The following is a 288,358-nucleotide window of genomic DNA, read 5'->3' as shown; positions in this document are numbered from 1 at the left end:
ATTGTATGGATCCAACCAATAATGAACTCTAGTCTCGTTCAACCAGATGCTTGGCTGTCTCCGTTTATCTCCGACAAGTAAGAGATACCAGGTCACGTGATAGCTTGGTGATGCGACCTCTAAATATAGACTGACTCTATACTTGCCGGAGATGTAAGGAGACAGCCGATGGTTGAACGAGACTATATATTGAACTCTGGCGTAGGAATACACACGACTAAAAAAACTTCAAATTGTTCGTACCATTTAAAATCTGACTATTTCCAAGGTATTTATAAAAAAGTTTCCTTTAGAAAAATGCTTCATTATTTTCAAGAACTAAGTCTTGTCAGCGGCAATGATTTGTGCTTAGGTGCAAACACAGTTTCAGTTTCGGTATGCTAGAGTAACCGCATAGGAGAATTGATTAAAATCAACTCCCAAAAAACACAATTCCTCACATGAGTCTTGAGTACATGTAACAATGCTTGCTACCCTCTGAAAATTTAACTCGCCATTAAACATCTCATTTTTAACCGGGTTTTCCAACGGAAAAATCCGGTTATTAAAATGGTGAAAATGGCGGGCGGGCGGGCGGCTGCCAAAAGGGTAGTTGTACGGATAACTCCTCCTACAGTTTTCAAGAAAGGAAATTGTTCTTTTGCAGATCAATTGTACATATATCAGAGGTGTGCATATTGCTAGGATTTTGATTTCTTATAATTTATCGAAAAAATACCAGCTTTTGAATTTAGTCATTTTTTGGCAAAATATCGCATATAGGGTACCCTCATTGTACGGATAACTCCTCCTACAGTTCTCAAGATAGGAAGTTGTTCTTTTGCAGATCAATTGTACATATATCAGAGGTGTGCATATTGCTAGAATTTTGATTTCCGATAATTAATCGAAAAAATACCAGCTTTTGAACTTAGTCATTTTTTGGCAAAATATTGCATATAGGGTACCCTCATTGTACGGATAACTCCTCCTACAGTTCTCAAGATAGGAAATTGTTCTTTTGCAGATCAATTGTACATATATCAGAGGTATGCATATTGCTAGGATTTTGATTTCTGATAATTTATCGAAAAAATACCAGCTTTTGAACTTAGTCATTTTTTGGCAAAATATCGCATATAGGGTACCCTCATTGTACGGATAACTCCTCCTACAGTTCTCAAGATAGGAAGTTGTTCTTTTGCAGATCAATTGTACATATATTAGAGGTGTGCATATTGCTAGGATTTTGATTTCCGATAATTTATCGAAAAAATACCAGCTTTTGAATTTAGTCATTTTTTGGCAAAATGTTGCATATACATGTAGGGTACTCCATTTCACTGGATAAGGGTTGACATGGATTATGGATACAGTTTACATAAAAGAAAACCCGGTTTGCTGTCACATTGACAGCTTTTCACTTGTTTAAAGAATGTTTGAAACGATTACATAAACTGTGTTCGACAGATAGTTTTCCTATAACATTTTCTTTCTTTCTTTTTCAAAACACGTTTTATATACAGGCTTTCAATCACAACACATTTTTATAACAAAAGCAGAACTGAAAGTTTAGTCATTATAAATTATTGACACCATATCACATACATTTTCAACTCGCAGCAACAACGGAAGACCTACTCGTGGCTTTGCCACGAGCTCTGCTCTAGTTGTTAATTTATAATTGATGTTGAATTATTATTAACAAACAAAATCATTAATTTATTATAGCATGCAGTCTGGAAAGTTAACTGGAAGAACTGAAATGCCAGGGGGTTTTGTTTTCTCTATCTGCTGGACGATTTCATTTGTCTTAAATGTATAGGGTGTAAGGGTGTCCGCCTACTAAATACACAATCATGCCCACAAGTCAACCGATTACAAATGGCTGTATTATGGATTTATAAATCGTTCTAAAACATTGAATCTGATATATCATAGTTAACAATTCAAAGCTTTGACCGATTAAATTGGTTTTTATACTTACCCCGACCCTTACGGAAGAATCAATCCTGACAAATGGAAATGTTATATATATATGACTCCGTGGCAGAATGTCTCATTCATTAATTTTTCGCAGTTATAGTAGACGAGTCCAAAAAAGGAACTTTTGAGACACATCATGCAATGTGACCATATACCGTGAATGCAGTTTACTTTGCGTCTATTTTCTTATTTTGAGAGTCCTTCTTATCACTGCTTGAACATCACTGTAAAAAATGTGCTTAGAATTCCAACACATTCTAAACACGTTTAAGCCTAAACACGTTTAGAATTGTGTTCAAATGCCAAACACATACTATGATACACATCTTAAATCTAAACATGTTTAGCTATATAAACGCCTAAGCGGTCAACTCAGTAGGGTGGGTGCCCGTTTTTCGCGCCTCTCCAGTGAGAAGAACAAAGAGAGTGACCCGTATGTAAATGGAAGACGTTTCAAAGAGGTAACTATCATTTCTTGTATTTTAAAGTAACACAAAATGCATTTGAGTACTTAAGTGAGTTAAAAACTTGGAGGCATACTTGCGTGTTAACGTTATTATGGACAATCGAAAACTCAGAACTATTGTTTTTTTTATACTGTCCAAATGCTCGATTATACCTGTTTTATTGTTTCTGTATTGTATAAAGAATTGTGTTCCTTTTTATGGAGCAAATAGACCAACAGTTTTAAATGCATGGGTTTTTAACGTGTATTAATACTTTATAGACATTAGTCAGTACTTTGACTGTAACAAAACAATGAAGAATACTCCCTAATTTCCTCTTTTCCTTATTGAAAGCACTTGCAATTCATTTTAACTTGATAAAAATTATTTTAAAAATATTTTTGGAAAGCCAGGTATTTCCGAATGTTTATCATGAAATCTACCGATGTTTTATGTCGGGCTCGATATGTACATATATGTAGATCAAGTTAGGTCTTTTCACAATACAGTTTATAACAACATCCGGTTACAGTTTTGTTGTCAAAATGGCAAGGCAATTTTACTTCTTAGAAAAGATTATGATATCCTTTCAGCTTTGAACTTTGAACCATTGCAGTACTAATTTATATAGTTTACCATGGATTATGTTATTATCTTTATTTCATTACAGAGGAAGACTAGTACAAAAGGCAAAATCCATCAAATTAGATATCGATCATTTTATACTAAACCACCAGATAAAGAATTCGCTACCAAGAGGAGGAAATATTTTAATTCTTCCACCTGTAGAAGCACCCTCTGAAAGTGATTTTACAGAGGAAGAAGAAGATGAACTAGCAAGTTATCTGGCTCAGGCATTTCCGGAATTGAGAAGTCTCGAAAGGCATGATCCAGCATCCCTCATAAGAGACACAGTTAAGTTTGTGATAAACACAACGACAAAAGCAAAAACTGGTAATTTTTTTATCATTCTGTGATTAACATGTATAAGTTAATGTGTTAATAATGTTTATATAGAAGTTTAGATATTATGTTTCTCTTAAAAACTGTAGAAAAAATGTTGATTTGCAGACACTATGCTGAATGAACAATCAACGATAGAGAATGTGTTCGAGTGGTTATTGGGGAAAGGAATTTCCAAAGAAACAAGCCAGATTTTTAAAGGTAAAAGCAACATATATTTTATCTCATAGAGTTTGCATATCATAATACTAATATTATAAAAATGTTCACAGCCGTTTTAGTAAATAGTACATTCATTTACACTTCCTTTTTCAGAATAATATGAATTATTCAGTGTTTATAGTACCACAAATAACTTAGATGTTTATAATGTATTTTTAGGAGAACATTGCATGTGCATGAGTGTCCAGACCTAACAAGAAATAATGAGTCAGCAAAATTGCAGCATGTGCCCATTTTTCTGTAATGGAAAGGCAGGATTAATAAATCATCTCTTAAGAAAACATAAAACTGAGAAAAATTTTATAATTCACTGCAGTAATCCAGGCTGTCGGATCTCATTCACAAAACTTTCAAGCTTTCGACGCCATTATTATAGAAAACATGCAATCGAAGAAAATTTGAATAATGTTGAAGAGGATATCGATAAAACAACTAATAACTCTGATATTGATATTGTTCCTGCTTGCAGAGAGACACTAAAATCTGAAGCATTGTTTTTGTTAAAATTAAAAGCTGAACACAATCTATCTGAAAAGGCACTTAACGATATTATGGATTCAACGAAAGAAATGCTGCAACATCAAAGTTCTGTAATTAAACAACGTTTGTCGACAGAAATTCCGGAGGATTTTTTTCAGACTGTGAATCGTGATGAAATGTTCAGACTTGATGTGTTTCTAGGACTAGAAACTGAACATTTACGTGAAAATTTTTTCCGAAGACACCTTGGATATGTAAAGCCTGTATCAGTTAAATTAGGCACAGAACAAGTGTTGAAAAAGGTAGGCAATAAGCATCGCTTTGTTGAAAAAGAAAAAAATGGATTTTTCATTCCCTTTTTTGGACAGCTGCATGAACTACTAAAATGCCTGAAGTACAAGAAGACCTATCTGCTGAGACAGAAAGTACATTTCCATTACTGGATTTCAAAGATGGATTATACCATAAAAAAATTACTTTGATGATCACCCTGATGCTCTGCTATTTTGTTTATACCATGAAGATTTTGAAATTGTTAACCCAATTGGATCACATCGCAAGAAACACAAAATATCTATATTTTATTGGATCCTTCTAAATATCAACCCTGCATTCCGCTTTAAAATACAAGCAATTCAACTACTTGGTGTTGCAAATTCATCCGATGTCAGAAAGTATGGTTTATCAAAACTTCTAGAGGACTTTAATTTGTCGAATCTATGAAAACAATTCACAAGGGAAAAGAGCTCGAGATCAATGGTTCTACAAAAACTTATTATGGAACTTTGTACTGTGTGTTAGTAGATACTCCAGCAGCACAATATTTAGGAGGTTTCAAAGAAGGGGTTTCCATGGCCAAAAAAACCATGTATAACTTGCAATATCACTAGTGATGAACTTGGGACTCAATTATCTGAACACCAAGTAACATTAAGGAATGACCTTGAATACAATGATCATTGTGATGCATTAGAACATTTGGATAATGTGAGTAAAGGTACACGAAAATATTGGTCAAAAGAATATGGTGTAACAAAAAGGAGCATCTTAGCAAGCATTCCAGATTTTGAAGTGACTAAATGCATCTTGCATGATCCCATGCATGTTTTGTTAGAAGGCATTGTGAAACTTGAACTACAGCTTATTATTCATTGTTTTATAGAGAAGAAGGGCTATTTTACCTTGCAGTTTCTTAACAATCTAATTAAGACTTTTCCCTACTCAAAAGCAGAGTGTTCAGATAAACCACAATTATTGGAGAAAAATGCGTTGGACAGGTCAAATAATTTTCCCATGAGTGCAATAGAAACAAGGAACTTTTTCGTTCTTTTGCCATTTATGATAGGAGATGTCATAGATAGTGAAGACAAAATGTGGGACAATTACATTCGTCTTTTGAAGATAACGCTTCTTGTCATGTCACCTTTTGCATCTTTTGATACAGTAGAAACATTAGAGCAATTGATTTATAGCTTCAACTACAACTTTCAGAAATTACACCCAGAAATTCCCCCATTTCCAAAACTGCACTATCTTATTCACATACCTAAACAGATACTGAATTTCGGACCAGGAAGAAGTCATATGTGTACAAGACTTGAGGCAAAACATAGTTTTTTCAAGAAAAAAAGGTGGAGGAATTTTAAATCTCTACCCCTTTCAATTGCTTTGTATCACCAAAGATGGATGTGTTTGAGACAGTGTGGTTATGCTGGTGAAAAATCACATGTTTATCTCTATGCAGGGGATGAAGTTTCTTCTGGTTGAGAAGTTGCTTTCCATAATCTTCCGCTTGTTGTTGGGGAGAAAATGCAAATGCAGAATCAAGAGGATCTGATTCCTGCAACTGTTCTAAAGACACCAAATGTTACCATTAAGGGAGTCTGTTATGAAAATGGTAGCGTGCTTGTACAAAGTTACTCTGAGGAAGAAGGGCCAATGATGTGTGTCATAAAAAACATCTACATTTGCAATAATATTAAGTACTTTGAATGCTGCCCATTGTTTATTCAAGAATTTGATCCAGTGTTTAATTCATTCATTTGTGAGGAAAAACTGGACAACTTTTGTTTGATATCACTGGAACTGAAGTACAAATGGCCACAGATCTGCCACATTGTAAATGGGAATTTAATGGTTATGCTGTGGAATGTTGACTTCTGTTGGTGTTGAATTTCAAGGCATGTACAATTAATATAGTATACTTCACCACTTTGTTTTCATTGCAAATGGATTGCTAGTTTAATTACAATACATGTATAACAGATTTATTTTTCATTTTAAATCAATGAATGCAAGCAACATTTTCCATTAAGTTGGACTTTTTAATAAACTGTTTACTTTTCAAATCATTCTAAAATCAATGTTACAGAGAATTAAATAAATGTATTTGATTTGATTTTACAGACAACGAAAAAGATGGCTTCAGTCTTTTATACCTAACGGAAGAGGATATATTTAGGATGCTTCCAGGGAAGGTTGGTCCTGCGCGGAAGATTTTTACAGCACATTAAAAAGGAGCAGCAAAAATCCAATGAAACTGAGGCGTCAAGGGACCACATGCAGGAAGACACTACGTCCAAAAAAAAGGAATACAGAGGAATTGTTGTAGAAGAATTCACAAAGGATCGAGACCAAAACACTACAAACCAATGCTCTGAATATAGAGGGATAATAGTTGAAGAGGTGGAAACTCAAGCCCATGAAGAAAAAACAACACATGATGCCAATATTCAAGGCCAGGTAATACTTATTTAGTTTAATAAGTTTATTTGTAAAAAATGTCAGTTATTAAACATAATTCAGTTTTAAAAAGAAATGGAAGTGTATTTAATGTTGACCTTATTTCAGGATTATACTGATGTATCTTCCTTCATCCCTACTTACTCTCCACTGATCAAGGAACTTTTAAGTAAAGGAGAGATCTTTAAAGAATGGGACAAGTTTGTCGAAGAAACTGCTTATTTTATTTTGTCGAGACCTGCTAAGTTTGAAAGTAGGGGAATGTATGCAGACTTCGGCAGGATGATGTACCAGCGCTATCCTTGCATTGGACATAATGCTTTTGGGGATCCATGGGTAATTCATATTTATTTATTTATGTTATGCATCAAATTATTTGCACATTTTGTTTAAATATTTTACTTTGACAATAAAATTTGTTACACAGGGATACTTCAACAAAAAGCTTTCTCAAAAAATCCGAAACATCCGTTGGAAATGGAATGCCCGAGGAAAAACAAACACCACTGTTAAAAAAAGAAGAGTTGAGCCTGAAGTCAAATTGATAGAAGGTATAAGAAATGACTTACACATATTTATGATGTCAGTTTACTAGAAATATTATATTAACTAATTATTTAATTGAATAATGCTTTTAATGTTTGTTAAAGAAGTTAAAATATTTTGAAATTTTACAGAACCCATGAGTCTATTGGATGCAGGCAGAAATGGAAAAGCCCAAGAAAGAAGTGGACAGGGCATTGATAATGTAGGCTGTAAGAGGATCGTTCAAAGAGAGAAGGCTCTTCATCACCAAAAAGCATGATGGAAACCTAAAGGAACTCTTGAGAAAACTTCCAGTTCTTGGAAAGGCAGAATATGTAACTAATATTATACTGAATATGATTTTTATGTGAAGATTTAAACCCCCAAAAAATTAGACATTTCAATTTATAAACTTTTTTAAAAATGTCATTATTATTATTTAACATATAATTGTAAAAACCAGGTGGAGAAGGAGTTTTTCTTGATTCAACCATCTCTGAAAAAAGAAGAAATTGTGTAAAACTGGACAGAGACCATGTCTCACTTGGATGTGTATTGGGCTCTGAACATCAACAAGAGGTATGTTTATGTAAATTTGGTATATGCAATCATTTGAATAAATTTGATTTGTAAAGTGTACAATTTGTATATTGATTGTTTTGTAGTTCAATAATCATTAATTAGTAGGTCAATCAATCAAAAATGTTTAATTCTTTGCATTCATTTCAGGAGGATGATGTCAGTGTCCCCGGCACTGCTGAAGAGTATAGACTCTTGATGCAGTTTGAAAAAAAAATTGCTTTTCACCATAAAGTAAAGTCGGGGAAAAATCCTGTTATGATGACCATTAAGGTGATCTTTTCATTTGTTTGGGTTTTTTTTAATTAAAAGGAATAAACTAACTAAATGAATTACCCTACATTAATATACATGAACTATTAGTATTGCTACCATATTAATACATTTATAATCCATTATATAATTTATTGTCTGTACATGTTTCAGCCTTCAGAAATGAAGAGTTTACCAAACAAAGATGGTGATCAACCGAGACTTGTATTTGTACAAGGGGACCGGGGCATATGCAATGCCTATGTCATTGCAGGAGGGATACAGATGGAGGTCAACACAAACCTAAGAGATGCCCTCACACACCTTCTCTATGCCTACTACGCTTGGCATTTGTCATATCCCAAAAACTACCTTCTCCTTGGCTTTTTGCAAGTGTATGTCCTTGGTGACAGGAAGAACAAATTTGCCATAAACCAAAATTATCTAAAGTTCACCAAGGCATTTGATGATATGAAAAAATGAATTTGACCATCTACTTCTTTTTACTTCTAGGCCTACCGGTAAATTAAACGTGCAAAATCTAGAAAATTTGGCTAAAGTTATTTTTGTTCCTATTCTCTTGTCTCAAGATTCAAAATGTGTGTTCAAGAAAGATTAGATTTTAAATAGTTTTGTACTTTAAATTTTCATAACTCTTTTGAATTTAGATATAAGTAGTAATTAAATACATGTATATCTTTATATTAGAAGACATACCTGAAATTTATTGTCACTTTGCCAAATTTGGTGTTCTGTTGTTTTTGTTTTATATGTAAATATAGACAAAAGATTTGATGTAGAAGACATCATTTGTTTCTTTATCTTTTTCTCTTTTTTCAAAAGAAATGTTGAAGAATATTTTTTACTGTGTGCAACAATATTAATTGATTGATGAAGATTTATTCAATTTAATTTTAGAAGAAATGCATAAATATAAAGGACATAATGAATTGAGACTTGCCGAGTTGGACACATACATTTTATGGTACAAAATACTATAATTTTTTAGCATTTAATGATTTTCATGAAGTGAAGCAAATGTCTCTTAGTGTGATTTTGATGTTATGGTATTGCAATTTGCACATACATTTTACAATTTTTAAAATACTTCAAAATTTGAATACTCAATATCTTTTCGTGAAGTCGAGCACACATCTATGGTGTGAAGCTGGACACATGAATTTTATGATATTGAACATACTCATTGTTTTAAATTAACATCACTCAATACCTTTTCGTGAAGTCGAGCACATACCTGTTGGTGTGAAGCTGGACACATGAAATTTATGGTATTGCACATGCACATTTAAAATGAGTAATTTTTAATTTTGCAATACCATAATGTCTGTGTAAAGTTGAATAAACATGTTCTTTAGCCCCCCCCCCCCCTTTCCATATAGAATAACTTTTTATTGTTGTACGTATTCTTAACATGTCCCCTGCTTGACTCAAATTGTGTACATGTAAATATATCAACATTCAATGGCTTTATAAGGAATAATGAATTCAATTTCCCAGTACATGCTTTAAATTGCTGAAAATTATGAGTATAATTTTATATAAATATACTATATATGTACTTGTACATTGCATTGATCAATAAAAAATGTATGTGCTGTTCCTAAATTGACTAAAGTATATTTTTATTCTACACGTGAAATAAAACCAATGAAGTGTTTAGTAATTAAACACTTTGTGTTTAGAATCTAAACACCTCTGTTTATGTGTTTAGAGGTGTTTAATTTCTAAACACACAAGTGTTTAAATTCTAAACACTTTTTCGTACATGTTTAGAAATTTAACATGTTTAGGAATTAAACATATTAAAAAAAGTGTGACAACAAAGCGTTTAGAAAAGTGTTTGTGTTCTAAACACATTTTTTACAGTGATGAGGGAAAACTTTGAATATTGTTTATCTTTATGTTATATAACATGTGAAACTGTTTTCATTCCACCCACAAGCTTGAAATAATGAAATAATTTTAATGAAAACAATATAAATAGTCGTCATAAATCCCATATCAAACGATATATTATCACTTGGATATGTGCGTCTTTTAATGAATTTATGAACAGCGGCAAATTCTAAAATGTATTTTTAAAGGAGCCCTTGTATGAAACATTTCGGATGGTAGTCAATTTTTCCGGGATCCAGACCGAGAGCTACATATATGCAGATAAAGGTAACTTATAATGCTTCCAATGAAATACTTTGTTTAGTAATGAAAGCTTTAAAGAAAGCAATACTTATATTTGTTTAAAAAATAACACCCCAATACTTCGTCTAACACTCGCTATTTGTAGAACAAGCAGAACCAGTATCAGTCTGACCCTCACCATATACATTGTTCGAATTTAATTGCCCTAGCATTGCATTGCTTTGCATGTACACAATTTCTTTTAAAAATTAAACACTTAAAGTGTTTATCTATATGGCTATTAATCTATTTGTACACATAACGTACACACGTGATTCAAAATAACCCAGACGGAAAACGGCAAAGAATTCAGTCACCGACTCTACATTTTAAGGAACTTGTAAAAAAAAACCACATCGTTTGTCAATATGTCTATCTATCAATATACAGTTTGTTAATTATTTTCGATTGCTAAGCTAAGGCTACAGCGTATTTGATGAACATTGAACAACATTTTTTCCATGCCACTTTTTTCCATGGAAGATAGCAAGTGCAACTATAAAGCATTTTTAAAATTTATTTAATTACCTCTTTAGAATTGTGTATGGAATAAATAATTTATAAATTGCTGCTGAAGGTTGTTTGGTATTTTCGTTTGTAGATGTTTTGCAAATAAAAATTTTTCAAAAATTGATAATGTGTCTAATCATGATATGAAGAAAACTAGACATAGTGATTAGAAAAAGCCAAATTTTACCATCGCAGCATAAAATTAAAAATCCAAAATGTATATGAAAATAATATATAGTTATATACATTTTATACATCATATTACAAAACATATTGAAGCGCTGCATTTTAGTTCAGAATAGCACTATGTTGTATAGGTTTGCAACAAAAATTGCTTCTATAAGCAAGAGTTATCTTTCTTTCTCATAGACTTTTGAAGGTTTTACATACATGTTTTACATATACTGAATGATAAATTGCTACAGTTTTTTAATTTTCAGCACAAAGTTTTCTGTTTTCAAATTTGGATAAGATAATAGAAAATGGATCCATAATTATTAAGAAATCCTAAAAATGTAAACCAGAGCATAAATTTTGTTATATTTTAACACAACAAGGGGATGAGGCGAATAATCTTCCAGTAATTGGTATAATATCAATAGAGGGAGTTATTGTCTTGAATCAAATGAGATATTGGGTTTGGTTTTTTTTAATTTTGTCTTCCATTATCTGCTCCCTCAGAATAGAAAAGCCTTATTAAATTTTAAACATTTGAAATGTTATAAGTTTTAAACGATTATGACTAAGTATAGAATTTGTAATTGTCTTAGTCACATTTTTTGCAATTATAATTCATTCAGCTCTGTGAACGAGCTATAGATAGAGAAATAAAAACATTCCATCCAGATATTCTCTGGCCTCAAACATCAACCATGAACTGTACATGTACTGAACAAGTACATTAAATGTTGTTATATTTTTAAAAAAGAATTAATCCATCGGGATTGAGAGGGGGATGAATAGTCATGTAGATACATGTATTGCCACATAAATACTTTATCATTATGATACATTTCTTGTAATATTTAGGAAAAGTTTTCTTTACTTTTTTGCCCCCTGCTTCAAAAAAGCCCTGGGGTTCAATTCGTTTCGGTCAATTTTTTTTCTATATTTGAATTTAAATAGTACTCAGCGGAGAACGTACTCCAAATTTTTTATAAAAAGTGTATCGCCTTCCAACTTAAATTAGGACCCAGCACAACTTCCCTTGTTGTTACATACCTTAATTGTTGTGAGTTAACAGAAACAAAGTGATATTATTTTCTACAGAAGTTATCTCTCTTATCAGAGGGACATTCAACCTTAATGAAATGAAAACGCACATATAAATAATAACATTTTGGAATATAATGTGGAATTATCTATGCGCGCTGCATGTATCAGTTAGTGCATTAAAAGAAGCCCTTTTATAACCTCCTAAACACAAAAATGGACCGAACTGACAATTGTTTCTGCAAATACTGACTATAAATTACAAAAACATTAAATTGAATACAAGTTATTGACAAGAAACTTTTGACGCCTCTAACTCCCTAATTAAAGGGGCCAGCCCCTTTTTCTGTATACCGAATGAAAGGTCTCGGTAAGACCAAGACCTTTTAAAATACATCTTATAACAAATTATTATGAGGTACAAAACTAAAATGGAAAATACGCGAATTTTTTTGCATTTGTTTTCTAACCTTTGTTTCAACGTCTATACCAATCCTTTTATTTGCATTTAAATAATAAATAAAATATGTCTCGCACAAATTCAATGTATCAGCTTCCAAATCAGCCCATCTTTGAGACTCTGCCAGTCATCGTTAAAGCCAAACCCCCCCCCCCCCCCCCGGTCAAAAGAAGTCGTTAAATTTTACTAAAAGTGGGATAACTCAAAACTGGATGGGGATTTTCATCAACTTAGATATGCAACGACAACATCGCTCGGCATGTGATCAGACCTGAACATTTCAAAACAATCGGTGAACAAACGAGCGAGATATTAATGATCAAAGTTGGCGTCTAGAAGAAAAAAAAAGAAATCTGAATTTTTTATAAAGAATAATAGTAAAATCTTTCGCTCCCAGCAGAAGACCTTTATAAGAAATAAACGCATAAAATCCAAAGAGTACAAAAGAAACACGTCGGCCACGAGTTTCAGGTATGTAGTCGAGTGTAACGAAATCGAGGGGTTTATATACCAGGCCCCGATGTTATAAAACTTTTTCCATACTCATACTCTGACTCGTACTCCGTACTCCGAGTATGTGCTCCACTGAGTACGGCTCTTAAAACCGAGGTTATAAAAGTTTTGAAGTACGTTCTCCGCTGAGTACTATTTAGAGTATGCTCCAAAAGCCGATCGATGAAATGTTACGTCTCTGGAGAAAGACAGAGAACGGTAATTCATGTAAATAGTCCTGGAATAGAGACAATCTGTACCGGTATTTAGATTAATTATTTATCAACAAAATCTAATACATTATTTACATGTACATATTACCTTCTTCATCTGCATGCATGGAGATGTGTCTGCATCTATAACTTATGAATTTTTGAGCAACAAAGACGATAAATCCAGTGTAATTGGTAAAATTATCAACAAATTGTGTTTATGTCAAATCTCTCTCTCTCTCTCTCTCTCTCTCTCTCTCTCTCTCTCTCTCTCTCTCTCTCATGAGACTCAGATAGTGATTCATGCATGTGATGATGAAGTATAATTATGTTGTAATGAACGATATGAATATAAAAGAAAGAAGTAATAATTTACACGGATATGAAGAGAGTATTTCAACATAGATTTTAATTCGATATATCTTAAGTTTTCCTGGCTTTTTAACGATTTTGATATTTTACATGCCGGGAAAAGGTCAGAAACGACGCCAATACAAAACTGGAAAGTCACTGCCCCCAAGTAGATATCTCTTAAGATATTTAGTGAGCAGTTCCTGTATAAGGAAAAATAGGGAAGGGTTTAATTCAAAAATAGAAACATATACTTAGGAAAATCAAAAAAAATACTGAGAAGATCCGTTTATTTTCACACTCATAAAGTATAGTAGTAGGTCTCTATCGGTCGCAGACGACCATGGGATATGTCCTCTCCAGATGGTAGGATACAAGCCAGGGCGGGGCGGTAAATATGGAGGACAGGCTTTTGCCCATGCAGCAGGTCCCCCCTCTCCACGTCACCAGTAGACCCAAAGGAGCAACAGGTTGCTACAGTTCGGCACTTGTGCCGTCTCAGGAGTTGTCAGTGAAGCGTTCGTGATAGCGCTGGACTGCCTCAGGGACTCCATCTCCGGATTTTCCTCGAGGTTTACTCCTGAAGCCTATGCCAGTATTGGATATTGCCGCAAGACAGCGGAGGTTTGTGATCAGGGTTTTCCTTCCCCTAGATGAACTGCCATCCCAGGCTGACGAGTATCATCTCCCCGAGGTAGCCTTCTCCTGTTGTTCAGTTTCTAGCCCTATAGAACTTATTATGCTGATAAGAGAAGGGGCATGGGCAAGTCACTGGTGTCTCTCAAAGCTGAAGCGCCGCGATTTAAATAGCCAGTTAGAACATTCAATACCGCTTAGAGTCCTAAAATCGGGGGTTACTCTAAAGGTTCGCTATGCGTGAATGATTTTAGGCGAGTGTAGTCGAGATGTAAACATCTCGGGGAGTACGTGTCAAAAGTAAAGAAACGGGAATTTCGAACTGAATAGCAAAAAAAAGAAACAAGTACCACTCTTATCCACAAAATTACATGAATTTCGTGCAGACATGGTGTATATAAAGAGATACACTGGCCATTTCTCTTTCTTTCGAACACGGTCGCGTACGTTCACAGGTAGACGAATTATAGAAGAAAGTACATTGAGTGGATTCCTTGCGATACAGAAGATAGCGAGTATAGTTGCAGCATCCGAATACGATACAAAGTAAGTAAGAAGTGTTTCCGACACTATTCCTAAACAATTTCCACATGTTTATTAGTTTATAAAAGCTAACTCGTCATGCAGCCATTATCCGTGCTCGAACTGCTAAAAAGTGAACACTGCGCAAGACCAGTATTCTGAAACCGAAAGTTCGATTAAGGGAGAAGTTGTGTTACAATGCACTGGTGAGAAATTGTTCTTATTAGCCTATGCCAGTATATTTATAATGACTTTTATCTGGACATCATATACCCGATTTATAAATTTGTTGCAGATTTCGCATGTTTTGAACATGGAAGACCAACTTGTGGAGAATATGGAGATAGATGAAGATACATGTAATTATAGCTCAGAGGTATATATTATTAAAGTTAAATGAAGATGGTTCGTGCCAAAAACCATTCAACAATGTATTTATACAGCATGTGAATAACAGAATTGAATATTAATACATTTTTTAATTATGATGCATTTTGGAGAGTGTGATGGTTAGACCAGAGAATGTTAATTATGTCTCTGGTTAGACTACTACCGTTGCACACACCAGAAAGCTCAATTGGTATATCACATGACCAGTAGATTCAGGGTCCCAGGTTCTAGTCTTGGTCTCGTCTGTCATGATATTTCCATCTTACTTTTATAGTATTGAAATCTTTTCAAATTTACAAATTTAATAGTACAAAAAGGCAAATTTACATGTGATATACTTCATGCGTGATGATGCTTCTGTTATATGAATGTGCCTGTTCCTCTCTCATAGGGAATATACCCTCTTTATTCAAAAAAAAATAAATCGTAATACATGTACAAATCTGCCTAATTAGGTTTTTAGTTGGCTCAATGAAATTTATCAAATTTTGATAATATAGTTAACCAATATAAGATCTTTGAAAATTAGTTTCTGTGCAACAGGCTATTAGGAAATGCTGTTATGTTATATGTATATTCCCCCTAGGAGGATGATGAAGTCAATGAATTGATAAGAGAGATATTTGGTGATGAAGAATCATTGGAAGAGGAGCATGAGGAGGAGTATGAAGATGGAAATGAAATGTGGAATGAGACACGGTATAAATTATGTATCAATATACACAAATAGAAGATATAATAACCTGGACTTAGCATTTATATGTACTTGATATTTCTTTACATATATAATATTTATTTTGCTACAATGTATGCTAAAATTACCATAAATGAACCCATTATAACATGATTCAGTAAGTTGTGTAATAGTACATGTTCTTTTCTAAAATATCATAAGTTACATGTGATTATATAAAACTGTATCAATACATGTATTTCTAGAGAAAACTATGAAGATAAATACTCTCTTCTGAGAGAGAGGAGATTTGTCGTTGGTGAGGGTGCTCTCGTGAGTCTCATCAAGAGGACAACATGCGAGCCCATAGACCCATCAACAGTTGTCGAAGGAGAAAAGATACCAGCAGGAGTGAAGTATAAATTCCTTTGCTGTGTAAGATTACATAATACTCCTTATTGATAAAATTCTAATATTTGTTGATTACATTAACTGAATTGTCATACTCATTTCTTTGATTTTGTTTGAATTGATACAAAATGTATCAATGCACAATTAAATATAGTTGTGGTATACAAAAGTTTCTAAAAGCTTTTTATGACTTGATAGTCTTCGTATTTGTCATGGTTTAGAGGTTTTGATGATTAAATTTTTTACTCTATCAATAAATGTCTAATTATTTATGTTCAGACACCACATGTACATGTTTATCCTTATGTATATTAATTTTTAGAATGACCATCCAGGAAAATGGATTTCCACACCATTTTATGGAGGCAGAAGCTTCATTAGTATTTTACTCCAACTCATGGTGCTTCTTACAGGTAGGGAGCTAATTAATATTAATATGTATACATGTATGTTCTTGATTGTGCTTTAAGTTTTGACATTGATTTCATATGAGATTTGTGTTAGAAAACTAATTTTTTTTTTTTTTTTATTTTTAATTTTTTTTTTACACATAAATCCACATACACACGCATTTCAGACATATTTCATACATTTCAAGATTCTAAATATTGTAATAACTTATTAATCTAAAGGAAACATATCCGTGTTGTATGAAAACGTGTTTTTTTTTAAATAAATAGATAGTAGCAGTAAATGAAAAGAGAAAAAGGGAGATACAGAAGAAGATACAAAAATACAAAAGAAAAAGAGGGGGGGGGGTACATTATCAATATATTTGTTCACAAGTCAATATAATTGTGCCGCCTCAATTATGTATTTTATTCGTGTTAGTAAGAATTGTTTTGGTACGAGTTAATTTTCGGATAGATGACGTCATTCAAGTTTGAGTGTGCCATGCCGCGCACCATGTTTTTTGTTGTTTTCGGATGGTAATCTGGGGAAATAACAGTGTAAGTACTTGTGCACATGCCAATACACTCTTTTATATCAAAGAACACTTTGTATAATGCACATATCTCAATTACTTGTCTACCTGTTAAAATTTATGATATCTGAAGGCTTTGTGCAGGACTATGGTGCGCCATTAGTGTCTACGTCGTACATTCATGTTTTATACTTAAACATCATACTAGAATGTATCTCACTGAATGAGATTATATTACATGTAAGCATATTTCATAAGAATTCATATTGATTGTCTGTTCGATATTATAAGTACAGCATATAATTGCCTTGCACAAGAGTCCTGCTTAAATTTTAAAACTATGGAAACTCATTCGTGACATAAAAAACTGTCAGTGTGGCTAAGGATAAAACTGTACTATTGTTTTACATATGATTGTTTATTGTTTTGCTTATGATTGTATTATTTTGTAGTGCAGTCTTTTACCAAATAGAATATATTGGTTAACTGACTGTCATCTTATTTGGCATCCCACGGATCAACAATAATAGTGGCAGTACAGTAAAAGAATTTTCCCTACAGATACTGGACTTTGTCAGACACTAGGACAAGATGTCTTCGGATCCAGAGAAAATGGAAATGGTCTTATCAGAAAGAGAAAGGACACCCACCGAAAAAGGAAATGAATATTTCCAGGAAATCAAAGGAAGCAAGTTCAAAAAAATCCAAAGACTATGGGATGAGATAAAGGACTTGATACAACATGTCAATTCAGGAAAACTGAAAAGTGTAACCAGTATTGAATCAAGTGAACAAGAACTCTTCGAGAAACATCGTTTGTATACAACTCTTTCCTCTGAGTTTTCTGAATTCCTGTTACGGCACGGAGACATGCAGGAATATGATGCATTTTCATCAGAAAATTCCCGAAGGAAAGCAGAAGTAGAAAAGACATATGAGTACATCAGTCAATTGAAACAAGATATCATTGACAATATGAGTGTGACCTCCTCAGGAAAGCAAAAATCAGCAACATCTTATTCAAGTTCCGCACTCGCAAGGAAGCAAGCGAAGGTTGAAGCGGCCCGTACAAGACTCAAATTTCTTGACCAGGAGAAAGAATTGATGGATCGTCAGTTAAGACTGGAAGAAGAGGAAGCTCGCATAAAGTTAGATTCGTTAAGACGAAAAAAAGAGCTTGACATAAAGCTAACACAGCTGTCTCATGAAAAGGAACTTGCAGTAGCAGAGGCCGAGGTTGAGGCATTGAGATCGCAGGAGGAAATAGGGGGAGATGACGACTATAGGCTCGCTGACATTCCTCTGCCAGAAGATAACAGGCCTCCAAGTCCACGTAGCAGAACCAAGGAATATGTTGAGAAACACTTCAACAACCCAGCGACCTATAATCTAGATACAGTTCCAACCATCCCACAGACTGCTATTTCTTCTGACTCGGGAGTATCTGAATTCGCAAAATTTCTTCTAAAGAAGGACTTACTTTTTGCTCGCCTAAGCACTTTTACCGAGGAACCAGAGGCCTACCTCTCATGGAAGGGGGGGGGGCTTTAACTTGTGATGAATGAACTAAGCGTAGACGCTGCCGAGGAGATAGAACTCTTGATAAAGTGGCTAGGACCAATATCTTCTACTTATGCTAGAAGTATTAAGATCTCTAACGTGAATAATCCAGTGATAGGACTCGAACGACTGTGGGAGAGATTGGATGATCGATATGGATGTCCAGAGTTAATTGAAGAGACCTTAAAACGGAAACTAGATCGTTTTCCAAAGTTGTCTAACAAAGACTACAAGAAGCTCTACGAGCTTACAGACATTCTTGCGGAAATCCAGAGTATCAAGGAAGATGACCAGTACCATGACCTCTTGGCCTATTATGACACTTCTTCAGGTGTCATTCCGATTGTCAGAAAACTACCCCATTCCTTACAAGAGAAGTGGACCTCAAGGGCCGTTCGGTACAAGAAAGAAAGGAAAGTGACATTTCCACCTTTTTGTGAATTCCTTGCATTTATTCAAGAAATGAGTCAAATAAGGAATGACCCAGGCTTCATGTATGATGTGAACAACAACCAGGAGAAACTGAGCTCAACAGGTACTCAGAACAGGTTAAGGGTACATGTGAAGAAAACTGAAGTCACAAGGAACCAAGTCAAAGGTGACACAGATAGCGAGTTGAAATGTATTGTGCATACAAATTCAAAGCATGCTTTAAGCGAATGTAATGCATTTCGAGCAAAGTCTATAGAGGAGAGACGTCAGCGGCTGAAAGAGAATGGTGTCTGCTTTCGATGCTGTGGTTCAAAGGCACATTTGAAGCGTGACTGTAAAGTGGATGTTAAGTGTTCTGAGTGTGGGAGCCAATTTCATTGTTCCGCCTTGCACACCTTGAAAAGATTTGTACAGAGCACACAACAGCATGGCGGGAAAGATGATAACAAGAGGACCGTCAACATCGTCAACAAGTGTACAGACGTCTGTGGTTCACACATTGAGGGAAAATCTTGTGCTAAAATCCTACCCATAAATGTGACTCATATAGACTATCCCTAGACAAGCCTCAATGCTTATATGATACTTGATGAACAGAGCAACAGAACGTTGGTCCGAAGTGAGCTTCTAGACTTTTCGACATACACTCTACCCCAAAAGAGTATACATTATCAAGCTGCTCGGGAAAGTCCCTGATGTCAGGCAGAAGAGCTAATGGTTTTGTTATCCAATCATTGGATAGAAAGAGTGAGATTCGTTTACCCGAAGTCATGGAGTGTCAGGACATTCCCAACAACCGGAATGAGATACCGACTCCTGATATCATCAAGCATCAGCCTCATCTACGCAGAGTAATGATGGAGCTAAGTCCACTAGACTGCGAAGCTGAAATACTTCTTCTAGTCGGACGAGATGCACATCATGTCCTGGAACAAGTTCTTGGACCTCCAAACTCTCCTTTTGCCCAAAGACTAACATTAGGATGGGCGATCATTGGGGATATGTGCATTGGAAGGAATCACTCTCCAGATAAAGTGAACTCCTGTAAAACTTACCTCTTGACAGATGGACGTGCTACAGTTTTTCCGCCTTGTCCAAATAAGCTTAAGGTCTCCGAGACTTTAAAGGACTCTGATGATGCTAAGTGGTTGAACACCTTTGAATCTGAAGATGGTTTAGCGTCAAATATCTTTGATCGCACGAAAGACGATGATACTGTTGGGCTGTCTATTGAGGATAGAGAGTTCATAGCACTGATAGAGAAAGAGTTGCACACAGACGAGGATGGTCATTGGTGTTCACCATTACCATTTCGTTCTCCACGGAAATTCTTACCAAATAACAGAAGTATGGTGGTTCAACGCACTAGATCCTTGGAAAGAAGTCTTAAAAGAGATCCAGTGAAACGTGAAGATTTCTTTGCATTTATGCAAGAACTTATTGACAATAACCACGCAGAAGTTGCACCTCCTCTTACCCAGGATGAGGAGTGCTGGTACTTACCGGTCGTTGGCATCTACCATCCAAAGAAACCGGGTCAGATTAGATGCGTATTCGATTCATCAGCAACTTATGAAGGAGTGTCCTTGAACAGCGAACTACTCTCCGGCCCTCAACTTACCAACAGCTTGTTAGGTGTTTTGGTACGCTTTAGGAAAGAAAGGATAGGAATAATGGCAGACATACAGACAATGTTCTATTCCTTCACCGTCAGAGAGGACCATCGAAACTATTTGAGATTCCTTTGGTAAAGAGATAACAATTTTGAGAAGGACCTCATCAAATACCGCATGCGGGTTCATGTGTTTGGGAACAAACCATCACCATCCATTGCAAACTATGCACTACACAAAACTGCTGATGTGGCATCATCTTCATATGGAGAAGACATAAGGAACTTTGTTCAAAGGAATTTTTACGTCGATGATGCCCTGACCTACTTGCCCACCAAAGAAGAAGCAATTGACTTGCTTATCAGAACAAAAGATGCTCTCATGACTCTAGGCAAGATCAGACTACACAAGTTCGTCTCGAATGATGGAGAAGTCATGAAGAACCTACCTTCAGAAGATCTGGCAAAGGACTTAAAGGAAATCAACCTTAATTCAGAAAGCTAACCTGTGCAGCGAAGTCGCGGACTCTACTGGGACCTTGAAACGGATTCGTTCATATTCCGCGTTTCCTTGAAGGATACACCTTTTTCACGTAGAGGCGTATTGTCAACAACGAGCAGTTTATACGACCCACTCGCTTTCATAGCCCCAGTAACTATTCAAGGAAAATCATACTTAGAAATCTGGTGTCAGAGACCACAGACTGGGATGAAATCCTTTCTAATGACTTTAGAGAACAGTGGGAAAAGTGGAAAGATTCTTTGAAAGCATGTGAAAACCTCATGATCTCAAGAACATTAGTCCCAGCATCCCTACAACATGCAGCTAGAGTAGAACTTCACACCTTTTCCGATGCCTTGAAACTAGCCATTGCTGCTGTATCATATGTAAGAGTGGTGTCGAAGGACGGATCAAGACATACAGGATTCGTCATGGGCAAAGCTAAAGTGGCTCCAAAGCACGGAACGACTATTCCCAGGCTAGAATTATGCGCAGCAGTCTTGGCAGTAGAAGTAGCAGAGTCCATTCAAAGGAATCTAGATCATCCACTAGACAATTTACAGTTACTCCGACAGTAAGGTAGTTTTGGGCTACATAAATAACCAGACAAGACGATTCTATGTGTATGTGACAAATCGTGTTCAACGTATTAGGAAATTTACAATACCTGAGCAATGGAAATACGTGCCAACGCAAAAGAACCCTGCTGACTTGGCAACACGTCCCATCCTAGCAGACAACTTGAAGGACAGATTATGGTTTTCTGGACCACAAGGATTCCTTGATGAGGCCTACCTACTTACCGATAATTCTTATCCTTTAGTGAACCCAGTCAAAGACAAGGAACTTCGTCCCACACAAGATCCTTGCATCTTGAAAACCAGTATATCAACAGACCCTACAGGTTTAGGATCTCATCGTTTTCAAAGATTTTCTAATTGGAGAAGCTTAATTAGAGCCATTGCTTTCTTGATACTACATATCAGAAACAGAAGTGGGAAAATAAATCAGTATAGAAATGACATTCGGGTCAAGACGGTTGAATTGAATGAGGAAGTGACAACCATGATTATTCGTACAGTGCAGAGAGACATCTATGCTAAGGAGATTTCGCATTTAGAACAAGGACGAATCATGGCAGGGACCACTATTGGCTCATTGGATCCATATTTGGATGACAAAAACATTTTACGTGTTGGTGGAGGAATTAGGAACTCCTGTATTGAGGTAACACAGAAACACCCAATTCTTATTCCTGGGAATCATCATATCGCCAAACTTCTCATTAGCTACTATCACAAACAGGTCCACCACCAAGGGCGTCATTTCACAGCTGGAGCTGTTCGACAGGCTGGTTATCGAATAACCGGAGCAAAGAGACTCATATCATCTCTCATATTTAGATGTGTGCAGAGCCCCAACTTGAGGGGACCTCTCGAACATCAAAAAATGTCTGACTTACCAAAGGACAGATTGGAACCTGGTCCACCGTTTACAAATGTCGGGTTGGATGTGTTCGGCCCCTGGAACATAGTCGCGCGAAGAACTAGAGGAGGGTGTGCCCAGTCAAAAAGATGGGCAGTGCTGTTCTCATGTCTCACCACACGGGCAGCCCACATTGAGTTGATAGCGGAAATGTCATCCTCAGCATTCATAAATGCACTGCGCAGATTCATATCAATCAGAGGCGAAGTCAAACTGTATAGGTCTAATCGTGGTACCAATTTTGTAGGAGCCACAGAAGACCTAGGAATCCAGGCCATAAATGTTGAAGACCGACAAATGACTACCTCCTCAAGACAGGAAGTACATGGATATTTAACTCCCCTTGTTCCTCCCACATGGGAGGGGCATGGGAACGTTTGATCGGCTCTGCGAGAAGAACACTGGACTCTATGCTCTCCAAAATACATGAAGGAAATCTTACCCATGATGTGCTTGCAACCTTCATGGCTGAAGTATCGGCTGGTATTAACAACAGACCATTGGTGTCAGTTTCAACAGATGCTGCAACGCCCTTTATTCCGACTCCAGCAACATTACTCACACAGAAGACACCGGACGCATGTGTTGCAAGGAACCTAGGAGAGTTTACAGATAAAGATCTCTACAAGTCTGAGTGGAAACGTGGACAAGCGCTCTCTGATCGATTTTGGACCAGATGGAAGGGAGAATACTTGTCTACCCTGCAGAACAGACGGAAGTGGATGGAAGCTCGCCCAAATTTGAAAGAAGGAGACGTGGTGCTGCTCCGAGACAAATCCGTGCACAGAAATCAGTGGCCGTTGACTGTGATCGAGTTAGTCCTATAAAGCTCAGACGAAGTTGTCCGCAAAGTTATTATACGCCTGGAGAGATGGTAGAACCGTTACTTACACCCGTCCAGTAAATGAGTTGATTTTACTTGTCAACGTGCCATAATGAACTCTTGATATGATTATCTTAGTGATTGATGCGTTGTTATTTTAGTGATATCTGTTTGATATCAGGCGGGGAGTGTGTCGCCTCAATTATGTATTTTATTCGTGTTAGTAAGAATTGTTTTGGTACGAGTTAATTTTCGGATAGATGACGTCATTCAAGTTTGAGTGTGCCATGCCGCGCACCATGTTTTTTGTTGTTTTCGGATGGTAATCTGGGGAAATAACAGTGTAAGTACTTGTGCACATGCCAATACACTCTTTTTATATCAAAGAACACTTTGTATAATGCATATATCTCAATTACTTGTCTAACTGTTTAAATTTATGATATCTGAAGGCTTCGTGCAGGACTATGGTGCGCCATTAGTGTCTACGTCGTACATTCATGTTTTATACTTAAAGGAAGTAAACATGAAAAAATTATCAAGGGCTCAAATTTGTCTGTTTGATGTGTATAATGATATCTGAAAACCGTTTAGACAGAGCTTTCCTCAGTAAAAAGATATACCACTTAGAATAACTAATTCTTGCAATCCATGAGCGCTGCCATATTGTTAAAATCATTACCTCCCTGCTGGGTTATCTCTAAGCATCTAAGAGAGGGCAGCACTGATGCTGCCGTCAGTGAGACACATTGCATTTTTACACACGTTTAGTAACAGAGATAAAATGCCATCATCAAAATGTGAATGGAAACTTGAAAGGAATGTAAAGAGTTGTCATTTTAAACAGTGTTTATGGAGGAAGATTTTGGATCTCAGAATGATGCATTCCCACCAGCAGTTAATGTGATATGTAACTAGAATGGAATGTCCGTTGATCAGTGTTATTGTGACCTATTTTTTCTTGCACTCGGGAATTTCTTGTTTATGAGTTTGAACATTACGTGTGCTACATAAATGAGCACACAAGGTGCATTGCACAGCATCCTGACTTTTAAAAAGTGTCTTAGTCCTGTTATTCTTCTGACAGCATAAACAGAACCGGCGTATATATCATCAAGATCTTATGTATAAAAAAAAAAACAAATCAGAAAAAATTTCCAGGGCATTTAAATAAAAAGTAACGGTAAGGAACCCCACACAGAAAATGAAATTACAATTTTATATTAATTTAAATTGAAATCTAAAAACAGCATTTTATTTATGTAAACACTGACTGCCACATCTCCGTACAAACATCTGGAATGTGATGGTCTTATATTTCACAAATTAATTTATCTATTCATTTTTTGTACAAATCATAAATAGTTATCTGAGGTTCATTTATAGAAATGTACTAAATCCTTGTCTTCTCATGACAGTACACACAATTTTTCTTCACATCAAGGCATATTTTTTCTTCTTAACTTTTATCACCTCTGTACATAAACACTGGCCTAATTCCAACATTGACCCAGTCACCAGCAGCAATGTGGCTTATCTACGTCAGAGAACAGATGCATGCTGGGGAATAATGGATTACCACGATAAACGTTTTACTGAGAGTGTTAAATTGATAAAATCTCTTGATAGAAATAAACAAAAAGGTAACAGACCTCATTTTTAAGTTTCAAAAGGCTTTTAAAATTTATTAAGCAACAATTATTTTTTTCATGTTCACTTCCTTTAAACATCATACTAGAATGTATCTCACTGAATGAGATTATATTACATGTAAGCATATTTCATAAGAAATCATATTGATTGTCTGTTCGATATTATAAGTACAGCATACAATTGCCTTGCAAAAGAGTCCTGCTTAAATTTTAAAACTATGGAAACTTATTCGTGACATAAAAAATTGTCAGTGTGGCTAAGGATAAAACTGTACTATTGTTTTACAGATGATTGTTTATTGTTTTGCTTATGATTGTATTTTTTTGTATTGCAGTCTTTTACCAAATAGAATATATTGGTTAACTGACTGTCATCTTATTTGGCATCCCATGGATCAACAATAATAGTGGCAGTACAATAATAAAAAAAGAAAGAAAGAATAGTTTAAGCAATCACAGATGTCATAAAACTTGTTATATTTTCCCACAAATTGTTTGCCAGTGGTTTTCATAATCTGAGTATCTACAGTTTTTCAATAGCATATATTTTTCAAGCAGAATCATGTTTTTTATTATTTGTTTTACTAATGCAAAACTTAGATGAGGGTTTTTGTTATATTTGGTAGCAAAAATATACCATTTAATAACCATCGATATTAAATTTTACATTTTATAGATGCTTTGTTTTAGAAATTTACCAAATAAAACAGATTTCCCATCAAAAACTATGGAAATATCAAATTGATTAAAAAACCATTCTTCAATATTATACCATAGTTCTTTTACATAAAAACATTCATAAAAAAGATGATCAATTGTTTCAATATTTGTTTTACAGAAGCTACATAAGGGAGAATCAATTAATTTCAACTTGTGCAGATAATAATTTGTAGGTATAATTCTATGTAAAATTTGATATTGAAGCCAGTTGAGTTTACTTTCTTGGACCGTTTTAAAACAGAGACAGTAAATTTTATTCCATTCTAAATCGGTGAAATTTTCTCCAAGATCTCTCCATCTAATTGATGATGTTATCGGTTCTTTTTTATTTTCAATTAAAATGTTATACATTTCCTTACATCCTTTTGTATTCCTATAAAAAAGATAAATAGAGTTTGGAATTTTAGGTCCATGTTCTTTGCTCATATCTGTATTATCTATGTGTTTTTTACTGCTTTTTCTCAACCTGCATATTCAATAAAATTTGTATTCACTTTCATGTTATTTAGTATTTCTAAGCTAAGAAAATTCCCATTACAGTCAAACAGATCACTAGTTAGTGTAAACCCTACTCTAAAATATTTTTTTAAAAAATACTGAGGAAAATCCTATCAGAATGTTTGGGTTGTCCCATAAAGGTTCATTATTAAATTGTTTTTCAGTTTGTTTACTTGTTGATTTTATTACTTTTGCCCAGCTAAGTAACACTTCCTTCCAAAATAGATTTGGTATTTTTCTAATCATTTTAAAAGTAAAATCTAATCCTCTTTTCCATAAATCTGATATTTCTATATCTAAGGTTGTTTCTAAAAGTTTTACCCATTTTGCATTAGAATTAATTAATCTTTTTATCAGCTGGATTTTAGGGCAATGATAAATGCTGGGTAATCAACCATTTTAGCCCTCTATATTTATAATCTTGTATTACAGTGTTTTTCTTTATTTTATGCATGTTGCATCCCCATAGAAAGTGGTACATATCATTTTCCATTTTTTTTTATCAAGTTTGTATCTGGATTGGGTATACTTAATATTAAGTGATTAAATTTTGGTATAATTAATGATTTTATTATTTGAAGTCTCCCTATCGGTGTTAGCCTTTCGGTTTCCATTGATTCATTATTTTATTGATTTCTGATAATTTAGGAGAATAGTTTAGCTCGGACATTTCTTCAAGATTAATTGAAAATTTAATTCCGAGAAGGTCAAATGCTGTGTTGTTCCAGTCTAGCTTCCATCGAGTATGGTGAAAAACATCTTTAGAAAATGTTTTGCTACCTATCCATACCATTTTTGTTTTTTGGAAATTAATTTTAAGACCAGATATATTTTCAAAGAAGTCTAATTCTCTTAGAATGCCATCAAGTGTTAGGGGAGAGCCATCAGAAATAAGGGATGTATCGTCTGCATATTGGGACAGCTTATATTCTACATTTCCAATTTTAATACCTGTTATGTCTTTATTATTTCGAATTATTATTCCAAGAATTTCTGCACAGAGGAGAAAGAGATAGGGCGACATAGGATCTCCTTGTCTGCAACCTCTTTGAGGGTATATGTAATCTGAACTAAGCCCATTCTGTAAAACACATGACTTTATTCCTTTATAAAATGTATTAATCCATTTTTTTTAGCTCATTACCAAAGTTGAAAAAATCAAATGTTTGATTGATAAATTCCCAGGAAATTGTGTCAAAAGCCTTTTCAAAATCTATTAGCATAAGCAGTCCAGGAATTTGTTTATAATCTGTATATTGTATAATGTCATAGATTAGTCTTATATTTTCTCCAATAAATCTTCCTTTAATGAACCCAGTTTGGTCTGTATTTATTAGTTTATCTAAGTGTACTTTAATACGTTCTGTTATACATCCTGATGCTATTTTATAGACAACATTTAAAAAAAAGTTAATAGGGCGCCAATTTTTCAAATACTGTTTAGGTTTCCCTGCTTTTGGTATACAAGTAATTACACCAAGTTTATTATGGTCTGAGAATTGACCTATTTCATAAGAATTATAAATAGCTCTAGTCACAAAAACACCAATGTCTTTCCAAAAAAACTTAAAGAATTCACAGGTGAAACCATCTGGGCCGGGACTTTTGTCATTCTTCATTTTTTCAGAAAATTATAGACTTCAGTATTATTTATTGGTCCCTCTAAACTATCAGATTCTTCTTTTGTTAACATTGTTACATTAATTTTTTTTAAATTTTAATCGATAATCCTCTGTATAAATAGTCTCTCTTTTTCTATAAAGATTTTCATAAAACATTTTAATTTCATTTAGAATTTTGAATTGGTCGGTAATAATTGACCCGTCATCTTTTTGTATTCTTGGAGTTTGTTTGCTAATATAGTTTCTCGACTCTAGACTCAAAAAATACTTGGTGGGGTTTTCTCCTTCTTCAATCCATTTAGCTTTGGATCTTATACATTGTCTTTTTAATATACCACTCCTAAATTGCTCTAATTCATTCTGTTTCTCATTAAGTTCGGCAATTGTGTTTTGGGTTAAGTTTTGCTCCATTTCAGTTATTTCTTTTTCCAGTTTTAATTTTCTTTGATTTTGTTTTTTTCTTTTTGTAACAAGCATAAGAAATTGTTTTGCCCCTAATTTCCATAAGTAATGTGTCAAGAAATAATTGATCATTAATTGTAAGGCAGAGATCTTCATTTCTAATTGTACTGATACTTTCTGTATTATATACATGGCATGAGTATTGACATATTATGTTATTTAGTAATTTTTTATTGATATTGATGTAATCTTTATCGGCTAGGAGTGAATTATTAAATTCCCAAAAACCCTTCCCTATTATAAATTCATTTTATTTGCATTGGAATAAGACTGGGGAATGATCAGAACGATAACTGTTATCATGTTTAATACATGGTGACATAGTTTGTAATGATTCCGAAATTAGGAAGTCAAGCCTAGCCTGCTTAATAGGGTTTATTTTCCTCCAAGTGTATCTTTTCAAAAAAGGACATTGTTTTCGGAAGACATCTTTAAGGTTGAATATGTCAATTAGCTTTAACACTTCAGTTCTGGCTTTAGGATTATTAAGATTTTTATAATTCATAGAATCAAGATCTTTATCTAATATAAGATTGAAATCCCCTCCTAAAATAATGTGCTGTGAGGTATAGATGTCTTCAATTTTGCTTCTCAATTCTGAATAAAATTGTGGTCTGTCATTGTTGGGACCGTATATATTTATAAGTATGAATGGAATATCTTCAATTTCTACATCTAGTATCAAGTAGTTTCCCGAGTCATCTTGAATTACATTTAAGGACTAAAATTCACAATTATTATTCACCAGAGAAGCAACTCCTCTAGCATTTGATTTAAAGAAACTAAAAAATACTTCATACCCCCATTGTGTTTTAATTATATTTTCATCTTCTTTTGTAAAATGGGTATCTTGTAACATGTAAGTATTACAGTTCTTTGATTTAAGATTGTTAAAAAAATTCTTTTGCTTATCCCCCAGGCCTTGACAATTTAATGTAAGAACTTTAAGAAGGTTTTCCTTTGTTTCTTCATCCATGATAAGTAAAAAGTGATGCAGATAAACAGTGTACCCCAAAAAATAAGAGAGCAGAAAGCCAAACTATTCTTATAAAAGATGTAGAAAAAATGAGGTAACTGATGCATGCCAAAAAAGAAGCATGGAAAAATAAGGTTCTGAATTTGCGAGAGCAGAATATACCAAAAATAATATGTTGCTCTAAATGGAAAAAAGTAGTTTATCATTACGAGTTTAATATTTTCCGATCGTGATGAAGGAGTCATCCATAGTCTTTACCATTGTATAACATATATTGAGATGCGTTTTTGGAGCAGTTGACTCATAGATATAAACGACTAAAAAATCAAAATACACGTGTCTTAAACTGCAACAAAACAGAAAGGGATAATGAGTCACTTAAAGAGAAAAAAATGTGACATAATACTAATAGACTATAAAATCTGCTTCACCATGTGTTATGTGGATAAATAATCTTTCCGTTGTTTAGTGAAAAAAAAAATAAACAACAAAAGAAAAAAAAAGTAACCGTTAAACTTACCAGAAATAAATATTCCAATCCACAAAAACACTTTTAACTGCTCACTATCACTGTAGCTGCGTATCACATAATTCTCTTAAATAGCTAGAGACACAGTTTTTTGGTATAATTCTGAAGCTCTCCTAAAAAACGTCCGTCTACATCTCGAGCATGCGCAAACCCCTTATTAATTTATTATGAAATAGGATCTAATAACCATTTTTTACCATTACAATTTCTAATTGCCTAATGGGTGTGTTTATTACTATATTTGCAGATGCATAAATCAGACAGGCCATTATATACAGTTGTGAACTCATGATAACTTCAATTCTTTTCAGAAACTTTGTCAATATTTATCAAAAGCTTTGAAGCTGAGAGACAATTTAATATGGTTAATTCCTTATGATATCTGTCATGTTTATTTACATATATATTATGAATCAATGATATTGTACACTGTTAGCCCATATGATATATATACCATGTTGAATCCTCTGCCATTTTACTGTTAATATGCATGTACCTATGAGTCAAATAGCTCCTTTTGTCAATAAGGAATAAAGAATATGCAGTGTCTGTCAGGGTAACCTTGATTACTTTATGGATAATAATACCAGTTTTTTCACAGTTCTTTGTGAATATTTTTTAGGTGCTTCTTGGGAAAAATTTGCCTTAGGTGCAAAATTTACAAACCTTGTTGTTGGATCTTCCCGCCAATTTTACAAGATGCAACTTCAGTATAGGGTAAATATTATCTACCGATATAATAAATTTAGTATTGATCTTGAAGTTAATAGAATAAAATGATACATCTTAACAGATAAACAAAGAAATCCTTTTTTACATGCTTTTTACAGACTGCAATAGAGGAGAAGTTCCAGAAGCACATTTCAGAGGTGTACAAGAAGTTGGGAGGTTTACCACTTAGTGTGGCTGCAGATGTACGATTTGACTCACCTGGTAAATATTTAAAATTATAAATTACAAACATTTACAACTTAGGATGAAGTGCCAAACTAATATCTGCCTGTTGTACATTTTTACAATTTTTAGAAACTGTGTTTAATAATTTTTGATCAGGTATTTCCCAATAAATTCCAAATGATAGAATTTTAAATCCCAAACAAATGTTTCCATTATTATGCTTTCAAGATTTTGTGCAAGTAGATCAACTGCAGTATTTATGGATTCTAACACCAAGGCCAAAATACACATGGAAGTAGGCGATTCCAGGGAAGTTGACAGGCACAGTTCCAAGATGGAAAGGCTTCTCATTGACAAAGGATATATTTGTGTACGATCTGGGTTTACTTTTGGTCCACTCTGGGTTTACTCTGGTATTGCTTTTGGGGTCCAATTTACCCGCTTATTTGTGAAGCAGATCTGTCTTTTCTCTTACTTATCTTACCGTCTGTAAGCCCCACCCCTTGGCCCTTGTATATTCTAAATACACACACAGCGTCTGCTTTCTGGGGTCTATTTCTTATCGGGGTTTACTCTCTGTGACCACTAGGGGTTTATTTTGGGTTTATTCAGGGTTGACTGTGGGTCTGCTCTTGTAAACTCCAAGTGCACCCAGAGTAAACCCCAAAGTTAAACTCAGGGTTAAGTTTGGGTTTACTTTCTTTTAGGTTCATTTTGATTGGTTTCTTCTTCTTTCATAAGCAACATACTATTAATTCTTATTTCTGACACCATTTTATTTAGTAAAAGATTGGACACATTGATAAAAGATATGGGTACTTAGTTATAATTTAATCACTCTAGTTGTCGACATTCTGAGGAACACGAGACCGAATGCAGCAATTGGCTCCAGAGAGACGTGGTTTTCAAGAATCTACGGTTAGTTCATTTCTTTTTTCAACATTCAAAATTTAAAAAATTATGTGCATATTGAATCAGTCCATTTTCATGTACCGATAAGTCTACAATACTTTCTTCTTGTTCTATGCTGTAAAGGTTTATGCATTTAATTCATTGTGTTTATATGATCTGACTGAAATGTATTAATCCTTTTTCTAGGATGTTGGTAACAAACAGAGATTGGTGTGGAAGCATGAAATTTTACATCAACTGTCGACAAACCTGGGCTGCGGAAAACTTGTTTAGCCATACACTCCTTCATTACTGTCCAAACGGAAATCCTATGGTTATGACGCCTATCATATTAGGAACATGCTGGCTGTCATGGACCACAACAACCACCTTGGAAGGATGCCATTGGTTGGACAGGATGGAGAAGTGTATGCTAAAGGCCAGGTATCCAGGAGGACCACACAGTGGGTTGCATATGAGGAGAAAGCACCAACAGATTTTAAATATACTCCAGGTTAGAAACGTAAAAGATTTGTGAAGCCGGGAAAAATGATTTAATGAGAATCTGTATTTGTTTAAATGTTAAATCACTATAATGGAAATACTTATGTAGAGCTGTCAATCAAAATACCATTTATTAATTTTAGACACACCATAATTAGTCAGATTTTCTCATAGCTTTTAAATTTTTGATTGCATGTCATTAGAAATTCTTTCACATTAGAACATTCATCTATTGTAAATCATAGGGCATGGGTCATCTCTATGTGATTTTCATAACTACAATAGTTATGTGAATATACTTATACATTGTATCTTGAGGTATCTCATATGCAGAGTCGTGTACATTCATTTACTTTATATATCCAAGTGCACTGTATACTGTACAAATTTACATTCAATTTTTGAAATACTTATCACCAGGTACCGGTATAATTTTTCAGAACTGATAGCTGCTTGCCTGAGAGCAACATATGGTGTTTCTGAAACCAAGTTCAGAAAGAGTAGAAAATCCATATCTCTGGATTCAATTGCCAAGAATCTTTCTGGGGAAACGAATCCGGGATCACGAATCCTTTTAGCCAAGATGCAGAGCAGAAAAAAGACAGCAACACAAACACAGAGAGGAACTGGTATTCGCCTTCCAGCTCCCAGTCGCCCATGTTGCGACAGGACAAAGTTTCTGTAGGCCTGGTTTCTGAATGTGGACAGTTGATAACTAGGATCTTGGTTGGTCCGAAAACTCCAATTCAAAATGTTGGCAACCTCCAATACATCATGCCTCAAGCACAAATTTCTGAATTCGGGTTTTGAGGTGATGCATGGAAATTGCCTACAACAGATGTTCATGCGGGGATCATCAAAACTTCGACATACCCCACATGAACACCATTGCACATTTGAATGAGAGTTTTCATTCCTTCCATTATCCTCCATCTGCCTCATTAGAAAAGGTCTTACAAAATCTGGTTCGGCAGCTGTCATGATTTTCATTCTTTGCCGCAGTTCGCCAACAGGCATTGTTACAACGCTTTTTGAAAAATTACGCACTTTGAAAAAAAAATATTGTTTTTCAAAGTGCGTTGATATCGTCGATATTAACGCACTTTGAAAAAAAATTGTTCAGGGTTTAGTCGAAATAATATTTAATTTTAGATACAATAAATAATTGTTTTAACCTTGTGTAGCTTAATTAGATTTATTTTAGAAAGAATCCACTGCATTCTCAGCTAATTTGATTAACATTTTCTAGATTAGAAGTTTTTCCTTTTCTCATAAGCTTACGCAGCTTGACAATTTACATAGAACAATTAGGGAGATTTGAATTATCCAAATATGATAATAACTGAATCGCTTAGCAACTGCATTTTCCTTTTTGTGTATGCAGCGAACTTACTAATTATCTGGTACATTGTGCTGTGACAGAAACGAAAATTATTTAATTTATTTATTTATAATGGAGATAATGTATAACATATTTCAACTGTCTGCAATTGCATGTGCTTATTGACAAACATGATTAAAAATAGGATAAGTTAGTTATGGTTATCAAAAACATGATCTATTAGAGGATCAGTGTTTAAGTTTATGATAATTTAATGTTTCTCAATGTACATGGAGTTTTTTTTAATGAAGTGATTTATTTGATTAGAATTTGAAAAGAGGGTCTATGTTAAAACGCTTATAGATTCTTTAACATACCAAGAAATTATTACCAATAATATCACTGTACTTAATTTACAACAAAGCGTATTTCTTTTTCCGATTTCTACATTTACTCTAAGTTGCTGAATATCAAATTAAACATGTTTTGGAGGGAAACAAGAGGGGTGGGGGTCCTTCCTGTAATCAACGAAATGAAGCACAGGTAATTGACCTGTATCTTTGGTTACCCCCCCCCCCCACTCCCACCCCTATCCCCGATTTTAAAGAAGGTAAATTAGATTCATTAGCGTTAACAAATCATCATACTATCAACAAAATAAGAATTTAATTCCAAAATATGTGATTTATACATATTTTTTCAAAGTGCGTTAAGTGTCTCGATACTAAAAACTGTTGATGTACCTTTATGACGCACTTTGAAAAAAAATTTCAAAGTGGGTTAACTTGGTCCAAAATCTAACGCACTTTGAACTTTTTTTTCAAAGTGCGTTGATTTTGTCCAAAATGAAACGCACTTTGACAATTTTTTTCAAAGCGCGTAATTTTTTCAATGTGCGTTGCCACAAGGCATACTGTCAACAGCATTCTATAAAAAAAAAAATTAAAAACTGTGATTTAAAAAAAATATCCAAAATTTGTTTTCTGTGTATCATTTTGTGAAAAAAAGTCAGTGAAATACATTTCATACCATCAACGAAACACTAAGCTCTAGGTCATTGATGATTTGAGGGTCAGCTGCCAAAGAAAGCTGTTGATTGCGGCTTACTCCTTCATTCTGGATCACATTACGACTGCTGTTTGACGCATATGGATGGTGTTGATGCTACAAAATACAACAAAATATTATTCCCTCTCTATCTAGGAGGACCTCATCGTGGTGGGAGGGTGAACATCAGCAATTGGTGGCCAACACTCCTAGAATTTACATATATACATGTACTTACTGTGCTCAATGGCATAGTTTGGGTTGACTTGTACTGGCAGTTTGTGTTGTTACAATTACTGCACGGTCTCCGCTTGCATGCACAACTTTTACACTTCCCCCTGTTATCACAAGGACAGCATCTCTACAAAAAAATTTGTATATTGAATGTGTCAGGATTTTTTTTATTTTGAGTGATATTTATATATCTTTCATACTGGTGTGTAATAAAACAATACTTCTGTTTATGCATATATTGGGCCTTTGCCAATTATTGTAATTGTGTTTGTCTCAATGAAATATATGTATTTATATTTGTGCTTCGAGTTTTTAATTGGTAGATATTATAATCTAATTAGAAATTTGGGATCAATCATTCATCAAATATTGCACATAAACATAAGTACATGTGTTTATGATTATTTGAAGATATATTAGGCCTGTTATTGTCAAAAACTATAAAGATTTCAGCATCAGTAAACTCATTATATAAAAAAGTAATTTCTCATCATACTTCTTGTCCTCTCTTTGCCTCCCCCAGTCAATATTGTAGAGACAATACACCATTTTATAGTAGTCAAAATATTACCGTTTAGGCCCATTATTTCAGCTTTGTAAATTCTTGTTTTTAAAAGAATATTTTCAAATTAATTTCAATTCACATGCACCACAGCATATTTTACATTTTTTTTTTTGGGGGGGGGGGGTGGGGGGGGGGGGTGGTTGTCTGGAACCTCCTCCCTCATTGTACAATTTGATGTGATAAAGAGGTGGGATTTCAGTCATATGAAAATTGTTTACTTTATGTATTTTAGTAAAATTTTCCCCAAAGAGTTCAAAGTCTCTAAAACGATTCCTTATGGGGGAGATATGATCCGCCCGTTTGTTTTGTTCATCTCCTATTTTCATTTTGAAGAAATAGTTAATGCTCCCTGATCTGAATTCTACAAACGCTTGAAATCTGCAAACATCTCATGGACTAAGATGTTTTGATTTTATGGCTGCACGTGTCAGAACTTGGCACCTGCGTATTATTATAACTGTAAGAACATGGATTTATCAAAGGTGTTGCGTGCATTGAAGTGATTTGCTTACTTGTGCACTAGCTGATGATGCCATGTCTTTGCCTGGTCACCCAATTCTTCGAAAATATTAATCCGGTATTCGGGTGTGTATCGTACTGGATCGATACACTCGAGTGCTCGATACGTATTCGCGTGACCACGCATCTCTATTTTGGAAAGCAAATGCATTAAGGCATGACCATACAAATAGCGTATATACCGATTCTAGACTCTGCGTTAGTTCATTTACTTTGGTATCTAAACCAGCCGTTTAAATCGCGGCGCTTCAGCTTTAAAGTTTGAACTCTTTGAAGAAGATTAGGTCGTTCTTTCCTCAAGACTTATCAAGATAGCTAACTACAGCGGAAAATTAAGTTGTACTGCGTGCAAGACCTAATATAAGTTTCTAAGAAAGACTTGGCAATGCAGTTTGGAGACGGAGAAAGTTAGTTCGAACCAGGAAAATTACTGTAAAGTCACGCATCATTGAGCTGAAAGATTAAAATTTTATTTTGAAATTTGTATTAAATACACCTTTAAAGTGATTTTACTATTGAACGAAACAACAACACAAATCACTTAAGTAAAACGTATATGAACAACTAAGAACAAAAAAGATAAAAGCTGACAAACCACAAGAACACAAGACAGACAACGTGTAACTGGCCTCGGCCTGGCGAACGGGACAACACTGCAAAGATACCCCGGATTCCGAACCTGATCCTAATTAACATTCAAATTAACCCCCGAAATACACTACACCTCCCCACCCCCCCCACCCCCCCCACCCCCATTTTGAGGAAGAATGCCCCAATTCCGACCACCGAAGCTATTTACATCACACATACACAATGATATATAACAAAGTATATAACACCTGTGATGGACAATTCATAATGTACTTTAACTAAAATAAGAACACATACATTAACAGTTAATCAATCACATAGGAAATGTCACAACGGAAAGTTTACACACAGTCACTGCAATGATCACACGCAACACAGTCCATCATCTCATCCGAGCACCAGGATACGCAATGGGCGGGGTCCATGGCTCCGGGTCACGCTGGCCTCTCACATCAATAGGGTGGTCCTGGCTTACAAATGTCCTCCCGCAATCCAGAGGGTGAGTTTGCCTTAAACATGGACACTTTGCTTGCTCCAACGCTGAGGTTGCCAGTGCTACAATCAAGCTCAACAGCATTCTCATGCAGGAAATCAATCCCCAAGAGCATGTCAACTTGTAATGGTGCTACGTATACATGATGCCTGACATGGGTTCCTCCAATCTCTACAAGAACATCCCAGAGGGAACCCACCGTCATGGTTTCCCCGCCCCTAGCTAGACTCACATCTTTGCTTGCGATAATTTCCGGGCGATGAGACATCTGATCATAAATGTTCTGGGCCACAATGGTTATTTCAGCAGCTGTATCAACCACAGCGCTGACCGGAACATCTTTCACCTTTACCGGTATTTGCCATGCGCCCTCCGCATTACCTAATGCACCACAAGACCTGACTGACGACACAATGCCCTTCTCAGCCCCAACTTTCGGAGTCCCTTTTGACCTAGCATGTTTGCTCCCCACACCTGTACCAGCTGAGGACTCTGAACACTTCTTCGGACATTCCCTTCTAAAATGTCCCCACTGCCTGCACTAATAGCAAAGACCGGACAACCGATGGCGCTTGCCTTTCCCAGAGGTAGACACTTCCCGCTTAGGTGGAATAACCTTACCGCCAGAGGTACAACCCAGTCCTTGTGACTGCCTGCCAACGGACACCATGCGGACTCCCCTGCGACATGGGTCAACAACTTGATGGCTAAGCTGGTATGTCTTCACTCGGTGGACAGCCTCATATACAGTGGAGGGGGGGACTTTCGATCAACTTTCTACCCACTTTCGTGTCGTTGCAACCCATTGCAAATCGTAAGACTGCCTGCTCCTGAAGCACTTCTCCTGGGACTTGAGCCCCTAGAGCCCGCTGTCAAACCTCCATGACACGGTCACCCCACTGCTCTAGACTCTCTTCTTCCCCTTGGGTCATAGAGTAGAACTCCACCTGAGATGCAGCCTGAAGTGTTCCCTTACCAAATCTCTGCTCAAATCGCGAGGCTATTTCAGGGAAACTCAATTCCTCACCCCGCGACGAGAGAATATTGAAGTACTTGAGTGCTGGCCCCTCCACTGAAACACTTAGAGCTAACAGAAAATCATCATCATTCCACCCATACCTGGCAAGTGTTCTAAACTTAGCATAGAACAGACCCACTCTAAGCTATCAGTATACTGAAGACACATAACCTCTGCTGGGACATTCCGCCCTGACCTGGAACAACTATGCGACACATTTTCCCAAGCCAATGGGGGTACTAACAAAACATCACTATTACCTTGTGTCATACAGCTCCGAGGTTACCATCAGGTGCCACCCCGCTGCCAGAGTGACTCCTACCATACCCTTGTCCTGTCAGAAGACTTGAGTGGCCTTTGGTTCCAGGGGAATCCCTACCTTCATATGAGCTCCCCATCTGAGGCAGAGAAGCCTCAGATACCCTAAGGATGGACGGGCCCCCATCACTATACAAAGGTTCCCCACAGGATAGTGCCCCCTTACTTTGGCCAGAATGGATCCCAGCCTGACTGACTAAGCATGGTTTACCTGTCTCTGCCCAAATAGAGTTCACTGGGACAGAACTACCCCCATACGCACTGGTGTGACACTAGTGTAGCAAAGAACACTTGCTACACTCCTAGTAATTGTTGCTGTGACCCCAGTGTTACTAGAATGGGAAATGGCATCCCCCCTGACTGCTGTGCTACGTCTACTATTGTTGTCCTCCCTGGGACTAAGTCCCTGAGAGCAACTGCCTACCATGGAGCCTGACAGCCCGATCGGCAGTTGTGTTACTTGGGCCAACTGGGACTCCAAGGCCTCAATCCTTGCCATTAACATAGGATCCCCCTGTACAGTCCCAACATTCCGCGCATGTCTATCCCCAGCTGGGTCTATATCCCTAGCTGTGCCACCACCATTACACCCCTGGGGGAGAGACACCTCTACCTCCCCAGCATACCCTGGTGGACTAAATGGAGATGAAAGACCGCAAATCTGGTCATTCCAGTCAGACTTGAATCCCTCCCAGGCAATTGTATCCCTCCATTGGGCCCCTGCTAAGCCGTCCGGCTCAACTACTATGCCCCCGGGTCACTTATGCCACTCACGAACCAGGAACTCTCCCTACCATGACTACTCAACCCCAGCTTTCCCTCCATTGTCACAAGATACAAACAAACAACAATGCACTGTCCTACCACAACAATAACATAACACAAACCCAAAACCTACCAACATTTAAACATTGCCGACCCACGTGGTGTCCCCTAATCACCATGCCGGTCTTAAAAGACCGCTAAAATACCCTGCTCGAAGCGCCAATAAAGTGATTTTACTATTGAACGGAACAACAACACAAATCACTTAAGTAAAACGTATATGAACAACTAAGAACAAAGAAGATAAAAGCTGACAAACCACAAGAACTCAAGACAGACAAAGTGTAACTGGCCTCGGCCTGGCGAACGGGACAACACTGCAAAGATACCCCGGATCCCGAACCCGATCCCAATTAACATTTAGATTAAACCCCGAAATACACTACACCCTTTTGAAAAGAAATACTACCATTGTTCTTGAATTTAAGTGAAACAGTCAAAGGTGTAACTGGCGTGACCTGCTCTCAGTGACCGCAATTGCATTGAGTATACACTAAGGAAATTATAGGGCTATTCGAATTTAACTGCAACATACTATATTTGCCTTAATTCTTGTGAGAAAAAAAACATCTAATATCTTGAAGGGGTGGGGCGGGGGTTGGAATTGCATCAATGAACATATGCCAAAACAGGGGCGGCGGAAGGTATTTCATATTGGGGCGGCGGATTTGATCCCGGATCCGGTGTCCGGATCTTACTTGAAATTTATAGAATAATTGGTATAGTTTAATAACATATTTTATTTTATTGCCGTTTATATGATGGCCCTATAATTAACAAATAAAGTTGAATGTGATGTTTGTTTATTTTCGTTTCATCACAATGAAATTAACTAAGATAACACAACTCGCAAAATTAATATCAAAGAAGTTTACATGCATGTATAAGTACTAAATGTCTATTCAACTACATATATAAGCACTATTGTCTTCAACTCATCAATCTAAGATGCACATTAAAAACTTCCAAAAATGGATTTCCTTGAATCTCGTGCGGACACAAAGTCGTTTCCGATAGCGCATAGATCCAGAGCGTCTGTAGCATCCCGATGAATGTGGAGAATAAGCAGGTGATTCAGCATCTCCTGGGTCATTGTAGAACGTAAGTACGTCTTAACTCGGCGCAGTGATGAGAAAGTCCGCTCGCTTGTGGCATTAGTGGCTGGCATCACTAGTACAAGTCTCAAGAGAGTCACAATCTCAGAGAATAGACATCTTGAAGTTGGAGACATCTGGCACACTGACTTCACCAAGTGCAATACAGACACTGTTGATGGATAACACATGTTGTTTCTAGCGTACGATGTGAAAGTCTCTAGTTGTGATGAAAGGGATGTCTTGTCTAAATCATCTTTGTAGAAGTCTAAGATGAAATCCAAGTCTTCTTTCAATGTCTTGTCACCGCGCACAGACTTTAGAAGCACGTCCTCTAGATGACGGTACACGCGGAAACATGGCTGGTCAAAACGCTCCTTCACACAACTCATCACAAGATCCAAAGCTTCATAGTACATCTGTCTATATAGTTCTTTCTCGGATGTTGCAAACTCTGGAGGAGCATTCCCGGTTTCAAATCGCTTTGGCATCTTCCTGCGTCGAGGGAGTCTTGGTTCAACGACGTCCAAATAATCTAGTTTGTTGTTTTGTGATTCCCAGAATGTGTCAAAAGAGTCCTCGTTACGCATTTCACTGAGAGTTGTCAAGGAGAGCTCTGTAATGTGATGACCTTCTGCAGCTGAGTGGTCCGTTTTCTGCAGGGTTCGGCTGGGATTGTCTGTATGGCGTAGAATTTCGTATCCAAGGGACACACCTAAGAAGAAGTCAAAACTTTGCATCTGGGTCTTAACACCGATAATTCGGAGTAGTTTTCTAAAACACTGTTCAGGCTGAGAGCTAACACGGTCCACCAAGTTGGGCAAAGCGCATGGAATCCGGGCGTGTCTGGTGACATCTCGCGCTTTAGCTGTTCCAGGATACTGTCCCTCCTAGGAGAATACTTAACGAGTTTGGACATTTCAGACACAGTATCCAAAGAATCACGCATCACTTTCGTTCTTGTCACAGTATCAACAACAGTAAGGTTAAGTGCATGTCCATAGCAGTGTGTATAGATGGCCCCAGGTTCTTGTTTGGTGATGTTTGCTGCCACGCCTTTCTTTGCCTCGGACATGTTGCTGGCTCCATCGTAACACTGGCCACGGCACTTGCTCAAGGAAATGTTCATCCTCACTAACGTATCCAGAATCACACTTGTCAATGTAGCAGCGTCGATTAATGGCACCATACACAGTCCAATGAAAAGCCAAGGACACACGTAAAGTTTCTCATTTTAATATTTTTGGGAATGTGCACGAGAGTTCAAGAAAATTCACTAATTGAAATATTTTTGAAATTTCCAATATGTGGACCACGTTAAACCGAAACAACGTGTTCAAGGAAACTGTGTACTAAAGTTGCTGTAACCCTTTTTGTGGGGTTTTATTGATGGTTCAAGTTTTTCTCACTTAGTCAAGGCTTGAAAATGTGTGTTTAGAATTTATACATACACGTACTGTGTCATTTGTAATCTTAAGTAACGTCATTTGATATTTTTAAGCAAGTCTTTTCCTATTCATCTTTTAAATTCGAAATACATGTGTTAATTTTGATGCATTTGACCTAAATATTTGGTTACTTTAGATAAAAAAGCTATTTTATCACAAGTAGTACATGTATTTTTTATCGATTGCATAGAATAACAATAATCCCCTTCATCTCTCTCTCTCTCTCTCTCTCTCATAAATTCTATGATTAATTAAAGTGTTATTTTTTTTTTACATAAACAAGCTTTTAATTAACTGTAAATTTCCCGAATTCTCAAGTAGAATATATACGTCGATCATACTTAAGGTTTTTCATAACTGCGTATTTAAGAATAAATCTTGATGTCATAACACCAAATTTTATTTTTAAGTATTCATTTGTAGAAAGATACGAATATAATACTTAAGACTATGGGGTCACCGGGACCCACCATCCTTTTATTCCAGCGTTTATAATCAAATGTTAAGCCAAACAATGCATTTCACCTTACGTATACTTACACATGGCTATGCTCTCGATGTTTTAATTTGAAATAAATAATAAAGATCGTAAGGTAGGTGATGTTTCATCGTAAAATTTCTTTGATATTCAAATAGACGTTTTAGATATTTCTTCTCGTGATTACCGGTATACTTAAATAATAAAATTATTTACAATTTTTAAAGGTTTGTAGACTCCAGACCTACAGTCATCAAATCTATCTGTCTTGTAGAAATCCAAGAAACATCTTTTATTTTTTTTCTTTCGAATGACTGTAAATTAATCAGTTTAAAAATCAAGTTCAATGGGACAATGTAAATTAATTAAGTTTTAATAACAGATAACTATATATACCAGCTTATATTATAATAACAATGGAAGAGTCGTTAAAACACAAGTTAGTATAACCAATTACTTAAAGGTGGTTATATGGGTGACTTGTCATATTTGAACACAAGGACAGCGTAACCAAAATGGTTTTTTTTTCTGGGTTTTTTAGTTACACCATTGAACACACTCGTATTCTTCATATTGCACCATTGAAATCAGTCTAATGTAGAGAAGTCCCCCAAGTTAAAAAGATAATTAAGATAATTAAGTTTTACATTTTCTTTGCCAGAAGGAGTTTGATTTAACTTTATTTGGACATTTTTTTAGGGCTGTGGGGGGGGGGGGGGGTACGACCTCCTTTACTCCACCACTGATTACCGCTTATTCTATAAAATGTTTCTCTTTCCAAGTTTTGTGGCATGCAACGTAAATGATAATTGATTAAAAAGTAAGTAATAGAGAGTGTTAGACTTTTATGCATCCCCCATCCTTTGTAATGTTTAGAACTAACCTACATTTTCACTATAAACAAGAAGGGACCTAGCACGTACATCTGATTGAAATTAATTAACCAGCACGTACATCTGATTTAAATTGATAAATAACGATACATGTACATTGATTACTTTGTTTTAAATGATGGGGTGTATGGGTCGTATTTGATTAAAAACAGAATTCTTAAAAAGTCGAGCTATTCAACGATAGTATTTTGTACGTAGATTTACATGTATATGTACATTAATTAATGAAGCAAACTATCTACATTTGTAAAAGTTATTTTGATAAGCTTGGTTGCAAGTCGCCCTTACTCTTAAATTCACCTCCATTTTATCTAGATATGTCATTAATAACAATGGTAAAAACTTTCCATTTTAATTCATATACATGTAAATATGATTAAATTATAGCATATAATACAGCAACGTTACAATATGAACAATATTATATGTTTGCACTGCATTTTATTTAGATTAAATGTCTTGAGTACGACTTTGAGAAGGCTCCAAAGCTTACTCAGAAAATCGCCGTTTTCTACTCAGCCGGAGTACGAGTATGAGTATGAACAAGTTTTATAACCTCGATATCTTGAGTACGAGTTCGGTTTGGAGCACAGAGTCCGATTTGGAGTACGAGATCTTACTCAAGAAAGTTTTATAACCTCGGGGCCGGGTGTCTATTTACAAGCGGTGTTCAGCTTTAAATATAAAAGTATAAAAAAGGTGCAGCAAAAATTGTCAAAGACTATTTGGAAGTCAAAAATGATGATAGATCAACTGCGTTAAAATCGGTAACATGTAAGCCACTTTTATACATCGAATTTCAAAGATCGTCGCTTCTTGTGAAATAATTGTTTTACGTGGTAGTCCTCGGGAAAACAAAACAATACGTGTTATTACATTTAGATTTGATGGTCCGCATCCTCACGGACGGCTCGATTCACAAGTAACTACGTTAGTCAGTAACAAACCTAAAAAGTAATATTAATTAACTTACAGTGGGGCGTTTAACATGTTTACATTCAGCTCGGAAACTGAAGACCTTAATTGATTTCAGCAAGAAATAAAATGTTTGAGGTCAAGGAATGTTTTATTAGGCGTGGTCATTTTATCTAAATATCTTCAACTCATGAATCTATTTCTACTCTGTTTAAAATATATCAAGATACGCCAGAAGAAGATGCTATAAACGCCTGCGCGCGCGTGTGTGTGTGTGTGTGTGTGTGAGAGAGAGAGAGAGAGAGAGAGAGAGAGAGAGAGAGAGAGAGAGAGAGAGAGAGAGAGAGAGATTATACTGAGTTGGTGTCGTTTGTAGTCGTAGAAATGTTAACAATAATATTTGTGTTGGAATTGGTCGTGATGCTGCATGGGGGTTTCATTATTCCTAATACCTTTCTGACTCGGGACCTCAAATTATAAGACTAGATAATGAGAGAGAGAGAGAGAGAGAGAGAGAGAGAGAGAGAGAGAGAGAGAGAGAGTGAATGTGAATAATCAGGAATATATTTGATTAAGAAAAACTTACGTTTTCATTTACAAATAAAATTAACTGTATGATATTTTTTTTTGTGAAAAGGGCTACAAAACTACATGGATAGTTATAATGTAATCAGAAAGACCAACTCCATTTTGCCGTTGACAAATTAAAATATTTTGAAAATTTTAGGCGCCAACCTTTTTATTTCCTCATTTGGGCTGCTTGGGTTACACACATTATTTTGAGCATCTTCTTTTAAATATTTTTTCTTTTAATGTTTTTTTCTTTTAGAGTTAAAACAGATTAATAATTTTGTCTTTTAAAACCCCTTTTTACGCGACATTTAAGTTTTTAGGCTTAAGTGATGACAAACGTTTGTAACAGGCAGACGAACGGGCAGCGGATATTGTGTATGAAACATTCTTCCAAATCTACGTTTATTATTGTACGAATATTAATATTAATCTATGTTCAAGAAATGATAACAACAGACAGATGTGATTTTAATAATTGATAATATTGCAGTTGTTAGATTAACGAATTCAAAAAAGTCCAAGAGGCAAAAATAGATAACTAGGTACACAAAAATAAACAGACCGTGAATGTTCAGTCAGGTACTTAAAAAAATCGACCAGCCGAGAGTTTTTCCAATTCAAATACCTTCCTTGTTGGAATTTGTTTTCGGAACGGATTTTTTTTTGAACGGATACGGTTTACTAGCCTAAGTGTCATTTAAGATAGAAATTCACAAGTAAGTATGTAATGATTTATATATGTTAGTTTTAAATATGAATATTAAGCATATCAGTTTAAGGTTTGCGGAAAGTGACACTGATGTATATTACAGATAAAAAGTTGTGATAACGAAAGTAGAAAAAAGTAGAGCCTGTAACATGGCATAAATCATTTATTTAAACTATATTATCTTGTACATGTCTGTACTATTTATCAAATTTGCAACTTGGCATTTAACATTTAAGTTAATGCAGGGCATTGACGAGTGTTTACAAAGTTGTGAAAACGAAAGTAGAAAAAAGTCCTGTACGTGACCTCTAAATCCTCTTCATCAGAGCCTGTAACATGGCATAATTCATTTATTTGAAATATATTGTCTTGTACATGTCTGTACTATCTATCAAGTTTGCAACTTGGCATTGAACATCTAAGTTAATGCAGGGCATTGATGAGTGTTTATTTGATTTAATTGAAGTTTAAAGGTGTGTTGTGTTCTGTGGTTGCTACAGGACAACATTGATTGTTTGCGGAATCACTCTTTGAATGTTATGGGATGATAATTTTGTTTGGGACGTGGTCATATCCACTTAAACCCGAAAGGCTTTATGCAGATTTGATCATGCACCGACCGAAATCATCATCTCATAGTATTTAAAGAATGGTTTCTTAATACCTATCTTTATATAATTTTTAGCAATTGTTCCATTACCTTTTAGAATATTGACTTATTTTTGTGATTTCCATTTCCATATCTTTTAATTTTGCAAATCCTGCTTGCACCCCAAAGATACGTCATTTGAATTTATTAGACTGTAAAAACAAAGTCCATTCGAAGTGTTTTTATAGACAAAGACACTGAGAATTGTATAAATTCCTCATTTTGATTTTTGCACATGAGTAATTACACTTTTATCAGTGTATAATATGTTCTGTTTTCTGTTAAGACGATTAGATGGCCGTGACATTTTAAGACAGCGTTGAACTATTTAATTTAAAACATCACTATTTGGATATTTGCGTACTTTAAAAGATATATGTTTCGGCTAAAAATCATATTTTAAATCTTTTAAAGACAGACATGTAGCCTTCTTCTCAACTTTCAAGTATATCGATGACGAATTATCAATTAACAATTGTTATATCCCAGTGAAATTAAAATAAAAGATACCAGAGAATCTGTGTCATTTGTTTCATATCTGGATATTTAACTTAAAATGAACATTGATGGTAACCTAACAACAAAACCTTATGATAAACGTGATGACTTGCATTTCTTTACAGTCAACTTTCTGTACTTAAGTAGCAATATACCTTCGTCAACTGCATATGGTGTTTTTTTATCTCAGTTAATTGGATACGCAAGTGCATGCTCTTCGTATGAACAGTTTCTTAGGCGAGGCAAGCTACTTACAAACATGTTGATAAAACCGGATTTTTTGTAAGTTCTATTGTCGATACAACGACCTTATCAGCAAATACAATCTTCCACTTGTTCGCATGCTGACTGCCTTTTTTTATACTAGTTGTTAGACCATAAAAATAATCATCTAATTGTCTACGGACTTTCCCGATTACGACAAAGAGCACACGGTTGGTGTGACCGGTCAGCAGAGGATGCTCACTCCTCCTACGCGCCTGATCCTACCTTTACTTTATAGAGGTGCGTGTTGCTCTGCTTTGAATTTGTATTTCGTTTTATGGATTTTTGAGATGGTTGACAAATTGTTATTTTTCATCTGATGGTTAATTTGTTGAGCATCTAACCGCAGTAAGTACATATAAGCATTTGGTTTTTAAAAACACAATATATTTACAAGTCTACCAAATAAATGTAATTATCAATACCTTTTGAAAGTTAGATAACAATCAGTTAAAGAAGATAATCTTAGATTTTTCGTATTCTTAATCAAATTGAGACAGAAACGTTCATCATTTTTTTTTAAATTAAAAAACTCCTTCATCTTTGTTTACACAAAACAATTTGGATAATTAAGTGTATACTGACTGATAAACAGGCGTTTCTACGCACTTTGACTACATTTTTGAGTGAAAGTCATTTTTTACTTGTTTAAATCCTTCCGTATTTATTGATAATTATTTCAGTCCTTTTAATTTAGGTTTTATTTTTAATATACAAACAATTGTCAACCCAAATAGGTCTTTTGTACTTGTCCATAGATGAAACAACTGCCTATTTACACTAGGAGCATATAAACTGTAATTAAAAAGCGAAATATTATCATTTGTATGCTCCCATTAACGATTTTGATCGTATTCTGATTTTTAAAAAGCTTTTTGAAAGTCATTGCATTGCTTGGACAAATTAAGTTGCACATACTAGCCTGTTAATCTAAAAAAAATGCATAACCAATGACTATTTAGACAACATGCAAGTTATTTTACGAACGTTTAATAGATACAAATATTTTAAATACATAGATGGTTGTTTGATTCGATACAGGCCATTCTTAACGTAAGAAGGTGTACGATTAGTAATATTGTATTTCTGCTTTCCTCACCCATGTCTATGGTGCAAATTACCTGGGCCATGTTAAATAGAAGGGTGTCACGAGTTGAAAACTAAAACAGAAAAAAATACTAAGTAAAAGAAGTTATCAAACTTCTCTCTAAAGGGATAATAAGAATGGTTTAAATTTACCAATATTTATAAATACTCTTAAAAATGCAGGGTATTTTTTCAGTTTTGGAATTTCTTGAGGAAAAACTTAACATAATGTAAGACATATTTTGGAGAAGAATTTAGTCATGGAAAAAAAATAGAAAACGCCGTTTGCACAAGATCACTAAAAGTGTACAATATTTAATGTCATTTTAATGTCATTTTAGTTATTATGATTGTGAAAGAAGGAAGAAAGATTATATCAGATTTCTCCTATAAAAAGCGGATCATAAATTTTGTTTAGTAATTAAGCAAGTTTAATTTAATCTTATTTCCACGCAACTGTTCACACTTTTCATTTGGATGCTCTAATGTCAGTTTTCATTATGACGAAATTAATTAATGTGAAAAACTAAAATAAATCTCTCTCTCTCTCTCTCTCTTTCTCTCTCTCTCTCTCTGTAAAAAAGATGAGCGGTGTTCTACGGTTAGACGAAGCTGTACGCAATTTACAGTTTTTCTTTTGTCTTGAACAGGTGTGAAAACCCCTAGGGTATGTCGTTTTCTACCCTGATTTTTTTATTCACCATACGCAGGAAATGATTGCGACTTAAACTTAAAATACACAAGCAAGCATACTGACTCAATATGTTATGATTTACTGTGCTAGAAGCAACAACAATTTTATAATTACATGTATAATAATTTAATTATTAAAAGAAAAAACCGATATGTTAAGTTGATTCCCGAAACCTGTACATTTCAGTATTTAGGACATACACGTGCATTAACAATCACAATGACAATGAACTTTATTCTCATAACTGAATTTACAGTGTAGAGAAAAAAAACATGTACAGTATGTACAAACTACAATATATATAATACATGAAAATCAATGGTACAGGCATGATGAAGGGATAACAGATATAATTTAACCAAGAGAGCTAACTCTCTCAAATATAGTATCTAATAGTTTACAAATATTGGTAAGTTGGTTTATGTTTGTGACATTAAACAGTTTTTCAAAATTTACAACATTTGGATTTGTTATGAAATATTTTGGTAAACATCTAACCCTTGAATTGGATATATATACATCAGTACATTTGAAAAGGTAGTGAAATTCATCCCCTATTTCATTGCAGGTACATAGTTTACAAATTCTGTTTTCTCTAGGAATATTAAACCATCTACCTATCTCAATAGGTAATTTAGCATAACAAGTTCTAAAGTTACAATATTTCTTACATAATTGTGTTGGCAAAGTCAATAAATACTTTTCAAAATCCAGTGACTTTTTAAAAATCCTATAATTTAAACCTTTTGGAGAATTATGTACCTCACTATACCATGATTGCTTAAATTGGTCTAATAAAATATTGTATACTTTAGATTTTAACCAGGGTATGTTTATTGTGTTTTGATACCATATATATGTCAATCCACATTGATTTAAAGTTTCCTTAATGGCTTCGTACCATGGGTTATCAAAATGCTTCAATACATTAAAAAGTTTTGCTGACAATTTTGAGTTCTGGAAATTGACTAATTACCCCAGAAGGAAATCATTCTAACTTTAACATTAATTGTTAAGGGGTATCTTCCAAGTTCCCCATATACCATAAAGTTTGGAGTTGAGGTTCTCTAGTTCAATATATGTTTACAAAATTTTAAATATAATTTTTCAAGGAGATTACTGTTATGAAAACCCCAAACTTCGCATCCATATAATAATATTGGTTTGATAATTTTATCGAACATGTCTACTTTACAATCAATTGCTAGATTATGGGTTCTGCACTTCCCAATAACACCATACATTGCTTTAGTAGCTTTATCAAACAGTTCTTGACATTAAGATTAAAAGAGTTGCTTTTACAAAAAGTAACACCCAGGTATTTAAAGTTGTTAACAATTTCTAATTGGGAACCTTCAAGAGTAAAACAGTTGGTTTGTTTACCTCGACCAAATATTACAACTTTACTTTTTTTACTGTTAACCTTAAGACGCCACTCTTTACAATATCTAGAAAAAACATTGAGTAAGTGTTGAAAATCTTCTGGATTTTCTGACAATAAGATGGTATCATCTGCATACAATAAGACAAAAAGATTTAAATAAAGATTAAGATCTTTCTTAATGTTATCAGACAAGCGTGACAAACCTCTGACATTGTTTGTATAAAGATACTCCTCAAGATCATTTAAATATAGTGAAAATAAAAAAGGCGATAAATTTTCCCCTTGTCGTACTCCAACTCGGAAAAAATTCCGAACTTAATCCATTAACCAGAACTTTTGACTTAATACCTTTGTACATATTAGTAATAATTTTAAAACATTTTCCATCAATATTGTTTGATAATACCTTGTTCCATAAACCAATGTGCAAAACAGAGTCAAATGCTTTCTCAAAATCTATAAACGCACAATATAATTTCATCTTATGCAATTTGAAGAGTTCGATAAGGGAATACAATGAAAAAATATGATCTATTGTACTATGACCCCTACGAAAACCTGCTTGGTTCTCTAAAATGAGTTGAACATTGTCAGCATATTTGTTTAACCTTTCATTAATGATAGCAGTGAATAATTTTCCAAGACAGCTCAAGAGTGTAATTGGTCTATAATTTTGGGGTTCTGTACTATCCCCTTTATTCTTATAAAAAGGTATAATGTTACCACTAACCCACTGTGTGGGTATAACACCAGAATCAAATATTTTGTTAAACAATACAGTATATAAATTCAACATACAATCTTGGGTACTTTTGATATATTCATTAAAAATTCTATCATCACCACAAGCTTTGTTATTTTTCAACATATTGATACCCTTAAATATTTCTTCACAAGTTATTGGTTGGTTAATGTCATTATTAAGATTAATATCAGATAACATATTAAGTTCATCAAGAGAAAATACATTTTTATTTGACTTTTCTTGTTTATTAAAGTTCTTGTTACAACAATCCTTATAAAAAGTAAGAAGGTCATATAAATTTGCATTACATCTTTTCTTATCTGTGTTTGTATTCAAAATTTTCCAATATTCTATAGGATTATTTGTTCTTAAACTAAAAAGTCTTTTTTTTCATTTCTACTCTATGCGTTACATTTGCATTTTCCAACCTTTTTTAATACAATTTTTCTTTTTCATACAAGTCACTTTTAAAAATATCTCCACCAAATTTTTTGTACAACCTTTTCGCTTTTCTATAATTCTGTCGAGCATTATTACAGTCCCGAGTAAACCATGGTTTCTTATATTTGACATTGAGTGTTTCACTTGTATTTGTAAGAACTGGCTTTCTACCGAATACATTTTTGGCACTTTCGACCAGTACATCACTAATCTTTTCATTAATATTATCAATAAATTCAAGTGATATGTTTTCAAGCATAGTGTTACTTAGTTCATTTTCTAATGATTTTACAATATCTACTTTTTCTTTTATATAGTTATGATATACTTCAACTTTTTCGGGATTCCATTGTTTAGCAATTTCTTGTGTTGGCTTTTGTTGATATATGGATTCAGTGCTGTGCTGTCTTTCAAGTGTCAATACTATCTCTATAGGGTTATGAACATCAGATAAAAATGAGGAAAAAGGTAATATTCTCACATTGTGTACATATCTTAAAAACTCAGTGTTTGAAATACAATAATCTACGACACTTGATTGTTTACATGTAAACTCACCATTTTGGTCACCCATGGATCTACCATTAAGTATTATAATATTACAATGTTTACAAATATCAATAAGTTTTTTTCCATAGCAGTTAACAATGTTATCTTTAGATTCCCTTTCTATGGAAAAACCATATTTTTCAATTGCTTCTAGGTCTATTTGATCAACAGCCCAATCAAAATTACTGTTATTGTCAGCACTGTTACAAAAATGTGATAGAGAATCATCAACATCAATAAAATCTCTCAATGTGGATACTCTACTATTAAAGTCACCTAATAAACATATACAATCATTTTCTTTGGACAAGTTAAAAATCTCATTCTCAATATCGTCAAAAATTTCAACTGATGAAAATCTGGAGTTTGATGGCGGTATATAAACAGTTCCCATCAAACTATGTTTCTTAATACTAAATGTTTTACCTTCTATTCTAATCCATAATATATTGTCACTTGCATTATTAATAATGCTACAGAATTTGGATAAAGAATCTCTAATATAGACTACAATACCACCAGACTTCCGAAATGACAGATTTGATCTAAGTTCGCTGAATACACTGAAGTTTGGGATATCAATATTGTCAGCTTTATCTGTTTTTGTCTCTGTGATGCAGATCATATCATATTTGCTAATAACATCAACAAACTCAGGATTTCGGAGCTTAGAAACTAGACCGCAAACATTGATAGAAACAATCCTCGCATAAGAAGTGTCTGAAGATATGAGAGAGTTACATTCGGTGGTTTCGTTTTCGTTGTTTACATTCCCGCTCGGTTGCTCTCTTTGGTATCCCTAACGGCGCGTGGTCGCAAAACGGGTTTCATGTCGATTTGCGCTGCGCGTTGCGGATTGGCGTGGTCCGTATGCGGTATCCGGGTCAGTGCGCTGTGTTGACGCTGGGTTGTGGAACGAGGAAAGGGGGATTTCTGTCCCATTCACGAAAAGTTTATCTGCAATCAGCACAGTCTTTTTTCCGAGACGTTTTGCTTGTTTATAATGAGGGTATAACAGTTTTCTGCGGTCGTTGATTTCCTTTGGGAACTGTTCATCAATTCCAAATGGTTTTCCAACAAGTTTGGATGAAGCAGCTTTTCTGACCTTTTTTCTCTCTTTGAATAGGACGAATTTCGCTATAATTGGCCGGTGACGTCCCTGCACTCTTTTCCCCAGTCTATGCACTCGTTGGAATTGTGGCTCTTCCGTTATGCCCATTTCTGATTTTAAGAATTCTCTTAAGACCTCCTCTGTGTTTTCCTCTTGCGTTTCGACGATTCCTTCAAAAATAAGGTTATCTCTCATCGAACGTGTTTGAAGGTCTAAGTGGCGTTCGTTTAAATTCTCGAACTCCGATTTCACAAGGCTCAACTCTTTGAGGATGTTTTCGTTAACATTTGTTATTTCACAGACATATTTTTTAACAGCCAATACTTCTTTTGTTTGATCTTCATACTGCTTGTTAATAAATACCACACTTTCTTCGACTCCGTTGACCTTGGCCTTCATGTCTTTAAATTCTGTGTTTACGTTTCCGAAATTCCTTTCCAGTTCACTGAGTCTGTGTTCAATAAGGTCCAGTTTATTTAGCTTCGTTGAAACTTGCGCTATGTTCCTTGACATGACTCTCAGAGCTTCCATGATATCAGTGTGTTGCGGTTGGGGATGTTGTTGTGGTTGACTATGTTGTTGGTTTGGTATGGGGGAAATATAGCCAGCGAATTGACTTTGTGGTCCCTGGGGCCCATAGGGGGTGAACAGGTTTCCTTGGCAATTGTTTACAGGGGTCACCGGTGTGGAATGCTGTGCAGTTTGGGAACTAGAACTATTATGACAGATGCTATTGCTACTATTGCTGTTAGTTGTTTGTGTTTCCATACCGTGTAAACTTGGAACCGTTGATAGTTGAGAATTACTCACATGAACCTTTTGTGTCCTTTCCCCGCTAACATTCGATGACTTGTTTTTCCTTTTCCTATTGCATGTGTGTGCCATTTTACACTATATCACCAAGAAAACACATCCTTGCACTTATCCACGAACACATAACAAATTCCGAACAGTATTATTGGTATAAATTGTGAAAAACGTAGAAAAATTCTCTCTCTTAAAATTCAAAGCTGCCACCCTTCCTCACGCATGCGTACCTTCAAGTTAACAGTTTACGGCACTATGCGTGTTTATGAAATGAAGAGATAAAATTGGTCAGTTTTTACAAGTATGTCTAATGAATCTTAGGATTGTTAAGAAAATATTAACAACAAATAGAAATAATAAGTAATAGAAAATGGTGTGTTTTATTTACACAGCAGAAAATCCACCAGCGTAATTATCGAAACATGTGGTAATTCTAATGTATTTTCCAACTATATGAAAATCCATTTTTTTAATCTTATATAAATATAAGCCACAATCTGAATTTCGTCAAAGTTAAATATAAATCAATATCAAGGACAAACGGAAATCCACATTGCGTTTAGTTATATATTTTTCACTTTTACAACGTATATTCAAGGTAAAAACAATTTGAATCAACCTTTTAAAATGTTTCCGGTCCTCAAATTGTATTTTCTCAATGTACCCCATTGGGAGATTGTATTTGTTGACAAGGTCTTTTTATTGACCATAGAACACTTAAAAAAGTGACTTCAAACGAAAGTGTTGATGAAGAGCATGCCTTTGCGTATCGAATTAACTAAGAGACAACAAAATCATATGCAGGTGATGAAGGTATAATTAAAAAAAAGTTTACTTTAGAAAAATTGAAGTCATCGCGTTTATCATAAAAACTTGTTTTTAGGTTACATTCGATTTCCATTTCCAGTAAAATATCCAAATATGAAACAGATAACATTGACTTTTTGGTATTTTTTATTTGAAGTTCACTGGGATATATCGAGTCGACATAAGTATGGAAATAACAATTGTTAATTGATAATACGTCATCGATATCAGGGATGGGGTAATCATAATCAGTAATCGTAATCAGCTGTAATCGATTAAAGGTTGCTGAGTAATCATGAGTAATCAGTAATCATCCATTTTTTCTGATTACAAGTAATCGTAATTTAATCGATTACTCTGTGAAAAAGTCCGGTAACCATGATTAATTTTTGATTACTTTTATGATAACATTGACAAAATTCAATAGGTTGATATCATTTTTCATTGGACACATGACGAATTTTTAACCCAGGTATTAATGATTACAGAGAGATAACGATATGACAAAATTAAATGCTAACGAAATTTTATTTGGTTAAAAAACAACGAAATTTTGACCCAACAAAAATATGTGCTTCTACAGTTTATTGTTGTACAGTACTCTTGACGTTTCTTCTTCACTACTCAAGAATTTTATTAAGGAGTAAAGAGAGAGGTTTTGTAGAACATTTGTTGGCACCTGCTATATATCTCTGTTTGTAAGGAATTTTGTAAAGCTTTGGAATCCATTATAAATCAGTTAAATCAAATTCATGTTGTTTATTGGGGATATTAAAGGTATACAAATCCGATTCATGCTTTTAAAGTATTTCCTGCTTTAAAAAGCTGCTATGGTTGTAAGTAGGATAACCATATGTAGAATTGAAACCTAGTTTTTTTTTTGAAAATGCAATAATGTGCCTTAAAACGCGGGGGTGTTAAGGAAGCGTATAGGCAATTTAGCGTCTTATTTGACTGTTATATTCAAAATCGTGAAATTAAATATTTTATTAACTGTTTTGAATAAGATCAAAAACTAAGTATTATCCTTAAAAATAGATGATGTTATGACTAACGTCATGACTAAAATCGGGTAGTACATTACTGCCACATTGGTGCATTATCACGTGACAACTATAAAAAGCTTTCCTTCACATTAAATGTGATAGAACAACACTACCCCGCGGTTTCCAAAATAAAATAAACATACCAAATGAAGGCAAAACATCTTAGTTTAATCAAAACCGCTGCTAGAATTCTATGTTCTTCTTAATTAAATAGTTATTCATTCGGCTCTCGTTAAACATTCCCAACTTTTATAAAGTTTGCACGAAAAACGTTATGTTGCATCAAACAACACAAAACATGGGATTCTAGCAGCACTTTTCAATTTAAGCATTGATTAAACTAACGATACGTATAAAATTTGAAGTTAAAAAGATACGGGTAAGTGTTGTTCTAGTCGGATTTTTATATCGTAAACAACGACAGAAGAAAGTCTGGCCGAGAAATAAAAGCACATTTATATACCTTTTAGCAAATGATTGATAAAACTAACATCTCTTCCAGTATTTTTCTATTCAATTCTCAATAAATCATACCATAATACTTTATTATAATTCTTAGTTATATTTTGAATATGTTTACGGTGCTTTCCGATCAAATTTACATGACATTAAACTTTCAGTCATAACATCATCAATGTGTAAATCTACGTAATACAAATTAATTTCTGGAAAAAAAACTATCTTCACTATTTTTTATTTGTTCTTGGTCTACGTTTCGTTGCTTATATATTTGAATATGTACATTATAACTAATATTTGTGATTTCACAGAATTTAATGTAACTCAGATTCCATATGCTTCCTTAACACCCCCGCGAAACAAGGACAATATAGTTACTTCAAGTTGGCTTACCTTTCAAATAATTGAGTTATAGTCTATGGTATTGGTGATATACATGATTTAGCTTTTCAAAAGTTCGATTTGTTTGAGCAACAATTGATGTGAAAACTATGTTTTAGATTTCTTTAAAGGCATGTTGTCTGTTAAAGCTTGTCCTACAAATCAATTTGACGTTGATAGCGCATCGCTAAGACGGAATTGTAGCAAGGATGAATATGAAAACAACCAGTACATGTGTATTCCTAATACGGAGAAAACATCCCTGGTAGAATTTTGTTTTGAAGGCAATTTAAAACTAGCAGACGAAGGTAAGTATTGCAAATGTAATCAAATCATTTAATAGAAATGAAACTTTCAAACAACAATAAAAAAGATGTTTGTGCAAAGATTAATGAGCTATATTTCATTAAACATGTATAATTATATAATAGTGTTGTGTTGTGCATGTACTATGCCTAAATAGTAGTCAAGGTTTGAGACATAGTGCACGAGCCGGGGGCGAGCTGTGACATTTGAGTGTTGACTAACGTTAGGCTCTAAAAATAATCACCGGAAAAGCAAGCGTTTGTATTTTTTTTTCAAAATAATCAATTGATTTGATTGTTTATTAAATTAACAAGTTGTTGTACAATAAGAAGTCAACAAAGGTTTATGTTCTTTACAAGAAATGAGAGACGTTTGACCTCACCGAGAAAACTCGAAATGTTTAGCAGACGAAATCTCATTGAATTTTTTTCTTGAACATTCTTTATCATGTGTCATTTTAAAAAAGCGTTTTTGTGATTCTCATGAAAAATTTCTTTGCAAAATGTTCAATCGATTTGTTCAAAGGTTAATCAGAAATTTTAACTTTATAATTACCGTCAATAATGAAGTGTTTTTGGAAAGATTAATAATTTTGATTGTATGATAATAGTCGTATATATCTACGTTATATATATATATATATACCTACCATCACTTACAATGTTCGCTAATATAGCGTAGCGGTAACGCGTTGGGCGTCAAGCTGGAATGATTTTAGCGTCGTGAGTTCGAAACCCGCTGTCGGCGATTGTAAGATTTTCATTGAAAACATTTGCCGTGCTCTATTTCGACAAAGTATGCTTACGCTATATAAATCCTTTGTATACTATGCGTAAATAGATGAGTATTGAATGTATATATATATATATATATATATATATATATATATATATATATATATATATATATATATATAAATTATATATATATATATATATATATATATATATATATATATAATATATATATTGACGAACTGACATAAGGCATAATAATAAACAATGGCATTATCTACAGCATAGTGCCAAAAAATGAGTCAACTATTTTAATGGCTGTCATTGTTTTTAATTAAAGTCAGCCTACCTGAAAAACTTGCATGACTCAAATCACACGGATATTCTGTATGATTATACTTTCATGTTAAATAGTGAAATCTGATTGTTTTATTCGCATTTAATAATCCGTTCCATTACCATCAACACTAGCAACGTTTGCGTCGGTTGACAATGGTTTGCTTGCGGTGTTAATTTTAACTGCCCCCCCCCCAACAGACATTATTTATAATGTCACCTTTCTGAATCAGTACCTTTTTTTCCCCACATAATCTTTGTAGACTTGTATTAAGTTTTTAAATGTAAAATAATGTGATTTTATTCCAAGCCTTCAGTAAGTTAACTGAATTTTTAGGTCATTTACATTGCGGATTTAAAGTCTATTTTTGATTCAGGTTTTTCAATTTAGAGCAAATCCTTTTTTTAATTGGACTCAGTTCAGTACATTGTGGCGACAATATGTGGTTTTTTGTTCAAATGTTCCCAATTCTCAGATTCATTGGAAAAATGACATAGGGCACTGTCATCTTGAAAGTACCATGTATTACTGCCAAAATGTTTGACAACAACCTGGCAAATATTGTCATCAAGCATTAACAAATATTTTAGAGTTCATATTTTCATTATAAAAGCTAATGTTCTTACCCCATAGTATGTTTAACATCACCATACCATTATATTGGTAGTAGCAGACGACATTGGTGCAAAATAACCCAAACACTCGGGTCTTCTTTCTCCAGGCTTTAAATTTTAAAGTTTTATAATAGCCATCATTTCATCCCTAAACATATCCTTTTTTCAGTTGTTATTAACAGTCTAATGCAACTTTCCCCGGCAAAAAGCAATTCGTTTCTTTACGTTTACGTTCTGATTTCCAATGGACTTTCTAGAAGATCTCCTTGTGTATCCCATATACTGTAGTGCTTTTTTTGTGTGCGACTAGGCAATTTGATATGTGCACTGTTATTAAAGCCAGCAGTAGTATCTTTTTTTTGTACGAAATTTTTTATTTGCCTAGAAATTGTCTGTTCTCCATTGAAGATAACGAATATGGGTCTTTCTTTTCGCGGCTTGTTTTCTACGACCCACGTTTCCGCCAACGCTTTAACAACTTAGAAATGTTAAGGTTAATACTTTCATATATTGTTGACGCCCGGTGTCCACTTTCTATGAGTTGTATGTCGTCTGACATTTCATTACCGTGTTTTGCCATCTTGTAAATGCTGGAAAAAGTAATAATAAAATCGAATTTGATTGGGAAAATTCAGGAACTAAAACTTGTATTAATCTCCATTGATCATAAAAAAATAAGTATGGCATTGTTTTATTGTCTCCAAGGTATCTTCGAAGTTTCTAGGCTGCGCTAATTATTAGTTGTCATTGAAAAAAAGCTAATTCATTTATGGCACTGTGCTGTACAAACATAATCGATTTTTTTTATGTCATTGACATAGTGGTGTGATATGAATTATGATTAAATAAATGTTATTATATTGAGTGTTAATTCAGTATTTGGTGGCAAGGAAAGGTTATTTGTCTTACCTAACTGGACGCATTAAGCATTGAATCATGATTTTTTTAAAAAAATTATAAAGACTCATAACTGCAGCCGTGTGTGCATGCAAAGTGAGTAACGTCCACTGGCCCGTTATGAAACATTAGAATTTTCATTTTTGTAATTGTATCAATGCAATAAAATGGTGTATTTACAGAATAAATCATGAACCCATGCATTATATTTTAATAATTCAACAAGTTAATCTTATTTTTACTTGATTTGTTTCACAGGTAATTGCATAGAAGTTTCAAAAGACAAGATTATTCAGCACAACTGTTCACACTTTACATTTGGATGCCCTAATGCCAGTTTTCATTATGCCGAAATTCATAAATGTGAGAAACTCATCTCTCTCTCTCTTTCTCTTTTTCTCTCTCTATATTTATTTATATTGCTAACAGCGGTTTCTTGTTATTATTGAGAATTCATTAATTGATTCTATGTATCAAAATAAAATCCAATAGATATTCTAATTATATAAAATATATTGTATCAATCTTTTTTCAATCTTTTTTTTAAAATAAAAGTAATTTAAGAAATATGTTATCAATGTAATGTAAGGCGACTGTAAAAGTCAAAATAAATATGTAAAAACCGTGAAAATGCTTTCGGATTCAATTATAATCAATAACAATACATTTTTTTGTAACTCAATTACAAGTAACAAGCTGATTTTAAGTGCGATTAATGATTGAATTAACTCGACCCAAATTTGTAATTTTTTTTTTTGGCTTACGATTTCCTCACGCGTAAGTAGTAGCTGGTCCTTTTCTTGCTTGTGATGTTAGATAATTATAGGTTTATTTCATGAAGCATATTATTATCAAAATACTAATCAATGTAAATTAACACTACATTAAAAATGATTTAAATATTTCGTTTAATTTTAACGTTTCTTGAGCACCTATCACATCTAACAGCATAGTTTTTGTCAAACATACTTTAAAACTATCATTCTTATATATTTTTTGACAGACCCCGCCTGCCAAAATATCAATACAGAGGCTCAATGCTATGTTTCGGATCCATCCTGTCCAACTCAAGCCTCTACTGACAATTTAGGCAATTATAATTTTACCTCCACGGTTACCTATCTTCCAAAAACAACTACGGAAGAAATTAGTCATGCAGCTCAAGGAGAAACGGACAGTCACATTGCTCTTTGTTATATACTTGTATTGGTCGTCTTAATCGCCGTCATTGCATTTACCTGTTTCTGGAAAAGAAAAAAAGAAAAGGATAAATTGAAAAGAAGAGGTATGCATTATGAAATATAATTTTTTGTGGGTAAAGGGGCTTATGGTTTGGTTGATTTAACTCGTCTAATTATGTCTCCCCTTTCCAAGGGGAGACATATTGTTTTTGTCACTTTCTTATTCTTCTAATTAAGGTCTTCCGTTTCCAACGGAAGACCTTATTGTTATTCTTCGGATTCTTTTTTAAGGTCTTACGTTTCCAACGGAAGACCTTATTGTTTTCGTACTGTTTCTTATTATTAATGTCTTCCGTTTCCAACGGAAGACCTTATAATGATTGTAATGTTTCTTTTTATTATTTTCCCCCCTTTTTGTCTTGTGAATTTCTCAGAGATGTCTCGATGAAAGTTTATAAAATTTTCAGAAATGACTGAAAATATTAAACATCTAAGTATTTAGTTAAAGATTTTCTAAATTCACTTCCGTTCGTCCGTTTCCTGTCCCGCGACAAAAAGCTTGTCACCTCGAGATCTCCAAAACGGTAGTAACATCCAAACTTTGTGGGGTGATAGACCTGTAGCTGTAGATGTGTTTAAACACTTTTGTTTTGTTCGTCGTAACTTCCGGTTGTTACCATAAGCACTTCAAAAATAATTAATTTTACGCATTAAATATTTTGTCCACAGAATAAACATATAAGTATCAATCTATACATAGGATATCTCTGCGATGTAATATCAACAAAAAAATACTACTTCCGGTGAGATATCTCAATTATCTCAGGTAGCTTTTATAAAACACATTTTGTACCCGCGGTATCTCAGAAACTTAAAGTGATTAAGGCACGAAACATTCACGTATGATAGACATTTGATTGAAGAGGTGTTTCACCGCGTTTTTTTAATGTCTTCCGTCACTTCCGGCCCACACCGGAAGAGTTCAAACAAATCGAGTTGTTTGTCAGTTTAAGTTTTTTCTTTGATATTTGTAGTTAGCTCGACGAACAATTATGTACAAAAGGCAAGTAAACAAGAAATATTGAATACAATTCACATGGAGCGCTTCCGTTTGTCTGTTTCCTGTCCCGAGACAAAAAACCTTATTTTGACGATATCTCAAAAACGGTAACGACTTGAACAACCAAACTTTGTGATATGATAGACCTATGTATGTACATGTGTTAACACTATTTTGTTCTATCCGGGTAACTTCCAGTCGTCACAGGAAGTACACCAAATTTTCAGTTTTTAGAAATATTTTGTTTACTTAGCATGGACGTAACATTTAAGCTAAAGAAATACAAAAGGTCATCTACAAATGGTAAAAAAAATATACTTCCGGTGAGACATCTCAAATATCTCAAATAGCCTTATTTAATAAAAACACAAAGTACTCGCAAGATCTCAGAAACTGTGAAAGATCAAGACACCAAACTTGTATGAATGATGGACATTTGTTTGTACATGTGTTTAACGGATTTAATTTTGCCGTACTTCACTTCCGGTTCTCACTTGAAGCATTCAAGCAAAATACTTTTTTTTACTTTAGATTTTATTAACGTTTTACTCAATGTGAAGAACAGTAATGTTCTGTAGGTAAATGTACTAAAAATATCTACTTTTAATTTCTTTAATAACTTCCGTTTGTCCGTTTCCGGTCCCGAGACAAACCTCTTTTCTTAACGAGATATTATAACTAACAAAAACTTGAACATCCTAACTTTGAGGAAAGACAATACAATGTATGAAAATATGTTTACTATGTTCTGTGTGATCAGATGTTATTTCCGGTCGTCACAGAAAGTACTCAGAAATTGGCTTTTTGTCTTTTTGCTTTGTTTATTTCTTGGGAATTCCTGTACAGTATATATTATATCCATTTTTTGTTTACAAGAGAAATGGTTTATTTTGTACAGATTAAAACATGAGGAACAGAAGACCTTTTTGTTGCTATAGCAACAAGAGTCCAGTTATTATTATTATTTTTTTCTACAAAATGTGTGCACGCGATACCTCGAAAACTATTCGGCCGATTTCAACCATTTTTTCACAGATGATTGCCAGTGGTCATAATTCTAGAAGTTTTTGAAATTTGAAATCGTCACTTCCGGTTCCGATTTACGGCCGATTTTGTAAGTTTTTACGACCAACTTTATGCAGACGTAAACTCAGAGACTATTAGAGATATAAATATGAAATTTTCAGAACAGGTAGACCATAGTTTGAAGATGTGCAGAACATAGTTTTTTGGCGTCAGTAGCGCCATTTCTTTGAGCTCGCCTAGGCTCGAAAATTGGGTACGAATTTCGAGTCAAAATTTTCATCTGTATTTTTTTAACAGTTGATATTTTGTTAAGACATATATAACAAAAGTAGTAGAGAATCAAAAGTTCTTTCCAACAAAATCAAGGAAACGGGACTGGCCCCTTAAATTAGGGACCGAGACACTCGAAAACTCTATTAAAAAAAACTTTAAAATGATTAAGATTTTGTAATACATTATAGAAGCAAAAGTGTTAATCGTAAAAATATTTATCAGGAAAATACACTTTTAATCAGGTGTGAATACTTAAGAATTCCAAAGAACTTTAAAAAAAATGAAATCCTCGACTTTTACCAAAATCAATAGCATTAAAACTTACAACTTTTCTACACTTTATACAACCATCCCCCACGATTAATTACACTCTTCTCTTTTTGATATAATTGATTGCTACTTTTTTTTCATGTAATAAAAATGAATCATGCTAATTCACTTACCTTGTCATCAGTCATTTGCGATACTGTTTTGTTAAATGCCATTCGTATTGTGCACACAAGTTCTCTGAAGTTGACATTAAAAAGATGCTTGAGTTTCTTATAGACGATATGTAGTTTTGTGAAATCAAGTTTTCCAACAATCTGTTGAAATTCCTATGAGTACCAATTTTGCCCAATTGTAAGTAGACCCGTTTTTGTATTAATATAGAGCAGAAATAACAATACTTCCGTTAAAAAAATTATTCGCTCTTTTTGGCCTTCAACGCGACATTCAGGTATATCGACGACGTATTATCAATTAACAATTGTTACTTCCAATCTTACGTCGACTCAATATATTCCAGTGAACTTGAAAAAAAAAATACCACTGAGTCTGCGTCATCTCTTTCAGGTTTGGATATTTTACTGGAAATGGACATTTATTGTAAAATAACATCAAATCTTTATGATAAACGCGATGACTTCAATTTTTCTAAAGTAAACCTTTCTTTCTTATACCTTACTCAACTGCATAAGATGTTTTTGTCTCTCAGTAAATTCGATACGCAAGGGCGGCATTCTGTTCGTATGAACAGTTTCTAAGGCGATACAAACTACTAACAAACAAGTTGATAGAACAGGACTATCAACTGTCTTGTTGTAGTCATTTTTTTGTAAGTTATCTGGTCGATATAACAACCTTATCAGCAAATACGATATTCCACTCGGTCACATGCTCACTGACATTTTTCATACTATTTGTTAGATTATAATTTAGGCTTTCCGTTCCCAACGTAAGACCTTATTGTTTTCGTACTGTTTCTTATGAATGTATTCCGTTTCCAACGTAAGATTTTAATTTTTCGTTCTGTTCCTTCTTTTTTTTGCCCAGATTTTGTGCACGCGATTTTTCAAAATCTTCTCGACCAATTTCGAACATTTTTTTTCACTTATGATGAGACGTGATCGAAATTTTATCTTTCAATAATAGTTTTGTTGTCGTTACAACCGTTTATCATTAACGGCTGATTTTTGAAAAAAAATTACGATCCATTTTGTGCAGAGCTGATCTCAGAAACTATTAGAGATATGACTACTAAATTGCAGGATAGGTAGTCCAAATTTTAAAGTGAAACCTTTTAATATGTTGTTTTGCGCCAGTGGCGCTATTTTTGGGAGCTCGCCTAAGCATAAAATTGTATGTTGACGATTCATAAGCTGTATGAATAAATGTACTGCTCCATTCGCTATAGTTTTAAAAATAAAAATAATATCAATGTGATCAACATTTACAGTTGCTTTTATTTTATTTTATTTCAGAAGGGGACAATTCTGCACCAGGTAACTGAACAATATGTTTGTTTCATCTCAAAATTTCATCCCAACGCATAAAAATAAGCCACTAATTTTAAATCATTTTTTTGTACGATTTCGTTTGCTTATTTTTATCAGTTAATATTTTGTTTCAACGTATATAATACAAGTGTTCGAGAACCAAATGTTCTTTCCGACAAAGTCAGGAAAAAAGAGCGGGCTCCTTAATAAGGGGTCAAAACACTCGTTAACTGAACTGCAAATAACTTTAAAACAATTTAATGCTTATTAAGTAAAATTGAAAATGCCAATATTTTCTTAAGGAAGATTGGTTTTCAGCAAATTAACTTTCATATCTATTTTAAGATTTAAGATATTAATAATCGTTTTTCATTTAAACTTTTTGAAATATGAATTTTTCTTTTTACCAGGACAACACTTATTGGAAAATGGTAATTATCCAGGAGAAAGCAACGGTAGATGTATCTTTTCTCTTATATGACGCATATAAATTGTATGTTGACGATTCATAAACTGTATGAATTAATGTACTGCTGCGCTATAGTTTAAAAAAATAAAAATAATATCAATGTGATCAGCATTTACAATTGCTATTATTTTATTTCAGAAGGGGACAATTCTGTACCAGGTAATTGAACAATATTTTTGTTTCATCTCAAAATTACATTCCAACGCATAAACATTAGCTGCTAATTTTTAATCAATTTTTTTTACGATTTCGTTTGCTTATTTTTATCAGTTGATATTTTGTTTCAACATATATAACACAAGTGTTCGAGAACCAAATGTTCTTTCCGACAAAGTCAGGAAAAAAGAGCGGGCTCCTTAAAAAGGGGTCAAAACACTCGTTAACTGAACTGCAAATAACTTTAAAACAATTTAATGCTTATTAAGTAAAATTGAAAATGCAAATATTTTCTTAAGGAAGATTGGTTTTCAGCAAATTAAATTTCATATCTATCTTAAGATTTAAGATATTAAATATCGTTTTTCATTTAAACTTTTTGAAATATGAATTTTTCTTTTAACCAGGACAACACTTACTGGAAGATGGTAATTATCCAGGAGATAGCAAAGGTAGATGTATCTTTTCTCTTATTTGACGCATATAAATTGTATGCTGAAGATTCATAAACTGTATGAATAAATGTACTGCTCCATTTGCTATAGTTTTAAAAAATAAAAATAATATCAATGTGATCAGCATATACAATTGCTTTTATTTTATTTCAGAAGGGGACAATTCTGCACCAGGTAATTAAACAATATTTTTGTTTCATCTCAAAATTACATTCCAACGCATAAAAATTAGCTACTAATTTTTAATCAAATTTTTTGTACGATTTCGTTTGCATATTTTTATCAGTTGATATTTTTTTTCAACGTATATAACACAAGTGTTCGAGAACCAAATGTTCTTTCCGATAAAGTCAGGAAAAAAGAGCGGGCTCCTTAATAAGGGGTCAAAACACTCGTCAACTCCGCTGCAATTAACTTTAAAACAATTTAAATGTTTATTAAGTAAACTTGAAAATGCAAATATTTTCTTAAGGAAGATTGGTTCTCAGAAAATTAACTTTCATATCTATCTTAAGATTTAAGATATTAAATATCGTTTTTCATTTAAACTTTTTGAAATATGAATTTTTCTTTTAACCAGGACAACACTTATTGGAAGATGGTAATTATCCAGGAGAAAGCAAAGGTAGATGTATCTTTTCTCTTATATGACGCATATAAATTGTATGTTGACGATTCATAAACTGTATGAATAAATGTACCTCTGCATTCGCTGTAGTTTTAAAAAATTAAAATAATATCAATGTGATCAACATTTACAATTGTTTTTTTTTTATTTCAGAAGGGGTCAATTCTGCACCAGGTAATTGAACAATATTTTTGTTTCATCTCAAAATTACATTCCAGCGCATATAAATAAGCCACTAATTTTTAATCATTTTTTTTGTATGATTTCGTTTGCATATTTTAATCAGTTGATATTTTGTTTCAACGTATATAAGACAAGTGTTCGACAACCAAATGTTCTTTCCGATAAAGTCAGGAAAAAAAGAGCGGGCTCCTTAATAAGGGGTCAAAACACTCGTTAACTGAACTGCAAATAACTTTAAAACAATTTAATGCTTATTAAGTAAACTTGAAAATGCAAATATTTTCTTTAGGGAGATTGGTTTTCAGCAAATTAAATTTCATATCTATCTTAAGATTTAAGATATTAATAATCGTTTTTCATTTAAACTTTTTGAAATATGAATTTTTCTTGTAACCAGGACAACGCTTATTGAAAAATGATGATAATCCAGGAGAAAGCAAAGGTAGATGTATCTTTTCTCTTATATGACGCATATAAATTGTATGTTGACGATTCATAAACTGTATGAATAAATGTACCTCTGCATTCGCTGTAGTTTTAAAAAATTAAAATAATATCAATGTGATCAACATTTACAATTGTTTTTTTTTTATTTCAGAAGGGGACAGTTCTGCACCAGGTAATTGAACAATATGTTTGTTTCATCTCAAAATTTCATCCCAACGCATAAAAATTAGCTACTAATTTTTAATCATTTTTTTGTACGATTTCGTTTGCTTATTTTTATTAGTTAATGTTTTGTTTCAACGTATATAATACAAGTGTTCGAGAACCAAATGTTCTTCCCGACAAAGTCAGGAAAAAAAGAGCGGGCTCCTTAATAAGTGGTTAAAACACTCGTAAACTCCGCTGCAAAGAGCTTTAAAACAATTTAAATGCTTATTAAGTAAAACTGAAAATGCAAATATTTTCTTAAGGAAGATTGGTTCTCAGCAAATTAACTTTCATATCTATTTTAAGATTTAAGATATTAAATATCGTTTTTCATTTAAACTTTTTGAAATATGAATTTTTCTTTTAACCAGGACAACACTTATTGGAAGATGGTAAATATCCAGGAGAAAGCAAAGGTAGATGTATCTTTTCTCTTATATGACGCATATAAATTGTATGCTGATGATCCATAAACTGTATGAATAAATATACTGCTCCATTCGCTATAGTTTTAAAAAATAAAAATAATATCAATGTGATCAGCATTTACAATTGCTTTTATTTTATTTCAGAAGGGGACAATTCTGCACCAGGTAATAAAACAATATTTTTGTTTCATCTCAAAATTACATTCCAGCGCATAAAAATTAGCTACTAATTTTTAATCAAATTTTTTGTACGATTTCGTTTGCATATTTTTATCAGTTGATATTTTGTTTCAACGTATATAACAAAAGTGTTCGAGACCCAAATGTTCTTTCCGACAAAGTCAGGAAAAAAGAGCGGGCTCCTTAATAAGGGGTCAAAACACTTGTAAACTCCGCTGCAATTAACTTTAAAACAATTTAAATGCTTATTTAGTAAACTTGAAAACGCAAATATTTTCTTAAGGAAGATTGGTTCTCAGCAAATTTACATTCATATCTATTTTAAGATTTAAGATATTAAATATCGTTTCTCATTTAAACTTTTTGAAATATGAAATTTCTTTTAACCAGGACAACACTTATTGGAAGATGGTAATTATCCAGGAGAAAGCAAAGGTAGATGTATCTTTTCTCTTATATGACGCATATAAATTGTATGCTGACGATCCTTAAACTGTATAAATAAATGTACTGCTCCATTCGCTATAGTTTTAAAAAATTAAAATAATATCAATGTGATCAACATTTACAATTGGTTTTTTTTTATTTCAGAAGGGGACAGTTCTGCACCAGGTAATTGAACAATATTTTTGTTTCATCTCAAAATTACATTCCAACGCATAAAAATAAGCCACTAATTTTTAATCATTTTTTTGTACGATTTCGTTTGCTTATTTTTATTAGTTAATATTTTGTTTCAACGTATATAATACAAGTGTTCGAGAACCAAATGTTCTTCCCGACAAAGTCAGGAAAAAAAGAGCGGGCTCCTTAATAAGTGGTTAAAACACTCGTAAACTCCGCTGCAAAGAGCTTTAAAACAATTTAAGCTTTAAAACAATTTAAATGCTTATTAAGTAAACTTGAAAATGCAAATATTTTTTGCAGGGAGATTGGTTCTTAGCAAATTAACTTTCATATCTATTTTAAGATTTAAGATATTAAATATCGTTTTTCATTTAAACTTTTTGAAATATGAATTTTTCTTTTAACCAGGACAACACTTATTGGAAGATGGTAAATATCCAGGAGAAAGCAAAGGTAGATGTATCTTTTCTCTTATATGACACATATAAATTGTATGCTGATGATCCATAAACTGTATGAATAAATATACTGCTCCATTCGCTATAGTTTTAAAAAATAAAAATAATATCAATGTGATCAGCATTTACAATTGCTTTTATTTTATTTCAGAAGGGGACAATTCTGCACCAGGTAATAAAACAATATTTTTGTTTCATCTCAAAATTACATTCCAGCGCATAAAAATTAGCTACTAATTTTTAATCAAATTTTTTGTACGATTTCGTTTGCATATTTTTATCAGTTGATATTTTGTTTCAACGTATATAACAAAAGTGTTCGAGAACCAAATGTTCTTTCCGACAAAGTCAGGAAAAAAGAGCGGGCTCCTTAATAAGGGGTCAAAACACTCGTAAACTCCGCTGCAATTAACTTTAAAACAATTTAAATGCTTATTTAGTAAACTTGAAAACGCAAATATTTTCTTAAGGAAGATTGGTTCTCAGCAAATTTACATTCATATCTATTTTAAGATTTAAGATATTAAATATCGTTTCTCATTTAAACTTTTTGAAATATGAAATTTCTTTTAACCAGGACAACACTTATTGGAAGATGGTAATTATCCAGGAGAAAGCAAAGGTAGATGTATCTTTTCTCTTATTTGACGCATATAAATTGTATGCTGACGATCCTTAAACTGTATAAATAAATGTACTGCTCCATTCGCTATAGTTTTAAAAAATTAAAATAATATCAATGTGATCAACATTTACAATTGCTTTTATTTTATTTCAGAAGGGGACAGTTCTGCACCAGGTAATTGAACAATATTTTTGTTTCATCTCAAAATTACATTCCAACGCATAAAAATAAGCCACTAATTTTGAATCATTTTTTTGTACGATTTCGTTTGCATATTTTTAATCAGTTGATATTTTGTTTCAACGTATATAACAAAAGTGTTCGAGAACCAAATGTTCTTTCCGACAAAGTCAGGAAAGAAGAGCGGGCTCCTTAATAAGGGGTCAAAACACTTGTAAACTCCGCTGCAATTAACTTTAAAACAATTTAAATGCTTATTTAGTAAACTTGAAAATGCAAATATTTTCTTAAGGAAGATTGGTTCTCAGCAAATTTACATTCATATCTATTTTAAGATTTAAGATATTAAATATCGTTTTTCATTTAAACTTTTTGAAATATGAATTTTTCTTTTAACCAGGACAACACTTATTGGAAGATGGTAATTATCCAGGAGAAAGCAAAGGTAGATGTATCTTTTCTCTTATATGACGCATATAAATTGTATGCTGACGATCCTTAAACTGTATAAATAAATGTACTGCTCCATTCGCTATAGTTTTAAAAAATTAAAATAATATCAATGTGATCAACATTTACAATTGCTTTTATTTTATTTCAGAAGGGGACAGTTCTGAACCAGGTAATTGAACAATATTTTTGTTTCATCTCAAAATTACATTCTAACGCATAAAAATTAGCTACTAATTTTTAATCAAATTTTTTGTACGATTTCGTTTGCATATTTTTAATCAGTTGATATTTTGTTTCAACGTATATAACAAAAGTGTTCGAGAACCAAATGTTCTTTCCGACAAAGTCAGGAAAAAAGAGCGGGCTCCTTAATAAGGGGTCAAAACACTCGTAAACTCCGCTGCAATTAACTTTAAAACAATTTAAATGCTTATTAAGTAAACTTGAAAATGCAAATATTTTTTGCAGGGAGATTGGTTCTTAGCAAATTAACTTTCATATCTATTTTAAGATTTAAGATATTAAAAATCGTTTTTTATTTAAACTTTTTGAAATATGAATTTTTCTTTTAACCAGGACAACACTTATTGGAAGATGGTAATTATCCAGGAGAAAGCAAAGGTAGATGTATCTTTTCTCTTATTTGACGCATATAAATTGTATGCTGACGATCCTTAAACTGTATAAATAAATGTACTGCTCCAGTCGCTGTAGCTTTAAAAAATAGAAATAATATCAATGTGATCAACATTTACAATTGTTTTTATTTTATTTCAGAAGGGGTCAATTCTGCACCAGGTAATTAAACAATATTTTTGTTTCATCTCAAAATTACATTCCAACGCATAAAAATAAGCCACTAATTTTTAATCATTTTTTTGTACGATTTCGTTTGCATATTTTAATCAGTTGATATTTTGTTTCAACGTATATAAGACCAGTGTTCGACAACCAAATGTTCTTTCCGACAAAGTCAGGAAAGAAGAGCGGGCTCCTTAATAAGGGGTCAAAACACTCGTAAACTCCGCTGCAATTAACTTTAAAACAATTTAAATGCTTATTTAGTAAACTTGAAAATGCAAATATTTTCTTAAGGAAGATTGGTTCTCAGCAAATTTACATTCATATCTATTTTAAGATTTAAGATATTAAATATCGTTTTTCATTTAAACTTTTTGAAATATGAATTTTTCTTTTAACCAGGACAACACTTATTGGAAGATGGTAATTATCCAGGAGAAAGCAAAGGTAGATGTATCTTTTCTCTTATATGACGCATATAAATTGTATGTTGACGATTCATAAACTGTATGAATAAATGTACCTCTGCATTCGCTGTAGTTTTAAAAAATTAAAATAATATCAATGTGATCAACATTTACAATTGCTTTTATTTTATTTCAGAATGGGACAGTTCTGCACCAGGTAATTGAACAATATGTTTGTTTCATCTCAAAATTTCATCCCAACGCATAAAAATTAGCTACTAATTTTTAATCATTTTTTTGTACGATTTCGTTTGCTTATTTTTATCAGTTAATATTTTGTTTCAACGTATATAATACAAGTGTTCGAGAACCAAATGTTCTTTCCGACAAAGTCAGGAAAAAAAGAGCGGGCTCCTTAATAAGTGGTTAAAACACTCGTAAACTCCGCTGCAAAGAGCTTTAAAACAATTCAAATGCTTATTAAGTAAAATTGAAAATGCAAATATTTTCTTAAGGAAGATTGGTTCTCAGCAAATTAACTTTCATATCTATTTTAAGATTTAAGATATTAAATATCGTTTTTCATTTAAACTTTTTGAAATATGAATTTTTCTTTTAACCAGGACAACACTTATTGGAAGATGGTAAATATCCAGGAGAAAGCAAAGGTATATGTATCTTTTCTCTTATATGACGCATATAAATTGTATGCTGATGATCCATAAACTGTATGAATAAATGTACTGCTCCATTCGCTATAGTTTTAAAAAATAAAAATAATATCAATGTGATCAGCATTTACAATTGCTTTTATTTTATTTCAGAAGGGGACAATTCTGCACCAGGTAATAAAACAATATTTTTGTTTCATCTCAAAATTACATTCCAGCGCATAAAAATTAGCTACTAATTTTTAATCAAATTTTTGATACGATTTCGTTTGCATATTTTTATCAGTTGATATTTTGTTTCAACGTATATAACAAAAGTGTTCGAGAACCAAATGTTCTTTCCGACAAAGTCAGGAAAAAAGAGCGGGCTCCTTAATAAGGGGTCAAAATTACATCCCAACACATATAATATATATATATATATATATATATATATATATATATATATATATATATATATATATATATATATATATATAAAGTAAAATAAGATAACACGAAAAACTTTCAATATAGCTTAAGCGCTTTTATTTTAAAATTTTTAGAACCTATATAATGGTAATATAGTAACGTGACAAGAATTTTTTTAATTTATTTATATGATATGTTACAAATGTATTTTAATCTTATTAATTAGAGTAAGAATGTCCATCCGTTCCCTCTGTTTTTGATACGTTGCTTGAAACGTGTACTCATTGAAAATCGGGAAGCGGAGGGTAGTTTAATTTTGATTAGTCTGTTATTGTTGGTATTAAATTTACATATTACGATAGATTAGAAGAATTGTTTGATTTTAATCCCATATGTTTTTTTTAATTAGCGATCTGTTTGTAATTCTAACAAGCATCTTAAGTTTTAATTAGGTCTTTTCACCTTTCAGGTGAAATGCCTTTTGTATTCTTTATGTTTTTAGGGCTTTTTGACTTTCGGTCGAAAAGACCTTTTGTTTTTGTTCTGTTTTATTAGGGTCTTCTGTTTTCAGCGTCTTCTATTATTCTTCGGTTTCCTTTTCCCTATTATTATTTTTTTTCTTCCGTTGTTTGTGCAGGCGATTTCTCAGAAACTCATTTTCAGATTAGATAGATATTAGTCTGAACCTGATAGCAATTTTTTTGTATTGATGACGATCTGTTTCTGAAATATTGAGATTTTTCTAAATTTTATAAGGGTATTTTGTCTTCTGTCGTCCTCCTAAACTATAAAAGATATTAAGCTCCAATTTCTACGGTTGGTAAAGGAAAGATTGAAGTTTTATATGATTGTTGTTTTGTATGTTTTGCACAACTGGCGTCAAAGCGTCGTGAATTTTTGTGCTTTTCTCTCTTTATCTCTTTTCTGGAAAATATTTTGTTAAACATGTAAAGTAAAAAAAAAGTTTATATTTACAAGACCTTTCTGCTGATTTCAAGGAAAAGGGGCTGGCCTATCAAATTAGGGATCTAGAGGGCTCTGAAGTATTTTACCCATAGCTCTTCACCGGGGGATATTTTGTAATAAATTATAGAAGCAAATATGTTTATTGAACAATTATGAAGCCGAGCAGTATAACAATTTTCTCATAGATTATAGAAGCAAATGTGTTCATCTTATAGTTATGTATTCAAGTAATTTAATGATTTTCTCATGTGTTACGTAATTAGGGGTTTTTAGGGGTCAAAAGTCCAAAACTTTGATCACCTATATCTCTAAAAGGAAAATATTTTGAAATGCAGTATCAAAGAAAAGGTGCTCAAAATGATGTACTTAACAACATGCAACCTTAACATTTTGTTTCACCGGCCCCAATAAGGAGATAAGGGACCAGCCCCTAAAACATTCTTTCTCAAATATCTCAAGAATGGTAACGTATTTCTAAACACTTGTTGTACAAAATTTCTTTATAATTAAATGACCTTTCATTTGATACCAAGAAAAAGGGGCTGGCCTCTCAAATTAGGGATCTAGAGGGCTCTAAATTCTTTTACCCATAGCTCTTCACTGAGGGATATTTTGTAATAGATTATCGAAGCAAATATGTTTATCTAACAGTTATGAAGCCCAGCAGTATAACAATTTTCTCATGTGTTACGTAATTAGGGATTTTTAGAGGTCAAAAGTCCAAAACTTGGTTCAGCGGCCCCAATAAGGAAATAAGGGACCGGCCCCTAAAATATTCTTTCTCAGATATATCAAGAATAGTAAAATATTTCTAAACAATTGTTGTACAAAATGTCTATAAAATCAAATGACCTATCATTTGATACCAAGAAAAAGGGGCTGGCCCCAAATATTAGGGACCTAGAGGGCTCTGAAGTGTTTTTCCTATAGCTCTTTGCCGAGGGATATTTTGTAATAAATTATAGAAGCAAATATGTTTATCTTACATTTATGTAGCTTAACAGTATAATGATTTTCTAATGTGTTACGTAATTAGGGGTTTTTAGGGGTCAAAAGTCCAAAACTTTAATCACCTTTATCTAAGTTTTTTTTAAATGTTTAAACCATTTGTTTTACATCGACAAAAACAGCCCATTAACAATATCCAATTATCTCGGTCCAAGATAGTCATAAAGTAATATGACATGTATTATAAAAATTACATCATATCTGCAAATTTCCATATATTGATTCTAAACATTTGTATTTTTGACATATTTACAAGTAAATTATTATTGTATCTTATATTGTTTTTCAAATATAAGACTAATGCACTATATGTCTCTGTGATATGATTTTAAACCTTCATGCACAATTTCAGTCGTTCGACTACTATCACGGAAAATTTCAAATTTATATCTGATATAGTTTAACAGGAGTATCGCCGACAAAATACCTAAACGACGATATTATAAAACCGGAAGTGAGGAGATCTCGCGAGCACAAAATTTGTACGAAAGAAAAATAATAATTTAGAAGAATAGGGACAAATAAACAAAGCAATAAAAATAAGGTCGTTGGAAACGGAAAACCTTACTGATAAAATCGAATGTTGCTCAAGTTAGCGATGTGGCCCACGGGCCTCTTGTTTATGTTTACAATGCTTTAGTAAGGCATTCCTGATAGTCAACCAAAATTTTAGTATTATAAGCGAGATACAGGGCATACAATTCTTTGTCATGTGAACAAAGTTTTGTTTACGTTTTGAATGTTCGCAGCACAGTTAAGGCTGTCAATAAACTCCGTTCAGACAAAAAGTACGAGAAATGTGCATTATGACATCACAGTATATTACAAACCTCGAAAGTACTTATTAATCTATTTATTAGTAAAATTAACTTATACTAATCTTTTAATTAAAAACAACAAATGCTATTATTTACAATTTTGATGTCCGTTATATCGTACACACTGAAAAATAAGGAGATGTCGTTCTCGCTGTTCTACAAAATATGACGTCATATGCTTCAAAATGACGCATTAAGTTAAATCATTGAAGGCTATCGTGCAGTTTTATAGCGAAGAAAAATAAATGTCATACATTAACGGAAAAGTATAAATGAATATTTTGTTTAAAATTATTATTAGTAGAATGCTACCTATATAGTCTTATTTTCATTTTGTTACAAGTATGCATCGTATAAAGAAGCCACCTCGGTTTTGTATAAAATATCGTATATCTAAAATCTGAGTACCTAAATAAATCACTTAATTGCAAGGGCATACACTTACCTGATCCCGACAAACTTTTACATGTGAATTTGAAATATGCTATGTAACTTAAAAACTTCTACGATCCTTGTAAAATCTTACAAATTAATTATTTTTTTAATGAAATTAACTCTGTGACCTTCAAAATTATTCAACATATGCATTATAAATTACGGTTTCTACTAACAAATATTCTTATCTTAAAAAGTTCGCACCGTTTTTCAAAATCTACGATATAACATCAAGTTATTTCAAAATTCAGTTGTGAATTTTGAAATGATTATGCCCTTGCAATATTGAATTTTTTAAATGACCTCAAAACCACAAAAACATCTGCTTGTACCATGCGACTGCCATATCACGTGACCACTATGAACATAAAATATTGTACTGTTATATATATATTTTAGAAATATATTGCATTTGAGTGACTGTTATTGATTTTAAAAAGGACATGCCAGTTTAACTAAAGTATACGTGTTTTCATCACAAAAAATTGCCCATTTTTTATTGACCGCCTTAACTGTACTGCGTTGAATAAACATTCCAGTTTTAAGTTTTAAATGGATTTGATAAACGTTTGAATCTAGCCTTGTTTACACGATAAAAAACACTAAGCTCTGTAAGTTGCTTTTTAACTTTTCCACAGATCCTAAAATTTTCGGTGATTATTAGAAATGCATTTCTAAAGTATTATTAACGATAACAAAAAGTAACCAAAATCGTGAACATGCCCTTTTTTAACAGCATAGGAGAGCATAGATTCAAACTTATTATACTTATTGCGAAGGGGATATAGACTCGCTGCTGTATGTATAAACATGTATGTATGTATGGGTGCATGCATGCATGCATGCATGCATTTATGTATGACAATTTCAGCCTTGTGAGCAAGATTAAAGAAAACCCTCCCATGTATGTTTATCAAACTTCTTACACTTTATAAGTATGTTTAAAAGACGAACTCTTTTTATTCTCAAGGGAGTATGTTGAATTATTATCAAAAAATCGTTAAAATTAAGAATTGTTTATGTATAACTTGACAAAAGACAATCCCGTTTTGCAAAAGTAAACATTCCATTTCAAAGAAAGTGAAGTAAAAAATAGCAGTACCATGCAAGGTCTATAACACCCAATAGATGTTTTTTTTCATTATTATCAGTGGGATTTTTTTTCATTCTGAGTAAATGTAATACTTACAAATGAGATATTTCAAAACTATTGAATTAGAATGCCAATGTTCCCTTTTTAGGGGAACTTGGTGATAATTTTAACTGTGACTATATACAACATAGTACAACAATTAATGATTTCATTCATAATAAATGATATTTACTCTTTTTTCAGACAATTCAAACTCTGTAACAGAATCTAAAGTTAAAAGCGAAGGTAGGTGTTTTTTTTGCATTTTAAATAAACAATATTGTATTATGCACACATGTTATGATATCGTACACCAACAATTCATTTATAAATTTAATCAATCGTACTTTAAACCAGAATACCTTCGTTGAATATTCATAACTGGCCAATATAAGTTTGTTTTCGATGCGCTTAGTTTTTTTACACAACCCAGTTAAATACAATGTTGTTTACCCTTTAAGAAATCGATTAATTCTATTCATGGAATTAAACGGAATAAACAAAATATGGAAAATTTGTTTTAGATTTTACGCAGTTGTCGTTAGAGAAAAGACTTATATCATGTTAATGTACTGGTCGTTGCATTTAATAAAACATATTTCTATTCTTACATGCCAAAACCCTTTGGTCTCGTTTTGATTTGTAGTTGTCTTATCACTACCTATATGGAACGATGAACTACTGCATGATATATAATTTTCAAAATGTAAAAGAAAATTGATGAAATCAGCATTTACAATTTCTTTTATTTCTTTTACAGAAGAGTACAAAACTGCACAAGGTAATTGAGCAATATTTTCGTTTACGATAAAGATATTAAAGGCATAATCATAGACGGGGAAAAATACAAAATATCTCAATACGCAGACGACACGTCAATAATAATGGATGGTACACCTCAATCATATGATGGCATCCTCAGGGTTTTAGACTCTTTCGCACAGGTTTCAGTCTTAAAAATAAATTTCACAAAAACCAAAATGGTTTGGATCGGTAGTAAATAAATTTCAAGAGATGTATTTCACCACTCACGATGGAAACTGAGCTGGGACAATTCAGCTTTTGAGCTCCTAGGTATTAAATTCTCAGTAACACTAGATGAAATGGAAGACTTAAACTATTTACCAAAACTCTCAGAAATAAGAAAATTAATAAATCAATGGAAATCAAAAAAATTAACCCCTATTTGGAGAATCACAGTCATTAAGACATTAATAATACCAAAATTAAATCATTTAATACTAACATTACCCAACCCAAGTACAGATTACTTGAAAAACTTCAAAAATGATATTTTTGAATTTTTATGGGGTGGTAAAGTGCATAGAGTAAAGAAGCGTATAATTGTACAATATTACTGCCATGGGGGTCTCAAAATGATTGATTATGGGGATTTTATTACTGCTCTCAAATCTACTTGGATAAACAGACTTATTAGGTCTGATACAAAATGGATAAAGCTTCTAGAATCCATTCTGAAAATTAAAATGCCAGAAATATGGAGGAATGACACAGATTATTCATATAGTTTATGTAAAACTTTGGGGAATTCTTTCTGGAAAGAGGGGTTCATTAGCTGGTTAAAAATACAGGAGCAAAATGGATTAAGTAAACCCCAGGTTATAAATGATAATATATGGTACAATCCGAAAATCACAGTAGACAATAAATCAGTATTTTTTAAAAGCTTTGCCAATACAAGATTTATTTTTGTTGGTGTTTTACTTAATATTAATGGAACAATTGAAACAAATGAATCCAATGACAAACTTCATCGAATATGCAAGTTTAAGAACTGCTGTAAGGACCATATTGCATACACAAGATTTAAACATACCAAACTTACAAGCAATAAACGAATATGGACCTGTTATTCCTAATCATATCCTAATGTTGAATAATAATCGTAAAGGCTGCAAACTTATGTACAACTTATTATTAGATAAATAGAGAAAAACATGTACATCTATACCAAAATGGAGAGAAAAGGGTCATAACTATGCACAAGAAACCTGGCACAAAATTTTTGAACTCCCCTTTAAATCTACACAAGAATCAAAACTACATTGGTTACAGTTCCAAATTTTTCATAGGATTGTTCCAACAAATAAATATCTTTTCAAAAAAAATAAGGAGAGTCTCCTGAATGTACTTTCTGTAAAAAAAAAAGATGAAGAGAGTATTGGGCATTTATTCTATGAATGTACTATTGTAAAAGAATTATGGTCTGCTGTTGAACACTGGATTTTACGACAGTTTGATCTGTTAATAACCTTTGATAAACAATCAGTTCTCGTTGGAAAATATAAAAATAGAGATATTTATAGATTGTTTAACTTGACAATGTTGGTTCTTATTGTGAAGCAATATATTTTTTCTTGTAAATACAAAAGTAATACAAATCCAAATATACATGGATTAAAAAATGTTGTAATAGAAAGGCTCTTGACTGAAAAATACATGCCAATGAAAAACTGTAGATATTAGGAGTATGAAAGCCATTGGCAAAACATATGTGATAAGCTATAGCACTGTATTATATATAGTTAAACTGTCTCTTTATTGTGACTCATCTTTGGTTAATACAAACCAGTTAATAAAAGTTAATAAAAAATCGAAACATTTGATGCAACTTTATCTGTGATCAAAAAAAAATATTCGTAGAACGTGGTGCCTAGAAACGCGGTTTTCCTAATTACACAATGGTGGAGAGTGTAGGGCGAGATATTTGGGATATGACAACTTTGGTGTGAAAAAAGCAATTCATATGCATACACTAGTTTTTTTTCTCAATTTTCATACATTCTAGTACCACAAGAGATTGCGTACAATTTATACATTAATTTGTTAACAAGGAGCAAATTGTGTTATCATAAGAGGAAATTAAATTTGGGGGTGGGGTGTCACCTCCCCTATTTTTTTTAAAAGTAGTCTTTTATCCTACCTTCACATTTGGGACAGGTATAAAAAATTTAGTAAACTTTGACATAAAAACCAAATTTAGACACGGGACGTCCTAAATACATGTACCCAATCACTTGTTAAAGAAAGTCATTGTAATAATTGTTTACTTAGCTGCAACAAAATGAATTAATGCCGTGTTCATGCATATATCATCCAATTCAGTTTAAAACTGTCATCCCTAGGACCTAGGACTTTTATTTCCTCCACTGACATGTACATTGTTGTAATAATTTTATTAAAGAGCATCATATTCAACTATAGAGATGGATGTATTTATGTTTTCAGTCAGGAACATGTCTTTAATGATATTGATTAACTTAATTAGGATTTTAGGGTGATTATGAAATCTTTGTATATATGTTTAAATGCTGATGAAAATAAAGTGCAATTTAGCACTTTAGGTGCTAATTAATTGATTTTGATTTTAGATGATTTTAGGAGAAAATCTGGTTTAAGATTATAAAATTATCTCTAGCTGATTCTTAAGACATATCAAATATCGGATAGGGTGTGTGGTAATGAAACAATGTTAACAAATTGTACGCTGTATGTGTGTCTGCGTAAATATAATTGAACTTGTATGTAATATAATTCGTTTTTAATGCATCATTTTCTTAAACAGAAAGAAATTCATTTATAATAGATTTTATATTTACTTAAAAAAAGAGTTGGATTTTTATCATTGAACCCGCTATTTTCCATGTGATTTGATCTCGGGCTGAAATATTCGCGGAGATCGGCTAGGGTGTTCGGTAATGAAAATGTAACAATACAGAACATGTATTGATCATTTAAGCTTATAATTTTTGTTAAACAAGGGACCCAATGGGACACATCACTCATCTGAGCAACACTGGCTTTATATGGGCGTTCACAGAATTCTGTGCCATATGGCCCCTTGGTAGATGAACCAAAAACAAGTGAAAAGCTGTCAATGTGACAGCAAACCGGGTTTTCTTTTAAGTAAACTGTATCCATAATCCTTGTCAACCCTTATCCAGTGAAATGGAGTACCCTACACGTATATGCAACATTTTGCCAAAAAATGACTAAGTTCAAAAGCTAGTATTTTTTCATAAATTATCGGAAATCAAAATCCTAGCAATATGCCAACTCTGATATATGTACAATTAATCTGCAAAAGAACAACTTCCTATCTTGAGAACTGAAGGAGGAGTTATCCGTACAATGAGGGTACCCTATATGCAATATTTTGCCAAAAAATGCCTAAGTTCAAAAGCTGGTATTTTTTCGACAAATTATCAGAAATCAAAATCCTAGCATTATGCACACCTCTGATATATGTACAATTAATCTGCAAAAGAACAACTTCCTATCTTGAGAACTGTAGGAGGAGTTATCCGTACAACGAGGGTTCCCTATATGCAATATTTTGCCAAAAAATGACTAAGTTCAAAAGCTGGTATTTTTTTGATAAATTATCGGAAATAAAAATCCTAGCAATATGCAGACCTCTGATAAATGTACAATTGATCTGCGAAAGAACAACTTCCTATCTTGAAAACTGTAGGAGGAGTTATCCGTACAATGAGGGTACCCTTTTGGCAGCCGCCCACCCGCCCGCCCGCCATTTTCACCATTTTAATAACCGGATTTTTCCGTTGGAAAACCCGGTTAAAAATGAATATCCGAATTTTACCCTTTTTTCATATACTTAATTTTTGACATATTTACCTTAATGGAATACCATTTTTACCTAAAATAAGATCATATGCAATATATATATAATAACTTTTTTCAGTTGGTGTTCACGGTTAACTTCCAGTTCCCTTTATTTTTACCCCCCCCCCCCCAATCACTTTATAAAACGATTAAAATACATGAGAGCATAAAGTTACATCTTCTTCCTCCACTAGTTACTAGTTTTTGTATTTTATTTAAAAAAATCCTATATGTGAAATACGAAAAGTGTACCTCAATGCACCAGAATGAATGCGCTCAATTCTTCAAATCAAAAACATTGAAACATTTAATTGACCTTCTCCATTATAAACGATAGTCGTTGCAATAAATTCTAAGAACAACGATAATGCTTTTATCCTCATACATGTAATAATAATGTGTCAGGACTATGGAAACTGTGTAAAGGACGTCGTTTGTATTAACTTGTGTTCGAAAAACTATAAAAAAATGTGTAGATTTTTATGCAATTCATCGTTTAAGAAGGGGCACCAGAAAGTAGTTACAGCATATCATCCTTTTAGCAAGACATATTTCTATTGATCAAACAAAATTTCAACGTCAAGCGTAGAATTATACGTAGCTTGGTTTGAGTCATGTTTTTGTTCACATGAGTTTATTACATTCAACTTAAGATTTTTAAACTTGGTATTTCCTATTCAGCATTGTAGCATTCAAAATATAAACGAACTAAAGCATGACCTCAGCTTTGTTTACAAACATACAGTAGAATTGTACAAAAGTTCTGTATCTTACTTGTAACTCGAAGCTTGACTCTCAGGTTAGTAAATAGAAATTTGTAAACAATTAAAACAAGAGAAAAATAAACAAGGAAAAAACACAATTTATTTGCAGCGAGAATAATCTCCGTTTAAATTGAAATTGCTCAGCATCTTATCAAAACATGTTGCATTCATCAACCATTACGTGGAGATCGTACCGAATTACATGTACCAACATAATAAATAGTATTTTATGATATGTTGTTGGTGTATCAGGTTTTGCGCAGGAACACGTAAACAATCAGCTGTTTGATTTACCAATCTACACGCAGGGATCACACTGGACCAAAAATCCTTTTCGCCACTATAGCGCTGCACGAAGAACGACTTATGTTTTACAACTATTTCTGTCATATCACATATGCATTTGGAAGTTTATGTAGGCATATATGTTTTAGATATTAATATTTTGAACGTTTTCAACTTGCATGTATTGACCACTTTTTGGTATGTACATATGCAATCTCCTCATTGACATGTTTCCATTTGCATCACTAAATGATTTTCAAGAAGTATGGAATCAAAGCTTTTGAAAAGTTAAGATACTAAATTTCTACAGATCTAAATTTTAGATAAAATAAAAACCAAAACACTTGTTTTTATCAAGAAACAAAAACAAAAATGCCATTATGGATTCTTTCACATACTTGATAAGAAGATGGAGTGAAAGCCACAAAGACATTATTTCTTCTGTTCGAGACTTATTTAGAATCAACAAGCTACGCGTTTACAATCTCTCATTTTGACAAGCCAGATGTAAAAATAAAATGTTCTGCTCAGTTTTATGTAAATAAGTTGCATATAGCCTCATACTGCTCAGTTTCAATAAAAAGAAGTTAAATTATCAATGTGCATATTACAATAAATAAAATCCTTTGAAGAACTGCCCATATTTATCCCACTTTGGAGTGAATTTAAGAATAAATAGATATTTTGTGGAGGCAAATATGTCGCTGTCTGTAAGTTATGTGAATTATGTGAAATTGGTTGAATTTCAGTAAGACATTTATTGTTTAAAAACTGACCACTGCAGTAGGAGCACCCTCCAAGTGTTACATAACAATTGATGGTCTGAAACATAAATAACCTGGGGCTCATCCATGGTCAGAGCTGAGTTCATTGAAGCGAAGCGAGATTTCCAGTTGCACGTGGTGATTGAATTAACAGAGACTGACTGAATAAACAAACGGGTGGGAAAGAGAAACACATTTAACTTAATGAGTCACTAAAAATTGATTTTCGGCACATTTGGATTTCTTTTCACCAATTTTGAAAAATTGGCAAAGCCCAGCTCGAGCCCTGTCTACACGAATTTTTTTTTAAAATACAGACGACAGTTCCTCTCAAGTTAAAATAAAAAGAAACTAAACGAAAATCAAAACAAGGTAAAACCACCGTCTCAAGTGTAAATGTCAACGCATTGAATTACTTAACCTCAGACTTACTTCACATAAACGGCACAAATATATTTTGGATGTTTCAAATATTTCCTTCACACATAAACTGTTGTACAACAAGCAAATTCGTCTCCGTTTAAGATGGCTGCTTCTAACATAGACTGGTCCTCTGTCTCTAAACTGGTTTTCGATATATGAAATATCGAGCCCGAATTTAAACTGATTGACCCCCATTCTCTCTGCCTTTTAACTCAAATTTAAAAACAGAATTAGTCCATGATTTTTGCAATTTGTATATCCCTTTCCATAAGGATTATTTATTCTAAATTACGTTGAATTTGACTCAGTAGCTCTTGAGAAGAAGATTTTGAAAAATGCACCCCCCTTTTTCAGTTTTGAGGTTTTCTCCGCTTTGAATGAAGATCATACTTTCATTGTTGCAATTTATATCTGCCTTTCCATAAGGATGATGTGTGCCAAATTTAGTTGAAATTGCCCAAGCGGTTTAATTTTACAGAAGTTCAAAATGTAAAAAGTTTACAGACGGACACGCGAAAAAAACGGACGGACAGACGGACGGACGGACGGCCAGACGAAACCCGGACAAATTGTGATCGGAATCGGTCACTTGAGCTTTCAGCTCAGGCGAGTTAAAAAATTTAATTGGTCATTTTTGGGAGTTGATTTTAATCAACCCTCCCATGCAGTTACTCTGGCAAACCGAAAGTGAAACAGTGTCTTGACCTAAGCACAAATCATCGCCGCTGACAAGACTTAGATCTTGAAAATAATAGATAAATTCGGTGTACTGCATGCTTTACCATTGTTTTTTTTTTATAAAAAAACCTTTCTGTAAATACCTTGAAAATAGTAAGATTTTATATCGTACGAACGATTTAATTGTTTTTTTGTAGTTGTATGTATTCCTACGCCCGAGTTCAATATAGTCTCGTTCAACCAGACGCTCGGCTGTATCCGTAAATCTCCGACAAGCAAAGAGTCTCTCTTGGTAATTGGGGATTAACGGTGACAGCCGAGCGTCTGGTTGAACAAGACTAGAGTTCAATATTGCTTGGATCCAGACGTGTACAATTTAGAACCATTTCTATTACTGAAACACAGTTTGATGGAATTAATTCTATCTTTAAATGTTACTCAACATGATTCATATGGGGTTTTCACGAAATTATTGTCGGAAAAGTTCGAGAATTCATATTATAAATATGTGCGTAATTCAAATACAGATTAGAAACTACTTGCCAGGCAAAATAACATATCGTTGATTTTAAAATTGATAATAATCAATAAAATCAACTCCCGACAGTACTTCAGTACTTTGATTATACATTCAATAAATAATGCAGCGATGATAAACAACTCAGCAAATGTTCCTAAAAAGAATTTCCACGTAAATCTTATTCGTACGCGTTCTTTCTCAAATTCTGCCGTTATCAGGTTATTTGTGAAGATCATTTAAAGCAATTATACGTTCATGAACATTATTTATTCTTTCATATCGTATATCAATCCTATCCTATCGTTCGTTAATCCTATCCTATCGTGCGTGTATGCTGTTCTTTAGTGCGTTAATCCTATCCTATCGTGCGTTAATCCTATCCTATCGTTTTTCTTTTAAAAATAACGTTGCAGGTACTGTAATTCATTGATACACACCAATACTTATTTAGGTTTTTGCTATAAGTGTTTATTTTAAAGGAATCAAGAATATGTTTTGTTTATGAAGAAACTAAAGATATAAATCTTGGACAGTGTTAAAAATATATATTTCATGTCTTGATAATGCCTAAAAAAACAAAGGCAACATAAAACTTTAACAGATTATGCATTTATACAATTTTAAGATACATCATATGTTAAATGAAGAAAGTTTATATTGTAGTCATTCTCAAAGAATTAAATGAATGCATTTCATTGTGTAATTATGTACACAAATCCCTTTTTGAAATATATATCGCATTTTACAAATTTAGTTATGATGTTCTTTCTTTTTCAGAAGTTATCTCTGGGCCTATAGGTAATGCTATCTTTTATTATATATTCATAACTGTTATGTTGTATGACTGATAACAATACATGGCAAATAAAGAAAGTATAATTATAATCAAAGTACTGAAAGTACTCAAAAACGCTAACCTTGGGTGTAAAAAAAAATGAGCATTTCTGATTGTAAACCTGATTTGCAGTTTTAAAAATTGATAGCAATGAAAATGTAGAGAAAAGGATGGACTACAAGTTATTTTGTCTTTAAGAGGCAAAGAATGTACATGTGGAAATTTCAAGGATTCAATAATGGTTAATTAGTATCACAATCTGTTTATATTAGTACTTAATTAACAGGAATGTTTGCTCATTAAAAGTGCACACTATTTCCACATGTTGCTTTATCTGGTACATTAAACAAAATGTATATGAAATGTATATAAATGTGTCTTTTTTCGTTTGAAACAAACAATTCAAAGTTTTATAGGGTGATTTCACCAAGCATTGGACACTTAATCACGCATCAATTACAATACAAATATAAATCAAACTTCTTTCAAAAGTTACAGGCCAGGATTTTTTCTGGCTTAATTATTGGAGAAAAAATAGTAATATGATTAAAAACGTAGAAAATAAAACGAATAAATGTAATGTTGAACTATTTCACCATGGATTGCACAATATTTACTAACCATCGGACAGATACACAGTAAAGATAAAAAAAAAAAAAATCTGGTTTTAATGCGAAAATACAGAGGTTCAAAAAAAATAATTTATTCCATTGCTATTCAGACTTTTAATGTAAACCCTAGAAACGGTATGTATGTATGGGTGCATGGATGCATGCCTGCATGCATTTATGTATGACAATTTCAGCTTTGTGAGCAAGATTAAAGAAAACCCTCCCATGTCTGTTTATCAAACTTCTTACACTTTATAAGTATGTTTAAAAGACGAACTCTTTTTATTCTCAAGGAAGTATGTTGAATTATTATCAAAAAATCGTTAAAATTAAGAATTGTTTATGTACAACTTGACAAAAGACAATCCCGTTTTGCAAAAGTAAACATTCCATTTCAAAGAAAGTGAAGTAAAAAATAGCAGTACCATGCAAGGTCTATAACACCCAATAAATGTTTTTTTTTCATTATTATCAGTGGGATTTTTTTCATTCTGAGTAAATGTAATACTTACAAATGAGATATTTCAAAACTATTGAATTAGAATGCTAATGTTCCCTTTTTAGGGGAACTTGGTGATAATTTTAACTGTGACCCAAAGAATAGTACAACAATTAATGATTTCATTCATAATAAATGATATTTACTCTTTTTTTCAGACAATTCAAACTCTGAAACAGAATTTAAAGTTAAAAACGAAGGTAGGTGGTTTTTTTTGCATTTTAAATAAACAATATTGTATAATGCACACATGTTATGATATCGTACACCAACAATTCATTTATAAATTTAATCAATCGTACTTTAAACCAGAATACCTTCGTTGAATATTCATAACTGGCCAATATAAGTTTGTTTTCGATGCGCTTAGTTTTTTTACACAACCCAGTTAAATACAATGTTGTTTACCCTTTAAGAAATCGATTAATTCTATTCATGGAATTAAACGGAATAAACAAAATATGGAAAATTTGTTTTAGATTTTACGCAGTTGTCGTTAGAGAAAAGACTTATACCATGTTAATGTACTGGTCGTTGCATTTAATAAAACATATTTCTATTCTTACATGCCAAAACCCTTTGGTCTCGTTTTGATTTGTAGTTGTCTTATCACTACCTAAATGGAACGATGAACTACTGCATGATTTAAAATTTTCAAAATGTAAAAGAAAATTGATGAAATCAGCATTTACAATTTCTTTTATTTCTTTTACAGAAGAGTACAAAACTGCACAAGGTAATTGAGCAATATTTTCGTTTACGATAAAGATATTAAAGGCATAATCATAGACGGGGAAAAATACAAAATATCTCAATACGCAGACGACACGTCAATAATAATGGATGGTACACCTCAATCATATGATGGCATCCTCAGGGTTTTAGACTCTTTCGCACAGGTTTCAGTCTTAAAAATAAATTTCACAAAAACAAAAATGGTTTGGATCGGTAGTAAATAAATTTCAAGAGATGTATTTCACCACTCACGATGGAAACTGAGCTGGGACAATTCAGCTTTTGAGCTCCTAGGTATTAAATTCTCAGTAACACTAGATGAAATGGAAGACTTAATTTATTTACCAAAACTCTCAGAAATAAGAAAATTAATAAATCAATGGAAATCAAGAAAATTAACCCCTATTTGGAGAATCACAGTCATTAAGACATTAATAATACCAGAATTGAATCATTTAATACTAACATTACCCAACCCAAGTACAGATTACTTGAAAAACTTCAAAAATGATATTTTTGAATTTTTATGGGTCGGTAAAGTGCATAGAGTAAAGAAGCGTATAATTGTACAATATTACTGCCATGGGGGTCTCAAAATGATTGATTATGGGGATTTTATTACTGCTCTCAAATCTACTTGGATAAACAGACTTATTAGGTCTGATACAAAATGGATAAAGCTTCTAGAATCCATTCTGAAAATTAAAATCCCAGAAATATGGAGGAATGACACAGATTATTCATATAGTTTATGTAAAACTTTGGGGAATTCTTTCTGGAAAGAGGGGTTCATTAGCTGGTTAAAAATACAGGAGCAAAATGGATTAAGTAAACCCCAGGTTATAAATGATAATATATGGTACAATCCGAAAATCACAGTAGACGATACATCAGTATTTTTTAAAAGCTTTGCCAATACAAGATTTATTTTTGTTGGTGTTTTACTTAATATTAATGGAACAATTGAAACAAATGAATCCAATGACAAACTTCATTGAATATGCAAGTTTAAGAACTGCTGTAAGGACCAGATTGCATACACAAGATTTAAACATACCAAACTTACAAGCAATAAACGAATACGGACCTGTTTTTCCTAATCATATCCTAATGTTGAATAATAATCGTAAAGGCTGCAAACTTATGTACAACTTATTATTAGATAAATAGAGAAAAACATGTACATCTATACCAAAATGGAGAGAAAAGGGTCATAACTATGCACAAGAAACCTGGCACAAAATTTTTGAACTCCCCTTTAAATCTACACAAGAATCAAAACTACATTGGTTACAGTTCCAAATTTTTCATAGGATTGTTCCAACAAATAAATATCTTTTCAAAAAAAAAAAGGAGAGTCTCCTGAATGTACTTTCTTTAAAAGAAAAAGATGAAGAGAGTATTGGGCATTTATTCTATGAATGTACTATTGTAAACGAATTATGGTCTGCTGTTGAACACTGGATTTTACGACAGTTTGATCTGTTAATAACCTTTGATAAACAATCAGTTCTCTTTGGAAAATATAAAAATAGAGATATTTATAGATTGTTTAACTTGACAATGTTGGTTCTTATTGTGAAGCAATATATTTGTTCTTGTAAATACAAAAGTAATACAAATCCAAATATACATGGATTAAAAAATGTTGTAATAGAAAGGCTCTTGACTGAAAAATACATGCCAATGAAAAACTGTAGATATTAGGAGTATGAAAGCCATTGGCAAAACATATGTGATAAGCTATAGCACTGTATTATATATAGTTAAACTGTCTCTTTATTGTGTCTCATCTTTGGTTAATACAAACAAGTTAATAAAAGTTAATAAAAAAAATCGAAACATTTGATGCAACTTTATCTGTGATCAAAAAAAAATATTCGTAGAACGTGGTGCCTAGAAACGCGGTTTTCCTAATTACACAATGGTGGAGAGTGTAGGGCGAGATATTTGGGATATGACAACTTTGGTGTGAAAAAAGCAATTTATATGCATACACTAGTTTTTTTTCTCAATTTTCATACATTCTAGTACCACAAGAGATTGCGTAAACTTTATACATTAATTTGTTAACAAGGAGCAAATTATCATAAGTAGAAATTAAATTTGGGGGTGGGGTGTCACCTCCCCTATTTTTTTTAAAAGTAGTCTTTTATCCCATGTTCACATTTGGGACAGGTATAAAAAATTTAGTAAACTTTGACATAAAAACCAAATTTTGACACGGGACGTCCTAAATACATGTACCCAATCACTTGTTAAAGAAAGTCATTGTAATAATTGTTTACTTAGCTGCAACAAAATGAATTAATGCCGTGTTCATGCATATATCATCCAATTCAGTTTAAAACTGTCATCCCTAGGACCTAGGACTTTTATTTCCTCCACTGACATGTACATTGTTGGAATAATTTTATTAAAGAGCATCATATTCAACTATAGAGATGGATGTATTTATGTTTTCTGTCAGGAACATGTCTTTAATGATATTGATTAACTTAATTAGGATTTTAGGGTGATTATGAAATCTTTGTATATATGTTAAAATGCTGATGAAAATAAAGTGCAATTTAGCGACATATATATATATATATATATATATATATATATATATATATATATATATATATATATATATATATATATATATATATATATATATATATATATATTAGCGACATATATATATATATATATATATATATATATATATATATATATATATATATATATATATATATATATATATATATATATATATATATATATATATATAGTACAGTAGAGAACAATATATGGCATTTCATTATATTGGAATTATTAAAGATGATAAAAAGAATCATCTTCATAAGAAAAAGCTTTCACGATTCATTAGGGCTATTTTTTATATCTACATTTTCTCTCTGTTTTATCAAATCAATAAATCAATCGTAGATTGAAAGTAAACGTAAATATTAAGTCATTGTTAATGTACATCAGTGTGTAGATGATACAGTTATAAGTAGTCTTAAATGGGAATCTGAGCCTATTATCACCATAATTATTCCGTACAATCAATACTATTTAATAAATTGCTTAAGCTTTCGGTCGAAAGGCTGATTAACCAAAAAAAGACTGATATTTGTTACCAATACTGCAAAATACATTTAATATAAAAATTATATAGTGACATACCATGCCCTTTTTGATGAATATGCATATATAACTCACGTACATTTAATACTGAGTTTCAAGAAGGAGTACCCATCAGGTGAAGATCCAGGAAAAAATCCAAAAATGATCGGTTGAATTGCACGTACATGCATTGAGAATTATGTTTGTGTAAACTATCGCAAGTGCCAAAACGATGGAAGCTTTGTAAAGTTTACTTTAAAACCTTTATGGCCTCAAAGGGTTATGGGTGGACACAAAGTTCTAGTGATACAGCTGACTTTGTTGTCAAGATCATGAGAAATTCTTTATGGTATATAGATCATGCCCATGAAAAATTCAAGGAAAGTGGTTGTCCGATTCCTAACTGTTTCTGTACATTTCATGGATACAATGCAATTAAGAAATTGCACCACAGAATACCACAGATAAAATCAGAAAGACTTAATGAACTCTCGATGGATATTACAAAAGCATTATCTTGTCCATCAATGTCCTTTTCTAGAAACAAGCAACTCTCCTCTGACATGGAACTCTTCTTACAAATTTTTTTTTAGACAAAGACAATACTCGTCATAAAAATTCACGACAATCTTGTTCCCCTCCGCGCTCACGTGAGTCGGACACACCCCTAAAGTATATACCAGGGAAACCTTAAAATGAAATTTTTTTAGATGATTCCAGCGTATACAAGACTCTAGAGGAAGATGTGAAATGTGTAGAGAGTTTTCAGTTCATAGATCTAGATAATTACACACCTGAAAACAGACTAAAACGAAGGAAATACATTAATAATTTGGAATTACATGTCCCAGTGATGCTGTATAGAATGGCATTTGGTAGTTCTATTGGTACCTTGAACTTTATTTGGAAAGTACCTGGAAATGACAGCAATGATCCAGAGGTTTCAACAAAAAATGTCAAAATTGTTAACAAAATCAACACATCACTTCCAAAGTTTTGAACAAGGTCCACGAGAAAGGAGTTCATAAACCGCTATTTTAAGAATGTCAAGACTACGAAGTCTGTGCTGAGAAACATATGCTTTGATCTTACTGGCTGTGAACCTTCATGGGAATCTAGTGAACAAGCTGAAATTGATGAGCGTGTAGCATCTATATTACTTAATGGTGATGATCCCTCTCTTCTACTTGATTACAGATCTTTAAATGGAAAGGATATTGATTCCAAATACGGAGAATTCTTTGAGGAAATGGGTAAATACTTTAATGAACAATTAATGCCAGTTAATGAAAGGCGACATGGGGAAGAACTTTACTTACCTATGGCAATATCGATTGAAGATTTGAGGAATCAAGTTTCAAAGAGATTACAAAATGGCACACCAATTCCATGCAGTGAAACTGTTCGCTTACAGTTTCAACCAAACAGTATGTTTCAAAAGACTGCTTTAAGGGATTCTGGTAGATTTAATGTGAAATTTCGTGTGCAAACTCGACTTGTAAGAGTAAACCATGTTGACGCAAGGTATGTAACTGCCTCATTGAGATATATGAAGGAGTTCTGCGTTAGTAATCGGGATGATGTTACACTAGTATGTTTAGATGACAAAGCAATTGTTCCCGTTGGGGAGCCAGGAATACCTATCAGTACTAGTGTTAGTGGGCATAATAAAGTGCTGACTCCTTCAGATGGTCCAAAACTAGTATGTACCGACCATGATTTTCACAAAGCAGGTCTAGTGCCATCTGTAGCCTTTGTATCTAGGATACCTCGAAACAGTAATGACAGTTTCTTTAAAGGAAATGTTTACATTACAACGAAGGATAAGGTCTTTCAGCCATCAACACCCCACCGTCATGCATCTGAACTTACCAAGATATTACGTGAACAGTATTCTGAAAACAGTGTTGATTTGACGACTCCGATTCTTTGTTTGCTGACAGATGGTGGGCCAGACCACATAGTGACATTTGAAACTGTCAAGTTATCCCTTGTTCAGCTGTTTATTCAACTTGACCTTGACATGCTAGTTGCTCTACAAACTGCACCAAACCACAGCTGGATGAATCCAGCAGAAAGGTGCATGTCAATTTTAAATTTAGCACTGCAACATGTTGCTCTTGCAAGAAAAGAAATGGAACCCACATATGAAAATGCTGTAAAACACAAATCTACACTTGGTGCTGTGCGTAACTTGGCTAACATTAAGACTGGTTTCAAAGATGCTTTTGCTGAATCTGTTGGGAGTGTCATTGAACTTGTTAACTCTCGATTCAAGAGAATGAAATTGAAAGATGAACATTTAAAAGTATACACAGGCATTCCAGATGAAGAAATTCAACCCTCTCTTGATGTTGTTGGTCAGGTCCTTACACACTTTATTCCCGAATTTGAGCAATGTGTAGAAGCCATGTGGGGTTATAAATGTTACTTCAACTCTTACAAATCAAATGCAAGAGGTGTCTCTATATTTTTTAACAATAACTTCGAATTTGAAGTTCATCAAGACAGAAAGGATAAAGCAGGGAATTTAATAGCCTTGGATTTAACAATTGAGGGAAATATGGTTACTTTGATTAACATATATGGTCCAAACACAGATAGTCCTGAGTTTTATGAGTATGTTCGTGAGATTTTCTTAGAACTGGATAATGATTGCCTTAAATCCTGTTATTGATACAAAAAACTATAATACAATAAACAACCCCAAGGCAAGAGAAAAATTACTTGAAATTATGGATGATTTATATCTATTGGACTACTTCCGGACTTTGAATCCCGACAAAAAGGTATATACTTGGCGGAAGAAAAACCCCTTAAAACAAGGGCGTTTAGATTATATTTTAATATCAGAACGTTTGTCCAACTCTATAGAGTCATACATAATTAAACCTGGTTATAGATCAGACCATTCCATTGTCATTGTAGAATTAAAATTTAACTCTTTTAAAAGGGGACATGGGCTTTGGAAATTCAATAATAGTTTACTTCGTGATAAAAAATATGTACAGACAGTGAAAGTAACCATACGGAACTTCTCTACGCAACATATACAAGGTGACACCGATGAAGTAGACGATAGTTTATTTTTAGAAGTTCTCCTTATGGAAATAAGGGGTGTCACTATTTCTTACTCCTCCCATAGGAAAAAAGAAAGAGACTTGAGAGAAAAGTCACTACTTGAAGAAATAGAAAAATTGGAATCTGAGGGAGAAATTAATTTACCCTTAATTGAGGAAAAAAGGTTACTATTAGAAAATACTCGTAAAGAAAAGATGGAAGGACATATGATTAGGTCTAGGGCTAAATGGGTAGAAGAAGGGGACAAACCCACTAGATACTTTTGTAATTTAGAAAACCGTAATTATTTAAATAAAACAATTAAAAAGTTAGAACTTGATGGAAATAGTATGATCTATGACCAGGCACGCATACTTGATGAAGTTAAAAAATTTTACGAAAATTTATATACAGAAAAAGATTCAGAACTCTTAGATTTGGATCTTGAAGATATTATTCAAAATTATGAAGTTCCAAAGTTGGACAAATGTTTATCGGAGTTGCTAGACAAAGAGATAACTGAAAAAGAAATTTTTGTTGTTTTAAAAAAAATGAAAAATAATAAATCACCTGGTAGTGATGGATATACTGCTGAGTGTTTTAAGTTCTTTTGGGTAGACCTAAAAAAAATTATATTGAACTCAATAATATGTATTTTCTCCAAGAAAGAACTTCCTATCTCTCAGCGTTTAGGAATTATTTCATGTCTTCCAAAAGGAGATAAGCCCAGACAATACTTAAAAAACTGGCGGCCTATTACACTATTAAATGTTATCTATAAACTTATTTCAGGTTGTCTTAGTTATAGAATAAGATCTACTTTGGATATTCTTATCTCTGATACCCAGTCAGATTTCATAAAAGGAAGATTCATTGGAGAAAATACAAGGTTTATTTATGACTTAATGCACTTTACTGAATATAAAAAAAATTCAGGACGGCTGGTCCTAATTGATTTTGAAAAAGCTTTTGATTCTATTTCTTGGTCATTTATTTATAAAGTTTTGAACTTTTTTGGTTTTGGTAATTATATAATCCAGTGGGTTAAAATATTAAACACAAATTTTAAGGCTTCGGTGTTACAAAGTGGCTTTTTATCTAATTACCTCTCTATTGAAAGAGGTTGTAGACAGGGAGACCCTATTGCACCCTATTTATTCCTCCTTTGTGCTGAAATACTTTCAATTCTTATTAAACAAAACAATAAAATAAAAGGTATTACTATAGGCAGTAAAGAACATAAAATAAGTCAATATGCAGATGACACATCTCTCATTTTGGATGGTTCACCTACTTCACTATTTGCATCTTTAGATACTCTAGACTTTTATTCAAACATTTCTGGGTTGAAAATAAATAGTTCAAAAACAAAAATTATATGGATTGGCTCAAAAAAATTCTCAAATCAGGTGTTTCACCACACGAGATGGAAACTAGATTGGGGCTCAACAACGTTTAGTTTACTGGGTATTAACGTTTCTGTCGATCTTGAAAAAGTTATTGAGTTAAACTATTATATACATGTTCCAAAAATTAAAAGCATGCTTCAACAATGGAAAAGAAGAAACCTTACACCAATTGGACGTGTGACGGTAGTAAAATCTCTAGTTATTCCAAAAATCAACCATTTATTTATGTCTTTACATACTCCTAAAGAGGTAATCACCACATTGAACAAAGACATTTTTGAATTTTTTTGGAATGCCAAATGTGATAAAATAAAACGTGCACTAGTTATTCAAGAGTATCAAAAAGGTGGTTAAAAAATGTTGGATATTAACAAGTTTTTTATGTCATTAAAATGTTCATGGATTAAAAGATTAATTGTTGGACATAGCTCATGGACTTCCATATTGAAGGCCATTAATGGTGAAGATTTTGTCAACTTGTTACTAGATTTTGGTGATGCATTAATTACTGAATGTGTTATTCCGAAAAAAAAATAATTTTTGGAAAGATGTATTTAAATCAATGCTCTATGTTATAAAATCTTTTGATGATAATTATATTGAGGAAATTTTTTTATTTATGCCTATTTGGTATAATAGTTATATTAGAGTTGGTATGAAAACATTGTTTATAAAAAGTTGGTACAAAAAAGGTGTAAAGGTCATCAATGACTTTCTAGATGATAATGGAAATTTTTTGTCACATGTAAGTTTTCAAAAAAAATTTGATTTGCATATTTGTACAATGAAATACAACAGTATAGTTAGTGCTATATCAACATATCTAAGATCCTCTCTTCCAGTACAAATCAAATGTTTATTTAAGAGATCCTTTACTCCATATATTCCATTATATTACAAACCTTTTCTTTTGCAAGATAAATGTACAAAACCAATTTATAAACAGATAATTGCCTGTAAAATAACCCCAACTGCAACACCAAAGTGGAATTCAGAATTGGTACAATATATGGGTAGAAATTTGTGTTTCTGATGCTTTTAATGTATGTTTTAAGACAACCAATGACTCATCTATTCAATGGTTACAATACAGATTACTTCATAGAATTCTTCCTGTAAATTACTATTTGAAAAAAATCAATGTTGTATCTTCTGATTGTTGTTCCTTCTGTGAACGTGATGTTGAGACAATCCAACATGTTTTTGTAAGCTGTGAAAAAATATCAACAATTTGGAGCAATCTAAGCATGCATATTTACCAATATACTTCTATACGAATTGGTTTCAATGTTATCAAAAATATTTTATTGGGTGAACTCCCATTGTCAAAAGACAATAAAGTTGTAAACTTCATAATTTTGTACACAAAACAATATTTATTTTGCTGTCTTAAAAAAGATATACTGCCTAGTCTACTAGGGCTGCTATTTTATCTATATAACAAATACAAAGTTGAAAAATATATTTCATGTCAGAAATTTCAAATGCAAAAGTTTACCAACAACTGGCATGTATGGAAACATATATTTGATACAATTCAGTAATTTTTTTTATTTTTTGTTTCTTCTTTGTTTATTATTAATATTAACCGTTTGCCTTTGTTAAATAAGCAACCACTGCCAAATCTGGATGAATGTGAGCACGAATGTGTGAGTGGATGAATAAAAATGGCTTTGAATTATATTATTAAAATGTTTGTATGCATATGAAAAAATCATAAATTAAAAAAAAAAAAAAAAAAAGACTGGTTTCAAAGATGCTTTTGCTGAATCTGTTGGGAGTGTCATTGAACTTGTTAACTCTCGATTCAAGAGAATGAAATTGAAAGAAAAAAAATTCTGCCCAAGAGGTGCAGAAAATAAACTGTTCAATGTTGTTCATGATGAAAAGAAATTGTAACAAATAGAACAGTGTGCATTCTTTGCTAACAATTTATTTTATTATTTTGTCCGAAGGTAAAAGCTGTTCATATTGTTCATATGTGCCCAAACCATTATTGTAATATAATTCCAGTTTTGACTAATAGGATGTGAAAGTATAATCTGAGACATTGCACAGTGGTTTTAGTACATTGTAATAATGATTTTTACATGTATTTCAAAGACAATTATGATATTTGTAAAAAAAAATGCAATCGCTCGCCTCTATTTTTTTTATGTCGCTCCTAAATTTTCAAATTTCAGTATTTTAATTTAATAAAATTATTAAATCGCTCGCTCGCCCCAATATTTTTTTGACTATAATCCGAAGACCAAGAAATCAAATTGGTGTGGCCTAAAGATATATTTTCAAAAAACAATTTCTTTTTTTAATGCTATTATAAATTTTCTTTATTGGTTTCCACAACGCTTTCATGGCTATCGGAATCTATAATCCATGAAATATTAAGTTTTAATATAACATTTGAAAGATATATCTTCTATGTTATTTTTTTTATTTTGTAGAAACAGCAAAAAACAAGTACATAGGCAAAATATGTAAGTATATATAGCCTGCCATAAAAACATTAACATTTTTCTACTTTTTATTTCAAGTTCAAATTATTCACACACCAGTCGTTGGCACACTTTGATATTATCCACACCTTGCCTCTTCAATGTGTATGTGTAAAAAAACTAAAGTCTCGTGCTTGGTAGGCCCTCCCACGGGCAAATGCGATCAAAAACTGTGCTCAAAAAAGGGGTGACGGTTGTACATGTACCTGAATTTACCTGTTGATCAATATTTAATTAATTTGTTTCACTGCCAAAAAAAACACATTTTGCTTTTTTTATTTGTATTTTCTATTTAACATTTTTTTTTGTCTTTTTAAAGGTAAAACTCTAAACACACCTGCATTTTCTGACAGATTATTTTTTATATATACGGACTGTAGATGCGTATATACTGACTATATGCACAGATATATTTTTATTTATTTCTCAGCACATGTACACTATTCACTTGTCTCTAATTAAAGTCGAATGGACTTCGCGCATGTACCAAGTAGTTACACGCTATTGTGTAGTTTTTTAGCTGATATAAAATTTGTCCATTGTCTGTATTTGTTGTCGCTATTGGCGTCGTTGTCGTTTTTTCGCTGTCGTAAACGTTCATATTATATCTACCTCTCGGGCTCACTTGACCAATTTCATTTGAACTTGGCAAAAGCATCCATAAGTTATGTTCAATGGTTTCCAAGAAAGATAAGAACTTGTTATTATGTACGCTTAGTATTACAAATCGGCCATACTGAAATGTTAAAAATTAAAAACATGATATCTTCAATCTGATCGCCCAATTAAATCATGTATGACATCTCCTGTATATAAATAACATAATTTGTTAAATTTCACACTGGATGAAATATCTGGTTTCAGCGCTGCGGAAACCCTTTGGAAACTCTGCGGAAACTTAAGGTTACTTTAAGTTTCGGACAGGTTTCAACACGGAAACTTCAAGTTTCATTAAGTTTCCGCAGTGCTGAAACTTAGGCTGTCCATGAATCCAAATGGTTTCTGCAACGGAAACTTACTAAAACTTGAAGTTTCTGCATAGTTTCAATCTCCATATACGTTTGGGATACATATTGTTTACAAATGGTTTCCGCGACGGAAACTTACTGAAACTTGAAGTTTCTGCATAGTTTCAACCTCCAAATACAATTGGGAAACATATTGTTTACAAAGGGTTTCCGCGACTGAAACTTACTGAAACTTTTTATATTTTTGCTTTCACAAAAGCTGAGCAAGGTTTCTACTTTATGTAAAAACAAAACAATTTCAAACAGTTCCAAATTTATTTTGTTTAAAAATCTGAAATTGTTTCCAATAAAAAATAAAATACAGCCAGGATACAATAATGGAGAAACATCCATATGGCAATTCCCTTATTAGGGACTTTTATTTAAAAAATGATAAAATTGCACAAGAAAAAAAACTCCCATAGAAATCTTTACATTTGTATTTTTTTTTCATCTCGATTAAATGCCTATCAAATCTCCCTTTAAAAATGCAACAAAGATCTTACTTTTTTAAAAATATGAATGCAATTTACTAAATAACTGCACGTACATGAATAAACAAAGAAAACTTCACTGTTACATGAACATGATACACTTGTCTCAATTAGTTTTGAACTACAATGAATATGTACACCATAAAATATTTTTGAAAAGTCTAAAGTATCCATCTTTAAAAAAAAAACACTACAAGATAGTAGTTGACTATAGAGGTATGACCCAGATTTGATTTGAATATGTCAATAAATTCCAAAATGAGGTCAAAGTGACCCACTTACAAGTTGGGAAAAACCTTTTCTTTGTAAGTAATATAATCTAATGTTTTATAATAGAACAGGATTTGATATCATTTTTTTGATAATCCATTAAGTCCAAAGTGAACTTTTCATTTCCACCCATGATGTACCAACTGAGCAGATTTTAATATCATAAGCCTGTCAGTATTTAATAGATGACCCAGAGGGAGATATGAATAGCTTGTTGGCCAATAAAAAGCTAACAATGGAGCAGTCTGTCAAATCATGTGCAAAAATATGATGTACACATTTAATTAATTATGCTGATTGCAACACACTTCATTCCTGATGAATATTCTTCTTTACACACTGTTTACCTTCCTACATTTCACTACTTTACCTACATTAATATTTTTAAATCCAAGACATGAAGTAAAATATACATTGTTTATATATGACAAGTATTACTACATGTACATGTACTTGCTTTTTGTAGCATGAATGTATAAAATACAAAGTATCACACAGATCATCCACCTTACAATTCTCATCAATACCAGCATTTTACTTATAATATAAAAGCTAATTCCAATTATATATTAGTTACATAACACAGATTAAAATAAAACCCACATGGAAACAACTTTCCATCCAAGTAATTTTGTTATATAAAAATTGTAATACATGGGGTATATGTTGTCTTTACATATTTTCATATACGACATAATTGAATATTGTTTGGTGTATTTTATCATTTCTATGACCCATGCATTCATCTCCTAATGCAGTGTTTTTACATTTAAGATTAGTTTCTTAATTTTTCATATATCGCTGCAAATAAAAACTAAGTTATCAATAAATGTTTAAACAAAGAAAATGGAAAAAAAAGTAGTTAACACTTATCTACTTGGAGGTGTGAGGATATATGTTACATGGAGTCTAATATTTTATGCAATACTTGCAAATATAACAAATTATTTAAGAAAATGAAAGTTAATATCTGCAAGGTCTAATCAATCATTTAATAAGTCAAAACCATGTGATTTTCTAAGGTTCTAGCTTACAGACAGACATTGCAATATACTGGTATTTGATCATATAAAAAAAGTACTTTTATAGTTTATAGGTTTTTTGAAATGAGAATACTTTACAGTTAAAAAGTCTTGTTCTGCAGAGGTTTAGTCGGGTCGTAGAGATGTGTCCATTCGAATCAATAAGGAGTGTCCTTGGCTGTTGTTAATGTAACCCGAGTCGTAGTTTATGGAAATAGGCCTTTTTGGGGGACTTTCGAGCATTGTCCAGACCGGTGAAGCACTCATATGATCACATCATGGCTACAGCAGACTTAGTAGTTCTGGACAGTGGTAGCATTAAAATTCTTCTTCTTGCGATGAACTTGTTCCTTTCACTGGGCTGTACTTTATGTCTGTTCTATTTGTCTTAAACATGAATAATAAAGTTTCATTTAGATTTTTAAACAATAAACATAAGTCATTCAGCCTAACATGCAATAAAAGCATTCTGAAAAAAATTCTGAATACAGAAGCTACTATGCAATTGCCAGTTGCTGTTTAAACTATGTCATATAATGACTACAGTAGTATCTGGTCTAAAATGTTTCATTTTATGTTTGAAGCTATGTTATTTTCATTTTGATTCAATTATTGTTTGTTGAACAATGGAAAAACTTATCATTAATAAGTGTGTTTCACCCCCCCCCAATCAATTTTCAAGAACTTAGACCTGGATTTCCCAAAAATTACTACAGTAAATTATAAACATCCAACACATGTATAAGTTAATGGTGAAAATAATCAATTTCAAAGCAATACCTTGCGTTCACATCGTCCAGCTGGTCAAAACATTCATCCGAATCACCGAACAGAGGATGCAACTAATTACCGGAAACATTGACTTTGTATGCTGTCAATGCTGAAAAAGAGAAACGTGAAAGATTTCATTTTCCGGATTTAATTAATAAATTTTTTTCGTTACATTTAGAGATTGTAAATTGTATAATGTGCGAAAGATTCATTGTTCGTCTTGTTTACCAACAAAGCATTCATATATTAGGGACGTTTATATAATTATATATGTGTATACCCTGGATAATCTTGATTATCGTGCATATAAAGTTGGTTAATGGTTAACTTGGTCAAAACGTATATTTAAAAGAGATACAGTAATAAAAATTAAAACGCCGAACTAAGTTTGAAAAAAATGACGCCATCTTGATTTGATGGCGCGAGATCTCGTTTACAAATGAGAGATAAATTAGAGCCTTGAAAATTGTTATATCCGGAATGTTTATATGCTCGGTTCTATATGTTGTTTATGTCATGCGCATTAATACATAATAATAAAGTAGTTCCAAGATGGCAGCCTCTGTTGTGATCCATGTGTTATAGTGCTAGGGCGAATATGTAACATATTGGCGACGAGGATAAACTCCGGTAACCTCAAATTATTCCAAATTGTCTGTTTCTATACCCGTCCCATTATATTTTGGATCTGTGGTAATGGCGGCGTTTGGTTTAATTGAAAAGATTGACCCATTTGACGAGACTATCGAACCGTGGGAATCTTACGTCGAACGATTTGAGCAGTACTTCACGGTGAATGAGATAGATCCTGGAAAAAAGGTACCGTCTTTATTATGTCTCATCGGTGGACGATTATATTCTCTCCTGCGGGATTTGACTTTTCCTGATAAACCAGCTGAGAAGACTTATCAGGACTTGGTGACATTACTCAACAGCCATTTGTCCCCTAAGCCCATCAAAACAGCAGAACGCTTCCGTTTCGATAAAAGAGACCAGAAGGAAGGAGAAACAATAACGGAGTATGTAGCTCAGTTAAAGAAACTCTCGATTTATTGTGATTTTAATGCTTCGCTAAATGAAAAGTTGAGGGATAGAGTGGTATGTGGTATAAGACACCCTCACATTCAAAAGCGCTTGCTGTCAGAGAAAGACTTGACATTTGAAAAAGCTATGGAGATCAGTGTGGCAATGGAGGCGGCAGCTAAGGATGCAACAGAATTAGTACAGGCTAGGAATCGGACAGATACAGGAGCCGTGAACAGACTGCATGTGAAGAATAGACGTTCCAGAGGAAACGACAGGAAAAATGAAGTACAGTGTTATCGGTGTGGTGAGAAAGGACATATAGCGAAAGACTGTCGGTCAGGAGGAGCACGGTGTTATCGTTGTAATGGAAGTGGCCACGTAGCAAAGGACTGTAAATTCAGGAATGCAGAGTGCCACAACCTTCATAATACGGGACACATAAAGAAAGCGTGTAAAACTTCAAAACCTCAAATGCCTACGTCTGGAATACATGAAAGAAGAAAACCTGTTCATTATGTTGAAAATGACCCTCAGGATGTGAGTGATGACAACTATATAGCTAGTTTAGAACTAAACAATTTAACAAGTGCGGACATCATATGGATCCATCTGAAAATAAATGGAATGAGGATGAAAATGGAATTGGACACTGGTTCAGCTATTTCGGTCATGGCGGAGGAAGAATTCAGGAGGAAGTTCAGAGATCTGAAGTTAAAACCTGCAGACATCACTCTACGCACGTACTCGGGAGAACACATCAAGCCAGTGGGTTATATGGACGTGGAAGTGGAATACGGTGGCACTAAACAGACATTGCCATTATACATAGTTGAAAAGGGAGGACCAGCTCTTCTTGGCAGGGATTGGCTGAGAAAAATTCAACTTGACTGGAGATTGATTAAGGACACGCATGCCATTAGCACTGTGAAGCCTACCAGCGTAAGTGAAATTATAGACAAATATAAAGATGTCTTCGTTGATGAAGTTGGAACTGTGAAGGGCATTACAGCAAAACTGACACTCAGAGAAAACAAACCAAAATATGTCAAGGCCAGGACTGTTCCTTTTTCCTTACGAACAAAGGTGGAAGAAGAACTCCAGAGATTAGAAGCGGAAGGAACTCTGACCAAAGTACAGCATAGTGATTGGGCAACTCCAATTGTGCCTGTTCTAAAGAAGAATGGAAGCATCAGAATATGTGGCGATTTTAAGGTTACGCTTAAACCACTACTCAATGTTGATCAGTATCCATTACCTAAAATTGATGACATCTTCGCCAACCTAAATGGTGGAACGCATTTCTCCAAGATCGATTTGAAGCAAGCATACTTGCAACTTCCAGTGGATGAATCGTGCAAGGAGCTACTTACCATTAGCACACATAAGGGATTATATCGTTATAATCGCATGGCCTTTGGCATAGCGTCAGCGCCTGCTATTTGGCAGAGGACCATTGAGCAAGTATTACAAGGAGTCCCTGGAACTCAGTGTATGTTAGACGACATGGTTATAACCGGCAAGAGTAATGAAGAACATCTCAAGAATTTGGACATGGTACTGAAGCGATTGAGCCAATATGGACTGAGAGAAAATCTAGAGAAGTGCGAATTCTTTAAGGAAAGCATTACCTTTTGTGGACATGTGATTGATAGAAATGGTCTACACAAGACACCAGAGAAGATTGATGCCATAGTTAAAGCACATTCCCCATGTAATGTCTCTCAACTAAGATCGTTCTTAGGTTTTGTGAACTATTATGGTAAATTCTTACCTGACCTGGCAACAGTGCTTGGACCGTTGCATAACTTGTTGCGAAAAGACAGCCATTGGAATTGGACAGAATCCTGTGAAGAATCATTCAACAAGGTGAAGGACTTAGTAGCATCAGATCTGGTACTTACACATTATAGCCCTGAATTGCCTATTTCCCTGGCATGTGATGCATCACCTTATGGACTCGGTGCAGTTATTTCTCATGAGCTACCTGATGGAACAGAGAGACCAATCGCATTCACCTCTCGCACATTAGCACCAGCGGAGAAAAACTATTCTCAGATTGATAAAGAAGCCTTGGGAATCATATGGGGGATCAAGAAATTCCATTCGTACTTGTTTGGTAGGAAATTCAAGTTGATCACCGACCATCAGCCCTTGATACACATTTTCAGTCCTCAGAGAGGAGTCCCAGTTACAGCATCTTCAAGATTACAGCGCTATTCTCTCTTCTTGTCTGCTTATGACTACGAAATTGGATTCCGTAAAACTTCTAAGCATGCGAATGCAGATTCCATGTCACGCTTACCACTGAAAAGCACAGAGTCTGATGTAACCATAGATATGGTGGACGCTTTTTATCTTGGACAGATTGAAACTCTACCAGTTTCAAGCAAAAACATTCAAAACGAAACTCGTAAAGACTTAGTTCTAGGTCGTGTCATGTCGTGCATTAACAGTGATTGGACTTCTACTGACAAAGATGGAGAGTTAGCACCATACTACTCACGACAAAGTGAACTATCTATTCATCATGGCTGTATCATGTGGGGAGTAAGAGTCATTATACCTACCAAACTCCGCAACTTGGTGATTTCACAGATACATGAAGGACATCTAGGAGTGGTCAAAATGAAAACACTTGCTAGGAGTTTCTGTTGGTGGCCAGGAATTGACCAGGACATTGAAACTATCGCCAAAAGATGTAATGGATGTCAACAAAACCAGAATTCGCCTAAGGGAGCACCATTGAATGCTTGGGAGTGGCCAACCAAGCCATAGGAGCGAATTCACATAGATTTTGCAGGACCGTTTTTAGGATATATGTTTCTTATAATGGTGGATTCAAATTCAAAGTGGCCAGAGGTGGTGAAAATGAGCAGAACCACATCAATCCGTACTATTGATGTTCTGAGAACCGTTTTCTCCAGAAATGGACTTCCAGTAACAATTGTGAGTGACAATGGCCCACAATTTACCTCAAGAGAATTTGAAGAGTTCTTGAATGCTAACGGCATAAAGCACATCAAGACATCACCGTACCACCCATCTAGTAATGGACTTGCAGAGCGTTTTGTCCAAACTTTCAAGCAAGCCATGAAATGCAGTAAGAATGATGCAGGGAGCATTGAAAGAAAACTGGCAAATTTCTTGTTGGCGTATAGAAATACTGCACATGCAACAACAAATGAAACACCAGCAAAGCTCATGATGGGGAGGGAGTTGAGAACGAAAATGGATCTTTTGAGGCCAAACACAGAGTTACATGTCAAGCAGAAGCAAGAAGAAATGTGTTTACAGAGAACTACACAGAAGAGAGAATTTGAACCAGGACAGTCGGTAATGATGCGTGATTATCGTGGGAAGGATAAATGGATTCCGGGAATGATTGCTCAAAGAACTGGACCTGTTTCCTATCGTGTGCAAGTGGACCCTCCACAGTGGAGGAGGCATGCAGATCAGATTGTAACATCACAGATTCCAATCATGTTACCAGATGTCGAGATACCTGAGCCGAGTGTTTCAAGTTCAGTTTCAATGGACAATTGGGCAGAGAAGTTAAAGACGCCGAACAGCAGATCTTTACCGTCGGTTTTATCGGACAGTGCGAGGAGATCAACTCCGTTGGTTAAACCTACTATTGCGAAAAACATGGAGTCTAGTCTGTCTACACCGCTGAAATAAACAGCACCCATCCAGTCCGAGAGACGTTACCCGTTACGTACCCGTCAACCAAAAATCCTGGAAGATTATGTATACTCCAAGTAACTCTGCGAAACCCCAACCAATTTGTTATCTAGTTTAAGTTTTCAGTTGTACTGTGTTTTGGGGCATAATAATCCCCTGTGCAACTTACAGGAACCAAGAGGTTTCATTGCAATTAATCCTAGTCAAGAATGTTTGTATTTTGTATGTATCTTTATTTACATGCTAAGGTCGAAATGCATGTGGATTATAGTAAACCTTTGTTTATATATATAAAAAGGAAAATTCTTGAGAACTTGCTATGCAATAACAATAAACACAGACAACCAACAATATCTGACAGTTAGCATAAGTAATATTGTATAATGAAACATGTATGTACATCATTCTTAAGGAGGGATAAGATGTTATATCCGGAATGTTTACATGCTCGGTTCTATATGTTGTTTATGTCATGCGCATTTATACATAATAATAAAGTAGTTCCAAGATGGCAGCCTCTGTTGTGATCCATGTGTTATAGTGCTAGGGCGAATATGTAACAAAAATGTTATTGGGAGTATCTATATTGTGAATTAAGTTACCTTGACATGAGTTCTTCGTTCCTGCATTATCTCCTTGTTGTAGAGGCTATTAATGCTTCTCATTTCTCCATTTTACAACAGCACCTTCTTGTCCATTTTAACCTTCGCTCGGAATCATAAAGTGCGCCAATACTGACCAATCAGAACCCGCTAAATCTTGGAAAAGTGCATCTTGGGATAGTTTAAAATGAATATTGTTTAATCAAAATTATCATTTTTTACCGAATAGTATAGTTTTTAAAATGTATATTTATTTTAAATAGGAAATGTCGGAGTCAGTATTTCCTGGTTAAATACGACAAAGTATTGGCGTGTGTTTGTTACAATTGTATTTGTAACAAGTGATTAACCAAAAAAATGGCCGACCGTTTGTTTACAAATGTCTAATGAAATTAAACAAGTTTTAATGAGACATATGTATCAGGTTTTGTCTTTGACTATATTTTATTTACATGTACTGATGATTTTGCCAAACTAAATATGATAGAGCCATATATAGTTTACTGACAAGTTAGTCTTGACTTGTCCAATTTTCACCACGATTCTAAGCACGGTCATATTCTTATTCAAAATATAGAGGTGTGAAAATATTATGTTCATCACAGAGCAGGTTCTGCATGAACACATAGAAATCACAAATATAATTTGATGCCGATCGCATTTAACGGGGTCCGGTTAACAGCATTCACCCGTACGGTGAATTTACAACTACGATGAATTGATGGCAATTATTTTACAGTTACACATGTGCACTGATTGGTCATGCGATGAACAGTACGTTAAGATTACTTATGAAATTAAAATACAAACGCGTTAAACAAGCCGGAAAGTAAGACGTACACGTCTGACTGATATATAAACAAAATATAATTTTAACTATTTGGTATACTTTCTACATCAAATGTATACGAATGTATAATCAAATTTTAAAAATGGGATTAAAATCACATGGCTAGTGCTGGATTTTAAACTGATTTTGTAATATAACGTATAACTTCAGTAAAATTATAAATAATGCTTATTATATCTTATAACAGAAACATGTGCATGTTTCATAAACATGTATCAATATCTGTGTTTACAGTACAGAAAGTAAATGCAAAGTATAGAAATGCACGAATCACATAGGCGTCGAACCGGGGGGGTGGGGGGTGGGGGGGGGGGGGGCTTAGTGCAAAGTTAGACTTAACCAATAGGCATATAGCCCCCCCCCCCCACTTTTTCTCGCCAGAAATGTAATTGTTCCTTAAATTACCTTGAAAGATTGAGAAGTTGGAGTAATAGGCATACTAGCGCCCCCCCCCCCCCCCCCCCCCCCCCCCCCGACACGGATTAGGAATTTCATGATTTTGGGGAAAAAAATTTGGGTAGGGAAATTCATTTTCGGACGTATATAGTATAGGTATACCCCCCCCCCCCCCCACGGATTAGGATTTACATGATTTTGGGAATTAGGGTTTTTTAGGGGTTTACCTCAATATTTCTGAGGATTAGTCTAGCCCCCCCCCCTCCCACTTTCGATTTGCTTCCGACGCCAGTGAATCATGATACAGTCATACATGTAGTAAAGTCTGAAATGCATGTACATAATTAAACAATTATTATATTAGACTCAAACTCCAAGTGGGTTTTACTTGTTATTATCAACTGTAAAATTTTTAAAAAAAAATTCCTGTGTACATGTGTTGGCGTGGTATTAAAAAAGAAATGAATTAGCTCTAAACTTCAGGTTGTACGAATATTTGGTACGATTTGTAAAAATTTACAACGACTTTACCTTAATTTGTTTGTTTAATTAATTACTATACCTCAAGGTTCATTCAAATGATAACTAAATGATTTAGGAAGGAGTCTTACAAAATAGGTATATTAATTTATTTTACTAAATAATTATAATTTACTTATCAGTTTTACTAACTCAGGTACACACAAATTGAAAAAAAATTCCCCCTGGGCTCCAGTTATAAACTCACGCTTCGTACTGTGTATATGTTATGTAACAGTCTTTTGTTCACTCCTGACAGAAAAAACCCTGCAATCCACACAGAATCACAGAGGAGGTCACCTGGACAAAGAATGTATACACATGTATACACGTGCCCGAGTACCTAAGATTAATGATTTCATCATATGCATTAAACAAGATCAGACATCAGTTTTTCTTTTCAAATTCAATTAATTACTTAGTAAGGTTCTTAATCGCCTTATTTGCCACATTTGAAGATAGTTACATGTATACATATAGTTTCAGTCACGCTGAAACCTTACTATACATTTTAGTATGTACGGATTCATTATCATTAGGCTAGAATTAAACTTAAACCTGTTGAAAATAAATGATATCACTATTAAACTCATATCAATTTTAGTAATAGTTTCAACAATGCGTAAACCATTTGGAATCTTAACTTCAAGTTTCAGCATACTGAAACCTAGCGGAAATGTTCTGAAACTGATTGATATTTCCATAATAATTTACACAACTTTTCACATGATTCAAATTTAGTTTCCGCATTGCGGAAACCATCAGGAATCTTAGACTAAAGTTTCTACTGACTAAAACTTAACGGATACTTGCTGAATCGATATAATGGTTTCCGCATTGCGGAAACTATACATGAAACTTCAACTTCAAGTTTCAGCAAGGTTTCCATATAGTTTCAGTTTTGCTGAAACTTGATTTTTCATCCAGTGTCAGGCGCGATTGATAATTGAAAACTCCGAAACCGGATGTTGTTTACAGATTTTGTGAAATAATTATGTGTTTTGGAAATATTTGATCTGATATTTTGATAGCGTCTCATTCGAGTACATACAACATTTTAGAATAGCACAATTTTAGACTGCTTATCAAAATAGAAAAAAATGTACAGGCCTGCGGCCCCTTATATTTGTTTTTTTTTTGTTATTTTGTATTTTCAAAATGAGCACTAAACGGATAGTTTAAACAATTAGCTATGATATAAAAAAAATTTCTTTATTATGAAAATGGTCAAATAGATATTTCAATGTAAAATTCAACCTTTATGCTGAAATAAGATTTAAATTGAAGAAAATAAATAAATCTTTAGAGATATTGGGATATTAAATCTACTTACAATAATTTGCCGTATATTGCAGATAAAATGTTTATTAGTGTTGTGTAGTGACAAAAATATTGTTTAATGGTTATTTTAAGAGGAATTTTCTTTTAAAACCCCAACATTTCTTAAAGTCTTTGATAATTACCTTTGATGACATTTATATTGTTACAAAATCATTTTTAATATCACATAGAGAGAGAAGGAGAGAGAGGAGGGGGGAGAGTATGTACTGGTATATTAATTACAAGCACAATTAAGTTTTATTTTCAATTCAGATGTCACATGCTAGACACTATATAGTTTTGTAGGTCTATATGTTTCAAATCATGATTTTAATAGAAATAATTAGTTATTAGAAACATCTAAATCAGTGTTGAAGTTATCAAATTCATCAACATAAAAATCATATCCCTACCTGCATATATTTTACGCGTTCACTATATTTCCTATTATGTCATGACTTAGTCTATAATGTAAGTTGGTTTACGATTGTAACAAGACGGATCCAATTTTTATTTTCAAAACGAAAACTTAAGTTTAAGCATTTTAATGTACAGATCGATCGACCTGTGTCAAAAGAGTTAGATATTTTTTCCCAATTGTAACTAAAGGAAATATCTCTCTCTCTCTCTCTCTCTCTCTCTCTCTCTCTCTCTCTCTCTCTCTCTCTCTCTCTCTCTCTCTCTCTCTCTCAAAATAAAATAGAAACATATGACTGTTATTTTTTTTCGCATGTCACAAATTTTGCAAAAAAATAAAGAAATCTGTTACATTTTTAATCTTCGTCAGTCATTTTTTGCGGTTTAAAAAGTCTCCTATAGAAAATAATACATGATATAATTTCTTAATTATCTGCGATTTTAAAGTGATCACGAAAAAGCAAAAATTGGGTCACCGCGAACATTATTAGATATACGGTATTTGATGCATCATAATGCATTGTAAGGCTTCAGATTGTGCGAAATTAAAAAAAAAAAATCCCTTAAATTTCATTCTTCGTCTATACTTAGGACATATGATTTATGTAAAAGAATCTTGATAATACACCATTTTATTAACTAATGCGTTAAAATTTATTTCTACAGTACTATCAAATATATACAATCTATACCGTAAGAACATGCATATTTTAATTTTAGGTTTTGCATTTCTTTTTACAACAATTTCTCTAGAAAATATCTTTACTGATATTTAGCTTATTCTTTGATGTTATTTTAATGTACGTGTATACACAGCTACTTTTGTGTATTATGAATTTATGAGATTTCATCACGTGACCAACTCCACAAATGATACCTGATTTTTTCATTATTAAAGGACTATATATGATAAGGGCCTAAAATGGCCCCCTAAAATGAACATCATCATTTTGCTATCATTCTTTGTTTTCTTAGTACAGATATGTATGTGATGTGTTTACATAATATTCATTTTGGTTCAAGCGCCCACAATTTAGAAATATGACATTAAAAAGACAACCTTTTCCCGCCATTTTTGCATTTTTAGCATAAAACAGCTTGTTTTCAAGCAGTTTTTCCTTCCGGAAACATAAAGCGCATTCTTGAACAAATAGAATATTTTAATCAGAGATCTATCTAACCAAGACTGATTAGTGAAAACAAAATTTTCCTTGTTCAAATTTGCGCTCTATATTTCCCATTCGTAAATAGATAAGAAAAATGTCAATTTTTGGCTGATTTTGATTGAATTATAGAAATGGCGTCACTTCTGACGTCATATACTGCCAGTGAGTGCAAATAAATCAAATAAATAGATGAAAAATATATTTTATATCAACTCTTCTAAAAATTTAGTGATCATTTTATTTTACCCGAAGCACTTAAAAAATAGCGAATTATGGGGGCCAAATTTAACTCTTATCATATATAGTTCTTTGACATTTCATATTAAATAATCATGTATTATTAAGCATTAATTTATTATATTTTGAAAGGTGTTTTCTCATAATTGCAAATATGTTCATACAAATTGCAACAAGCCGTTATAAAATTTGATGTACACAATTCGTTGCAGTAATGGATAGATATAATATGAAACATTAACAGGTATTCATACTTTTGAAACTGGCACATTTTTCAGATATTTTATTTGAAAATTATCAACTTTGAAAACCGGATCAATTTTTATGTTTACCGTACCTAGTTTTTCAGAATTTCTAAAAAATAATAAGGTATAAATTCTGACAATAAATATTATTTTAAAAAAAATACATTCTTCTAAAAGAAGAGGACGTTTGTTTACTATTAGGATATGAAAATCATTTTTGAAATTAAACCATCTCTACTAAATTTCAAAACATTTTCAAGTGGATTACCTCAAACTGATTATATTAAAATTGTGGCTTTGTTGTTAATTTGTACGCTTGCTTTGCCTTGGGCGTCTTATACATTCCTTTAACTATGAAAGTCTGCCATATGATCAGCACTGCGATGATTTTACACAGTAGCACACAATACTGCAATTACTACCTTTTAATGCATGTACCAACTGACAACTCTTGTTTAACGTTTTACGAAACAAAATCTCAAAGTATATCGTATTCGTGATTGCGTAAGTAAAAGCATGTTTATTCATAATAGCCACATTGCAAAATGATTGTAGCGTTGATTTGATTGGTATTTAAAAACCGTAGAAGCATCGGAAATCTATTCTTATGAATTAAGACTTTTTAAAATAAACAATAATTAAAAAAATGCTTGCCTCAGCGTATCTGCTTACACATTTGGAATTTCAGCAAGTGTTATAAGATGTCCGTAAGCTATAGCTGAATATTGCCTGATAGGTAAATAATGTAAAGTTGATTATCTTTTCGACAAACCAGATCCAAATAGCAAAAATGAGAGTAAGGTGGTAGACACGCTTAGGCGGAACCAAGTCATTGAGAACTAGCATTAAAATACATACTTGCAATGAAATAATATAATTGTTTATGCAAACAGTGAATATATATATTTATATTTATACTTAGTTTGATTATTCATTGAAGTTATGATCTGATAAATGCTGAATAAATGAAATAAGACAATGCGTTTCTTGTATGCACGATTTTAGTTTTGAAAGAGATAAGCTAGAAAAGCGCCACCACTGGAGAAAGAATGGAATAGAACTTTTCAGAACGGGGTAACCAAGAATGCGGCTTGACTAATTAAAGTTATAGCAGAAAGTGTAGAACGTGTTCATAACAGATACCTTGGATGGGACATTTTTGGTTATTACAATAACTTTACAGACCCTGAAACGTACTACTACACCACACGCTCGCTACACGCTCTCTAAACGTTTCATACGAAACGCTGAACGGTTTACAAGAAACGATTCTCGCACGAAACGATTTGCTCGCCTTTCACACGCTTTTATCATGATCGATTTTTGTTTCCTTCGGGTCCTCTCTGATTTTTCCTCTGATTCTGTTAGTAAGAATTAATTTTAAAAAAACCACGAAATAATACAAATACTGATATTAGAAACATGTGTGTACATAAGTATTAAAATTAGTAATTAATTGATACCAAAAAAATCCGTATGATTACAAACTGAAGTCAGTATTCCGCAGAATTTTTTTTCTTCTCGCATTAGTATTTTTATTGGTTTCAGAGAATACGATGTAAAATACTAACAGTAAAAAAACCTGTAATTATTTACATTGATAATATTGAAAGTAATTTAAAATCAAATTAGTCACATGTGTTAGAAAAAAAATGTTATACCAACAACCGATTTTTTTCTTATGCCGTATCATTCTCGTAAATGAATATGTTCCGTACATAAAGCAACAGAAAAAATCAATCGCTTAAACAAAAAAGAAAGATGTCATTACTATCGGATTTTTTCTAAAAGTAATTCAACATTTTATTGGAAAAACAAAAAATAAAAATTGTTTGAATTTTTGACTCAATATTCGTATATATACATAACTGGCGCCTTGTCTAACGGTGTTCAGTGTTTCTAGCACAATATATTTGGATTAAGAACCATGCATATAGATTCCCATAATAATTAATTGCATATGTACATTATAGGCAAATCCCTATGTGTTAATTACTACTAAGACTTGTTGTTGTCCTTTAACAGTGTTTAAATATTAAAAATAATTACTTATAACTATTTTTAATCGGGATTCCAGAGAATGTACTTCCCGCATTTTATAGCAATGAACAGCATATTTTATTTCTATGATTATATTCAATTTTGGTCAATTTGTTAAATTTTCTATCATTTAAATTGTGTGCACCATCAAATACTGATTACGACTACTTTGAAGTCATTAAATTTCTATTGGCTATTGACAAAAAAGAGTCGCGTGACTATCCAATGAAAACAAATATACAGAATTTGATTGACAGGTTTAGCCAGGTGCGGGTCTTACCCGATGTCCAAGGTTGTGTGTGCTGGTTGTACACAGCCGAATAGTCAGTAAGAGATATCAATGTAAATTAAAAAAAAAGAATACATGCTTTCATACATCATGACATGATCACGTAAGTAAAAGGTTGATTTAGGTTTGTTGCTATAGAAATCATGATTTACTAACTGTATTTAAAATTTTATAATGGCGAATTTTAATTTTGTACCAGTATAGAGAAATCGTATAAAACGTTATACATATACTCTGTAATAGTCTTCTTTAATATATGTACCTTTATTTTGTGTTAAAATTTTGTAAGAAGTATATCATTTCTTCTCAATTTTTTTTTTTCATGAGAATTCCTATGAAAGAGTTTTGCCAATCACAAACAGTGCAAAGTAATGTAAAACACTAGCGTCATTTTCAAACAATTAAATTGTCAGAGAGTTCCGAATGAACTCTAATGAACGTTTCACACGGTTTTCGCACGCTTTGCTCAAACGATTTACACGCTTTGTCCGAAACGCTGCACTCTTTGCCCGAAACGCTAAACGGTTTACACGAAACGCTAAACGGTTTATAAGAAACTTTTCTCGCACGATAGTCGCACGCTTTTATGGTATAGTAGTACGTTTCAAGGTCTGTAATAAATAAAAAGGAACAATCTGATGCGATTTTAGTTTTATCGAAATAGTTGATTTTCCACAACAGGGTGCCCAGGAACACAGTTTGACTATGTTATAATTTTTACCATAGAAGAAAGTGAAGACGATTTAACCATCGGGCAGATACTTTGGATGTGTCAACTTTGGTTTTAAAAATGTACATTATTACGCTTACACTAGCATTTCTAAAATTTGTATAATAGATACGATAGATTGTAAACCTTGAACATTATTTGTAAACAAGGAACATGTTGTGCTCCAAGTTTTTTTTTATGAATAAAGGATGTATGCGTTAAACTGGACAGTTAAATTGGGAGAGGTGACCACCCTCCCTAATTGTTTTTTTAGTATGTGTGCGCATCGATTACAATATTTTGGTGAGTAACAAAGAATTCACAGTTGATAGGATACGAAACTTTCTTATTATTGATTGAGTAATGGTTTTAAATGAAAGTTTCATGACAGTTCATGATCCTTTTTTAAAATATTGTCACAGTTAAGGTTTGCACATTACTATTTTGGTAAAATGTAAAGCATTTCTATAAAAATAACATGTGCTGTTTGGAATGCATCTTTTTTTTGGCTAAAAGAAAATTAAACTAATGTCACGTCATATCTTATGATTTGATAAAATGCCACACACATTAAAGTCTTGGATAAGAATAAAAAGGTAAAAATAAAAACCCATTCCAGATTCAAATATTTCATGCAAAGCTAATAATGAAGTATTATATAAAACATTGTTGTTGTAAAATGGTACTCAAGCTACTAAAAATGTCATGACTTTCTTGACTGATAAGATAATTGCGTCTTCTTACATGTATTTTTAAACTACAGAACGCATAATGAATAATTAAAGTGAATTATTATGTGATATAAACATTGATCTTGTATCTACATGTATATTAAAGTGAGGTTAATGCTTCATCGATAAATAATCAAAATTATTTATATGTGATTGCAAACCTTTACTTATATTGCATTTTTTTTCAGGTAAAACCATTATAAAAGAAATTGAAAACAAAGGTAGATTAATTTTTTTTACTCAATTACTGTAAGCCGGGCCTCGGCGCCACCAACGCTGAAATTTTCTGAAATATGAAATTTCTCAGATAATTTTAGTTTTTTTTTAAATATTTATTTCAGACTTGTCTTTAAGTTTAGTTTTTTTCTCATATCAGATAATTTTCTCCAACGAGTGTTCCATTATTTATTTTTTACGTCACCTTAGTAAACTCAGGTGACCTATTGCTATCCGTTTTCGTCCGTCGTCGTGCGTCGTGCGATGTGCGTCGTGCGTTAACAATTTACATTTTTAACTCCTTCTTTAAAACTACAAGGCTGATTGTTACCATTTTTGGTGTGAGGTATCTCTATGGTTAGAGGAATTTGAATTGTGAAATGCACGGCTCTACTACCCCCGGGTGCCACATGTGGGACCAAATATGTAAAAAAGAAAAAAAAGCCAAATTTAAAAAAAAATCTTCTTCATGAGAGGAAAACACTGGTTGCATAGTTATGATGTCCATGAAGCCCTTTACCTAAATTGTGAAATTAATGGTCCTTGGGTCAGGGGTTCTGGCTCTAGGATGGGGCCAATATGGCCATATAGTAAAAATGTATTAAATTTTAGAAAATCTTCTTCTCTACTCCCATATATATTTGTTAAAAAACTAAATGCATGATTATGATGTCCATAAAGCCCTCTATATGATTGTGAAATTCATGACCCCTGATTCAGGGGTTCAGGCTCTAGGGTAGGGTCAATATGATTATATATTAAAAATGCATTAAATCTTAGAAAATCTTCTTCTCTACTTCCATATATATTTGTTAAAAACTAAATGCATGATGATGATGTTCATGAGGCCCTCTACCAAAATTGTGAAATTCATGACCCCTGTATCAGGGGTTCAAGCTCTAGGGTGGGGCCAATATGGCCATAAAGTTAAAATGTATTAAATCTTTGAAAATCTTCTTCTCTACTCCCACAGATATTTGTTAAAAACTGAATGCTTGGTTATGATGCCCATGAAGCCCTCTACCTAAATTGTGAAATTCATGACCCTTGGGTCAGGGTTCAGGCTTTAAGGTAGGGCCAATATGGCTATATAGTAAAAATGTATTAAATCTTAGAAAATCTTCTTTACTACTCCCAAATTTATTTGTTAAAAACTAAATGCATGATGATGATGTTCATGAGCCCCTCTACCAAAAATTGTGAAATTCATGACCCCTGGGTCAGGGGTTCAGGCTCTAGGGTGGGGCCAATATGGCTATATAGTAAAAATGTATTAACTCTTAGAAAATCTTCTTATCTACTCCCATATACATTTGTTAAAAACTAAATGCATGATGATGATGTTCATGAGGCCCTCTACCAACATTTTGAAATTCATGACCCCTGGGTCAGGGGTTCAGGCTCTAGGGTGGGGCCAATATGGCTATATAGTAAAAATGTATTAAATCTTAGAAAATTTTCTTCTCTACTCCCATATATAATTGTTAAAAACTAAATTCATGATTATGATGTCCACGAGGCTCTTTACTAAAATTGTGAAATTCATGACCCATAGGTTAAGGATTCAGGCTCTAGAGTGGGGCCGATATAGCCATATAGTAAAAATGTATTAAATCTTAAAAATATTCTTCTCTACTCCCACACATGTGGGCAAAAAACTGAATACACGATCATGATGTCAACTAACTCTTCTCACTAAATTGTGAAACTCATGGCCCCTGGGACAGGGGTTCAGGTAATGAGGGGGGGGGGGGCAATATGGCAATATAGTAATATAGTGTTAATGAATATACTTTGTACAAATTTTCTTCTCTATTCTCACACATCTGTATAAATAATGACTAATAATTATGTTTACCAGGAAGTCCTCTACTGGAATCTTCATTATATAGTTGTTTATTTAAGACATGGCTTAGTGGTGCTTTTTACTGCATTTTTGCAGAGAAATGAAAATATTTCCATACTTTGCCTTGGGATCGCGAGCCTGGTCTTCTCAATTGAAATTCCTTTTCTTACATGTCTTTTTGTTCATATAATAATACATATCCTAGTTTAAAATGGTATTGGAACAAGCATGCATTTGGTGTTTCTCAGTAATAAAAACGTCTCCAAATCATCAATTTATCAAAGTAAGGCTATCGTTAAAACGTCATTTATATATTAAGACGACATTGTGATGGTAATTTTATCCTTATTTGTTTTTAATATAATATCAACTTCATTGAGCCATATCTATAAAACTCTCTTTTTAGATAGAACTTTAATTGAATTGGGGATGCATAATACCACATAATGTCCTTTACTGGATACGGGTTACGAGCTCCACTGAAAGTGTAGGACACTTAAGGTCATATAGTGTTTATGCGTCACTTCTCATAAAATCTTCTTTTCTACTTCTAGGCATTGATTCGGCAACAAAACGCAACAACGAATAGTTGTAAAAACAATGTGACTTTAAGAATTTTTATTGACAAATATTGACAACTATATACATTCCTATGTGATGTCAGCGCTTATTTTTTTTTAAATATTATCTCTTGTGACGTTAATCCTTTGAACAGTCGAGCTAGACGTGCATGGTTTTGTAATTTGTCTTTATCAAGCATCCCTCGTTTCTTGGCACAAAATTACAATGTACAATTATAATTTTACATGTGTATAAGCTTCAAGCAAGAGAAACACGTTGATTAAACGCGGTCAAGTTTACCCATTCCTCAATTAAAATCAAAATTTAACAATTATTCCGCAAGTTTTCATTCAAATGAAAATACTATACGCATTCCTCTCTGTTTCATTGAAATTTAGAATAAATGGAATTCGATCACTTATGTACGGTTAAAAATGGAAATATGAGATGTAAAAAATCGAAATTCTTCGAAACAAGCTCACGAATTCACCTTTGCAAACTCCTTCCATGATTCAATAAAATTCACAGTTGACACATCTAGTTCCAAAAATGTATTTTTGGATACTACATCAAATCTGGAAGATTAGGATATAAAATTCAGTCTCCATACGAAACCCACTAACTCTCACCTCTATCTCAAGCCATTAAGTTGCCACCCCTTCCAATACTTTTAGAGGAATTCCCAAAGGACTAACGACCGAATCAGACAGATCTGTGTTTCTGATGAAATATTTGAGGAACAGAGCAGGATATTAAAATTCCATCTGTGTAATTTGTATAAGCCAACACAATCCAATCTGCAATTGATGAAATTGTTACTCTTCTTTTATATGGAAATAGTCACTGAAAATGCAGTTGAAGTTCAGCAAAGTAATAAATATCTTGCAATTTTCATCGAAGTTATAATTTAAACAATTTCAGATAATACTGATAGAAGAAGTAATGTTCAAGGTAAATATGTCAATTCCTTTTTTTACATGACTGTAATAATGTGTGTTGCATCACCTGAATAATATGAGACAGAACATAAGATCGAAACGAAATAATAAAAAAAAAAGATCGGGTATAAGACAAAACAAGTTGCAAAGGTATTACACATAATTATAAATAGATTCAGTCAACGTTTGATTAAAGAAATTGAAAACTTTTTCAGAAACTGTTGACGAGGAGCATATGCAGGTACATTTTGTACATGTAAAAGGTAAATTAATTTCAACTTAGTGTTAAACATGTTTTAAAAGCATTTATTAAGCGATTTTTATTTGAAGAATAGAAAGTAACTTTGACTTTGAAAATGACGAAAAATACGTACATGATCATGCATAAGATATATGTTGCGTTTTAGCTACTTCAAGAAAAGTATTTTTGTTTTAATCTTACAAAGTGTAGTATTTTATTGTTAAATAATAAGTGAAATATTGTTGAATTTACATCAATCATTCATTACACGTAAATTAACGCATTTCATTGACATTAAATTTTATAAAAGCTTGAAAGTTCTTCGACTTGCTATTAATATTGAAGTGCATTGTACATTTTGCTCATTTCTTTTTTTATACTCGTAAGCTGAGAGTTTTTTTTTTTTGTTTTTTTTTTTAAACTTGTTGCCGCTTTTGATAAAAAATAAAAATGGCATTGTTTGCAATGTGCATATATTTGTATTTTTTTTTTCATTATATATACAGTCTGTTCATGCATATTTGTTACAACAAACTCGCGGTATATCATTCAAATATCACAGCATAACATGATGTCAAAAGTAGTCAAAAGTAGTCAATATTTAATTGATATCTTTAATATATTTAATTTAAAAGTGATATTACCTCCAACTAAATCGTTTTCTCTATCCACGGTATCTGAAACATTATAAAGTATAATATAAAAAAGACAACCTTTAAACAAATCTGCAATTAAAACATCTATTCTTCCGAGAAATAAACATTTAAAAAATGAGTTAAAATTATATTTTATCTTATGCTTTGTATTCCAAGGCTTGCTATGACGAATGGGAATAAAAAGATATGGTATGAGATTATATGATATGGTATGTTATTCTATTGTTATGCTGTGATATTTGAATGATATACCGCGAGTTTGTTGTAACAAATATGCATGAACAGACTGTATAATGAAAAAAAACACAAATATATGTACATTGCAAACAATGCCATATTAGATTTTTTTTTATCAAAAGCGGCAACAAGTTTTATTTCGAAAAAAAAACTTTCAGCTTACGAGTATAAAAAAAGAAATATGTAAAAATGTACAATGCACTTCAATATTTAAAGCAAGTCGAAGAACTTTCAAGATTTCATAAGATTTGGTGTCAATGAAATGCGTTAATTTACTTGTAATGACTTATTGATGTAATTTCAACAATATTTCACTATAACACTTTAACCAAAAATAAAACCCATAACAGAAGAAATTATGAGAGAGAGAAAGAGAGAGAGAGAGAGAGAGAGAGAGAGAGAATTCCACACATCGTTAATTACCTCGTTTCTTTAAAAGTAGTTTACATTTACGCCCCCTACTCTCTTTTTCAAAAACATTTTACAAACTCAAAATTTGTTGATAAGTTTTCCGAAAACACTGGATTTAACGTCTGTGTTGCTCAAAAGTTCAAAAATTATAGATGCATACACATCTACATGTAGTTCCATGCTTGCAGATAAGAAAAGGCATATGTATATACATGTAAATAATATGTTACATTTTGCTAATAAAAAAAATTATCCGAATACATATACAGTGTGCCTACATGTCAGGACTATTTACATGAGTTACCATGCTCTATCTTTGTCCAGGGACGTAAAATTTTCTCCAACGGCTTATTAAGCATACTCCAAATAGTGCTCAGCGGCGATAGTACTCAAAAACTTTTTTAACCTCGGTCTTTAGAGTAAAACTCAGTCTAGCACATACTCGGATTACGGAGTACGAATTTGAGTACGAGTATGAAAAAAGCTTTATAACCTCGGGGCCTGATTGGTCTAGACGCAGCTGATAATCTGTTCTATTACCCTCAGCATAAGCAACACACTTGGTAACGGGTAATACACGAATTGTTACATGCGCGTTAATTATGCGCGCACAGTTCGCCGTAAAATCACTTCTTTCTATATAAAAGCAGTATAAATTTCTCTAAAATTAAGGCAGTCAGTATAAAAAATAGCGTTTGTTTTAGAGGGTAACAGTTGAAATTGTCACCCGAGAAAACTATTGTTTGCGTCGGTTGACAATGGTTTTCGATGAGTGAATTTGAGTACGAGAGGAAGGAGTTAAAGCGGCGTAACTAGAGGCGTAAATTTAAGACTATATAGCTTTAGAATATGTCCTTGACAGTGCAGCACTGCACATGCATAAAACATTTCTATTACTCTATTATATAAAGGTGTTTGTAGCAATTTGAAAATATACTATAGGAAAGTTATTTTACATAAAATATTTCAGAATTGATAAATTCTTTTTTTTCAGAATGTACACAGACGCACACATAACTACAATGTACTATACCAATATTAAAATTTTTGAATAATAATCCTTTTCCTTCAACGATTTATTAAACAAAAAAGTAAATCTTATATTCAATATCCGTATAACAAATGTGTAACGTTTAATTATTGACCTGAACTGTTTCTATTTATACATAAATAGACTGCAAAAATATGCACCATGGTAAAATAACAGTACTGTTCTTTTTCTTTTAAAGCGGGTTCTTACTCAGCATTTGTTTTCTGAAGTACATGACATGTGTAATATGCTCAATATATAATTATCAACATATGATGTTCAGTTATTACGAAGTACAAAAAATATGAGTAACTTTATTATGTTTTTCATATTGAAAATTTTGAATTTACTGGGTCGGTGCAAATTTACAAGCTTTCATATTGTAAGTTCAATGTTTGCATCAAGTTTTCTGAACTTTGTCACTCTTTGTCATTGTGCATTTCCATTTAAAGGAACTTTAGAGGTTCTTAAACAAAGTTAATGCATTTTCAATCATTTTGCGATGTTTGCATTTTAAAGCAATATACTATATTATTACACATGTCCATGTATTATTGCAAGTTACTTTTTCAAGACAATTCTGTTTCAAGTATTATAAAAAATATTAATAGTATTTATCAAATCAGTATGAATTGCAAATTGTTAAGCTCTGATGTATCATCATTGTTGTAGTTAAGAATCCTGTATCAATGATATATCTTGACTTAAAAACAGATCACAAATTAAATTTCTGATTGTGCATCGTAGGTTATATAGAGTATACTGTTCATATATTTAAAAAATAAAATGAAATACAATCGTCGTTTAATAATATATATCCTTACTTACATGTATGTTTACGTCCGATCTTACGTCTACATGTAAGTGGACGTAATAGTTTGTCTTACTTACTTTAGTCGGACGTAAAGATGCACTTTTTATGAAACGCAAATATTTGAACTAGTCCCGTATTACACCGGCTTAGCACTTGGTCTGAGCGTACGCCCCTTAAAGAAACGAGCCCCTGTTCTATGAATTACAAGTTACTGCAATGCTAGATATTTAGAGGAGCGGTCAGTGATAAAAGTATAAACTCTCATCTAAATCGTTTATCTAAAATGAGAGTAGGTTTTGAATTTATTTCAAAAATAATTACTTATCAGGTGCAATTCAATTGTAGACTACGAACATTAGCTCACGTTTGTTGAAATACCAAATATATAAGCAGTTACTCTGGTACTCTGAAACTGTCCAAGAGAATCGGTCCTTGCAGATCTAATCTTATAACTCATATTTTGATTCCACATTTACCTTCAAAAGCGTCTTACCTGATGCCACTGATTGAGTCAGAGTATGAAAATGCACTATCAACCTAAGGAAAATGTTTTGACCTAATGTACAGCTACATGTATATCAGAAAAGTCCAAGAACTTCATGCAGATTCAATCTTTATGAACCTTATGAAGCTTGAGTATCACAATGAAGTGTATTAGCTTGTGTGCCTCCATTTTTTACGGTCTAGGTGGTTCCAAAAATTCTGGACCGATTTGAATATTTCCAGCTTTAATTCTGGATTGCGGTCTAAAGTTAACGGGTACCAGGTTCAAGTTGTCAAGTGTTCTTGACAAAGTGTTGATGATATAATAATTATTCATATATTCTTAAAAAAAAAGATTCCAAAATTATTTTCAACTTTTATATCATGACAAATGTGTTGATAAAAGTGATGATTAAAAATAGAATATGATTTTTTACGTCTAGAGTGTATGCTTGTTTAAAACACAAAACAAGTTACAAAACTGAATACAAATATTGCCCGATATCGTTGGATACAAAGACAATTGATTAAGATCTAAGCGTACATGTTATTATACATGAATTATACCAAATTCATTCATCAAATAACTAGAACAAAGCTCTTTGCAAACAACGAGGAGGTCTTCCGTTACAGTTTAAAGTGAAGAAAGGATTGTCAATCAATCTTAATAAAAGCATCTCCCTTTTCTTTGCGCTTGTCAGCATCTGACAGATATTGCTAGGAGGTCATCGTTACACAATAATAATTTCCGACCAATAAGGGCTTTAGAAAATGAATTGGAACTCTTCAAGAGTTTTCAGACAATCATGCCTGTTTACTGTGTAACTTCCAGCTGCAGAGTATTAAAGAGTTACCACTCTCACAAAACAGATACATTGTAATGGCATGTATGTGATGAATTGGAGTTTTATTTAGATTGTAAGCAAATGTAAGTTTGGGAATGACATTGCTTTATTAGGTCACCTGAGTCACTCATGTGACATATTGCAATTGGTCTTAGTCCATCGTCGTGCGTTGTGCGTTAACTATTTTACATTTTTAAACTACAAGGCCATTTGTTACCATTTTTGGTGTGAAGCATCTCATTGGTAGGAGGAATCTTAATTGTGAAATCACGGCTCTACCACTCTCGGACCCTTAAAATTATTCTTCTCAACTCCCACATATGTGAGGAACAAACTGAATGCATGGTTATAATGTCGATGAAGCTTCCTACCAAAATTGTGAAATTCATGGTCCCTGGGTCAGGGGGTCAGGGTCTAGGGTTGGGCGAATATGGTTATATATAAAAATGTATTAATTTTTTTATTAAATAAAGTTTGCTTCTCTACTTCCATATATATTTGTTATAAACTAAATGCATAGTTATGATCTCCATCATGTATTCAACCTTAATTGTGAAATTTATTACGCCTAGAACAAGGGTTTAGGCTCTAGGGCTGGGTCAATATAGCAATATGTTGAAAATGTATTAAAGGACCTGGTTCACTTCCCTTAATATTCGTCCCTCTTTTAAATGAGCTATTTTTTTTTTTAAATATCAACTCAAGAACGTGTAGAATAAGAATTTATCAAAATAAATTTTGTCAGATATTTAATCACCCCACACCATGTTGTTGAACATAGCATGGTTATTCTATCGTTACGTCACATGTCTGCAACGGCATGACGTCTATAAATTTATATCACTGGCTGACACGCGATTGGAAAAATCTTTAAAATACATAAAACGATTCAAGATGAAATATCTCGAAATGTTGATCATTGACCTTATATAATGTTAATGACAACATAATACAAACAATAAAAACAGTTTTAGGCAATCAATGGTTTGGAGCTCCTATAAGTCATTTCTTTAAAAACTCGATCGAAAATATGTACAATTTAGGAAATTGATAGAGGAAATTCGAACTAAATTAAACCTAGAATATGAGCTTAAAAGGATTCATTCAAATATAAAATTAGTAAAGCTATTCGTATTTTATTATTTTCGAACGTACAAATTGTTTTATTATTTTTAATAATTAAAAAATAAAGAAAACCTTGAAAATGGTGGACAATTTTGACAAAATTTGAATTTTTTTTTCAAAACGCATTTCGAGGTCACTAGCAGAACAAGTAGTTCATTAACCTAGTTATTTGAAAGTGAAATTGTTTTATTCCTTGACCTTTAACCTTTGTGTCATTTTGATCTGACAAGGTATACGCTTCAATACCAAGTGGTCCGATTAATTTAATCATTAATCTATGATTAATGATTAAAAAAAATGTAATTTGTGTTTTTATTGAATGGTCGAAACTTTTAGGGGCAATAACTGCTAGAAAGGGACTTTGGACCCTTTTGGTATGAATATAGTAGGACCCTCTAAGTTTACTGAATACATTAGTAAAAGTTTCAATTCTCTATCTCTAACGTTTCATGAGGAGTAGCGATAACAAGCTTTTCGTACAATAGGGGCATTAACTCTATAATTGTTTCATGGTAAGAGTCAAAGGGTTATAATTTGAAATGTCTTATGATGTCCTACTACATCCATGAACAAGTTTTTCTCTACCACCCTAAATAAAAGAGATCTAAAAACTCATTAATAAAGATATTTCCAAATGACCTTGACCTTTGACCTTTATGACATTTTGTTCGGCCAAGGTAGACGCTTCCATCTGAAGTAGTCCGAAGTCTCTATTATAAAGAATAAAAAGTTGGAAGTGATTTTATGGAAAGGTAAATACTTTTAGGGGCAATATCCCCTAGAAGGGGGCATTAGATCCTTTCGGTATGAATAGATTGAAGAACCCTCTAAGTGTACTGAAGACATAGGTAAAAGTTCCACCAAGTTTTTATCTCTTATGGTTTCAGAGGAGTAGCGATAACAAGCTGTTTGTACAATAGGGGCAATAACTCTGTAATTATTTAAAGGAAGGAGCCAAGGGGCTATATTTTGAAATGTCTTAAGATGTCCTATTACATCCATGATAAAGTTTTTCTCTAGCACACTAAAGACAAGAGATCTTAAAACTCATTAATTAACAGATTTCCAAATGACCTTGACTATTGACCTGAAATATGGAAAGACCTAATTAATTTGGTATATATACCAGATGGTGGCTCAAATTTCCTATGGATTGAATGTTAAAAATTGGAACAGTATATAAATAATGCCTGTTTGGAAGGGTAACTGGTGAAATTGACTACCCGAGAAAACCATTGTCAACCGACACGAAGCGGAGGTTAACTATGGTTTTAGAGGGGTGTCAATTTCAACAGTTACCCTCCCAAACTGGCACTATTTATTTTCTTATACTGAATGTCTTAATTTTAGAGAAATGTATACTGTTTTTATATAGAACTGAAGTTAATTCTACGGCGAACCGTACACACATAATTCACGCGCATGTAACAATTCGTTGTGTTACTCGTTGCCAAGTGTGTTGCTAACGCTGAAGGTAATAGAACGGATTATCAACTGCGTCTTAACCAATCAGATTGCAGTATTTAACATGAAAGTATATTAAAAGTAAATAACAAATGAAGACAGAAACATTTTAAAGCTGTTTTTGTGTTGTTTAAATGCCTACAGGGAGAAATTCTGTCTGTCCTTGGGGATTGGGGATAAAAGGTTGTTTTAAATAAAACATGTCTACTAGCCGCCTTCTTTGAGTTTATCTATGAAAACATATACACATCAAACATATCTTGAAATTTAATACCTATGTGGAAATTATTCTCATGTTAATTAACAGAACGATTTCTTAATCAGGGTAAAGGTTTTATTGAATTTAAGAAGAATAAACTTTTACATTTATTTATATGTATTCAAATTCAAAACCAATTCGAGGTGTTTGCGGCTAAAAAAACCCACATGTGTAAGATGCGGATGTTGTATGGTTGATACCGCTGAACGCAAGGTAGTCCAGCTGATATCGATATCCTCGCCCGTGGGCGAGGCATAGGTTACGTAATTGTTTACACACGCAATTCATATCACATATATATATATCAAATGCATGTAGTAAAATAACTAAAATATATTGCATAGAAGTTTGTTTTATTTAATACGTAATTTCAGTTTTGCTAGATAGGAAAACATGTTGATCTTTTCTGTTTCTCGTTTTTAAAGGATTGTTTACTATAAAAACTTGACAAAAAATGACTTATTGTCCTCTCTTAAGAGCATGTATACTTAATAAATAAATAAGAATTCAGGCATCTCGTACAAACCAGTATACTTTTTGTGATAACATTATGTCATTTGTACGCACAAAGAATTTAATTCGTAAACTTTGCCAACGTTCTGCGATCACTGGTTTACATGTATTTCTTTTTATACTTATATTATACCCGAACATAATAACAGTTTTATGAGATTAATAAGATCACACATAAAACATCGTATTTTGCAGCGACGATCATATCGATAAAAAAAATACCGTTTCAGATTTATAAACGATCTAGACCCCTAATTTAAAGTGTAAACCATTTTAATGTTATTAAATGAAAACCTGTATTATTTTGCATAACTTTTGTTCTATCTGTGTTTAGAAAATATGTACAGCTAAAAAGTTATGAAGCAAAGATATAAGCAAAATTTCGCAATTTATGAAACATAAATTTCGATGTTCTTTTTTACAAATGCGTTATCTAAACAATCATATAAAATTAGATGGACAACGTTCAAGATGTCTACATTAACGATTTGAAAATTAAAAATACTTGCTACGGACAAAATCGTAGCCTTTGCGGGTACACGAGACACACAAAAAAAAATCAAACGGGAATAACCTAAAAACAGAAGTAGCAATTTCACAATGTTGAATGCTTTAATGAGTTTTCGACATTTCCAATCGACCCTTAATATTTGAAAAAAATCTGATTACAAACAAGTGAGATATGACGGTTTAAAGAACCTTTGCGTTTTAAAGAAGTTTGTATTTCAAATCGATAATAAAGAATCAGAACAAGGTCTTCCACTGGAAACGAAAGACCTTTATCAGTAGAAACACCAAAACAATCCTAGATGGTGCCTTTCATAAATAAAAACACCGAACTGAGCGTAATTTTTCTGTTTTGGATCGGCCATAAATGTATTACAATATTTGAAAATGAAATAAGGTTTATGTTTACAGACTGTCTTGCAGATGTTTAATTTTATAAATCTTTTAAATATTTTCAGGAGTTCCAGATAGAGATGCCAACGATACAGGTAACTATACATACCTTTATACGTAGAAACGTCAAGACAATCCTAGATGGTGCCTTGAATAAATAAAAACACCGAACTGAGCGTAATTTTTCTGTTCTTGATCGGCAAAAAATGTATTACAGCATTTGAAAATTATGTTAACAGACTGTTTGGCAGATTTTTAATCTAATAGACTTTACGAATATTTTCAGGAGTTTCAGATAGAGGTAAAATTACAATATGTGATAAGTAATATTGTTTTCTACCCTAGTGTACTAAGTTTAATGATATTTGAATATACTTATATTAAGTGGGGTAATCTCAAAATGCTTCATATATTGCTATACTTTGACTTTAAAGTACTACATTGTACTACAAATGAAGATTGGGTCAATGAATCAATTCAATTATTCAAAAAAGTCTTATGATAACATTATTCTGAGTGTTAAATATCAAAGATGCATACTTTTTATTACATAATTGTTATAACATAGGACCACAAATCTTTGTTATATTAAAAGCACAAAATGATACAGAAGCGTATTAGTGCCACAGATACACCTTAAATTAAATTTTTAAATTGGGACACTTTAATCTGCAGCATTTAAACTTTAAAAAGTGAAGTTTTCATTTTTTAAGCTGTTAAATTCTTACTTTAATTTGTAAAATTCACACTTTAATCTGTAAAATTTACACAATCATTCATATGTAAAATTCACACTTTTAAGTGTTAACTTTACAATTTAATCTATAAAATTATGAGCTTAATCTATAAAATTCACACATTAAAGTGTAATTTCACACTTTAATATCTAAAATTTACACATCAATCTGGTAACTTTGCTCTTTAATCTGTAAAAGTTACACTTTAATCTGTAAAAGTTACACTTTAATCTGTAAAAGTTACACTTTAATCTGTAAAATGTACAAAGAAAACTGTAAAATTGACACTTTAATCTATAAAATTGACGCTGAAAAAGAACAAATAAAATTAAGAAAAAACTTGTTCAGCTTTTTGGTGAAAAGATCGGATGTCAAGGTCTTGGTATCGGAAATTAGAATTGAAAAATGAAATAAAAAGTGAAATTAAATTGTCATAAAATGAAAAAAAAAAATGAAGAAATCTTGATTTCGACTCTCTAAGAGAAAAATTAAACTCCCAAGCCAGTGAGCTTAGATTGCTCAACGACAAGCTCAAACAATGCGAATCTGCGGCATAATCGGCAGTGAAGCTCACCAATCAAAACCAATTGTACTCGCAGAAAGCCAATATTGAATTCTAAATTGGGCCGAGGAGAAAAACAAAAATTTCCGTAACAAATTATGTACAATTTTCAAGGAGGCAGTAAAGATGGACCTTGACCCCTCAGATGCTCTCGCGATCAATCGGGTTCCTGCACTACTGGCTCTAAAGAGTACTGAAAGTGCCATTTTTTACTGATACTTTCTGATATTTACTGATATTGTACTGTATGTGCTGAGAATTGCTTATATTTACTGATGATTTTACTGTTGTTACTGATATGTGCTGTGGATCCCGATATTTACTGACGTTTACTGATGTTGTTGCTGTGAGTTCTGATAATTACTGAGATTTACTGTTGGTACTGAGAATCGCTGATATTTACTGAGAATATTTGTAAAGCCCAAAGCATTTTCTTTTAATTATTAAAAAAATACATATTTCAGATTTAACACAATTTTTTTTCAAGTGTGTATTCGGCAAATATGCGTGTAACTCTGAGTTTTGTTGATTTATATATACATTCTTTTTATTCATTTGATAGCTTCTTTTGAACTTCAGAAGCGCACAGATCACATTTTAAATCTTTTTTAGAAAGCTTGTCAAAAACTTCAACGTAAAGTTAGAATCCCCAAGAGTATTTAATTTCGAAAGGCGATGGACAATTTTTTTACAACAATAAAAAAACCATATTTAATAACATGATGATTTTTTTACAAAAAAGAGAAGATCCCTGGTCAGGATTTTAAAATATCTTTGAAGTTTTACTTCACAGAAAGATTAGAGAGGCAGTATCTGTGTATAGTATACATACTTTCAGCGGATCAAGAGGTGTGAATGCCACGATCATCAACCCTGTAAATTGTCAGTCTGACACCTTGTGTAAGACATTGCGTAAATCCGTATAGAGGTATCCATGATCTTGAGAATATTTAATCAAAGAGAAAAGTAATTCATTGACAACAGTATGAATAACCTAATTATTTTTATATTTAACATTTTAGTTGCGTTTGATTCAAATAAAGTTCGATATATAAATTCAATATACATGTACCTCTCTCTCTCTCTCTCTCTCTCTCTCTCTCTCTCTCTCTCTCTCTCTCTCTCTCTCTCTCTCTCTCTTACTATTTGCTGAAATCAAAATAGGCAACGTTTTAAATAACACAATCTCCTTTTGTACGGCTAAGTAATGTTGTCATGATCTAGTAACATTATTCTAAATCAGCCCCCCCTCTCTCTCTCTCTCTCTCTCTCTCTCTCTCTCCCTCATGCTCGCATATAAATGTATTATATAGTCCTAAATTTTGAGATTTCGAGTCGAAATGGCATAATGACATTAGCACGATAAAGTCCCGTTACAACATCACCACCTCCATTTCAAACACAGATTTAGAAGGTTAACGTTTTTATACTACAGAAAACATCAACTTAATATAGTAAAAAAGTGTTACGGTTTATCAGTTTTATAATCTACCCCCTCTGTCTGTCTGTCTGTCTCTCTCTCTCTCTCCCTTGCTCTCTCTCTCTCTCTCTCTCGCTCTCTCTCGTACAAATACTTTATTCATGCAATAGTATGCTGTAATATTACCAGCGGCTATATGTATTTTCGGTTTTAATTTTGAAAAAAAAGAACACACGATATAACTGTTTTTCTTTGATAAATCAGAAATCTTTGTCATTATGGATGATATTAAGAAAAATCATCGGTTCTAAAAACTCAAGTACTTATCCTCCTATTAAAAGCGAGGAACACAGCATGCCAATAAGTGACAATAAAATTAAAGCAGATTTGTATAACAATTACTTCTGTTCACAATCAGTAGTTAACGACGAAAATACTGATTTACCAAACTACGATAGTTTTACTGATACATGTACCATTTTGAACAAAGTGATCTCAACACAAGACGTTAAAGATGTCTTAGAAACACTAGACACGAGCAAGGCTACTGGGCCGGATTGCATCAGCCCAACATTACTAAAACAAGCTTCGCCAGCTATTGCCGAACCACTAAACAATTTTTTAGCTCACCTGAGCTGAAAGCTCAAGTGAGCTATTCTGATCACATTTTGTCTGTCGTCCGTCCGTCCGTCCGTCTGTCCGTCTGTCCGTCTGTCTGTCCGTAAACTTTTCACATTTTCAACATCTTCTCAAGAACTACTAGGCCAATTTCAACCAAACTTGGCACAAATCATCCTTAGGCAAAGGGGATTCAAAGTTGTGAAAATTAAGGGCCACACCCGTTTTCAAGGGGAGATAATTAGAAATTAATGAAAAATTTCGAGAAATTTTCAAAAATCTTCTTCTCAAGAACCAGAAAGCCAGGAAAGCTGAAACTTGTATGTAAGCATCCTCAGGTAGTGTAGATTCAAAGTTGTGAAATTCATGACCCCCGGGGGTAGGGTGGGGCCACAATGGGGGGTCAAAGTTTTACATAGGAATATATAGAGTAAATCTTTAAAAATCTTCTTCTCAGAAACCAAACAGCCAGGAAAGCTGAAACTTGTGTGGAAGCATCCTCAGGTAGTGTAGATTCAAAGTTGTGAAAATCATGACCCCCGGGGGTAGGATGGGGCCACAATGGGGGGTCGAAGTTTACCATAGGAATATATAGAGTAAATCTTTAAAAATCTTCTTCTCAGAAACTAATCAGCCAGGAAAGCTGAAACTTGTGTGGAAGCATCCTCAGGTAGTGTAGATTCATAGTTGTGAAAATCATGATCCCTGGGGGTAGGGTGTTTTACAGAGGAATAAATAGAGTAAATCTTTAAAAATCTTTTTCTCAGAAATTAATCAGCCAGGAAAGCTGAAACTTGTGTGGAAGCATCCTCAGGTAGTGTAGATTCAAAGTTGTGAAAATCATGATCCCCGGGGGTAGGGTGGGGCACAATGGGGGGGGGTCGAAGTTTTACTTAGGAATATATAGAGTAAATCTTTAAAAATCTTCTTCTCAGAAACTAATCAGCCAGGAAAGCTGAAACTTGTGGGAAGTATCCTCAGGTAGTGTAGATTCAAAGTTGTGAAAATCATGACCCTTTGGGGTAGGGTGAGGCCACATGGGGGGGGGGAGTGTTAAAGTTTTACATAGGAATATATAGAGTAAATCTTTAAAAATCTTCTTCTCAGGAACTAATCAGCAAGATGATTCTTTATAATTGTTAAGACTTTGGCTCCAGGACAATTCTTCGGCCTCACAAGAAGGTTCAGAGTTTGATGTAGCTAAATATCCCATATATAAACAATTGTAAAGGATCTTTTTGAGAACTGCAATACTCAACATGTGATATGACTATAAAATTGAAGCAGGCAGCTATTTTTTCATTAGAATCTTTTTGTATTACTGTTTTGAGTTATTGCCCTTGATTTATTGATTCTTGATTATTTTAATTAATGCATCCACTGTTAACAAATTATTGTGATGATTATTTTTATACAATAATAAATATTCAATGTATATAAGTTGTTCTGCATAAGTAGTTTTGGGTTAGGCCGGATTAGTTTGTTTATTTTTGATTTCCAATTTTTAGATACTATGAATTATTTTAGGCCGGCACATATATAGGGACAGTGTATATTGCATTGCGACAAGCGACTGTTTGGGGTTAAACTTGAACAGGTACGGAGAGATTGAGGGTGTGGACATCCCTGCTCTATCTAATCTTCGTGTTTTTCTAACCTACGATACAGAGTGTGAGGTCCATCCTGCCCTGTATCGTATTAATACAAGTGTGCGGTGATACCTGCTTGTCTTGGTGGTGGTTGCGGCGGAGTACTAGTGTATGGTCATCCCTTCTGGTGTTCTGGCCTTTCTAGCGCAAGTGTGTGGTCATCCCTGCTTGCGTTAACCTTGGTACCTGTGAGTTGCGTAGGTATGCGGTCATCCCTGCCTGCGTAACTTTGAGTCCCTATATATGTGCAGGAGCGGTGATTAAAGTCTGCTCTTGTAAGTATTGGCAGCAATCAGGGCTATCCGAGTTCCAAGGGGGAAAATGGATTTTATTTATACAGGATCTACATGTATTATTGTACATTGTCAAGATTGTTTGTATTATGACTCCATTAAGCTGACTTTATCATACCTATTGTTCCTCAGGTGAGCGATGTGGCCCATGGGCCTCTTGTTCAATTTATCCTTCGTAAGTCTACAGTTCCAGCCCAATGGAAAACTGCAAACGTAATCCCTGTATTCAAAAAAGGCGCCAACAATATCGTTAGCAATTATAGGCCGATATCATTATTAAGTGTTCTTGGTAAATGTATGGAAAAGTGTATTTTCAAACATTTATACAACTTCATTCTCACCAACGATATTCTTACACCGCACCAATCTGGCTTTAGACCAAATGATTCTACGGTCAATCAGTTATTAAGTATAACTAGTGATTTTTACAAATCAGTCTATCAGTGTAAAGAAGTTAGAGTTGTATTTTTCGATATAAGCAAGGCTTTTGACAAAGTATGGCACATTGATCTACTGTACAAGCTTGAAAAATTTGGCGTTCGAGGAGAATTACTCGAATGGTTTAGAAATTACTTACATGATAGAAAACAGTATGTCGTAATCAATGGTAGCAAATCAAACATTGGCCATATTAAGGCTGGGGTACCCCAAGGTAGCATACTTGGTCCTTTACTTTCCTTATATATATAAATGACTTGGTCACCAATATTAAATGTATGGTCAAATTATTTGCTGACGATACATCTCTTTATATTGTTGTTGATAATGCTGATACTTCAGCATGTTTATTAAATACAGACCTTGAAAAAATACATAAATAGTCAAAACAGTGGCTTGTGTCTTTTAACCCAACCAAAACGGAATGTCTAACCATATCTAATAAAGTCAAGAAACCCTTCCATCCCTCCCTGATATTTAATGATGTTCATCTGAAAGAAGTAGAAACCCATAAACACTTAGGAGTTATTCTTAGTAGTAATTTGTCTTGGAATTTACATGTAGATGAAACAATTAAAAAAGCATATTCGCGCCATGGTATGATGCGAAGACTCAAGTATATTCTTGATAGGAAATCTTTGCAAAAACTGTATTTTTCTTTTGTAAGACCAGTCTTAGAATATGCAGACATAATATGGGACAACATACCAGAATACTTGGTCAATAAGATTGAAAGTATACAATTGGAAGCAGCCAGAATAGTTACGGGAGGGATTAGACTGTCATCCAGACATCTGTTATATAAAGAAACGGGATGGGAACCATTATCGAAACGTAGGGAAAATCATCGTCTTATTCAACTTCACAAAATATTTCACAATATGGTTCCTAATTACTTATCTTCTATCATCCAATCACAAAAAACTCAGGGACATAATTACAACACAAGAACAATGCACCCACTGCGAGAAATCAATACAAGAACTAAGCTTTATTTTAATTCATTCTTCCCAGCTACAATAAGACAATGGAATGCTTTACCCCAAAATGTGCAATCAAATCCTTCATTACATTGCTTTAAGACATACTTACATACCAGTAGGATTAAAATCCCAAATTATTTTTATTTAGGTACCAGAATAGGCCAAACTCTTCACTCCAAACTAAGACTAGAATGTAGTGGTCTTAATCTTCATTTGTTTCAAAGAAATTTAATCAACTCGCCTCTTTGTACTTGCGGCGAAGTTGAAAGTACTGACCATTTTTTACTACACTGTAATACATATTCCAGAGTTAGGATCAATACAATCCTGACACTTCCATATTTTCTTAATGTTGAATTATTGTTATATGGTAACGCTTATTTATCTGAAAGTGAAAACAACAATATTTTTTACCTTGTCCAGAAATTTCGTGTTGAAAGTAAAAGGTTCTGAGTTCACCTGTTGTTTTACTAAAACTACTGTATTACATTAAATACCATATTTGTATGTACCTGTAATAGGTTCTGAGTTCTCCTGTTGTTTTACTATAACTACTGTATTACATTAAATACCATATTTGTATGTATCTGTATGTTCACAGATATAAAATGCTTATTTAGAGCTACTAAGCAACATTATGGTTCAATATTAATACATGTTTAAGTAACCTTAGTCTATTAGTATAGACATTATCTATTGGTTTGATACAATTGTCCCAATACTCAATTCCAGCTATTCTTTTCTCCCCATTCATTTTCTTTTTTCTTTCTCCTACATTTTTCCTAATCAATGTTTATGTGCAATGTTATAGTAATTGAAAATTTTACCCACCTCTCATTTGTAAAATGACGAGAGCGAGATTAACATAAGCCTTTTGGTTTGTTTCTCAATCTTCTGTGTACTGTTATTATAATATGTATGATGAAATTCACTAAATAAATATTGTTTAAACTAAAATAGTGATTATGGCCTGGATAAAAGCATCTAAAGTTTATAATTATTTAACTTGGGTCAATAAATGATTAGATCGCTCAAAATTAGGATTCATTAGATGTGTCTAATATCAATTAAAAAAGAAATTTAAATCTTCATAAAAAATGTTTGTTTTGGATTGTTCTAGACATACATTGTGACACTGCAGTATCGAGTAGATTCGCGCATGGGGATGGGATATATAGCAGTTCTACATGCATTTTATTTATGTGCTGAATTGTGTTAATCAGCTAAAATAAAACTCGAAACAGGGACAAAAAGAAAAAAAAATACATTAAAATAAATAAGCAGATAATAATAAGTAACAAGACTAATCACATCTAATTTTAGTGGTTGTAAAATACATGTTACTGTTGATAAAACTTAGATCTTTCATTTTTTCTTGTAAGAAAATGTCCAGTATTTGTTTTTCATTCAATTGAAATAATTATAAATAATTATCAATATCTAAACAATTTGCATGCAATCTAATCTCTTAAAAATTCCCTGACTCTTAAAGAATATTCTCAGTAATTAACAGCAATTCTCAGTACCAACAGTAAATCTCAGTGAATATCAATAATTATCACTAAATACCTAACAGCAAAAACATCAGTAAGTAACAGGACCGACAGCAATTACCAGTAACACCAGTAAAATTACCATTAAATTTCAGCAATTATCAGCACTAGCAGTACAATATCAGTAAATATCAGAAATTATCAGTAAAAAATAAATGGTACTTTCAGTATTTTTTAGAGCCAGTCGTGCTGGTGGAGATGGCAAAAGCACCACGCCCTGTGATCGCCAAATTCCGTAATACGGAGGTCAAGATCGCGGTCATTAAAAGTCGATCGAATGACAAACTCAAAAAATGTTTACCATGCATGACCATCTAACACAATACAACGTAAAACTTTTGCGCAATCTTAATGGCGACCATCGACTCCAGTCTTCCTGCTATTATAACAGCAAGATTTTTGCACTGGACAAACAGGGACTCTGCCACAGATTCGACATTCTGGACAATGTATTAGAAAAGCTAAAACGGTGCTAATACATATTTTTGTAGACAGCGGAGCGGATCCTGGATGCATCTGGATCGATCAACGGTTTTCAGATCGGGATCGCTATCTCAATTTCGAAACTGTTTACTTTCTGTTTATGCATGTGTGTGTCTTTGTCTATGAGTGTGCGTGCGAATTTTACTACTCCTAACATAGATACAAATACTTCCAAAGGTCTGGAGAAAGACATTGAAGAATGAGAAGTTATTCATATATGAAAGCATATGAAGAATAATAACTCCACTGGTAGTAATGGGTAAACAGCAGTTTTTTTTTTATTTTTGTTGAAATATTAAAAATAATTTGTAGCTAGAGCTATTAACTGTATTCTTCTTCCGATCTCTCAAAGACATGGAATTATTTCATGTTTACCAAAAGGTGACAAACCAAGACAGTTTCTGAACAACTGACGACCAATAACCCTTTTATATGTTCTCTATGGTTGCCTGAGGTTTAGAATCAAACATGTTTTGAACATTTTTATCTCAAATACACAATCTAGTTTAATAAAAGGTAGATACATAGAGAAAAGTACTCGCTTTGTTTATGATCTGATGTCGTATACAGAGATTCATGAATTCCAGGTCTGTTGGTCCTCATTGATTTCGAAAAAACCTTTGACTATATTTCACGTCGTTTAATTCAAAAGTATTAAATGTTTTTGGTTTTGGAGAATATATCATTTAGTGGATAAAAATTTAATGCACAAATTTCCGTGCCTGCATTTTACAAAGTGTTTTTTTTTATCAGAACATTTTGACATACGAAGCTCTCTCTCTCTCTCTCTCTCTCTCTCTCTCTCTCTCTCTCTTTCTCTCTCTTTATTCATTATAATTGCAGAAATCCTTTCTTATTCTTATAAAGCAAAATAATGATATTCAGGGCATTTTCGTTCATAATAAAGAGCATAAAATATCACAATATACAGACGACACTTTGTATATGTAGCCCTTGATGGTTGACCTAAATCCTTGTTCAAAGCATGAAAGACTATAGATTTTTACTCAAGCTTTTCAGGACGTAAAATTAATACATCTAAGACAAAAATTGCGTCGATTGGTTCAAAAAAAATTCTGATCAAGTGTTTCATCATACTAGATGGAAATTAGACTGGGATCTACATATCTTAATTTACTCTAAAACCTAAAAATATGGCGCACTACTTATGTTAGCGCCTTTGGCGCAACTGCCTCTGAGCGCTAAAATTAATAGTGCGCCAACAATTTTCCATATGTATTAAATTTCTTCAGGTTGCAAAACAATAACGTCAGTTTATTTTTAAGGCTATATAGAAGTGTTTATTTAAATATATATCTGATGCTGTCGGTTCTGTTTGTTTAAACAATTACACAGGTAAACGGTATGGGTTATCGGGTATAAGTGCCTAAACATGGATTAATTAATTCAGTTTAATTGCTTTTTAATATATCTCATTAGCACCTTGAAAATTGGGCTTCTCCCCACGCCACTTCATTTTAGCGCCTCGAAATAAAAATGTGATTAAGCGTGGCGATCGTTAACGCTGACAATACATGGCTGATCATAATTTCTTTGATCTCTGATTAGTGGATATAAAGATAACAAGACGATACCTATTTTTGTGTTTTTTTTAATGTAAAATTACTGTGAAAAAGATTCTCTCATGGTGGTCGAAACTCATGGTAAATGTAGCATTCGATTTCACTTTTAGTGTCGGGACTCTTCAAGTGTTATCCAAGTCCACACGTTAAATTCAAAGTCCGATAACTCAAATTTGTTTAACAACACAAATTACACATCATCGCTAATAAATGAGGTTTTCATATCTATCTACTGACGATTTACACAAAAGTAAGTGTATTGTTCTCAACGACAGTTTACCGTGCATGCGAGATAGAAATCAAAATCGTTGTGTTCACGTGCTTGAGTGAACACAGAATTAAATTTTGGGCGTGATCGTTTATCAAACAACAACATTTTTTAAAGAATAGATGCATGCGCTAAAATATAATTGTGCTAATGTACATGCACTTGCGTTTGCGCTAAAATACGTATGCGCCAAATTTTCTCATTTTACAGTATTAGGTTTTCAATTTACACAAAAGTAAGTGTATTGTTCTCAACGACAGTTTACCGTGCATGCGAGATAGAAATCAAAATCGTTGTGTTCACGTGCTTGAGTGAACACAGAATTAAATTTTGGGCGTGATCGTTTATCAAACAACAACATTTTTTGTATTCTTTTTTTAAAGAATAGATGCATGCGCTAAAATATAATTGTGCTAATGTACATGCACTTGCGTTTGCGCTAAAATACGTATGCGCCAAATTTTCTCATTTTACAGTATTAGGTTTTCAATTTACACAAAAGTAAGTGTATTGTTCTCAACGACAGTTTACCGTGCATGCGAGATAGAAATCAAAATCGTTGTGTTCACGTGCTTGAGTGAACACAGAATTAAATTTTGGGCGTGATCGTTTATCAAACAACAACATTTTTTGTATTCTTTTTTTAAAGAATAGATGCATGCGCTAAAATATAATTGTGCTAATGTACATGCACTTGCGTTTGCGCTAAAATACGTATGCGCCAAATTTTCTCATTTTACAGTATTAGGTTTTCAATTTTCAGTTGAACCTTCTGAAATTGTTGATAATAATTTTGGCATTCAGATTCCAAAAATCATTGCACTCATGGAACAATGGAACAATGAAAAGAAGAATTCTTACACCAATTGGTCGTGTCACTGTCATTAAGAGTTTGTTAATTCCAATATTAAATAATTTATTTATATCGCTTTCTACTCCCAAAAAGGAGATTGTATCTTTATATGCAAAGCTATCTTTGAGTTTCTGTGAAAAACCAAAAAAGACAAAGTTAAAAGGTCTCTTATAACAAAAAACCTACTTGTCAGGGGGTATGTTAAAGGTATATGTTAGATGTTTTATAACATCACTAAAATGTAAATGGATTAAAAGGTTAACATGTTCATATAAAACATGGATAGATATATTCTATGCTCTCAATGGAGATGATATTTTACAGAAATTGTATGATTTTTTAGATAACTTTGTGTTTGTTAAAAGAAAACAACGCCTTTTGGAAAGATGTTTTGATTGTTTGGACCCTTATTATGAAATCTTTTACTTATTCCTCGCTTTTTAGAAACAAATTTCATTACATTCCAGTGTGGTATAACTCTAATATAAAAGCGAATAACAATAGGAAACTCGTTTTTATTAAATCCTGGTATGAAAAGGGACTGAAAGCTGTGCAACATTTTTTTTTATGATAATTGTAATCTTTTAGACTTTGGAGTCTTTAAAATCACATATTATCTAAATGACAGTTGTGTGATGCAATACAATAGCATTGTTACAGCTATTTCAAAATATTTGAAATCATGTTAATAGAAAGATCTTTTTTCAAAAGACTTCCTAATCCATATATACCTTTATTTTTTTAACCTCTCATATCTTCTGAAATTAATTTAAAAAATCTTTTATATTTTTTTTTAATAAAAATGAGGTTTTTCCAACCTCAATCATCTAGCGGGAGGCAGCGCTTGTGCCATATGGGGTAGACACAATATCAGTACAAGATGTTTTTAAAAGTTGTTATAAAACTACGAGTGATTCTTCTGCCCAGTGGTTACAATTTCGAATTTTGCATACAATTGTTCTTGTTGGATAATACCTTAAAAAATTAGCATTAAAAATTCTGATTGCTGTAGTTTTTGTATGGAAACTGTTTAGACAATAATATATGGGTTTTTTTTCTCGCGATAAAGTACAAACACTCTTGAGTAATTCAAGTCTCCAAATAAAAAAACTACTGAAAGAGTTGGTTTTAATGTTTCGAATCTTATTTTTAACTAAGTGATCTACCATTGTCAACCAATAACAGAGTTAAAAATTTCATATTTTTTTTAATGTTAAACAATATTATATTTATATCTAATTCACAATAAAATGCCAATATTTTTTTGGGATTCTTCAGTCACTAAAGAATAAAATATCATAGAAAAATATGCTGCAATCAAAAATCAAAAGCTGCGCAATTTCGAAAAAATTGTGGCTTACATGAAAACATATTTTAGATTTGTTTATAATATTATGATTATTACTATTCTTATTATTATTTCTTTTTTTTTCTTTTTTTTTTGAAGCAAAGTAATCATTTACCACTTATACTTAAAATTGTATGTACATATAAATATACCTGTGTGTGAGTGAGTATGCATGTGTATACAATTTATAACTGAATTTATTAATGTCAACATTAGTATGTATGGAACAAAAACAATAAATCAAAAAAAAAAAAAAGATTGGGTCAATGAATCAATTCAATTATTTACAAAAAGTCTGTCAGAGGATATCATTATTCTGAGTGTTAAATATCAAAGATGCATTTTTTTTTTACATAAATGTTATAACATAGGACCACAGATCCTAATTTTATTTAAAGCACAGAATGCTACAGAAGAGAATTAGTGCCACAGTTACATTTCACGTTTATTTTCTAATTGAGACACTTTAATCTGCAAAATTTGCAGTTAAACGTGTACATGTAAAACTTACACTTTTAATCTGTAAAATTCACATTTTAATCTGTAAATTTGGCACTGTATAGGGTACAATTTACACTTAAATCTGTAAAATTTACACTTTAAACTTTGAAATTCGCACTTTGATATGTAAAATTTACACATTAATATGTAAAATTCACACTTTAAACTGTAGAGTTTACAATTCAATCTGTAAAATTCACACTTTAACGTCTATATGTTACACTTTAGTCTGTAATATTAAGAGTTCAATCTATAAAATTCACATTTAAATCTGTGAAATTTACAATTTAATCTGTAAAATTCACACTTTTTAGTGTGAATATAGCACTTTAATCTGTAAAATTCACACGTTCATGTCTATAATTCACACTTTAAAGTGGTTTACACTTTAATCTCTAAACTGTTAACTTTAATCTGTATAATTCACACATTAAGCTGTAAATTTTACACTTTAAAGTAAATAGTTAATGTGGCTCTAATACGCTTCCGTTCAATGTCAATCTACCAAGAAGAAAAAATATCGTTACACTTTAATCTCTAAAATTTCAAATTGATCTGTAGATTTTACTCTTTAATCTGTTAAATCAACACTTTAATCGGTATAATTAACACTTTAATCTGTAAAATTTACACTTTCGTCTCTCAAATTCACACTTTTTAGTGTAAATTGTACACTTTAATCTGTAAAATTAACCATTTAATTTCTACGCGGGTATGATAAGGCAACTCTCAGCGATCAAATTCCTCTGATCGATATGAGCAGTTTGATGTCATAGTTTACTCAGGAACATGTCGATTTTAACTTTATCTCTGGTTTAAATTATAAAAACTGCAGACATTAAATATCACTAGAAACTCTTCTAACTGAATATATCCTCGATGTCTCTGTATTATGTATAATTATCATTGATGACGTCACTAGCATGTTTAATAGAGAAGATCATGTCGGGAGACAAATCATCGGAATGCAATGTTAAACAATGCCGAAATAAGGCTTATTTAATACAGATACCTAAGATTTAGATGAGTGTCAGTTAGGATATAATCAGGATAATACAGGCACGGATGTTTTGTTTAATCAGTGAGTGTCATAGGGTAAGCAGATCGACATTTATATTGCTTGACCAGCCTTTCTTCTGTCAGTGTTTACAAAAAAAGTCAAAAGTGTTACACTACCCCGGATATAAGGAAAGATTACTTTGGTAAATATCAACGGTATATGACCTAAACTACTTGAAAAGTGCTGCTAGAATCCTTTGGTTCGTTGTTTTAAATAAAAAATACGTAGTATTTGCAATGAAATTATAGAAGTTGAGAGGGTTTCTGATAAATATTTACATTATTTATTTTATGCGATTAACAACAGGATTCTAGCAGTAATACTAATAAACATGAACTAATTGTCGATTGAATTATTGTAGCAAACATACAAATGAACTTTGGGGTAGTGTTACACTTTTTGATTTCTTTTTAAGGTAAAAAGGTGATCTATTTTTAACTGTCACGTGATACCATGGCAGAGCAGTGTCAAAGATCGAGTCGAATCCGAAGTAGAAAAACATCCACTTGGTATTAATATTCCGCACTGGTTTTCATAAAAAATAAAAAAATTAAATTGATCATAATTTTGACGGTCATTACACTCGGAGTTGCCTCAACCTACCCGCGTATAATTCACACTTTGAAGTGTTTTTCACTTTCATCTGTGAAATTTTAACTTTAATCTGTAAAACTCACACATTAATCTGTAATTTTTTAGAATTGTATTTTGGTGCAAAAAAGTCTGCATGTAACTTTTATGATAAATAAGATTTAAAAAATCATTAATTTTTGTCAGAAGAAAAATTTCTCTTCTAAGGAAAATATAGCATCTTTTGTACAGGACGACAATAATTCAATTTTGCTTCAATTAAGGCTTCTTAACAGCTTTTCTCACATAAATATTGCTAACAGAAATATAAAAACCATGATATTTTTTGTCATTTTAGAAGAAAATAACTTCTTTAAAAAATATCAGCATGAAAATTGCTGCTCATATTGCTTTGAAGAGCTACTATTTTTGATGTATTGACAGGCATATCACACTATTTTACTAAGACAAACCCATTATTTTCATCTTAATTAAAAAACCAGCCTTGATGATTTTCCGCTCAATATTTTCATAGGAATAGCGATAATGTATTTATCCCTATAACAGAAATGTCAGAACTATGCAAACTGTTTTGACGGTGCCTTTTTTAATTTACTCTTGTCTGAAAAACTATCGAAATTTATTTGGATTTCATATAATTCATCTTAATAGGAGGGGGCCCCAGAAAGTAGTTACGGCATATCATTGTTTTGTTTTGTTCTTGATAATTGATGTTTTGTAAGACATTTCCAATGATCAACCAAAATTTCAGTGTCAATGATAGAATTATAAGCAAGATACAGAGCTGACAATTTCAAAAGGTTTGAGTCATAATTTTTGTTCACATAAGCTTATTACATTCAACGTAAGAAGATTTTTTCAATTGGTATTTCCTTTTCATCATTTAAAATGTAAACAAAAAGAAAACGAATGGCCTCAGATCTGTGTACAAACAAAGAATTGTGAGCAAAGATCTGTATCTTGCTTACATTTGTATAGTTCGAAGCTTAACACTCAAATATGTTTAGTATATATAGAAAATTGTAAACTATTAAAAAGATCCACTATAACAAATAAAAAGCACAATTTATTTTTCAAAATAAATCATATATATACCAAAATATTTTTGTCAGCGGTATTTGACTCTGTTTAAACTGAATAGTCTCGAGAAAATGCTGAGCATTTGAACAAGACACATTCAATTAACCAACTATTACGCCAAAGGTTATACCAAATTATCGGTAGAATGAATTGTATTTTAGTATGTTGTTCATACATCAACTTTTGCTTATTTTGCGCAGGTAAACAGTTAAATGTCTGATTTACTGAATTCTGTGTTCGATTTTATACGTAAAAATTACAAAACACAGACGATAGTGTCCCAGCTTACCAAGCATAAATAATGAAAATGAAACGAAATTAAAATAAGCTTAAACCATCGTCAAAATTGAAAACTGTCAACGCATAAAACTATTTTACCTCAATTTACTTCATAAAATTGGTACCAAAGCATTTTGCATGTTTCAAACATTTCCTTCGCACGCGAACTGTTGTGCATATTCGCTAGACAAGGGTTTACGACCCACTCTGCTCATCTTCGCTAGCCAAGGGTTTACGATCCACTCTGCTCCTCTGGGGCAGAGTGGATCGTAAACCCTTGGCTAGCGAAGATGACTGTTGTGGAACAAACAGATTCATTTTTGTCAGACCGACACGTTTATCATATGTCCAATGAGGTTGCTTTAACAATGAACCTCGTTTTCAAAATATTGAATACCAAACCGAAGCTATACACTGGTATCTTCCCTTTATTATTAATTTCGTAATAACTCAAACTTGGACCAAAGTTTACGCATAAGTTTTGCAATTTGTATTTTCCTGTCCATAAGGATGATTTATGCTAAATTACATTCAATTTGACCCAATAGTTCTTGAGGAGAAGATTTTTAAAAATGCACCCCTCTCGTTTGTAAGTTTCGAGGTTCGAATGCAAATTGGCCTTTTACTTCTGCAATTTTTATTTGTCTTCCCATAGGGATGCTTTGTGCTGAATTTGATTGAAATTGGCACAGAGGTTTAAGAGAAGATGTTCAAAATGTAAAAAGTTTACAGACGGACGGACGTACATATAGACATACAGACAGACGGACGAACGACGGACAAAATGTGATCAGAAAAAGCTCACTTGAGCTTTCAGCTTAGGTGAGCTAAAAGGGAATGTTGTGTTAATTTAATCCAACAGTTCAAAAATATATATGAAATTTAAGATCTCTAATTAGGTAATGAAATGTGATTTGTTGAAAATGAACGAAATAATACTTGTCCAATGGTAACTTTATCAAAAACTTGCTAAAAGTATAATTTGTATTTCTCTGACAGGCTTTCATCGGTCGTTTACAATATAACCATCCCAATAGAACATCAGTCCCCCTTCCCTTTTTTTGCCGAGTTTAGTTAAATTTGGCCCAGTGGTTCTAAAAAAGAAATACAAAATGTGAAACGTTTATTAACGAACGATCGGACAGACATACAAATGGTATATACGCATAGCTAACAAGATCTGCAAGTATTCCGGCTAATTTATGTATCTCTAACAAGAATTTGGTATTATAAGGAGATGATCGGGAAAAAAAATTATGTATATTTAGTGTGAAATTTAATAAATATTTTTTGTTCAACCCCAAAAACGGAACGTATATAGATTCCTCATCTCTCTCTTTCTCTCTCTCTCTCTCTCTCCCTCTCTCTCTCTCTCTCTCTCTCTCTCTCTCTCTCTCTCTCTCTCTCTCTCTCTCTCTCTCTCCTTCCGAGGTCGAGAAATGTTGCTTGAAATATAAAAGCCGAGGCGTTTACAACATTTGGACACCGAGAAGGTTATTCTGCAACATGCACGATAACAAGCATTCTATTTCTATTTTACTAACAGTCTAGTATTTCTACGGATCGTTTCTCCTATAGAAAGACGATCTAGGTCATTTTGACGGTTGTTCCGTGTAACCCCAATTATTTTGTTAGTAATGTTTTCATGTGATTCGATCAACGGAATCACATGCAGACGACATAATTTTTCTTTGGAGTTTTAATACTCTTCCTTATTTATAAAATATCTTAAATCATGCTCGTAATATTTTAAGGGCAATTTAATACGATTATTACTACTACACGTTATATATTTTATGTAAACACACACAGTGAAAATGTGCTTGGGGGTGCTATAGGAACGGCCGCATAGATCTCTTAAAAATAAATATTTGAGGCAGTACACATCGTTTTGACTGGAACTAACACGTGAAATTGACATAGTTTTAAAACTTTTTACGGTTTGAAGTTGTACTTTCATGATAAGTCCGAGACAAATGGGTACCGCTGATCTGATTATTTACTGATGACGTTCGTGGTATATTTGAGAATAATGTCCGCGTCATCTCGCTGCCGTTGTGTTCACATGAAAAACCACATTAAATGCAGAGTAGCTATTTAAGATACTCTGTATTTAATCTGCAATCACAGTGTAAGGCTCTACTGTAGCCGTATTTAAAAGTTGAATGAGAGACAGAGTTATAAATGTCATCAAACTATCTTCCCAGACCATTCTCAGTTCACATTTAGCTTTCGTTGAGTTTATTCAACAGGGCCATTGACCGAGCGTTGACGAATATTTTGTAACATGTGATGTAACTTGGCTTTTGAGGTCTGTTTGGTTACCATCAAGTTGGATGGTAATATAGTACTTAAAAATGACACCGAATTAAATCAAAAGAGAATTTAAATACGATAAGACATCAAATTGGCTGAATAAATTTACTTTTAAAAAATAAGGCAAATTGTGTTTAAAAATGTTTTGAAAAAATTCAGAAACTGCAGATTTAAGTAAGAAGGTAACAGGTATATTATTATATCATTTACATGTTGCAATGCAATAGATTAATAAAAACAATACTTAAGATCAAAAGGAAGAAAAACTATGTACATGTGTCAAGTTATAATGTTGTAATGGTGTCAATTGCAATTAAATAAGATCTTGAACATAATAACACGAATCATTTAATTTTTTGATTAAAATATAGTTCAAACCGTTTCAAAAACTGTTGATGGTGAGAACAATCTGGTTCAAGGTAAATAGAACTTTGTATTTAGTATGATAAAAAAGTGTTAACCAAATGCATAAAAATTGCAGAAATTGAATGTACCTTTACATTTGAAACATAAAAAACAAGTAACTTACATCTGAAGACCCGCTAACGTATTATCTATGCTGCGCAAAACTGTACTGGTAGAGTCAATTTCTTTTTGTGTGCCATGAGATGTATGTTGCTGGTCACTTATACAAGTAATGATACATTAGGTACAGTTTTTGTTATATATTTCAAGGGGGTCATTGCAGGGGCTTGGCAACATTATTTGCTTTTCCGGTTTTCGTTTAGTTTTGTTTTGTTATTGTATCGTCGTTTCATTATCTAATATATGCTGGTACATTGTAAAAATGTTTATCCCTCTATATCCCTGTTTAAATGTTTCTAGCATAAACCTCTTCTGTAATAAAGAATAAACAATGACAATATTTGCAATACGCACTTTTTTTATTTTGCTTTTTCTTTGATTTAAAAGGCAATAGGAAGTGAAAAAGGAATAAAATGTTACATGTTTCTTTTATTAAAAAGTGTTTCAATAATTTCAGGTGGAGCAGACGGCAATAATACAGGTAATATGATTCGATAATTTTTAAAATAAATATCAATGAAATATTGTCTTGATAGCAAGACAAGATGTCAATTTACACTGTCAATGACAATTCTAATAAATACTTTTGAAGACAAAAAAGCTTGTTATATCTATTTTTAGCTCACATTAGCTGTCCTTTTTTAAACTCTTTACGTTTTCAACAACTTCGCCATAACCACTGATCCAATTTTAACCAAACTTGGCACAAAGCATTCTAAGGCAAAGATTGAAATAAGTTGTGAAAATTAAGGTCAAGATCCAGTAAATGATTCCAGACTGTCTTTTTGGTGCTAGAACCATTATGACGTCATAATTGACTTAATGAATCTTTTCCCGTATTATACGGCTTTGAAGGAATTATGTAGAAAATATAACAATTTGTTGACACTTTACATCTAATCCCGGTACCTATATTCAATATGACATCATTTTAAACAAGAGGTCAAGAGCTTGTTTAATGCCGTATTTGGAGAGACTGTAGGCATTCTAGATATATTTATTTAGTCAAAAATGGACAAAACTCCGAGATTTGTTACTTTTATCCAATATATATCATAAAAAATTAAGCCCCGGTACACTGAATGAAACAAAGATATTGTTATGAAGCATCATTAAAAGAATTAATATATTGAATTTCATAAACCCGTAGGCACCTTACATTTTACTAGATCTTGACCTTAAGACCACGCTTTTTGACTGGGGGGGGGGGGGGATAAGGAATAATTGAAAATATTTGAAAAAAATCTTTTAAAAACCCTTTCTCAAGTACCATTTTGTTAGCTATAGAAAAGCCTAAACTAATGTGGAAGCATTCTCACGTAGTGTAGATTCAAAGTTGTGAAAATCTCCGAATGAAGGATAGGGCCACAATGGAGCCTCGGATTTTTATAAAAGAATATAATGAACAAATTGTTGTTGAAATTTTACATAGGAATATAATTATAAAGAGTAATTCTTAAAAAATATATTCTTCTCAAAAACTAATAGCCAGAAAAGCTGTAATTAAGGTAATGTAGAATCAAAGTTTTGAAAATCATGACCCCCGTGGGTAGGATAGGACTACAATAGGGAAGGGATCGAATTTTTACATTGAAATATACAGAATAAATCTTTTAAATTCTAGAAGAATGTCTTGAAAAAAATATGTACTGTGAACATGTACACCTTGAGTGCATATTTAACATACATCTCTAGTTTTTTTTTTTATATATTTACTCTTATTCACATAATAACAATCTGTCGACTCCAAACGTCCATTTCTATTGGTCTGGTTTTTTTTTCTCTTATTGTCATCATATCCGTCCGTTTACTACTAATTCTAAGCCATTTTGTTAATTGTATTTACTTCAAAATCTGCATAGGATTAGTATGAACGTCTTTACAATTTTATTTTAAAATATTTTGTAAAGTTATTTTGATTTTTTTGGTTTTGGTGGATTGGGGGGGTTGGGTAAAAAAAATATTATATATATACACGCCCAATAAATATATATATATATATATTTTTTTTTTATTGAACTATTTTAGAAACGGTGGATACTAGTGGCAATGTGTGTAAAGGTAATTAATAATGTTTTTGAAAAAAATATACACTTAAAACAGTATTAGAATTATATTTGTTAAAACAAACGGACGATTTATACTTTAATTTCTGTGTATGTGGAAAATAACAAAAAGCAACTACATGTAACATGTTTTTATATACATCTGTTCATAATACATGAAACGAGCTTTTTTTGTTAATAAAATCAAAATGAATTTAACTATATTATATTATTTATGGTGGCACAGATCTGCCACCACATGTCAGATAATTATGTCGACTTGTCAGATCTTGATGTCGACTTGTCAGATAATTATGTTCACTTGTCAGTTCTTTAAGTGGATTTGTCACTTATTCACGTGTTTAAGAAGTAAACACTTTAACCTTTCCACGCCCAATTTGTGTCATCCATTTGAATTAATATTTTCTGACAATTCGACATAAGGATCTGCCAAGTCGACATAATCATCTTTTAAGTCTATATAAATATTTGACAAGTCGACATAAATATCTGACAAGTCGACATAATTATTTGACAACACGACAAAACATCTGACAAGACAACATCATTATCTGACAAGTCGACATACAATATGAATGATAATTTTCTTTTAACTAATGGCCATATTATTTTTCTGTCAGATAATTATGTTAACATGTCCGATCTTTATGTCGACTTGACAGATATTTATGTTAACTTGTCAGATCTTTATTTCGACTTGTCAGATGATTATGTAAACTTGTCAGATATTTATGTCGACTTGATATAATGATGACAAGTAAAGGTCGTTAGTGGCACTAACACTCTTTAACAAAATATTGCATTTCTAGTCACTATGTTTATTTTCTGACAAGTCAACATAAAGATCTGACAAGTTGACATAAATATTTGACAAGTCGACATTATCATATGAAAAGTTAACATAATTATCTAACAAGTGTTGGCAGATCTTTGCCACCATAATTATTCAATGCAAAACTAACAAAGCAAGTGTCTGCAGCTCATCTTTGATTGAGATTATATCAGAGGGTATATGTCATTGCATTGACTGGAACCGTTAACTTTTTTTCCATGATTTATTTTTTAGATCTTTGCTTGTCAAACTTACATATTTTATCAGAAAATGATCATGATGAAATGTAAAGCATATGCATAGATTATTAATTACATGCATTCACCTATCCACAATACATTTTCTTTAATTTTTATTAGGTCTTCCGAATTAACCGTAATACAATTATTTTGAAAAGTGCTTAAAGAGGTTTGCTCCTCATTTTCGGGGTAGCAATTTTGGGTCATCTCTGGTCTGCAAATTCTGCATCACATAATAATTCTAGTAGTATATTAATATTTTACAATGCCATTTTAATTTTACAAGTGGTATTTGGATGATTACTATTATTCCAGGCACCAACCTCCTGAATATGTTTATTTACTGATTTTTAAGCTTGATAATATGTTGCGCTATGTTGTTTTAATGAACTTTACTGAAAAAAACCCTGTCCGATCTTGATGTATGTCCTTATATCATAACTTTAATAATCGAACTTGACAAACCTATCGTTTATAGATTGGCAATGTTTATACATGTATTTCTTTGACTTTCGTGGATTACTTACCTTTGTTCACTACGAAAGTTGCCTCTATTTACAATGTTAAAAATAAACAAATCACAATTTTAGAATATATATACAATGATCGAAAACAACATGTGATAAAACTTCCTCCTTTACAAAATCAATTCTACAGGGGTTTTTATTACTTTTGTTTTATCTTTTATCAAAATCATTCTTCATCACAAAACATACCCATTTTGATACTCGTATCGTATAAATACATCTTCTGTGTAATAAGCATAGTTTTACATACATGAAAAAAAATACTATTGTACATATTAAATTTATTGTGCTATAATTTTATTAATTAGTATTCATCATAAACATACATCGTATTACTGTATCATATATCTTATATAAAAAATATGGTACTTCATATACTGTTTTGAAATTATAGAAAGTTTCCAACTTTTTATAAAAATCGTTTTTATTTCTACCAATACTGGTGATAATTACATTCTGGAGAAAAAGAGTATTTTTAAGCTTGTGCCTTAGATCTTGCTCACACATTCTTTTTTCACAATTCTACATTTCATTTTATATTTATATATTGTAAAACTAATGAAAGACAAAAAGTTATTCAAAAAAGAAGTTTTCTCGCTAATTTCATTGTAAAAACCTAGTACAACAATTTTCCATGTGACGTCAAATTTAAAGTAAATGCTCATTCTCTCCCAGATATGTTTGACAAAAGGTGTTTCATATCCTCGTTAACATTGTACACTTTGCACAATGGAAAGACAGTTTTGTTCCATTTACTGACACATACATTATTGTTCAATATACCATGAAGCAGTTTGTCATTAAATTCTGAGATTCTTTTTTCATACATTTCTTTGATTTTTGCAACATACACATTTTCCCATAGACATAATGTGTCGTTAAAAACTTTTCTCCATCTATTTTGGTATATTGGTTTTTGAAACTTTTTATCAATAAACATTGAATAATAAAAATTACTTTTAACATGTTTAACTGAATTTACGGTATTGTTTCGAAATTAAAATGACACACAATGTTTGATTTTGACGTATTTTGAATAGCTGCAGTCAAATTTTTCTTTATAAAGTTTAACTTTAAATGCTTTTCTAAGCATGATATATTCACATAAGATGTTGTTTTTTCTAACCAGTTTTTGTGTAAAGTACATCATATCATAAAACTCTCCATTTTCATCAAAAATATCTTTAACATACATTCTACTTTTTATCCAATTTTCAAAACATAGTGGTTTATTTTTATACTGGAAAAGGTCACAGTTCCATATAAATTGACTCAGGAATTCGTCTCTATTTAGCGTATTCACATTTTTTTGTTTTTTACATCTGTTAAAAGCTGAAAATACATTTCCGTAAAAAAACAGGAAGTTTCAGCATTTTGAAAAATGATGATTCCCAAATTTAGTATTCTGTTGGTTTTAAAATAACAGAGATATATAGTTTATATTGTCTCATAACTGCACTAAGTCTCTATGTGTAACACTGTTTTCATTTAATATTCTACTTATCCATGACGCTTTGGCAGCATGGAATTTGCTGTCAGTATCAATAACACCTATTCCACCTTGTTCAGTTTTGCCAGTTACAGTATTTCTTTTAATTCGGTCTCGCTTTTTCCAAATAAAGTTATATTTAAGTTTTTCTTACTTTTTAATTTGAGCGAGTATTTTTGTTTTCAGGAGAGAAAGAAAGATAGAGAGAGATTGAGATTTTATTAAATTGTACCATTAATGTTAAATGCGAATGCTTTAATAGATATCTGTTTGCAGAATATACATTAAGTAAGCATGCTCTTTTCATACAATTACTTTGGCAAAATGAATACAAACCATGTTGTTTTTAAACTGTGGGGGGGGGGGGGGGGGGTCTGCTTTCGAAATGAACAAAAATGGCATGGATATGTTTACACATTAAATACAGTGAACACGATGCATTTAATGGTTAGGCATGCATCATAGAATTTTTATATACTTTTGTGATCTTTTGTGAATGAGTGTAGGGGTTTTATACGAAAGCCGAGAAGGCTCATTCGAGATTCAAGATTCGACATACGAGATTCGACATTCGAGATTCAAGATTCGAAATTCGAGATTCAATATCTAAATTAACCAATCAAATCATGGATCTGTAACCTGTATCCTTGCAACATCAAACTGTTCAAAATAAAGTTCCTTCGTGCGCGCTTTTTCCTACAAATAGATGTCTTAATAGATCTTATATAGCGGTTATAAAATTGTTAAACTAATATTGACATTCATGAATTAACCCCACAAAGTATAAACAGTTAAATTAGTGATAACACTGTAGGCTTTGCTAATCTAAGTGTTTTTATTGTTGCATATGAAATACGATAAGATATGATAAATCATTGCGTTATTTGATATTTTCAATAACATTTTAATGTTTACTCGGGGTAAAATACATAGACTAGTCCATACACAGTTTATGACAAATCGGGGATCTAATTAAGTGACAATATAATATGTCACACAAGGGGTGTAGTCTGTCTTTGTGCACACATTGCCACAAGCAGCGAATACTCACCGGTAATTGCATGATGATATTGATTGTTATAAAATTGAACGTTTGGAAACGGTTAAAAAAAATATAAAAATTTTAAAACTTTGAAAATTTCAAATGTACAAATGTATCATCTTTTAACTGCTGTTGGATTTGAAAAATCTTTCCAGCTTTATTAAATATACGTACACAAGGAATATTTGTGTCAATCTTTATCTTGATATGATATGTTAAGTGTTTAGGCAATAAACGAAGAAAAAAGATTTTAAAAAACTCATCTTTTTTATCAGTCCACAGTAAAATATACTTAGTTACATTGTTATACTTTTGTGATATTTTAAGGAACTTGCTTGCTCATTTTTATAAGATAATATTTCTTATAAAATTATAAAATTCTTCTTTCAAAAAGCATTAAAATGACTAATGACACGAACAGTTGGTATTGTCAAATTTTTGGGACAACCAATCTCTTCTTCAGGACACAAAAAATTACATGGGATAAAAACAAGGAATACAAAATATAACACAACATCTACGAGGTTTATTCGTAAAATACATGCATTGAGACAGCTCGAATCTTTTCCTTTCTAAATGTACATTTTTGGTGAGAATCGGTATAAATTTGGAGAAACTCCAACAAATAATTAAACAAAGTTAATAAAAATAAGAATAAAAATAGGCCTGATAGAACATGTTTTTATATTTTGTATACGACTGTAGATAAACAAGTCGGTGGCCAGGTTACACGGCTCGGGCATGAACTCGGAGATTAAAAATCTAAACATCTACTTACTAAGCGTCCGCAGAATAACAGTTAATGATAAAAAAATCAAATTACATATGATTTTTTTAGATTTGCTATTTTGCGACTTATTTTTTTTAACAAGATTCACTAATGTTTGAGTTAAAACCCGGATATGGTACAAGTATTTATATTAAGCAATGAAAATCAGATAAAGAGTTGACAATGAATTTTGACGTCAAGACGGCGTAGCGAATATACATCAAACTGTTGGAAATATCAGATAAAAGACCTTTAAGGCCACGCAATTTCTTAAACCAGTGTAACAAAAGCATAGCGAGAGCCTGTTAGCATAGAATACTTTCAACATAGCAGATGAAATAACTGGATGTGAAAAATACATTGATCCTGTTCGATAAATGTTTTAAATTCAAACAACATTTTGCATTTCAGCTATGGCTGTTGGAGATAACAATATCGCTATAGGTAAATATGGTTAAATTATATGCATGTTCAAATATGATATACATCAGATCAGGTTAGATAATATGTCAATATTTCCTTTTTTTAAATAAATGTCTGTGATATAGTTGCAATCAATTCGTATGTATATCGTGTGTCAAAGGTGCAATATTGATTTACATCCTTCTTCTGAAGAAGGATGTAAATCCAAAAAGCGCTAGTGAATAGAAACTTTGGAACTGTTCATTTTCTTTTTTTGATTATTTATACTATGTGATATCACCTTTCACTCATTTTGGATTATATATATATATATAGTCTTACTATGGCCGTCATTCTTCTGTCCGTACATGCAATTGCTTCACAAACTTTCAGATAGCGACTTCTCAACAATTATGTTTAGATTTTTACTCGTATGTAGTGAATATTTTTAAAAACAAAAATGAAGTATTTATATAAATTATTTAAAGTTAAATTACAATAAAGGATATTTAGTTTTGTTCTTATTTATTTTCAGTCAATTCCAAATTTTATTTATTATTGTATAATACAAATGTACCCAAATAAAGATAAAATGGGAGATTCTTAAATTTATTTGTACAGAAATTAGTATACAAGGAATAACAACATTTTCTAACTATACCATGATTTATGACCTTACACCTTACTTTTGGCGTACTTTGACACCACACCTTTATGATTTGTCTATGACGTTAAAGATTATAACATAAGTCAGAGTTTAAATTATTTAATTCTTTTAATCTTTTTCTCCAAATCCATAAAATTGGTGCATTTACAACACGTATTACATGTATATTAACATTTAAAATTTTTGTTTTAAACTGTAATAACATATCATTTATTATTTTATTAAATATATGTTAGTTAATTTTTTTAAAAAAAATACATTACAGTATAACGTTTATTTTTGATGCAACATCAAAATGTCTTAATTTTATACATGTAATGGGGATCTGCAAAGGGTAAAAATAGGTAATAAACAACGATTACTTTAAGGTCAAGATCTAGTAAATGAAAGGAGCCTACAGGTTCATAAAATTTAAGATATAAATTCTGTTATTGATGCTTCATAACAATAGCTTTGTTTGATAGGGTGTACCGGGGCTAAAATTGTTGGTTAACACAATGAAAAACCATGTATTAAACTGTCATTCTCAATGAAATATGAAGGAATTGATGAAAACGTTTCGGAGTTTTATCCATTTTTGACGAATACAATATATCTAGAATGCCTACAGTCTCCCCCAAAACGGAATTAAACAAGCTTTTGACCTCCTCTTTAAAATGATGTCAAATTGAATATAGGTATCGGGATTACTTTTCCCATGATTTAACATAGAATGTCAAGAAATTGTTTAATTTTCTACACAATTCCTTTAAAGCCGTAAAGTACGGGGAAAAATTCTTCGAATCAATTATGACGTCATAATGGTTCTATCACCAAAAAGACATTCTAGAATAATTTACTAGATCTTGACCTTAATGAAGAAGGCGTAATAAATGCATGTAACAACTGCTCTGTTGGGTTTTGTTTTCCACGATGCACTAGTGCTATGGTTATATCTCTCATGTGAATGTTATGTTTGCTTTGATGATATGTTATTTTGAGCGAAATATATAAATATCATATATAACAACTTTTCAAGTTAACTGATACAATTTTTGTTTAATTTCAGTCTCAGCAACAGGAAAAAACAATGTTGTTACAGGTAAAGACAGTAAAATGTCCCAGTAAACACAGTTTAGGTTTTGTAAATAAATATATTTATACAACAATGATCATCTTGAAAGTTTCAGATCAAGGATACATATGCTAGGCCAATAAACTGTTTCAAAAAGCATTAAAATGACTAATGACACGAACAGTTGGTATTGTCAAATTTTTGGGACAACCAATCTCTTCTTCAGGACACAAAAAATTACATGGGATAAAAACAAGGAATACAAAATATAACACAACATCTACGAGGTTTATTCGTAAATTACATGCATTGAGACAGCTCGAATCTTTTCCTTTCTAAATGTACATTTTTGGTGAGAATCGGTATAAATTTGGAGAAACTCCAACAAATAATTAAACAAAGTTAATAAAAATAAGAATAAAAATAGGCCTGATAGAACATGTTTTTATATTTTGTATACGACTGTAGATAAACAAGTCGGTGGCCAGGTTACACGGCTCGGGCATGAACTCGGAGATTAAAAATCTAAACATCTACTTACTAAGCGTCCGCAGAATAACAGTTAATGATAAAAAAAATCAAATTACATATGATTTTTTTAGTTTTGCTATTTTGCGACTTATTTTTTTTAACAAGATTCACTAATGTTTGAGTTAAAACCCGGATATGGTACAAGTATTTATATTAAGCAATGAAAATCAGATAAAGAGTTGACAATGAATTTTGACGTCAAGACGGCGTAGCGGATATACATCAAACTGTTGGAAATACCAGAAAAAAGACCTTTAAGGCCACGCAATTTCTTAAACCAGTGTAACAAAAGCATAGCGAGAGCCTGTTAGCATAGAATACTTTCAACATAGCAGATGAAATAACTGGATGTGAAAAATACATTGATCCTGTTCGATAAATGTTTTAAATTCAAACAACATTTTGCATTTCAGCTATGGCTGTTGGAGATAACAATATCGCTATAGGTAAATATGGTTAAATTATATGCATGTTCAAATATGATATACATCAAATCAGGTTAGATAATATGTCAATATTTCCTTTTTTTAAATAAATGTCTGTGATATAGTTGCAATCAATTCGTATGTATATCGTGTGTCAAAGGTGCAATATTGATTTACATCCTTCTTCTGAAGAAGGATGTAAATCCAAAAAGCGCTAGTGAATAGAAACTTTGGAACTGTTCATTTTCTTTTTCTTTTTTTGATTATTTATACTGTGTGATATCACCTTTCACTCATTTTGGATTATATATATATATAGTCTTACTATAGCCGTCATTCTTCTGTCCGTACATGCAATTGCTTCACAAACTTTCAGATAGCGACTTCTCAACAATTATGTTTAGATTTTTACTCGTATGTAGTGAATATTTTTAAAAACAAAAATGAAGTATTTATATAAATTATTTAAAGTTAAATTACAATAAAGGATATTTAGTTTTATTCTTATTTATTTTCAGTCAATTCCAAATTTTATTTATTATTGTATAATACAAATGTACCCAAATAAAGATAAAATGGGAGATTCTTAAATTTATTTGTACAGAAATTAGTATACAAGGAATAACAACATTTTCTAACTATACCATGATTTATGACCTTACACCTTACTTTTGGCGTACTTTGACACCACACCTTTATGATTTGTCTATGACGTTAAAGATCATAACATAAGTCAGAGTTTAAATTATTTAATTCTTTGTGTATGTATATCGTGTGTCAAAGGTGCAATATTTGGAACCTGAAGAACTTAAATATTTTTACATCATTAATATTTGATTGAAATCATAAATTCATATGTTGCGTTACATTTACAATAAACCAAACATATATGGCAAATATTACTTTTCTTATTATTACGATCACCAAACATGATCTTAAAATAGGAGGGGGTCTTATTGTTATTCTGAATCGCTTTTCAAAATATTATCTTATGAAAATGAGCAAGCAAGTTCCTTAAAATATCACAAAAGTATAACAATGTAACTAAGTATATTTTACTGTGGACTGATAGAAAAGATGAGTTTTTTAAAATCTTTTTTTCTTCGTTTATTGCCTAAACACTTAACATATCATATCAAGATAAAGATTGACACAAATATTCCTTTTGTACGTATATTTAATAAAGCTGGAAAGATTTTTCAAATCCAACAGCAGTTAAAAGATGATACATTTGTACATTTGAAATTTTCAAAGTTTTAAATTTTTAATATTTTTTTAACCGTTTCCAAACGTTCAATTTTATAACAATCAATATCATCATGCAATTACCGGTGAGTATTCGCTGCTTGTGGCAATGTGTGCACAAAGACAGACTACACCCCTTGTGTGACATATTATATTGTCACTTAATTAGATCCCCGATTTGTCATAAACTGTGTATGGACTAGTCTATGTATTTTACCCCGAGTAAACATTAAAATGTTATTGAAAATATCAAATAACGCAATGATTTATCATATCTTATCGTATTTCATATGCAACAATAAAAACACGTGTACACTAAAGCCACTTTGAGGAACTCTGACGTGTACCTGGGTACAAGGCTTGTTGTGTAAATCTTTTGTATATCTTGTATATGCTGTGTTTGCTCCAGGGTTTTTGCTCTAGCTGAGCAAACAATATACTGTATTTAAATATACCCAAACATATACAGAAAACCAAACCAGGGTCAGGGGTTCTTGTGTCAGGACTTGGATCTAATGATTATGTATATAAATACATTAATTCTCTAAAAATCCTTAATCTGCTCCTGGATATTAAGCAGATGAACTAAGTTCGAGAGTGTCTCTTCTAAAATTGAGAATTGTATTGGCCATGGGTCAGGGGGTTATGTGTAAGGGTGGGGTTCTAGTGAATAAAAAGTTTAATATGCCCTTCCTCGCTCTTGAATATTAAGCAAATAAACGTTAAGAACATAGTTATGACGAGGAAGAGTGCCTCTTCCAAAATTGCGTACATGGTCATTGGGTCGGGGGGTTCTGGTTTTACGACGGGGCTCTAAATTAATACAATAATTCGTTGAAAATATTCTACATAAAAAAGTAAATGGACGACACTCGCCATCTTGGATTTATGTATTTGATACATTTACACGCTAAACTTATCAAAAGCAACAGAAGATGATACGAATTATCCATGTAATAACTTAGGAGATCCAAACGCATATGATAAACCAGGAAAGGTATTTTTGCGGATGCTTTGCTTTCTTTAGATTTATTATACGGTTTTGGAACATCTCAGTGATTGCTTTCGATACATTTAGATTCGTACGTATTCGTACTTCATATATTTCGGCCAAATACGTTTATTATGCGGCACATATGAAGTCAGACGATAGGGATAAGTACTTTTATTATTTTCCAAAATATATTTTTTCAGAAATGTTCATGAAATTTAAAGAACTTGTTTAAAAAATAGCGTGAACCGAGGACCCCTTATAAATCCAAGATGGCGAGTAACTTCTCTTTACTGTTTTTATAAACACATTTAAGTGACTAATAGTTCAAAATATTAATCATGTTACTTAAAGTAGGAGAAATATTTTGAAAAGCGACTGAAAGTCATTTGAATCCCATCCTCATATTCAGATAAGATAAAAAAAAAAGGTCATTTTGCCTTTTAATAATCGGACGAAAGATCTCCTCGTTGCTTTCAACGAGATAGTGTCCAGTAATTTTATTATGTAATATTATAATTAACTTTTATTATTTGTTATAAAATTAGAGTCTTTAGTTGGAAATCAAAACATTATAATAACAAAAAATACTTATGGGAAACACGGGGGTCTACAGTTTCTAACAAAAGACGCTACAGCCTAAAGGAAAAAGAATGATACATGTAATAGTGTAATTATTACATGAATAATAAAAATAATTATCAGAAAGTTACTTGTTTAAAGTGGAAATATCATAATAATAAAATAATACTGAAGAAAAAAAAATACCGAAGAAAAATACGATTGAGTTTAAATTCCAACGATATTGAAAAAGTATAAAAGTAAACATATGTTACGTAACGAAATATGTAAACTATTGTCACTAGCTTTAACATTAAAAAAAGAAGTATAAGTATAAATATCTTACACAACGTACTTAATATATAAATAAATATGTATATTTTCAGCCACTGCTGAAGGAGAAGATAATGTCTCTGAAGGTATTTATGAATAAATTATTAATATGTTTTACGGTGCTACCGTTCTGGCGAGCGCAGCAAGAATTACACATACCTTGCATCATTGTCAATCTAGTACGTGTTATTATAGTATCAACGAACGTCAAAGAATTTTTGAGAGAGTGTTGCTCTACAATAAGTATGCAAAATGTACTAATTTTAATGGTTACGATACATTCAGACCAACACCTCACCCCTCTCCCCAGAGAGAGAGGAAGAGAGAGAGAGAGAGAGAGAGAGAGAGAGAGAGAGAGAGAGAGAGAGAGAGAGAGAGAGACCAGTCCCTGTTTGATGTGTGTAATTTCCCACTTTTGAATTTAATATTTTGACTATATGCAATATCAACATTAATTTTTTAACTGTTTATTTTTTCTTTTTATCTCTTTTTATTCAGTTCAAAATATCCTATTGTTTATTTCCTCCCTATTCATATACTTACCTGCCTACTGTACATGCATGCATAATTAGCTTAAAAATGGATCGATAAGACAGTAAAGTATGGCTCTTGCTAGTATATATTTATATAACCTCTATATTAAAAAGAATTAAAAACAAATCATATGTCAATGAGGCAGGTGTTGCAGTCTATACTTAATTAAATAATATTAGTACACGCATTACAGATGTTTGATCCACCTCTAAATGTATCGGGAGAAATATACCGCAAGAGCACTGTAACGTCATCCATGACTTTGTTTGTCTTTATTTACTTATCAAAACGTATCTTCAAACCTTAAGACACCATAAATTACGAGTTAAAAGTCGGCCATATTTGGCATAGCACCACGGGTGAAAACATTAGAGAACATTATGGGACGTAGACAAAAATTTTTGTTTGATAAACGGTAGGTTTAGCTCGTTCATTTTCCCGCGCACACTGGTTCTTAAAGCTCGCTTCGCTGCACTCGCTATCAACGAAAAACAAATATTCAAAATGAATCCTGAAGGCAATTATTTTGAATCTGAGAAATTGTTTTTGCTATTACAGCACGTGCTGAAGGAACACGTAATGAAGCTGTTGGTAATTATTTTTTTTTATCTGTAGATGCATATTACACAAAGGTTAACGGTTTCACCGTTAAACCAAGCGCATATTTTTATGCTTTGAAACGCAGACAGTAGGTTTCAACTGCCAAATCAAATCATAAGCAAAGGTTAAACCAAACATCGCGTGCTCAGTTTACATTATGACGTCATGTTTCTTACGTAAAACGTAAATGTTGTGTCTTCGGAAATAGCCGAAGAAAAGTACGTGATTCCAATTATTTTTTATTTCTTCTTTCAATACAGTATGGTTATCTATTTCATGAATTTACTTAATTAACTTAATGTTCTGTTTATACTTTATTCAGTGTCAAAGGATGGGTTCTTTGATTAATGTTCTCATTTTCCCTCTGATACTTGGATTTTTATTAGTGTAATTTCTTGATTATAACGCTGTTGAAATTTATCTGGTTTGCAAAGGCAATTATTTTAACTTAAATTAATTTCCATCAAAAACGTGGAAAGTTTTAAGTAGATTTAATGGACAATAAACATATAGTGTAGAACAGCCCCATCTATTTAATTACTGAGTTAACTGTTTCGAACAAATTGACGACCAAAATTGCGGCGCCCATTAGCTGGAAGAAAGTTTTCCAGCCCTTAGTACCCCGTGGCGCTCGATAATATATCTTTTCAAATTCGGGACACATACAGATGATTCCAATATCTGTCATCAAGCTTATGTCTAATACATTGTCGAACAACATTGCTTTCTGTAACAAATTAAAAACCATAATCCTACTGTAATCCCCGACCCCCGTCCCCTGTCATATGTTGTATGTCTTGAACTTACCGGGTGGTTAATACATAATATACATGACAATTGTTTTATATTTACTGCCAACTATTAAATCTGAAGTTTCCAACATGACACCCCTTAATTATTCATTGAGCTGTATTCATAGAATGTATATCCAAACCTTCTTCTACCTTAAATCTCCATTTGATTCATAGTTTCGATAAAACACAAACAACAGCTGATATACATAGAAATATGATAAGTTTTGACTCCTTGTTTTTATAGTTTCCATTAAGATGCAATTTAAAAATAATATTGTAAGATTTCTTATTTATTATATACCAATCAATTTTCCATTCTTGATACTGTCAATTTTACAGAGTGTGATCCGATTTTCCAGATCACCACAGTGTGGTTTTTCAATTCCGTATCACCACTCTCTGAAACTGATGACGTTGTACGAACTAAATTACGTCTTTTTTAGCACGTTTTAAAAAAGATGAGTTTCAAAATAGCATTGTTTTATAAGTAAACGTCATACAGTTGATTTTAAAAACAGAGTTTTGTTATCAAAACTTTAAAATAGGCATGAATATATAATAAATTTGCATGACAACTCGACGTGATCCGACCCTTTGAATCAAGTTAATGTTATGATAATATATATCTATCAATTAACATCGTTCTTTGAACAAATTTCAAAATTGATGATATAAATTGTATTTCTTTTTTCTATAGGTTTTGTATGTTTTATGTGTGTTAACAATCTAATTTTTGATTTTTTTTTAACGTCATCGTCCAGATAAAGTGTCGAACGCTTCAAATTAAAATAAATATAAATTGTATTGAAAATTGATATTTAAATTCATTTAGTCACTACCGGTAAAAGTGAATGAAGAAAACAATTAGTCTGTGTTTCATATTTTTCATACGGACTCTTAAACTTTATTACCATTTCATGTGAGTGCATACCTCAAAATGAGCAAACAATGAACAAATAATAGACAGACGCGAAATTGTGCGCAATAAATGAACGCACTGAAACATAATTAGGGCTTAAACTCCGCTAAACTGTTATATAAAACGGCTAAAATCAGTCAATAAGTATTTTTTTACTGATTTAGTGGAAGATTTATGGGTCTGACAAGGTATCCTATACGATAGATAACGTAGGAAAAGAAATATTTTTTGACTGGCACATGTACAGAGTAGCAAACTTTAATTAACCTATGACTGTAGAATGCGATTCAAATTTTCAAAAGTCAAAGAAATACACTACAATACGAATACGAATAGCCGTGTTAATGCAAAACCAGCTGCTGTTTGCATATCGCTATCGTACAAAAACCGATTATGGCCACATTATTTTTTTTTTCGTACATGTAAAAAGAATTTCGAGATAATGAATTTGTAATTACTAGGACATATCAGGTCATTGTGAGAAAATATCTTTTACTATTAATTCACTTTATGCTTTACAGCCCCTCAGTATTCATGTTTATACAATGAATATATCATAGACATGTGCAAGTGGAACAGGAGAATAAACAATATACTTAACTTATGGTAACATATCATTTCGTAGTTTTAAACTATCATTCATATAGTTTCCAAGATTATTCATAATTTTGACATTTCCCGGGCTTTTAAGCTGCGGAAGTTTGAAAATTGAAGGTCTCCTCCAAAAATAAAAGAGGTTTAATATATTTTTTTACGCAAAATATCATACAAAAGACACACCAATGAAAATCAACTTCCACACAACTAGTATAACGATAATACGTTTTCTCTGATTGTTTGTGGTTCTATCAAATCGACCAATTTCGACAGCAAGATTTTGAGAATACATTTTATTTTTAAAAATGCATTTTTTGAAACTTTACAGGTGTGGGTTTTATAAGGTAGTTTTGAAAGCAATGATGCGAAATAATGTATCGATAAAATGAACATTTACTTGAGTTTTCAATACATGCAAACATTTCTTGTTTTGCTTTGTCAAATATTCTTTGTTTGATAACACATAATGTACCTTTATTGCATCTTTGTGCGTTCCATATTTCGTTAAAATCTAAGTCAATCAAACAATTTTTAACATCAGACACCCAATTAATTTCTTTATAATTCATAACATCTTCAAACAATTTATCAAAGTAATTTAACAAAATACAGTTGTTGGAATGCATTAATTTACGCCAGTATTTGATTAGTGCGAGTTTTCCGTGATAAACAAAGGGAACCTTTCCAGCTATGCATAAACAGCTGCTCTATACGTAGATTTCTTAACAAACAATATATGTTCACAAAAATCTTAGTGTATTCTTTTAACTTTTAAACCCTTCTGTGTACACTATATCTCGGAGCCATAATAAACAATTGGACCTACATGTATATAACAATTTAACAAAAATAACAAAGTTTTAAGGTTTAGATAGTTACATGTTTTTGACATTTTTCTTCAATAAGAACGTAGCTTTTCTGGCTTAAAAAGCTTTTCAGCTTTCAAAAATGTATTATTAAACTTGAAAACTATACCTAGATGTGTAAAATTTACAACACTTTCTATATTTGGGTTTCTGAAAACCCAATTTCATCAATTTTTACCTTCCCACCCTTCCGAAAAATCACGATTTATGATTTAGCAACATTCACCACAAATTTCCATAATGATACAATATAATATTCATTCAATTCATCTAAAAGATTTTGAAGTCCTTCGATCAATTCAGAGAAAAGAACCACAACATCAGCACAAACCAATGTAAGTAAGTTCAATGATAAAATTTCATAGGGCAAACATTGCGATTAAAATAAAAATCATCTCAAGGTCATTCACATACATATTAGAAAGAAATGGCGAGAGAACCTCACCCTGCATTAATCCAGTGCTATTACAAAAAAATACTCAGTATTTTCCCATTCATAGTAACACATGCTTTAACATTATTAGACATTAATTTTAATAGCATTCAACAGTTTTTCCCTTTATTCCTACTTGTGACAAATTAAACCATAATTTCGATCTGTCGATAGAATCAAATCCTTTTCTAAAATCAATAAAAGCGCAATATAAACGTTTACTTTTAGAGGGTGTATTTGTAATAATAGAATGCAGTGCATAATATGCATTGCATGTACCATAGTTTGGTTTAAAACCAAATTACGCATCTGTAATAACATTATTATCAAAAGACCAATTTAAGTCGTGAGTTCAGCATAGCAGTAGAAAGTGTTGATTAAAATCAACCACAAAAATTTCTTTTTATGTTTTCCCGTAAATAATTCATACATGTATGGATGTCATTTCATGATATGTTTCTTCCACATTTCATATGGAAATATAATAAATACACACACAAAGTCATTTTATTTGACGCAAACATAATACATGTATGTATGATATATAGTTACTGCATAGGAGAGTTGATCAAAATCAACTCCAAAAAACTTTTGTCTAGAATACAATTCAAAGTTTGTGTATTACAGGTAATAACAATTCTTCAAATTCTATAAAATACTCGTTTATAAAACAGTCTCCATGTGATTTACCCCTTTTGAGGTTATGTATATAATTCTCAATTTTATCTATACTTATTGTTTTGTATACTCTTCAAAAATACAAGAATAATCACCAGTTTGATTTAAACCACCATTGAACTCGCGATCATCTCATACATATGCATTACATAAAGAATCAAACTACTTGAAAAATTCCTCCAAAGGTTCGTTGCAAGTTTTGTTTGGTTTATTGCTAAACATTTGAAAAAAATGTATAGAATTATTCATTTTTAGAATTTCTTGTCTCAGACCATCATGTAATATATATATGCCTTTTTTCTTGACCTCAGCTATGTTATAAACTTTCTTAATGGCGACAAGTTTGGAATGTTTCTCCTGGCTCTTACAGCTATTAAACTTACGTAGGGTTAAATATATTTCTTATACAATGTTTTCAATTCATTGTCAAACCATGGTTGATCATTATCAGATAAAGAAACAATATCAGTATTTACAATATTTCTCTGTGTGTGTACATGTGAAACCGACGGCTTCGTTATTGCGTTGGGGTCTGACTGATTAAATACCTCATTTATGGTTGTTCTAAGATTTTCAATATAATTATCTAAATCAATATGCAAGTTAATGCAATAGGTTTTCATGTATTTCTGGAAAGACTCTGCCTTTTGAATGAGAAATTCAGTATATATTTGAGTGTGTTCTGACTTCCGTCTAACTGTGATTCGTGGTCTAACTACATCGGTAAAATTCTCCTCTTCCTGCATATCAACAGTATAATTTAACTCAATGTGTAAAATATAGTAAAATTACAAATAATAAATCTACAAAATATATCAAACAAGTTAGACGTATATAGTAAACAGTCTGTGATGTTTATACCCCTAGCTCCATGAAACGTAAAGTCATTGGAGTGTCCACCAAATTGATCTGCAATCCAGGGGCCCGTTTCACTAAAAGGCGTAAATACGACGAAACTTAAGTTAGGCCTTAGGGCGTACGCCAAAATTTAGTCCGGCCTAAACTGCATTTCACTAAGAGGCGTACGCCTGGCCGTAGACAGTAGTATCGGAATAAGTTAAGGCTAGACTTTCGTCCTTGACAACGAGCTTATCCACATGCCCAGACAGATGAAAAACAGTAGAAAGAAAGATAGATATATAAATAGATATTTAGATAAATAGATATTTTTTAGATAGGTAAAAAGATAGAAACTTGTCAATTGTGTTTGAGAGAGAGAGAGAGACAAAGAGAGAGAGAAGAGAGAGAGAGAGAGAGAGAGAGAGAGAGAGAGAGAGAGAGAGAGAGAGAGAGAGAGAGAGAGAGAGAGAGAGAGAGAACACCGTAAAGTATTCAGGCATATTAATCCTGTTTAGTGACAAAATCAGACAGCAAAACTTGCTGAAATGTTTTATTTGAAAGATTTATTTGATGAAGCATATAGGATATAATCATTCAAAATTATTAACTCAACAGAACTATTTTGTTATCGATTTCTACGGTGGTTTAACCGTGCTTCGAACACCTTTGGAATTTCTCGTTTGATCATGCGTCAATTACGGCCCGAGTATAAATAATTTTTTATTAAATTTTGTGGTTTCCTTTTGCTCTATCATTAAAAGAAATTCAGTGAATTTGTTGACAAATAGAAAATATAGCGAATTAATGCAGTAATGAGCTATTTAACAATGGATTGGACAGCATTAAGCAAGAATAGAACAACCATACAACAGATACTTAAATAACGTAATTTTAAAATTGCATGTAAAAAAAACCCGGTAAAAACAAAGAGGCTCGGATAAATAACGAAAGCCGTGAAGGATCATACGAGATTCGAGATTCAAAATACGAGATTCGAAATACGAGATTCAAGATTCGAAATTCGAGATTCAATATCTAAATTAACCAATCAAATCATGGATCTGAAAAGTATGTATCCTAGCGACATCAAACTGTTCTAAATAAAGATCATCCGTACATGCTCTTTTATACAAATAAATGCTATGTTCACTTCTCCCTACCTAACTAAATAATTATTTGTATTTACTTTTACACAGAATATCTAAGTAGACTGGTAATAATGCAGTGTGCTTCGCGGATCTAAGTGATTTTGTTTGCCCTGATGCGTTTGAACCCTGGGGTATTTCACCACCAGTAATAGTTTAAACCCCGGGTTTTATTCACCCCTTTTGTGTAAACATGCGGTTATGGTTGAGAACTTCATAAGCGTAGCTATTTTTTTGTAGGGGGGTCCTAGGCCAATTTTAAAAAAAATTACTATGTAAATTTAATAAGCTCCATTTTTTTCCGAGGAGAAGGTCCAGATCCCCTGACCCCCTCCTTTCTAGATCCGCGCATGAAGATTAGTACATATATCTAAATAATCTAAATATAAATAATCAGTCCGGTTTCACCAATAATATAAGCATTACTTATCTCTTTTTATGTATGCATACAGTCATACACTAGTACTATGATTATAAACAAATCATTGAGATATTATCACATCATACGGAATTATTAATTAATACAATTTTGTTCCTTTTCCTCAGTGAACAACTTATTTTATTATGAGTCTTACCTTTGGAATTGTTTTCAATATAGAAGGATACATACTCTCTACAATTAAAGGTAGGGATGATAGGGTGCCAGTTTGTTCACATTGCCGATTTCTGGTGCAGAGAACAGTAAAACTTTTTTTAAAAATTTTATTGTGCATGAATTTTTCAAAATTAATTGTGGAATTTTGTTTTTATAATTCATTCAGACATATGTATCACAGTCAAGTTAAGTTTCTCTGTAGTTTCCTACCCCCCCCCCCCCCCCCCACACACACACACCAAAATTAACAATAATTACATATAAATCATACAAATGTTTACTTTGTATGTAAGTAACTCTCTAAAGATGTAAATAAGCACTGCAAAGATGTGTGTACTTAATATACTACTACATTACACTTAGCCAGATAAAATGTACCCAGGGTGAAGCTGCAAGGGGCGAGTGGAGCGACCAATTTGTCGCCATACACACAGAACAGAAATAAAGAAACTGTGAGTGTTGTGGGGAATGTATAAAAGATGGCGGCAACTTATCTCAAATAATCAGTGCAAAAACCAACAAATAGGCAGTTATTTATTACCTATCCTGCAAATACATTGATAAAAAAATGTTATCGTCACATAACATAGCCGATTAAGTTAATGTGTTCATATGGTCAACGTACATGTAATTCTGATATACAAGAAGGCGGATGTATCAGGCGGGGATCCAGAAAATAAATTTCCAAAATGATCGGTGGAATTACATTAAATGCTTTGAAAATTGTTTTAAACTATCGCACGGGTTAAAATGCATGATAGAAGCTATGTACAGTGTAATTGGAAACTTTCATTTTATATCAATATGTAGTATTACCTATTATAACAAATTAGAGATACCGGCACCACCTCCCTCCACATAAAAAAATGAAACAATTGTCGTTTTATTTGCTAAAATGTGTGTTGTTCAAGATTTTTCTAAAGGACATACCCGATTAGAATTGAAAAATGAGTCGTACGTTTAAAACTAATTTTGTCAAATTTTTTAGATTCATTTCGTTGTATTTTAGTCCATTTGGGTATATATAGATGCACCAGCGCAGCTCTAATTTATATTTAATCAGGCTATAAATTCAAAATATTTTCAAAAAATTATAGCTTTAAATCCAGTGGATAAAAAAAGGAAAGCAAGTCGAACTCGATGAGCGCTAATACCTGTGTTGAATGAATGGTACAGTAGGATATGCGCAAAAAAGTCCCGTCTACTCTTTTCTACCCTATATTTATTGGAATATTAAATCCGACTATAAGAGTCAAATTAAAAATCAAGTACAGATATGTACCTGTTTATCAAAAGTAAAACTACTCATAATTTATCTACAGTGCATCGTTATGGAGCTACACAAACAGTTTTATAATAATTTGCCAAGCCAATTTAAAAAAAGCCTGGAAAACGAAGAGAAAACAAAGTGGGGACAGAATAACTGACAAATTAATTAGGACTATATAGCCCCCCCCCCTTTGAAATGTATACACTGAAAACAGATTATTGAGTACAACATCCGAACTCAATACCCCACACCCCCACACGGAAAAGGAAATGCTAGGTGGTGAGAGAGAGAGAGAGAGAGAGAGAGAGAGAGAGAGAGAGAGAGAGAGAGAGAGAGAGTCGATGCAAACCACAGGTGCGCTAACACCGTTAAAATTAAAGCTTGCTAGTTGGTTTGCCCTACCCAAGCTACCTCCTCTCTTTTCTCCTTTAAGAGGCTTAACTATTGTCTATATATGCTTGTATCAAATCAAATCAATTTCAAATTCATTCTAAATCAAAATTGAATTTGACCCTACAAAACTCTTTCTCTCATATCGACAATGGCATTGCCATATTGCGTTGTAAATCATAATATCTTCTATGGTTTAAATCTTTATCATAACCTATATTTTGACATCTCGATTATTTCATTGAATTTCGTTTAATAGCTAAAACCACACTCAGTTTTAATTATTCAAAATAAACAGATCTTTCTTCGCGAGCCGATTTTTACACAGTTGGGGCGAATACACTTCGGGTTAAAATTGTGCGGGGAAAAATACATACAGGGAAAACAAAACCACTTAGAATCGCAAAACCAACATTGTTATCACTTATTTAATGGTTTATACTGTGTGGGGTTAATTCATCAATGTTAATTTAATCATTTTATAACCACTATATAAGAGCTATTAAGACATCTATTTGTGGGAAAGAGCATGTACGTATGATCTTTATTTAGAACAGTTTGATGTTGCTAGGATACAGGTTTCAGATCCATGATTTGATTGGTTAATTTAGATATTGAATCTCGAATTTCGAATCTTGAATCTCGTATTTCGAATCTCGTATTTTGAATTTCGAATCTCGAATGATCCTTCTCGGCTTTCGTAGATAAATATATTTATTACTTCCATATTAAGATTTGTGTCAATGTAAAATGTGGAGCAAAAATGACCTAGGGATGAATGCCAAGTCTAATTTTTTTTGTTTACACAATTTGTTTTCGAAGTTAGTTTTGTTTTCGATTTTTTTAAGTGAAACGGTACAAACTATAAGTGCATGCACGTTTATTTGTAAATGTTTCACCAAAGTTATCAGATCCAAAGTACGAAAGTAGGTGTGAGACATATGATGGACTCAACATAAACTACCCAAGTACACTTACATGTGTATTTAGTATATTGAACGAGGCTTCATATAAAGTTGAAGTAATTAAAGAGTAGGTGTATCTAACCTACGAAAAAAAATCTATTTAATCTGGAGTCAGTGTTTTGCATCGGTTGTATGATAAATACATTATCTAATATTTAAAAAAACATGAGGGACTTTTGACGACTCTAAAACATCAGATTTTGGTATTTACATTTTAACAATACTGAAAACTTTTGTGATTAACATTAACTACCTAAGCTAACACCTTTTACTCACCAAAAATGAAATAAAAAAGGAGGAAAATATAAAAGTCAATAATTCACTTAGTGAGTTTCAAATTTCAAAATATCCCACATATTTTACTTGGAGGTTGGGGGGGGGGGGGGTGAAATGCTTGAAATGCTAGACATTTCTTATACAAATATACCTTTTTACTACATGTGCATCATGTATGTATATTTTCTGCATTATTCATTGCCCAATTTACTAAAAAATATGAAACGTAAATAAAATTATTGAATAAAAATAAACGCATGGAAACTATATATCGATTTTTTAAATACATGTATGTCATTTTAATATGTAAACGGCAAGTGCAAATAGAAAGAATGTGCATAAAACATGGTAAGAACGTTTCTATTCGAGAATTGGTACCACCTATCAAAACTCTCTATTTTCTTAATTTCATATGAAATTAATAAAATGTACATGACAAATTGTACAATTTAACATTACGGTCAGCACCATTATTCTCAGCAACAGAATTAGCAGCCAATTCCTGTTTACGCCATAAGTTGCGACTACCATTGGCTGGGCATAGATTTTTGTTTTAACTTAAGGCGGGCGCAAAGTTACGCCTTTTAGTGAAACGGACATTAGTCCAAATATTTGACTTAAGTCCGGGCTTACGACAGGCGTAAGCTAACGCCGGGCGTACGCCCTTTAGAGAAACGGGCCCCTAGGGCCCGTTTCATTTAAAGGCGTAACTTTGCGCCCGCCTTAAGCTACGTCAAAAAATGTACGCCTAGACAAGGGTAGTCGTAACTTTCGGCGTAAACATAAAATGAATGCTAATTCTTTTGCTGGGAATATTGTTGCTCACCTTATTAAATTGTACAATTTTACATGTAGATTTGTTTAAATTCATATGAAATTAAGAAATAGAGTGTTTTGATAAGTGGTATTAATTCCCACATGGAAAGTTTCTTACTATGATTTATACACACTAGTTTGCACTTGCCTAGTACGCGTTAAAATGGCATATTTAGACAAACAGTCGATAGTTTTCATTCGATTATACATGTAATTTGTATCTAATAATTTGATATACGTACGTTTCACTTTTTTAGTACATTGAATAAAGAATAATGTAGAAAATATACACACACGATGTCAATATAGTGGAAAGGTGTATTTGTATGAGAAATATGTAACATTTCAAGCATTACATTTTTCCCCCAACGTTTACGCAAAATATGTGTAAATTGGATATTTTGAAATTTTAAACTCACTAAATGAACTAATTGGCTCTCCTTTTTTATTTCATATTAAATGAGTGAAAGGTGTCATGCTAAGGTAGTTAATACTAGGTAAATCACAAATGTATCGTTCAGTATTGTTAAAATGTAAATACTATAAAATAGAATGAAATTTCCAGCTGTGTTTCAGACTTTTCAAAAGTCTTTGATTTTCTTTTTAAAATTCTAAATAATGTATTTATCATACAATAAAATGCAAAACACTCACACCATTTAATTAGAATTATTTCCAGGGTTACATATACATCCGCTTTATTAACTTAAAATCTGTAGGAAGCCTTATTCAATACACTAAATATACATGTATGCATGTGTACTTGGGCAACTTATGTTGATTTTACCATACATCAGACGCATACATCTTTACCTTGGTCCGGACAACGTTGCTTAAACATTTACAAATAAATGTGCACGTATTTTTGTTTTATTTAATTACTTCTTGGATAATAACTGATTAACATTATTAGTATCAACAATTTGACAATCATGTTGTCAAGGAAATGGCAATATAGGCATCGTAAAAACGCCATCAATTGGTTACAAAACATTCATTGGTTACAAAAATGTTACTTAAAAAGATAATTTGAATATGTGGCATTTGAATGGGAGTAAAATGTACTCTCTCTCTCTCTCTCTCTCTCTCTCTCTCTCTCCTCTCTCTCTCTCTCTCTCTCTCTCTATATATATATATATATATAGTTATTATATGGTTGTTCGATGCTTGCTTATTATTGTCCGATCCATGGTTAAATAACTCCTTACTGCAATAATTCTCTCCATTTTTTATTTTTTAACAAATTCGATCACAGATCTTCTTTCAATGATTAAACATGAGAAAAACCAGAAAATCATTAAACAATTCTTTATACTCGGGACATAATTGACGCGTGATCAAAAGAAATTCCATCGTACATGATGAAAATACCCTAGATATCGATATCATAAATAACTCAGTCTGAAAATTAATGATTTTGAACATATCCTATCAGTTCAATATGATTTTTATCCTTCAAATAAAACATTTCAGCAAGTTTTGTTGTGTGATTTTGTCACTAAACAGTAATTATTTTGAACAAAAATATACTGAACATAAATGTAACCAATGTGCCTAAATACTCTCTCTCTCTCTCTCTCTCTCTCTCTCTCTCTCTCTCTCTCTCTCTCTCTCTCTCTCTCTCTCAATCTCTCTCTATCTCTCTCTGTCTGTCTGTCTCTCTCTCTCTCTCTCTCTCTCTCTCTCTCTCTCTCTCTCTCTCTCTCTCTCTCTCTCTCTCTCTCTCTCAATTACAACAATCGAACGTCAAGTTTTTATATCTATATATATTTTTGGAAAGCTATTACTTGTGAACGTATTATGATATAGTAGAGTAAATCACTTTCTAGCTGCCGCTTGTGATCGATAGACGCAATGGACGCCGAGGCAGTACAGAGACAAATTAACCAGACTTTACAACGCACAAATATTAAAATGCTTACATGTAAAATGCTTAGCAGTTACATTCAGTACAACAAAACATCCGCGAGAATCAAAATATTATTGCAGCGTCAAAATCTCATTCGGTTAGTGGATTCATCAGAGGCGGGATGGTGGGCGGTCGATGAATATGTTTAAAATCCGATAGTGTCCGATTACGAAGATCAGAAGACAATTCAGAAAGCTCACATTCGTACAGAACAGAACATTAAAGAAGTGAAATTAAAGAAAAGTAGAGACCAAAGAGGCAATGCCTGCCCTTACGCAAGACCCAGTTTGACTGAGAACACGCCTACCCAAACATGAAAGTCTTGACATTGCTACCGCTGTAAGAAAAGAGGGCACTGGAGGAGAGACTGTACTGAGAAACTGGATGAGAATAGGTTAGGTAGAAATGTTTTTGAATTAGATCATTTGATAAGAAACATAAATGTAAACGTAAATACAGGTTTTTTTTAAAGATCCAATATTAACAAATCATTCATGAATGATAATAGTTCTCAAGTGGGTTGTTTAAAAAGAAATATAGGCCAGTGGCGTTTGATTGGAGCAAATTTGTTCATTTTGGAGGTTATCGAAAAAGGGTTATAAATTACCTTTGTTTACTTCACCCGAGTCTGTTGAGTTAAATAACAATAAGTCGGCTGTCGAGTTTGTGTCAAAGGAAGTTGATTGTTTGTTGAAAAAAAGGCTGTATTTCCGAAGTTATTAGTAAACAAAAAGTGCTTAATAGTTCGACAGTGGCAGGGAATAGAGCTTCAAAATTGAGAAAAGTTTTAGACGCAAGGCATGCCCATCTTTTTAAATATAAGCATCAGTATGAAGATGCTTTATTTGTTAAATGAATGTTTACGTCGGAAGATTATATGTTTTTCGTTTGATCTAAAGAGTGCGTATCATCACATCGAAATTCATGAGTTGTCGAGAGAGAATTTAGGTTTTAAATGGCAGGACAGATATTATGTTTTTAATGTTTGCCAGTTTGCATTAGCACAGGGGGATACATTTTTACAAAAGTCATGAGGAAAGTAGTTAATTTATGGAGGTCTAAAGGAATTAGAATTGTTATGTATTTAGATGACGGTATCGGAGGGGGGTCTAGTTTGCGAAATGCAGAAAGGATAAGTTTTGTGATTCAGAGAGATTTAGAGAAATTTGGGTTTTTAGCTGCTATTGCAAAGTGTCAATGGGAACCAACACAAAAGTTAGAGTGGCTTGGTTTAAGCTGGAATACAAAAGATAATAAAGTCCGTGTATCTAAGGGAAGAATTGAAAAGTTAGAGAGGAGTTTAAAAAACATTATTAGAGCACAAGAGTCGGGTTGTATTTGGTGTGAGGTCATGAGTATAGCATCTGTGGTTGGTCAGTTGATCTTAACAGAAGTAGTGTTTGGTCAAGAGAGGTCAGATTAAGAACTGGGTATCTGTATTTTTATATTTTAAACAGATCCAGTTGAAACTCGTGTACTGTGGTTTCATCAATGTTCGTTGAATACCAATTTTCGTGGATTTCGTTGTTTAGTTGATGCACGAAATTATATGTTCATCGAAGTGCAATTTCTATTAACATTTTGTATTGATAGGGCCATTGGCCACGAATTTACTTATCCTTGAAACTGTTATGTTCATTTCATTCACGAAAATTGATACCCTTGAATATTAATGAATCCACAGTATTAGGCTTAGCTCAGAGGCAGCAGGAGAGTTAGAATTTTGGTTTAAAAATTTAGAGGCAATGAACAAAAGATGTATGAGCTTGAGTCATTTGGCAGAGGGAAGCAGTGTTCAGATTCGTATATATTGTGATGCATCTGATACGGGTTATGGGTGTCTTTTGACAAATAACTCGGTGGTAGAACAAGGTTTACCTTGTTATGGATTCTGGGACGGTTGGAAAAGAAAGCAAATTTCTACTTGGAAAGAGTTGAAGGCTATAATAAGAGAATTAGAGCAGTCAGTTGACAGAACAGTACAGACATTTTGCAACAATAGATGGAATGTTTAAGTCATATCTAAAAAAAATATATATCCTTGTTTGGCAAATGATGTGGTCATTTGTCAAGGAAGAGGAAACAATGGAGTGTTTGCAAAACTAGAGTAATCGTTAATATGATATGATAAAATCTTAATTATTTGTGATTTTATTCACAGGATTGTGACAACAAAAGAGTGTTAAGGCGCACGCACAGGTTCATGGTGTTATTTTGGTAGTTACCTGGAAGATTTATGTTTCAAAGATGTATGAGCTTGAGTCATTTGGCAGAGGGAAGCAGTGTTCAGATTCGTATATATTGTGATGCATCTGATACGGGTTATGGGTGTCTTTTGACAAATAACTCGGTGGTAGAACAAGGTTTACCTTGTTATGGATTCTGGGACGGTTGGAAAAGAAAGCAAATTTCTACTTGGAAAGAGTTGAAGGCTATAATAAGAGAATTAGAGCAGTCAGTTGACAGAACAGTACAGACATTTTGCAACAATAGAAAAGTTGAGCATATTGTAAAAATTGGAAGTAAAAAGTTGAAGCCTTAGAATATTGCTATGGCAGTGCATCAGTTTTGCAATTGTAATAGCATTGTGGTTAGTTGTAAGTGGATTCCAAGAGCAGATAATTCAATTGCTGATAGACTTAGCTAATTGAGTGATTGTGATGATTCGTCTATAAAGCAGGTGGTGTTTGTTTATTTTGATAACAGATGCGATCCACACACGTGTAATAGATTTGCAAGCAGTTATAACAACAAATGCAAACTATTTAATTCAAAGTATTTCTGTACAGGTACATGTGGGGTTGATGCATTGGAACAGGTTTGGGTTGATCATGTCAATTTGGTGGCTCCGACCCCTAGATTGATGCCAGAGGTCATTAGAAAAATAGAAAATGAGAAATGTAGGTGTACAATGGTTTGTCTAAAATGGAAGTCAGCTCCACATTGGGCTATGTTGATTAAAAAAGATGGAATGTTTAAGTCATATTTAAAAAAAATATATATCCTTGTTTGGCAAATGATGTGGTCATTTGTCAAGGAAGAGGAAACAATGGAGTGTTTGCAAAACTAGAGTAATCGTTAATATGATATGATAAAATCTTAATTATTTGTGATTTTATTCACAGGATTGTGACAACAAAAGAGTGTTAAGGCGCACGCACAGGTTCATGGTGTTATTTTGGTAGTTACCTGGAAGATTTATGTTTCAGACCACGTATTATTTACTATCAAGTAAAAGTGACAACACAAATATGACTTATTTCAACGGATTCAACGGATGGAAAACTTTGATAATCTCACAAGGACATTGTGATTTACCTTCGAGTTCTATTAATGTTGCACTTTATTTAACGCATTTGTTGGATAATGGATCTTCACAACATCCGGTGAATTCGGCGATTTACGGTATAAAATGGGTGCATGATAATGCCGGATTGCCAGACCCAACGAAATATGTATTTGTGTTGTCTTTACAAGAAGCTGCTAGAAGAAACGCACATAGACCAGTGCATAAAAAGAGCCGATTTCAAATTAAATTATCATTGAGCCTTGTATTAAATATGATGAATGCAATGACATTTTTATTATTAGAAATATGCTTATGCCTCTTTTTGGATTTGCAGGTTTTTTTACGATTTTATGAGATCAGCGCACTTACATTTGGGGATGTCAAAATTTTAAAGATTATTTAGTGTTATATATAAAAAAAACAGTAAGATATATCAATACGGGCAAGGCAACGAGGTTTTGATAGCTAAAGGCTGTTCAGTGGCATGTCCTGTGACAATGAATAGTAGATATATTGAACTTGTTGGTAAAGAAGATAGTAGTTATTTCTTATTTTGACCCGTTTTTAGATTAAAAAAAAGAAACACATGAAAGCTTATATACAAAAATAAAAAGCTCAGTTACTCTGCTGCTAGGTCAAATATTATTTTGTCTGTTAAAGTCGGTTTGCAGCAGTGAATTAAATATAGGGTTGCATTTTCGTAGGTCGGGTGGAGCGACTTTGGCTGCTAATGCAAGTGTGGATGAGAGGAGTCTTAAGGTTTTTCCAACCTTGATGTTTTTATGGTTAAATCAGTGAAATATTTGTTCAGATTTGAAGATTAATATGTAAACATTCAAAGTGAACTTAAATATTGGTATGTTGCAAATATTCTGTTCATGCTGTTGGAGCTAACATGGATACACTATCAAGGCAATTATAGCGACGACTGCTCTCCAATCAAACATCACATTTCTTTTTTTACTGATTTTTATATTATAACGTTGTTTTTTATTTTTAAATTAATCGCAATACTTTATTTCATGTATTTAAACATTTAAAGGCCATTTAAACTTGCCAGTATGAAAGCCATCACATTTAGAGTGAATTTTGATACAATTTACCAATAATGAAAAAGTACAGTTTAGCAACATAAAACGTCTATAACTTTTTAAATAATGATGCAATCTGAACAAATATTAGTAGAGTTGTTACTTATTATATATCCTCTCGAAATTTGCAAAGACATGTATACCTTGCTAGGTGAAAAATAATGAAGTGTAGTCTCTGTCAACTTTTCCTATGTACGGTTTTATCAGTTTTTCATTGAATTAAGCGATTTCAACTCAAACTTCCCTATATAAGTTATTAAACAGATGTGCCATTTCATTTTTCATAGCTTAAAATGTGTAAAACACACTTTAAATTAAGAAATATTGGCAAATCCATGCATCACATAACACTAATATTATAACCGATAATGGTAAAATATTCTGGAATGCATACATTGACGTCATTCCACAATCGAAAGACCTTAAGAGACACGGTAGATTGCAGAACGACACTGCCAAAGATGGGTACATACTAGACTCGGTTGAGAAACGTTTGCAAATTTCTAAAGTACTTGGTGTATGATTACAGACAAGGCACCCTTTCTTTGTTTATTCTAAAGCGTACACGGCTAGCTGAATGCAAGGTATATAAGTGTTGTTGCTATTTGTTTATAATGAGTATAGTAAATACTTGTATTTTCCCGTGTTTCGTCAGTATAGCGAAAAAATGTTGCATTCATGGTTTTCATGTTTTACAAATTGTTATGGTTCGGTATTGACCAATGGGCGGCAAGGTTTTGTTATGAATGTATAATGATTTAGTAGAGTAAATCACTTTCAAGCCACCGTTTGGGATCGATAGACCAAATTTTTGAAAATATTTTTTGTCAGAGTAGCTGTTTTTCCCATGTTATTATTTAGGGAATAGAATAGTAAAAAATTATTTGCATAATCGGAGGTCCGTCGCACCCTTCTTCCATCATTTAGCATTTGTAATGGATACATGTTTCCTAGAATGTTTTCACGATTCTGCATCGTTTTTTATTACTATGCATGGTTTTAGCTCACCTGAACTGAAAGCTCAAGTGAGCTTTTCTGATCACCTTTTGTCCGTCGTCCGTCTGTCCGTCCGTCAGTCTGTCCATCTGTAAACTTTTTTACATTTTGAACATCTTCTCTAAAACTGCTTCGCCAATTCAAACCAAATTTGGCACAAAGCAGCCTTATAGGAAGGCGAATATAAATTGCAGAAATGATAGACTGATCTTTTTTCAAAGCGGAGAAAACCTTGAAACTGTGGAAAAAGGGGGGTGCATTATAAAAAATCTTCTTATCAAGAACTACTGAGTCAAATTCAACGAAATTTTGCAAAAATAATCCTTATTGGAAGGAAAATATAAATTGCAAAAATTATTGGCGAATTCTATTTCAAATTTAAGTAATTTACGAAAATAAAAATAAAGAGATAATTGCCGTCAATCAGTTTATAACTTCGGGTTCGGTATTTCATATCGAAAACGAAAGTTCATTGTGTAAGGCAGCTATGTTTGAATGTTGACGCATGACAAACGGATCAAACTGACAAAGATGAATTTGCTTGCTGTGCAACAGTTTACGTGCAAAGGGATACTTGAAACATGCTAAATATATTTGTGATGATTTCGTGAAGTGAATTGGGGTTAAATCTTTCAATGCGTTGACAGTTTTGACTACTGACCGTGTTTTTACATGTACGTTGTTTTGAATGTTGTTTATGTTTTCTGGATATATAGCCTGTATTTTGGAATTATTACGTATCGAATCAAATATAGACTTCAGTGAATCAGACAGTTAATTGTTTACCTGCGCAAAATGAGCAACATCTGATGCACTAACAACATATTTTATTATGAATACTACACATTATATTGGTAATTCGGTACGATCTTTACGTTATGGTTGATTAAAATGAAACGTGTTTTGTTAAGATTCTCTGCATTTTCAGTCTAAACGGAGATTGTTTTTGCTGCTAAAAATATATAGGTACATATATATTATGAAAAACAAATTGTGCTCTTTCTTTGTTTTTAATTTAGTGCATGTTTCTTTTGTTTTAATTCTTTACAATATTCTCTTTACTAAACATATTCAGCTGTGTCAAGTTTCGAATTATAAGCAATACACAGAGCTGAGGTCATTCTTTTGTTCATTCTGAATAGGAAATGCAAAGTTATGTATCTTGCTTATAATTCTACGATTGATGCTGAAATTTTGATTGATCAATAGAAATGTCTTGCCAAAAGGATGATGTGCTTTAACTTCTTTCTGGTGCACCTTCTTTAACGATGAATTGCATAAAATCTACACAAAGAAGATGGGTGAGTAAGGCGTGGAAAATGCTCATATGAGCAATGATTAGATACTGCAAAACTAAAATATCATTAAAATTTAATAATTGTTTTAAAAATAATTAAAAACAATGTATATTTAACGTTACATCGGTTTGTAACCCTTAATTATTTTAAATACTTGTAATAGATTGATTCAAATTGGCGCATGTGTCTCAAAACCTCCAAATAATGTCATTATATAACTTCAATGCCTTTTCTGTTATAGAGTTGGTCTGAGCTCCATATTTTTGGTATAGTCTTAATGCGGTTTATGGAATTTAAAACGATTTTAATCAACAAAAATTTGGAGAGATGACCAACTATACTTTAAAAATGTCATTTTGTAGCCCAACAATTTAACGATTTAGAAAAATAATACAAGTCCGTAAATTCGTGGCCAACGTCTCATAAAGCATTTAAACAACACACTTTGTTGTGAATAAAATGACTCAGTGGTTAGAGCACCAGACATCAGGTAACTTTATAGACCGTAGATTGTAGGTTCGATACCACCAAAACTTTAGGATTTATTATATTTTTCTTATAATTTTTTGAAAAATTTCAAACTGAATATAGTTAGAAAATACCCTTTTGTTAATTTGTATTATAACATATCAAATATATTTAATTGAAAAAAGTGTTAAATTTGAAGTTATATTTTACGACTAAACCATATGGGCAGTTGTACCATCTTATTCCCCCATCTTCTTTTCGACAAGTATATGAAAACACCTTTTAAACAGTTTACAAAGTCCTGACACATTATTATTATGAGAATAAAAGCATTTTCGCTGTTCTTAAAAAAACTATTGCAACGGAAAATAATCTTTGTTTGTAGACATTTGTTGTTTGTTAATAAAGATGAAAATAATGGGTGGGCCTTGGGACATTAGAGCGATATGCCTGCCAATACATTGAATTATAGCTCTTTAACATATGTGACAACATTTTTCAGTTAAGTTTATTCTTCAATCAAGTGAGTAGGATATGAAACGTCATACGAAATGAATTCATGTCTGGTAAATGACAATCGTTTAAAATGGAGAAGGCCAATTAAATTTGTCAATGTTTTTAATTTGAAGAATTGAGCGCATTTATTCTGTTGCATTGAAGTAACCATATGAAATTTTTAAAAATAAATCACAATAACTAATAAATAGTGGAGGAAGAAAACTTACCTTTATGCTCTAATGTATTTAAATCTTTTTATAAAGTGATGGGGGGGGGGCTAAAATAAAGGGAACTGGAAGTTAAACGTGATCACTGACTGGACATTTAGTTATCATATAATCTTATTGTCGTTAAAAATGGTATTCCATAAAGGTAAATATGTCAAAGATTAAGTATATGCTAAAATAATTGTAAAATTCAGATATTCATTTTTGGTTAATCTACCGAGGGGCCACATGGCTCAATATCCTTTGAACGACCATATAAAGCCAGTGTTGCTCAGGTGAGCGATGTGGCCCATTGGGCCTCTTGTTTTTTATTAAAGGTTTTTCCTGGCTGGCTATGATGTTTAAATAGATAGAAGATCATTGTTGGTGTTAAAAAGGAATGTTATTTTATATTTGTATGAGTTTACTTATCAGCGTTGAAAGGTGTTATATAAACAAACAAAGGTTTATATTACATGTCACAGATAATAAACACATGTACCTGTAGCAAATGTTAAATAAAATTTGTATGGCGTCCAGCGTACACGGCTAGCTGTATGCAAGGTATATATGTGTTGTGATTTGTTAATAATGAGTATAGTAAATACGACGGTAGTTTATCTAACAGACTTTTATGTAACGAAATCGTCGTTAATGAAGTCTGGCAAGGTGTTGGTCCTTGCGTTAAAATCACAAGCTACTATCACTTCCCCCTTTGTCATATAATTGGACATCAACAAAAATGCCACCATCAAAGTAATTATAAAACACAGAATTGACTGGTGCAATGTATGTAAATGCAAAGTATACATCATGTTTATAATTAAAAAAGAATTCATCTAATTTAAACCAAATTACGGCATCATATAACAATTCCAAAAAATATAATAAATGGGTTATAAGTATCCCTGATGAGTAATATGATACCACCCCCTGCGAGGTTACAGGTTTCAAGGGAATGCATATGATTTAAAACTGGGAACAACGATTGTGCAATTTTTATCTATTCAACATTCTGATAAACAGATAATATCATAAGTATATAAATATGTTTGTAACGATAAGTTTTGCCATGCATTTAGTATGGAAACCTCCATGCATATTACAAACTGTCATTCTCTCCGCGTCACTATCTCCCCCTTCAGTCGCGCTGTCCACCACCACGCTGTTTTCCGTGAGCTCCTCTGCGAGTCTTTTGTTCCCCCATTCCTATGCACATCCCCTGTGTTGAAACATCTGTGTTGGGTCAGTGAACAGTTTTCCGTTTATGTACAGCTTATCCTTCACCAGTGCTCTCCTATTTTTATCTTCTTTAATCTCACAGAAAATCAAGTTTCTCTCGTTGATCTACACTGAATATCTATGTTTTCTTCGTTTATACGCGTGTTTACGGTCATTGTGTTTTCAGTCACATGTTTTAGTTCATGCAGTGATTTCATCCGACGCTTTCGTTGAATTGATTTCTTTTTTTTTCAAACGATTATAATATAATTTCTTGACTTTTATTTCATTCTTGAACTCGATCTTATATTTAGAGTCTTTATTTTGTTATTTCGACATAATATCTCGTTATTTTTTTTTTTTAATTTAAATGAATTATTTTTTCAAAAGATGTATACGCGTTTTATTAAAGAAGAAACTATATTTTTAACATTCTAACTATCTAGAACTCAATAAATATATACAGGGAAAAGCTCCATTGTTGTACTTTAAAACGGAAACAAACAAAATCCATCATTTAAAGAACAATTTAAAATAATAGTCAAATTCGGGCCCATAATTCGCTATTTTTTAAAGTGTTTCAGGTACATTAATTTGTTGCGTTCTTTTAGAAGAGCTGACATAAAATATGTTGTTCATCTAGTTATTTGATTTATATGCAGTCACTGGCAGTATAAGTCACCAGAAGGGACAATATTTTAATAATTCAATCAAAATCAGTCGAATGTACTTTTTCATGTTGTTTTTAGAATAAAATTAAATAGTGACTTTCTGAACAATAACGAACTTTTTGGATAGATATATTTTTGGTGAAAATATTTTGTTTGTCCAAGCAATCGCTTAATGAAAACTGCTTGAAAGCAAGACGTTTTATGCCAAAAATACGATATTGGCGGAAAAAGGTAGACTTTATGATGTCATATTTTAAAATTGTTGGCATATAAAAACAAAATGAAATTAACGAAAAAAACTTCAAATGTATATCTGTACAAATAAAACAAAGAATTACAGTAAAATGACGATGTTTATTTAAGGAGGCCAATTTGGGTTCAAACCATATAAAGTCCTTTAATGAATTTTATTTTGTTAATCCATTTTACGTAAAAAGGGAGAAAAACAATGAAACGCACTATTTCCTATTAGATAATTTCTCGTAATTACAGGCTCTTCTTTCTTTTCTCGTAAGGACGAGATAATTTACTCGTAATTACGATATATTTTCTCGTTTTAATGAGATGTTTTCTCGTAATGACGAGTTATGTCCTTGTTATTGCAGGATCGTAATAACAGTATTATTATCTTGTAATAACAAGATCTTTTCTCGTAAGAATGAGATCCTTTCTTCTCGTAAAGAGAGAATCAACTGGTAATAACAACAGACTTCAGTAATAATAACGAGGTAATTAACTCATAATAACGAGTTCTTAGTGCATTTCATTGTGAAGGGTAGTTTCGAAATACGAATTATTTCTGCCAGATGGATGCTGCGTTTACAAAAAAGAAGACCAAACAAGGATACGAATTCAAACCGATAAGCATTTGTTAAAATGTTCCCTATTTCTATATAAGAAACTTTGCATATGTTGGTACGCGGAACAAAACATGTGTTCGCTATTTAGGCCTGGTGAGAGAATTTGGAAACAAGCACCGTAGAAGGCATGTACAATATCACAGGACCATTATTATGAGAATCGTCCTAAAAGGACTAAGTGCGGTTTTATGCAATTTTTGCCCCCCAAAATCAAAGTTTTAGAGCTTTAAAATTAGGTGAAAGATAGTTAAAATCATATTGGAAATAAAGGTGTAAAAGGTTATCACCACAGTGACGTCATAATGTAGAAATGACGTCATGAATATTGCATTATTTTGATAAATTGATGTTTTGTAGCAAAATATGGGTGTTTTCCGATGGTTATTCGACTGGGAAACATCGAGCGCAGGCTTGCTCAAGTACCATTTTTTAGTATAATATGTATAACTATCTGAAGAAAAACATATGTTAAAATCGCACCATAGCAGACCTGCGCTCTATACTTCCGAATGCAAAATATAGAGCAAAAATGAGAATATCTTCATTTGTTTGCAAATTTGCGGGAATAAGCTCATTTAGGTGACGTCATAGATAAACAGGGAGTGAGCAAAGATGACTAAAATCATTATTAAACGTATAGGCATCCTCTTTACAATGATTTGTGAAGATTTCATTTTTATACGATACTATTTAAAAATTGGTTGAAATCGGGGGCAGATATTTGACCATACCGCACATAGTCCTTTTATACAAATGTAAAAATAAAGAATGTTTATTAAATAGTGCCATTATATACGTAAATATAATTGTAATTATATATAATTGAAAAAAAAGTCAGTTGCTGCATTTGTGTTTATCCATTAATTTACATGATTTGTATGCAAACCTGAATTAAAGGCCACCTGTCTAAAGTGGCAACTTTTCATATTTCCCAACGGTGGCATTTTTAAAAAGGTTTGACTTAAGTTCCAAAAGAGACTATGAGCACAACTAATAAAAGTTCTCTATTGCGTATTCTTTTCATGTGATTGTGTTGCCGTACAAATCCCGGTGCCTGAGAACAAACGAGTTACAGGACGGTATTACATCAATGTTATACTAAAAACTCAAGTAATATTCTCTTAAACTTCCTGCATGAGTCAAGAATTAGGCATGTTTATCTTTTTTGCTCTTTGACATATATTTGAGCTTGGGAAGCAATTTATAAAGTTAGAGATAGTTACTATCTTGCCCCTCTAACCAGTTCTTGTCGCGGCTTTTTACTTTCTCCGAACTTAGGAAGTTCTCATCTGTTCGTCGTTAGAAGTCACAACAAGCCCTTGACTCACCCATCATTCAGTGCATCATAAGTGACCTACTTAATTTAGCGTACCGTAAAGCATTTCAGAAACTGTTTCAGAGACCTAAATTATTCATTTTTATCTGTGAAGAATACTTCGAAGGGATGTATTGTTCATTTCATTATTTGAGTAGTATGCTTTTAAGATAACGTAAAATACATATAAATAACATATCGAACAACCGTCGTTAATTCTCAAATACGTAATAAGCAGTCTTAGAGAGTTTTGATTTCCCATATACAAATCGTTAAATGTCGCTGGTTTCAATATTTGCTTCCATTTATTTGCTCTAAAGTATCCTGCTCTGAGTGTTGATCCAAAAGTAATGTCACAAATGCGATTAAATCGTAAAACCGGCTAGAAATAACCAAAAAGTCATGCTATGAGATAACTTTCTATTTCAATTCAGATCTGAAAATGTTGATTCCATATTTTGATTTTTTTTCTAAAAATTTCTAAAAATATCATATTTTATAGAATGTGAGGTAAGGATATTTGCCGCACATAAGCGACGTTATTTCTGGATTCTTGGCGTTTTTGTAGAACTTCATAATTTATTCCTTAATACAAAATTCATCAGAATACTCTATTCATTTTCTTAATTATGCAAAATAATTACTTTATTGTGACGATGAAAAAAATACATATCGGATTTCTGATTTGCAATCAGTATTATTAATGGATTTTCAAAAAGTCAGAAGCAGAGCCTTTAACACATAGAACAAATGATGGAATAAGAACCTAGATTTAATTTTCCATTAGAGCTTATGTTTTCTGTTTTATTTATAAACAGGACATATTCTTTTATAGAATATTAAAACCACGTTAGGAAATCTCTGTTTACTCTCTCAATTTACGGTTATTATATCGTATAATCCTAGAAAATAACCTTTTTTAGCCTTGTGTGATATAAACCAAAAACCCGCCTACCCGTGTGATATAAACCCTAGGGTGTGATACATATATATTTTATGCCTCCTGTCAGTTTGTCGCTATATATTCAATACCCATCTATTTTCGCAGAGTATACAGAGGATTTACATAGCGTAAGCATACTATGCCAAAAAGAGCACGGTAAATGTTTTCAACGAACACTTTACAAGCGCCCACAGGCGGGTTTCGAACTAACGACGATAAAATCATTCCAGCTTTAAGCCCAACGCGTGACCCCTACGCTATATTAGTCGATAACGTAATTGACGTATTTATACATATATATAAACATATACGACTGACATCAAGAAATTAAAATGATTCATCTTTCCAAAAATACTTCATTATTGACGGTAATTTTAAAGTTAAAGTAGTTTCTGATAAACTTTTGAAAAAATTGATTGAGCATTTCTAAAAGAAATTCTACATGAGAATCACAAAAACGCTTTTTTTAAATTACGCTTGATTAATATTGTACAAACAAATTCAATGAGATTTCGTCTGCTAAACAATTCGAGTTTTCTCGGTAAAGTCAAACGTCTCTCATTTCTTGAAAAGAACATAAACCTTTGTTGACGTGTTATTGTACAACAACTTGTTGTTATATTAAATAAACAATAAAATCAATTTATTAATTTGAAAAAAACAACAACAAACGCTTGCTTTTCGAATTTTTATGGACTAGTCAACACTTAGCTTTTTACAGCAAAGCACGTCAGTATATTCAACAGTCGGCATAATAATAACAATAGTGTTGTGTTGTGCATGTACTATGCCTTAACTACTTCATAGTACATGCACAACACAACCCTATTATATAAATATATATATAAAAAAGACGTAAAGACGTAAATTCTTGACGCACCGATTTCACCTATATACATGTACATATATATGTTATAAAAAAAATTATATATTTTTACTTATTTAACGATATTTAATCTTTTTTGTCCTTTTTTTTTAATTACGAATTAAAATGTTGATTAGGTAAAACTTGATGTTTCATTTTATACAATACATCACCGATGAGAGTCGCGGTGCATAGTGTTACATTACTTTGGAACAACCTTGATTTGATTTGATTTGTACATATTGTATTATGCAGATAAATATTATCAACATGGATTATGCTACAAGCAATGTAAGAATTTTCAATAAGGTGCAAGGTAATACATATAATTGCAAGATATCGATGACCAAAAAATAATGCATTTTTTTTTTATAAAATAGTATAATGAAGCATAAATTTTTTTTATTAAGGTGAGAAAATAAGATGGTTAGCAAAAACCGGTTTGTGGATATATACATAAAAAGGAACCGAAAATAATAAAAAAAAAAAATTAAAAAGTACAGTAACAGCATTAGTATACTAATTTTGAATCAACTCTTGTACATGATAGAATTATTCTACTGTTTAAATATGAAATCGTTCTTATTTTCGTTAACTCGGTGTCTTAGTTTTGGTATTCAAATATAAGTAGTGCCGAATTACATTAAAGCATATAACACGCAATACTGAGTAACACTAAAATGTTCCTAAGCGCATGTTGAATTCACTTTCAGTCAGAAAATGCTGAGCGCTTTTTAAATCTTGAGCAGAGTAATATGAGAATGTATACCGATACAATGTATACTGTAAACAATGGAAAGACGTTCAACAAACTTCTATTTATATTTTAATTCATCGTGAGCTAAAACGAGCTAGAACGAGCAGAATGCTTCAGGGACTGTGTCGAGGATTCAAACACAATTTGTCGTATCAATACTACTATATAAATAAAAATAATAGACTCGAATTTTTGGGCTTTAATATCAATACATCAGAAGAATACTGTCTTTTGTTTTATATACTCTAGACATCAGTGGTACTTGAAGATTACCAATTTGTTTTTATTGTTTCTCAATCAGCTTCGTTAATTAATAATCAACGAAAATTCCTCAAAAAATTACATAAATGATCTGAATTTTTTGGAATTTACAATCTTGCGCATGTGCATTACATTCACGCTAAATCAAGGGAGGCTCTTTATTTTATCTTTCTACAATATTACATTTGCATGGATAAACTCAGAGACGATTAAACATATGCGTGTACATTTTTATTGGACTTTTTTTTCTGTTTATCAAAGAAACTACGGGAGATAACTCGAACACAGTGCATTTACTATATAAAATCCAGAGTTTCGAATGTCAACATGGTGTGTAAAAAATGTTGTTGAAGAAATGATGAATTCTGCATGTATAGAATTAAACTTTTTGAAGAAAAGTATATACAGCTTCGAAATGGTTTGTTATGAACAATTTGACTGTTATTTTCAATGTAACTTTATTAATTTTCTACAAAATCGTTTTGGAGCGATTTTGCAATTTTCTGCTACATTGCGGGTATATGGGAGGCATTTTAACTGTGGTGATGGCCTTTCCCCAGACACAGTTACATTATTATAACTCAGCAGAGTGTATTGAAATTAATAGCATTATTGTAGGCTTAAAGCTTGGTTATGCAAATGTCAACAATATATACTGTGTGCCGATGTATCTATTTCGTAAATGTCCGATATCATATGCAATGTCAACCCGTGCACGCACGGGTCAAAGTCTAGTATTCATTTATTTAACAATCTTCAATTAAATTATGTAGCAACGTATCAGACATCATACTAACTTTAAAGGATTTTTAATGATTGTGCGTAACTTTATTATCTCGTAAGATTAAATATTATATGTTTCTCTTTAAACATGTTTGTCGTTCCTCTGAATTGTAATGATTTTTATTTAAAATTCAATTTCAGCTACATCGGAAGGGATAAATGTAAAACATACAGGTAAGCCACAGTAAAGAAAAGTTCCTCTACTTTAAGTATTAAAAATTAACGAAGTACAGATAAAGAATGTGGGCGCTTAAGATGTACATTCGGCAGGAATCTGTGCGCACAAGGAGAGTGAAAATTTCATCAATTAATTTTGAATATTTTTCGAATTATAACCGTTATTTGGTTTCTGTTTGATGTTGAATGAGTGGAAAAATATTTGAAATGCAAAAGTTTTTATCATAATATGAGTCTAAATATAGCAATTCATGCATACAACTGTTTTTAAATGATTTTGTTGTCTCTGGGTGTTCTCTCCACAAATTTGGAACGTGTAAAGATAACATATTTCAACATTAAAAATGTCGCTTTTTAAAAAAAGATGGAGAGATGACCCAGAGATGACTAATTATGTACTTTTTCAAATTATTTTTTGAAAGATAAAAAAACAAAGTCCATTGATATGACAATGTTGTTTCAAACAGTACTTTATAGAGCATATATTGACAAGTCTCGCATGGCTCAGTGGTTTCGTCCTGGATTAGTGAATCATTCAGTTTTTTGGGTTCAAATTCAACTGGTCGTCTTTTAAAAAAAAATTAAACTTTTTTTGTTTTAAATGTTTGTTATAATAACATGATGTTGAATTACAATATACCGGTATATTTTAAATTGTTGCTATTGATTTCTTGATCTGCTGTATGAACACTATTTTCTTTTCTTATTACTAGGTTTTTAGGGTATACACAATATAACTTCATTAAAATATGTTTGCATTAACATTTCCAACTAGTTATCGGTTAATCTCTCATTGCCATTTTTTTGAAAGCTTATGAGTTTTTTAAAAACCGGAATAGCCATCATAATAGCCATCATAATAGCCATCATCTCTCATCATAATATATTTTTGTTGAAACCTGTACATAGCCTTTTGAGGTTATATACATTTAAATCTCAATTGATTCGTGTCGAGGATTCCTGCAAACTTACAATCTTATGCGCTCACTTTCTTTGATATATTTTTAACCCTGTAGGTCTTGATAAATGATTCATGATAATTGTTTTGCGTTGTATAATATTGAATGTACTCACCACACAGGAAAAAGTGACTCACATAATTTTCATGCGATTTCCCTTTTGTACGAAACTCTTTTGAAAATCAGATGGAAAATTTCCCACGCAAATATCATGTAAATGTGTTTGCAAGTTATTCGCTTGAAAATTGTATAATGATCTAGTATGTTTTAAACAAATTCACTAATTTTGTTTTAAAATATTCAGCAATAGAAATCCAAGTGACGTTTAAAACAAGTTTTATTTATACTTTGACCATAATTGACGCATGGTCAGGAAGAAAATCCAAAAGGAGTCTGATGCACAGTAAAATTAACTTAAGGTAGCACAAAACAGATACATTGTAAGCTAAATTTTTCCTACAATTCAATTTTTCTGAAATTTTTATATTTTTTTTCTTTGGAATAAAATCTTTTAATACGTAAAATTTGAAAAAAAATCCGATCTCACAATTTTTGCCTACATCGCCCCAAACCTACCATTTGAATCTCCTTTTAGTGGAGTGTAAAATGAAATAGTCATTGCTACAAATTTCTATGCCATTAAGGTATTTTTCAAGATATTACAAATATTTGTGGTGCTATTTAAACAGGATACCTTCTTGTTCGTTAAAGATACTGAAATAAATTCTAACTGGTAACTTATGATAATTTTTCATGCGATATAATGTAAAACTAGTGCTTGTGAATACTCTTTTAAGATGAAAATTTGCAGCACTTAACGGCATCTAAAACAAAAATGTATAAATTAAATTTGAACAAAATTTAACAGTAACATTGTCATGACCTTGTAATTAAAATATATTAAAAAAAAGAAAATTTAATCATTCGTTTTAGATTAATGAAGGTTTAAGTATGTTTGACAGAGGTATAAATTGATAAAAATCCTAGATGACGTCATTATATTTTACCTTTGACCTGTTGATATGACCTTGAAATTTGTTGGACATAAAGCATAAAGTCCAGGTATTTACTTTGAACAGAACACAACAAGTTACGCATTTTTGATTGATGTAAGGTTAAATTGCACAAAAAGTCATATGAACACCATCTAAATGTATGTTTCAAAATATTCGAAATACGTTGTCGTTGTATCCTACATTTATTTGGCCTTGAGTAATTGATTGGTACGATTTATATTTTTTGCTTAAGATAATGGACTGAAATTAATTTTTACATCATATTAAGCCATTATTTTGTGTATTTGAGAAATTATTTTAAATAATTAATTTCAGGGGTGTTTCGCACTACCTTAAATATCGATGACAAAAAACAGTTCTGAAGAATCAATCTTAGTTTCCTTGCATCAGCTCACTTTCACTGAGCCACGGCAGCTCACATCTGCTATGGTCTTTTTATTTCATAAATGATTGACTTTTGAATTAATGTAATGTGTGTGTATTTTCTACTTAAAAAGATTTTGATTTTCATTCAGTTTGTAACAATCAATTATACCTACTTGCATTCATGTGTGACCGCGAAGATTTTACGGTGCTAGGGTTTTCTTCTGGATCTGCATCGGTCGTGTGTAGTACGTACGAACCGGGTGATGGAATGTTGGCGTAAAGGGTATAAATGAGGTTGTGGCGCGTTGTAGGCCGTAAGGTAAAAACGAAGGTTAGGTTTGCCGTATTCTTGAAGGTCCACCAGTATACAGTTCCAGAGAAATAAACAGGCAATTGATGCAGGATTCCATTTTTATTGGTCGAGACTCATCGATGGCAACATTATAACAATATAACAGGCAGAAATATTACAAACAAGTCGGATATGGCCAGTAGTGGCCTCCGGACTCAAGACTCTGGGTGAGTCGGACATGGCCGAGACTGGCCGCCGTGTTAAAGACTGCCGATTGACAATTGTACATAACAATAAAAAGGAATTTGAACAATGACTATAAATTGACAGGTGATGACATTAGTAAGCTGAGTAAAAGGTTCACAAATATAAATTATTAAATAAACCAATGAGTCTTTTTGATGTCCAAGAAATAAAAAACTGATAATTGCAGAATCTTGTTTTAAGGGATTAACAGTCCTTGAGACATGGCACTTTGTCTCTTTGAAATTAATGAAATCACATATAGAGTCCGAAAAGTGTAAATCACTAAATAAATAAGTAACTTTGTAAGAAATAAACTGTCAGTGATAAATATTACGAAACAAATGTTGAATTTTAAAAGAAACGTCCAAAATAAAGTTATAATTGAACAGTGAATTTTGCACGGTGATACATGCATGCATTTAGAATGAATTACGGTACTTGGTCTTCAGTAAAAAGTTACAGTATACCTTATTGAAAACTGTTAATTCCGCTTACTAGTACTAGGTTATTTAATTTTTACCGGTTAGATATTCATAACTACAAAATGCAAGAAAAAAGATTAAAAAATTTTAAATTAAATTAAAAAAATTACCGGTTTTCCTGGCGCCATACCTGCACGTAATGATTTTCAGAATGTAGATTATTATACATTTACAACAGATCAAGAGTATGAAATCTATTGATATATGTTTAGTTGTTTAATTATATACATAATTGTTTAAATTCAAGTTCAAGTTCTTTATTGCGAGAGACAAATGTCTCATAGGTTATACATATGAACATATACATATTAAATAAACAGTAAGAAAAACAAAGTGTACATAACATAATCAATTTAGATAATTCACATGAAGAGTTCGTTGCTTGTTTGCATAATATAAATATTTACCTAAATTACACAGTTCTCCAGTATTAGAGGTAAATTATCAATTCTATCAGAAACAATATCACCTATTACCTTTGACGTAATTACTGCGTGTGGCAATTCCAAATGATGTATACATGTTATTATATGATGTATACCGGGTCCGGTATGTGACATATTTTTATTACCCCATAAAATATATATTTATTAACCCCATCCCCATTTATTTATGATTACTTTATTGGTTAGTCTGTAGATTTACCTCTTACATGCACGTATCTTTGATTTTTAGACGTACTATTTTTAAAACCCAATGTGAGGAAATAATATTTTGAGAATAAGTTGCAAAAGTAAATAAAACTGTTATTCAATGGACTTGAATAAAACGTACGTATACACGTACACACAAAGATTTCAACACCTTTAAGAACCGTGTTTTTCTAATTAACAATTTGTAATTGTCAATGAGTCCGATCTTCTCTTCTCATTTTTTGGCCCATTGCGCTTCTTATTAAATGCAATTTCGAGCTTATTATTGAAGTAAAAAGATAAAATATTTCAGTACATACAAGACATTTATTAAGGTTTTCCGCTGAGAGCGGAAAACCTTACTATTATTCTGAAAAATTTCTTCTTATTTTTTTTTCTTCTAGACGCCAACTTTGATCCTTAATATCTCGCTCGTTTGTTCACTGATTGTTTTGAAATTTTCAGGACTGATAACATGCCGGGTGATGTTGTCGTTGCATATTTTAGTTAAGGAAAATCCTTATCCGGTTTTGAGTTATTCCCCTTTAAGTAAAATTTAACGACTTCTTTTGTCCAGAGGGTTTAGCTTTAACGATGACTGGCAGAGTCTCAAAGATGGGCTGGTTTGGAAGCTAATACATTGAATTTGTGCGAGATATATTTTATTTATTATCTAAATGCAAATAAAAGGGGTGGTATAGATGTTGAAACAAAGGTAAGAAAAAAAATCAAAGAAAATCGCGTATTTTCCGTGTTAGTTTTCTACCTGATAAAAATTTGTTATAACATGTATTTTAAAAGTTCTTGGTCTTACCCAGACCTTTCATTCGGTATACCGAAAAAGAGGCTGGCCGTTATAATTAGGGAGTTAGAGGCGTCCAAAGTTTGTTGTCAATAACTTAAAAAGGAATAAACATTTTTAATGCATTATTGAAGCAAAGTTGTAAAGAAATTAATTTTGAATCCTTCTATAGTATTCAATTTAATGTTTGCGTAATTTATAGTCAGTATTTGCAGACACAATTATTGTCAGTTCGGTCCATTTTTTGTGGGGGTGCGCACGTTTATGAGGTTATGAAAGGGCTTCTTGTAATGCACTAACTGATACATGTAGCGCGCAAAAATAATTCCACATAAAATTCCCAAATATTTTTATACATATGTACATTTTCATTTCAGATAGATAAACCTCTTTGACCTTATTTTTGTTGTTTGTTTCATAACTGTGCCCCTGTCTATATTTAGATGCATTACGAGACTCAGGTAACCGATCGATAGGAGAGTCGCTAGCTGTATTCAGGCCGTCGCCTAGACGACAGTGCATGTGCTTGTAGAGCTGGACGTACATGATTAACGCCCCACTGTGTTACTGTAACAGAGACATTTTGAATTGTTTCAGTAATGGGAGATGTGTTAATAAAATGGTTCCAATGCATGGTAATTAAACTCAACTTTTCTACAATACGTATACACGACCGTCATATAAAGCACAATGTGTATTACTTACATGACAAATGTACGCTGCAATTTAAACGAACGCGGGATTGCTCCCGATAGAACAATTCTTTTAAAGCAAAAAAAAAGAAAAATATACACTGATTTGCGATGGATATAATATAATTATCGTCGTAGAGATGATTTTAAAAAGTGAACTTAATATTCGTATACGATAATATTTGAATCCAAAGCCGCTAGTTTTAAGTTACGGTTATTTGGGATATTAATTACATGACTTGCCGCGCGTTTCAGGTTTTTTACTTGCAAAACATCTACAAACGAAAATACCAAACAACCTCCAGCAGCAACTTAATTATTAAATTAAGTTACTAAATTATTTATTCCATACAAAATTCTAAAGAGGTAATTAAACAAATGTTATAAATGCTTTATACTTGTATTCGCTATCTTCCATGGAAAAAAGTGGCATAGAAAAAATGTTACTCAATGTTCATCATATACGCTGTAGCCTTAGCAATCGAAAATAATTAACAAACTGTATATTGGTAGATTGACATATCAACAAACATTCAGACCCGCAATGTGTTTTTTTACAAGTTCTATAAAATGTAGACTTATTGACTGAATTCTTTACCGTTTTCCGTCTGGGTTATTTTGAATCATGTGTGTACGTTATGTGTAGACATATAGATGAACACTTTCAGTGTTTAATTTTTAAAAGAAATTGTGTACATGCAGAGCAATGCAATGCTAGGAAAATAAAATTCCAACAATGTATATGGTGAGGCCGGTCAGACTGATACTGGTTCTGCTTGTTCTACAAATAGGGAATGTAAGACGAAGTATTTGGGTGTTATATTTTAAACAAATATAAGTATTGCTTTCTTAAAAGCTTGCATTACTCAAGAAAGTATTTTATTGGAATCATTCTTAGTTACCTTAGCTGCATATATTAACCGCTCGGTCTGTATCCCGGAAAAATTGACTACCATCCGAAATTTTTCATACAAGGTCTACAGACTTGCAGCTAACATTACCTTTAAAAATACATTTTAGAATTTGCCGCTGTTTATAAATTCATTAAAAAGACGCGCAGAATCAAGTGGTAGTATGTCGTTTGATATGGGATTTATGACGTCTATTTAAATTGTTTTCATTAAAATTATTTCAAGCTTGTGGGTGGAATGAAATCAGTTTTACATGTTATATGACATAAAGATGTCCTCTCCCCACTTTTTCTCGAAGCAACTATTTTTATAAAATTTACATAAAGAAATTGAATTATCATGGAGTCCCCCCCCCCCCCATTTGGGTAGCATGTAAAAAATGGTATGAAAATCATGAAATTATGAGTGAAATTTTGAAAATTTCTGAAAATTCAAAAAAAAAAAAATCTTTTTTTGCTAGTCAAGATGTGTTGGATGAGTTTGCTTCCAACCCCCCCCCCCCCACACACACACTTTCAAAAGCGATGCTACGTGTTTGGAAATTACTCATTTCTTTATTCCCTTCTTTAATAAACAAAACAAACTAACAAACATAACCGATCCAGATAAATATAATTACATGTATCAAAAAAAAAAACTTAAAAAACAAACTACACATTCATCCTTCACCCACAATATTGCCTTTTCAATATTTGTCATCGTTGTAGACCCGTGTAACAATCTGTTAAGTAGGTGCTTGCACGAAAAAGAACCCCTTGCTGATCTACATTTTCATTAACGCATACAAAGAAAAAATATATTTTGATTTATGTTTTAATTTCTTTTGATGTAAAAAAAAAAGAGAAGAAATTGGTTCTCAGTCTCTCTTTATGCCTGTTTGTTAGCGGATAATCCAAGTTCATTTTGGATATCCTTTTGTAATTTAAAATATGCGATGTAAAATTTTTTCATGCAATATTTCGGATAAAGCAATGAAGAGTTGTTTCTTAAAATTTTATTAGACCATAAAATTGTTAAATGCTAACATTGAAAATTGTGCCCGATTCCTTTTTTTTTTAAGGTAAAACTTTATTGATTTAAAAAATGACTCTTTGAGACAAACAAATTGACATAATCAATAAAAGTTTGACAATCTCTAACTGCAGGTCTGTAGCTTTTAGTCAGAAAAAGAATCGGATGGACGACCTAGGACACAGATCGTCCATCCGAATTTCTTGAAAATTGCCATTATTTTCGTATGCGGACGCAATACTCACCGATACTAAATGGTTCGTATCTTAAGTTTTAACTGCTTTGAAAGGTAATATTGGTTTTCTGATAATTATGAACATGAAAAATTAAATAGAAATGGTTAAAATTACAGTAAAATTACCGGTATCAGTCTTCTCCGTGCGCGGATCTAGAAGGGGAAGGGTTTCAGACCCCCCCCCCCCCCCCCCCCCCAGCGAAATTCCTTTCAATTACGTGTATATTATAAACTTACCAAATATGCCTCGGACATCCCTTGGCAAACTCAAATAACCGTCTGACTTTTCAACCCCCACCCCGGAAAAGATTTCTGATCCGCGCATGTTCCCCCTCCTCGAAATACAAAATTATTCTTCAAAACCCCTTGTAAAATTTCCAGGATCTCCGCATATATACAAAGAGATTCATTGGCGCTATCGTTCGATAAAAATGCGTGTAAATCGTTTGCCAATGGTCTTTTTACCTTCGTACCGGGCATAACCACAGTCCCACTCTGTGAATAAAATGCGGCGAATCAAACTAGAGACAACGTGTTAAGATCTGTATTTGCTTATAAACATGTAGTTTCATCGTGCAAAATGCACTGTTCAATTATAATTATTTTTTTTACTTTACCTGTAAAATTCAACATCTGTTTCGTAATTTTTTCTCACAGTTTATTTCTTACATAGTTACTTTTTAATTGAGTGAATGACACTTTTCAGACTTTATATGTGATTTCTAAGAGACAGAGTGTCATGTCTCAAGGACTGTTGATCTCTTAAAACAACATTGTGCAATTATCAGATTTTCATTTCTTGGACATCAAAGACTCATTGAGTGTGAACCTTTCACTCAGCTTACTTATATCATTACCTGTCAATTTATACTCATTGTTAAGATTCTTATAAATAGTTACGTACAATTGTCAATGCGCAGTCTGGAATACGGCGGCCAGCCCCGGTCATGTCCGACTCTCCCTGAGTCTTGAGTCCGGAGGCCACTTCTGGCCATATCCGACTTTTTGTAACATGTCTGTCTGTTAAATTGTTATAATGCTGCAATCGTTGAGTCTCGTCCAATAATGTGGAATCCTGCATCAATTGCCTGTTTATTTCTCTGGAACTGTATACTGGTGGACCTTCGGGAATACGACAAACCTACCCTTCGTTTTAGCTTACGGCCAACAGCGCGCCCCAATCTTTTACCTTATACACTTTACGCCAACATTCCCTCACCCGGTTCGTACTGCACACGACCGATGCAGATCCAGACGAATTCTCTATCATCGTAAAATCTACGCGGTCACAGAAACATGATACACTGTTTCTCAGTGTTTACACATCTAATATTGTACTATGGTCAGCTATCAATATTTTGTAATATGTCACAAGTATGACGCAGCTACGACGGAAAACCTCATCGTTGCTTGCAACGAGCTCGTCTCTAGTTCTTCTGTGTTTAAAAAGGGAAATACCCAAGATGAGGAGAAAAAAAGCTGTAATGTCTCTTTGAAGCTAATTTTTAAAAATATTATACCGGTAGATCTCGTAATGCCGTAATCCACTTTAAAAAAAACATGAACATTCTGTCAAATGCTTTTGTGACACTTTTAAGCTCACCTGAGCTGAAAGCTCATGTGAGCTTTACTGATTAAAATTTGTCCGTTGTCTGTCGTCGGCGTTGGTGTTGGCGTTGGCGGCGTTGTCGTTGTAAACTTTTCACATTTTCTTCTTCTTCCCCAGAACCACTGGCAGATTTCAACCAAATTTGCCACAAAACATCACTGGGTGAAGGGGAATCAAGTTTGTTCAAATGAAGGGCCACGCCCTTTTTAAAGGGGAGATAATTGAGAATTATTGAAAATTTAATGGTATTTTTCAAAAATCTTCATCTCAAAAACTATTTGGCCAGAAAAGCTTAAACTTGTGTGGAGGCATCCTCAGGTAGTGTAAATTCTAGTTTGTTCAAATCATGATCCCCGTGGGGAGGTTGGGGCCACAATAGGGGTATCAAGTTTTACAAAGGAATATATAGAGAAAATCTTGGCCAAAAAAGCTCAAATTAAATGGAAGCATCCTCAGGTTTCGTAGATTAAAGTTTGTTCAAATCATGGTCCCCGGCATCGTCGGTGACCCACGTGTGATTCACATCGATTCTCTCCATCATCACCCGTGGGTCACCAAGAAAAAACCAGTGTGCTTTTAATTATATATGCAAAAACTCTTTGACCTTTATCTTATCCAATGAAATCTCCCTTTACATATATCGATGCTCTTCTGTATTGGGAGATACGTTAGTCGATACACATGGGAGGTCAATGGCGGAAAAAGGTACCGAGAAAATATGCGGCTTATGTAGAAATACAATTAAAGATAAAAAATCGTATAGATTAGTGTCAACACATGAAGATTTCTCAAGGATATTCAAAGAACTCAGTTTAAATGTTAAAAATTATGTTTGCAAATTTTGTGTAAATAAACTTAATAGACTCGCGAGGATCGACGACGATATCAAAACAAGATTGACAAAACTGTACGAGAAGAGAAACGAACTATTTTCAGAAATAAAGGAAACTGTTATTAGTAAAGCGCATTTACGTACACCTGTTAGCAACAAACGAGAAAGGCAAAAGAACACACCAACACCACGGAAGCCAAAGATCAGACGATTGTTGCCATTCAATTCCCCTGAGGTTAGGACTGCACTAATTGATAAACCTCTTGCAGAGCGGTCTATTTTACCGCAAGAAAAAGAGCCGTGGATCAAACGTTTGGATCAATCTAGCACAAATGATGCCTCTACGCAAACAAAGACTTACCATGAGAAAGACTTTGATGTCAAAGTAAGTTCAATTATATTACTTACAAATAAGGAAAACAAAAAAATTGCACACACTAACATTATGTACATGTAACAAATTTAACAGTTTTTATTCAGGCTTCAGGTTATATGCGCAAATTCAGAAATTTTTCCAGGGGGGGGGGGGGGATGTCCGAAGGATAATACTGTGTTAGCCGTGTAGGGGGTGTGGTGGTCTGAGGCATATTTGCGACAATTTTGCTGTATTAATTAAATAAATTTTTATTTTCCAGGGGTTGGGGGTCGCCCCCCTCCCCTCTAAGTCTGCGCATGAGGTTTTCTGTTTCAGTCTAAAGACCAAGAAAATAAGCACCACCTTCAAATTTACCTGGTCAGTGTAACCCTGTCAATCAACTGAATTGATCGAGGCCCCAGATTGGATTATAGAAAATGATTGACATTTGTTTAATCGTCCTATGTATACCATGTCTAGTGCTCATGACAATCATGCAATTAACTTATGTCTTTTGATGCTTAATGTGACGCCATGTCTTTTAGCACTATGACAAGAAAAAACTAGTGTTTGACAGAGACTAATTTTTCTGCTATTGAAAATAGTAATTAAAAATTTACTTGTACTTGGCTATGTACAACACCAAACGCGCTGATTACCCGCAGTCTGTCAAATTTACATGACGCCGATCATCCATGAAAACGTCCTTTTATTAATAAAGATCTTGAGAATATAGAGAACATAGAATTAAATTGAATCAAATATTGCGTCCACGATTTATAACCTTAGTTATCATATTTCTTTGAAAATAACATCAAGAGCCGAAACCAGAAAGGGAACAAGTACAGACAACTCTGGTACATGCGTAGCTTGTGCACTTTAGCAGCTGATCCCCAAAGTAATACAAACATATGCTTATCACTATTGAGTTGTAAAAGTCAAAAAGGTTAATATAAAAAGATTTGGCCTCCATTTGCTGATTTGACTCCCATTTGGTGGTCAATCACCCATGTGATACATGTACTTCTAATATGAATTTATCTACCTAATGGTGGTTTAGCTTTTTTTCATCTCAAATTACATATTTTTGGGCATTATGTCAAATAATAGGACAAGTAATTTGGCAAGTTAATTTTTAAATATTACATTAAATATTCTCTTTTTAACAAATTATTTGTGTGGGTTTATTGAACATGCATTTAAAAATATGATCACATGACATGGATTGCATGCAGGAGGTCGTTATAAATCAATGTGTCTGTGTTTGTTCAAACGACTGATTTTTTTCGGAATAGGACATAATCTCAGTTATTGTGACTTCTACTTTCAATTTCATCATATGGAAATTTCCGAAAATTGAAATACATAGAAGAAAAAAAACAAAACAAAGATCTTCACAGACAGACATACCAAATGGGGGTTGAGTGGGCCGGGGGTCAAACCTGATAAATGGATTTTTCGAAAACTTGGGAAAATGGTTAAGGATGTCAAATAGAAAGATTACAATTTAAGTAACACATTTGTCTTTAATTTTTTTAATTATTCTTAGTAACTTGTTATTTTGAATTTTAATTGTTGATTTAAAAGTTTAAAATTTTTAAATAGGTGTATTTTAAAAGTGAGAGCACCTTAGTGGTCATGGGCGTTAGGCCAGTAACCGAGAGGTCGCTGGTTCAAACCCCGCTGTGGTCAATTGATGTTGTGTGTTGTGCACTTAGACAAGGCACTTTATATACATTGCCACCCAGCTGAAATTGGGTACCGGCTTACGCTGGGGGTTAACCTGCGATTGACTGGTGTCCCATTCAGGGGGAGTCCAATGACTCTCATCCGCTTAGCACCACGGAAACCTGGGATAAACACCGGCCTAATGTGCCTTCATGGCACGGAGAAGGATTTAACTAACTTATTTTAAAAGTGAACAATTTTTTTTAAGTACATGTTTATTGATATATTTGGCCAAATTAATAAAATATCCATGTTCCTCACTTTCACTAATTTGGGGTTGGCTGCCATTCAATCCGCTTGCGGTGTACCTATATTCTGTCTAAAACTATAGTTTTTCGATGAACCTTTCAGTTATTGAATCTTTGAATTTTTGGTGCTACACAAAACAATGAGGCCCATGTGTGATATCTCCATTCGGTGGAGTGGTTACATATAAAGTAAATTTAACTATTTTTTTTTCAGATCATGGCAAAGTATGGAAGTAGTCATAGATCATCAATAATTTCTGACCCCACCCAGCAAGCAATATGTAAAGCTATGCTTAATGGTAGGACGAGTTTTGTACACCATATGATGAAGTCAGACCAGTACAAACAAGCTGTGTTGCAAGAAGTGTGTAAGCACATACACAAAGAAATATGTGAAATTTGCAGAAAAGAAGAAAATCAACTTCACTATCATACAGAAATTGCAGACTGGGAGAGTCTTTTGCATTATTTAAAGGGAAAAGCCCCTGTCACTGTTAGGCTCTTACAAAGTGTTTTATTGAAAGATGCATCAGAACAAGAAGTGAAAGGTCATAAGGTTATAAGCCTTTGCACAGGATTTTCAGTCTTTTTGTATAGCAGAAACCACACTCTATCAAGACTGCAATACACAATTGGACTGCTGTTGGATCAATGTGGAGCCACAAAAGAGGTAGGTTGATTTTTTGGATAGTTTTATTTTTCATCTTACATGTATTGAAGGAAAACAAAATATTAATTTCTATCTCTTTAATTACTGTTGTTTCAGTGTTTGATATTGTACATAGATTGAATTTTTATTTTTTATATAGGCTATATCTATATTGCATGACCTAGGATTCTCGGTTTCACCAAGTGCATTGCATAGGAAAAAAAGAGACATAGTTCTGAAACAAGAGGAGAGAATTGACAATACAGTTGCAAGATATGTGTCCGAGAGGCGAGAAATTATGACTTGTGAGAAAATCATAAAGGACTATGAAGACACAACCTATCAGCTGACTGAAAAAGTGGAAGGTCCAATTCGAAGTCCTAGAATACCAGTATGCAACATGCACTGTACTTTGTTATCAAATGGGTGTGGTGCACAACTGAATGCTTTTACAACTTTAGAGCTTTGGGATTGCTCCAGAACAGCTTTTTCAAGTACAAAGCTTTCAAGTGAAGTTACTTTTTCAATGAATTACAGAAACATGCACACTTCTAGTGCCATGCAAAAACCAGAGACTGTAGTTTTTGATACAAGAGTGAACAAGGTGTCCAACACAGAGACACTTAACTCATCAGGAAATCAAGAAAACATAGTGGCATATTTAAAGAAGAAGATGTTAAGAAGAAAAGACAATCCATGCATACCCATTGAAATTCTGGGGGACAATGTCGACATTCTCATTACTCCTGCAAATATGACTTCAGACAGACAAAGGAAATCATGGCATTGGTTTCTACTTCTGGCAACCCAGAAGAGAATAATTGATCAGGAGCTCCCTACAAATAAGCCTGTAGCCGACATAGAAACAATCAGTAGTTGTGTGTTTTTTCCATCTAAAGTGGAAATTCTTGATTTTCAAAGAAATCTTCAATTTCATGTTGCCAGAATCTTGTCAAATTTTATTGGAGAACTCAAATCATTCGAAAAACTTCTTCCAAACTATATACTACACCCACAAATTGAAAAAACGTCCCAGAAATCTGTGTTTATAAACTGTGACTTAATTGACGAGAGTGAAAATTCTTCCGATGGAATGATTAGAATAATGCAGAGAGTTCACTCTCTAGCTGTGCCATTCATTGACGGAACCGTAGAAAAAGTAGTTCTAGGAGGTGATGTTTTGACTAACGAACGTGCCATGAGTGCACAACAAGCGATGAGAAACAATGAGTCAAGCTATGAAAAGCTTCTTGGTGTAATACATAGACCTGAGGGACTGCACAGACAGATGAATTTTCTGATGGTATCATGGGTTGTAGTTGGTTATCTTTGTGAGTTTTGTTTTGTTCTTTCATCAGTTTGTATAAAGTTTTGCATGTTAAGAGAAATTTCAATTTCAAATCTTATCATACATCATGATTTCATAAATTTTAATTTGCTTTGCAAAAATTTTCATGCAAGACTTTATTAAATGTTTCATATTTTATAGTTCTTTATTCTAGCTTGCAAATGTTGGTTCAAATCATTGTATCTCAAAATTTTTCTTTCCAAAAAAAAGGTTGGATAAACAAATATATTAAAGATAAATTCTAATTTTAACTCACCAGAACATAAATAATATCAAATATCTAGCATTTTGAATAAGCTCTTCAATTTAGGTATAACTATGCTTGTTTTTAAAAATCTTATGGGCATACTCATTTAATATTTTATTTTTCATGGAATGATAATTTTAAAGAGAAATTTTTTTTGGAGGGGAGAGGTATGAGATCAACAACTAGATTTGGCCAAGTACTGGTACATGAATTAACTATGGTATTTGTTATTGTCATTGTTTGTGTTTACACATTTTTATTCCATTGTGTTTAGAGATGTTTCACCATTGAAGTTTGAAGGTTACAGTTTTTGGTTTACTAATTTCTTGGGTAAGTCAATTTGTTTTGGCAAAAATCAGGTATCAAAATGTTTATGTAAAAAACATGTTGATTAATTAATTTATTTTTTGGAAACATAGAACTAGGTAACGATTAAGTTAAAATATTTGTATCAATCGTATATTACAAATATTATACTTGAGTAAGCAATTTAACAGTATAGTGTTGAAAATCAATATGTGTCAGCATGTCAGGTTTAGATATTTTTTATTTACTTCAGAGTGTATATCAAGAGTTTTACAAAGAAGAAAGCAGCAGCGATGGGGGCAGTCTCTATCAACTTAGAAACCTAATCAACAGGAGAAATGTATCTGGAGCAGAGCAGGTCACTAAAGATTTCAGGTAATAGATATGTTTGTATTATCTTTGTGGTTAAAAACTTAATATTTCCATTTTATGTTTGCTTAGATACCGGTACTTTTATGGTTGGCCAAACAAGATTATGTGCAATTTGTCCAGCTATAAGCAAGATACAAAGCTCAAAGGATTTTCTTTATTACCTATTTAGGTCACACATGAAGTTTGTGGTGGATGCAATGAGTGGATATGTGGTTGCAGCATTTATGAGCCTACACAGCATGAATGATATGGATGACAAACCTGGCAGCTTTCCATTATTCTCCCTCATGAATGAAAATCAGAAAACAGACTGGTTATATGATCAAGCCGATTTAGTAATGGATATTCTAGGAGTTAAAGATACAGCATATATAGATGAGCTAAACGAAAACATCAAGCAGTTAGATATAGACTGTAATAAACTTTGTGAAATGAAGAGTGCAACTGGTTTTCAGTGTGCATTGTGTGACAAACACTATGTAACAGAGGGCCACTTCAGGAATCATCTTAAAAAGAAGCATCAATGGCAGTTCCATGAGAGTACTTTGACAAAAAGATCCGACAGTGTTGTATCAAGTTTTATAAGGATGGCTCTATTGCTAGTCGACACTTGTGATGCCTACAGGATGGGAGACGGTGAACGTTGTCTTCGGAATGCTAAATTTGAATGGATGTATGCAGGTGCGCTTGGACATACTAAATATAAGTTGTGGCTGTGGAGATATATTGCCTACATTGTTGCGATACTCAGCCCAAAAGAAAGTTTCGAATATAAATGGAACATATGCCAGAATTTGATGGGAGGAGTGGACCAAAATATACCAAATGATAACTGTGTGGAACTACAGATCAAAAAGATAAAATCTCAGCTGAACACACAGGGTTCAAACAAGTCTTTCAATTCTGCCAAGGTAGTTACAATGTCCACACAAGTTATTGATAATATGAAACAAAAACTTATGCAAGTAAACAATACAGTGAGAGCTGGGAGGAAAAGACCACAGGTGGACAAATCTGTGGATATCGGTCGAATTGCAGAATGTGTACTCAAAAATGGACACGGTGTTGTAAAGGATTGGCCATCGTTCAGTAAATTTAAAGACCCACTATCCAAGCTTGATCCTAAAACCTTGCATCAGTGGATGGGCACGCAGAAGAAAATTGCTTCTAAATCGCTGCAGTGAAATGTTAACATTGGTCCTTCTTCACCTATACTCTCTTGTATGTTTTGACTGAATATACATGTCTATATATTATGTGTTACACACAATATCAATATTACAAAACTTATTGCATTGCAGTATCTTATTATCAATTATGTGATATGAATCAGAACTATTTCATTGATACACATATCTGACTGTATGAATATGTTGCAGTGATTTTCAAATTAACTTATAATATTTAAGGACTAAAATCTCTAATCCTTGGTAATTGTAAAGTTGCAATGTTTACTTTGACCAATAAGTATGACCTTGTCCTTTATGCTAAAGAAAATAAACCAATTAAATTTTATGTTGTTGCTTTGAATGGGTCAATACATTTGCAATTCCTCTTGGGTAATTTCTATACCATGTACCAGGTAATGAAAAACATGCACTAGAAACTCTTCCAACAAAAGATATTTCAGTTGGAAAAAATCTGGTAATCCCTCATTTAATTTTGAAAAAAAATTCATGCAAGTGTATTAAAATATTTTACTACATGTACTTTTATTAGGACAAAAAGATATCGCACAAAAAAGAATTAATTTGAAATTTCATCGCTCCCAGTTATTTTTTTCCATCTGGAATAGCCTTTAGCCTCTTGAGTAATTTTCAATGTCAAACAAGTTGCATTGGATAAAGTAAAAAATTAAATCTGGCGAATACAGGAAAAAATGTATGGAAGGGTTAGAAGGCACTTTTTATATGTTTTTTTTTTAAGGTAGGGGAGGGGATATATTTAAATGTGAAGGTGGGGTAAAATGGAAAGTGCCTGTCCCTTTACATTTATTCTTGGAATAGCCACATTTATTCTTGAAATAGTCAAGAAGAAAAACTAGAAACATTGTTTCATTCAGCTAAATCCTTCCATGATTTCTAGTTCATCTGTTATAAGTTGAAACAGGAATAGACATTAACAGTTACTAAATGCAAGTGTTTAGAATTTAATATTAAAGCACGAGTATACTGTGTAGCAAAAAATATATTTAAAAAATCCAGTTCACCCCTATCCATAAAAAAGTAAGGGTTTTTCTTTCAGAGGAATGTGCCCCCCCCCTCCCCCCCCATATCCTTCCTCTAAAAATTTTTAGCAACTTAATTTTTGAAAAGCCATTTAGAATTAATGTCTATCCCACTAAAAACAAGTTGTGAAATCAATGTTCAAGTGATAAAGAACAAAGTTTAATTCATAGATTTAAATGGTTTATATTACATGTACATTGTTTTAAATTTTATAACAGTGAAAAAGCTTTCTTACTCCAACTCTGGATATGTATCATCTATATCAAATACATCATCACTTTCTAAGTCTGTGCTATCTGACATGCAAGAGTTGTCATCACTAGAAACATCATCACTTTGAAATAAAAAATATGGATGTTGATACATTTCACAACAGTCACCACTGCAATTACAATTTTGGGAACATATATCACAACATAAATGTTTAACAAGTTCTACATTAGGAAGCGAATCATATGATTCCAATATTTGAAGTCTACGACACTTATCTTTATTTTCAATATATATCTTCATGTCAGCTTCAAGTTTATGAGTATGTCTACTATTATAAAGAAGCAGATGTAAAGACTGACTACCATCACGGCCAGCACGACCAAGCTGCTGAACAAAGCTATCCATATCTTTAGGAGGACTATAATGTACAACATTGTTTACTCCTTTGTAATTCACTCCCATACCTGCAGCACTAGTAGCAATTAAAACTCTAATATTTCCATTATCATCATTCATGTCCTCTCTAATTGTTTCCTTAACATTTTCAGATGTACATGAATGAAACATATTAACAAATTCCATTACAGAGTTGTCTAACACCATTAAAAATGCAGTGTATATGTCTGCACAAATTTTTATGCTTGAACAAAAAATAAGTGTTCTTGGACAGTCTTTTTTTCTCGTAGATAAATCATGTGTCAACCAGCCAAATGTTTCATCGATGGGCACAGTGTTTTTTAACTTTTGAACAAATAACTTTATGTTCTCTCTATCAGGACTGTCAATAATGTCCACACAGTTGTTTAAAGCCAGTCGCTTCTTAATCACTTTTCTTGCCTCCTTGCTAGCAGTGGCTGTAATCACTAGGGCTGGACAACTTATCAATGACCTGATCTCACCTGTCCGTGAAAACCATTCCCTGAAAGCTTGTCCATGTTTTGTATTTTCACCCCTAAAAATAAATTAATAAAAAAAAGTAAATACCTCTTAAGTTAAAAGTATGGTACATGTACCAGTAATACAAATCCTACACACATTCAATTTTTTATCTTTAATTTTTGAAACTTGGGCCAAAATAATGAAGCACTCTGAGAGCACTGCGTGAGCAGTATATATTCCCTACCGGAATCCCCCATTCCTCCCATTTCTTACTATTTATTAGTCCCCTACAGGTTTCACCGGAGCCTTCCACGCTTTTTTCCTCTAAGCGTTTAAGGAATAAATTAAACTTCCTATGTAGGTTCAAGTTGTCAAACTACAGAACAACTTTTGTTTCGTTAGATCGACAGATGATATCCGAGAAAAATAATTATTTCCATACCATATTATGGGGATCAAAATATAAGAAACAATAAGATATCCACCTTCAAGTTATTGCCACAGATTTCCTTGGCAAAATAATACTGTTTGCAGTCATATAATTTAATAAGTAATTAGTATAAATTAATTTGGCCGAGGTGTCAACATCTTGGTGTTGCCAAGGTGGCAACACTCATTGGCCGAATTTGTCTGTCTGCCAATCAATATCCCCCTTCAAAAAACACCTCTCCCTCTTTTGAATTTGTTATGCCATTGCCCTTTCAACATAACTTGTAATAACTACTGTTTAATATTTTTATATACTTACCAATGAACAAGAGTGTGGGCTTCATCCACAACGAATAATCTAAAGGATTTGGATCCTGACAACATATCCCGCCATTTATCGTTCTGCAGTATAGCTTCTGGTGACGAAAAGACAAATTGGTATTTACCGTCGAGTATCGAGGCATCCTCAGACTTGTCTTTGCCAATGAATGTGGCGGTAAACCCCTTTGATGCTAAAAGATCCGTCTGCTCCTTCATAATGGACAAGAGGGGACTAATAATAAGAACTTGTGGTTGCACATCCAATGAATTGCTATATTCATAAAAAATAGGGAAGGCCATGTAGCACAAAGACTTCCCACCACCTGTCCTAAGAGAGAGGAACACATCCTTCTTTGCCAAAAGACTGTCGATAGCTTTTTCTTGTTCTGCGCTTAATTTCTCTACTTCAAATATTTCCTGCAATGTTGTTATGCTGGGCGCCGCCATTGTTACTGTACTTCCAAATATCGTCAGTAAGGCGTTCAGTGATTGGTTTGATATTTTCAGACTCTCCGAGTAAAAACTTGCTCGGGTGCAATTTGATTGGTTTATTAGGTTCATGCATAATTCATGAGAATCACGCGAACTAACTTCGAGACAACCACGGGTTTGAGGAAACTTGTGGACTCAAAACCGTGGTTTGCGACGATGGGTCCCCGGGGATAGGGTGGGGCCACAGCAGGGGGATCAAGTTTTACATAGGAATATATAGAGAAAATCTTTAAAAATCTTCGTCTCAAAAACTATTAGGCCAGATAAGCTCAAATTAAAATGACAGCATTCTGTGGTAGTGAAGATTCAAGTTTGTTCAAATCATAGTCCCTGGGGGTATGGCGAGGCCACAATGGGGGAATGGATTTTTACATAGGAATATATAGTGAATATTTTTAAAAATCTTCTTCTTAAAAACTATTAGGCCAGGAAAGCTCAAATATGAGTGGAAGCATCCTCAGATAGTGTATATTCATTTTTGTTCAAATCATGGTTCCCAGGGGTAGGTTGGGGCCACAATTGGGGTATAAAGTTTTATACAGGAATATATAGAGAAAATCTTTTTTAAAAAATAAATTTTTTTAAAACTATTAGGCCAGGAAAGCTCAAATTGTCGTGAAAACATCCTTAGATAGTGTAGATTCAAGTTTGTTCAAATCATGGTCCCTGGGGGTAGGGCGAGGCCACAATGGGGGATAAATTTTTATATATAGAGAAAATCTTTAAAAATCTTCTTCTGAAAATATTAGGCCATAAAAGCCCAAATTTAAGTGGAAGCATCCCCAGATCGTATAGATTCAAGTTTGTTTAAATCATAGTACCGGGGTATGGTGAGGCCACGATGGGGGATGAATTTTTACATAGGAATATATAAAGAAAATCTTTAAAAATCTTCTTTTTAAAAAAACTTATTTGGCCGGAAAAGCTTAAACTTTTGTAGAGGCATCTTTGGGTAGTGTAAATTCAAGTTTGCAAAATCATAGTCCCTGGGGGTAGGGCGGGGCCGCAATGGCGGGTTGAATTTTTACAAAGGAATATAGAGAAAATCTTTAAAAAATATTCTTGGAAAGTTTTCGGTCCAAAACTCAGTACGTTGTGTGAAAGCTCAGGTTATTCAGATTTAAGTTTGATGAAACCATGATTCCCTAGAGAAAAGTGGGGCCACAAAATAAAGGGGTGTGTGGTATATAGGATTAAAGAAAAATCTTCTTAGAGGTACAACAACAAAAGGGGCTTGGTATTTACCCACAAAAAGATGTGGATAAAAGAAATGGCAGATTTTCAATTTTTTAGCACGATCTACTGTACTTAGTTGTAAAGATATTTTGATTTTGATACTGTATTGCTAATTTGATCAGTGTTAAGGCTCAGATGAGCGATGTGGCCCCTGGGCCTCTTGTTTCACGCGCAATACTGTTATCAGCTGCATTCGGTCAAGCAATCTTTAACAACATACACCATAGCATAGCATTTGAAATCTCATAACATAGCATTGAAATCTAATAGCATAACATTGGGATCGCATACCATAGAACACAATCTCATAGAAAGGCATCCGTTAATCAGACCGTAGCATAGCATACAACATTATCTTAACTCGGTTTAAATGCTTTTATTTGAAAAATAATGTTCACATACTGGATTTGTCATAAACTTTGGCTTCTTAATATTATACTTTGAAATGTGTGGAACTGTTATGTGTATGGAGGCGTTTTTGTTCAAATATCATAGCATACAATAGCATAGCATACCATATCATTAAGCCCTTTATTTCTATTTCTCATAGCATAGCATACAATTCTCATAGCGTAACATACAAATTTTATAGCATGTCATTAAAATCGCATACCATAGCATAGCATAACATTGTTAAAGATATGTTTGAAATGATAGTAATGTAAAAACAAACTTACTTCCCAATGATCGACGGCACTTGCCAGACATGCACGATTAATCAATCCTTATCGCACATGACCTGGGTACTCTACCTATGCACCTACTAACTGTGGGGTTTTTCACTTCGCGTTAAAGTGTGAAATCTGGATTTTTAATTTATTTGTATCAATATCCTTAGAGTAGGTTTAGTATGCGAAACGCTCTACTGATTAAAGTTAAAACCAGACACTTGTTGCTATAGCAACAAAAAGGTCTTCCGTTTCTCATGTATTAATCTGTTACAAAAATTCATTACTCTTGTAAAACGAAAATGAATGTTATATAATCTGTAAAGAAATTTTCCAGTAATAATTTCCAAGTAAAACAAAACAAAAATAATACAAAAAGTCAATTTTTGAGAACTTTCTGTGACGACCGGATGCTATGCCGGATCAAACAGAACATAGTTTACATATCTTCATACATTCTTCTGACTTTCCTTAAGATTTGGATAATCAAGTTTATGTTAGTTATGAGATCTTGTAGAGAGAAGGATTTTTCTCGGGACCGGAAATGGACAAACGGAAGTGATTAAAGAATTTTAAAGTATATATTTGTCTATATTTAACAACGGTATGTTAATGATCATCACACTGAGTGAGTAAAAATTTATAAAAAAAAAACACTTTAAGATAAAAAACTTCTTTTGCTTGAACGCTTCGAGTGAGAACCGGAAGTGACGGACGACCAAATAAAAACCCGTTAAACACATGTTTAAGCAAATCTCTATCATCCATATAAGTTTTGTATCTTGATCTCTAACAGTTTTTGAGATCTTACGGGGACAAAATTTTTATAAAAGAAAGCTACCTGGGATGTTTGAGATATCTCACCGAAAGGAGATTTTTTTTCGCTTATTTAACCATGCGTAGATGACCTTTTGTATTTCTAATTCTAAAATGTTACTTCCTTGCTAAATAATAAAAATATTTTTAAGAACTAAAATTTTGGTGAACTTCCTGGGACAACCGGAAGTTTCGCCGGATAAAACAAAATAGTGTAAACACATGTACAAACATAGGTCTATCATCCCACAAAGTTTGATTGTTAAAGTCGTTACTGTATTTGAGATCTCGTCGAAATAAAGTTTTTTGTTTTGGGACAGGAAACGGACAAACAGAAGTGCTCAATGAAAATTTATTATTTCTAGTTTACGTCCCTATCTTACATTTTTTTTATCGAAGTAACTAAAACTATTAAATGTAAACAGTTAAACAGATAAACAGCTTGATTTGTTTGAACACTTCCGGTGTGGACCAGAAGTGACGGCTGACAAAATAAAACCGTTTAAACATATTTTCAATAAAATGTCTATCATCAGTGAAACTTGTTTTTTGTTTCACTTAAGGGTTGCTAATACCAGATGGCGCACTAACTTTATAATGGTTTTTTGATTGGAAGATTGTTTATTGATAATTTGTACAACGGCTAAGTTATCAGACATGAATAAGACGTTCTTATTCTTAAATCCTCTCCCCAAATCTGAATGGCCAAGTCAATTGGATAGAGATCTTTGATAGCAATTTAGGAATGTTTCATACTTTCCTGCCAATGTGCCACAAACCAATTGAAACCCAAAATAGCAGCAAAACCCAAGGCCCATTAATCATCTGTATAGAGGGTGAGGTGATCTGATGAAAACCATTTTTGAGATAGAAATACAGATTTTCCATTAAAAGAGGACAAAATAACTTCAAATAAACAATCCTCTGTTTACAAAAAGTATTTGAAGTGGCGCGAAATATACATCACGTGACACATTAGCACGTTCTGATTGGTTGATCCATTTAAGTAACACAAAGTAATGCAAAAAACCCAAATGTATGGTCAAAATTTTCTAAAAATTCAAAATACGTAAATATCGTTTGGAATAAAACATGTTACAATTTACATAAATGCTATTATTTACAATGATGATGTAAACATTTCTGATTAACAGATACAATCAATTATTAGCTTACTTGCGTTTCAGACAATGTTAACATCACGTATGTAAGTCAATTGACTCTAACAGTCTGTAGAGTGACAGTCGTTGTAAACAAGAAAATATATTTATAAAATGTCGAGCCCGATTCTTTTTGCTACTAAAAATATATGTCCACAAATTTTGCCTGCATAACCGCTACATTACATCAAATATGTGAGCAATTTTTAAAAACTAGATCATAAGACCTTGATAATATATTAACATAGTTTTTAAAAAAGTGTATATATTGGCCAATATACACATGTAATGTTAAAATCAACTTGACACTCAAAATGAGCATAACATACATTCTTTATGCATGGGAAAATTATTGTAAAATGTATATACAAATATCTATGGCTATCTATTTAACATGATAAAAACATGCGTTGTATAACATCCCAACAGTAATTCCAAAAATTGACCAACTGTTTTATTGTGACTGGTATTTTGTATATATATAAAATTAAATATCTTCCTGACAGTTTTCAATACTGAAGCATACGACTTCAGTACATTGTTTAAATATAACACTGTGCCATTAATTATAAGTATGCCAGTGCCAAGGTGGCATTTTTGCACCCGCTTAAGCTGCATATATCGAAGAATTCAAATATGCCATATGATACACCATTGCTTAAAGAGTTAACAACCACCTTTGTTATCATTGTATCTCACCTGTCAGGTGAGATATTTACCTTTCAAAAATAAATTCATATAGGAAAATAATTTTTCCCTTAGGAAAAACATTATTCCTGTAGGTAATTTGAAATATCGTATCGGAATACAAGCACTTCCTATATGAATTTACATTCCGATAGGATTTGATAAAATCCGATAGAAAAACTTAATATCATATAGGAAATCTACATGTTTGAATCAAATTACTACAGGAAATACCATTCTCCTATAGGAAATATAATTTCTATAGGACTTTTAAAATATCCTATAGGATTGTAAATATTTCCTATTTCCTATAGGACAATCAATTCTCCTTGGCAGTGGCATAATTATCCGGCACAGTGTTTTTATATATATATATATATATATATATATATATATATATATATATATATATATATATATATATATATATATATATATATATATATATATATATATTCTCATTTATTTTTGGCCAAAAAAATTGAACTATTCGAAATTGTTGCAGATTGTGCATAAATAACAATTCATTTATAATTAACTGATACCGTGCAAAACGATCAGACACATAAAAGGCCTTACCTCATTTAACGTAATTAGGCCTAAATATTATTATAATATGCTTTAATTTCTGCTGGTTTTTTTTTTTATTGAAGCATAACATTAAATAAAAACCTCTACACGGATATTTAAAGAGCTTATTTAAACCTTTAAAAATGTTAAGTATGTTTGTTTTTGTTTCAAGTTCTGTATATCAGTATTCAATAAAAAGAGTAGAGAACCTTTCCATATCTCTCATAAGTGTATTTTTGCCAAGCCGAGATTGCCTATATGCTTGTTTGTAAGCAGAGCAATTCAATTTTGACAATACTTTGAGTATGAATTTTGAATTATTGAATAAGACACCAACTGCGGAATGTAAAGATCCGAATTAACTTATGATAACTTTATGGTAAAATATAAATAAAAAACATTACCTTATACATCTATTTTTGCAGTGAAACTTAAAATTGGTCATTCAGATCTTCAGAGATTATTTGGAAAAGATTTGTATAGTGTGACAACCAATAATATCCAATGACAGTACTAAGTACTAAGATTACTGGGCAACAGTAAATTCAAACAGCGGTGTAAATCAGACGTTGATTTTTAAGAAATCCAAGGAACTATTTGAAAACTTGAAATCCCAAAATTCTACCAAAATCAATAGCATCCAAATTTACGTCTTTTCTACACTTTATACAACCATTCCCCACGCTAAATTAAAAAAAGTTTTTTACAACATTAAAAGCACCTTTATTTATAAAAATGGATCACATAAATTTACTTCACGGTCATTTACAAATTAATACTTTTTTGTTAAAAGCCAATCTGATTGAGCACAGAAGTATTCTAAAGTTGACATTAAAAAGATCCTTTAGTTTTTGAAAGATAACATCTATATTGTTTTTGGACATCAGGTTTCCCAACAATCTGTTGGAATTCTAATGGGTACCAATTGTGCCACATTGTGAGCACACCTATTTTTGTATTCATATAAAGCAGAATCGAATTAAAAACTTGTAACTGAAGAATATAAAACACTCGCTATGGCCGTTAACTCAACATTCGGGTATATCGACGACGTTTTATCATTTAACAATTGTTACTGCCGTACCTTCGTCGACTCGATATATACCAGTGAACTTGAAATAAAAAATGCAACAGAGTCTGCGTCATATGTTTTATATTTGGATATTTTACTTGCAATTGACATTGATGGTAGCCTAACAACTAAACTTTATGATAAACGTGATGACTTTTTTTTTTTTACAGTCAACATTCCTTACTTATGTAATATACTTTCAACAACTGCATTAGGTGTTTTTGTCTGTAAGTTAATTCGATACGTTAGAACATGCTCTTCGTATGAACAGTTTCTAAGGAGATGCAAGCTATTGACAAACATGATTGTAAAACAGGACTTTCAACAGTCTCATATAAAGTCATTTTTTCCTTATTTCTATGGTCGTTACATCAACATTGTCTGCAAACACATGTACAGTCTTCCACTGGGTCGCATGATGACGTTTTTTTCATACTAATTGTTAGACCATTTTTAGTCACCTAATTGTATATGGACATTTCCGATTACGGCAAAGAGCACACGGCGGATGTGGCTGGTCAGCAGAAGATGCCACTCTTCCATGGCCCATGACCCACCTTCATTTTCTAAGAGGTCCGTGTTAACTCCGCTCCTGTTTTGTATTAAGGGCTTTTCGACTTTCGGTCGAAAAGACCTATTGTTTTCGTTCTGTTTTATTAGAGCTTTTCGACTTTCGGTCGAAAATACCTATTGTTATTCTGATGTTTCTTATCATTCTTTTTCTCGACAGAATTTCCGTCAGCTATTTTTTGAAAACCAAAAGACATATTGAAACAATTATGCAACAGTCAAAAAGGACTTTTAAATGACACGCGTATGTTAGGTTTTGGATTTCCGGTTCCGGCACTTCCGGTTTTGAAAAGGGAATTGCTAGAAATCCATTGAAGCACAAAATCTTTATTTTTTTTTTTTACATAGAGCATTCAAGTTTTAGAATTAGATTCATCTTGTCTAGATGTACTAAATCTTTATTGTTGGCATTTCTGTATCTCTTACCGTTTTCGAGATATTAGGGCTCAAACTTGAGAAAATGGGGGATGAAAAACAATTTTTTTTATAACCTTAAATATTTTATAAGACGCCAACATATTGTTAAGATAGACCTATTTAACATATATTCCAAGTTTGAATAAAAAATATTGAGTGCTTCCGGTTTTATGAGCCTATGAAAAATTGTCTATGGGAGTTTCAATGTTAAACTAAAATCACGCGTCGTTCGTTTTCTCAAAAACTTTTCAAGTTTACATTACAATATTTTAAATGTATAATAATACACACAATGCGCAGACCGGAAAAGTTTTTGGGTAGACAATTCGAGAAATTTAGGGATCTGCAGGGGCCAACGTACAAAACAGCCCTTTAGCTGTAACTTTTTAATTTCTCTTCCGATTTTAAAAATCTTTTCAGTATATTGTTTAGAATAGAGAGCACAATCTTAAAATTATGGTCCGAGGGGCCACTTTTTGACTCCTTGTAGGGGTTTGGAAGGAATACTTACTTCAATATGATTTTTTGAAAATATTCCTCTGGAAATTAGAAGTGTAGCTACCTGTAAAATTCTGGAGTTATCTTTCTTTTCACATTGCACGACTCATAAGTTCCTATCTAAGCAACTGGGAATACCAAGGCGTTTAGAACACTTGGAAATAAATTAGAAAATAATTTTTTTTTTTAACAATTAATTAAAAAGGGATAATGGGGCTGTCGAATAGCCCTTACTTTTTGTTGAAGACAAAAAAAGTTCTAGTAATTATTATTCTTCTCGACAAAGTTTCGTCATGGATTTTTTGAAAACGGGACAGAAAAATAAAAATTTAGTGTTAGATTCTTTTAGCAATTGTTTAGTTCTCCCGTATGTCCCTTTTTGGACTTCCGGTTTACACATGCAAAAAACAAATTATTAAAAGGACCTTTCTATCTATTTTTATTTATTATAAACAAAGAAATTTTGGATTTAGATACTTCATAGTATGATATACAAAATCGTTAGCGACAACTTTTTTGTACTTCTTGCTGTTTTTGAGATATTAGACTTCAAACTATGAAAAAGTGGGGGATGAAAAAACTAAAAATTGAAATAACCACCAAATTTTTTAAATAAGGAATGGAAAATGTTAAAACTCTCTTAATTATCATATATTTAAAGTTTCGTTTGAAACCATTGAGAACTTCCGGTTTTATAAGTTGATAAAAAATCGTCTATGGGTGTTTTAATGTTAAACTGAATTCACGCGTGCCACTTTTTCTCAAACAGTTTTCAAGTAAATATTTCCATATTTAATATTTATATTGAGGGACCTAATTTGCAGACTGGAAAATGTTTTGAGATAAAAATTTTGAAAGATAAGGGATCTAGAGGGGTCAAAGCTAAAAACAACCCTTTAGCTGTATCTTTTTTTATTTTTCATCCGATTTTTAAAATCTTTTCGGTTTTTAGTTTTAAGTAAAAAGTACAATTTAAAAATTATGGTCCGTAGGGCCATTTTTGACTTCTTATAGGAGTATTAAGGGTGTGAATATTGCATTTTTTTTTTAAATTGAAAAAGTGTTTAGAAAGAGTTATCTCGCTTTGCTCAATGAACGTAGTACATTAATACTCTAGGCATACCTCGTTTTCTATTTGAGAAAGGAATACACACTTTTTTATGATTTTTTGCAAATATTGTTTTAGAAATTAAAAGTATATTAACTTTTAAAGTGCTGAAGTTATCTTTTTTGACATTGCATTATTTATAAGGTTATATTTCTAATAGGCAACTGATTATACCGAGGCGGTGAAGAATGTTTAAATAAAAAATAGATACGATTTTACCTGACATTTACAATCAAAAAAGGGAAAGGGGATGTCGAAAAGCCCTTTTTGTTGAAGAGAAAAAAAGGTCTAGTTTTTCTTTGGATTTGTGAGTTTGAAAACTGTTTGTTATCACCACGTGTCATCCAGGAAACTTTACGAAAACATTGATACAGTAGTTGGTAGTATATGTATGATTTTAGACGACAATGCTCATATAGGTGATGTAGACCACGGGCCTTTTCTTTAGCTCAAGTGGGCTTGAAGCTGAATTGAGCTTTTTCTGATCACTTTTTGTCCGACACTTTTTGTCCGACATCAGTTTATGTCATGTCTGTCCGTAAATAAACTTGTCACATTTTGATCAATTTTAACCTAACTTGGCACAAAACAATACTAGGGAAAGGTAAAACGGTCACATCCTCTTTAAAATCTAAACCAAAATGTTTTCATTTAAAAAAAATATTAAATCGTATGGTCAAAAAAGCTGAAACTTGTGTGGAAGCTTCCACGAGTATTATAAATTGACGTTTTTTAAATAATGGAACCTGGAGTAAGGCCACATTGGGGGTTAAATTTTTTCAAATAATACAGAGAAAAAATTCTTCTTTTTTCTCAAAACTTGAAACAAAAAAGGGCTTTGGTGTCTGCTTTGATGTCTATGTGAGGAACAAATTGAGAAAAGTTTTAATCAAGATATACTCTTCTAAGCTGTATATACTTCACAAAGCTCACAAAGTACAAAATAACAATAAAGACACTAATCATAGTTATAAGGGTGATGATTGTTGTTTCGGGATATGCCATAAAATTGTTACATTGTATTGCATCTCAACAATCTGCTTTAACGAACAATGGTCATGATGCTATCTGCATGTTTTATATCAATGAATTTAGTTTATATCTACAATAATTTCAGCGAGATTCGTCGAGACTGAACAATTTTTGACGGACGTCTCTTCCGAATCTCAGATCAGTGCCACGCAAAATGATTCATGAACATTTGCCCCAACTTCGGCCGATTGTTACGATAGAAATACGCTGAATTAAATGAACTGCCCGCTTCAACATTTTACCTTTAACATCCTTTTAACTCCCTATCAATATAAAATGTTAGCTTCCTACCGTTAAAAGATTTATATCCCACAAAATATGAACTTGTTTATTTTTCAATTCATTTCCACACTCATTCACAACTCCAATGCTGAAGAGTCCCAGTCAAGGTCATAAATAGACTGTTTCAAAATATGTCGTATTTGTAGTTTTACATAGAAAACTATAATAGGGCAAACAGAAACTTTATAAATGCATTTAGATGTCAAAATATTTGCCAAAAAATTAAAAATATGGAATTTATAATAAATAAAAAGGAAATATCCGGTATTTATAACTAAACCTTTTTATTTTATAATGTAATATTCATAAAATGATCAGGTTGAAATCTTTGAGTACGGCATATTTCAGCATATTTCTATCATAACAACCGGCCGAAGTTGGGGCAAATTTTCCCGAATCACTGTGTGTGGCACTGGTCTGAGATTCGGAAGAGACGCCCGTCAAACAATTTTCAGTCTCGACGAATCTCGCTGAGATTATATCTACAAATGTTCACAATACAAGTAGGTATTCCATATAGATATGCCAATCAGGCATATATGTAGGGGTAATTATTTGCATACAGCATTATGTAATTTTTTTTGTAGATAAGCAACAAGCCGTTTTGGAGTGATATGAGAAGAGAAATAAGAAATGTTTAAAAAAATAATGTTTCTGTGAAGATTGTCATTGTTATTATTGTTTTTAAATTATGTATTAAATAATTCTATTAGGGTGTAAGTTCCCTTTACAATTACAGGGTATATTTTCGAATATAGATAAAACAAATATAATGAAGAGAGATTAGCTTTTTAATTTAACCTGACCAGTATTTTGAATGAAAATATGATCTTTGCATTTAACAGCAAACAAACATTAGATATACAGTGTCGCAGATATATCGTGCAAAATTTCAATTTGCATGAAAATCATAAAAAAATTTCAAGAAGTTTCTGCATGAATCTGTTGTGTGTTACTTTTCGTCATTTTCTCGTGTGAAGAATTTACATGTAACTTATTCAATATTGATATAAGATAGATGCAAGTCACTTATGGCTGCGTAAATTCAGGTCAATTTTGAAATTTGATAATTTTTCAATGTTTTCGCTCACGATTTACTGTAACAGTGGTTTTACGGAATTGCAAGAACATTTTTAGATTTTGCAGTTTTATAGATCTTTTAAATATTTGGTAATTACTTTAAGTTATTTACAAAACAATGTATTTAATGATAGAATATATTGTAAAAAAAATTACAATATCATTTGTGTTCGTACCTCTTTATAGAAATATGTTTTATATTTTCAGCATTTGCACAGGGATCTGACAATAAAGCAAGGAGTGCAGGTAAAAATTAAATTGTTCCTCTCAAATATATTGTAAACTTTAACATAACAGGGCAACAGCGTGTTTAACTAGCACATACGTTTTCATCACACTGTACTTAAAAATATCTACCTCTACATCATTTAGCTTTTCAGTTCGTTAACGGTAAGCTGACTAAAATTTAACTAAAATTTTCAGTGATAGTACTTTTCTGGTATTCAGTCACCTTTCTATACAAAACAATTAAACAAATTTCACGTGACAACCTTTATAGGTGAGGTCATTTTTTTAAATATCTTAATTAGTATAGCAAAACAATATAATATTAATATTTTGTTGTTTGTACATAGACAGAGATTAAACTTTACAAGACACGAATATATGTAAAACACAACATCCATATCGGGGTTCCGGCACGCATAGTCACGTAGATTCTTCATACTGCACGCATTAAGATACAAATAAATATATTTACATTCTATTATGTTTTTCCATTAAATTCTGTAATGTTTAAATGTTTCTAAATGCAACACATATTCACTGCATATGAATTTAAAGTAATTTACATAAGTAGTTCTCAAACAGTGATCCCTATGTTATCGGTGAAAAAAAATATTTTTTATAAATGTTGTCAAAACACCATGTTTTACAATTAATCAACAAAAAAGTTGACTTTAAAAACAAAATGCTAGAGTTACTTTTCATGGATTATATTTTTATGCTCGTCGATCGCATCTCAACAGTCTATTAGATACATGTAACCAGTTTAAAACGGTTTTATAAAACAGCTGTTCTTGCTGTTACTAATTTACTCCCTCCGTTATATGCAATTTAAATGGATTTTTTACAGTAAATAATTTATTTTATCAGTAAGAGAATGTAAATACATGTATAAGCATTAAACGATTTATTTTTGACGACGTCGTGTCAATAACTGTCGTCAGGTGAGCAGGCAAATTATCATGTAAGCGCGTTATTCAATTTGTCTGCTCACCTGACGACAGTTATTGACACGACGACGTCAAAAATAAATCATTTAATGCTATAGTAAAATAACCTTTGAAAATAAAAAAAAACAACTTAACTCTACGGCCTATTTTCAAATTAAATTTACATGTTTGATAACAATTGTTGCTCTTGTATCACGTTTAATAACAATACAAAATAAAATTCATAATAATTTTGAAAACAGAAAAGGTTTGTTTTAAACACATTTAAGAACTTTTCTTCGCTGCATCATGTGCTAAAAGGCTAATCCTGTGCACTAAATGTATTTAATCAGTATATGCATATTTACACAAAAGAAAGTCGTTTAATATTTGACAGTAACGGACATTCGTTTTGCTTAAATTCAAATCCATCTCATTGCAATCAATCATTTATAAGGAGTAAATTCATCGAAACATGTATAGTAAATGAAAATCTTTTTGAAAATCCTTCAAAACATTTATACAAATGTTCATGATTTTTAATCTTGTACATGTAACCTAGCAGCTAATTCTAATTTCAATATATATTGTTCTTTTAACAAAGCCACAACAAAACATTACATGTATTCAGTAAAATATTATTCATGTTCAAATAACATTGAAGAATATCATTTGAAATATAAATGAAATTAGTTATTGTACGTCGCCAAGGAATCTTGATGAATTTATAGAATTGATTTTAAAGCTGGTATTTGAGATAGATATAATTATGCTTGCCACTAGAATAGAAAGCAAAGTAATAACAAAGCCTTATGTATTTTTTTTTAGCAAAATTGGAGGACATGGACACTATTAGGAATATTATAGACGTCATTAAATCCAACACATGTCGTAAAGGTAGTAACATTATAATAATAAACTATAACTATTTACGCAATGAACAAAATGAAATTAATGATACGACTGCCGTCATGAGAAAAGGGCCCTTAACTTTTGACGTCACAATGCTCAGAAAACGACGTCTAAGTTGCGGCATTGTAAACGCAATTTTTTTTAATTTTCTGTTTCTATTTTTTCTGCGTCTGTGTTGTGTTTTCTGAATAATTAGAGTCTGGCCTTGTTTTAATACCGCGATTGATATTTTTTTCAGTCCAATATTACATGTTGATTAAAAAAATAAACATTTGATAAATGAAATATACACATGTAACGTCAATATCTACACATTTTGAACGTGTAATATTGCACACAAGTTGATGCTGAGACGTCATAAAATTGCTGCTTTTGCATCCGCTATGAAACTTAAACACCACAATGTACATTCTAGTGTGTGATGAAAAAATGCTCTTATTGGGAAATCACTTTATCATAAATCATTGTAAGAAACCAAAGACCCGTCTCGCATAATTCAATGGTCGTGGATTTCTGATGATGAGTTATAAAGTAATCTGAGTAAAATTATACAACTTAAGTTTGCATGAGCAATACATGTATGATTTAATAAAGTAAAAAAACAAACAAACAAAAAAACTACACTGCACACTCTTTGTTGATAAGAGGGGTTGAAGGCTGAGACCTACCAAGCCCTACTGAATCGATGCAGAGCAGTATAGTTCAAATCTAACAGTTATCTGTGCAGTAATTACTGTGAAACAATAAAAGTCAAATATTTCAAATCATAAGTTTGGAAGTTCCCTCGCGGGAGACGATTCTACACTTTTTAAATTAGTCGGAAGGAACACGAGAGAAGCGGCTATGTCTCAATTATAGTGCTACCGCCAACATACAAAATAAATTCACGCATATTCTACATGTATTACAATTTAAGAATTTGCGATCAAATTTTGAAATTATTTAACGAATTAAAAAGATATAACTAACGGATAGAAGAGTTTGAGAAATATTTTGACAGAATAAAAATCTACTCTGATATGTCGCATTTGATTTCATGGAAAAATCTGATTCTTAGTGACATTTTCATGTAAAGTGCCATTTTAAAATGAAACAACATAAAAGTAAATAATTATACCTGTACAAATGAAAAAAACACTTGTTTATTATTTAAGCGCAACATATTTTTTTTCTTGTGCAGTTTAACATCCCAAATCCACATGTGTGTACTTTTTGAGCTAACTTACATAAAGAATCAGTTATAACATGGATTTATAGCATTTTATATGATTATGTTCATCTCCAATCATTTACGTACATGATCGATTCAAAATTCCTTAAATTGAACAGGTTTGTTAATGCAATCATTATACTACTATACGTTTGATATCAAGTCGATAAAATTGCCGTTTTATAAATCAATTCATGTTTATCGATAAATACATGTATAAACACTACATGTGCGACATTTACAATTAATCACATGCCTAGCAATACAATTCGGCTTCATAGATGATGGTTTCTCATCTTTTCTTTTTTATACAAGAAACAACTTTCGATGATACTGAAGTCAATGTTTATGTGTGTTTGTAACAATGTACAGCAATAAAAAAAAATCCAAGAATCGCGATATTTCTTAAAACTTCGGAATACCGTATGCAACTTTATGCACTCTATAAACGTTTATCATTTAATTTGTCATTTTATTTAAAATTGATAATCACTTGGCCGATATTTGTTTTCAATGAGAGAGAGAGAGAGAGAGAGAGAGAGAGAGAGAGAGAGATTGATTCATTCATCGTGTAACATCGATAATAAGAAAATTAAATTTAGTCAACAAGTAAAACTGTTACTTCTCACTGAGTATAAGCTACGTTTATCGGCACTGTACTACCAATTAGTGCAAAAGATAAACATAATTATTGCAGAAGTCTTATTGAAAATTACCTGCAATCTTGCATTTTGAAAAAAAGGGAATAATGCTTATATATAATTAATTATTTCAACGATTATGGTTTATAAAAATCGCATCACAAAAATACAACGGTATGCGTAAACTTACAAAGAGATGGAATAGAAGTGTATATTCAGCACGTGGGGTGGCTTTTGTACATTGTTGGTCTGTCGTATTTGATACACTTAATAAGGTGGTAACGAGTATTTTTAAACAATAAACATACATAAACAAAAGGTAGCGATCAATACCGAAAATATTAACGTAACCCGCGTTCTGTAATGTCGCTATCTTTATAGCCCGCATGTACATTGTATCACCGAAGAAAGAATTTTATTGTTTATATTTACATCTTTCATTTAATAAATTAATGAATTGAATTGATCGTAAAAAGTAAGTGAAGGTCATTAAATTATTGTTAATGTACACCGGAACGATAGATGAAAGCTATAGCCAAAGCGTCTTATATGGGATTTGAGTTTGGCATCATCATGATTAAATAGTTCGTGCAATTCTTGATTTTTCTTAGGTTGCTGAAGATTTCGAACGATCGGTAAACTGCATGGTTAGAATTGGCCCGAGTTGATTTCAGTCCTGTCTGTTTCTATACAGCTGTGAATTACAATACATTTTCGTAAGAAATAGAGGGAATCATACTTAATGGATTTAAATTTTAATCTATAAATATAAGATGCCATTTTTGTTAAAATCTTTTCTCTTAAATCAACTGTCCACATTCTTGTTGTTGTAATTACTTTTCAGTGAGAGAGTCGAAGACGATTTTTTTCCATTGGTAATTTTATAAAAATTAAGTGTTGATAACGTATTAAAGAGAAGAGCAATCATGACAATAATTTAACACAATAACACTCGAGTTTCAAAAACAGATATAATTGATTTTAAACTTGCTTCAGAACTATGAAGATACTTAAAAATTAATATCAGTAAATATGCGATAAATTTTCCGTGCAAAAGGTTAATTATAAAGAATAAATATTTCTCTTTTTGAAAATAAATTCGTGTATGCAATTTGACTATGCCCCGAAATTGTGGAAACATACATGTAGGCATCGAATTTGACCATCTTTTTGTTTGTTATATGTTTGCTTACTAAAAAAATGTGATGTATTTAAAGGTTGGGGAGAAGTATTTGTTTTCTTTAGATATCCTTTATGTATCCATCTTACATGCATGTTCGGGGGGGGGGGGGGGGTGTTATTGCATGTGGAGTCATCAGAAGTGTGCAGAACTTAAACTATATCTGAATATTCAAAATGTTTTTTTCTCTTTTGTTAAAGTTGTAAGAAATCTAGAATTGTAGAAATTTATTAATTAATTCTACTTCAAACAATTAAAGACGATGTGAAAGGAAGTATTGAAGAAAAAAAATTAATGCCAAAAAAAATTTGACGTTCGTGACGTCGTGACGTTTTCAACGAGCTACGTCAAAGTTGTGTTAACATATCTTACTAAAATTGTCTTAAATGCTTAAAACACACAAGATCTTGAATATCTTTGTAAATTTGTATTCAGAAGGAGTTCACTAATCAGAATTGACAAAAAAGTGAGTTTGTGATATTTTGACCTAAAGGTCCCTTTTCTCATGACGGCAGTCATACAGATTGGTGTTTTCATTACCGATTAACGATGGATAGAGCGGACGGGGGGGGGGGGGGTTAAACAAAAATATTTTTCGCTTTAAAGTTAACGATTAAATTATTAGAAATACTAATTTAATAACAATTATTATTGACTTTGACGTGGTATATGCAACCGCTGCTTCTTAAAGCAGGCGATCTTTTCCTATAACCTATACTTTTAGAAAATATACTATTTTCCGTTCTTTTCAATATAAACCTAAAACTTGCCTAACCATGTTATAACCCGGGTGTTGCTTAAACGCGGAACGGAAAGCGGAACAGAACGGAAAACGGAAAATATCGTATTACGTTTATTGCTTTAAAAGGGTATAGGCTGGCCAGATACTATTTTCTTTGTATCATGTATTCATATCTAATGAATGATTATCAACATATAGCTGTCTTATTGATATTCTTATGAATGTCTATCAAATATAGCATTGTATTTTTTGGCTTTGGTTGAGTACGAAACGGAAAACATCAAATGTATACGAATTGTAAAATACTATCGTGATTAAACAAGTAAATTAGCTATAAATATTTTACTTATTTTTCTTATATGATATTGCAATCATATCAGCGTAACGTACACAGTTAGTAAAATCGTTTCATGTTTTTTTTTAGTATTTTTATATTTCAATTATGTTGTATATACTTACATCAGCATTGTATTTCGGTGATCTATACGATCTTAAATTATATCGAAGATACAGTATCATAGAGATGGGGAAAAAACCGTACGACTGACGACATTCAAAATCAAAAACATTAAACATTAAAATACCGGGTACCTAGTAAAACAGGTATTTTTAGCAATGCAATTTTGTTTACGTTAGCATTACTTGGCAGCTGTTTATTCCTGCAGCTATATACATATGATCTGAATAGAGAGCTCTGGACGTTGCCAGGTTAGATTTTCCGATTATAAATTAAGACTATACTCTGACGATCCCAAAATATTCATGCAGCACATTTGGACGATTAATAAAATACACATAACTGTAAAAGATGCAATTGAAATAGATGAAACGGGACATATCCATCAAAACTTCATTTACACTTTATCAGGATCGAAATCAGAATTCATACGGATATTTATAATTGAAATTGTTGACATCTTATCTCTATTTGGAAGTCCCTATGAAGACCTTGCACAATTTTTCAACGTTATCATCTGGGTCTGTTGAAATGCAAAACTCCATAGATTTCTTTATTTTAGTCGTGTTTTGAAACCAGCTGGTGAGCTAGAAAGGTCTTTTTAAAGAGGGAATAATGAGAATTAAGGTCTTCCGTTTCCAACGGAAGACCTTGTACTGATTCTGATGGTTCTTCTTCATTATTAGGGTTTTCCGTTTTCAACGGAAAACCCTCTTGTTATTCTACGGTTTCTTTTTCTTTATTAGGCTCTTCCGTTTCCAACGGAAGACCTTCTTGTTATTCTACGGTTTCTTTTTATTAGGGTCTTCCGTTTCCAACAGAAGACCCTCTTGTTATTCTACGGTTTCTTTTTCTTTATTCTTATTATTCTTTTTTTTCTTTTTCTGACTTTTTTGGAGCGTTATTTCTCAAAAACTACCCAACCGATTTGCACGAAATCTTTAGGAATGATAGAACATCATCGTCGCTACATATTATTAAATTTTTGCATGATGACGTCACTTCCAGTTTCAGATATAGACGATTTTGTAAATTTTTAAGGGTCATTTTGTCCACGCATCTTCACCGAAACTAATCAAGATAGAAGCTTGAAATTTTCAGGCGTTGTAGAAGAATGTCTGTAGATGTACCCCCATGCTTCTAATTATGAAAATTGCTCAAGGCCTCGAAGCTCGCCTGGACCTGAAAATTAGCACCAAATTTTTCCACGAAATTTTTGCACATTTTCTGTAATACCTTTCGATGTGCACATAATTTGTAAATCATGTAATGCAAAAGTTGTTTTAATTTTCACGAGCTTTCCTTTGATATCAAGTAAAAGGGGCTGATCCCTCAAATTAGGGGCCAAGGGGGCTCTAAAGTCTTCATACAATAACTCTTTACTGAACAATAATTTGTTATTAATTATATAAGCAAAAATGTTCATTGTACAGCTGTTTATCTATACAGTATCATACTTAGGTCATATGTTACGTAATTAGGGGTTTCAAGGGGCCAGAAGTTCAAAACTTTGATCATTAATATCTGAAAAAGGAGAAATATTTTTAAAAGCAATGTAGAACAAAAGTTGCTTAAAATGGTGTTCTTGTCAATATGCTACCTTAAATTTTTTTTGTTTATGACCCCATTTAGGAGTTAAAGGTTCGGCCCCTAAAACACATTCGTACAGATATCTCAAGAACGGTTAACATTTCATGAACACTTGTTGAACAAAATATGTTTAAATTTGCAAGACCTTAAATTTGATATCAAGAAAAAGGGACTGGACTCTCAAATTAGGGGCCAAAAGGGCTCTAATGTCTTTTTACAATAACTCTTTACTGATCAATATTTTGTTATTAATTATAGAAGCAAAAATGTTCATTGTACAGCTTTTTATCTATACAGTACCATACCTAAGTCATATATTATGTATTAGGGGTTTTTAAGGGGCCCGAACTCAAAACTATGATCATCAATATCTGAAAAAGGAGAAATATTTTAAAAAGCAATGTAGAGCAAAAGTTGTTCGAAATAGTGTTCTTAACAATATTAAACTAATAATTTTGTTGTTAGTGGCCCCGGTAAGGGGTTAAAGGGTCGGCCCCTAAAACACATTTGTACAGATATCTCGAGAACGGTTTACAATTTATGAACACTTGTAGAACAAAATATGTTTATATTAGCGAGACCTTTTATTTGATATTATGAAAAAGGGGCTGGCCCCACAGATTAGGGGGTACAAGGGCTACTAAGTATTTTTATAACTCTTTTCTGACCAATAATTTGACATTTATTATAAAGCAACAAAGCAGCTTTTATTAAGCTTAATTAAAAACTGAAATCCGTTTTAAAATCAGACGATGCACTACAGAGATATCGGGGTTTAAAAATTGATTTTTCCGGAAATTTTGTTTCCGCGTCCTTGGTTTAAAAAATAGGGTAATGTTTTTAGTAAAATTAACTCGTACCAAAAATAATTGTTAAGTCGTACTTAAACACATTCGGATTTTTTTGTTAAGTCGTTCTTGAAATCAAAAAGGTTTTTGTTAAATCGTATTTAAAAAAAATCGTGTTTTGTTAAGTCGTACCAGGAATAATTCGATTTTTTTCATCTTTTTATTTAAGTTACTCTTGTTATTGGTTTAAGAGCTCTGCTTCTTATAGGAACTTCCAGCTTTACTTCCGAAATTAACGGAAGACCCACTCGTTGCTTTGCAACGAGCTTTGCTCTAGTTCTTTTTTTTCTTTTTCTGACTTTTTTGGAGCGTTATTTCTCAAAAACTACCCAACCGATTTGCACGAAATTTGTAGGAGTGATAGAACATTATCGTAGCTACATATTATTAAATTTTAACATGATGACGTCACTTCCGGTTTCAGATATAGACGATTTTGAAAATTTTAAAGGGTCATTTTGTCCACGCATCTCCTCCGAAACTAATCAAGATAGAAGCTTGAAAATTTCAGGGGTTGTAGATGAATGTCTGTAGATGTACCCCCATGCTTCCAATTATGAAAATTGCTCAAGGCCTAAAAGCTTACCTGAACCTGAAAATTGGCACCAAATTTTTCCACGAAATTTTTGCACATTTTCTGTAATACCTTTCGATGTGCACATAATTTGTTAAAACTTGTAATGCAAAAGTTGTTTCAATTTTCACGAGCTTTCCTTTGATATCAAGAAAAAGGGGCTGACCCCTCAAATTAGGGGCCAAGGGGGCTCTAAAGTCTTCTTACAATAACTCTTTACTGAACAATAATTTGTTATTGATTATAGAAGCAAAAATGTTCATTGTACAACTGTTTATCTAAACAGTATCATACTTAAGTCATATGTTACGTAATTAGGGGTTTCAAGGGGCCAAAATTTCAAAACTTTGATCATTAATATCTGAAAAAGGAGAAATATTTTGAAAAGCAATGTAGAACAAAAGTTGCTTAAAATGATGTTCTTGTCAATATGCTACATTAAATGTTTTTGTTTATGACCCCATTTAGAAGTTAAAGGGTCGGCCCCTAAAACACATTCGTACAGATATCTCAAGAACAGTTAATAATTCTTGAACACTTGTTGAACAAAATATGTTTATATTAGTGAAACCTTTTATTTGATATCAAGAAAAAGGGGCTGGCCCCACAAATTAGGGGCCAAAAGGGCTCTAATGTCTTTTTACAATAACTCTTTACTGAACAATATTTTGTTATTAATTATAGAAGCAAAAATGTTCATTGTACAGCTGTTCATCTATACAGTACCATACCTAAGTCATATATTACGTAATTAGGGGTTTCGAGGGGCCAGAACTCAAAACTATGATCATTTATATTTGAAACAGGAGAAATATTTTGAAAAGCAATGTATAACAAAAATTGTTCAAAATAATGTTCTGAACAATATTAAACCAAAAATTTTGTTGTTAGTGGCCCCGGTAAGGGGTTAAAGGGTCGGCCCCTAAAACACATTTGTACAGATATCTCGAGAACGGTTTACAATTTATGAACACTTGTAGAACAAAATATGTTTATATTAGCGAGACCTTTTATTTGATATCAAGAAAAAGGGGCTGGCCCCACAAATGAGGGGGTACAAGGGCTATTAAGTCTTTTTATGATAACTCTTTTCTGACCAATAATTTGATACTTATTATAAAGCAACAAAGCAGCTTTTATTAAACTTAATTAAAAACTGAAATCCGTTTTAAAATCAGACGATGCATTACAGAGATATCGAGGTTTGAAAATTGATTTTTCCGGAAATTTAGTTTCCGCGTCTTTGGTTTAAAAAATAGCGTAATGTTTATAGTAAAATTAACTCGTACCAAAAATTAAGTTGTTAAGTCGTACTTAAACACATTCGGATTTTTTTGTTAAGTCGTTCTTGAAATCAAAAAGGTTTCTGTAAAAACGTGCTTAAAATCATTCGGGTTTTGTTAAGTTGTATCAGGAATAATTCGATTTTTTTCATCTTTTTATTTAAGTTACTCTTGTTATTGGTTTAAGAGCTCTGCTCCTTACAGGAACTTCCAGCTTTGCTTCTGACATTATCGGAAGACCCACTCGTTGCTTTGCAACGAGCTTTGCTCTAGTTATTATTTTATATTTTTCCTCTGACATTTTTCGAGAGCTATAACTCAAAAACTATTTGGTCGATTTTCACCAAACTTACAGGACTGATAGAACATAAAACGTGCTTGCGAATATAAAATTTTGAGCTGATGACGTCACTTCCGGTTTGAGATTTTGAAGATTTTGTGAATTTTTAAGGACTATTTTGTCAACGTAACTCCTCCGAAACTAAAGGGTATAGAAACGTGAAACTTTCAGGGATATGTAGATGGATGTCTGTAGATGATCCTCTGTATTTGACATTGTGGAAAATGCGCACGGCGCCGAAGCTCGCCCGAGGTCAAAAATTGGCACCAAAATTTTTGGCAAAATTTTAACACGTTTTGCAAAATATCTTTTAACCTGTAGATAATTTGTTAAAACATGTAATGCAAAAGTTGTTAAGATTTTCACGAGCTTTTGTTTTGTTTTAATAAAAAGGGGCTGGCCCCTTTAATTAGGGGCCAGGAGGGCTCTAAAGTCTTTTAATATTAACTCTTTACTGAGCAGTAATTCGTCATTAATTATAGAAGCAAAAATGTTCATTGTACAGCTGTTTATCTACAAAGTACCTTATTTTAAACATTTGTTACGTAATAAGGGGTTTCAAGGGGCCAGAAGACCAAAACTTTGATCATTAATATCTTAAAAAGGAGAAATATTTTGACAGGCAATGTTGAACAAAAGTTACTTAAAATAATGTTCTCTAGAAAATGGTACCTTAAAATTTATGGTTTGTGGCCCCAGTAAGGAGTTTAAGGGTTGGCCCCTAAAACACTGTTGTTCAGATATCTCCAAATCGGTCAACAATTTCTGAACACTTATTTAACAAAATATGTTTATATTTATCAGATCTTTTATTTAATATTAAGAAAAAGGGACTGGCCCCTCAAATTAGGGGCCAAGAACGCTCTAAAGTCTTTATATAATAACTCTTTACTGAAAAATAATTTGTTATTAAATATAGAGGCAAAAATGTTTATTGTACAGCTGTTAATCTATACTGGACCATACTAAAGTCATATGTTACATAATTAGGGGTTTCAAGGGGCCAGAAGTCCAAAACTTTGATCAATATTATCTTAAAAAAGAGAAATATTTTGAAAAACATTGTATAACAAAAGTTGCTGAAAATAATGTTGTTTACAATGTGATACATAAAAAAAAATTGTTGGTGACCCCAGTAAAGAGTTGAAGGGTCGGCCCCTAAAACACAGTTGTTCCGATATCTATATAACGGTTTACAATTCGTGAACACTTGTTGAACAAAATATGTTTATATTTGCAAGACCTTTAATTTGATATCAAGAAAAAGGGGATGACCCCTCAAATTAGGGGCCAAGAGGGCTACAAAGTCTTTGTATAGTAACCTTTTTTAGAGCGATAATTTGTTATTAATCATAAAAGCAAAAATAAAAGCTTATTAAGTTTAATGTAAAACTGAAATCCGTTTTAAAATCGGCCGATGCATTACAGAGATATAGGTGTTTAAAAATTGACTTTTCTGGATATTTTGATTCCACATTCTTGGTAAAAAAAATAGTGTTATGTTCAGAGTTTAATTAACTCGTACCTAAAATAATTCGATAATTGTAAAATCGTACTTAAACACATTCGGATTTGTATTTGCTAAGTTGTTCTTGAAATTGATAATGTTATTGCTAATTCGTACCTAGAATCATTTTGATTTTGTGAACTTGTGCCAAATATAATTCGATTTTTTTCTTTTTGTTTTATTTACTTATGTTTATTGGTTTAAGAACTCTGCTTCTTAGATAAAGTTTTAGCTTTACTTTCGACATTATCGGAAGACCCACTCGTTGCTTTGCAACGAGCTTTGCTCTAGTTATTCTTTTTTTTCTTTTTCTGACTTTTTTGGAGCGCTATTTCTCAAAAACTATCCAACCGATTTGCACAAAATTTACAGGACTGATAGAGCATGATCAGTGCTACATATTATTAAATTTTCAAATGATGACGTCACTTCCGGTTTCAGATATTGACGATTTTATAAATTTTTAAGGGTCATTTTGTCCACTCATCTTCTCCAAAAGTAATTAAGATAAAAGCTTTAAATTTTCAGGGATAGTAGTTGAATGTACCCCCATGCTTCCAATTATGAAAATTCCTCAAGGCCTCGAAGCTCGCCTGAACCTGAAAATTAGCACCAAATTTTTTCACGAAATTTTCGCACATTTTCTGTAATATCTTTTGATGTATAAATATTTTGTTAAGACATCTAATGCAAAAGATGTTTATATTTGCAAAATCTTTAGTTTGATATCAAGAAAAAGGGGCTGGCCCCTCATATTAAGGGCCAAGAGGACTCTAAAGTCTTCTTATAATAACTCTTTACTAAACAATAATTTGTTATTAATTATAGAAGCAAAAATGTTCATTGTACAGTTGTTTATCTATACAAAACCATACCTAAGTCATATATAACGTAATTAGGGGTTTTAAGGGGCCAGAAGTTCAAAACTTTGATCATTAATATTGTAAAAAAGAGAAATTTTTTAAAAAGCAATGTATAACAAAAGTTGTTCAAAATAATGTTTTTAACAATATGATAACTAAAATGTTGTTGTTGGTGGCCCCAGTAAGGAGTTCAAGGGTCGGCCCCTTAAAACACATTTATACATATGTCTCGAGAACAGTTAAAAATTCGTTAACACTTGTTGAACAAAATATGTTTATATTTGCAAGACCTTTAATTTGATATCAAGAAAAAGGGGCTGGCCCCTCATATTAGGGGCCAAGAGGGCTATAAAGTCTTCTTATAATAACTCTTTACTAAACAAAAATTTGTAATTAATTATAGAAGCAAAAATGTTCATTGTACAACTGTATATCTATAGGGTACCATACCTAAGTCATATATTACGTAATTAGGGGTTCTAAGTGCCCAGAATTCAAAATTTTGATCATTAATATCTGAAAAAGGAGAAATATTTTGAAAAGCAATGTATAACAAAAATTGCTCAAAATAATGTTCTTAACAATATGATACCAAACATTTTGTTGTTAGTGGCCCCGGTAAGGGGGTTAAAGGGTCGGTCCCTAAAACAAAATATGTTTATATTAGAGGGACCTTTTATTTGATATCATGAAAAAGGGGCAGACCCCTCAAATTAGGGGCAAGAAGGGCTTTTAAGTGTTTTTAAAATAACTCTTTTCTGACCAATAACTTGATATTAATCATATAGCAACAAAGGGGCTTTTATTAAGCTTAATTTAAAAATGAAATCCGTTTTAAAATCGGACGATGCATTACAGAGATATCGGGGTTTAAAAATTGATTTTTCCGGAAATTTTGATTCCGCGACCTTGGTTTAAAAAATATTGTAATGTTCAAAGTAAAATTAACTCGTACCAAAAATAATTGTTAAGTCGTACTTGAACACATTCGGATTTTTTTTGTTATGTCGTTCTTGAAATTGAAAAGGTTTTTGTTAAGTCGTACTAAAAATCATTCGTATTTTGTTAAGTCGTACCAGGAATAATTCAATTTTTTTCATCTTTTTATTTTAGTTACTCTTGTTATTGGTTTAAGAGCTCTGCTTCTAATAGGAACTTCCAGCTTTACTTCCAACATTAACGGAAGACCCACTCGTTGCTTTGCAACGAGCTTTGCAACGAGCTTTGCTCTAGTTATTTTTCTTCTTCTAGACGTTTTTAAATCCTCAATAACTTATTTGTTTGTCATCAGATTTCGTTCAAATTTTCACGGTACATGTATATTGTAAATTTAATGAGGTTTCTAGAGAACAAAAAGAATTGAAATCGCAACTTCCGGTTTTGAGTTATTCCCCTTTTTCTAAAAGTTTAGGGGCATTAGTTTCCAGACAAAGGCTCCGAAATGGTCCGTAGCAAATAATTCATAGTTAAAAATCTTTATTATTGACACTTTGAATATTGTCCTCTGATTTTTGGATTTTAGTTTTTTCCAATTATTCCACTCGAATTAATCAATCGAAATCTATGTTCTAAAAAAAGCAAAATTTTTCTCATGTTTTAGCTTCGTAACTTTTTAGTTTAAAATATTTTCTAAATACATATAGAACAAAAATTGTGCATAATGTTAAGGGCTTTCATTTCACACCAATAAAAAAGGACTGGCCCCTTAAATTAAGGGCCAGTAGCCCTTAAAAGATTTTGCTTAATAACTCAAAAACGGTTAGGATTTCGATATGGCTGTTGCTGGAATAGTTGTTTGTTGGGATCCTATAAAGGTCGTTGCAATGTTATTTTGTAAGTGATGTGTGTGGTATGAGTGTAAAAAGCTTTACATGTTAACATGTACCTGTTTTCATTTGGCAAGTTAACGAAAGTCTTTGTGCCTAAAACTTGCATAAAGTGACCACAGAAAGTATGATGGTTTATACAGGAGGCTTTAATTCATTAGAAAAAAAAATAAGAACACATGTTTTGTTTTTAAAAGAATTCCGAAGTTTAAGTCATTGTTGTTTAGTTCTTATAGTGCACAGTCCTGAAAGACGAGAATCGAAAAACAAAACATTCTTTTTCTTCTCTAGTAAAACACAAAATACGCATTGAAAAAAATTCTATGCATTACATTTTTGTTATCATACTGCATGCATTTAAAATCCACCTTGAATCAGAGGTGTGTGCGTATCATTACGTAAGCTATCCCTCGCCCGCGGCCGAGAAAATCGGTCACCATGGTCGCGGCTGGACTACCTAGCGGTCAGCGGTTATCCAATACCCGAGCATTGCGTCTCTCATATGAGTTAATTTAGCTTCAAACTGAAGAATTGTTACAGTTTTAATTACGTACACATAAAGGTTTATTCTTCAATTGGATTAAACGATAGGGTGTCAATTAAAAATTCCATCAGTTAATTAATAAAAGCAATGCAATATCCGACATATAGATCAATTGTGGGTTTTAAGTAAAAAAAAAAACTTTCTATTTGATAGATTTTAGTCATTACATTGCAAACATTTCAAATCTTCCTAGGTTCTGAGCTGTGCGTGTGTATGCGTTCAATCTTAACGTAATCTATCCTTCGCCCGCGGCTGAGGGAAATCATCCACGGCTGCACTACCTGGCGGTAAACGGTTATCTACATGTAATTAAATACACAAGATTCGCACCCGCACACTTACATTAATATGGGTTTGTTTGAGTTTATATAGCCGTTAATACACTGTACACTGTTTTAATTTTATGTTATAAAAGTTTGTTCATTTTGTATCTCTTTAAATTAAACATTGGAGAGTAATTTAAAAAGTCGTTCTGAAAATTAATAAAAGCGATATTACTCCAAATCGGAAATACTCGTCAGACATATTTGAATGGTTGGTTTGTAAGTCTTAAATGTTTTAAAAACTGTTCAAATAATGTTTTCAATCAACAACAAAAAAACAACACAAATATTAAAACCTTTAAATAATGATCATTCCTCGCACACAGCCGAGGAAATCCCGCGCAAGTGACATCTTCTACATTTACCTTATCACGCGTGCATGTTTGGTATTTTGTATGAACGCAACTATTTTTATTATGTTTTCAACTATTATATTGGTTTAAGGTGAACAGATGAATTTATGTAACTCGTACAGTTGATTTACCATTGATTAATTCGACAGCGTACATGGTAATTTAAAAATCAAATCAAATTATGATCAAAGTTCCATGTTACATGTTTGCAGTAGGTGCTGGCACGATAAAAGAATGCCTTAAGTTGAGGCATTCGGTGATTATTTTAACGAATATTCACATGAGTTTTGAAACAAGTTTTGTTTAGATTCTATCGGTCACATATAAATATCTTCTGTAGTGTTTCTACATGGTTGTTCGATCGTTTCATTGTGAAAACGAACTTATTTCTGTGTTGCTCTCCCACCGCCCCGTTGCCAAGTGCTTTTTTTTTTTATTCCAGATCTGTCGAAAATCATTTGATAGTGACTTCTTCTTATGTGTAACATTTTCTCCTGAGCGTGCTTCTCTTTCCCACCCGTTTTTTATTCGGTCAGTCTTTGTAAATTTCAACTTTCTTTATTGCGTAAATTCAATCGCCACGTGCTACCGAAAATCTTGATGTTATGAAATACGACTAAATTATGCTATGCAAGTGGTCGCCATAGAAACCATCAAAGTATTGCAAGTGTGGACAGATTAGTTCACTTGACTTACAGACTATAATATAGCGACATATCTGCCTCCAAAAAATATATGAGCTTCTCAAAGTTACACTTCAGTGAGATGGACATGTGTTCTTTGGGATTTTCTTTATTGCTAATAATATGAAAATTGGTTTAAAAAAAAAAACGTTTTATTGAAGTTGTGTGGTATGAAGAAGTCATGCAACTTAATTTACTTACAAGGTTAGCTACAACCAGTAGAATACTAATTTTAGGTCAACAATGAATACCCAATCTATTAAGATACAAGATAAATAGAGAAGGAAAATATTGTTTGTTACATGTACGTAGTTTTTTGATATATATATGATAAAACAGAGAAAAGCAAAAAAAAAAAAAAAAAAAAAAAAAAAAAAACCAAGAAAAACACAAAAAACAAACTGGAACTTGCATCAAATTTACTTCACGTACATGTTACCCCAAAAATCCGACCGAATATGCCCCTTTGTCACAATTAAATTAACTGAAAATAAAAACCGTAACACCATATCTTTTCGCTTATTTTTATTGAAGTTTCTCCCGGTTTTTTTTTCTTCAAAATACATACGTAAACTTTCTTCGAGAAAATTACTTTTGATCCGATAAAGGAGAAAAAACTGACTTAAAAATAGGGATTTTGAATATTATTGCATCGTCGAAAGAAGTAATATTCGATTCATTTCTGTAAATAATGTTATTAAATTTTACGTTACATAGCGGTGTCTGTATATCAGGAGTAAAATTTAGACGCTCACTTATGCATAAATTCACTCGATGATCTTTGAAAGCTGATTATTATTTTGAATGTTCAAGTCTACTCTTATTATTAAATAATATCAGCCCTGAATAAAGATGCCATCAATTTTGGCTATTTACCAAATTTTGACAGCACGCAACAATTTCAAACTTGCACATAATCTTCAAAAAATTAGAAAGATTTACAGAAGTTACGAATTTTTATGCACTTTTTTACGTGCATTTCCTTACATGAATCATGAGTACATGTATATAACAATCCATGCTACCCTGAAAAATTTAACTCGCCATTAAACTTCTCATTGTTTAAACCCCTGGCACACTGGAGCTGCGTCCTCACGGCGATCCCGCTGCGTAATTGAATAATGTAAAACACCATGGTAAACGAACTAGGGTCTTCTACAGCGCCGTAACAACGCAACGGCATCTTCGTTCGCCGCGGTGGGATAGCCTAGCCTAGAACATTTTAGAACGCCATTGGACGGCGCGCACCTTGAACATGGCTCTGTGTTCTGATAAACACGGTGTAGATGTTGAGTAAAGTCGCCATGACAGCGCCGTAAAGTCCTCAACAGCGCATGTGCACGCAGTCAGCGCGCAGAGCACGCTGTGGACGCACGGTAAAAACTCCTAGCACGACATGAGCGCTCGGCGGATACATGTACCCAGCGAGAGGGCAGTCAATCGCCAAGTAGAACTCTGTGGAAACGTAGTTAGGAACTCTGTAAGAACGCCTCAGTCGCCATCAGAATGCCGTGACATTTTCACTTGTAAAATTTTTAAATAAGATTGTAGGTTTTTTCTGAATTTTCCTTGCGATCCTACGGCGATTCCATGAATTTGAAAACGCCGTCAACACGCCCTGGGAACGCAACCTGGTGTGACAGGGCCTTAAAGAGTTTTCAAAACAATTACACAAACTGTGTTCGACAAATAGTTTTCCTAAAACATTTTCTTCCAGTCTTTATACAGGCTTTCAATCACAACACGTTTTTATAACAAAAGCAGAAGTGAAATTTTAGTCATTAGTCATTATAATCGTTTGACCCCAAATCATATAAATTTTCATCTCGCAGCAACAACGGAAGACCTACTCGTGGCTTTGCCACGAGCTCTGCTCTAGTTGTTTATGCTTTTGAAAGAAAATGCTTGAACCCTAAGGTATATATAAATATCAAGTTATTTAGAAAAATATCATTCGAGGATATTTTAGGACAGGATATAGTGGTCAATGCATGTAGTGTTAATTTTGAGGAAATAATTGTTCCTGTATAAATAATCCTGCTAATTTTTCAAAACAATAAAATATCACAAAGTCTATCGTTTTTAGCATGATTAACAAATCTATCAAGTAAATAACATTCGATAAGATTTTCCGCTTTCCGTTCCGTTTTCCGTGCCGCGTTTTAGCATCACACGTAATAACCCAAAGTGTCGTATTAAATAATTATAAATCCTGCAATGTTCGGTTGTTATTTTTTCTCGTTTCAAACATGGTTGATAGTAATTAAATGGATTTAAAAAGCAATTCACACACCGTGTTCTGAATACACATTCTACAAAAAAGTATTAGAGTGGATCTATTCATTTTCGGGCGTACGATACTATTCTCTATTTACAAACAAGAATGGAAATGTTACCCTAGTGGAAAAAATGAGCTTTCCTATCTACGAAAGTATTTGTTGGAATGTTGCCTTGCGTTGAACTAGAAGAAGTGTAAAGTCTCTAACAACTAATTACATTTTATTCCAGGAATCCTTAACAGCACTTTAATAGCATGTATCCTAAAACTATGAAAATGGCATGACAGTTGTTGGACCTTGAACTTTGTCTTTTGCAATTGGAATACTTATTCTTTGCATACACTTTGAAAAGCTATCGTGATATTATGGCAAAATTTAACATCCCTTTTGACACATATAAAATCGTCAAGATAGTGGTAAGTTGTGGTATGATTTGAATGTTGCACCATAGCCTACAGTAAAAATGATAAAAAATATCTTTGAAATGCAAGAAAGTGAACAACACCTAGGTAAATACATGTATTTGTCTATTAATTAATTGGAAGGAAGTTTGAAGCCAAGAAGATCAACATCCTCAGGGAAAATTGGGAAGAGCCTATATGCGGATATTATATCTAGCACTCCTAGAAATACACTTATCTTTACAACATCATCGAATGATGTTTATTGTACAGCAGCAGATCCGTCGAGATCCATGAATTAATTTACAGAGTTTAACTCATTAAGAGAGGTGAATTATTACACACCAGCATACGGCGTCTCTCTTTTGCACAAAGCCAATTTGATAAACCATAAGTTAGATGTAGGTAGTTGTCTAAAGAGACGATGTATCCTTTTTCGATTTTATTGTCAATTTTATATTTGAGCTCATGGATAATCATTAGGTAGTTTTAGATTATTAAACTTATTTGGCAAACTATAGAGCAAAGTTCAGTTAATTATTTTTGGATGTCGTCGGTCCTATAACACAACTCGCGGTGCAGGTAAATTGAATACTTGAATGATTGAATAATTGAATGTGCGGTATGGTTATTTTTCGCACCGCTTGGCGTGTTAAAAGACCGACGACATCCAAAAATTAGCATTAGATACTTATATTTATATATATACTGATGTCTATTTGTATGCAATATTAAACTAATTGTCGCTTTAAATCCATTATATTCAATTTTAGTCAGGGATATGAAACATACATGAAACAGTTATATTATCATGTTATTTAGAAAAATAATATATGTGTGTTTCCGGTTTCCCGACCGACCCTATTTTATATGCGCCTGCCCCAGCACTTTGTATTCCAAATCCAGATTACCAACCGTAATTGATTAAAAAAATAGAGTCTTTAAAAATCAGATTTTAAAAAACGCTCGTAACAATTCAATAGAAAACGCCACCTATCAAAGCGTTTTAAAAGATTTTTAAGTGCAGATTTTTACAGCATGGATGAAAGTTATCCTTGGTTATTTTAGCTAAATTATCTATACAATAAATAGTTTCTAAGGGCAGTAATGTGTTATAAATTAATGTAAAGATGTTCATATAAAAGCAATTATTTTTTAATTTCTGGGTGTGGAGACTGCAGACATCGTAAGTCTTTGAATAGGCCCAACAATCATTCTCATAATGATTTTAAAATGCTGCAAATGAAATTTGGAAATTAGCCTTAAACCATTAATTATGTATTCATTTTTTAAAAATATATTGAAATGATTTAATTCTAAGGCTCTCGTCTGACTCAACCAGAATTTTCTCTGTTTCTGAATTCAACACCCACAGTTACGATATTAATGTCTACTGTTTTGTCAGTTGACTAGGAAAATAAAACTAATTAATAACCACTATATATTATATTTGAAGTAATGGGTATTATTTTCTGTAAATCTATAGTGGCTGTCATATTTATATTTTCTATTTACATGAAAATAAAATCTTCGTATACATTCCAAATTAATCTTAGATAAGCTTTAATTTTGTAACAGTTGTCATTATCCACAATTGCTCCACCTGTAAAATACATTTTAAAGCATTTGCTAGGAAAGGTAAAAACTTAAAGCTCGTTTTTATTACCAAAAAAAAGCAAAAATCAAAGGCCTGAAGGGCCACAATGGCGTCGAGTTAAAGTTAATTTGAAGAGTAAAAACCTAAATAATTTTTTTAACAAGTGAAAAGCTGTCAATGTGACAGCTAACCGGGTTTTCTTTTTATATGCGGACTGTAACCATAATCCATGTCAACCCATACTGGTACTGTACCAGTTATCGGCTAAGACCAGTTATCGGCTAAACTGAGGGTTCGGGTTTATAGCATGTGACTATCCGAGATTTTTTAATTCAGTCGTCTGTTTCGAATGAAGAAAAGTAAGTTTGCTTGAAAACTTTCTTGAATATGTTTTAAACATAAGCTTTAACGATCATTGTTTACCGCTGATTTACATCTTTGCACTTTCAGCTACGGGGAAAGTGACGTAATAAGTTAAAAATAGAATATGACCTCTTTGTAATACGTTATTATATCCCTTCTTTAATTTGACATATAATATCAATACATATAAAATTTCTAAACAAAAGAAATTCTCTAAATTCTGAGAGATTCATGGTGCAGTTGAACGCCTGATTGCAAAATTATGTATTGAACAGCATACGTTTTTATGTATTAACGTATGATGATAAACGGATAATTTTATGAGTTTTGTTTATGTATAGTAACCCCTATGACCTATAGGCTGACCCCGCAAGGAACATAATTCAATTTAAACTTTGAAGAATATAAAATCAACATATGTATAGGGATATTACTGTGTTATTATCACGAAGCCGATAACTGGTACAGTAAATGGTAAAAACTCGGCAAATTCGGAGCGTGCTAAATAGCACAAAAACAATATGTTTGGGTTCTAAATGATGATATAATCTAACAGATTGATAAATTAGGAGTTCACCATTTAAAATATGTCGAGTTTTAGTCAAATATATCAAGAAATAAGGAAACACGAAAAGAAAACGTAAAATTATAGCCGATAACTGGTACAGTGCCAGTATCCAATGAAATAAAGTACCCCATATGCAATATTTTGCTAAAAAGACTTAGTTCAAAAGCTGGTATTTTTTCATAAATAATCAGAAATAAAAATCCTAGAAATATTCACACCTCTGATACATGTACAATTAATCTGCAAAAGAACAACTTTTTATCTATAAAACTGTAGGAATAGTTATCTGTACAATGAGGTTACTCTATATGCAATATTTTGCTAAAAATTGACTATCTTCAAAAGCTGGTATTTTTTTCACAAATTATCAGTAATCAAAATCCTAGCAATATGCACACCTCTGATATATGTATAATTGATCTGCAAAAGAACAACTTCTTATCTTGAAAACTGTAAGAGGAGCTATCCGTACAATGAGGGTACGCTATATGCAATACTTTGCCCAAAAATGACTAAATATTTTGATTTTTTTTTTCATAAATTATCAGTAACCAAAATCCAAGCAATTTTTTTTCATAAATTATCAGTAACCAAACTCCTAGCAATAAGCACACCTCTGATATATATATAACTGATCTGCAAAAGAAAAATTCCTATCTTGAGAACTGTAGGAGGAGTTATCCGTACAATGAGGGTCCCCTTTATGCAATATTTTGCCAAAAAATGACCAAGTTCAAAAGCTGGTATTTTTTTTCATAAATTATCGAAAATCAAAATCCTAGCAGTATGCATACCTCTGATATATGTATAATTGATCTGCAAAAGAACAACTTCCTATTTTGAAAACTGTAGGAGGACTTATCCGTACAATGAGGGTACCCTATATGCAATATTTTGCCCAAAAAAATGACCAAGTTCAAAAGCTGGTATTTTTTTCATAAATTATCGAAAATAAAAAAAAAATTAAAAATAGAAAATGTTATTTATCACATAACTAATAAAATTACAACTCATTACAAATTTGCTCACCTAATTCTTAAAAAGTTTTGAATTTCAATTGAAAATTTAAGTTTATAGAAATATCTTAGGAGTTAAAACTTTTTAGATTTTTTTTCTCTATTTATATGAAAATAAATATTAAAATTATTATTGTGTTTAATCTTATATATTGTATACTGCTGATAACCACTCTGTCTCTCATTATCAATTCCATCTAAAATTCACAAGGATCCAAATGACACGGGCCGAAAAGTTCAGGGGTAGATAAAAGAAAGCACCCATTCACGTTGTTTACAAAGTGAAAGTAGTTCACTAGTTGGTTTAAAATAACTTTTGGTTGTAGATGTACTTATCGCTCGATTAGGAAGTTTTGTTTCTACAAGATCAAACATTAGTGCATTGTCAATTTTCGATATGGATACAAAATAATCTATTTTGCAGGCTAGTACATTTCATAACCAAATTGAGTATGTAAGCCCAGCTATCGCATGTGTCTCGATGCTAGTGTATTCATCCGCTGAAACCGAGACATATTGTTTTCAATAAAATGTGAACATTTTTAAAGACGGCAACCATTTCGAATCTGCAAACTTGTTTTGTTGACGTACAGTTCTGTTCAAAATTGAAGTATGTCATCTATTTTTCTTCAAACACATACGAAAACTTTGCACTCATTTGAGTTGTTTGGTTCCTAAAAATGTAGCTTCCTGACGTACGATCCCTAGATGGCTTTCGAGCTTCGCTCGACGCCATAAAAACGACCTACCTACCCTATTTTAAAATTTAATGAAATAGGAAAAACACATATTTTTTTTTTGGCCTGACTTAAAATACTGTGCCAGAATTTTGTCAGAAAAGTTTTTTGGGGGCAAATAGATATTATTTAAAAATAATTTCATAAATACATATCAAATTGGTTTTGTCAGTTTGAACATCTATCCTTATAAATAAAACATTTTGTCAATAAACTTAAACATGCCTGCGAAAGAACGGGGTGCTTAGTCTTATTAACGTCATGGCGGAGAGTGCAAGGCGAGTTAACCATCGGGCAAATACTTTGGGTTTGACAACTTTGGTTTAAAATATCAGATAAAATATGCATAGGCTAGACGTTTTTGCAAAATGTCTTTGAATTACAATAAAAAATTACTTAAAATATGCCTCGGACCCCCCCCCCCCCCCCCCCCCCCCCCCATTGGACAAACTCAATTCACCATTAGACCTTCTTTGTTGAAAAAATCTCTGAATCCGCACATGATTAACTATTAAATCATGAACAGTCAATGAATGTAGTCTGTGTATATATAAAACGAGGAAGTTGAACTTGAATAAGGAAGGGGGATGTGTCCCCCTCCCGATTGTTTTTTATTCAAAACAGTTATTTTATCTGACATTCTGTTTGGGACCGTAGTAAAAATAATAATTGTCATGTTATAAGAAATATTATGTGTACGAATTGTATTGTTTATTGAACATGCGCAGAAAAATGTTTTGTAAACGTTAGAAATGGCGTTATTTGTAATGTGCTTAAATCCGCTAGCATCTGTGGCTCATCCTAACATAACAATAATAAAATTTGACTTAATGAAAGAACAAACTTAAAAGATATGAGGTAAAAAAAAAGTTTCACTGTTATTTTTTTCCAATTAGCTCCGACACTTCTCTTAATTATCCGCCATGTAGTTGGGATTTTATTATAATTCAAGAGTATAGGCTACGAAAGCATTTAAGAGGAATTTTGGACAAAGCATGTACAAAAATGAACAAAAAACAACAAGGTTCATGATTTTAAGCATTGTATCATATCAATATGTTAAGTGTAACGGTTTTTCCAAGTTACAAATAAAATAATCAGTTTATAATTCGTGAGTTCGCTTATGTTTCCTTCCTAAGAATCAAGTAAGAATTAAAAGCAACACTTACGTTGTCGATTTCTCGTCAGCAGACGACGCTACGGAACATAAACAATGTATGCTAGAAAACCAAACCAAATCCGGTTACCTAAAATCAATCCGGATTGTATACTTGTAAAATATTTTCCTCGGGCCTATCTGGGCTATATGATTAGAAATACAATCAAAGAATCAAGATACAAAATCACTCTATAACCAACTAGCTGTAGTCTATGGATTTAAACAAACAATTCTGTTTGCTACCACAGTCAACGACAACCACCTATCAAATCACTATAGAAATATAATACACGGTCAGCTGAAAGTCACAAAGACACTATGAAGTCACCAAGACACAAGCTACAGAAACAAGGTTAAGAACTGAGTGGTCTAGCTAACAATTCTGTTGCTTTCCGACAAAGCTCAAATCCCTGTTCTGTAGAACTCTAACCGAAGAGATTCACCAGAAGACCGTTCGAGTCGTTCACCGGCAGAAGACTGACTAAGAATGATAGGGTGGCTGTATATATACCCTGCAAGTTCTCACTGATTGGTCTAATCAGGCATCATTTCTATTGGGTATACTGATTATCACTGATTGGTCAAAAATGGAGGCAAATGATTGGTTAAACACAGGATACATTTCAATCCGGAAGTAAAATCATTACATTACCCACGCCTTCGAAAAAAATATGCGTCCTCGCATTCCAAAATAAAACATAAGTGTCATTGAAAACATTTATTAAATACTGATGTGATAACAGTGATTGTGCCTCCTACTAAACATTCGTGATTTTTAGTAATAGTCAAAACTGTCCTCAGTGATTTCTTTCACTGTTGCATTGTCCTTGAAATATTCCACAATTGTTTTAGTCACTTTGGTGTGCTTGGGGAAGTCTGTCTGAACAGAAGCATCAGAAGTCAAAATTTGAAGTGAATTGACAGTAGACAGGTTTTCGTTATTCAAAAGCGGAGTGAAATCTTTAGTTATTTCCTCTTGTGTTTCGGAATTTCTGTTCAAATCAGCAGATTTCCCCAAAGCAACCAAAGGAAATATCGGCTCATGTCTCTTTCTACCCGGAAGTACCGGCTTTGTTTGGCGACGGACTATTCGACCTAGCCCCAGGTCTATTTGATTTGATGTATCCGCATTACTTGGTTTTTCAAGATCACCAAAGGCATCGCTCTTTGCAGATTCCGACTTCTCTTTGTCAACCATTTGACTGACAGAGTTTGGTTCATCAACTGCAATATCTATGTCGGGATCCTTATCCCAATCGCTACTACCGGAATCAAATAGATTTAGCTCACTTCTTAGACTTTGTGAGGCAGCTTCAACCTTTTGGTCATGCATCATTTTGGTGTGTCTCCGAAGATAAAACATCTTTGTAGTCTTAAAGGGACACAACGTACACTTGATTGGCTTTCTGTCAATCATTTGTAGTCCACAAGAGACAAGATGGGTTTTCATGATATCAGGAGTCTCTGTACGATAGGGGCACATCGGACATTTCATTGTACAAACTTTTCTGGGAGTAAGCTTTACTTTAGGCATGATCTACAAAAACTAGAACTAAAATGAACAGTAGTCATCAAGATAGGCTGGTCGTTTCGTACGTCTTTTACTTGTTGTCATGTCACTGTCACAATTTTCGTCGTCAATCTGGTTGGAAACGGCTGCTTCCTGCTTATTAGAGGCAACTTCTTTGTATTGCTCTCCTCTCAAAACTTGTTTCACAACTGGTCGGATTCGATCAGTATGTATGACCTGATGTTTGCCTCTGGCACCACAATTGACTTTGTATGTTACGTTAGAACATTTTTCAATCACCTCAAAGGGACCCTGCCAGTAAGAAAAGAACTTAAGCGATGTTCCTGCTTTTCGCCTTGGAAAATACACATAAACTTTATCGCCTTTATTAAATGATTGCCAATTGAGTTTCCTGTCGTGGTACCATTTCTGCCTTTGTATATTGTCGTTCATCAATTTTCTTACGTTGGTATGGGCCTCTTCTAGTTTTTCCTGCAGTTCCCAAACCCATCTGTTTTGAGGAATTCTTTTCATGGATGATGGCATCTCATAAACAATATCAAGAGGTGTAGCAACTTCTCGACCTAACATCATCATGTTTGGTGTCGTGCATGTAGTTTCGTGGACAGCTGATCTGTAGGCCATCATTACGTATGGAAGGTGATCGTCCCAGTCATTGTGATGTTCATCAACATATGCAGATAACATATTGGCAAGAGTTTTATTAAATCTCTCAACCATACCATCCGATTGAGGGTGGTAAGGGGATGTATGAGTTTTCTTGATGTTAAATAATCTGCACATTTCTGAAAACAATTGGCTTTCGAATTGAACGCCCTGATCAGAATGGATCACACTGGGTGTCCCATATCTTGTAATGACTTCTTCCACAATTATTTGAGCAACAGTTGCTGCCTCCATATTCGCCATTGGAAAACTTTCCGTCCATTTTGTAAAGTAATCCGATACAACTAGTATATATCGGTTACCTTTGTTTGACATTGGAAGTTCACCCAATATATCTGTAGCGATACGTTCTAAGGGGGTACCGCAAGTGACAACTTGCATTGGCGCCTTCTTATTCGTTGTTGGTGCCTTGCGTCGTTGGCATTTCCCACAACCAGCAATGTACTGTTTCACGTCTTTCTGCAATCCAGGCCAGTAAAATTTTAATTTCACCTTTTCTAAAGTTTTTCTAAAACCTAAATGAGCAGAAGTTCGTTCGTCATGAAATTGACTAAGCACAGTTCGGCGCTCACTGTATGGCAACACAGCCTGATACAAAACTTTCCCATTTTTGCAAGTTTTCTTTCTAAACAAAACATCATCTCTAATCTCAAGAGCATCCCAATGTGCGCAAATGCCTTTAACAAATTGACTATAGCTAGATAGCTCTTCAGAGTTTGGTTTTATGCCCGAAGCAACCCACTTTGACACCTGAGCTATATCAGTGTCAACTGCTTGTTTGTCCTTCAACGAATCATCATCTTTAGATGGTGGGCATGAAATAGAATTCACCATACTCTTTTCTTCAGCGCAACACGTTTTTCTACAGGGTATTCTGCTAAGTGCGTCTGCATTTTTATGCTTCGTACCCGCTCTATGTTCAATGATAATTTGAAAATTACTCAGACTTTCAAACCATCTGGCAAGTTGACCCTCCGGATTTTTACAGTTCAATAGCCACTTTAGAGAGCTGTGATCTGTTCTCACTAGAAATTCTTTACCATACAGATAGTGTTTGTAATATTTGGTAAAGTAGACGACAGCTAAAAGTTCCTTCCTTGTGACGCAGTACTTGCGTTCTGCTTTTGACAATGTTCGACTAGCGTATGCAATCACCTTCTCCATACCATTGTGTACCTGGGAAAGAACTGCTCCAATTGCCACATCACTCGCATCTGTGTCCAGTATAAATGGTTTTGAAAAATCAGGATGCGCAAGAACTGGTGCTGAGATGAGTGCTCGTCGTAATGAATCAAACGAATCTTGACATGGTTTGTTCCACACAAATTTTGTTCCCTTTTCCGTCAGTCTATTCAAGGGTTTTGCTATTGTAGCAAAGTTTGGTATGAAACGTCTGTAATAGCTACAGAGCCCCAAAAAACTCTTTACCTCAGTAAGGTTTACGGGGATTGACCAATCTTCTACCGCTGAAATCTTAGATGGGTCTGTACTGATTCCGTTTTCAGAAACTACATGACCAAGGAACTGTACAGTTTTGTGAAACAGATGACATTTCTTCGCCTTTAGTTTTAAATTTGATGACAATAACCTATCAAATACTTGTTTGAGGTTGTCTAACATGTTTTCAAATGTTTTCCCAATAACAATAATGTCATCAAGGTAAACTAAACATATCTGCCATTGCAAACCGCTCAATACTGTCTCCATCAGCCTTTCAAAGGTTGCTGGGGCGTTGCAAAGGCCAAATGGCATTACGTTAAAGTGAAATAAACCCCTCTTTGTTGCAAAGGCAGTTTTCAGTTTGTCAGAGTCATCCATTTTAACCTGCCAGTAACCTGAACACAAATCAAGGGTTGAAAACCACTTTGAACCTGAAAGACTGTCTAAAGAGTCATCAATTCTAGGCAGTGGATAGGCATCTTTGACAGTGGTGGCATTTAATCGCCTGTAGTCCACACAGAAACGCAATGATCCATCTTTTTTCTTTGCCAGAACCACTCCTGAAGCCCAGGGACTTGCTGACTTTTCTATTATGTTTTTATTCAGCATTTCATCTATTTGCTTGTTTATTTCACTCTCCAAGTGATAGGGAACACGTCTAGGGGGTTCCTTCAAAGGTCTAGCATCTTGCGTGTCGATAGTGTGTTTTACTATTGATGTGCGTCCAAGATCTGTGTCTGATTTCGCAAATACCTCAGCGTATTCGATTAAAAATTTCTTTAAAGCATATACTTCCTTTGTTTTTAGATGCACCGTTGACCTTGCAAAGAGGTCCTGCAAATGTGATGGTAAATCGTCACAGACCTTTTCTTTAGGTTGAGAGGAATCAATCACTGATTCAACATTACTTAAATTGGCAATAAATGTACCTGGGTAGATTATCTGGTTGTCTTCAGAAAGGTACATCATTCTCACGGGGATCTCACCATTTTCAAGTAGCCAACTGACCTTGCTACTAAAGCTTTTCCAGATTTAACAAATTTTTCAGCTGGTTCCACTAAGCCCAATATTTCTTTGTTCTGATAGCTCTCAGGGAACCCCGTAACACAACAATAAGTAACGACGTCGCTTCTTGGAGGTATCGCTACTGTTTCTTTGGCTGCTATTCTAAAACAGCCTATCTTGCCAACAAATTCAACTTTGTAGCACATGTCCTGCACATTGAAATACCCATTTGGTACATCAACAGTACATTTGTATTTTTTCATGAAATCCAATCCTATGACCCCATCAACAGATAAGTCCGTAACAATAACTTCCTGGGTGTAAGTTGTTTCGCCCATATTGATGTTTATCAATGTTTTCCCTAAAACTGTAAGGTTTGTTCCACTTGCTGACGAAACTACTTGATCAGTGTGAAACAATACAGGTTTTGATTTGATGGTTTCATATACTCTACTTGATAACACAGACAGTGTAGCCGCTGTGTCAACCAACAAATTTGTGTTAACACTATGTACGAGTGCTTTTACATACATGCCAGCTTCGGGATCATTTTGATGAATCCCAACTTGAGCACACCTAGACCTGATGCTCTTAAATGAGTTCTGTACAGGACGTCTTTTACCATAGGTATTGTTCCGTCTCTGAGACGATTGTGATCGAGAACTTCTATCATATCTAGCAATGTTAACATTTCCCTGTGGACACTCTGCCTGTAAATGATACTTTGATCCACATACATAACAGTTTCTGTTGCCAATAGGATTGGTTTTTTTTATATTTGTGGACGTTTAGGATATGTTTGACTTCATTGCATTAACTTCTTTTCGGAGGTTTACTATTTCGTTCTTAAGTTCTTCAAAAAGCTTATTTGAAGGACAATCTGCAGATGTCACTTGAACACTTTCAGACTTATTTGTTTGCAATGGTCTTAAATGAGACTCGGCTTCTAACATTTTACGATCTGATTTTACAAATGCTTCTAATTCTACAGCATGCCGAATCGCATCATTTAGGTTTAATGGCCTTGCTTGTTTTACCCGTAACCTCATATCGGAGTCTATAAGAGCATCTATGAATTGCTCCTTTGCCAAAGTTTCTCTAACATCTCCTGGAGCTGTAGGATAAGCTAGGTTAGTTAGCCTTCTAATTGACTGTCCGAGCTCTGGCAAAGTTTCTGCTGCTCTCTGTTTGCGCTCCCTCAATTGGGTTCTATAGAGATCGTTTTGATTTGAGGGTGGGAATCTTTCTTAAAGGGCAATCACCACTGTCGTGTATCCGCGCCGGTAGTGACATGTTTGGATAACGTGAAAATGGCGTATCCACTTCAAAAACAATGAGTGTTGTGTCCTTTTTTCTATCGACAACGAGGTAAATATTAATCAAAATATCGTAATAATCATTCATATTTTACTGAAGATTTTGCAGTTGAAAAAAGTGTGCGATATTTTTGTTCATCGTAAATAAAAACGACTTATTTGTAGTAATATCAATCATTAACGTGTCATTTAAACGCTAAAGCTAAGAACTATTTCTCGATTACGTAGATAATATAACACATACTAAAAATCTGAAGCAGCCAAAATTAATTTTAAACATTACATTAACCAAATAAAATCAAACTAATGTCTTTTTAATACATTAATATGTATAAAAATAGCAATAAACTCATGCACCTGCTAAAGAAGTAGTACGGTTTGGATAAATAAATTATTCCGGTTTGGATGCTAAAATATAAATTGTGCAAATGGTACGGTTTGAATAATTTAAAGTTATAGAATTTTTTTTTTTATTTTAGACATAAATAGAGCAGTTTGCATTTTATCGGTGTGCAACCGAAGATACATCTTTTTTAAAAATAGTGGATCATTCAATTATACAGCATGATGAAACCAAAATACTTGCACATGTTCAAAGGGGACTAAAACTGGATGACTAAGTTCATTTCTTTAGACAAGCATGTTTTTTCCTCTGATAAAATGGTATATTTAGTATATAATTGATCAGAAATTGATTATTTAACGAATAAGGAATCATTCTTTGACCGAGTGTCATGAGTTGATTATTTTGGTCGGGGCGTGGTCAAATCCAATAAAGCTCGAAACGAAATTATCACGTCACAATATCCAAAGAATGATTCCTTATTACTTATATTAATTTCACAGCAATTGTACGCTTAAATATTTGAATATTAATAAGCAAATGTCACTTGAATTTATTGGACTGAATATGAACAAATTGATACGTAGTGTTATCACATGAAAAAACACTGAACAATGTAAATATAGTTATATCAAGTTTTTTCTTTTACTTACATCTCAAAAGAATACTTTCTTTCATTCAAATTATAAAAAAAAATATGAGTTAAAACTCGAGGAACAAAATAAAATGTTCAACAAAAAAGTTTTTCACCTTTAACCTGAAAAGCAATACATCATATAAACACCTTAACAGACAACTATCTACTACTTTTATGGCAAACGACTATATGATTTTTTAGTTACTTCACGATATCGTGGAGTAAGTTGAACGGAGAAAGTGCTTGGTAATAATACTATGAACGTGAGCCTCGTTTATATTCAATTCAAAGCCAGTACATCGCTAAACGAAGAAAGTTCTACGAGTATTTCACTCCCAGTGATATAATACAAAGTACCACAGATGTCTGCCAAGTTAGAAATAGTTATACTTATAATTGGTCCAAAAACAAAAAAAATTCAACTGATGACGAGACCTACGTAAGCATCGCCAATTTATATGTACATTTTTTCAATCATAATTCTCACCAGAAAATCAAAACGATTAATATGTATCAATGTATATCAAGAAGTTTTTGGTGACTCATGCAGGAAATGAAAGTGGCGTTACTGCAGAAAAAGTACAAAACCCGCGTTAGTATTTAAGATGAAAGTATAATGATAAAAATTTCATAGTTAAAAATTTGCCAAAGCGCAGTTGTTAAACTGTTGTAAAACTAAAAAGTTGTTTGGGAACGTTTCAATTTTTAATTTAAAAAAATATATATATACATTTCCCAGTGTCTTTGCCTGTGAAAACACTACGTATCGATTTTGTACTATATAACCCATAATACAAATGACGCCAAAACGAGGCGCGCCGGCGGGGTTTGTTTATTTTTATTTAAGTATTTAATCGTACGATGGCTTAAAATTATATAAATATAAGTAATAAGGAATCATTCTTTGAATATTATGAGGTGATAATTCTGGTCGGGGCGTGATCAAATCCAATAAAGCCCTGAGGTGATAATTTTGGTCGGGGCGTGATCAAATCTATCATAAAGCCCTTCGGGCTTTATTGGATTTGATCACGCCCCGACCAGAATTATCACCTCATAATACTCAAAGAATGATTCCTTATTCCTTATAGACAAGTATGATGTTTGATAAGTTAAATACTCTGTATCAAAAGTGAATTATTTTTTTTCATTTTCATGAAACCCATAACAAATAAAAATTATAAAAAATATCCACGTTATCACGGTTTGTTCTGTGCAGTGAATCTATATATTATATCGTTTAATTTTTATAAGAGAAAAAAAAATATTTGTATCATTAGATGATTTTACAGACTTTAAACTTTTTAAAGTTGGAATAATTCTGTATTTGACCCAGACTGATCTCTTTTATTTTTTCACTTTTTAACGTTTAAAGCCGATAACGTTATAGAATCATAACTTCATTGAAACTGTCGTAAACACATGTTTTACTTTTTTGTGTCGGCAAAGATTTTGGTAAAGCTGAGTCTTTCGAAATTAATATCAATGGAAAGATTACTAGTATACAACAGACTTAACATATCTGTAAAGCACTCTGTATGCAATTTTTATAAGCCAATTGTAAGTTATTTGGAGCTTGTGTAAAATTGAAATTCAAATTACGATATATTTAGTTTTGCTGACTTAAATGCACAAGTCTTTAACGTGTATGTTTATTTTTTTTTAACTATCTATCACATGACGATGTCCATAATATTGAAAGCATGCTTTTCAGTGAGGGCATGTATATCGCACAGTAGCGATGCTATATTCTCTTCGTGAGGGGATAATTTAAAGAACTGCTTACACTCTTATACTAACCACATCCAAACCGTATCAGATGCGTATCCAAACCGTCCCTATTTTGAAAAACAAGGTCATCCAAACCTGTTCCGTTGTTCACAATTAGTCGACATAAACTGCTTATTTACATAATTCTAACATAAACTTCATAGAACTTTAAAGATTTCATATGCTTTTAAATAGATCTGACGATCTTTTTAATGTAAAAGTAGACAATGTAAGCCTTAAATAACACAAAAACTTATCAAAAAGCAAACGGAGCCACCATTTTCACTTTATCCAAACACGTCACTACCGGCGCGGATACACGGCAGTGATCACTAAAAGTGCATAATCGTGTTTCTGAGCGTAAGGCAAATTTCCTAAAACACCCTGAGCCTGACCTCTCAAGGAAACTGCTAAATAGAGTCCCTTTTCTCGCTCATTCCAATTATTAAGCATGGCACATGCATCAAAATGTGAACGATAATCCAACCAGGATCCTGTGCCATCAAATGTTGCAGGTTTGATATGTGACTGAGACTTTTTATCTCCTAAGTCTCTTGTATTCTTATTTTCATCAACTGCATTAAGCCGACCAGATTTTCTACGATGTGTAATGTTAATTTCTGGTTCGTTTTGTGATAATGGGGTCGACGCAAAATGATCTTGGTCGTATTTGTCATAAGGCGACCTTGCACCCGGCATCAACTCATCTTGCCATGATACTTTTGCAGTAGGGCGTGTTTTAGGCTTTACATCGCTGTGATAGTCTATAACTGAAGAATCTGACACAAATCCCGAATCTCGTGGTTTTTTACTCGTTTGTGGCTCATGAGTGTCAGCGTTAACTTTATCTATAGCTATAGGAAGATGACGAGCATCCTTAACGGTAATCGGTTCATTTACGTGAAAGCGTTAGACGAGGGTGTCTTCCTTCCACGTACATCCACCTGCGCCGGTCTGCGCTGCTCCATCTATCACCATGGTCAACCCTCTACAAAACATAACCCCCGTTGCACCAACTGCTGGGAGGATACACACTTTACTAGAGATTGTCCTAACAATAAAAGATGCAAAGTTTGCAAACATGAGGGTCATCTACCAGGCGACGAATCGTGTGAATTCCACGTTGAATCTGAAAACAATGTGCTTCCCTTCGCCGGGCGTGATAATTGTCTTTCCAATTTCTACCCCTGTGAGTTGAACGTGTTTGGTATCTCACACAAATCGGCTGAACATGCATTCCAGTACATAAAGGCAATGCGCAGCGGGGACATCCCTAGAGCAACATCAATTCAATCGGCTGCTACTGCACTTGATGCCAAAAAAATCGGAAAGCTAATCATTCCGTCTCCAAGCTTTACGGAAAAACAGATAGGCATTATGACAGAAATTCTGGAGGCAAAAGCTGATCAAATCCCCGAATTTTCTGATTTATTAAAAAAACACAAAAAGTCCGTCTTTGTTGAGACCACGTATGACGATTTTTGGGCATCTGGACTGGACAAAGAGGCCACCATCCACACTCGCGCATCCGCTTGGCCGGGAACAAACAAGCTTGGCATTATCATGTCTGAAATCGCTGGGCGCCTACGTCGCTCTGCAGGTCGTTCTCACTCTGCTAGCGGACCAAAGACCAGGACCGCGTCAAAGGATAAATCTAAAACTCAACAACTACAGATCTCAGAGATGATCCAGGACATTCGCAAGACTCAAAACTCTGGCGGCTCAGTTACCAAAAAAACAGCTACGACAAGCCAGGTTCGCGATTCGCACGCGCGCACCGCTGAAGGTTAACGCTGGACTCGATCCCTTTCGGACTCTTACAGGAACTCTGACCACTATTGTGATTTAAGGACTCAGATTATACGGTAAACTAAAACTACCTTAGACTTTTGTTTATTATCGATTGTTTCATGAGTAACATGGCATTGATCAATTTTATATCTATTAATGCAAGAGGCCTTAATACTAAAGAAAAAAGATTAAAGTTCTATAATTGGTTACATGATTCAAAGATAGATATAGCTCTCATCCAAGAGACTCATTTTACCCAAAAGAACGAGTTTAATTACAATTGTAACTGGCGAGGAAAATCTATTCATTGTTTTTCAGACTCTACTTATAGTAAAGGTGTATCAGTTCTATTTAAGAAAGATTTAGATATAGATATTATTAATAGGCACAGTTCTAATGATGGACGTAAAATCTTGATTAATGTAAAAATAGGCGAAACTGATTTAACTTTGGTAAATATTTATGCCCCTAATAATGAATCACACCGTATTCAATTTTTTAAAAGAATGAAAACATTTATTAATAATAACTCGAATAATATATCAAATACTATCTTGTGTGGTGACTTCAACTGTAAGCTGAATAGTACTACTGATAAGAGTTCAAAACTTTTGAAAGAAATTATTAAGCAAATGAAATGTTCAGATCTATGGGAAGAAAAAAATAAACACTCCGATGGATTTACTTGGTGCGATGCAAATAACACACCAAGAAGTAGGATTGATTTTGTATTTATGAGTGAAAACTTATCATTAAAAACTAATAATTTAGCATTACAAAAAATTCCCGGCACCCATTCTAACGGCAATAGAATGTCCGATCATAAATCGATACAATTTGATCTAAATATTTTTGATAACAAAAAGGGGGGTGGTTATTGGAAGCTTAACACGTCTCTTTTAGAAAATAAAGAATACAAAGAGCAAATTTCTGAAATCATAAAAAATATTTCCAACACGCATGACACATTTATACAAAAATGGGAAATTTTAAAGGACGAGGTTAAAAAATTCTCTATAATTTTCTCCGTTAAACAATCAAACAAATTTAAAAAGAAAATATTTAATATAGAAAAAGAAATTGAATACATAGAATCTTTGCCTTACAATGAAATTGATATGATTAGGAAAAGAAACTTAGAGACTCAGTTAAACGAATTTTATGATAAAAAGTCTAAAGGTGCTCAGATAAGATCACGTGCAAAATGGATTAATGAAGGTGAAAAGAACACGAAATATTTTTTATGTCTAGAAAAAAAACATCAAACACAAAACGTAATTTATGAACTACAGAATGAAAAACAGGAAAACTTAACAACAGATGACGAAATTTTAGGTGAAATGTGTCATTTCTATGAGAATTTATACGATACAAAAAATGTAAACGACGTAGACATTGAAAATTATTTAGAAACTAGTAATATTAAAACGCTTTCTACTACAGCTAAAGACAATTGTGATAAATTTCCAACCTTAGATGAATGTATTGATACAGTAATGAGTATGAAAAGTAATAAAGCTCCCGGGCTTGATGGATTGCCAGCAGAATTCTATCAATGTTTTTGGGATCAACTATCTTCACTTTTTTTTAATATGTTAAAAGAAATTTTCCAGTTAAATGAAATGTCTTTCTCTCAACGCCTAGCAGTAATCTCTCTTATCCACAAAAAAGGTGAAAAATATCTATTGAAAAATTACAGACCTATCAGCTTGACTAACACGGATTATAAAATCATTGCGTTTATATTTGCACGCAGATTGCAAAAAGTGATAGATGAATATATAAGTAATGAGCAAACAGCGTACATAAAGGGAAGATTTATAGGTACAAATGCTAGACTAATTCTAGACATTTTTGAATATTGCGAAAACAATAATCAAGACGGGCTACTCCTCTTTTTAGATTTTGATTAAAATTTTATATAAAAACCCAATATTTCGAATTAGACAAGGCTGTCCTATTTCAGCATTATTATATCTTTTCGTCGCTGAAATCTTATCCGATAAAATAAAAAATAATGGGTTAATAAACGGATTTACAGTTAAAAACTCAGAAAAAGAAATTAAAAACATCCAACATGCAGATGATATGACATTATCACTGAAGAATATAGATTCTCTCAAACAAGCCATTAAAACCATTGACGTCTTTTGCAAACTCGCGGGATCAAAAATAAATATATCTAAAACAGAATGCATCCTTCTTGGCACTCTTAAAAACCAATATAACAATGTTGAAGGAATACATGTAACGAACCAATCAGTGAAATGCTTAGGTATACACATTGGTCATGATAAGATTGAGTGTTACAATAAAAACTGGATGAAAATATATCATGAAATGGAAACGTTATTTGAATCTTGGAAAAAAAGAAAACTAACAATATTTGGAAAATGCACAATAATAAACACATTAGCAATTTCTAAACTTATATATGTAGCTAGTATTTTGGAAATACCCGACAATGATTTCATAAAAAATGTTAAAAGGCTTATATTTAATTTCATGTGGAATAAAACTGATAGGATCAAAAGAAATACCATCATAGGTGAAGTATATGAGGGAGGAATAGGTCTTGTTGATATAGAATCTAAATTTACGGCCCTAAAAGCTATGTGGATTCCACGTTTACTTAGTACAGAACACAATATTAAATATTTTTTTAACAGTTTCTGTAAGGATACAAAAATTGATATTGAATATCTGATGAAAACAAATGAGACGGTTGCCAAAGACTATGGTATAATAAACAACTTCCCAGAGTTCTACAAGCAAGCTTTTGTATGCTATAATTTATGTAAAGATGATACCCAAACCAAAATACCTGCCCTTTCTACCGAAGCTTTTTTATTACAACCTATTTGGTCAAATAAAATATTCAATTTTAAAGGTAAGACAATCTGCTTTGAAAATTGGATTAAAAGCGGAATTCTATATGTAAAAGATATTTTTGAAGAGAATGGAACTTTAAAAAGTTCGTCGGATATATTCGATACATTACGCAAAAGAACAAACTGGTTATGTGAATACAAAATAATAAAACAAATTTTTACCAAATTTGAACTCAAATACGATTTTTCAAAAATTCCATACTTACAAACAAAACAACTACAAATAATTTCCGATCAACACAACACCAAAACTTTTTATTCAAGATTAATAAAACGTAAATTTCAAGCACCTTGTACACAATCTAAATTAGAAAAAGAATTTAAGTTGGAAAGCAAAAATGTATGGAAATCAATATATACACAGAAAATTAAAAATACCAAAGACAAAGCCTTAGCTGAGTTTAATTACAAACTACTGAACAATCTGTTATGTAACAATCTTTTAGTGAGCAAATGGAATAAAAATATCACTGCTAAATGCAAACAATGTAACGAAATTGAAAATTCAAAACATCTTATTTTTGATTGTGTTAATGTAGTAAAAATTTGGAAAGTGGCTAGCGAGTGCTTAAATTTTGATATTAATTGGAAGCATATTGTTTTGGGGTTCTACCTGGAAGAAACACAAGTCACCAAATTATATAATTATTTTTTGTCATTTATTGCATATAGAATATACAAATGTAAAATGTATTGTAGACTTGAAAATTTACCCGAATCAATTTTATTGATAAAAAACTCATTCAAAGAGTATATTACGACACACTGTGCAGTTCTGAAAATGCTAAAAAACACAAAAGAAAATGAGCTTTTTCAACTGTTGATATCTAAACTTTGATATTTGTTATTCTTTTCAAAACAATAATATACCCGATACACATAGGGACTGTCTATGTGTATTAGCGCTTTACCCGGGGACGTAGTGAAGGACTGTATGCATATGTATGTGTTATGTCCACCGGGTAAGCCAGGGGTTCAACTTATTTTTACTACGTATACCAATGAATGTAACATTTCAATATATGCATGTATGATTATGTCTTCGGACGATACATTATATGTTAGTATGTATGTTCTATTATATTTATCACTGTGGGCATAATAATGAATAATGATTTCAATTGAAATTCATATCTATGTATAAGCTATCTTTGTAAATTGTTTTATATAAAATCAATAAAAGAATTTGAAAAAAAAAAAAAAAAACTTTATCTATAGCACTAGCGTTATGAATATTGAAACTTTCATCTTTTAACTCTTGAAGTTTTTGTTCAATAAAAGATATCTCTTTGTCTATGTCGTCTATGTTAGTCATAGCCACGTTTTAGATAATGCCACCATAAAATGTCATAAACAATCGTCGATAAAAATGAAACAATTACATGGACTTTATTCAACAAATTATAAAAACTCTTAACTTCACTAGCATGAAAACATCAAATAAACTGAACTTTACTTCATATCTATTTCACGACGATCACTAAGTTTGAAATAAAACAAGAGATTTTACTTGATATACAAACACCGCTGCTACCAAATTTGTAACGGTTTTTCCAAGTTACAAATAAAATAATCAGTTTATAATTCGTGAGTTCGCTTAGGTTTCCTTCCTAAGAATCAAGTAAGAATTAAAAGCAACACTTACGTTGTCGATTTCTCGTCATCAGACGACGCTACGGAACATAAACAATGTATGCTAGAAAACCAAACCAAATCCGGTTACCTAAAATCAATCCGGATTGTATACTTGTATAATATTTTCCTCGGGCCTATCTGGGCTAAATGATTAGAAATACAATCAAAGAATCAAGATACAAAATCACTCTATAACCAACTAGCTGTAGACTATGGATTTAAACAAACAATTCTGTTTGCTACCACAGTCAACGACAACCACCTATCAAATCACTATAGAAATATAATACCCGGTCAGCTGAAAGTCACCAAGACACTTATTAAGTCACAAAGACACTATGAAGTCACCAAGACACAAGCTACAGAAACAAGGTTAAGAACTGAGTGGTCTAGCTAACAATTCTGTTGCTTTCCGACACAGCTCAAATCCCTGTTCTGTAGAACTCTAACCGAAGAGATTCACCAGAAGACCGTTCGAGTCGTTCACCGGCAGAAGACTGACTAAGAATGATAGGGTGGCTGTATATATACCCTGCAAGTTCTCACTGATTGGTCTAATCATGCATCATTTCTATTGGGTATACTGATTATCACTGATTGGTCAAAAATGGAGGCAAATGATTGGTTAAACACAGGATACATTTCAATCCGGAAGTAAAATCATTACATTAAGTATGAATTCTCGCAATTGCGCGGGATATCATTTAGTTTTATATAATCTTACAATAATAAATATACTGAAAACGCATTATAACGTTTATATTTGCGTTCTTGGCGCATGAATTAGCTAAGTATATTCAAAGAAAATTAAACGTCGCAGGTTTCCATTGCAAACATAAGAAGAAATATTCTTTGAATGTAAATATAACCATGTGGAACCTTTAAATCAATTTACTTGCTAGTTTGAAACCTTATCAAAGCCCGTAAATCCATCTACTTGCCAAAACTTTGTTTGTGCAACTCAGAATTTTTTTTAAGGACAGATTCATTTTTTTGGTGTTGAACAGAGTCGCTATAGGCTGTATGTTGCGGTACTGTGGTCTGAAGGTATGGCGTAGGTTGTAGGAATAACCATTTTAGATGTTTGAATGTGATTGATCTAGGCTGTTATAATTGATATTTGGCACCGCACAACTTTGAACAGACTCGCTATGGGGGTGTTCATAGTCCAATAAAACATTGAACGTAGGCTAACACAATAAAGGCAGCTGTACTTGTACAAGAAATGGGATTTTTCATATGAACCCTTGAAAAAAAGTTATAGTGTTTACGAATATTGAGTTTTGGAGAAGTAAACATTGACGTATTGTGCGTGGAACCAGGTGTTATTCACAACAGCCATCACTGAGAGTCAGTTCCTCCATAGAAACAGGCAGAGTTTTGCTCTTTACTGAGTACCATAACCCTTCCAAGACATAGAGTACCGATCAGATCCAACCTAACAGAAAGTAAACCCCAACTTAACCCTGGGTTTACTTTTTGGGTTTCCTATGGGTTTCTTGGGTTAGAATCACAGTCAGTAGGATGGTAAGATCAAAGACTGTCCCGCTTCACAATTCAGTGCGTACAGTTGACCCCAAAAGTAATTCCCGAGAAAACTCCGAGAAAACCCAAAGTAATTCTAGAGTGAACCCAAAAGCAGACCCAGGGTTAACCCCAAGTAAACCCAATAAGTAAACCCGGGGTTTAGCTGGCATTTACTCTAGAGTTGGGTTTGGTCTGATCGCTACTGTAGCCTTTTGGCAACCACTCTCACGGTATGAACATACTTGATAAATGTATTGCTCTTATAAGTGTGTGAGCTCAAGTGCATACATATGTTTGAGAATAAGAAAGTATACGGTTAATCCATTGCTCGAGATCTGTGGTATATACTTTCTTTACGTTAGCATTTTTCTATATATGGTTCATGACTCAGCAGCACCTATTTTTTAGGACACTATTGTAACCAAATTAATTAACTGACCTCTTATTAATACATATTGTAATATTATTATTACAAATGTATCGCATTTGTAATATGCGTATCGATTATATGAACTGACGAAACCGAAAGGTGAGGTACAACGCTGGCGTCTGATAATTGCAGAAACGATACAGTGGAAGTTGGTCACGCACTGACTGCGACGAAAACAAAACTCAAACACCGTTGTCGTTCTGTTTCTTGTTCTCGTGGTCATTGTTTGTCGCAAAAAAGGCAATGGCCTAATATTTTTCGTTAGATGATTTATAAAAACTCATTGAATTAATTAAAATTATTCTATTAGAAAAACATAAACAAATATTGATATAAGAAAAGGTATCATTAAATGAAAGAAGTAAAAAAAAAGTTTCAAGATGACGAGAGCGAAAGTTGCAAAATATGATGCTAAAATATCCAACGGTCATCGCAAATTAATGATAAAATACCTCATAAACAATTTGATAAAAATGTGACCGATAAGCAAATAAATACTTTGTATCGCTATAGAAAAGTAAAATTATTCTAAGCTATAATATTTTATAAAATAGACACCAAATTCTTTTACCAACCTCATTCAACGAGTCACTAAATATAAAGGATGTTAAAGGACTGATTCAAGCGGGGAAACCACAGGCATTAAAATAAATTATCACTTTTCTGGTGTCCCTTTTAATTTGTTATATAATCTTTATTTAATACAAAGAGAACATTTAAGCCATATTATCTACTGTAATGATCAGACCCAACCTAACACTAGGGTAAACCCCAACTAAACCCCGGGTTTACTTTCGTTAAACTAAAGTGTGAAACACATCTTTTATCTTACCATCTTACTGCCTGTAATCCCTGCTCCTGGTATAGACACATGAAACATCTGCTTTCTTTCAGGGGTATACTTCTGATCATGATCGGGGGTTACGTTCTGTCTGTGCTCTGGGTTTACTGCAAGTTTTCTCTGGGTTTACTATGTGTCAACTCTAGTAAACCCGAAGTTAACCCAGAGAAAACACCGAAAGTAAACCTAGGGTTAAGTTGGGTTTACTTTCTTAGGTTGGGTCTGATTGGTACTGTATTCTTAAAACCTTAAAAATCTGTTTTACTTTATTTTTCTGTTCAAGGCACACAAACTGAGGAGGAAACTGGTGTTAAAGATATAGCGCATATAGGTATGATTTTTGTTTCAGTTGTATGACTTCTTTATAACTTGGTTTAAAGAGTGTACAAGATACGCTGATCAGGTTAAATACATTCAATGCGAGATTAGCAAAGTGCAAATTGATCGCATATGCATGACATTGGAACTTATTCAAACATAAGTGTTTGAAATTACTGTATTCATTGTTACAATAATTATTATTTATAGGGTCTTCAGCGGAAGACCATACTATTATTCTATTGTTTCTTTTTCAGGTTTCTTTTTTCTATTATTATTTTTTTTTCTTACCGATTTTTGTGCAGACGATTTCTCGAAGATGGTTCAATCGATTTTGATCAAATTTTCAAAACGTACGCGATTTTATCTAAAGTTGATGTTTTTTGAGCAATTTTCGAAAATACACTTCAGGTCGAAAGTTGACGATTTTTAAATGTCAATTTCGTCAGCTAGAGATCCAAAAAAACTAGAGGTACTGTGAGCAAGCTCACAATTGATACCCCCGCTAAGAAAAATAGTTTTGCTATTATAGAAAATATTGGATGAATCTATTTCACTGTCAATTTTCTATAAATAACAACTTCTCTATTTTTTAAATCTGTCAATGCTAATAGGAGTAAACAAACCAATTTCTTTCCTTTAATTCCATTTTATTCTAAGTTATCTGTTAATGCATGAGGACATTTGCATCCTTCCGTTAAAAAAACTTGATTCGAATTAAAACGAAATCCACATGTCAAGCAGCCATTTAATATTTCAACATTTTGAATTTTTGGTATACTGAGCCCGATTTTTTTCGATTTTTTTTCCTAAACATATTTTTGAAATAATGACCTTGAACTTCCTCAATTGACCTTAGGTCAAGGTCATGACACACCATGTGGTCATAAGCAATATTTGTGTGAAGACAGAACATTCAATGTTTCTCCATAAGAAAGATATGGACCGGATAAGAATTCTGCAATTGTTCTGCCAGTGACCTTGACCTTGCCCGAATGACCTTGGGTCAAATTCATGACACATCCTTAGTACATAAGCAATCTTTGTGTGAAGTAAGGACTTCCTATGTTTCTCCATAAAAAAGATATGGACCGGACACGATTTTTTTCATTTTCTGCAAGTGACCTTGACCTTACCCGAATGACCTTGGTTCAAGGTCAAGACACACCATTAGGTCATAAGCAATCTTTGTGTGAAGTAAGAACTTCCAATGCTTCTTTATAAGAAAGATATGAACCGGACACGATTGCACAGACGGACGGACAAGGTGATTTCTATATACCCCTCCCCCCAAAAACTTTGTTTGCGGGGGGTATAACTAGTAAGGATAGAGCGCTGAAATTTTCAAGAGTGTTAGACATAGCGTTTTTTGTCTTGCTCCTGGGTCACAAGAATGTCCTCCGTCACTTCCGGTCGTCACCGGAAGGAAATTCCAAAAGTGGAATTTTTCAATAATTTTTTTGTTTTTTAATATTTTTCTGTAGATTTATAGTGACCCTTTTACTTTTTAAGAATATGTAATTTGTATAAAAATCCATCGGCACATTTTCGAGATATTAAAGGATGGGGCCCAGGTATAAATAGCAGCCAATCACAAAATGCATAGGAAATTCAATTTTCTCTGCAGCTTTCAGTTCAGAGAAAATATTTTTAAATTACTTGCATTGTTCATTAATCAAAAAATTCTATTTTTTGTCGTGGAAGTAGATACTTAGGCAGTTATCAATTGACATTAAAAATTTTACAAACAAAAAATTATTAAAAGAGAATTCATCTTATAAAGTTCTGAAGCGGCTCAAAATTTCAAAATTCAAATTTCAAATTCTAAACTAGTGATTGACATTGGAGGCGGAGATAACCAATGTTTTGTTTACACAGGAAGTGGCTGTCGCCATGTGCTCTGTAGATTACTCAACACAGCATGAGAAATGTATCGGCAAAAATATTTTCCTTAGCATTGATTAAAAAAGCAATCCTTCACATGAATAACACTGTTGGTGTGATAATTATTGAAATTTATTAAAAACCTAAAATTAAAATAATCACATTGCTTTTAGTTCCACATAAAAATCTTTATGAGTCCGCAATAAAGATGCATAATGTCCCATCCATAGTCAATAATGCGAGTTAATTCATATGCAATACTTCCTATTTTAATAATATCGATGATGATTTTGGTTATGTTTGATCTCTCCCAAAAATTCCTGTGTCAAAATTTAAATCAAGCTAGCCAATTGTCTGTCCTTCCATTGGTGTGAGCTACTTTACTTTGCACATTCCACTAGCCACCATAGTTTTGTATGTGATGCAAGAACAACACAAGCAATGCTGACATTCTTCACTCTTCAGTCTCCCGAACCTGACTTATCACAAAGTTATCAAAATGTGGGTCACTGTCCTAAGAACTTTGTAATAAACCCGTTCTTGTTTTTATCAACAGGAACTTCATTTAAAATCCAACTCAGTGTCAAAAGCTAATGAAATGTTTCTCCATGACTTTTATAGTTACTTCCAAAGCTAAAATATACATTCTCCCAGCTTATTGTGATGTTCTGCCATTTCCCTCCTTTTTCACTCTGGTTCCTATAGTTCCCACCACAGGATGATTAATATAGGGTAAATAAGGGGTTGTCTGGCCTGATTTTACTTGGTCTTTGATATTGGACCTTTTATTTCAACCTAGTACCATTCTAGATTACTATACTAATGACCAGACCAATACGTGAAAATGTACCTCAGACCCCATTCTTTTTGTCCGTCAAATATGCAGCGGATTGAACAATTTACAACATATTCCTGAGATCAAACGACGCGTATCGCCTATACGGAAAATAAAAATTTACTCAGAACACGCTGCGACCCCCCCCCCCCCCTCCCCCGATTCACAAAACAATTTAACTTTTCTGGCCTGATTTTAACTTGATCTTTGATCTTGGATCTTTAATTTCAACCTAGTACCATTCTAGATTACTGTACTAATTACCAGACCAATTTGTTCATTTTTAACAGAGTTGTGGGTTTTTTGGCATTTGAGTTTAAGTTGGAGTGCTTGACATGTACTGTAGAAAACAATTCTTACCCCTGAGTCCTTCACTCATTCCTAATGAAAATTCATGAAAATGTATCTCGGACCCCATTCTTATTGTCTGCCAAATAATCAGCGGATTGAACAATTTAGAATAAATTCCTGAGATCAAACGGCGCGTATTGCCTGTACGGGGAGTTAAAATTTACGAAGTACACGGGATGTAAGCAGTCGTATATTATTTTTCGTGCATGTATATTTCTTGTTTTCCGTTTAGTCTGTATCTATGATAGCGTGTGAACTACTTATGAATGTTAAAACTGTGAAAATGACTGTCATCAAATTCGTTTTTTCTACATTTATAAAGATTTTATCAATCCAGTTGAAATAAAACAGTCAAACATAATAGTAAACGACACGCAAAAAATTCGCAACGCTGAAATACATGCGTAAAATGCATCAGTCTTTGATTTATATATAGGACTTCCCCTAATTGTCGAAAAAATCAAGCTCGGGCGTTTTCAACCCCTCCGGAAGCAACATGCATCAATATTTAAAATGACCTCGCATTGTTACAAAACCTAAAAAGTCAGACATCTTACACGTTGTTTTTCATCATATACTAGTACACAAAATCAGCTCGTGTCCCGGGTGGAAACACCCTAAATTATTTACAACATGATTATTCCAACACACACATCTTACGTATCTGTAATCTGTGATAATGCATTTGGTTAAAACCCCTGTCAAACCAGAGCTCCGTCCTCACGGCGATCCCGTGCGTCCTTAAAAAATGTAAAACGCCAAGGTAAACACAGAAGAGTCTCCTACAGCGCCGTAACGACACAACGCAACGGCATCTTCGTCCGTCGCAGTAGGATCGCCTTGGAACATTTTAGAACACCATGCGACGGCGCGCACTTATAACATGCACAAAGTACGCGCCGTGGCTCTGCGTTCTGATAAACACGCCGTAGAAGCGTAGTGAGGTCGCCATGACAGCGACGTAAGATCTCCAACAGCGCCACGAGAGCTCCGTCGGCGCGCTCAAGGAACGCAGCTAATCGCAGTGATAAGTCAATTGCGCTTGCACGGAGACCTCACGGAGTCCTTTGGGATCTTAATGCGTCTCTATCGCGCTCTCACTGCGCATCTACAGCGATTACACAAGTTGTTTTTCATTTGGCTGCGTTCACACTGCGACCCCAAAGAGCTGTTGCTGCGTTCATCGCACCCTTGTGCCGTTTCTTTTGCGTTTATACCGTGATCTCATGGCGTTTCTAGTAGGCTGTCATCAGGACCACGAAAAACCGAACAATTATGGCTGTTGTACAATAGCAAGCGATGTAATAATTAAAAACTGGATGTTGATGACTATGTAAAAAGTAGCATTTACTAATATTCTAAGACCTACCAATGGACGTAGATGAAATGCGTGCCATTTTTTTCTGGTGTTTTTACATCTTTTCTATGTTTTCTAACAACTAATAACGGATTATTTTTTGTAGACCTGACTACCAAAAGTTTTGTCCTAGTCCTTCACAAATTGTTTAGAAGTACTTATGTCTCAATTACAAAGTACCTTTTCATAAAATCAAAACAATTTTTTTTCATTTATTTACTAGTTGTAAATTCTTGTTTGTTTCCCATACAATTGTACAAATTAATATCAACCTACCAAGAAGTACAAAACGTCTTGTGCACGCAGTCAGCGCGCAAAGCAGGCCGTGGACGCGCGGTAAATACTCCTAATATGTCATGAGCGCTCGGCGGAGACTCAGCGAGAGCGCAGTTAATTGCAAAGTAGAACTCTGTGGAAACGCATTTACACGCCGTGGAAGCTCTGTAAGAACGCCTCGGTCCCCGTCAGGACGCCGTGATATCTCCACCTGTACAATTTTCAAATAAAACTCTACATTTTTCTGAATTTTCGTTGCGATCATACGCTGATTCCATAAATTTTACAACACCGTGAACACGCCGTGGATCGAGACGCAGCTTAGTGTGACAGGGCCTTGAACCTCTGTCACACCGGAGCTGCGTCCTCACGGCGATCCCACTGCGTCCTTAAATAATGTAAAACGCCAAGGTAAACGCAGTACTTAGAGTGTCATACAGCGCCTTAACAACGCAACAGCATCTTCGTCCGTCACGGTGGGATCGCCGAACACCATGCGACGGCGCGCACTTTAAACATGCACAAAGTACGCGCCGTGGCTCTGCGTTTTGATAAACACGCCGTAGAAGCGTAGTGAGGTCACTGTGACAGCGCCGTAAGATCTCGAACAGCCCCGCGAAAACTCCGTCGGCGCGCTCAAGGAACGTAGCTAGTCGCAGTGAATCGCCGAACACTTCTTCTGGGGAAAAACAGTCCTAATCAGACAGCAAATACATTATATAGCATACAGACTTTTATTAAAATATATATGATTTATGTATATTATATTGAAAATTTAATGCAATTTGGTACACATGTTTGTCATAATTATATCTAGGTCAAGGCTAACATCGGGTATGATCAAGCATTTTTTGACAGATTTATGTGACTTGGACATATTAAATTTCAATTATTTGTAGTTTTCGTTCATTTTCTTCGCGGATGTTTCCAAAGGAGGAGGGGGGGGGATAAGTGTTTTACAAACATCTCCTGTTTGTTGTTGATTCTGAAAGAATATGTGAGTTTTAAAAAGGTTTATGCACATTCGGTGAGTATATGTTTTGATTGGATTCGGACAGTTGATCGTGTAGAGAACACATGATTAAAAATACTACTTAGTAGATTAGGGAAATTTTCAAATCGAATATTTGCATATTCAGCCACACTCGAATAGTTGATACATAAATTATATATATATATATATATATATATATATATATTAATAAAAGTCATTAATATGTTTTACGGTGCAACCGTTGGGGCGAGCACAGCATGTGACCAAACAATGAATTATGATAAATCAATAAAATGAACAACGTAAATGAATTTGATTGCAAAATAAAATAAAACATACATACTTTTCAGTAAATTTTCATTATTCATAGTTTATAAGATTTGTTATAATTTATCTATTTATAGGTAGAACAATAGTTTAATCTCAGATACAATGTTGTTGAATAATAAAGATTTCAATATAAATGTTCATTGCACTGTATCTCCTCTTATTAAGTGATTGTAACATCAACTCATCCTTTTTTTGCAGTAAACTTACAGGTAAAAATTGACTCATCGTATAGCCCCCCCCCCCCCCCCGCATTTTTTTGGAGTGAACATAAAGAAACCACTGAACAGTAAAAAGAGCTGAAGGATTAGAATTTTCTTGGGTTTTTTTCTTATTGCTTGTAAAGATTTTTTGGATGAGGCTGCCATCCACCTATCCACACCCTTTTTGAAAAAAGCGATGCTACGTGTACGTTCCATGAAATTATCGTAATTAGTGAATAAAATAAATATGAGCATTCATCCAATTGAGTGCATGTTACAATTATTTCCTGTATTTGAAGAAATGACCTCATTCTTTAGCTTTGCAAGATTTTGAGAGGATTTTGCTAATTTCACCAGATTTGCAATAACTTCAGTTAGAGTAATTTCCCCTTATTATAAAGTCAAAGTTCACGTTGGTAAGTGTAATCTGACTCTTTAAAACCCCCCTGAGAAATAAAAGTACGCGAAGTATACTGTTTAATTTTTTTAATTAAAAAGCATGATGATTTTAAAATTACACATCTTATATGCTTCTCAAAAGTTTTACTGGCTTTGATTCTTGCGAAAACGTGAGGTTGGAAACCATTGGTACTATGAATTGTGGGTCAATATTTACTGACGCGGAAAAAAATCTCTCGGATCAATGTGTGAACCTTTGTGACGTCACTCGATTATTTTTGATTGAGAGTGTACTGAGGTCAACTTCAGAAGTAACATTAAGAGTATATCGTATACATCGTTATTGTTTTTATTGTCTTTTTGATTCTCGAGAGAGTGTGAAGTGATAAAAATTGCCATGATTACAGAGAACTACTGGGACAATGCATTACTGGTCCGATTTACTGACGCCAAAAAAATCCGTTGAATGAATGTGCAACTAGTCCGAATTTTCTATTCACACACGCATTGCCGATAGAGCTCGCTGCGCGCCGGCGAGCTGCGCTCGCTAATAAAAACGCTATGAAAAAACTTTAGGACTGTTCCACAATGACCATGTTGACATCAGGCGATTTCAACCCCCTTCTTCGCAATCACGTACTTTAACGCATATTCCCGTTACCCTGTAGTTTTGATTTTTATCTATTACTTTACGATTGAAAACTTAAAATTTGAGAGTTTAAAACTTAAATTTTAAGCCATTTCATTCATCAAAATGTCTGCACGAAGAAGTATTTGTTACCATTACAGCGATTCGAAGTCGTGAATTGCGGGTCACATCAGACGCGTTAAGCTTTACGAGGAATCCGTGCAAGATCCGTGTAGAACGTTTCCTCAGATTAATAAGAATTCATTACGAACATTTAACTCATAGAAAACAATAAACACTGTAGCCCTACTAATCTTTTAAGCAAACTTGTAGTCTTTTTCCACAAGCAAAAGAATAAGACAGTTTTAAAACGGAGGCTGCCAATTAAGAATGTCTATAAAGTTTCCGTATGGGTACAATATTCAAATACGCAATCCCTTATCATGTTTTATATGGTTAATAAATTATGACTTCCATAGGCAATTCAAATCAACTATGTGGCACTTTTATTTTTACGTAACGTCATTTTTTTAATTTTCAAAAAAGTCATTTTGTCCGCGGCTTTTTTCGAGAACGCTTCAAGATAGATTGTGGAATTTTTTTGTGCTTTTATATATATATATATATATATATATATATATATATATATATATATATATATATATATATATATATATATATATATTGTCTCTGTAATAAGGCTGGAAATGAAAATCCGTCACTTCCGGTCGAAAGCGAAAGTAAATCGCTTTTTCGAAAATTTAAATATTCGATCAATTAAAAACCGTATACGTATAAGGTGAACCTAACACTAAAAACCGTTTTTAAATTGCACGATGCATTACATAGATATTGGGGTTTAAAATTTGACTTTTCCAGAAATTTTGATTCCGTGTTCTAGGTTTAAAAAATAACGTAAAGTTAAAAGTAAAATTAAAACGTACCAAAAGTAATTCGATTTTTCTAAGTCGTACTTTTAGTCTTTCTTGAAATCGTAATGGTTTATGCTAATTCGTAATCAGAATCATTTGGATTTTGTTGCATCGTACCAAGAATTATTCGATCTTTTTTATCTTTTTGTTTACGTTACTATTGTTATACATGTATTGGTTTAAGAATGTTACTTCTTACGGGAACATCTAGCTTTACTCTTGATATTAACGGAAGACCAAGTCGTTGCATTATCATTATTTGGAATTTATGGATTTAGCAAACTTTTGTTTTGAGTTTATGGTATTTTCTTCTTTTTTTTTCGGGATTAGATACTGAAAACAGAATGGAACCTATCGGTAAGATATATATATATATATATATATATATATATATATATATATATATATATATATATATATATATATATATATATATACTGAAATAAATGAAAACACAAAGATCGAGTAAAACATAAGCGCTTTCATTTTCTTCAGATGTTTTACAATACTAACATGGAAACGTTTGTTATGACGTCATAATAGTTAAACGGCGTCTTCAAGTCTCTGAATGACGTCATATTTTCCCTATTTTTAGATATTACAATACTACTAAAAATTGATTATATAACACGGTTAATACATGAATAAAACATTTAGAATACTCAGATGTTACATTAAGCTATTCAATTTAGGTTTAAAAGTTCTTATAAAATGTTTTTCTTTATCACGCCTTTCAACAGTATTAGAATTGTACATTTTATAGAACGGAAAAGCAGTAAATGATTTTTTCCGCACAGGTCAAAGTGTTCACTAACTTTTATATATATAATATAAACTCGATTATATCGAAGTCGTAGAGATCAATGGATTAATCTCGTTATATCCGTATAACACGAATTTGTAATAATTGTAGCGAATATACTATATCAATGTTTTCTTTTAGCAGACTACATGTTTTGATAATTTTAATAAACAAAGTGTAAATTGAAGAGTTTATGTGAAAGTAGATTTATTCAAACTATTATGTAAAATGAGTAGATCAAACTTTTTTACCTGTAAATACTGTAAATAAAATTCTTTAAAAGTGTTAAATGTCGTTATTATTCACCTCTACGGGTCACAAAATCAGTTTGCTAAATCTGTCATATATTCATTATATCGAAATTGGTAATACATGTATAGGTTAAATTTTGTTGAGCATTTAACTTCCGTACATACGTGTTTCTGCTCTATCCGTTTTTGTACTAAATAACGTAAATTTCGTACTTACCGCCACGTGAAATAATTGCTGTCTCGAGGGGACAATGACGATAGCCAGTAACTAGGTATATTATATATACTAGTGGGACAGGAATACATGTACATGTAATTTTAAAAACCAACCGTTTACATATTAGACATAAATTTGACACATTAAAAAAAAACAATCAAATTAAAGAAAAACAAAACAATGTAAAATTATGTTAACATGGAATAATCGTCAATTGATAGTTTGATACGTACTTTTAATATTATTAATTAAAGCTAATTCAAAAATGGTAGCTAAGGGTTTTGCATGTGTATGAATGTTAATTACTCTTTGAAACAATTTTAAGCTAATGGAAGCGATTTTGATCATTTTGTGTCTGTTTTAGGACAGGAAAGTGAAGATGATATTGAAGGGAATACCACAGCAACCTGATTGCCGTCTATTGGATATTTCTCGGAAAGTCGTATCGGCTGAAATTTTTGTTTGAAAATTACCTGTAAAATTATTTATATTCTTTTCCACTCATTCCTTTAATTTGAATTTAAAGAAGTGCAACCAATCTGTCATAAGTCATAATATCCTTTTTACATTATTTCTTTGGAATTTTGAAAAAAAAATAAAGAGAGGACTAGGGCATTTGTGTCACAGCGCCATAGTTTGCATAAGCCCTTGTATACGTTTATTCAAAAGGTGTCGATTTTGCCTTTATATGCTCAATGACATTACAAAGTATGAAAGTGGACCACATTTACTACAGATCGTAACACTTAAAACACAATCTTTACACAGGGACACTGCCAAACGTATATATGTAAAATACCTTTTACGTATAATGGCAAATGTCCTACCAACCCAGTTTTATGGTAAAATATGTCCCCTATACTCGCTTTGTAGCAAATTAAAAAAAAATATACCGTCTTGTGTCTCGCCTAAATTGTCTTATGATTAGGCTCAAAGAAACGCATTTACAATGTTGTTCTTTTAAAGCTCAAGTTTATCTCATTTTTTGTACTTGCAACAATATCACTACAGCGTTAAACATCACATTTTAAACTCGCTTATTATAAGGTCGCCATTAAAGTAGAAAAAATCTGAGATATTCAGAGTGCTATATCCGGAAAAATGACAGGCAAATGCAAACACGAAAGTGTTTATTGCTTACTTACAGTGTATGTGTCCTTTTCCCGAGGATTAATTAAACAACTTTAAATCCACGATAAGTAGAATGATATGCTGGAGTCTATACTTTCATTTTTTTTTTTTGGGGGGGGGGGTACGTTGTTGTTTGTACAGTTCCCTCATTTCTTAAAGAAAGACACTACATGTATATATGCTTTTAAAAATTATTAATTTTCTGACTAACACTGAACATTAAATCTATCAATTTACAATATGTATAACATGTATTCGTTGTATAATTTTGTGCGTTTCATAGATTTTACTTCCATATCTGTACATACTTCTCCACTTTTTAATGTTTTACAGTTTGTATATACATGTATTCCGCAAGCATTTGTTTGCCACCTTTTTGCCTATTGTTATAATTTTGATATTGGATTGTTGTACACCGCTCCGAAGGAGAAGGGGAAAAACTGTTCAACCTTGTGTGTGTGTCTGTCTGTCTGTTCGTTTTAAAAAAGTCGCATTGTTCTCAGCAACCATTCATTGCAGGTGCTTGAAATTTAAACACTCTCTTTGCTTAGGCATGCCGTATAATAGGATGCATTTTTGTACCAATCGGAGGTCAACTTCCTGTTAAATAATGACGTTGTCTATATTTAGCCTAAATTTTCAAACAGGTTATGGTCAAATTTACATTGAAACTATTTATCGCAGATGCTTGAACTTTGAACACACTATTTGTTTAGTTATTTATTAAAAGCATGCTATATAGTAGGATACATCTATATATGCATCAGACATTAACTTTCAGTTAAATAATTTTTAAAATGATTCAGGTACATTAATTTGTTGTGCCATTTTATAAAAGAGTTGACATAAAATATGTTTTTCACCTATTTATTTGATTTATATGCACTCACTGGCAGTTTATGACGTCAGAAGTGACGCTATTTTTATAATTCAATCAAAATCAGTCAAAAATTGACATTTTTCTTATTTTTTTTCGATTGAGAAATATAGAGCGACTCTTTGAACAAGAACGAACTTTTTGTCACGTATAAGTATTGGAAAGATACATATTTGGTGAAAATATTTTGTTGGTCCATTCAGTCGCTCAATGTTTCCTTAAAGAAAAAATGCTTCAAAACAAGCCGTTTTATGCTAAAACTGAGAAAATGGCGGGAAAAGGTAAACTTTATGATGTCATGTTTTTAAATTGTAGGGACTGAAATCAAAATGAAAATTATGAAAAAAACTTCAATTGTATATTTGTACAAATTAAACAAAAAATAATAGTAAAATTACAATGTTCATTTAAGGGGGCCATTTTAGGCTCAAACCATATATAGTCCTTTGTTTATTTTTAGCAAACATTTTCAAACAATCTTTCATCGAAGATTTCTGTGCAACTATTTATTGCAGGTGCTTGAAATTTTTATCAACTCTCTGTTTAGGCATGTCATATGGTTGGATTTTTTTTACCCAATCAATCGTCAATTTCCTGTTAAATGACGACTTTTTTTTAATTTTCAGTCTATATTTTCAATCAAATTTCATGAACGATTTCTTAGCATTAATTTTTATAGATGTTCCAAATTTAATCACATTCTTTGTGTAAGCATGTTATTTGTATCAATCGGAAGTCAACTTCCTGTAAAATGCCGACTTTGCTTGTTTTTTACATATATATTTTCATCAGAGCTTAGGTGTATTACTCGTGTACACTGGCTCACAGATATCTTGTTTCATTTGAATTATAATGTGGTGTGATACACTGTAAAGATCATTGTGATATTGTTTTAAAAGTTATATACAGTATTGTGTAAAAATGATATTTTCTTTTCTGATTTGTATTCTATTATAATAATTTCCAGTCGTTACTTAAATAAATGATAATTTCTGCCATCTATCTTTGTCTTTGTATGAAGGAAGTTGATACATTAAAAATGGAATATTACCAAGCTTGTGCAAAAGAACTTTAGCGTCAGTGAACTTAACTTTGAATTAATTACACTGGAGAACATAGTCTATTCTTATGCCCCCGCTCCAAAATAGAAAGTGGGATATTGGGTTTTTGTGGGTGTGATTTTTTTTGCATTTAACTCAGAAACAATTTATCGCAAATGTCTTAAATTTTAACACTTTCTTCGTTTGGGCATGTCATATGATGGAATCCCTTTTGTACATGTACCAATCGGATGTCAACTTCCTGTCTGAAAAGGTTTATATCGTTAATCATAATTTTCAAACATATTTTTGTCAAAGACCTTCAAGCCAAATGTAATACGTTTATAGAATTAATCGGAAGTGCTTGATATTTTAACAAACTCTTTGTATAGCTAGGCATACATGTACTATATGGTGGTATCTTTTTTGTGCAAAATAGATAACAACTTCCTGTGAAATGACGACGGTTTTATTTTCAGCCTTTATTTTTATTAGCTCACCTGAGCTGAAACCTCAAGTGAACTATTCTGATCACATTTTGTCCGTCGTCCGTCTGTAAACTTTTTTACATTTTGAACTTCTTCTCTAAATGGCATATCTAATTTCAACCAAATTTGGCACAAAGCATCCTTATGGAAAAGCAAATATAAATTGCAGAAATAAAAGTCCGATCTGTATTCAAAGCGGAGAAAACCTTAAAACTGTATAAAAAGGGGGGGGTGCATTTTTAAAAATCTTCTTCTCAAGAACTACTGAGTCCAGTTCAACGTAGTTTAGCATAAATTATCCTTATGGGAAGGAAAATATAAATTGCAAAAATTAAGGGCTAATTCTGTTTCAAATCTGAGTTATTACAAAAATAATAATAAAGGAAAGGAGTGTTTCAATCAGTTTAATAGCTTCGGGTTCGGCATCCGGTAAAATGGGTAGGCAAGAATTGGCCTGGGCAAAACAAAAGATTGGCAGTTATTAATCTGCCAATCTCATTAAAATTTCAGGATATTTGATGGACCAGTATATTTGTATTCGCTGTAAATATTGCTGCAAAATAATGCGTATTTGGAATTGACGATTGCCGATCTGCCCCGGCTTTTATTTTGCCACGGCCCGGGTTTGCATACCAATTTTACCAAGACTCGTATTCCATACTTCTAAAACGAGGTTCTTTGTTTAAAGCAGCCATGACATTATACGAAAAAGGGTCGATCTGACTATGATGAATTTGCTTGTAGTGCAACAGTTCGCGTATGAAGGGACATTTTTGAAACATGCAAAATATATTGGTGCCAATTGTGTGAGGTAAATTGAGGCTATAGTTCGTCCCAATATATTTATGCAGCATATTTGAACGATTTAAAAAACAATACACATACATGTGAAAGAAGTGCACTTGTAATAGTTAAAAGGGATAAATTCCAAGATAATTTCATTGACACATAATTAACTGTCACTCAGAAAAATTCAAAGGAACGAAAACAGATTCCTTACGGAGATTTATAATGGGGAATGTTTACATCTTTACTCCATTCGGAATACACTCGGAATACATTGCGCAATTTCTCAACGTTATCATCCGGGCTTGCTGCATTACAAAATTTCCGTAGACATCACATTTTTAAGCATTGTATTGAAACCTGATACGTTAACAGGGGCGTTTCGACTGAGAAATCTTGGAAATGTTTTATACTTTTGAATGAACATCATTTGAACCCTGAGGTATTTATAAATATCAAGCAATTAAGAAAAATGTGAATCCAAGCTACTTGGGACAGACTATAAATATTTCAATGCGTTGACAGTTTTCACACATGACGTTGGTGTTAGCTTGTTCTGATTTTCTTTTCGTTTTCATTAGTTATGCTTTGTAACCTGGGAACTATCGTCTGTGTTTCTTGATTTTTACGTATCAAATCAAACAGAAACTTCGGTAAATCAAACAGTTAACTATTTAGCTGCGCAAATTAAGCAAAATCTGATGTATCAAACAAGTACTGAAATACAATTCATTCTATCGGTAATTCGGCATTACCTTTGGGGTAATGGTAAATTAATGCAATAGGTTTTGTTGAGATGATCGGCATTTTTTCGCGTTTATTCAGTTTAAATAGAGTTTGATATCGCTGACGGAAATATTTAGGTATATACATGTATCTATATGATTCATTTCGAAAAAATAAATTGTGTTCTTTATTTGTTATAGTGCATGTCTATTGTGTTTAATTGTTTACAATTTCTATTTACTAACCATATTTGAGTGTTAAGCTTCGAATTATAAGCAAGATACACAGATTTGCTAACAATTCTATGTTTGTACACAGATCTTAAAAATTAAAGATTAAAAAAAGTAAAAAAAAAAATTGTCAATATTTATTAAGAAAATTTTCAAAGTCTGTTTTTCCAGAAACCAACTTTAACAACTTATTGTATTGTAAACTTAACCTTTTTTCGTCATTATTACTCCTTCTGTACATGTGATCCTTGACTGTGTTTGTGTACATTTGTATAAACTGATTTTGAACCTCAAATACCAGTGAACTGGTCTTGAGTGAATAAAAGAATTGAAAATCTTAGGCCATTCTTTTTTTCCATTTTAAATGCTGAATAGGAAATACCAAGTTAAAAATCTTAAGCTGAATGTAATAAACTCATGTGAACAAAATATGACTCAAACCTAGGCGAACTGTGAGCTCTGTGTCTTGCTTATAATTCTACAATTGACGCTGAAATTTTGGTCGAACATTAGAAATTCTCTATGAATTAGAGTATGTTAAATACTTGTACAAACAAAATAAAAGAATGATATTCTGTATATACCTACTCTTTGGGGCCCCCTCTTTATACAATAAATAATGTGAAATCCATATCAATTTTGATAGTTTTTCAGACACGAGTAAATAAAAACGACATCTTTAAAACAGTTTCCATAGTTCTGACACATTTCTGTTGCGGGGATAAAGTAATTATCGCTATTCCTAAGAAAATATCACAGTGGAAAATGATCCTGGTTTGTACGCAAGGTAAATAACAGTCATTTAATTATAATGGAGAAGACAAATTAAATTTTTGAATGTTTTTGATTTGAGGAATTGAGCACATTGAGGTACAATTTTCTTCTTCACATCTATACATTTAGGATTTTTTAAATAAAAAACAATAATTATTATATATATTTTTTTAAATACAATAACTAGTAAGTAGTTGATGAAAAAAATGTACCTATATGCTCTCATATATTTTGATTGCTTTACAAAGTGTGGGGGGGGGGGGGCAGAACGAAAATATAGGGAATTGGAAGTTAACAACTTAACAGTGTACCCCTACCAAATGTTTAGTTTTATATCTTGCGTAGGATTTTCTTATTCTGGTAAAAAATAGTATTTCATGAAGGTATACTGTCAAAGAGTACGTGTATGCAAAATAAGTGAAAAATTCGAATACTTTACAATATTTATTGTTTGTTATTCTACCGAGGGACCATATGGCACAATATCTTTTGAACGCCCATTGTTGCTCAGGTGAGCGATGTGGCCCCATGGGCTTCTTGTTTTTTATAAATTACGTCAGTTTTCTCAGCAACTTTTATAAGCAGCTGCTTGAAATTTGTACACGCGTTTTGTATAAGCATTACATATTGTGTGATTTTTATTTTGTCCATAAGACGTCAACTTTTTGTTCAAAGACAAATTTGGTTTTGTTTTTGTTTTTTGCCTGAATTTTCAAACATTTTTATCAAGAAATTTTCCGCCAATACTTATCGCAGATGTTTGACATTTTGACACACTTTTTGTTCAGGTATGCTATCTAGTGAGGTTTTTTTTTATCCATGAAAAGTCAGCTGTTAAGTGTTGAGTTTGTTTATTTTGTATACTCGTATCAAAATGTTGGTATTACTAGTGAGCCTTGTCTCACAAATATGTTGTTTTTCCTTCTTCGTTTACAAAAAATATTAATTTTAACTTTTGGACCTACAATGTGATGAAGAGCATTCATATATGTGCACACCTCGAAATCAATTTAGTTTACATGCATTGCACGTAGGCCATACAGTTTTTCAGAGAATATCCGATATAACTAAATGAAATTTACTTTTAAAATGTTTTATCTTTAGCCAAGGAAATAATTATTAATTTGGAACACTTGATTGTCTTCTTCTTTTTTTTGTCTTTTTATTTCTTTTATTTTTAATTTCACTAGACTTTGACCGCGCGTGCACAGGTTGACATTGCATATGATACCTGACATTTACAAAATAGATACAACCGTACTGTTGACATTTACATAACCAGGCTTTCAGCCTACAATAATGCTATTGATTTCACTACACTCTGCTTAGTTGGAAAAATCTAACTTTGTCTCAGGACAGGCCTACACAACAGTTAAAATGCATCCCTGGTCCCGTATACCCGCAGTGTTGCAAAAAATTGCAGAACCGCTCCGAAACGATTTTGGAGAAAATTAATGAAGCTGTATTGAAAATAGCAGTTAAATTATTCATAACATATTCAAAACATAACCATTTTGAGGCTGTAAATACCTTTAATCTAAAACTTTAATTCACATTGAAGAAATAAACACTTTTTCACCAACGTTTATTACTCGCTTCGAATTTACACACCATGCGGACATTCAGAACTCTCGGGATTTTTCATATTGAATGCACTGAGTTACAGTTTATCTCCCGTATTTCCTTTAATAAACAGAATATATGACAAATTTTCAATAAAAAGAACTCGACCCACAAACCATGAAAAATGGCCTAGTTTCAAATATTGAAAATTTTACCATCATATACTCTCTAGAATATGTGCTTCTTGGAAATGTTTTTCTTTTTTTAATATCTCTCATAGTTTTCTTGTAGAACGTCGTTAAATATGGTGTTATAAATTGTCAAGTCGGCTTATTTGCATGAAAATGATCACGATGCACAGTGCTGTGTACATGAATGTGCATCATTCAGCATGGGATTGAAAAATATGTGTGCAGGGAAATCAAAATAAATAACTGTGTTAATAATTTTGTTTATTGCAATATGCTGCGGTAAAATTACAAATAACAATATGGTTAACATGTTATATCGAGGGTCTTAATTTACAAGGTACATAACCATGGCTGATGCACTAAAAAGCATTTATGATCTCAATTATAACAATACAATTTTTTTTTATTCAGAATGTATGATTAGAAAGGATTAATTGTATAATCAGTTTTTAAACTCAATTAAATTATTCAAACTATCCTTCTGGATGCTCTTTATTGATACACATGGACCATATGTGCACAGCAACGAACTAAATCGACACCGCTTCCTGTAAAAACATTGTCGACTCGAATTTACTCGGGAGTTTTTGACAACAACATTTGCAGCGAACATCAGTATTCTAGCTACAATCCACATGAAAAGTGTAAGTATTTTAACATCAATATTTTCTTAATTTAATTTGTCTATTTTTTATGAAGCTTATAGCTTATAGAAGGTTATTTTTTATTAGCTTAATGCATGATCAAGTCAGTCGGTGTCGATAGATAAAACAACACATATGCTGAGTTCTTAATTATTATATTATCCATAACCCAGAAATAAAAAAAACCCAATGATGTGTATTAAATTGATATAAATAATATTTGCCAGGAAAGATGAATAAATTAAATGCCAGTAGATCATGGTTGATTAGCTTATGAAAATTAATTACAGGAGTAACAGGATATGTATTAACATGCATTTTTTCTGACATTACAGTTATTACAATTATATAAACAAAGTATTTGAGTATTAAAACATTAAATTGCTGCAGTAATAATACATTGAATCATTTACTTATCAATTGTTTATGCATGATAATAGTGATAACTCTCTCTCTCTCTCATCAATAAAATACATGTATATGCTCATTCATTCATTCATTCTCTCTCTCTCTCTCTCTCCACACTCTCTCACATCAATAAGATATATGCTCTCTCTCTCTCTCTCTCTCTCTCTCTCTCTCTCTCTCTCTCTCTCTCTCTCATCCATACAGATTGAACAATTAAACAAAACATTAGTTTATCAAAGTCAACATACAATGAAAAAACAGAACAGTACAGGTAAATGTACAACTTAAACTGGACATACTTGTCACACATCTACTCCTCTGGTCCACTTTCATCACTTTCACTGGAGCTGTCAGAGTCATCCACCAGTGTGGCATCGTCAACAAACTCCCCCCAGTCTCGCACTCCCAGTTTCTCATCTCTTTGATGGCGAGCATGTCCCAGATACCAAAGGATGGCAGCAACCTGGGAACACATACCCACAACACGAGCACCAGCCCTGCACTTGCAGTACCAAGCCTTGACTTCACCCTCACCATATTGTATCCACAGTAGGTAGGATCTTGATGACACGTGACGACTCTGCAGTTTTACACGAAGAAGGCCTGGCTCCTCTCTGTGGACTTGGATGCTGCAGTCTCCCTCTATATGTTCTTGGGCGTAGGATGGTGATAGACGCAGTTGGTATACACCACATGTGATGGCTCTAAGTTGTTCCTCATCCATGTTTGGAAAGTCCATCAAGTCATCAGCCTCCTTCCAGCATACTGATCGTCTGTCTAGATGGTTTTCTTCTATATGGTGCTGAAGGGTATTCACCTGCTTGGAGAGAAAAACCATTTTTGCACCAAGGGCCTTGTCTTCTTCAGTGTCTCCACTAGCAAGGGGTTTTAGGTATCTGAATTAAAGTAAAATTGAAGTGAGTAATGAGTTTATCATGTGTGTATTTTTTAACTAAACTGTATTTAAAAAAATACAAGGCTTAAAAGTTATAAGAAGAAAAATCCCTTATCTATTTGATATAACTGTATTACATATTCATAGCAAAATAATAGAAATACATGTACAATTGATACTCAATTTTTTAAAATATTTATTAAAAATTTCAAATCTAGCAAGTTTGAGTTTTGATTTCATAAATAAAAGACCCAGTAGCTTTTTATATATTTATAATATTTGGTAATAACTTGCCTATTGCAAATGGCACACACAATTCTGACAAAGTCACCAATGTAGGGAATTTGACTGGAAGGTAGGATGTGTCTTAGGTAACGCCATTGCTTGATCCTAGCGTTGGCAGACTCAACAACCCAACGTATCTGTGAAACATAATATGGAACATATAGTCATAATTATTAATAGGTTTTTCTTTCATTTCTCAAACATAAATGGTACTATTTAGGTTAGAAGGTTATTTACAAGCGTTAATTTATTTTACAAATATATCTTATATTGAAAGATATACTGATACTAATTATATTCCATACCTTTGTCACTAATCGACTGGTGTTTGCATTTTCTGTCGACATCTGCTTATCTCCTTTGTTAAGGAATGATGGCATTTTGGCATTAATCCCCATCTGCTCCAGACAATCCAAGGAATCCCTAAACCCACGATCAACCACAAATGTGTCCTCCTCCTGTACCCAGCTCCGAATGTCCTCAAGGTTGCTGTGCATTATGTGGTTAAGGATTGTAGCATCATTGTTTCTAGCAATATAAGGACCCAGTACTGACACAAAGTAACCTGTTGTGGATACAATAATCATTGGCTTCACCAGTGGCCGTCCTTTGTGAAGACTGAATGACTGTCGTTGAAACTTGAAATTGCCACTTTTGTGTATATATATATATATAAGTACCATCAAGGACAAGTATTGCTGGCTGGGAAACTGTATCACCAAGAATCATCTGGGCCAGAGGTCTTGTGTGCTCCTGAATTATCTGTTCCCTGGTAACATGTCCAAATCCTAGATTTTCGGCTACAAATCCACCATTCATCAGTACTGTCCGTATTGATTTCACACCTCTATGTACACTGGATTTGGATATGTTGAATAGAGTGGACAGAATTCGATTTGACTCCCCTCCTCTTAATTTCATTAAAAATATGGCCAAGGTTGTCCGCACTGTTCTTACTGGAGTGACCTTCACTTTCCCCTCAACATATTTCAGTAAGTCCTCAAAGGCTGTTTTTGGAATTCCAAGCAGACTTTGGTAATCTGTTGAAGCAAGATTCCCGCGGCTATCAAAGTCTAATCTCGTCCTCTCCTTCTTTAAAACCTCATTCCGCAAAAACTTAACTAGTTCTGTGATTCCTGTCTTATTAAACAAAGTAGAATCAGATAAAGGATTGAGATCGTCTATGTTCTGTTGTAGGTGGTTTGGACAGCAGCGAGCTCCAGCAGGGATGATGACCTCTTTAGTAATGAAGATGTGATGTCTTACACCTACTGGAACCACAACCAGCTTTGGACCTTGGCGCTTGCACATGCAGCATGAAGCATGTCCTCTAGATGTGCTGGGAAATGGGAGAGGAATGGATGGAGGACTGAATGGAGGAGCTTCAGTGGATCACTGTCGTGTATCCGCGCCGGTAGTGACATGTTTGGATAACGTGAAAATGGCGTATCCATTGCAAAAACAATAAGTGTTGTGTCCTTTTTTCTATCGACAACGAGGTAAATACTAATTAAAATATCGTAATAGTCGTTCATATTTTTCTGAAGGTGTTGCAGTTGAAAAGAGTGTGCGTTATTTTAGTTCATCGTTAATAAAAACGACTTATTTGTAGAAAAATCAATCGATAACGTGTCATTTTAACGCTAAAACCAAGAACTATTTCTAGATTACGTAGATAATATAACACATACTAAAAATCTGAAGCAGCCAAAATTAATTTAAAACATTACATTAACCAAATAAAATCAAACCGATGTTTTTTTAATACATTAATATGTATAAAAATACCAATAACTCCATGCACCTGCTAAAGAAGTAGTACGGTTTGGATAAATAAATTATTCCGGTTTGGATGCTAAAATATAAATTGTGCAAATGGTACGGTTTGAATAATTTAAAGTTATAGCATTTTTGATATTTTAGACATAAAGGGAGCAGTTTGCATTTTATCGGTGTGCAACCGAAGATACATCTTTTTAAAAAATAGTGGGTCATTCAATTACACAGCATGCAAAAGATGTATTTAAAGTCAGGTGAAAAGAACTTAATATACAGAAGATGTATTTTTCTTTCCTGTCCGACATTTTTATAAACGTGATGAAACCAAAATACTTCCACATGTTCAAAGGGAATGAAAACTGGATTACTAAGTTCATTTCTTTAGGCAAGCATGTTTTTTTTCCTCTGATAAAATGGTATATTTAGTATATAATTGATCAGAAATTTATTATTTAACGAATAAGGAATCATTCTTTGATCGAATATCATGAGTTGATTATTTTGGTCGGGGCGTGATCAAATCCAATAAAGCTCGAAACGAAATTACACCACACAATATCGACAGAATGATTCCTTATTACTTATATTAATTTAATTCATAGCAATTGTACTTTTAAATATTTGAATAAGCAAACGTCATTTGAATTTATTGGACTGAATATGAACAAATTGATACTTAGTGTTATCACATAAAAAAAAACCACTGAAAAATGTAAATATAGTTATATCAAGTTTTTTTTAACTAATAGTTCAAAAGAATTCTTTCTTTAATTTTGAATTATAAAGAAAATATGAGTTGAAACATGAGGAACACAATTAAATGTTAAAAAAAAAAAGTTTTTCACTTTTAACCTGAAAAGCAATACATCATATAAACACCTTAACAGATAACTATCTACTACTTTTATTGCAAGCGACTTCATGCATATGATGTGTTTTTTAGTTATTCTGAAATGATATTTATAATCGTGAAGTAAGTTGATCGGAGAACGTGCTTGGTAATAATATTATGAAAGTGAGCCTCGTTTACATTCAATACCAAGCCTGAACATCGCTAGACAAAGAAAGTTCTACAACTATTTCACTCCCAGTGATATAATACAAAGTCCATAGATGTCTGCCAAGTCATATATTTACTCTTTTGTTAGATATAGTTTGTCCAAAAAATTCAAGTGGTGACGAGACCTAAGTAAACATCGCCATTTTATATGTACATTTATTCAATCATGATTCTCACCAGAAAATCAAAACGATAAAGATGTATGACAGTATCTATGTATATCAAGAAGTTTTGGTCACTCGTGCGGGAAATGAAGGTGGCGTTACCGCAGAAAAAGTACAAAACCCGCGTTAGTATTTAACATGAAAGTAAAATGATAAAAATTTCATAGTTAAAAATTTGCCAAAGCGCAGTTTGCTGTTGCAAAACCAAAAAGTTGTTTGGGAAAGTGTCAATTTTTAATTTAAAAAAATAGACAAGTATGATGTTCGGTAAGTTAAATACTCTGTATCAAAAGTGAATTATTTTTTCATTTTCATGAAACCCATATCAGGATACCAATAATTAAAAATATCCACGTTATCACGGTTTGTTCTGTGCATTGTATCTATATATTATATCGTTTCAATTTTAAAAGAGAAAAAAAATATTTGTATCATTAGATGATTTTACAGACATTAAACTTTTTAAAGTCGGTACATAATTCTGTATTTGACTGATCTCTTTTGATTTTTTGACGTTTTCACGTTTAAAGCCGACAACGTTATAGAAGCATAACAATTGAAACTGTCGTAAACACACGTTTTTTGTGTCGATAAAGATTTTGGTAAGGCTGAATCTTTCGAAATTAATATCGATGGAATGATTATACAACAGACTTAACATATCTGTAAAGCGCTCTGTATGCAATTTTTATACGCAAATTGCAAGTTATTTGAAGCGGTGTAAAATTGAAATTCAAATTACGGTATATTAAGTTTTGTTGGCTTAAATGCACAAGTCTTTAACGTGTATGTTTATTTTTTTAAACAATGTGACTTCATATGTCTATCGGATGACGATATCCATAATATTGAGTGAGGGCATGTATATCGCACAGTAGCGATGCTATATCCCCTTCGCGAGGGGATAACAAAACGAACTGTTTACACTCACATATTAAATACATCCACACCGTATCAGATACGTATCCAAACCGTTCCTATTTTGAAAAACAAGGTCATCCAAACCTGTTCCGTTGTTCACAATTAATGGACATAAACTGCATATTTACATAATCTTAACATAAACTTCGTAGAACTTTAAAGATTTTATACACTTTTAAATAGATCTGACGATCTTTTTCATGTAAAAGTAGACAATGTAAGACTTAAATAAAACGAAAACTTATGAAGAAGCAAACGGAACCACCATTTTCACTTTATCCAAACACGTCACTACCGGCGCGGATACACGACAGTGGTGGATTGTGCTGGAACCTGCTGTACCCTGCTGGGCATACTGGTTTTCCTTTTGATGTGATGCTGGCACATACATCTGCATTTGTTACAGAGAAAGTCACTGTTTGATGGAGTCCTTCCTGTTAATTTGGCAATGAAAGCTCTATTTCTAGACGATATAATGTGCCTATCCTTCTGTCTTACTCTTTTAGGACAGTTGAAACAGCCGTAGTGTTTCTGACCAGAACCTGGCATTTCTGAAATATTTATTTTAATAAAATACAATGTTAAGGGAAAATATAAAAACACACAGTTATGTATTATACTCTGTCTAAAGTTTCTGCTTCCACCATTTTTTTCTTAATATTTTGATTATCAATCAATTGTAATACCTTTTTTATCGAATTACCAATCGCGGGATCGGTCCATTTACTGAAATGAAAAGGGTCCAGATTTTCTGTTCTTATATGCCCTTCTTCTGTTTAGAGTTTTAATAAACAACCAAAATAAGAAAGTCTACGGGGATTTTGCATAATATTGCAAACAAAATGAGTACCCAGATCAGTAAGTTGAAAAAGTTTGCAAGGTGTCCCAAATACTTTGGAATGGAGAAAGATTTAAACATTTTCCATTATTAATTTGTTTTCTTTCATGTTAATTTTTCCAGGTAAAAATTGTGAAGAATCAAATTGTGAATGACAAAATTATAATTTTCCCCTTGTTTCAATTTGTCAGGTATTTGTACCGGTATTATCTTTAAAATTCATAAAAAATGGCTGGAAACTGTAACATGAGACAGACTATAAAATGTATACAAGAATATGCT

The 288,358-nt window shown here is 32.8% G+C and overlaps 8 protein-coding genes and 2 long non-coding RNA genes across 11 annotated transcripts; 7 read left to right on the top strand and 3 right to left on the bottom strand.

Moving 5' to 3' along the window:
• Positions 1-2,941: 2,941 nt before the first annotated feature.
• Positions 2,942-4,772, top strand: LOC136271627 (uncharacterized). Its single transcript, XR_010709568.1, has 3 exons — positions 2,942-3,365; positions 3,483-3,575; positions 3,756-4,772. It is a non-coding gene; the product is annotated as an uncharacterized lncRNA (long non-coding RNA).
• Positions 4,773-6,525: 1,753 nt separating this feature from the next.
• Positions 6,526-9,800, top strand: LOC136271703 (uncharacterized). The gene is made up of 7 exons (XM_066072128.1): positions 6,526-6,818; positions 6,927-7,154; positions 7,246-7,369; positions 7,496-7,678; positions 7,807-7,922; positions 8,073-8,195; positions 8,349-9,800. Exons 1-4 carry the CDS (start codon positions 6,636-6,638, stop codon positions 7,621-7,623), a joined length of 663 nt encoding a protein of 220 aa, XP_065928200.1. The 5' UTR covers positions 6,526-6,635; the 3' UTR covers positions 7,624-7,678; positions 7,807-7,922; positions 8,073-8,195; positions 8,349-9,800.
• Positions 9,801-19,929: 10,129 nt separating this feature from the next.
• Positions 19,930-23,139, top strand: LOC136271904 (uncharacterized). The gene is made up of 4 exons (XM_066072482.1): positions 19,930-20,802; positions 20,932-21,234; positions 21,369-21,847; positions 22,260-23,139. Exons 1-4 carry the CDS (start codon positions 19,930-19,932, stop codon positions 23,137-23,139), a joined length of 2,535 nt encoding a protein of 844 aa, XP_065928554.1.
• Positions 23,140-23,222: 83 nt separating this feature from the next.
• LOC136271903 (uncharacterized) lies at positions 23,223-23,585 on the top strand. The gene has a single exon (XM_066072481.1). The coding sequence runs from the start codon at positions 23,223-23,225 to the stop codon at positions 23,583-23,585; it is 363 nt and encodes a 120-aa protein (XP_065928553.1).
• A 16,633-nt stretch (positions 23,586-40,218) lies between these two features.
• Positions 40,219-41,486, bottom strand: LOC105333833 (zinc finger MYM-type protein 1-like). The gene is made up of 2 exons (XM_066072480.1): positions 41,240-41,486; positions 40,219-41,072 (listed from the first exon to the last, which is right to left on the bottom strand). The coding sequence occupies exons 1-2, from the start codon at positions 41,484-41,486 to the stop codon at positions 40,219-40,221; spliced, it is 1,101 nt and encodes a 366-aa protein (XP_065928552.1).
• Positions 41,487-45,279: 3,793 nt separating this feature from the next.
• LOC136271183 (uncharacterized) lies at positions 45,280-60,461 on the top strand. The gene is made up of 4 exons (XR_010709044.1): positions 45,280-45,380; positions 56,414-56,602; positions 59,441-59,545; positions 60,186-60,461. It is a non-coding gene; the product is annotated as an uncharacterized lncRNA (long non-coding RNA).
• A 10,735-nt stretch (positions 60,462-71,196) lies between these two features.
• LOC136271902 (uncharacterized) lies at positions 71,197-276,282 on the top strand. The gene is made up of 28 exons (XM_066072479.1): positions 71,197-71,223; positions 71,380-71,400; positions 71,512-71,608; positions 71,807-71,851; positions 72,008-72,028; positions 76,829-76,870; positions 77,385-77,405; positions 85,483-85,503; positions 86,809-86,850; positions 87,366-87,386; positions 97,413-97,445; positions 115,444-115,476; positions 118,800-118,829; positions 119,032-119,079; positions 127,860-127,889; positions 147,392-147,415; positions 148,963-148,995; positions 154,310-154,342; positions 156,016-156,048; positions 156,966-156,998; positions 160,161-160,193; positions 161,200-161,232; positions 189,398-189,430; positions 220,737-220,775; positions 222,512-222,580; positions 263,786-263,833; positions 272,337-272,363; positions 273,641-276,282. The coding sequence occupies exons 1-28, from the start codon at positions 71,197-71,199 to the stop codon at positions 273,685-273,687; spliced, it is 1,017 nt and encodes a 338-aa protein (XP_065928551.1). The 3' UTR covers positions 273,688-276,282.
• LOC117691961 (uncharacterized) lies at positions 199,188-206,286 on the top strand. The gene is made up of 6 exons (XM_066071775.1): positions 199,188-199,903; positions 202,064-202,519; positions 202,659-203,829; positions 204,368-204,423; positions 204,653-204,774; positions 204,941-206,286. Coding segments are annotated over exons 1-4 (2,154 nt in total). The 5' UTR covers positions 199,188-199,378; the 3' UTR covers positions 204,370-204,423; positions 204,653-204,774; positions 204,941-206,286.
• On the bottom strand, positions 207,229-209,489 carry LOC105319480 (ATP-dependent helicase wrn-1-like). 2 transcript variants are annotated; one of them, XM_066072175.1, is made up of 3 exons: positions 209,165-209,489; positions 208,840-209,051; positions 207,229-208,164 (listed from the first exon to the last, which is right to left on the bottom strand). In XM_066072175.1, exons 1-3 carry the CDS (start codon positions 209,186-209,188, stop codon positions 207,231-207,233), a joined length of 1,170 nt encoding a protein of 389 aa, XP_065928247.1. In that variant the 5' UTR covers positions 209,189-209,489; the 3' UTR covers positions 207,229-207,230. The 2 variants fall into 2 exon arrangements, with proteins under 2 accessions (XP_065928247.1, XP_034316051.2); XM_034460160.2 differs by having other exon boundaries at positions 208,840-209,489.
• Positions 276,283-282,444: 6,162 nt separating the features above from the next.
• Positions 282,445-284,697, bottom strand: LOC136271901 (uncharacterized). Its single transcript, XM_066072478.1, has 4 exons — positions 283,995-284,697; positions 283,620-283,879; positions 283,324-283,451; positions 282,445-283,030 (listed from the first exon to the last, which is right to left on the bottom strand). Exons 1-4 carry the CDS (start codon positions 284,623-284,625, stop codon positions 282,445-282,447), a joined length of 1,605 nt encoding a protein of 534 aa, XP_065928550.1. The 5' UTR covers positions 284,626-284,697.
• Between the last annotated feature and the right edge of the window lie 3,661 nt (positions 284,698-288,358).

This window comes from Magallana gigas, chromosome 9, assembly GCF_963853765.1.
Source record: "Magallana gigas chromosome 9, xbMagGiga1.1, whole genome shotgun sequence".
Classification (NCBI taxonomy): domain Eukaryota; kingdom Metazoa; phylum Mollusca; class Bivalvia; order Ostreida; family Ostreidae; genus Magallana; species Magallana gigas.
The sequence above is the reverse complement of the archived record's forward strand: the minus strand, read 5'-3'. Positions and strand labels throughout refer to the sequence as shown.

Excerpts from the sequence above, each read along its gene's own strand:
- LOC136271703 (XM_066072128.1), top strand. The coding sequence starts at position 6,636 with ATGCAGGAAGACACTACGTCCAAAAAAAAGGAATACAGAGGAATTGTT. Across the intron at positions 6,819-6,926 it reads ATGCCAATATTCAAGGCCAG|GATTATACTGATGTATCTTC; the intron begins GTAATACTTATT and ends ACCTTATTTCAG. Across the intron at positions 7,155-7,245 it reads ATGCTTTTGGGGATCCATGG|GGATACTTCAACAAAAAGCT; the intron begins GTAATTCATATT and ends TTTGTTACACAG.
- LOC136271904 (XM_066072482.1), top strand. The coding sequence starts at position 19,930 with ATGGAGTGTCAGGACATTCCCAACAACCGGAATGAGATACCGACTCCT. Across the intron at positions 20,803-20,931 it reads ACAGCTTGTTAGGTGTTTTG|GACCTCATCAAATACCGCAT; the intron begins GTACGCTTTAGG and ends AATTTTGAGAAG. Across the intron at positions 21,235-21,368 it reads ACCTACCTTCAGAAGATCTG|AGGCGTATTGTCAACAACGA; the intron begins GCAAAGGACTTA and ends TTTTTCACGTAG.
- LOC136271903 (XM_066072481.1), top strand. The coding sequence starts at position 23,223 with ATGGCTGAAGTATCGGCTGGTATTAACAACAGACCATTGGTGTCAGTT.
- LOC105333833 (XM_066072480.1), bottom strand. The coding sequence starts at position 41,486 with ATGAACATTTCCTTGAGCAAGTGCCGTGGCCAGTGTTACGATGGAGCC. Across the intron at positions 41,073-41,239 it reads GTATTCTCCTAGGAGGGACA|GTGTGTCCCTTGGATACGAA; the intron begins GTATCCTGGAAC and ends ACTTCTTCTTAG.
- LOC136271902 (XM_066072479.1), top strand. The coding sequence starts at position 71,197 with ATGGTAATTATCCAGGAGAAAGCAAAG. Across the intron at positions 97,446-115,443 it reads CAAGTACATAGGCAAAATAT|GTAAAACCATTATAAAAGAA; the intron begins GTAAGTATATAT and ends ATTTTTTTTCAG. Across the intron at positions 115,477-118,799 it reads AAAAGAAATTGAAAACAAAG|ATAATACTGATAGAAGAAGT; the intron begins GTAGATTAATTT and ends AAACAATTTCAG.
- LOC117691961 (XM_066071775.1), top strand. The coding sequence starts at position 199,379 with ATGGCGGAAAAAGGTACCGAGAAAATATGCGGCTTATGTAGAAATACA. Across the intron at positions 199,904-202,063 it reads AGAAAGACTTTGATGTCAAA|ATCATGGCAAAGTATGGAAG; the intron begins GTAAGTTCAATT and ends TTTTTTTTTCAG. Across the intron at positions 202,520-202,658 it reads AATGTGGAGCCACAAAAGAG|GCTATATCTATATTGCATGA; the intron begins GTAGGTTGATTT and ends TTTTTTATATAG.
- LOC105319480 (XM_034460160.2), bottom strand. The coding sequence starts at position 209,402 with ATGAACCTAATAAACCAATCAAATTGCACCCGAGCAAGTTTTTACTCG. Across the intron at positions 208,165-208,839 it reads GCCCACACTCTTGTTCATTG|GGGTGAAAATACAAAACATG; the intron begins GTAAGTATATAA and ends ATTTATTTTTAG.
- LOC136271901 (XM_066072478.1), bottom strand. The coding sequence starts at position 284,625 with ATGTGCAAGCGCCAAGGTCCAAAGCTGGTTGTGGTTCCAGTAGGTGTA. Across the intron at positions 283,452-283,619 it reads CCAGTCGATTAGTGACAAAG|ATACGTTGGGTTGTTGAGTC; the intron begins GTATGGAATATA and ends TATGTTTCACAG. Across the intron at positions 283,031-283,323 it reads GTGTGTGCCATTTGCAATAG|ATACCTAAAACCCCTTGCTA; the intron begins GCAAGTTATTAC and ends ACTTTAATTCAG.